Below are 213581 nucleotides of genomic sequence, written 5' to 3'. Positions count from 1 at the left end.
GAGATTACGATAATCCTACAATGAAGATGAAGTTCAAGGATCTACGAAAGGAAGATTTGAAGAAGGAGCTAAGTAAGTTGGAGTTGTGTTCTACTGGCAACAAGGCCGAACTACAAAAACGCTTGTTGGAAGAGTTCGAGCGCCGTGGAATGAACATCGACGAATATGAGTTTGATATTAGAGATGAAACTTCAGACGCGGTTCCGAGTTATACGGAGGTTGCAAAAGTTATTGCAGTAACGTTGGCGAAGGAATTTAGTAAGAGAATGGAAGAGGAATCTATTGCAATAAATGAAAGCTTCAAATGTCTGACGGAGGAATTCGACGAAAAATTGGAAGAATTAGAGGCAAAAATCAGCGAAAGACTCGATAATATTACGCAAGTTATTGGAAAGCGATTCGAGGTTATGGAAACCCATTTAAAGATAGGCAATTTCTGGCCCACGACGAAAAGATTGTGAATCTGGAAAAGAAAATGTCTGAACTGGAAATCAAAGGAGGACCAGTGCGAGTTATTGATAACACTCTGAAAATCAAGCCTCCTGAATTCGACGGATCTACAGTGAGTGTCAAAAATATTCGGTTTTCAATTTCACCAATAATAACACCTCAGTATTTTAGAACCCCATAACCAAATATTCAAAAAACCAAATACTTAAAAAAATGTTGGTCCTGTGGCTATTAAAAAATGTATGTAGCATGGATCCATGGCAACCCTATAAGCGTGAATAACAAAGAACACGTTGTTAACCCTGTTTTCTATGCGTCAAAAATATTCGGTTTTTGTAACTTTTGTTAAATATTTTGGCAAAAAACCAGTCAATATCGAACTTTTTCTGCAATATTAGTATAAATTTCAATAATTGCGAACAGAATCTTTGTTCGTGTTTGCAAAAATATTATATTTTATAACAAATTATTACAATTTAGGGCTAAGGAAAATCGCTATCCTAGAAAAGAGTAAAAATGTTTATACTTCATTATAAAAACGGCAGAAATAAAGGGAATTTTTGCTTATTTTTGAATATTTAGTCGAATACATTTGAAATAATGTGCAAAAGTCACGAAAATATAGAAATAATCGATTTCGTGAAACACATAAGCCAGCCAAACCAAGGCCTGGGAGGGAAGGTGGAGGAATATCCTGAAAAATTACGGCTAAACCGCCCTTAATTTTCTTGAAATTGGTCACCGAGCCCTAAATGACTTTCAGAAGATAAAAAATATGCACTTACTTTCCAAAAAAATCGTTAGGATAAAGCCTTTCATGGCCTTGTAACACATCATAAGTCATTGATAAATACATGTCTTCTATAAGCTCCTTCGTACTTTTTGTGTTGGAGTACACAGAAAGGCCGGAAACTTGGTGGTATACTGATTTTCCTGCTTAAACATTCAAAACTAACTCCATTTCACCAGGTTTCTGATGTACATCAAGTTTTGAAGGTACATCAAGGCGAAATTTGAACTAGATTTTTGGTTATGTAAATAAGCCGATGGTGTGTGATGTGTTACAAGGCCATGAAAGGCTTTATCCTTTCGATTTTTTGGAATGTAAGTGCATATTTTCTATGTTTTGAAAGTCATTTAGGACTCGGTGACCAATTTCGGGAAAATTAAGGGCGGTTTAGCCGTAATTTTTCAGGGGATTCCTCTACCTTCCCTCCCAGTCCTTGGTTTGGCTGGGTTATGTGTTTCACGAAATCAATTATTTCTATATTGTCGTGACTTTTGCGCATTATTTCAAATGTATTCGACTAAATATTCAAAAATAAGCAAAAATTCCCTTTATTCCTGCCGTTTTTATAAAGAAATATGAACATTTTTACTCTTTTCTAGGATAGCGTTTTTCCTTAGCCCTAAATTTTAATAATTTGCTATGAAATATGATATTTTTGCACACAGGAACAAAGATTCTGTTCGCAATTATTGAAATTTATACTAATATTGCAGAAAAAGTTCGATATTGACCGGTTTTTTTTGCCAAAATATTTAACAAAATTTACAAAAACCGAATATTTTTGACGCATAGAAAACAGGGTTAACAACGTGTTCGTTGTTATTCTCGCTTATAGGGTTGCCATGGATCCATGCTACATACATTTTTTAATAGCCACAGGACCAACATTTTTTTAAGTATTTGGTTTTTTGAATATTGGTTATGGGGTTCGAAAATACTGAGGTGTTATTATTGGCGAAATTGAAAACCGAATATTTTTGACACTCACTGTACATCGTTTGATGTCTTCAAATTACAATTTGAGACGGTTGCTTCGAGAAATTCGTGGAACGATAACGACAAGGCGGTTCGACTACTTATGGCATTGAAGGGCGGTGCTGCTGACGTATTACAGAATATTCCCGCCGCTTCTAGAAACAGTTATGGAGATATAATGGCTGCTCTTGAACTTAAGTACGGTGGCGGACATAAGCAAGAGACAATGGTGAAACCTCAGGCTTGCAATGTGCAGAGGCTGGAAGTTGAGGACAACAATCCTCAGACCGTTGTCGAACTAATGAAAGATGCACTAATGCAGGTAGTAGGTAAAGTGAAACGAAGGGCTGGTAAAACGAGAAGGACTTGCTACAACTGTCGGAAAGCTGGACACATTGCACGAGAATGCAGATTGCAACGACCAAGGACCAGATCCGCCTCACCGCCTTCAAAAAGCGACGACCAACCGGTGGCCAAGAATCTGGAAAGTGAGACATCAGGTGAATCAAATAAAATGAATTCCGTCAATCACGAGACGCCGCTGGCAGAGGACGAAAACGATGGCCCCACAATCTCTATAGCCATAGTCCAGCAGGAGAATCACAACTTAACGGTGAAAGGCTTCGTCAATGGTGTATTGCGTACATTGACATTGGACACCGGTGCAGCAAAGTCCATTATTAGACCGGATTTGGTAAAAGGGAAGGTATTGCCGTTAAATGGAGTCAAATTGCGGACGGCCACAGGCGAGACTACAACGGTGCATGGAAAGGCCTACCAAAGACTGAGCATGGGTAGAAAATCGGTAAATTTCGATTTTATAGTGGCCGATATTGTGGACGAAGTTATACTTGGCGTGGACTTCATGATTGCCTTCGACATCAACCTGGACATAAAGCACCGTGTGATGACTTGGTCCAATGTGGAAATACCGATAAATGTGGGCTACAACGAGAAAAGCAAACATCGCCCAAAGGCAGAATCCGGCGAGATTGCTGTCGATGTCCGTACGCTGAAGGTGGAAGCCGCCGACAAATGGCCCGTAGGAAAGTGGAAAAATCTCGCAACGAGGAGGAAAAAGCGAAGATGTACGTCGAGGAAAGGTCCATGGAAAAGCGGCCGTACAGCAAGGAAGGACAAGTCTGATGAAGACCAGGTGGCACTTAGGAAGGTGACCACAAAGAAAGAAGGTATAACGTCGCGATTCCTGGAGAGAAGGCAACGTCGTCCAGAAGAGCAAAAGACCAAAGCTGACGCAGTAGAGGGTACCTCTAAATCGGTTGCCAGCACTACGGAACGAGAATTGCGTCTAGTCAAGAGGAACAGGCTTAAGCGGGAGGCAGTGTTACCAATGCCCATACCACAGAGAGGGAACTGTGCCTATTCGGGACGAACAGGCTTAAGCGGGAGGCAATGTTACGAATGTAACTGATAGGTTTATGTTAGTTTAGTTTTATTTCCGTTAATTTAAAAATTTGAATTATAACGTAAAGTTTGTATTACGCAGTTACTTTATTTAAGCAACAACAACTACCATGTAGAACTCTTTTCATCATTCTAGTCGTTACATTACCTTTTGTTAATGTTCTTTTGTTTGTTTTGCCATAATAATGTAATTATCGTTTAGTTCCTACTTCTTGTATTTCGTGTAGTTGTTTGTTGTTGCAATTACGTCATTACTGTGCTTGTTTACTTGTATGTATGTGAGTATGGTTGTTCGCTTAGTGCGAATGTGCGTCTGTGTGTTCGCTGCACAGATTCGAGAGGTTGCCATATTTCTAGACCAAGGAGATTTTGGGTATAAATAGAGTTACGAATGGCAACATTGAGTGGAGTTGTGGAGTTGTGTTTTAAGCGTTGAACTGAACAGATCGGTTAAATAAGAGCTGCGTGCTAACTAGAGACTTGCTGTGTGCTTTGTAATTAAAGTCGGTTCTGGATAAGTGTAATAAAGTAAATAAAGCATTGTAGAAACGTAATCTAAAACGAACCCTGTTTTATTTGGTACAAATCGTATCGGGGAATAAAACAACGTCTACACGGAGATTAGTTAAATCTAATTCCGTAGCAATATTTTTATTTAATACAATAATATTTTAAGAAATTATTTTAAGAATTTTTAATTTTTACTTATAAAAAATGGAGTAGTTTTTCCTGTTTAAGGTTTAGCTTAATGCGTACATACATATATTGTATTTTTTTTTTATTTATGGGCCCCATCGCCTCAAATTACATGTGAAATAAATGAAAACATTCGCTGAAACAACGCCGTGGTGTAATAGCCTTTTAATAGCAAAAACTTTTGCAATAGCCTTTTAATAGCAAAAACTTTCGTTTAACAGCAAAATCTCATGAAATCAAAGTTATTCATGTTGTGTTGAAAATTAAATTGGTGTATCATGAAATAAAAACAATCAGTGATCTCACTTATCATAATTGTTTTGTGTTCAAAGAAAAGATAAAACGAAAGACTTTTGTGAAACAATAAACAAAATTGTACAGCGCTTCGGCGCATAACCTAAAACACGGAAATGTGTTATAAGGCATCTGGCATAAAAACTACTGGATTTAGAGGATTTTAATCCCGTTCGATTTAAATATTTAATAATCTAAAGAAAAGAATAGTCATTAGCTGAAAAGCCATATCATTTTTGTATAAACGGACTCATAACCTAGTTGCAAAAGTGAAACATACCATTGGCGATCGTTGAAGCCATGGGAAAAAAGTTATAAACTCATCAAAACGGTCGTGTGTGAAGTCCCACTGAAGTTTATGCTATACAAGTTAAAAAGTCATAAAAAATTAGTAAAAATACTGACGATATAATCAAAGTGAAATAATTAAATCATTTTAGCCATTGGCATATCGATTTTTTTTTGTTCTGGAATAAAAAGCGCATTGAAAGTAAAAGTATTACAACAAAAATAACTTCCAGAAGAATTAGCGGTTTCTGGTCCCGTTACGTTATCTGTGTATTAGAGGAAGCCAAGAAAGAGACGGAGATAGTGTTTATATGAACCTGTAAAATGGAGGAAGGTGTGAAACCACCACCTCCTCCATGGCCGCAGAGAGAGAGAGAGAGAGCGGTGAGAAGTAGCAGAGAAATAAAAGAAACAAGAAGAGACAGGAGTCGCAGCAATGTAAAGAATGAAGAAAAGATGAAGAAAAAGGAGGAAACGACAGCTGCCGGAATGTTAACACAAGAAGGAAACAGCGATAAAATAACAATAACAGAAGAAGTCTCAGATCAAAATGTTACCCAAATGGATACAACTGGCATTGAAGAAAACGTCACCCTAAGAGAAGACACAACCAAAAACAATAGCCTTACGGAACACGTAAGAAATTATAGAATCTCCTCAGGTAAGAATGTCCCTGATTTTAAAGACTGTGTTTATGAACAGGATCATAAGGGTCCATATATTGTTTACGTGGACAGGATCCAAGCAGATAGCAGCGATCGCACCACCATTAACGTGGTAAATTTGTCAAGACTGGTGGATAGATTAAAATGTAAGGGTATTCTGGATATAAAGAAAGTGGGTTTTGGCAGGGCCAAAGTGCTTTTTAGAAATGGTTCACTTGCTAATGTCTTTGCGAGCAATACCGAGTTAGTTAAGGAAGGATATCAACCAAAAATATTTTCACACCTGGTTTCCAAAATTGGTGTCATTTTCGGTGTACCTACGGATATATCCGAAGAAGAGCTAATGGAGGTTATGCAGTCAGATATTAGGTTCTACAAGGTAGTTAGGATAACACGGAAAGACGGTGATAAAATTGTACCAACGCAGAGAATAAAGGTCTTCTTCAAGGGCTCAGAAATACCTAGGGAGGTGACGTTCTACAACTATACTAAGAAAGAGGTCAGACACTTTATCTCTTTTGGACAGTGCTTTAGGTGCTTCCGATTTAATCACTTTGCAGAACACTGCAAACAAAAGACTCAGCTTTGCGAAACATGTTTTACACCACATAGCAGAGGGGAACAGTGTGTTACACCGGTGGTATGTTCCAACTGCAAAGGCAACCACAAGCCTTGGGGCAGAAGATGCCCAGCCAGGGAGGTTGAGTATCAGATCAAGCGTATGATGACGATTGAGAATCTGACGAGGAAAGAGGTTCGAAATAGGCACAGCAACTTTTTTGCTAATCGTTATTCAATCCTCGATGAAGAAATGAATAGGGAGTTCCCGGCCCTTTCGTCGGAAGGTACCAAGACATCGGAAACAGCCAAGAACACCAAGGGCAGTAATGTAGTGAATGACACTGAGGAGTCAATGAAGTGGATGTTCGTCAAGAACCCCTTTTCACGGGTTGTGAGAAGGAATATTAACAGAGAAAGGGAACAGGAGAATTCTAGGAAAAACATGGAGGAGTATTCGCGTGTCCTAAACGAGGCTGAAACATATAGAGCCCCAAATGGCAGTGCCTTAAGAAGTGCCAAAGACAAAATCAATGATTTTGAAAATCTCTTTAAACAATAGTGTTAAAGATCTACTAGAAGAGGAAGAGAAAGGAAATTTGAGTCAAGAGGAAACTAGAATGATGAAACATTTAAAAAGCAAACTGTCAGAAGAGGTTATAAACATGGAAGTGTCACTCATAAGGTCAAGTCACAGGGATTCAGAGGGCAGTGGGAGCATCATTAAAGCGATAATATAGTTTTTCATTAATCAATTTTTTTTTTATATTTTTATATTTTTTTTATATATTTTTTATTCTTTTTTGGTTTTTATTTTTCTTAAATATGCTTAAGATTTTACAATACAACGTGCAAAGCATTAACAAAAAACAAAATAAAGATCTGCTCGAGCTGCACCTAGAGGAAGGTACTTTTGATGTGGCATTGCTGACCGAAACGTGGGTCAGAGATGCCACTTCAACCAACATTACAAACTATAACTTCTACGGTAAGAGTAGAAGTGATGGTTATGGTGGGGTAGGAGTTTATTTGAGACGTAGTCTCAAATTCTCTTTAATGAAGTTTGACCAACGTGATGATATAGTAGGAATTACGACCCATAATCTGAAGAATAATCTTAACCTTGTAGTCGCATATGTCCCACCCAACACGAGCCGTGATGCTTTCAAAAGCATAATAGATAGAATGTATAACCAGATTTCTGCTTCCAAATTACCTACTTTGCTGGTGGGTGATTTTAATGCTAAATCAGTTAACTGGGAAAATACTCACACGGATGCGCAAGGGGAGTTTTTAAGTTGAATGGCGGATAAAAATCATTTCATTTGCTGTAATACGGGGGAACCCACGTTCATCCTGAACGATGGCACAAAATCAGCTTTGGATCTAACGTTCATTAACAGCGCTCAATTTAAAATCAAGTGGAGTGTTGGAGATGTCAAGTTCACCAACAGCAACCACATGCCAATCACTATCGTTTTGGAAGGCAACTGCGTTCCCTTAGCCAACACTAAGATATTATTGAAAAAGAAGATGTTCAAGCAAATCGAAAAACTCAAAATTGGGGATAGTCTTGATGAATTTTATGATGCTTTCGAAATTATCCGGGCTGAAAATACGGTGACAACCAGCAGCAACAACAAATACACACCAATGGCCTGGTGGAACGAAAATATACAAAGGCTATACAATAAAAGGACGGCACAAAGGAGGTTGTTTGAGGCAACTAATAAGTGGGAAGACTTAATCAAATTAGCGGCTATAGAGAAAAAGCTCTACAGGCAAATAGCCAGACTTAAGAACAAGCATTTTAAAAACTTCCAAAATCAATTGTCCGAGGGCATACCTAATAAAGAATCGTGGTCCAGAATGAGAAACCTCAAAAAATATCAGAGAGTCAAGCCAGTGAATAATTCGTGGAGTCAGGAACAGAACGAGGAATTCCTGAATCACATAGTTAGCTCGACGCTAGTAAACAGTGAGCCAACACCAATAAGCTTTGGCAATATCATTGAGGACAAACCTTTGATTGAGGTGGAAGATATGGAGAAATTTCTTGCAGCCAGGAAACAGGACTCGGCCCCCGGGTCTGATTTGATCTCTTATGGCATGATTGAGAAGCTAGAACAGCAGGAACGGACGAAGTTCTTAAAAATTTTGCAGCAGGTTTGGATGGACGGACATTTCCCGGAAAAATGGAGAAGTATAAGGATTGCGCCAGTGCCAAAACGAGGTAAGGATCTCTCGGTTGTGCAGAACTACAGACCAGTCGCCTTAATGTGTACGGGGCAGAAAATTATGAAAGGTGCGCTTAAAGTAATTGTACAGAAGTTAATCGAAGAGAATCAAACTGTGCCGAAAAGGTCGTATGCCTTTTGTCCGGGCAAATCCACGTCTACTTGTATCAATGATCTAGTGAACACAATCGAACTGAACTGGAATATTGGAAATACAGTGCTGGGAGCCTGTATCGACATCGAGAAGGCGTTCGATAATACGGATATAGGGAAGTTAGCTCTGATTTTGTTTGAACTCGGTCTCAATGCTCATATTATAAAGTGGCTCTACCAAGGGATGGAAAGGAGAACATTAATATTGGGGAACAAGAAGATAGACATCAGGAACGGCATTCCACAGGGTAGTGGGTTAAGCCCAATATTGTTTAACTTATACACCGCCAGTCTACATCAATTGAACTCCGAAAATTGCACGATATTCCAGTTCGCTGATGATTTTTTCATCTTGTGCTATGGGAAAGGCCTAGAAGACACCAAAACACTAATGAGACAAGTGTGAGCAATTAAAGCTGCATTTTAACATGAACAAAGTTCATGCCATGCATTTCAGTAAAGTGCCAGGCAGGTTAGATTTTACAATTGATGGGGAAGAAGTCAAACAAACGATCAAAATCAAGTTTATGGGGGTACATCTGACGTCGAGCCGATCAGCGAAGGTACATGTCGATGAAACGTCAGCTGCGATTAGAAGCGGTTCCGGGTTCGTTAGAATACTAAGTGGTTGTAAATTTGGCATCAAACCCCAAAGGGCTATTCATTTTTACAAAGTTTTTGTAAGATCTAAACTGGAATATGGGGCATCCTGTCTCTCCAACCTAACAAAGGGTTCGGAACGCAAGCTTCAAACATGTGTGAATGACAATCTACGCAAGGCACTAGGGCTTATTAAATCAACTCCCATTCCAGTAATATACAATCTTGCTGCAGAACTGCCACCCAAATTCAGGTTTGAGCTGGCGACTGCCAAGGAACTTGTAAAAAGTGTCGCGTATAATCTCCCTATTGTTAGCTTATTGGAAGAAAACGATAATTTAAATACTAGCGTTGCATTGGTATGGAGGAAGTTTCGGGGTATACTCCAGGAAGTAGCAACCACTAGCATTACGGGTTTTACGTCAAACAAAGTGTCAACGTTTGGCGATTTTTTCAATAAATCTGCTGCCAAAAAGGCAGAGTGTAATCAAGAGGTCATTTCTTTTTTGTACAATGAAAAAGTCAACGGTTTGCGAGAGAGAGGGTTTGAAATTTTCTTCACTGATGGGTCAGTGATTGGCGACGTCACAGGCGCCGCTTACTACCATTTGGGCTCCGATACCACCGAATCATTTTACGTCAACAAGAAATTCTGCTCAATGACTGCGGAACTGTTGGCCTGCTTGCAGGCTGTGCTTTTTGCAGAAGGTAGGAACATCAGAAAATTGGCCATACTTACAGACAGCTTGAGTGGGCTGCAAGCTTTGAACAGCAACAAACATAAACATTTTCTGATTGATCATCTTATGCGAAGGATAGAATCCTCGACAGAACAGGTTGAATTTCATTACATTCCAGGTCATTCGAACATAGTCAATAATGAAAAGGTGGACAGGGCTGCCAAAAGGGCTAGTATAGATGGGACAGAATTGGCAATTCAGTGGCCGATAGGGGATGCCATCAACGCAGTGGCAAAGTTGATTTGGGAAGAATGGGGGAGTCAATACAATGAAACAGCAAGTGATAGTGACTCACAGTTTTACAAAATTTTCCCAAATATATCCAGAACACCTTGGTTCAAGAAATCTAACCTCAGTGCTGAGAAACAGAAATTAATTAATAGACTACTGTGCGGTCACTGTTTTTGCAAAGATACCCTGGCAAAAATGAACGTAACTTATAATAATCTTTGTGATGTTTGTGAGGTGGAGGAGACAGCCTCTCACATTATTTTTAATTGCATCAAATATGATAATACGAGGAGATCCTTTCAACTACTTCACGATTTCTTCACTATTGAAGATCTCGTATTTTCCAAGGGCTTAGATAGTCTGATCATCGTGGCGGATTTCTTGCAGAAGGCCAATGTTGAGCTTTAACAGCACGCAATTCTTATTTTTGGAGACTACGACCATAATGACCACCTAAGGACAATCAATTAACGCTGTTTAATCATACTAAATGCTGACTCATTAGATGGATTTAATCCTGATTCACAAACGTGCTCTTCGCAGAAGAAGGTCACGTTGTCATCGTATGGCTATATGCCTTAACATACTTATCTTAATTTCACTTCAGAACTCAACGCACGTCGTAATTCGATTTAGAAGGAAAGCAGACACACGTAGTCAGTCTACACACTAACAGGGTGTTTTTGTAAAAATGCTTGCCTGTCACACGAACCGTTCGTACTAAAACGTATACGTTCAAAATTTGGTTCTTGTAAAATTTTACGAACCATTCGTTTTTATCTGAAAGCTTTCGTCTATTTCATAAAAGCTTTTATATTTCAGGGTTTCCATGATACTTATTTTGTGAATTTTGCATAGGCATCTGCACGTAAAATGTGTTACTTGATGGCAAGCCCGATAAACAGATGAAAAACAAAAAATAAGAAAAAAATTTAATCAAATTTGTACAAAAATAATTGTGATAATATGAATAAACGAATCTACATACACGCTTGTGCTTCTATGGAAATAAATAAAATTGCATTCCTTTCCCGTTTTCGTGTGTTTTGTGCCATTTATTACTCAAATTATTTAATTTTCATCCAAAACGATGGGTCTTTTCCATTCGTTTATTTTTGACGTATTCGTTCGTCTGATTTTGTTACGAAAACCAAAAAAATTACGAAAATAAAAAGCTTTAATTTGTTTGTCACACGAATACAAACGTCAACCGCTATGAAAACCAAATTGTGTCTTCGTTCATGAAATCGACGAACGAATGGGCAAAAACTTTTTACAAAAACACGCTGTTAGTCGTGGATCTTTACCATTTTCTTTTGCACAATTTTTATTTGGCTTTATGGTGGCAGCGGTGTGATCCAAGGGTTGAAGGAGGAGTTAAAAGCCAAAAAAAAAAAAAAGAAATAAATGAAATGAATGAAATGAAAAATGTTCATGAGAGAGCAATTTTGATTGACGATTTTCATATAAATTTTGTGTACGAGAACGTAAAATGTGTAAAAGTGGTAAAAATTGTAAAAACTTTTTAGTTCTGGAACAGAGCTACTCTTACCATTAAAAAATTAAAGGAACAAAGCTTTTACCTTGTATTTGTTCTACAATGACTACTGAGCGGTCAAAGCAAGCAAAGATTGATTGAGTTTCGGCATTTACAACACAACCTCGAAAGAGAAATAATTCAAAAATATATTTCGACAGCAAGAGAAAGCATCAGCTGGGCTTACAGTTGCTCTGTTCCTTTCCGTGCTAGAATCTTTAAGTTTTACCACTGTTTACTCGAAAAGCGTTCCTTTACTTCAGACACCATACGATACACATGGAGGCAGTTTACAACTTTTACTACTTTTGCCGGTTATACCATTTTCAAAAGTAAAAGAACAGGCCAAGTGTCACATTGTAATTGCATCATGGATATGGCAATTTAGATCCACTGGATATATTCTACTGCGATAACAACTTTTCCGTTCTGATACCGATTAATTCTATGTAAACGTGCTGTTATTCTTGATTCTTGGTCCATTCTTGGCATGCGAAACGCCTTTGTGAAAATCACACCTTCACTAATATCGGCTGTCAAACAAACAACGTTGTCGGTAACATAAACCTAACGCAGGCAAAAATCTCTTGTCAGCTTTATTCTCTGACATCGACATATTTTTCGAGTTTGGACTAACAATTTGCAAAATAATTTTGCTTCCTTTCTAACAATTTAATATTCCTTTTTCTTTATTAATCAATTAGTAAAAGGTGAGTAATACACGGGAAATTTGCAATGTCATACATGGAAGTGATGTGTAAATAATGAAAAAATAAGACGGAAGAGCGAAACGGAAAAAAGTGTGGTGTGGTCTGTGAAAACGCCTTCTATGGTTGCAAAGTGTGAATAATGATATTTCTCTTGTTTTCCTATTGGCAAACTACTAAGAAAATAATATAACATTTTAAATGCCACGTTCTTTGAGTAAATTATGCATAGATATCATTAAATTCTAAATTGTGGCAGAAATGTAATGAACAAGAAAATGCAACAAGTATGACAGATCGACTTTTATGACCACAGTTTGACATTTGTGATTCTCGCGTACACAACAGAGAGAACTCTTGCGAGCGTGAAAAATGACATTTTGTTGTGAGCAAAGTAGAGAAGAGCAAGCATTACTTTCATTCGCCCCTCAGAGTATTGAAGTTTGCCAAGAACAAAACGTAGTAGAAGGAAAAAATCGTTAACCAATAAGACGCAACAGAAAATAAATTAGAATTTTTAAACAAATTAAACAAGAACTAATGAAAATGTGATTGCAATTTAGCTAAACAATTTAATACAACACAATCTAATCGTAAAACATCACAAACAAAAGGTATAGAAATCAATAAATTTGTGGTGCGTGTACAGGAGTGATTGCTTGTGTTTTGCTATGATGTGTGTTGTACCATGAAGAAGAATAAAAAAACTCCCCTCAATACAGAAAATATTCACGGGAGATTTAGTAGTAGTAATGAAATGTTGTGGGCACTACTTCCGTGATGCATTGTTGGGTTTCTTCGTGGCTGTGTGTCACTCCATTCATAATTTGCAATACTCTGTAAATGTACAATTTTACACACTTTTTCCTCATCATCATCCGATTTTACATTCAAGCGTCACGCAACAATAACATTTTGTTCTTTTATTATTTTTGTTATCAACTAAAAATTAGTGCGGCGACTGCCACAACTACGACGTCGAAGACGTAAACGAAAAAAAAAAAAACAAAAATAATCACGGTCGAACATCATCACCATCAACATGTTTTGGGATAAAAACGATTCACCCTCACAAAATATTGAGGCTCTGCTGGAGAGGGAGGTAAGTAGTAATGTTGTTGTAATGTTGATGAATAATCTCCGCTAATTAAACGATTATCATTATTGTTATTTTACAGAATGCTACAGTGGAAGAATTCTTGGATGAAGATGATATTATACAGGAATGTAAAACACAAAAGAAAAGCATTGTTAACTAGTAAGTTTTTGTTTTTATCGCATTTAGCCATAATTGTATAAATAGAGAATCTATAGATCGGTTTATTATAAGTATGGGTTACACGTTATTTCCGTCTAATAGAGTTGATTTTAAAGGCAATTAGAGAAAATGTCCAACGACTGTAACACTTGTAACAATAATCAGCCTGTTAATAGTTTCCTCTTATCTCTCTATCGTATCGATAATACCAAGTGATAAAAATCGATGGGGAGCAAATACCAATCTCCACTTACTTTCAATAACTCGGCAATCTGTTTGGACAGTAGCCGCCTCGGAGAAATGGACGTGTATAGCTGTGTAGTTTAATAATTGCAGAGTATTTTATGCCCAAATATACACATGTGGCATGTGCTTGGTTTCTTAACCTAAACCGTGGAGGGCTTTTGATGCTACCTGCTTAACAGTGCGGTTTGTTTTAACAAATAGTTTCATAAAAATTCCAAATTATTTTTCGGCGTTATAACTTTTATGTAGTATCGAACATACCTATAGGAATAAGAAGGCGACTTCAAATCTAGGTTACAGTCACTTGAACGTTATCATGACTAATAGGCTTGTCTTTAGCAACATGCCTGTTGTAATATGCAAACAGGTACAGCAATGAAGGTTATGTTGTCATACAAGTAGTCTCCTCATAAAAATAGCGTTTACGCAGCACTGTCCCTATAGTTGTAGTCTCACAATAGTATCCCTGTAATCCATACATGCAATCCCGACTTCTATTTTAGCACAGTATTTATCAGTTTGATTTTCATGTACCATTAATCGACTAAACATTTTTAATTTTCTCTTCTTTCAGCTTTACTCGCCCTGATGTCATTAAACGTATGATCGAATTAATAACAACAGAACCTCCAGAAGATTTGCCATTGGCACAACGTTTTCGTCATGCCAATGTTGCATGTGAAATTTTATTGCTGTAAGTTGTGCTAATAACCTATCTTGACATTTCAAAATAACTTACGTTTTTTCTGTAGCGGCCTACCGTCCTTAGATGAGAAACTGATCTCCGATGAAGAGACATTAAAAGCGCTATATTCATATCTGGAAAATGAACCACCGTTAAATCCCTTGCTAGCATCGTTTTTTAGCAAGACATTTAGCATGCTCTTTACCAAAAAGTCTGATCAAGATTGGTTTTTGTATCAACAATTGTGCCTAAAACTTTTGGAGTTTTTAAAAACGCAAAATAATTTTTTGGATTTGATATGCAAGCATTTCAGCACACCTGTCATACCCGATCTAATAATGGAGATGATGCGTAATGTTGAGGGTGCTCAATTAAAACGGAGTTTGTATGAGGTGAGTTGGAAAAAAATCTAATATTCTTATTTTACCAAGTCAAAATTAATATAAATAACCATGTTTCATTATACTTATAGTGGCTAAATGAAGAAAGACTGGTTGAAAAACTTATCGACATTATCGGTGATCCCGAACAAAGTGAGAAGCATGCAAATGTTGCTGAATTCCTCTGTGATCTTATACACCAGGGACGTACCATGCGTCAAAGTGATCAAGAAAATGATAGTTTTGAACCGATTTTTGAAGGTTCCAATCCTATATTGAAAAATATCGAAAGTGCAACCACTTTATTTGCCTTGTTTAATGTGATCCTGCAACCAAATGCTCTTGAAAGTGCTATTGTATCTGGCATAACGGTTGTACTTAAAATTATTAGACCAGTAATGCTGATGTGAGTATAAAATAATAAACAACATTCGAGGGCACTTTGTTAAATCCATTTTTACAAAATTTGATTTTAGAGATGAACGTATGTCAGACCGTTTGCAATTTTTACAAGATCGTGAAAAGGAAATACATAATGAGTTATTATCAACTGTGATCCGTGTTATTGAACCTCAACTTAAACACTTCAATGAATTACTTAGGAACCCGCCAAAAGTAAGCCATTTACTTACAATAATATTATGTGTCTGATTCTTAAATTTTTACATTTGTTTCCTGTATTTTAGAAAGCTGATATTGTCATTTCCGCCGGTGTGTTATCACCACCCTTTGGTATGACACGCTTACAAATTTGCCGTCTATTTACAGTATTACTGCAGACTAATAACGAAGAGATTTGTAAAGCGTAAGTTGACTTTGAACATTTTTCTTAGTTGATTTTCTAATCAATTAAATTTTTCAGTATTTGTGAAACGGATTTCTTTGATATCTTGTTAACGTTATTCAAAGAATATCGCTGGAATAATTTTTTGCACAGTGAAGTGGAAAAATGTCTTCATACAATTTTTTATACTTCCTCAACGAACAATGCCAATAATAATACAACACAAACTACGAGTAATAATGATACTCAAAATGTGGATATCAAATTCATACACACCAGCCTAGATAATTTTCAGGATGCATCAAAGTCATCTAAACCCGAATTATCGGATGACTGTAAGGAACACATTAGAACACATGTAAGTGCGGTGTAATTTGTTGATAACATTTCTGTGCGCGTGGACCATAATTCCAGTTCCACTTACGCAGATCATGGTTTAGACGCTTTTTTATTTTTGATATTTATTTTGTTCACGTTTCTTCGTCCGGTTTAATCATTTTAACAACAACCACGAATATGACAAAGATTGTTGTTGTAGCAGTGTGTGACAATATCGAGTTTTTTTTGTCTTTTAAGCTAGCTAACTCGCTTTAAATTTCTAAGTATGTGGAGCTGTTCACGGGCTGAAGTTGTGTAGGAATGGGTAGAATGTTGAAAAAGGAATTATGTCGTGAACACCTGCACCGCAAGTGGGTAGATGTTTTGAACACTGTCGTAAATTGGAGGCGATGATACCGAATCATTAGGAATGTAGATTAGAAAATACATTTCTGGTTTACCGAGGTGGTAGACATTATTCTGCTTGATGGATGTTGTACATCCGTTAAGGTTTTGCAACGAAAATATATTACTATGCTGGCGTACAGGAAGAATATTCGACTTCTTGTGTAAATGATTCAATGTATTTCTTCATGGGAAACGCCATATTCCCCTATAATGACCTTTCCAATCCACAAAGTTTTGGATTTGTCATCGACTAGTGTGCGTGCAGTATAATCGTTGTACTGTGCTGCCAATCATCGGCATGTACGGAAAAGCTATTTCTTATGCTGGGTAGGAGTAAAACCTCAAGCACCTTGCTACCTGTGGAAAAAGTAAAATCGGGTTGTACGATTCGCCTTTTCAGAAATTCTCGATCGGCTTCAGTCGCGAGACCACTATCCCAATGTTTCACACTGGGATTATCAAACCAGCCCCAGCAGGAAACGTGAAGAAAGAAGAGAGTGGGGAATATTTAAGAGCAGATCGGAAAAGGACAAATTAATACATTAATAGAACTTAAGTAGATCTTAAAAGACACGGCCTATAGCCATATTAGTATATCATCAGGGTCTCGGGTTCTAGGGAAGAGGTACCAAATAGCCTGTTTCTTTTTTTTAAACTCTTACTCATTGTTGTTGACCTCGCGCTTATTATAGATTTTATACGGCAGTGACCAGTTATGAGCCCTATAGCAATTCTAATTTTTGTAGTAATACAGTTCTACGTCCTAAGATTACCAGCCAGATTGATTTCGATACTTTGACTCCAGCTTATCTTGTTTGTTTTTCCACCCGCTTATTTGAACCGACCAAGCTGTTCAATTTCAGTGTCAAATCACCGACACTGGGTTTGTTTGTTGTTGTTGTATCAACGCATATATGCTCATTCGTGTATTGTTTTAGTTATCAGGTTCTGATTCTTCTCTGTATCCAGACACAAGAATTCTGCAACCTGGACTGGTTGCGTCCATAAAGAATCAGGAGACAGTTGAGTGGGGTTAGGCTGGGCAGCTAAACAAATGCGGTGTGTCGTGTGGTCCCAATCCACATGCCGGACATGTGTTGGGTATCGTAGCATCAATTCGGGCCCAACACGAATTGAGGCGATTGCATCCATGTCCATGTCAGAATGAATGCTATCCAAGCCTGCCTGATAGGTTCGTTGGTCTAGAGGTTATCTTCTATACATTTGGTCCTCTCTCTCTAGATCATGAAGATCTCTCCTGACGTGACTGTGTGTGGCAGGGGTGCTCACTGCGATAACACCCAAGCAGGTACTGCATCGACAACATCCTGCTGCGCGGACTCACCTGTAAAATCTTTGTCTCCTCATGAAGATGGTCCACTGGTGTCATAAGGAGGCACCGTAGTGCAGTCCTCTGGGCGGCATTCTGGAAGGTACGAACATTCTTTCACTGCGTAGCGCTAATATTTTATACCAGGCTGGCGCCACATAGCTTACCACACACCGGCCTATTGCGTTGTAAGAGGTCAATAAGGTTTCTTTGTCAGCAGCCCAAGTGTTGCCGGCCAGCGACTTGACCTTGTTCCTACTTCTGATCTTATCGCATATAGTGGTGGCTTGCGCGGACGACTTAAACATGCTATCGAACGTTACACCCAATATTTTGTGTAGTTAGTGGTCGCAATCAATACACCATCGACCAATATATTCAGTGGGAGTCTCATTTCAGCCGTCTAAGTGGTGAACAGTCTGATAGTGGATTTAGCGGCGTATATTTCAATATTCCTCAGATGGAAGAACTGCACTAGGTCAGCTACATCGACGATATGACACGACGCCAAGTTCGTGCAATCATCCGTATACATACTGGAGGATGTGTAATTTCAGAGAGATAGAATTCAAACAGTTCCGGAGATATCACCCCTCCCTGCGTAACTCTACGGGGTTTGGACTACTTCTTGTCTCTGAATTCCATAAACGACTTGCGTCCGCAAATATAGTTTGTCACCCAACGTTTCAAATACGGCTGGAGAGTAGTCTTCTCTATATCTTCGAACAGCTTGACCTTCGATAGGTCAAGAGCCACCAAGACTGTTCCATCCTCTACTGATATGTGTGAATATGGCGTCTAATGCTGTTGTTGTACTGTGCATTTTCCGAAATCCATGTTGATGTTGGGCTTTCGTTTGGGTTGATTCGGTGAAGCACATCACGGGTTTTAGACGTGGCCTCCGCTGGGAAACATGGTCTAACTTCGAGTAGTTGGCGGCAGCAACAGTGATGACGCTCTTGGTATATCCGTTGGGATGTAATCAGGTGTCCTATGCGACGATAATAGGTAGGTGGTATCATCCAAGAACAATGACGAGTTGCCAAAAAACTGTATGGTCGTCTTCCGTATTGTCAGTTGCTTTGTGTTCGTGCATGAAACTTGGGGTTCTTAAATCGATTTCCCCACTACTGCAATTTCATAAAATTACTCTAGTATGGAACTCGATTTAAGAAACCCTAGTTTCATGCACGAATACAAATCAACTGACAATACGGAAGTCAGCCTATTTGTCAGACTAGGTGACACAAAATCTGCTCTGCCAGTTCTATATCTTGCTTGTTATTAATTAGAATGAAATGAAAGAACTAGTGATTGCATTAAAGTCCCCTAGCACCACAAGGGGACTGTAGTGGAGTCTGAATATGACGACCACGATGAATCACCTCGGACTGCGTAGGCGTAGAATGTTGCAACACCTAAAATCCCAGTATCTATTCCATATCAACAAATTGTGTGTGTGGTGGATGCCATACCAGAGATTTCGACCAATAAAACCAACAGCACGTATTGCAGACAATCACGACGAACACAAACACTCGTAGATCCCGTCGCCATCGCATTGAAAATAATTAAGGTTTCAAATGTTGGTCGTCTACTTAAAATATGTTTTCATCACTGTAGAATAAGGTTTAAATTCTTTTATCAAATGTCCACAGAGTTTAGACGAGAATTTTTCCACTTACGTGCTTCCCAATGTAATATTTGTATATTTCTTTTCTTTCGCAGCTTATTGTGAGTTGCCAAGTTGTTTCAAGGCTTATTGAGTGCTGGAAAATAAATAAAGAAATTGAGTAAGTTTTTCTATATATAACTTTACTATTCTATATATAACTATGTTCTCCTAATGTGATTGTCGTTTCTTGATTTTAGATCGGCAGAAAAGGGTCGTCGTTTAGGCTATATGGGACATTTAATTAAAATTTTCAAGCATATTACAACCTGTATATCAGAATCGGAACATATCGGTGCCTTAATCGAAAGTAATCTTAAAGATGATGCTGAACGTGAACTATGGCAGTCTATTATAAATAGTACAGATGGTGAACTAACGCAAGCCTTGAAAACTCAAAGTAAATTATTGGCCAACTGTGAAGCCTGTGATTATGATATATCCTTGGATTTCTTAACTGATAATGATTTTTCGGGTGCTTTGTAAGTTAATCTATAGAAAATTTAGAGTTTAGCCCTATTAATTACTTTTTGTATTTGTATCCATTCCATACAGCAATACTCAATGCGCTCTCACGGATCCCATGGACACAGTAAGTAGTCTAGAAATATTGTGTGTTGTAATCTAGTGTCGTTGGCGGTCTCTGTTTTGCCAAACTCAATCAATCAATTAATCCCCAAATATGCCGTTGTTATTGTTATTTTGGAGCCAGCTTCTAAATTTAAGACTTTACTAATGCTTTCCTATCTTCTTGTTTCGTTACCTTGGCAAAAATATCCTAACTTTGTTTGACTATTGTTACTCTTGACCTACTCAAATGGGTGTGATTCTTCTAATGTTGCTACTAGCTAGACACACACTTTTCCCCACTTTTCCATGTGTTTTGGTTACAAGTTTGTTTCTTTTTGTGTTAAAAAAACTTTTGAATTTCTAAGAGCATATGAAAACTTTCTCTATCTCTTTGACCATACACCAACAACAAAAAATCTGAAATTTGCGTTATCAAAAATTATGAAAAGCAGGACTTTCTTTTTACACTTGATTACAATACGCAAAATGATTCTGATGACGATGATGGCGACGGCAATGACAGTGATGACAATAATGAGAACGGCAACGAAGATGAAAGCAACCATCATCAACAAGTCAAAAATGCTCTAAATTTGTTTCAGTTCGGTCGCAGCAATGATGATGATGAGGATGACGACGATGAGAATAACGCAGCTGGTGATGTTCTATCCTTCGACGCCAATCCATTGTCAAAATTGAAGTCGTTCACGGTAACCAGTAATCCATGGGATACCAATGATGATTTTGATGTCTTTAAATCGGCCAGCAGTTCGATGACATGGGCTCCGGAGTCCACCAGTAGTACTGCTGATAATTTTGCTGACTTTGATGCTCACTTCAGTTCATTTTCCAATGATATGGGTGAAACATTAACAGGGACATTATCGTCATTGATAAATGACAACAATACAACAACAACTGCAACGGGGGATTCAAAGTCAACGGAAGACAACAACACAATGGTTAATTTAACAAATACAACAACGACAGCAACTACATCTGAGGAGTATGACAACAATGCCAATGTTGAAAAGTTATCATGGTCTGGAGATCTATCATCATTCCATACGAGGCAAACATTTATCGATGATTATGAAGATGATGAAGGTATGTGGACAAAACCTTTGGGTGCAGCCGCTTTAGATAATACTGAGAATGAACAGCAAGAAACTGCCGAAAAAGTTGAAGCTGATGAGACTAAGTCTGCTGCTATCACAAATGGACCCACCACCAAAAGCCCAGATGAAACTGAAAAAGAAGATAAAACAATGGAGAAAGAAGAACAAGAAGAGGAAACGCCAACAAAACAAGTGTAAGATATATCATTAAACAGTAACTTGCATTTTGAAAGTCAAAAATGGTTTGGGAAAACGTTTTCTTGTAAGATTGTATCGGAAAAGACAATCGTAGTTTTCAATTTAGTTTGATTGAGATTCTGCTGTATATACCATAACACTTTTGACTTTCAAATACTCATTATTTTTCTATTAATTGCATACAACTTTGTTCTTGTTTTATGCATAAGAGTATGAGTTTTTGTATTGATATTATTTTTAATTTGCAAACATTTTATTAATAAAAACAAACTATTATAAAAAGAAAAAAATTAAATTCAAAATTTATAATTGAATTTTATATCATAGGAATAATGTGGAAGAGGTTGTTGAACAACCTAGCCAACAAGATGATGGCAACAATCTTGAGGAAACAAATCAAAAAGATTCCGAAGTTGAAGAAAAAAACATTATCAACAATGAAGATGATTCAATAAACAAGCACAAATCAACAATAGAGGCAGACAACAATACATTTATTAAGGATAATAAAACAGCGGTAATTAGCGGCGATACGGATAATACGGATGTTGTTGCCACAATTACAACAACCAGTACTGCAATTGCAGACGATACTACAACGTAAACAGTGTGTCTTCTATAAAGATAGCATTTTAAAGAGATTTGTAAACATAAAAAAATATATGTAAATGATGATGATGATGAAAAGCAACATACACAAATGCAAATGAAACACACACACAATATAAATGTCACTATGTCGCACATTTTTAAAACATTTCGATACCATACATTCTTCTTTCCAAACGTTTAGTTACTTCTTAAAGATCCCTTTACTTTACTGTACTTTCTTCAAGACCAAAAAACTAAAGAAATTTCGAAATATGTATGAATAACTCAATCAATTTACATACATACCTAAGGCATTCATAATGTTGATGAGACTTTAAATCAAAGATATAATAGCTGAGGTTGAAGACATGTTTTTGTATACATGTTGTTGTCCTGTGTAGTTAGATTTATGTTTAAACAAAATATAGCTTTTCATATATGAGAAAAGTAAAAACAAACAAAGAAACATACGTTTAGTTGTGTCCATACAAAAGATATCCCTTTTCTTCCTACCATTTCCAAACTCCTCCCCATTTCACTGCAATTAGATGTGAAAGATGCAACAACAATAATTAAAGTAGCATTATACAATTAATTATAATCAATTAGGCTTGTAGTACATTAAACAAATTGTGTATTAATTGCCCGCCCAAAGCGTATTTAATTGATAATATTAAAGAAAAAGAAAAACAAAAAAACAACTAAAATGTTAGGAAAGCGACTTGTATCACATATTACTATTCTACAAATACTATTACATATATAGAAATACATATAATTATATATTTTTATTAATTTCGAAACACGTTAAGTCCTCGCTCGTATTGCCAATTGTGTTTATATAGAAGATATGTTATAGAATTTTTTATTTAGAATTGTTTTTTTTCATTCTTTGTATACTCCTTTTCAATGATGATATTGTTGATTTTACTTTTAGTTTGTCATAAAAAATAAGTACATACTACATAAAAACAAAGAAAAAAACACATACATACAATATTATATTTTTATAGTTATGTCTCATACGCTTAAAGCGAAGTATGTGCTGCTCACTTAAAATTACAAATCACTAAATTTAAATAATAAATTGTTTAATAAAAACAGAAACAGAAAAGCAACAAAATGCTGTAAAAACAGTAACGAAGTAAATACCAAAATTTAAAATTACTTTTTATTTTATTTATAGAAAATGTTTAGTTTTTTTTTATAAACACTTGGGTCTACTTTTTATGTGAATTTTTTTTAAATACTTGGGTCTACTTTTTGTGTGATTTTTTAAACACTTGGGGCCTATTTTTATGTGGATTTCTTAAAGTTGTATTTGTGAACTTTAAGTTGCATATATGACATCAATCTTGCTGAAATGAAATTTGACATATATGTATAATGTATGAAACGATTGTGTAACACAACGGACGGGCGTTGTTGAGGAAACTTCCAAGCCACACGTGAGTAAATTTTAATTTAATTTTCAATTCATTAATTACATATAAATTTTTCTTCAATGACTTTGAAGTCATAGCAATAGTTTTTGCAATCAAAAAGAGTGGCAGATTTGATGGGCTAATTCTTGGATTTGATACCGGGTTATCTCCATCGAAATTTTCTTCACTTTCCGCTTTGATAGAGAAATTATTTTGACCAAAAACCGTTCTAATTAGAATACGGGAATTTCCAATAGTCCTGGCTGTTAAGTCATCCAAATGTGTTGATTAGCAAGGTACCTCCCAAGCCTGCGTTTTAACTTGTTACGTACCGGGATACTGCAAAAAGGTTGTGCTGACGAATTATTAAACGTGGCTCTAATCCTTTGAACAAATCCATAATACAAACATGTTATATTTAGTATTGGCAAAGTACAATAACGTTGGAAATGTGAATCACTGTATCCCAAAACAAACTATGCTATTATTGTAATGTGACGTACAGTTACACAAAACGTTAGCCTTTCTAGGTAGGTTATAGGGTGCGGATATACAATTATTGTAGTCAGCTACTTCACTCGCTGACCAGGGGTCCATTGTGTTTACCATGAAAATAGTTGAGAGGATAGGGAAACGGGAAGTGTATGTGATGGAAAAGGAATGTGGAGAGAGTAGAGATCAAATGACAAGAAGGGATGGAGAAGAAATTAGTCAAACTGTTATAAGATCTAAAGGATCCCTCCCCATAATCATTAAGGGCTCTCGCAGTATTTTGATAAGACCGCACGTTCTATGGAAGTGAAGTAAGAAAGACATTTAATCCAATGGCCAGCAAACAGCCTATGCCTCTTGTTCATTAGACAAGGGGACTAACAGTGAAGGTACTCGATCGTTTCGGTTTATTCTTGGTCTTCTTGATCCCACAGCAATTCTGATCCCTGATTTGTTAAGTGAAAGTAAGGACGCTGTTCTACATCCTGAAATTATCGGTCAGTTTGAACACTATACTATGGGTGCCACCGTGGTGCAATGGTATGCACGCCCGCCTTGCACGCAGAAGGTCGGGGGTTTGATTCCTCGGCCAAGCAACATCAAACATTTTTCAACGGTGGCAAAATACCCCTCAGTAATGTTGGCGACATTTCCTGAGTATTTCAGCCTTGAAAAACTTCTCCACAAGTGGTGTCTTAAGACACGTCGTTCGGACTCGGCGATAAACAGTAGGTCCCATATCATTGAGCTAAATATGAATCGGGGTGCACTCATTGATATGAGAGAAGTCTCCCTTGTACCGTATGGGATGTTGTGGAACAATGTTTTTTTTTGACCACTATACCGTGCATCTAAGTTCGTCATGCCAGATCCTTTCAGTTTTTTCGCAGTATACCTTGTCGAGTTTGTCAAAGAAGAAGCAAAGCGGTAGTTTGACACAGTCCTCAACCAGTAGGTTGGAAGATTGAGAATCATCCCCGTCTTGCTAGCTCATCAGCAATCTTATTTCATCCAATATTGCAGTACCCTACTACAAGTTGTTGAGACAGATCTAAAATTTTGAACAGTTTTCGACTTCATGGCAAAAGATCCTTTTGCTCATTAAAAACCCTGGATATCTGCCTGAAAAACGCTGCAGTTATCGCTAAGTTCGAGCCATAGGTGATAATATATAGGCTTTTGATTATTAAGTATTCGATTAATGGTCCGAAATGACGTTTTACGATGTTCGGGTACTCGTCCTATGAGATAATTGAGAAAGACAAATAGTTGAAATTTGTGTGTGAGACAAAAAACCGAAAACACTTTGAGAAAAAATCTTTGCGCAAATTGGTATGACCGGATCGCAAGAGTCTACGCACCGACCAACTTCTGTCGGTACGACTTTCGGATGTTACATCCGATTTCGTTTCTGAACGGAATACCGGAGAGGAATGGGATCGATTTAGTGTTGAAATCGGATTAACAACATTGGTATTTTCGAAGGAAAATTGATTTACGATATTTTGCTCCGAATTAGGAACGAAATCCAACTTATTTTCAGTATTTGTGGATCAGAATGGTACCATTCCTTCCCTACTTTCGTAACGCATTCCAACATTGCTCCTGGTTCTAATGGCCAAAAACACACATTTGCAGATTATAACTTGCGCTAGTGTGAGTGGAAACGTAAACAATGCATCAACCTAACGAATGTGTTTATAGTGTATGCGTGTTTCGTATGCCCGCGGGCATAGGAAAGCCACCACTGTTCTAAGCCTTCGGCAAGACAACACAGCACAATAGTATGGACACCCCCTCGGAAAATTATATATCGTTGTATTCAGGATGCCAAGGGCTATCTACTGTAAAAATTTCAGACCGATCCGAGAGTTGCCCATAAACAACCTAAAGGTGTCAAAGTACGAAATTTATGAAACGTCAAGACCCATATCTCGGGGAAATTCCAGGAAAATTATATATCGTTGTATTCAGGATGCCAAGGGCTATCTACTGTAAACACTTCAGCCCGATCAGAGATGTGCCCCTAAACGACATTTAAGCCAAAACATCATTTAGAGTCGGCTCAGTAGTTCATTCTCTTGATTCAATTATTCAAAACATTGGGTATTTCAACTTCTTATATCGTATTATGTTAGGTTAGGTTTATCGATTCGTCGACGTTTTTATCATTCATCACATATTCATTATTCAAAGATCGACATTACGTCTCCTATGTTTATAATGAAAATTTATAAAAAATTCATAAAATGATTTATAGTTTCAGAAGTTGGTTTTGTGATTAGGGTCAATTAATCAATCTTAGAAGTACCCAAATTATTTCCCCAGAGTCAATTGTTGCCAGTAAGAAATAAACAGATGAGTATTATGATCACACTATAATTAATGCATCCTCCTCACTCGGAGACCAAAAAAAAACTCCATTGCGGTCATCCTGTCGGTAGAAAAGAAAAAAAAATAGAATGGAATAGTGGTATAAAAAAGAATGTTAGACAACTAGTAGTTAGGAAAGAGAAGATTGGACTTCAAAGAGGAAGTCGTTGGTTGATTGCAATTAGTTTTAAGCTTAGGCCCATAGGCATCTAAGACTTCTTGAGAAACGGAAAATGACTGCTGGGTCCATATTTGATGGGCATGAGACAGACGAGAATTCACAGTCGCCGAAGAGTCTGTGTTCAGTATTGATTAATATAGGACAATGACATAGAAGGTGCTCAATGGTGTATGTCTCGACCTCATCCTCAGATAACCTGCAGCAATCGGTATTGCTTTCATCCCACAAACAGGCTGACTTCCGAAACGTCAGTTGCTTTAAATTAAACTTGGGGTTCTTAGATCGAGTTCCCCATTACTGCAATTTCATGAAAGTACTCTACATCATTTTCACATGTAATTCGAATAATTTCAGTTGTAATACGAAATATTTTACTTGTAATTTGAGAATTCCAATTGAATTTCGAATTATTTCATTTGAAATTCGAATTATTTAATTTGTAATTTGAGAATTCCATTTGAAATTTGAATTTTTTCATTTGTAATTTTAATTTTTTTCATTTGTAATTCGAATTATTTAATTTTTCCACTTGTAATTTGAATATTTTTCATTTGAAATTTCAAATGAAAAACTTCGATTTACAAATAAAAAAATTCAAATTATAAATGGAAAAATTCGAATTACAAATGAAATAATTCGAATTACATATGAAAAAAAAAAATTCAAATTACAAATGAAATAATTCGAATTTCAAATGGAATTCTCAAATTACAAATGAAATAATTCGAAATTCAATTGGAATTCTCAAATTACAAGTGAAATGTTTCGAATTTTAAATGAAATAAACAAATTACAACTGAAATTCTTCGAATTACATATGAAAATGTTGTAGTATGGAACTCGATCTAAGAACCCCTAGTTTCATGCGTGACTACAAAGCAATTGACGTTTCGGAAGTCAGCCACAAGTTCTGCACCCCCCTTAAACAGACAACAGTAATTAATCAGTTTATATTACTTCCAAATATTAAGATTCTCTCAAAGGTCCGAACAGTTGCAACCTGAATCTCATTGTTGGATATATAACATCATCCTGTGACTAGAACCGATGCGTAGAGCTGTTCAGTTTCGACACGTATATCCAAAATGTCATCTGTTTTTAATTTGTTTTTTTTTTATATTTTTAATTATTCCAACTTACATAAAAAGAGACCTAAGTGTACATTAAAGTCATGTATGTAATTCGTATTTCAGTTTTAAATTTCAACACCAAAAATCTTAACGAAAATTAAAGGAATTTAAGCAAATGAATTAGCATTTTATTACTCTCACCAAGTGTTCGTCCAAAGGAAAAACAAAACAGAGGAAAAACAGAAACATAATCCAAAATAACTACAATTATTAATACTACTACCAAGATGTATAAATAATAAGAGTTTGTTAAGCTAAATAAAAGAAATTTAACAATATTTTTTTAATTCAATTAAATTAAAATTTTTGTGTAATCCCCGCCTTACTACTTAAATGTGTCTAAAATGAAACGAACTTCATAAGAAAAAAAATACTAAATATATATTGCAAAATTTCTAACAAAATCACACATGCATTCATAAATATTGTTTAGAAAGAATGAAAGAAAAATATTAAAAAACAATTATATAGTGGAATAAGAAGCAACTTTTTTTAAAGTACAAAATTACATTCACATTAAAAGAAGGAAAAAACACAAAAACAACAACATATAAAATAATGTTACTAGTAAGTTGTAAAAAAAAAACAAAACAATGAATAAGACTTTTTAAGGAAGACATCAAAGAAACATACACATACCCCCCTTACACAAATTAACCACACTGTTCTCTCTCACACTCCATCCTTTGCCATTTTAATTTTGCTTTAATAGTCTTTAAAAAAGACCAAAAGATATGCAATTCGAAGTATTACAAAAATGTGCTAAAAATGTTTGATTTATTTTAATTTAAATTATAACCAATAACAACAACAAATACACGCATAATAATTTATTCAAAGTCAACCAACAAAAAGAGGTTTCATTATAGTGTGGTCTGTAGCCCATTTGTCAAAGTTCTATGTTGGGTTATGCCAGAGTTAGAAAAAAGAATTCCCAAAAAAGTAAGCATAACCAAAATTTAGTTTTCTAAAGGTCTTAGGACTTCTATTTACGATTTAATGGGATCGATTTGGTTACTGCCATTGAAGGTTGTTCATTTCCAAGGACGGTAGTCATACAGTACATATTCTCTCTAATTCATAGATGAACACGGTAAGAGCATTTGTATGCTGAATCGTACGAAAAAAGTATAGGTGAGTGCTCATCTTGTTCATTTCTATTGATCTAGAAACTCTCATTTGTGCCTTTGGACTTCTTTCTCTTGATCATGAAAATCTTTTTTGGTCTACCTGGGCGAAAGGTGCCCAGATGATGACATTGCACGGACAACATTCTGTTGTGTTGATGCACCTCGTGTCGTAAGGGTTTTTTTTATCTAGTCCCCCAGTGCTGCCGCGAATGGACTTGAAGCCATTGTTCCTACTTCGCAGATAGATGTGGCATGCGCTGACTAATTGTATAAGCCATTAGTGTGACCCCTAGAACTTAGGGGAAGTTAGTGATCGGATGGTTCTTCTATCGACATCCTCAACTAGAATGGTATAGTTGGCCGTATCAAATGCTTTTGACATACATATCCATGCTACCATTACTGTTTTGTAACACGATCTGAACTGTCATATCCAGGCCGTCAAATATGGCAGAAGTCCCATACTCATTTTGCGATAGCGCCTTAACCTACTGCTGGTACTAATCTTACTGTACTTCAGATGCTTATGTTGGGCGACTAGTAAGAATTGATGTCTCGGAAATTTCTCTCTGCTATCCGAATATTAGAGGGATTGGCTAGTTCTTTAAAGCGTTGTTTACTGAATTTTTCGAAACATTGTCAATTTGCTTTCACATGGTTAAGGAACATACGGTGTTCAGTGACTATGATCTATTGATAGAGATCAGCATGGATATATCGTAACGCAGAAGCATAGGTTTGATAGGTTTGTTTGTTTAGTAAAATTCGTTGATGGTTTGAATTACTGTTTTATACCAACACTTACAGACAACTGGAAGAAGGCGAATGCTACGACGTTTTTGGTGTCATAGAACTTGTGTTGTACATAATTTCGAGTATGTCGTTGTGAAGGATACTGCAAGCTCACGCCTACTCTACTAAAAAAATAACATTAACTGCTTCCAGTTTAACGAATACTTTTTGCTGGGTAATGTCTTCTAAGCGTTACGAAATTATTTGCTCAAACAGTGAGTTTGTGAGTTATTTAAACTTAAAATTACATAATCGGTCATTAAGCTCGACTCCAACGAGAAATTAATAAAAAATGCATAGTTTATTAACTTTATTCTTCCATAACCGAGAATATTTAAGAAATCTACACCACTTATTTTCTCCCAAATTAGTACGTGAATTTTACGTCTACCTTAAAACACCATCAAGATGTGCCTCCCCCCTTTACGTTATTATGAATATTTGATTGCGCATAACACCGAAAATATAGCCTTAATTGGCCTAATATCCTCCTCTGTAATAAAGGGTGTTTTTTAAGCTAGATAGAACTTTAAATTGTAAAAAGTAACAAAAAAAATTAATTTTGATGAAACTTTTTTTTTTTATTTGTTTCAGTATACTCTGACAAATCATCATGAATAGACTCACGCTTGAACAACGCTACGAAATTATCCAAATTTACTTTGAAAATCAGTCGTCGATTCGCGCAACTTATAGACGACGCATTTTTGGCCTAACGCATTTGATGCGCATTTTTGGCTTAACGGGTTTGTTAATAAGCAAAATTGCCGCATATGGAGTGAGACCAATCCACAAGAGACCCTACAGACTCCATTACATCCAGAAAAATGCACCGTATGGTGCGGTTTTCACGCTGGTGGCATCATCGCCATTTATATCTGAATAGAAAAGTTTTTAGTTTAAACGTTTAGTTGGCAAGTACGTTGTCAATTTCTACTTCATTTTGAGGTTTTTCATTTTCTACCTCAGCAGATTGTCCAATTTCACTGTTATTATCATCCCATGTCTCTTCAATTCCGTAGATCGCACCTGCAGGATTTGAAACCATATTAATTTGCAGTAAGTCTGCTACCGCTTGCTTCATCGACGACAAAGATATTTCTTGTGATGGTCCACCTCCTGTAGCTGTAATGTTCTTATTTTAAGAATTTTTTTTCTTTTGTTTGGATTTAAAATGAGTCCATACTCTGTTCCATTCATCTGGTGTACGCACACAACTATTTAATTGCTCCACAACATCCTTCCACACCTCATCAAAAGTGGCTTTAGTTTCGCCAAAAAGTCTGACTCCACGAGCTAAGTTTCGGTGGGCTTCCATTTTTTCAAGCAGCATTTCAAATTGCTGTTTTGTAGTAATTTTTGCCAATATAACTACTGAAAAACCAAAAAACCACGTATATAATATTAAATAAATTCACTTAAAATAAATGAAAATGTGATCTACGTTTCATTTTTTCGTTTTTATTCGTTTGCAAAAATGCGCGGCGACAGCTAATTTGTTGTCGCCGGAAAATGAACTTTATGGCGACAGAATTTGACGTCGTCGGGCGACTTTTGCCATACGTAATGGAAAAATTGCAACTGGCAACGCGACACGACTCGCGTGGCAATACGGAATCGACCCATAAATATTATCCGACTATCACCAAAGTCAATAGGCTTCTTCTCAGTGGGGCCCCATCTACCCCCAAGATTTCGTCACTATCCGATCAAAATTCCAACTTGTAGCGTGATTACAAAAAATTGGGTATATTACTGAATTTTGCAATATCTCGGTTTGCTCACTTACGCCAACATACTTTGCATCAATATAAACGAGATCTTTTCTTCTTCCATTGACGGGTATTCCTTTTGGAATACTCCAACCAGAAGCGGAGATATTCGCATAAGGAAAAAACGTTGACTTTTCTCCACATAAGCTTTTCGCTTATTCCGATTCCTGAATATTATCGGACCATCACCAAACTAAATAGGCTTCTTCCTCTTTGGGACCCGCATCAACTCCCAAATGAAATGACGATCCGATCAAAATTGCGTGATTACAAACAAATCGGAAAATGGGATGCATTACCGACTGTTGCGATATCTCTGTTGTTTGAGCAGCTACGACAACCTAATTTACATCGTTGTAAAGGTGATATTTTCTACTTTTCTTGCCAGGTTTTGCTTTAGATATACCTCTTAAAGAAACAGAGATATTGGCTTTGAAATAAAACGTTGACGATCCGATGAAAAATTGCGACCTGTAGCGTGATTACAAAAAAAATCGGAAAATGGGATGCATTATCAACTATTGCCATATACACATAGCCCAGAAAGTCTGCGTTCACCTTACTACTTTTCAAAAACGATGCTAAAACTTTAATAATTAGGTAAATGAGATCAGTTTTTCTTTTATAAATATGTTATTGGCACTCTTTACTACCAGAATAAAAAGAAAAATTCAGAAAATATATTAAGTCTGTCTGGTTACTTTCCCAGCAAGAATTGTCCAGCAAGAACTTTCTCAGAGAGTAAAGGGGTTTTTATTCTCTTTTGCTAGAAAATTGTAAAAAGTAAACAGACACCTTCCCAGCAAAAACCAGCAAGCAATCAGCTGACTTCCCAAAACAGAACAATTTGTCGGCCAACAAAGGAAGCAAACACGTTGTATTTTATTAAAAATAAAAAAGAAAATGAAACAAAAAAGTATTTTTCCACTTTACAAATTTGTTCTCCATAAAACAATACAATTAGACTATGTTATTTCCACAATAAAATTGTTTTTAATGTTCACAAACATAAATCAACAAAAAACTAAAAACGGCTGATTGATTGCTTTCAGGAAGAAGAAGAGCTTGCAAGTGCTTGCTAGAAGAAATTTGTCCAGCAAGAATTTGCAAGCTCTCAGTGAAAGAACTGTCAAAACGTCTCTCTCGAATCGCTCTCTTTTGCTGGTTTTTTGTGTTAACAGACGACTTCCAGCAACAATTGGTACAAATTGTTACAAATTTTAGGGTAACCAGACACAGCTATTATTATTACGAAGATAACGATAAAAAAGTGTTACAACTGCTAAATTAGAGCCCCAAAAAGTCTGCGTTCATTTTGTATGTTGCAATAATACCGTTAGTTTTTGTTGCATTTTTTTGCAGTTTTCTCCCATTATTAATCAATATTGTCACAACTGGTCATTCTGTGAGGTCGTTTGCACACTTAACTTAAAAAAGTAAAGTTTTTCAAGAATGGAAAACAAGGGCAAAGAAATTGGCATCGATAAAAGGAAAATTCTAGGTAAATGATGGAAAAAGCTATCGAAATATTGGCGAAGCTTTAGGTAGAACATATTAGTCTATACATAGAGTGATAATTAACTATAAACAAATCGGAATTTTTAAGACAAAGTCCAGATCTGGACGGTCAAAGCTCAGTTTTGGACGGTCAAATATATTACACTGTGCAACATTTTTGAGCCAAACGCGTGCAAACAACTTCTGTCCAGAATTTTATGAAAGTAGAGGACCAATAGGAAAAAACCATATTTGGGTTTTGTTTTCTTAGATCGGGCACGGTTTTTATGGCCTCATCTAAACATTGTTAAAAATTGAATTTTTGAAACAAATCGGGGCTGTATCTCTGAAACCAGTACGAATCTTGTTTTGACATCTGCATCAAACTTGTAGATAAGAGCAAGAAGGAAATATTTGGAGGAATAGTGAACTCGAAAAACTGCATTTATTGCCTCAAATTTTATAATATTTCTAAAAATTCTATAATTTGTGTATATTTCGCAGCGTATCTCCCAAAATGTTAAATTCTTCTTAATGTTACCTTTTAGGAAAATGTTCCCTGGAATGTAATACACAACTCTTCAGAACATTATATTGTTGCAAAATGCCTCTATCGCACTGTGGGTGAAATCCAAATCTAGCGGGGAAAAATTAATAACTTTTAAATTAGTTAAGATAGACTATTGAAATTTTGATCATATGTTTTTTATGACCGTAGGCCCCATGTTATGGAATATGGTCTATATTGGCCCACATTTTGGAGTAGATCCCATATAGCGGTACCGCCCGATTTTCGGCGTTTTGAATAACTTTGCTAAATTTTCTGGCCGAATCAACTGTATTTTGACATTTCGGATTCCCTGAGGTCAAAAAACTTCTCCACTAAAATTGGTGACATAGATCCACATTTTGGTTTAGCCTCCATATATAGGTATTGTCCGATTTTACTTATTTTAAAGTTTTTAACAAATTTTTCTGACCGACTTAGCTGTATTTTGGCATTTAGGGTAACCAGTGGCCAAAAAAACTTCTCCCAAAAAAAGTGGAGGCATAGCTTCACGTTTTGGTATAGGTTCCATGTAATGATATCCAAACTAAACGACTTTTTTACTTCAAAATAAAATGGCGATAAAATGAAGAGTTGCAAATAGTAGCAGTCGGAATTTTCGGAGTAATTACCTCGGAGTATGTATTTTAAGAAAAACAATATTCGGAAGTGATCCCCGGTTATCCCCGGTTAGTTGTACTTTATATAAGATACTTAAAGTCGAAAAGTTTTGTCTTTATAATTAAAGATTATTCTTATGAATATTTACAACAGTAAATAATTAAGCAATCACTTTCTTTTTAAAGCAGCACATCCAAACTGTTGGAAAAAATTCAATTATGCACTTTTTACTTTTAATTTTTCCCACAATTTTTGACGATCAAAAAAAATACCAAAAAAGTCGATTTAGCAATCACGAATAAAAACTCCAAATGTATGTACCGCTATAACAGCCAACTACAATAAAATACAAATTTGTTTATTGTTTTCGGGAGCCGCAAGATGTTTAGAACAGGACGCCATTAATTATTTCCATATAACATAAGGCCAGTTTTCGGGCTTTTGCTCCGCTAGATTTGAATTTCGCCCACAGTGTATCGCCTTGTTTATAGCAAATTTTTCAACAACAATTCGGTAAATATTTCAATGATTCATTGAAATCCCCAACATGAGAATAAACAGCCTGTGTGAACATTGGTTGAAATAAGTTTTGTAAAAGGTATATTATGAAATAACCCTAAAACAACGTGAAATAACAATTTTAGAGTTTCAGAATGTTCTGAAGAATTGATGGTCACATTATTTGGAAAATTTTTAGAATGGTTACTTGTTTCAACTTCCAACAGTTTAGTTGTTACTGACCAGAATTTCAGAAATTATGTAAACTTTCTATAATTAAACGAGTTTGATGCGCTAGATGCAGCTTTTCCTAGTTCATATGTTTGACACATAAGTTCTACTACTTTAGGGCTGCAATATTGCTGAAAACTGCAAAGCAAAATTCTTATTAGTTTCGAAGATAAAGGTCCGATCACTGGAAAAAATGGTAATTTTAGGTCGGTTTAGATGAGGCCATAAAATCTAAACCCGATCTAAGAACACAAAACACAATTAAGGTTTTTGTAGTCTCAATATGTACTTTCAGAAAATGCCCATTAGAAGTTGTTTGCATTTCCAGTGTTGCACAGTGTTATCAGAACGGGAGGAGCGTAACATAACTAATATAGTTAAAACAAACAGTCCGATAATTACTTCGAAAATTGTTGAAAATGTGAAAGTGGCATCCAAAAAAAGTATTTGTGCGCAAACCGCCAGAAAAATAGTGCATAAAACTCGGTATAGTCGCACGGCGAAAGCTGTACATATCACTAGTGAACAGGCAGAAGCATATTGAATTTGCTAATGAATACATAAACAATCCTCCAGTATTCCGGAATCAAGTCATATTTTCGGACGAAAGCATGTTCTATATGTTTGCAATGAAAGGACTTCAAACTGTTTGAAGAAAACTCGAACAGCGCTTGAAAAACAAAATCTTGGTTTACACTGTAAAAAATGACGAGGGTGCTGTTTTGGTTTGGGGGTGTGTAGCAGCATCTGGAGTGGGCCAACTTGTATTTATTGAATCGACAATGGACAAGTATGGTTTCCTAAACATCACGAAGCGCAATTTGAACCAAAATGCAGAAGAACTTGGCTTGGCTACGAAATTTTGGTTGCAACAGCATAACGTTTCAAAGCATACTGCTGAGATTGTGAGGTTTTGACTCCTATATAATGCCCACATCTGGGTTTTGGTGTAAAAATTCCGGTTTGTCTATAGTTAATTATCACTTTATGTGTAGACTAATATGTTCTACCTACAGTTTCGCCAATATTTCGATAGCTTTTCCATAATTTACCTAGAATTTTCCTTTTATCGATGCCAATTTCTTTGCCCTTGTCTTCCATTCTTGAAATAACTTACTTTTTTAAATTAAGTGTGCAAGCGATCTCATTCCAGTTGTGACAATATTGATTAAAAATGGGAGAAAACTGCAAAAAATGCAACAAAAACTAACGGTATTATTGCAACATACAAAATGAACGCAGACTTTTTGGGGCTCTAATTTAGCAGTTGTAACACTTTTTTACCGTTATCTTCGTAATAATAATATATTTTCTGGAATTTTTCTTTTTATTCTGGTAGTAAAGAGTGCCAATAACATATTTATGAAAGAAAAACTTATCTCATTTACCTATTTATTAAAGTTTTAGCATCGTTTTTGAAAAGTAGTAAGGTGAACGCAGACTTTCTGGGCTATGTGTATCTGCTATTTGACCACCTACAACAGCCTACTTTACATAGTTGTAAAGGTGATATTTTCTACTTTCCTAGCTAGGTTTTGCTTTTGATATACCTCTTTAAGAAACAGAGATGAAATAAAATGTTGTTGACTTTTCTCCAAATAAGTGTTTGCCCATTCCGACCCCTAAATATTATCCGACCATCACCAAAATCAATAGGCTTCTTCAACTGTGAGACCCCCATTAACTCTCAAATTTTCGCGACGATCCGATAAAAATTGCCACCTGTAGCATGAATTCCAAAAAAATGGAAAAATGGGATGTATTACCGACTATTGCGATATCGATCAACCAAACCTGTGATATTCGCCAATATAACTAAAATCGCAAAAATGAAAATTGGGGTTTTATTTGCTACTATTGTGATATCTTCGTTGTTTGATCACCTACTTTACATCATTAGAAAGGTGATATTTTCTACTTTCATTGTCAGGTTTTGCTTTTGGTATACCCCATATAGAAGTTGAGATATTCGCTTTGGAAAAAAACTTTGTCTTTTTATCCACCTAAGTTTTTGGCCCTTTCCGACCCCTAAATATTGTCCGACCATCACCAAAATCATAACTTTTCGACCAATATAAAGTTAGTCGAAAAGTTATCTAGAGATTAACCACTCTGAAAACAGAAACATGTACCTTCTGCAAAGTATTTGTGTTTGTCGAAAAAATAAGGCACAAATGTATAAATAATTCGCACTTGCTTTTTCTTAATATTCTTCGTATAAATGCAGCATCCAGTTATATAATATAGTGTTGATGGACTGAACATATTCGTACATATTACTCATATTATTCTGGAATTAAAAAGGAACACAAAGGAAATATACAAATTTGCCTCTTCTTCTCTCTAACAAAAAACAGAGAGACAAAGAGAGGGAGAGAGAGAATATGAAAAGTCAAAAATAAAAAACACACAGAAACAAAAATTGTTTTTATACCCTCCACCATAGGATGGGGGTATATTAAGTTTGTCACTACGTTTGTAACTACTCGAAATAATCATTGTAGACCCCACAAAGTATATATATTCTTGATCAGCGTGCAATTCTACATCGATATAGCCATGTCCGTCCGTCTGTCCGTCTGTGGAAATCACTCTAGCGTCCGAACGGATTGACGTAGGTTGATGAAATTTTGGGAAAATATGTTATTTTTACGTAGGATTTTTGGTATTGAAAGCGGGCTATGTAGGTCCACGCTTTCATATAGCCCCCATACAAAATGACGCGTGACGCGTCGTCGTTTTAAGGAATTTTTAAGATATTTGGCCCATTTTACCACCGAATTGGTTGTAATTTGGTACTTTGTGTCTCCAGAGGCCAAAAAATATTCCTACCAAAGTTGGGTTATATAGGTCCACGTTTTGGTATAGCCCCCATACAAGGCCCCATATAAAGTACGCGCCATTTTAATATATTTTGAATGTATTAGACCCATTTGACCGCAGAATTGGTTGTAATTTGGTATTTTGTGTCTTCAGAGGCCAAAAAATATTCCTACCGAAGTTGGGTTATATAGGTCCACGTTTTGGTATAGCCCCCACATAAGGCCCATTATAAAGTACGCGTCATTTGAATATATTTTGAATGTATTAGACCCATTTGACCGAAGAATCGGTTGTAACTTTGTATTTTGTGTTTCCAGAGGCTAAGAAACATTTCTACCATAAAATGTTTATATAGGTCCACGTGTTGATATAGCCCCCCATAATACAATATCTCCCGATTTTCGATATTTTGAACGTTTTAGCCTCATTATCACACCCAGATGGCTGAAATTTGATATTTAGTCTTCTTTAGGCGTATAAAACTTTCCCCCAGAAATTTTTAGGTATAGGTCCACGTCGTCATATAGCCCCCATAGAACGGTACCTTCCGCATTTCGGTATTTTGAAGGTTGTGGCCACCATAATCCACCGAAATGGCTGAAATTTGTGGTGGAGGGTATAAAAAGTTCGGCACGACCGAACTTAACGCCTTTCTTACTTGTTTTTTCACATTATGTTTTAAACTGACTAAAAATAGGCAAAAAAAAGTTTATTATCAGTCGAAAAGTTATCTGGCGTTGGATAATACTGACTACTCAAACGCTCATCGCCTTGTAAAATTAGTCAGTTGGCATAAGGAAAAATTATCGATAAAATGCCACTTATGTTTAAAAAAAAGCTAGCTTAATGTGAGCTTTAAATCGGCCACAGTCCCTACAGGGTAACTTTAGAGTTCAAGCGGCATTACATACATTCACAAGTCAATTTTTTTAATATATTCAATTCAATGTTTTGTCAAGTTAGGCTTTATATTGTTCGATCAGACAAAAATAGTGTGGCTGACTTCCGAAACCTCTGTTGGTTTGTAAATGTAAAGCAGTCATAGAAAATTAATGCGAATCCACTGTATTCCAAACGTCACTGGTGCTCATTTGAAACTCAGAATAAACTCAAAGAAAGCATCAGATAGAAAACTGATGCATTAGGTAGATTTTGCAACGGCGTACATCATGGTCGAGTATTCCTAAAACTTCAAAACAATATACACAAATTGTGTATGTGTGTGTGGTGTTTGAATAATATGTCAAACAATTTTAAAAACAATCGAATTCAATGATTTTTTAAATTATTTTTGGGACATTTGTATGGAAATAATTCGTCAGGTTATCATTGCAACAAACATTTTATCATATCCACAACTTGATTATGCGGATTTTTTCGCGATTTTTATAAAATGCTCAAAATTGGTGTTGTAAACAAACCCACTTGTTGCTTAATTTTGAAGTTTTAGGAATTCAGGAAAAACAAGGGTTCTATAGATTTTTTTCATTTAAATCTACCTCTTTACTTATACCATGGCGTACATTTTAAAATACTTTTACAAAGCACAAACAATAGGTCTGTACGATAACTTCGCAAGTAGAAAGTAACACGTTCTCAGTAACTTCTCTCCACTTATTTTACTCTCTCGAAACTAAAAATTTGCAGAATGTTATCGAACAACAATTTGCAAAAACTTGCAAGAAGTCAGCTGATTTGACAAACAAGAAGTTTGGCTGATATGATTTAATTTATCAATCGAAGATTGTTTACGAAAATTTTTTGATTATCCGTTGATACAAAAATAATTATCTTTCCATATCATAAATTAACGGCTGGCCGTCCACATAGTGTTCCTCCTACTCCATGGGTGCGCCGCTTTTTGCTGGGATTTGATACCTTACAAATAAAAAAATCATCACAAACTACAAAATAAGTTATTTTACAAAATAAGTCGTTTTCCAAAATTTATTTAGTCATCTCTTCTATTTTTAAATCTTGTAATTATTTTAATAACCAAATTTTTGTTTGTTTTTGCCAAAAATTGCAAAGTCCGCCACAAAACATTCGAATTTAAATCAGCTGATCAAACTTGCAAATTCTTACAAGAAAAATTTAGCTTGCAAAAACTTGTAAGTTCTCAGTAACAAAAGTCTCCAAAACTCTCTCACAATTCTCTCCAAATTAGCTCTCTTTTACTTTACAAGTTTGTTATCGAACAGCATTTTGTAAAAGTTGTTACAAATTTGTACAAACTTTTGGGTTATCGTACAGACCTAATAACTGAAATAATGCAGTTTTATGACGTTTCTGAAGTCAGCCCGTTTCGTCATCTCACGACACAAATTTTAAACCTACACATTTTTAAATTAGAACATTGCCCTTTTTCCGACAATTTGGAGTCGATCGAGTCATGTCCGTTCGTCTATCTGAGTAGCTGGTTGTAACTCTCAATGGGAGTATCCGATATTCTAACAATTGAATGGGTTTTTATGTATTTTTCTGGTTTTCTTCGCAAAGTCCCGGTCCACACTAGCGTGAATTTCATTAAAAAATTCCATGAAATTAGGCGTTCTTAAATCGAATTCCCCACTACAGCAATTTTATGATTTTACTCTACTATGGAAGTCGATCTAGAGAAGCATAATTTTATGCAAAATTTTCAATGAAATCACCATGGCAGAACTACCAGGTAGTGGTATCACACCAGCTGATCGAATATGAAAAGTCAAATCCCTTTATAAAAAAATTATTTTTGTTGTAATTTCCCCAACAACATAAAGAAAGTTTTGACATAACATATTCAAATTGGGTGTGCGTTCAAAAATACAAAAACAAAATACATGTATTTCAAATTGAAATACATGTATTTTGTTTTTGTTTTTTTTTGAACGCACACGCAACACGCAGAGTTATAGGTTTCGTCCTTAATAATTGATTTCTTTAAGTCCCGATTTACATTAAACGATTTTCCTTGCGGCAATTTTTCTCGTTATCTTTTAAACTTGCTTCTTGCGTTTATACAAAGTCCCAATTTACATTAGGCGAGTTTACTTGCGGCAATTGTCAGTTTGATGGAGAGAGAGGTGAGGTATATGGTAACCCTTTGTCTCCCAACACCCACTCTCACCCACAAACTGACAATTGCCGCAAGTAAACTCGCCTAATGTAAATTGGGACAAACAATTCTGTTTCGGCAAGTTTTGTTTTCAAAACATTGGAAATAATGTCAAAAACGAAAAATATAAAAGGAATTGCTTGAAAATTGCCGGTACGAGCAATTTTTTTCCACTTCCATGCCCCCCATGGTACAAATACACAGGTAGCCGCATCGGCAATTGTTGGTAACATAAGATGTCAAAATTTGGCATCAATTCAATGCCATTGACACATTTGCTCTGTTCCAGAACCTGCAAGAAGCTACTATTTTTTACTACGATAACATTTTTTCCTTTATGTTATCGGAAAAAATAGTAAAAATTAGTAGATTCTTGCAGTTCTGGAACAAACCAATTATGTTACCATCAGCTGGGCTGATAATGCTACCTTCTTATTGTATTATGCATGTCCCTTACGTGTCTCTCCTACAAACTGAGACTTGCCGCAAGTAAACTCGCCTAATGTAAATTGGGACAAATTGAGAAATAATGGAAATTTCGATTTTTTATATAAAGCCTTTACCTAATTAACTGCGTGTTGCGTGTGCGTTCAAAAATACAAAAACAAAATACATGTATTTCAAATTGAAAACAAAAACAAATACATGTATTTTGTTTTTGTATTTTTGAACGCACACGCAACACGCAGTTAATTAGGTAAAGGCTTTAAATGTTAAAAATGTATTAAATTAAATTCGATTTCCTTAAGGGGTTATGGCCACTTATTAAGCACGAAAAATACGTTTTTTCATGCATTTTTTTACAAGAAATCTACCACTTTTTTAGAATATTTTGTTTTCATCTGATAGATCACACCTTGAGTTACCTTCGGATTTTTTTGGTGAAAAATATTGCATAGTGTTCTGGCAAATGACCGACTACGAAACACAGTTTTTACTAAAGCAGTTTGCGGTGCCCATTAAAGCTCGAAAACGAATAAACCTATAAGCATATGCTTTTGTGGGACTATTAAGAATCTAATAATCTTGTACTTAAGAGAAACGGAATTAAAAATATCTATTTTTAATAAAATTGTGAACTGTCAAAATCAAAATTTCGATTTTAATTAAAAAAATAATAGGTGTGTACGATAACCCAATAATTTGTACAAATTCGTACAAATTTTTACTGGATGCTGTTCGATAACAAAATTATCCAGCAAAAGAGAGCGAGTTTGGAGAGATTTTTGGAGAGTTTTGTGACTGAGAACTTGCAAATTTTTGCTGGGAAAATTTGTCCCGCAAAAATTTGCAAGTCTGATCAGCTGACTTTTAATCACATGTTCAATGTAAACAAATCGAAATGTTAACATTTTTGACCAAGAAAATTTCACAATTGCACATATTTTTAGATTCTAAAGCGTTGTGGATAGGATTAAAGCATTAAATAAGTAAAGTGCAATTTTAAAATTTATGTTTTTGTTCCGTTTGGTTTAAAATATCAAAAGAAACAAAAACAAATTTCATACATTTTCGGAAACAGCTGACTTTCTTGCAAGTTTTTGCAAAATGCTGTTCGATAACTTTCTGCAATTTTTCTTGCTTGAGAGAGTAAAATTCACTGAGAGAGGTTGCTGGAACTGACTGAGTAATTATTGCTGGGAAAGTTATTGTACACACCTAATATTTGTTTCGCCATAAATCCGTCAAAATTTTTTTAAGTCTCTGGCTTCATTACAAACAATTTACATTAGGCGAGTTTACTTGCTGCAATTGTCAGTTTGTAGGTGAGAGAGGGTGCTGAGAGGCAAAGGGTTACCATATGCCTCACCTCTCTCTCCTACAAAATGACAATTGCCGCAAGTAAACTCGCCCAATGTAAATTGGGACTAAGCTCTTTATATGTATAATAAGTCCATATTTATATTAGGCAATTTTCCTTGCGGCAATTGTCAGTTTGAAGGTGAGAGAGGTGAGGCATAAGGTAACCCTTTGCCTCTCAATACCCTCTCTCACCTACAAACTGACAATTGCCGCAGGGAAAATTGCCTAATGTAAATATTAGTCCATATTTTTATATGTATAGGTATAATTCGAGCTACAGTGGGCACCGCATTCCAAAATGTCATTTTGAGAAGACCGCGTTTCAAACTTCGATGTTATTCTATTCTACCTGTACTCTGAAATGAGCCAATAAAAATTGTTCAATTCTGTAAAATTTGTAATTGACCATAACCCCTCAATAAAACAATTGGTCTTTTCCAGAACTGCAAGAATCTACTAATTTTTACTATTTTTCCGATAACATAAAGGAAAAAATCTTATCGTAGTAGAAAATAGTAGCTTCTTGCAGGTTCTGGAACAGAGCAAATATTTTTATTATTTTTAAGTGTTTTAAAGTGACATGTTTCAAAAACAATTCCACTTGCTAAAGCAAAAGTGGTTTCATTCTGAAAAAATCGTTTTTCGTTTTCTGAAGGAATTCGTTTTTGTGACATGCCTGTGAGTATCCGATTAGGGCAAAACCTTGCATATCGTAGAATTTCTTTCAAACGTACATCAAGTTCCAATATCAAGTCAACTGGCGTTATTCTGAACGAAAATTCCTCGTGATTTTTTTTACTTTCTCCCTTAAGTTGAAATAGCGGAAAGACAAAACTCACGGGAAATTTTAGTTCAGGAAAACCCCCAATAGCAAGTTCACCTCACAAACGTCAAATATTTCTTTTGGCCCTGATTACAATAAGGTAATATTTCGAGCTACCTCACATAATGGCGCTAAAGCTATGGTGACCACCATGGTGCATTGGTCTTCACGCACTCAGAGAGATTGCCTAAGTTTGAGCACAATCGGAATTTGCCACTGGGGTCGAAGTTTCCGTAGTAATGTGTATGGGGCCAATGGCGAACTTTCACGAAATCGCTCTACAGACCACATTTATTGTCCAATCGATGAATAAATTTTACCTTTGATGTGACAAAAAAATCTATTCCAAAAAATTGTGAAAATCGTCTCGGATTTTAATATTATCTATATTTAGAGTCCATGGGAACTTTGAGGCCCTAGTGGTACGTGTGAACATATTCCAATTGTGCTCAAACTTTGGCAATCATAAAATATAACAACACTAAACACTTTAGGGGTGTACCGATATAAATTTTTTAAAACCACGCTAATACACATCTCCCTGTCAAAAACATATTATTAAGGGCCTGCGTACATAAGCTGCCTTGCCTGCTTACCTTGCTTAATTCTGATAAAAGAATAAAAAAGAAAAGGGCAACCCAGTTCGAAATTTGCTCGGCCTTCTTTATTCTTTTATTTTTATTATGTCAAAAATGAAGCAGGAAAGCAAGGCAATCAGGCAGAGCAGCTTATGTACGCAGGCCTTAAGCGCTGCTTTACGGCTTTCCTTGCCTCAGGTTGCCCAGGGGTCGGATTCTTGTTCTATGAAAATTTGAAATGAAAAAAAATTAATCTTAAAAAAAAAAAAATGATCTTCGCCTAAAAAGGCAAAAATTTTCAAATAAGAAACATATTTCTTTTTTAATTTTTTTCATGTGACAGATTTTTCTTTTATAAAAGTTTTCATTTTACATTTTCATTTAGTCCAAACTTACTGCTATGCCTAAATACGACCGTATTCCCAGGGCATGTGTGGTGAAAAAAGTAGTACACATGTATTCTTATGAGAACTACCGAAATACGTCGAGCGTATACATTTTGTAAGTTGAACATTTTCAACTTTGACAGAACGTACGATATATTATTGTATGTCTGTATGTGTGTGTTTTGTATTTTGAAAACAAAAGCCCAACAAAACATGAAATACAATTTATTGCAAAGGAAAAATGTTTGTTTTACGAATGACAACATTTAATAAAGTTTCAGTCGCGGTTTTTGTGTCTTAAATAGGATTTCGGATTCAACGTATTTGGGTAATACGGACGCTCGGAGAGCGTTGTTGTGGTAGGTAGGTGAATATTTTTTGTACGTCACGACTTAAATTAGGTATAGCTGTTACCGAGATATGGGTTGCCTCACTAGTCAAATCCATTGCCTTGGATATTACCTAACTGAAACTACAAAGGGTATATACATATATGTATATATACTATATTACAAAAATGTCCCAATAATAACAACGACAAACATATTTTATTACCCCCATTTTTCGCATGCACAACTTACCAGCCCGCCCACAATAACAATCGAAATAAATTACATCATTAAAAATAATAAAAAGAAAATAATGAAAAGTGTAAAACTTACATTTATTTTAGATATTCCTAAAAGAAATTTGCAATAGTTACTATACAAAGGACGAAACACAGAAAAACAATATAGAAATACATATGTAACAACTAAAACACGCCCCACTCAAAACATAAAGGGGTCGATTATGGATAACAACCCAACTCCAGTTGCGTTGCCGACAGCAAATTTAATAAAAGAAATTTCCATTTCCGCATTGAAATTCATACTTTTTACAATTAAATTAATAGCTGAAGGTTCAAAACACCGATATTAAATGGATTTGACAAACATTTCTGTCGTTTCATTTATTTTAATTGTATGATTTTCTCATCTGGCAACTCAACTACGGTTGAGTTGCTATCCATAATCGACCCCCAAGAAGAATGAAAAATACAATAGTGAAGAGAAAAATTAAAAATTAAGCAATATGTACTTGGTAGTGCAATGAAGGGAAATTGTTGCATTTTTTTAGATACCGTGAATGGCACACATATTAAAAAAATTTAATTAAGTTTCAGAAAAAAAGAAAAAATATTTAAAAAATCTTAAATAAAACAAGAGCATGTATACATTTGAAATGGTTTCTCATTATTCCCCTCAACGAATACACTCCAATGTGAAGAATGTAAAAAATATTAAAGGAAGAGAAAAAGAAATTTGAAATAAAGCAAATCGCTAAGATCATGTATAAGTATAAAATATATGTATAAAATCTTATGAAACTGGTAAAATCAAATGGAAGTTAAGATTATACGTCGAAGAATTGGTGAATATCATTTGTAGGAATTTAAAATTTTAGGGGTCGATTATGGATAGCAACCCAACTCCAGTTGCGTTGCCGACCACAAATTTAATAAGAGAAATTTCCACTTCCGCATTGGAATTCATAATTTTTTACAATTAAATTAATAGCAAAAGGTTCAAAACACTGGTATTGAATGAATTTGATAAAAATTTCTATAGTTTCACTTATTTTAATTGTATGATTTCTTCTGGCAACGCAACTACAGTTGAGTTGCTATCCATAATCGACCCCCTATTGTATCCTTTCAAGATATACAACCCGGTTCATCTGATTAGAACCAACCTGATTGAATTTACAAATTAGAAACTGCTTGGTTACCCTAAAACTTGTAACAATTTGCACGAATTGCTGGAAGTCTGTTAACACAAAAATTCAGCAAAAGAGAGCGAATCGAGAGACACATTTGACAGTTCTTTTACTGAGAGTGTGCAAGTTCTTGCTGGACAAATTTCTTCTAGCAATCAGTTGCAACTCTTCTTCTTCCTGAAAACAATCAGCTGTTTTTAATTATTCGGTGATTTATGTTTGTGAAAATTAAAAACAATAGGCCTGTTCGATAACTTCGTAAGTAAAAAGTATTTGTAAGTACTTGCAACTACTTCTCATTTCTCTTTTACTGAACAAGTTTGTTATCGAACAGCATTTTCTAAAGGTTTGTACAAATTTGTGAAAACTTTTGGGTTATCGAACGGACCTAATTTTATTGTGGAAATAGCAAGCCTAATTGTATTGTTTTTTTTTGGAGAAAAAAGTTGCAATGTGGAAAAATTCCTTTTTTGGGTCATTACTTATTTATTTTAAATAAAATACAACAGTTTTGCTTCCTTCGATTCCTTTATTTGCGGCCAAATTGTTCTGTCAGCTGATTGCTTGCTGGTTTTTGCTGGGAAGGTGTCTGTTTACTTTATACAATTTTATTGCAAAAGAGAATAAAAACTCCTTATGGGCCGATTCCGTACAGCGAGGCGAGTCGTGTCGCGTTGTCAAATGCAATTTTTCGATTCCGTATGGCAATATCGCCTGACGTCGTCAAATTTTGTCGCCGAAATGTTCATTTTCCGGCGACAACAAATTAGCTGTCGCCGTACATTTTTACTAACGAATAAAAATAAAATAAAAAAAATAAAAATAACTTGTTATCGACGATTATTTTCTATCGCTGTACGTAGTGCATTTTTTAAATTTTGTCACAGAGACGATAGATGACGCGACATGACTCGCCTCGCTGTACGGAATCGGCCCATTACTCTCTGAGAAAGTTCTTGCTGGACAGTTTTTGCTGGGAAATAGGGTGTCCAAAAAACCGGTTTTTCCAAACAAAACGGTTTTCGGTTAACCGAAATTTTCAGTTTTTTCAAAAACCGGTTTTCGGTTTTCAAAAATATTCAAAACCGGTTAACCGGTTTAAACCGGTTTTGTAAAATACGTATAAAATTGCTCATAATTGATAAATATTTGATAAAAAATCTGCGGCAAGGGGTAAATTAAGTATAACTAATTCGTTATTATATAATTATCTGATAATATCCTTGTTATTTAACATTCAACCTTAAAGTGGAGACAGCAAACATAAGTCAGAAATTGTGCTCTAAGAATAGTAAAAGCCCTTACAAATATACGATTGTGTACCAAAGGAATTAAATTTATATTTTATTAAGTCTGGATTCTCCTTTTTGCGTTGAGAACCTCAAATTATCGTGCCGGAATCAAAATGTACTTTGTTATCGTTACCTTTTACAACCTTAAATTCGACAAGTTCTTAGTTTAATGTAATAATTTAAAAACGTATGAATAACGTCATTCAAACAACCGAGTGATATTACGTATACGCAGTTTTTTCATAGATCGTTCAATTGAACTATATTGAAGTTGTGTCATTTTACATAAAATATTTTCAAGTTTAAAGGTCTCTGACATTTATAATTTAGCTGTACCTTTTGTAAATTAAGTTTAGTTTACTTTCAAGAATACAATTGTAATGAAATTTTAAAAATATTACTACTTTTTTAAAACCGGTTAACCGACACAAATAACCGGTTTTTTCGGTTAACCGAAAATGACGTTTTTGGCGAAAACCGGTTTCGGTTTTGTAACTCAAAACCGGTTAACCGGTTAACCGGTTTCGGTTTTGGACACCCTACTGGGAAAGTAACCCAGCGAAAAGTTTGCCTCCAAAGAGGCAGTTAAATGATATGTACAAGTGATTTGGAAGTGCATCAAATTATGCATTTTCACTCATGATTTTTACAAGGGAGTGACCCCGGAAAGAGGCACTCCATTGCACCGCATTTTAACTGACCCTTTGGCATTGCATTTTAACTGAACCTTTGGCACCGCATTTTAACTGACCCTTTGGCATTGCATTTTAACTGACCCTTTGGGGTAGAATAGGAGGCAGTCCAGAGCACGTGTTTTGAATAACAAAATAAAATGCATTTATTATTTGTGTAAAACAAAAATATTAATAACTTTATTAAATTAACACAAATTATGAGAATTCTCTATTGAATTAAATCGCAAACATGTGTGTTTCCTCCGCTTTTCATTTAATCCAAACTTAAGTGCTTTTGCTTCATCTGCTAAATGGCTTTGATATTGTCTTCCCATCACCAGTTAAGATTTCGACATGTACTCCAACAGCACTCCATTGGGAAATTTTCTTCTCGTGAGTTACCGGAAAAATGTTCACAAATTAAATATTATTTAGTTTGTATTTACAAATGTTTGAAAATGTTAACACGATTATCTCTTTTTGCCTGTAGAGATGAACAAACTGATTTATGTACATGTAGGGATCTCTAACAACTGCTAATAAAATGTAGTGAACGGAGTGTCTTTTTCACGACTCCGTTTGCACTGCATCCGGATGCTGTTAAATTGTGAGGAATTGGAGTGCCTTTTTCACGACTCCGTTGAACTGCCTCCGGATGTTGTTAAAATGTGAGAAATGGATGTGATTCTTTGGATTGCATCCAAATGCGGTTAAAATGTGAGGAATGGAGTGCCTTTTTCACGACTCCGTTTGAACTGCATAAAAACATGCCGTGAAAGAACTAGTCTACATTGCACTACTTCCAATTTATTTTGCTGGGTAACCAGACACACCTAATGTTAATTATCTTTTTGTTGTTGTTGTAACAGTATTTATTATTAGCTGTGTTCCTTTACTTACCTGTGGTTACCATTTTTTACCATTTTTAACCTGCAAAGCGTTCCTTAACCCCGAAAAGTGGCAAAACTGGAAGCAATTTTTAAGAGAGTGAGAGTGGAGAGAGAGCGAAAATGGCTTTCTCTTCTACCACAGGCTACCAGCAAAATTTCTGCAGGTAAAAAATGGCAGAACTGATTTTTCGACTTTTTTGACGATTATTTCACAATGAAAAAGAAAATGGACGAAAAACAGAAGAAAAAGTCGAACGCTGAAGAAACTAAATTAAAAACTGTGAAATAAAAGACGAAAATTGATTTTTTATGTTTCTTTTTGACCGTTCCTTTACTTTTCTGGTAAAAATGTTCACGAGAGAGCAAGTTTGAGCAATTTTGACACTTTTCTCTTTTACCACCCTTACCATTAAAAAGTAAAGGAACAAAGCTATTATGTTTGTATGTTCGTAGTTCTGTTCAATCTGGCTCTGGGTCTATCTCCAACTCCAGGAAAGTGGCTGCTTCGATGGGATGGGACAGATCCACTGGATTGAGATGAGTAGGTTTGGCGGGGCAGTTGAAAATGTGTTTTGTGTCGTGCGGGCCCATGTCGCATGCTGGACAGATGACTTGCACGGCGCGGTCGATTTCCGCCCAATAAGAATTTAGGCGACTGCAATATTCCGAGCGTAGTTGAGCCAAAACTACTCAGGTTTGTCGTGGCAGCTGACAGTTGTCAGCTGCGATAGATTGGAGGATGTACTCCGAGGACTTTATTCACACTATATTTTCTTATGGCCTTAGCAACTGCATCCGTGTGAATGCTATTCAAACCTGCTTGATATGCTTGTTGATCTAGGGGTCCTCTCCTGTATCGTTGGACCTCTCCCTCTAGAGCATGGATATCCTTCCTGATCTGCCTGAATGTGTCGGGCCTAGTCAGCATATGGTGACTGGGATGGCTCTCACGGTAACACCCAAGCAAGTACTGCGACGAAAGCATCTCATTGTGTTGCTTTACTGGAAGAATCTTTGCCTCTTCATGTAGATGGTCCACTGAAGACTTGAGGAGGCACCTTGTTGCTGTTCTCAGAGCGGCATTCTGCCAGGTTTGAAACTTTTTCCAAATCGTATCACATAATCCCGGGGACCAAACTGGAGCCGCATAACTTACCACCGACCGACCTATCGCGTTACATGTGGTCACAAAGGTTTCTTTGTCTGCACCCCAAGTGCTGCCGGCTAGGGGCTTGAGGACCTTGTTCCTCCTTTTCAGTTTGTCGCAGATAGCTATGTCGTGCGCACACGACTTTAAAGTAGTGTCGAATGTGACCCCCAACATTTTGGGACAGTTTGTGGTCGGAATTCTGCTACCGTCGACCACGACATTCAATTCTCTTCCAAACTGCGCTGTCCATGTGGTGAACAGAGTGGCTGTAGATTTTGTTGTCTGCATATTCCTCGCGTGGAAAAGGGTGGTAAGATCGGTTAGATAGGAGTTCAATCTCTCACAGATTTCATCAGGGAAGGTACCTGACGCCAGGATAGTGCAATCATCCGCATACGTTACGATCTCGATGCCGTCTGGAGGGGCCGAATAAAGGAGAGATAGAAGTTAAACAGTTCCGGAGATATCACCCCACCTTGGAGAACTCCCTGTTTCACTCTACGGGGTTTGGACTTCTTGTTCCTGAATTCCACGCACGACTGGCGTCCAAACATATAGTTGACTATCCAACGTTTCAAGTTTGACCGGAGGGTTGCCTGCTCAATGTCCTCAATCAGGGTGGAGTGCCTGACTGTATCAAAGGCTTTTGATAAGCCAAGCTCCACCATCACTGTTCTATCGCACGGCCATCATCACGGTAGAGTCCTTGACAGATATGTGTGGTAATGACGTGCAGCGCAGTTTTCGTGCTGTGCTGCTTGCGGAATCCATGCTGATGATCGGCAACTTGATAGCTATTTCTGATACTGGGTGACAAAAGCTAAATCGGCCTGTACGATTCACTTTTGCTGGCGTCCTTGCCGGTCTTCCGTAGTGGGACCACCCTGCCCATTTTCCAGACACCGGGAAAAATGAGGGTGGATAGCGACAAGTTGAGAACTTTGGTGAGATACTCCACTTCCGGTTCATCCAGCTGCTTCAGCATTACCATGAAGATTCAGGGCCCAACGCTTTGGATGATTTAGCATTCCTGATGGCATTGGCAACATCATCCATTGTAAACTGTGGTGGTTCCTCCTCGGCAGGAAGAGATCTGATGCGACGTAATACTCTTCTCTTCGCCCTATCACTCTCGAAGTGCTCGACAAACTGTCGATTGAAATAACTTGCCCACCTCTTTGGGTCGGTAACGTAACGTCGCCAAACGTGACTGAGGTCATATCTTCCACCTTTACAGAGTTCGATAGTGACATAACCGTTGTCCACAATTCAGTTATACAGGCTCCAATGTTGCAACTCTTCAGATCATTTAACCAGATTGAGATACAGTTATTCTGAGATACAGCTATTTCTCGGCGGGATGTATACGTTCAGCAACTCTATCTCGGCAGTTCCACATCTGACTGCTACCCCCTTACATTCTATGTACGGGTCATTAGAAACAAGCTCAAGCGAGATAGGTCTGTATTGGAAATACTGGTGCAATAGGAAAGCTAATCCCCCACCTCCACTTCTGGTGCGATCTTTCCTTAACACGCTGTAAGCTACAGTTGTTGTTGAGCTTAGTTTCGTGCACCGCCGCGACCTTGATGTTCTTCCGACTCATGAAACCTACTATTTCCTCGATCTTACCTCGGAGTCCATTGCAATTAAATTTAAAAAGGATGAATTTTCTGGGATTTGGGCAGCAACGGCTAGTGTTAAATGCTGCGTGTGCTGTAGCTGTCGAGGGGACTGCGGGGGAGTTTCGGAATCTGATGACGACTCACTGGGAATTGCAAATAAATTGGTCCTGGGTTTTCCTCCGTCACGGCACGGACCAAAAGAATTCGAGGCAGGCATTCCGGGATATGCTGCTCTCAACACAGAAAAACGAAACAAATACATGCACACTGAGGTGGCGGAACGCTGATGTTGTGTGGTTCCGGGTCAATCCGATACGAAAAAACCAGCTGCCGTGGGATTGGTTATATTTTTGAGAACATGTAGAGTATATAGTTATATATTTTCAATAACTTACAGGTTTCATATATGCGTTATAACGATACTTTTTACTCGCTTTATGAAAATGTATATTTTGGCCTTTTCACCAGAATAGAACCATGCTAAAAATTTACGTAAATCGATTGTTAGTTGCGGTAAACTTTTATAAAAAAAAACCAAACATTATTCAAAATGAAGACCGAAAGTGTCCACTGCCAACAAATATTGGGCTTAAAAAGTGTATTAGTGTATTCCCATTCAAAAGTCAATATTTTATTTGAGGAAAATGAATGCAAATATATGGGTTTCACGCGGTTTTGTTGCCTCTGGACATATAACATCTAACTAACAATTCCTCTCCTATCGTTATACATAACTGTATTTGTAAATACAATCAGGTTGGTTCTAATCAGATGAACCGGAGTGTATGTATGCAATTTGAAGTGAATCATCAATTTTAATCCTTTAAAGAATTTGATTTCAAAATAAATTTCCACTACTGCTAAGGAATTTGATTGTTTTATAAAATCAAATATTCTTGGCCTGTTTCTCTAAGACGATTCGAATATAAAATTCGTACGAATTATTACCAAACTCCTGCTGTTTTATGAAATGTTTGTTTCATTGAAATGAAAACAATTCAAATATTTTCAAAAAAACCAAATTTATACTCAAATCGTCTTAGTGAAACAGGCCATTAGTCTTCCTTTTTTCCTCTGCTTCTCTTTAAAAACAAATTATACATTAGAAAAATTTGAAAAAAAAAATCATAAGAAAAAAGTAATATAAAATGTGTCTTGTATTGCATAAGAAGTCATAGATGAAATTTTGTACATAAAATTATACATCAATACATTGATAAATACATATTAAAAGACATACATATTTAAAACTACATAGTACATAATCACACACACATGTCATTATGGAAAGCTTTAAAGTAAAACACACAAAAAATGAACTTAGTATTGAATTAAGGTATTCATAAATAAATACATAATTAAACTTATATGCATAATACATACATACATATTTCTTATATACGTAAGATAAGTATTAGCATTAACAAAAAGAAAATAAAACATTGATACATCATACATGACATTTATAATTTTTTCTTCTATTATTTGTTTTTATTTGAGGTATGAAATTGTTTCGAAGTATCCTACACTAACTACTATTCGAGTTTTCCCCGTAGGTATGTACTTTTTATACCCTTTCATACGGGCAAAATGTGACTCATCGAAATAATGGTTTTAGAACCCAAGTTGTTTGAACGAAATTCGTTTCAGACAATTTCGAGTCGGTTTAGCAATATCCGTCTGTCTGGGTGGCTGGAGCGCACGATAAGTCTCGAAAGGATTAGCCGATTTGGTCCAACATCTGGCTTTCGTAATATTTGTCCAAACTTAGTTTAAGTTCGAAGATAGACCATATCGTTAGCTTTAAAAACACCTTGGCACCATGTGTAGTGGTTGGAGCGCACGATAACTCTCGAACGGATCAGCCGATTCGGTCCATAATGTGACCTTCGTAACATTTTGTCCTTCTGGTACCTTCCGCTTTTAGCTTAAATGGGGCGCACGATAACTCTCAAAGAAGATTGTAAAGATTCTGTCAGACATAGATGAGGTTCTAATATGGACTCTATCGCTCCACTCCTTCTGGTACCTCCCACGCAAAATTTCGGACGTCCTTTCGAATCCTTTTAATTTTTGTTATAACAACTTGTATTTGCTGCTCCCATTGCGACTGGCTATTTTTTCAAGAGCAAATCCATACTTCCTGAGAAAATGGTCTGAAAGCTGTAAAAATCAGCTATGGCACCGTTTGTTGTAGATGCAGCGCGAAGTAACTCTCGAACGGACAAACCGATTGGATCCAAAAATTGGTAATCATAATATTTTGCCCAAAGTTAAATCAAGTTCAATGATGAGTTTTAGCAGTCCACTCCTTTACGTACTTCCCCCATAAAAGTTCAAAACTTTTCGCTAAAACGGTGCCTACGATAACTCCATTAATCGGTTTGGTCCTTACTTTGCCCATCGTAATATTTCTACGAAACATAGATCAGATTAGAATATGGACTGCCAAATTTTGGAAAAGTGCAGTTTAGGACCTCCTCTCGAATAGTTTTGATTTTTCTTGCAACAGGTTGCACTCTAATCCCATATTACAATGGTACAAGTTTTTTAGCGGCAAGTCCATACTTCTTTAGAAAAAGTCCTGAAAAATATAAAAAACCCCTACGGTCAGCATGTGTAGTGGCTGGTGCGCACGACAACTCCCGAACCGAATACTGCGTTTGTCCACACATTGCATATCATAATATTTCTTCGAATATTAGATGAATCTCGAAGATGGTGGTTATAGGTCCACTCCTTCCGGTACCTTGCCCACAAAAGATCGAAAATATTCGCTAAAATGGCGAGCGCAATATCTCATAAACGGAGGTACCGATTTGGTCCAAACTTTGGATCTCGAAATAGTTTGTCCAAACTTAGTTTATGTTCAAACGGGCACTGTATCGGTCCAGTACTTACGGTACCACCCACACAAATGATCAACATTTTTGTTTAAGTGCGGTTAAGGGTCTGTGCGAGTGTTCTTTGGAAATTTTAGATTATGATGTTTCCTAATATAATGGTCATATCGAGAGGAATGACTCCTAAAATAAGACCCACTTCCAAAATGGACTATGTCGCTCCATTCCTTTAGGTTCTTCCCCCGCAAAGCAAAACTTTTAATCCATATCTGAAAACGCCATAAATACATACGTTTTTTTGGGAAGAGTGTTTCAATTCACAGCCCGTGTTGGTATACCTCTTTGCCGACAGACACGTTTTTACTTGATTTTTTTGTTTGAATAAACTAAATTATTTTCAACTCAGTTCCAACAAAAACATTTTGTCAAACAGGAGAAATATTTTTGTCTTGGCAATGCTGGAAATCAAACTCAATAAGAACTGTAGCTTCTTACAGCGTTATGGTCGCACCGGACATGGAGGATTAGCATTCGTCTGTTAGATAGATATCTATGTCTGTTAGATAGATATCTGGGAGCTAGAATTTAGTTACACATACAAGGAATGTGTCGGGGATAGCAGTCTAGAGTGGAACTGCCAAGGTAGAAGTTCTTTACGTATACATCCTGCCGATGAATAATTGTATCCCAGATCATGGAACTAAAATTAGCCCTCAAATGAAAAGCAATAGGCGCCTGGTACTTACTTAGTTGGCCTTCTACAGAACATTTGCCCTATAAGCCGAACTAAGAATACATTTCTATTCCCCCCTATTTGTTGCTTTATTTCTCCAATTTGGAATACCACGCTTTTCGATTTCGTCTTCCACTTGTTTACCCCAACGAAGCCTTGGCCTTCCATTTCTGAGTGTGTACTGCCATGTGGCCTATATTTATATCACATTTTAGTGGGTGCATTATCACTCATTTTTCTGACATGGCCTAGCAAACGCAATCGTTGTATCTCGATACGTTTAACTATAGCAGATACAGCTCGTGAAAGCAGGAGCCATTGGCTCCTTCTGTCTTATTATTCTTCAGCCAGGTTATTGCTGTCTTTATCTCATCTTGGCCGGGCTGTATACATTCAATACCATCTTCTGGGATTGGATCTGTGGTATCTTCATCGTCTTCGCTAGTAGTAGTATTTTGTAAAAATACATACTATCAGTTACCAAATCACATTGCTGGTCTTTACAGGAGGATGTCCCTGTATTAACGGCATAAATTTGATGTTTCACCCTTTTCGGACTTCATTCTGGCTCTCGATTTTTTCACACTCCCTCGATTTTTCACACTCCCTCTTTTCCATTTCTATCCTTTTTTTGTGGAAAAGACGTTTTTTTATCTCCCATTTTCTCCCAATACCACTTTCGTGCGCTACGCCTTGCATACTTACATACTTAGCTGGCCCATTACAGAACATTTATTCCATTGGCCGATCAAAGAAAAGATCTCTATTTCTCTCTATTTGTTGCTTCGCACTCTGGAATACCCCGCCTTTTCATCTCTTCATCCACTTGTTTGCGCCATCTATTCATTGGCCTGCCAATTCTGCGTGCATCGCCAAGTGGCCCGTATTTATACGCCTTTTTAGCGGGTTCGTCTTCACTCATTCTTATGATATCGCCTAGCCAACGCAATCGCTGCATCTCGATACGTTTAACTATATTGATGTCGTTATATAGCAGATGCAGCCCGTGGTTCATGCGACGTCGATATTCACCGTCAACGCAGATTGGTCCGTAGATCTTTCGAAGAATTTTTCTCTCAAACACACCAAGCTCTGCCATGTCTGCTTGCGCAAGTACCCAGGCTTCGGAGCCATACATCAGGACGGGTAGTATCAGTGTTTTGTAGAGCGTTATTCTTGTTTGACGAGATGTGGCTTTGCTTTAAAACTTCTTACTTAAACCAAAGTAGCATCTGTTGGCCAATACAATTCTTCTTTTTATTTTACAACTGATGTCGTTTGTTGTGTTTACGGATGTGCCGAGGTAGACGAAGTCTTTTACTACCTCAAAATTATAGGAACTAACTTCCACAGTTGGTCTGAGATCAATGGATGCATTGCGCGTCGACACCATTAACTTTGTCTTCTCACCTTTAACCGCCAGACCCACTTTAGCAGATTCTCCTTCGACCTTCATAAAGTTTCAGTTACTTCTATTACTGATCGTCCCATGATGTCTATATCATCAGCATAAGCAAGTAACATGTGGCTATTGGTGTATATTTGACGTTTGCCTCTCGTATAACCTTTTCCAGCAGGATGTTGAAGAGATCACACGAAAGGCAGTCTCCTTGTCTGAAACCTCTTTTGGTACAAAACTCTTCGGAGATGTTCTTTCCTATTTTAGCTGAGGACCACGTGTCAGTTAAATTCATTTTACAAAGCCGGATGAGCCTTGCGGGGATACCAAATTCAGACATGGCTTGGAGTACCTTTGAACGCAGCGGGCTGTCAAAGGCTGCTTTAGAATCGACAAAAAGGTGGTAGGTGTCGATCTGCATATCTTGGGTCCTCTCCAGGATTTGCCGCAGGGTAAATATCTGGTCAATGGTGGACTTGCCAGGTCTAAAGCCGCATTGGTATGGTCCAATTATCTCGGCTTTAGTCGTTCGCACAATATCCCTGACACTATCTTATATGCAATAGGGAGCAGACTTATGCCCCTGTAATTGGAGCTTATAACCCTTCTCGTGGACTGGACATAGGATGCTCACGTTCCAATCGTGGGGTACGCGTTCTTCCTGCCAGATGGTGCTAACTAGCTGAATCATACACCTTATCAGCGTGTCGCCTCCGGTTTTGAACAGCTCGGCTGGTAAGCTATCGGCTCCTGCTGCCTTATTATTCTTCAGCCGATTTATTGATGTCTTTACCTCATCTTGGCTGGGCGGAATACATTCAATACCATCTTCTGGGGTTGAGTCTGTGGTATCTTCGTCGTCTTCGCTGGATAGGTTTGAAAAATGCTCTCTCCATATCCTGAGCACACTATCTGTATCAGTTACCAAATTGCCTTGCTGGTCTCTACAGGAGAATGTGCCTGTAGCAAAGCCATCAGTTTGATGCTTGATTCTTTGGTAGAATTTTCGGACTTCATTATGGTTCCTGTACATCTCGATTTTTTCACAATCCCGCTTTTCCATCTCTCTCTTTTTCTTGCGGAAAAGACGTTTCTCCTCTCTCCATTTCTCCAGATATCTCTCTCGTGCGCTACGCGTTGCTACGGATTGTAAAGTAGCCCTATATGCCGCATTTTTCTCTTCGGTAGCAGTACGACACTCCTGATCATACCATGGATTCATTGGTGGAGGTCTCTGGTATCCAAGTATGGATTTTGCGGCTGTTTGCATGGAGTGGCCAATACTTTACCATTACGCTGATATGTTATCGGGATGAGGAGTGCTTTGATTAAGCAGTTGGGCTAGTTGAGTGGAATATGCTGTGGCTATCTGTTGTGATTGCAGCTTACCGATGTCTTACTTTCGTGTTGGGTCTGTTCGTACTTTGTTTGCTACGTTTAACAGGGTGCGTACCTTTGCTGCAACAAGGTAGTGGTCCGAGTCTATGTTTGCTCTTAGGAACGAACGCACATCCAACACGCTCGATGAATGTCTTCCATCTTTTACAACGTGATCAATTTGATTTCTTGTTTTCTGATCTGGAGGTGCCCTTATGGATGTCGAGATGCTGCTGACTACCATGTTTTTTGCCGCTGCGAAGTCTATCAGCCTCATGCCATTGTCAGATGTTTCATTGCGGAGACTGAATTTTCCGACTGTTGGGCCAAAGATATTTTCCTTCCCAATTTTGGCACTAACCCGGCGCAAAAACCCAAGTTTTTAACGTTCTTATGGGTGAACGCGCGGCACATGTTAGCTACCTGTAACGGGTGTTAAAGGCATCTCCCCAGGTTACACCATGGGGAGGTCAGTGTCCACTTGAGATTAGAGAGGGACCAAGATAAATCCTGGACTTTGCCATGTTAAAGCCGGTCAGGACCGTTGCTTGGTATCTCTCATCCCCTACGTCACCCAAATTACATCTAGTTCGGTTCAAAATTGTAGCTAAAAGCCTCAAAATACCGAAAGTCGGGAGTTATGGGGGATATATCAAAATATGGAACTACGTTGAAAATTTTTAGTGGAGAAGTGTTATGACCATTAAGTTGCATTGCATACACCTTATCAGCGTGTCACCTCCGGCTTTGAACAGCTCGACCGGTTTATTGCTGTCTTTACCTCATTTTGGCCGGGCGGTATACATTCAATACCATCTTCTGGGATTGGGTCTGTGGTATCTTCGTCGTCTTCGCTACTATTGAATTCAAAGTCGTTCAATTTACTACTCCAAACTCCTTGATTGAAAACAAAAACATATCAAAAATTACAACAAAAAGTTTGGTAGTTGTTCGACTGACCAAGGCACATTTATATAAGGTAGATGTATGAATTGCAACAACTAACAAATTTACAAAAACAACATTGTTGTTGTTGAAAATTCAATGTCAAAGAAAATATTGAATAATAGGGTCGTTCTAAAAATCTTCTCAGGAAAAACATAAATATATTTTGAAAATTCTCTAAAATGGAACAAATTTGAATCAAAATGCAAATATAAAGTATTCAGAACTGTCGTAAGTCATTTTTATTACCCGTTTAGAAATTTCGAAGTTCAAAATTTATTAGTAGATCCTATTACATTTTGAAATCCTAATTTACAAAAACGTAAAAATACAGCTGATTGTCACTTCTACCTTATACAAATGTGCCTTGAAACAGACCATCCCCCCTATTCAGTAACTTTTTAACAACTTTACCCATTGTTTATTTTACAACAATTTCATTTGTTTTTACAAAAACAAAAGAAATGTTAACAACTTTTCAATGGATAAAAGTTATAGAATAGCACGGTGCTCTTGAAGCAAATTTAAATGGAAGGTGCTTACACCTGGGAAGTTTTTGCAGATTTTGAAACTACAATAAATAAATTTTAAATAAATCGCGATTCAAATTGACATTTTTAGGGGTTGTTTAGGTTTTTGCGATATAGCTTGAAAACCGCAAGTCCTATAAAAATGGGACTAAAGAAAATTTTGTAGCTATCAAAATTCTCTACACGATTGACCTTTATGGTATTCTCATCGATTTTACCGTTTTTGAGATATAGAAGTTCAAATTGGGACAATTAAAATTCAATTCAATTCTGTATCGCCCTCTTATAAAACAATGTCATGAAGGGTGCGCCTTAACTAACTTTTAATGAAAAACGCTTACACAGGGGACGTTTTTCTTAATTCTGAAACAGCAATGCTCATAGATGAGAAAAATCCAAAAACAAGAAAAAATCGCTGTAGGGATTTTGAAAGAAATCGCGGTCAAAATTCAAATTTTTAGGTGTTTTTTAGGTTTTTAACGATTTTGCTTGAAATCGATCTAAAGAAAATGTTGTAGCTGTGAAAATTCTCTACAGGATTGACCTTTATGATTTGTTCCCAGGCTGTACAATTTTTGAGATAAAGAAGGTTAGTTTACATTTTTAGTTTTTTTGTTAGGCTTTCGCGGTTTTGCTTGACTACGGTCTTATCGATATGGGACCTTAGCAAATCTTAAAGCTGTGAAAATTCTCTACAAGACTGGCTTAAGTTACTTATCCTAGGTTGTACCATTTTTTAGATATATAAGTTTTAGTTGGGAATTTGCAGTCATAACATTGTTTTATAAGGGGGCGATACAGAATTGAATTGAATTTTAATTGTCCCAATTTGAACTTCTAAATCTCAAAAACGGTAAAACCAACGAGAATACCATACAGATCAATCTTGTAGAGAATTTTGATAGCTACAAAATGTTTATTAGTCCCATTTTTATAGGACTTGCGGTTTTCAAGCAACATCGCAAAAACCTAAACAACCCCTAAAAATGTCAACTTGAATCGCGATTTATTTAAAAAGCGCTCCGGCGATTTTTGCGTTTTTTGATTTTTCTCATCTACGAACATTGTAGTTTGAAAATCTGCAAAAACTTCCCAGGTGTAAGCACCTTCCATTTAAATTTGTTTCAAGAGCACCGTGATAGGTCTACATATGTATTTTTCCTATTTGATAAACAAAATATTTTCACCTCCGTTCCAACAAAAATATTTTGAAAAATATGTTTGAATCACTGTGCGACAGTTTTATATTTGATTTTAAAGTTCAAAATGCTGTATACTAAGGTAAGTTATCAGAATATTTTCTCATAATCTCTGTACTTAAAAAAATTGTTGTTTCTTTTAAACGTCTTTGTTGAGCCATTCTAGTAGTAGTGTAGGATTTGAAATTATCTATCATATCGACCATGTATTTTACCTTTATGACATAAAATTAAAAATTAAAATCTTATTTCATATTTATCTTTGTTAACTATAATTTATTTCTTTAACGGACAGGTTGTAATTTTTAATGGCGCAATTAGTTTTAAATTATTAAACAAAAATTCAATGCATATGTTAACAAATATGTTCAAATACACATAAACCACAATTTCTAAAACAAATGTGAATTAAGAAAAGACAAAAAACTTGAAAAAATGAGAACATTACCTTATTGGGAACAACAACGATTGTAATAGACAACAACAACAGAAAATATATATATATAAATAATAAAATAAAATATGTAGTTGTGGCATAAAATATAGATATAAAAAAATATATTAAAAAATATTCAAAAGCAGAAAAGCATAAGAAATCGAATTAAGAAAAAAATAAGAAAAATATAAATAGTTCCGCCCCCGAATCCAATGACACTATACATATATACGAATAAAATTATATTTGTAACTTTCTCTATCTTAATAAAAAATAAAAATATATTTGAAAACAGAAAAATAAAGAAAAATAATTTCTAATTATTAAGAATTAAAACCCAAGTGTGCTTCAATGAAATATAAAAATTCAACCAAATAAAACTTAATCACAAGAATTTAAAAATTTATTGTCCATATATAAAAAAGGTATGTATTTATACATACTTGTATGTATAAATATATACAAATACATATATACATTTTGTATGTATGTAAATATGTATTTTTCACAAAGAAAACAACTACTTGAAATATTTTTTTTTGTGGTTAAAAGTTGTTTTATTATTTGTTAGTGTTAACAAGAATTAGTTATATATGAAAAAAAAAATAATAATAACAAATAAATATTGGTGTCTATTTATCTTTAAACTAAAAAAAAACAAATAATTTTTTACAGTTAACTAAAAGAAAGATACTTAAATAAACAATTAAGGAATGATGAGTGTATTTAAAAAAAAAGTGTTCAAAATTTACTTAACGCAAACAGAAACGGCTTCAAACGAAAGTCTAAAATGTTATTGGCAACAAACAACAATTCCATTTAAGAGAATCAAACATATTAGTAATGTACATAATCGAAGTATATTATGATATGTACACATGTATGTATGTGTATGTTTGAAATTAGCCTATCAAATATTTGCAACTGAAATCAATGTGTAATGTTTAGCTGTAAGAAGAAAAAGAAAATCGAAAAAATAGTATCAGAGTTAAGTATAGAAGAAAATGTGAAATGATACAGAAAAATAAATTAACTAATAAAAAATATAAGATACGTGGGCTTTGTTTTTATAGTTGAAGGAGCGCCAAAGACTTGCTCCGTCAACACAGGGAGCATAGGGACTTTGACATTTTCTCCGAGAATAATAACACTGTGCAACAAAATCGAACTTTTTTTTAAAATTACAAGAAACACCGCACAGATTATGAAAGAGGGCCGAAGAAAAAGACACGTGTATCGGCGTTTTGAAAGTTTATGTCGGGAAGTAATCTAAATAGGCGTGGCAAGTTCCGCCCATTTCTACAGGTTGCATTTTAACTATAAAAAGTCGTTGGCAATATTACTGACAACAATGCGGGTTATCATGCGAGTCACTAACATTTGTGAATAAAAACGGTAGAATACGGTCCTAAATCATATATAAAAAGCGAAAGCTTCTGGAGATGTTAAATCTTATAGCTACAAATTTCTTTTGTTCAGAGACTCATAATGAAATTTGATTTGGAACATTTCTTCTTTTCACACAACCCCCAAAAAGTGAGGTATTTTAGGAGATTTTGACTCAGTATGGAATAAATTTTAATTAAGAGTCTAAAAGTTCAAAAATAATTTCTATCTATAATATCTAATTTTGTAACGTCATTTTCTTAACAAAGTAGTTTACTCAAATATCTATTTTGTTCTGGGACTTACAATTAAATTTTGTGTGGAATATTTCTTCTTTTAACACCTTTCGTCTAGAACTAAATTTCATGTTACTTTAATGCATCAACTCGAAAAAAGAACAAAACAAATTTATTCAAAAAATATTTGGGTGTTTTGTTGGCAAACTTGATGTATATATTTTCTTGATATATATTGCAAATACATATTTCATTTATTCGGAGACTTATATTGAAATTTGATGGAGATTATTCTCCATCGTATTCTATCTATAATGACTTGACCAAAAATCATGAAATTTTAAAATGTTGTGAAAGCTATTTTAAAGGTTGTTAGTTGATTTTTTATTAATTATTGAGGCCCTAAATTGGCATTTTGATTTCTAATTTCCGCAGAGAGTAGCAGTTGTTTTCGCTATCGCGAAGATTTTCAGTATTCGAAGGTCATACTTTAATTTCTAAGAATATCGGCTGTAATACGGAGTTTGGGATTTTGTTTGGTTGGAGAGGTTCTCCATGCTGAAAGTGGTTAGAATAGATCCACGTTTTAATGCATATTGATATAAGGCCCTCTAATTTCAGTCCCATTATTAAACAAGTGACCAAAGGCTATAGTCGGGACGGGGCCGACCATGTGATACCCTACACCACTACCCCTGTGCATAAGCTTTTCACTGGTAAACATTTCTTTTAGGGAATATAATCCGACTACCACCAAAAATAATATGCCTCTTTGTCTGTGGGACCCCCATAAGCAACCAACATTTCGTGACCATCCAATCAAAATTACGACCTGTAGCTTGTTTGCAAAAAATGGAAGAATTGGATGCATTACCGACTATTTTGGTATCTCCCTTGTTTGACAACCTTCGCCAACCTGCTATACACCAATGTAAAGGTAATATTTTCTTCTTCCATTGACAGGCTTTGCCGTTGGGATACCCCTACTAGAAGCCAATATATTCACAAAGAATAAAACTTTGAATTAGTCTCCAAATAAGTTTTTCCCCATTCCGACCCCTAAATATTATCCGACTATCACCAAAATCAATAGGCTTCTTCCTCTGTGGAAAAATTGGGTTTATTACTGAATTTTGCAATATCTCGGTTTGCTCACTTACGTCAACATACTTTGCATCAATATAAACGAGATCTCTTCTTCTACCATTGACGGGTATTGCTTTTGGAATACTCCAACCAGAAGCGGAGATATTCGCATAAGAAAAAAACGTTGACTTTCCTCCACATAAGTTTTTCGCTTATTCCGTCTCCTGAATATTATCCGACCATCACCAAACTAAATAGGCTTCTTCCTCTGTGGGACCCGCATCCACTCCCACGATCCGATCAAAATTGCGACCTGTAGCGTGACTACAAGCAAGTCAGAAAATGGGATGCATTACCGACTATTGCGATATCTCTGTTGTTTGAGCAGCTACGACAACCTACTTTACATCGTTGTTTTGCTTTTGATATACCTCTTAAAAAAACAGAGATATTGGCTTTGAAATAAAACGTAGACCTTTTCTCTAAATAAGTTTTTGCCCATTCCGACCCCTGAATATTATCCGACCATCATTAAAATCAGTAGGCTTCTTCCTCTGTGGGACTCCCATTTACCCCCAAAATGTCGTGACGATCCGATCAAAATTGCGACCTGTAACGGGATTACAAAAGAAAATCGGAAAATGGGATGCATTATCGACTATTGCCATATCTTTGCTATGTGACCACCTACGACAACCTAATTTACATCGTTGTAAAGGTGATATTTTCTACTTTCCTTGCTAGGTTTAGGCTTTAGATATACCTCCAAAAGAAACAGAGATATTGGCTTTGAAATAAAACGTTGACCTTTCTCCAAATAAGTGTTTGCCCATTCCGACCCCTGAATATTATAAAACCATCCTCAAAATCAATAGACTTCTTTCTCTTTGGGACGCCCATTAACCCCCAAAATTTCGTGACGATCCGATCAAAATTGCGACCTGTAGCGTGATTACAAAAAAAACGGAAAATGGGATGCATTATCGACTATTGCCATATTTCTGCTATTTGACCACCTACGCCAACCTACTTTACATCGTTGTAAAGGCGATATTTTGTAGTTTCCTTGCTAGGTTTTGCTTTTGATATACCTCCTAAAGAAACAGAGATATTGCCTTTGAAATAAAATGTTGACTTTTCTCCGAATATGTTTTTTGCCCATTCCGACCCCTAAATATTATCCGACCATCACTAAAATCAATAGGCTTCTTCCTCTGTGAGACCCCCATTAACCCTCAAAATTTCGTGATGATTCGATCAAAATTGGGACCTGGCGTGATTTCCAAAAAAAATGGATAAATGGGATGTATTACCGACTATTGCGATATCTCCGTTATTTGGTTACCTACGCCGACCCTCCCCACATAGTGGTGTAGGGTATAAATAGATGAGTTGCGGTACTTTTGTGTTTTAACTTTTTGATTATTTTTATACTTTCCCTTATAAAAGTATACAATTAGACCGTTTACAGTTTAAATTCTAAGAAACCCCCGCGAGCCAAAGAAACCAAAGGTATTTTCGTCATCCATGGACTCCCACACAAATTAAATTTAAATAATTAGTATTCAACAAAATTAAATAATTAGTATTCAACAATATGTAATAACAAGCTGAACCCTGTGCGTTTCGCTTCCCCGAATAAGTTAAAATATATTTTGACACATTTATTTGTAGGCCAATTTTTGTCACACATTTCAACTTTCATTAAAATCGGGTATATAGCGTGTTTGGTGCATCAAGCTTTATCTATATCTATATTCTGAACCGATTTCAATATACTTAGGTAAATTTATTTCTAGACCCAATTCCGTCACACATTCCAAATTTCATTGAAATTGGACTTAGCCAGCGTGTTTAATGAAATCGGCCCAAAATATATATGGGAGCTATATCCAAATCTAAACCGATTTCAATATAATTTGGCAAATTTACTTCTAGACCAAATTCCTTCACACATCCAAAAATTTGGAAACATTATCTGTTACCCTTCTATAGATATTTGCATACAAAATTTAAATTTTTTTGGTGGTATGTACCTCCGATTCTGATGATAGGTCTCTGGATCAACGCAGAATTTCAGTAATTTTTAGAGCCTATTTTACTTCTAGGCCATGTAGTGATATACTCTGAAAATTTTAGGAAGATCGGTTCAGCGGTTTTGAGTTTATAAACTTCAACCAAGCAAACAAACGTACAAACATTTTTCTACTTTATACATAGACTATTATTATGTTAATTATATTGTTCTTGCATCGCTAATTAGTCGGGATCTGATGTTGGTGCGATATGCAATTTTAACATGCCGCCAAAGAACTGATGACTTGAGGCATGAATTTATTTCATCAGCTGTTTGTCTGAAATCCAAATGCAACAAAATATGTAGCCTATTTTCACCAGGGGTCATCCCGGTACATTCTCGGAAATTTTTAGGAAAAATGGGTTTAGTTGTTTCAGAGTTAGTACATATTTAAAAAACTGAGCGTGGTCGGTTCTTTAGGCCCCATATAGGTACTTAGGGTCGGAGATTCAACCACCGTTGCCTTCTAAATTAATTTTCTAACAGATACAATCGTAAATTTGCAAAAATAGCGTTTAAAAATAGGGCCTGTGGAAGGTACCCAGTCCCCGCCGAAAATCAGCCAAATATGTAACCTTTTTTCCCACTGATCGCCAATATACATTCCCTGAAATGTTCAAGAAAATCGTTTAACTAGTTTTGAATATTTGTATAACATATTTATAAAAATGGACCCCAAATTATTACCTCGGGTCGGAGACACAACCACCACTGCCTCGCAAATTAATTTTCTTACCGATACGTTCACCAGTTTTACTAAAAAGGGTTTCTTAAAAATAGGGCACAGGGGAGGTTCCCCGCTCCCTCCGAAAATCCAACAAAATATATAAACTATTTTCACCACGGCTGCTCCCTGTACATCCTTTGACATTTTCTGGAAAATCGGTTCAGAAGTTTTGGATATATAACATATGGCGTGCTAGAATGGCGTTTTTAAAAAAGTAGGACATAAGGGATGTACCCCGCCCCCTCCGAAATTCAAAAAAAATATATAGCCTATTGTTCTCCCTGTACATTCGTTTTTGAGTCCATTTGGAACATACAAACGCATACATAATTAATAATAAGCAATAAATATTTTATAATAATAAGTGATGAATAACAAATAATTAATAAGAACATCGCAATACAAATAAATAATAAAATATGTAATGCATAATTAATATTTAATAACAAATAGTAACCATAATTAAAAAGTACAAAATAATAAATAATCTATATATATAAAAGAGCTTAGTGATGAGTGAGTGAGTGAGTGAGTGAGTGAGTGAGTGACTGACATATCATCGCCCAGACGAAACCGCTGAAGCTAGAAAGCTGAAATTTTGACTGTGGGTTGCTGTCGGTGTGTAGGGGTGAGATAAGGCTGGGTTTTTGGAAATTCGACCTAGAAGGGTACGAAAAGTACGAAAAGGTACTAAATATGGTACCCTTTGTATTAGGCAAACGGGAAGAGCTAGAATTCTGAAATTTGGAATGGGGGTAACTGATGGAGAGTTAGAAAGATGTACCAAAGGGTTTTTGGAAATTCGACCTATAAGTGTACGAAAAGTTACTAAATTTGGTACCAATTGTATATTTTGAGCGGATATAGCTACAATGTTCATATTTGGTATGGAAATCAAGGTTGGAAAGTGGTGTTAATAAAAGGAAATGATTTTGGAAGTTCGTACTTATGTCTACGAGTAGTACTAAATGGTACTAAATTTGGTACAATTTGGATTTGGGTGAACGGATAGAGCTGAAAACCTGAAATTTGGAATTTAGATTACCGTTGAAGCGTACGATTGAGATATGGGTGTACTTTTGGAAATTCATACTTATGTGTACGAAAAGTACTAAATGGTACCAAATTTGGTACAATTTGGATTTAGATAGACATGGAAACCTGAAATTTGGAATTAAGATTACTGATGGAGTGAAGGATTGAGGTAGTTTTGGAAATTCTTACTTATGGGTACGAAAAGTAGTAAACGGTACTAAATTTGGTACAATTAAATTTAGTTCAACGGATCGAGTTGGAATCCTGAAATTTCGAATTAAGGTTACTGTTGGAGTGTAGGATTGAGGCAGTTTTGGAAATTCGTACTTATGGGTACGAAACGTACTAAATTTGGTACAATTTGGATGTGAGTGAACGCATAGAGATGGAAAACTGAAATTTGGAATAATTATAATCTATATATATAAAAGAGCTTAGTGAGTGAGTGAGTGAGTGAGTGACTGAGTGACTGACATATCATCGCCCAGACGAAACCGCTGAAGCTAGAAAGCTGAAATTTTGACTGTGGGTTGCTGTCGGTGTGTAGGGGTGAGATAAGGCTGGGTTTTTGGAAATTCCACCTAGAAGGGTACGAAAAGTACTAAAAGGTACTAAATATGGTACCCTTTGTATTAGGCAAACGGGAAGAGCTAGAATTCTGAAATTTGGAATGAGGGTAACTGATGGAGATTTAGAAAGATGTACCAAAGGGTTTTTGGAAATTCGACTTATAAGTGTACGAAAAGTTACTAAATTTGGTACCAATTGTATATTTTGAGCGGATATAGCTACAATCTTCATATTTGGTATGGCAATTAAGGTTGGGAAGTGGTGTTGATATAAGGAAATGATTGTGGAAGTTCGTACTTATGTGTACGAGTAGTACTAAATGGTACTAAATTTGGTACAATTTGGATTTGGGTGAACGGATAGAGCTGAAAACCTGAAATTTGAAATTTAGATTACCGTTGAAGTGTACGATTGAGTATGGGGGTAGTTTTGGAAATTCGTACTTATGTGTACGAAAAGTACTAAATTGTACCAAATTTGGTACAATTTGGATTTAGATAGACATGGAAACCTGAAATTTGGAATTAAGATTACTGGTGGAGTGAAGGATTGAGGTAGTTTTGAAATTCTTACTTATGGGTACGAAAAGTAGTAAACGGTACTAAATTTGGTACAAATGGGATTTGGTTGAACGGATAAAGCTGGAATCCTGAAATTTGGAATTTAATTACTTTTGGAGTGTAGGATTGAGTTAGTCTTGGAAATTCGTACTTATGGGTACGGAAAGTACTAAATGGTACTAAATTTGGTACAATTTAAATTTAGTTGAACGGATAGAGTTGGAATCCTGAAATTTCGAATTAAGATTACTGATAGAGTGTATGGTTGAGGTAGTTATGGAAATTCATACTTATGAGTACGGAAAGTACTAAATGTACTAAATTTGGTACAATTTATATTTGGGTGAACGGATAAAGTTGGAATCCTGAAATTTCGATTTAAGGTTACTGTTGGAGTGTAGGATTGAGGAAGTTTTGGAAATTCGTACTTATGGGTACGAAAAGTACTAAATTTGGTACAATTTGGATTTGGGGGAACGAATAGAGCTGGGATCCTGAAATTTGGAATTAAGATTACTGTTGGACTTAGTCTTGGAAATTTTTACTTATGGGTACGGAAAGTACTAAATGGTACTTAATTTGGTACAATTTAAATTTAGGTGGACGGAAAGAGCTGTAATCCTGAAATTTAGAATTAAGATTACTTATGGAGTGTAGGATTGAGGTAGTTTCGGAAATTCGTACTTATGGATACGGAAAGTACTAAATAGTACTAAATTTGGTACAATTTATATTTGGGTGAACGGGTACAGCTAGAATCCTGAAATTTCGAGTTAAGGTTACTGTTGGAGTGTAGGACTGAAGAAGTTTTGGAAATTCGTACTTATGGGTACGATAAATACTAAATTTGGTTCAATTTGGATTTTGAGGAACGGATAGAGCTGGAATCCTGAAATTTGGAATTAAGGATACTGTTGGAAACGGAAAGTACTAAATGGTACTAAGTTTGGTACATTTGGGATTTGGGTGAACAGATAGAGGTGGAATCCTGAAATTTATGATAAAGTTTACTTATGGAGTATAGGAATGAGGTAGTTTTTGTAGGATTGAGGTAGTTTTGAATTTGGGGAACGAATAGAGCTGGAATCCTGAAATTTCGAGTTAAGGTTACTGTTGGAGTGTGGGATTGAGGAAGTTTTGGAAATTCGTATTTATGGGTACGAAAAGTAATAAATGGTACTAAATTTGGTACAATTTAGATTTGGGAGGACGGATAGAGGTGGAATCCTGAAACTCGCAATTACTGTTGGAGATAGTTATTGAAATTAGTGCTTGAAAATTACAAAATTGCAATAAATTTAATATTGGGCTAAAGAATAGAAGTGAAATTCTGATATATTATTGATTTGTCAGGTTAATTGTTAGAGGTGGTCGTACAATAAGTGTACTAGAAGTATTAAATAATACTAAATATTGAAACACTGGCATTGGGTGAATCGATAATTGAAATTTGTTATGATGATAACTGTTGAGATTGGATCAGAATGTTTATTTAAATCCGCCTTTAAATGTATGAAAGGTTTCTACATGTAATACAATTGACATTGGGTGAACAAGTAGAGCTAAAACTGTAACATTTGAGCTAAGGTCCTGGATTTAAAAATTGTACTGAATAACACGAATTCGGTTTCTAAATAATGTACTGAAATAAAGAAGTCAAACGTACCTATTCAACAAAATTGTTTTTACCATTGTTGTCTATTCTAAACGTTATAGTAAGTTCATTTGAAAAGGTAGATCTATGCGGCTAATGTTTTATAAGAAGGTTTTTACATTCTGAGAAAAAAAGGCCTAAAATAAAATGTCTCAAAAATTAAGGGTAACATCTTCTGTAGTGCGATTCTCTAACACATTTTTTGAGTTACCGACAAAAATCGGTAAATTAGAACGCAAAATTATGAATGAAAAGTTAAAATAAAAGTTGACAACACTTGTACTATCGGTAGAACTTTACGACTGCTTTTTATTCATCGCTAACTTACCGAAAAATATCGGTAATAACCAAAATTATAAGCATTTTAATCTTACCGACAATTGTCGGTAACTCTAAAAATGTGTTAGAGAATCGAACTACTGAATAATGGTTTTCTACATTTGATATCACAAATTCCAAAAATCGGTTGGAAAATGTGGATAAAATTTTAAAATACCCATACCGTTCTAATAAAACATGGACTGAAATTTAAAATGTAGGCCGCTGTTGAAGTTTAGAGGTTTTTTTTAAATTCGAACAAAACGTGTACGAGCAGTACTTGAAAGAAATCAAAATTTTCTGTTTTCTCCATATTAAATATTGTTTATTTGTATATTATTCCTTTACCGCTTACGAAGTAGCGGGCATTTTGCTAGTAAATTATAAAGAATGTCGTGTTAACCAGTTAGACAGGATAACGTACATTGCTACCCAGCAAAATTTGAAGGAAGGGGTTCTATGCGATGACGTGATTTCATGACATCTTTTGCATTGGTTCAAACGAAGTCGTGAAAGATCCGATCTTTTCATCAGCATTTGAGCCCATGCAAAGGAAGTCGTGAAAGATCCGATATTTTCATCAGTATTTGAACTTACCCCATTGATCCAATAGAGATGAATTTTGTGTTTTTATTTATACAAATTTTCTAAATATTTAAGATTAACAAGGAAAAAAGTATCAGTCGGTTTTGCCGACAGAGATATACCCTCAGCCTGTGCAAATTGAAACACTTTTTTTTACAAAAAACTTATGTATTCAGGGGGTTTCAAAATTTTGGTCGTATGAACCGACAAAAATGTTGATTAGGATTAAAGTTCAAAAATTTTGCGGAAAAGGTATTTAAAGGAAAGGGCTGACATAGACCATGGGGGTGCCATTGGAGGTTTTTACACCCTTCGGGCTGTTTTCTCAAGAAATATGGGCTTGCCCCTGAAACCACTTTTACCATCGTAATTGAGGCAGCGAATGTAAGTCAAAGTGATTCAATAGCAGGTCTTAAAGTGAACTTATCCAAAATTTTGTGTGGGTGGTACGGGATGGAGTGGACAAATATAGTCCATATTCGAACCTGATCTATATCTGGTAGATATTATGAGAATGTGTAAAGTATGGACCAAATCGGTCACTCCCATCAAGAGTTATCGTGCGCACAATTTTTCCGAATATTTTTGAACTTTTGTGGGGTAGGTACCTGAAGGAGTGGACCGATATGACTTATCTACGAACTTAAAGTAAGTTTGGAAACAATATTACGAAGGCCAAATTTTGTCCGGAATCGGCATTTCCGTTCGAGAATTATCTTGCGCTTCCACCCATAAATTATTTCAGGAAGTATGGACTTGCCCTTGAGGAAACTTGTACCTTCGTATAGGGGGCAGTGAATACTAGATGTTACAACAAAAACCAAGGCGATTCGAGAGCAGGTCCTAATCTGAACTTTTCCGAAATTTTATGTGGGAGGTACTCGAAGGGGTTTACTGATTGAGTCCATAATGGAACCTCATCTAAGTCTGGTATAAATTTCATAATGTGCAAAGTATGGACCAAATCGGTTACTCCCTTCAAGAGTTATCGTACGCACAAATTTCCCGAACATTTTCGAACTTTTGTGGGGGAGGTACCGGAAGGAGTGGACCGATATAATCCATCTTTGAACTTGAACTAAGTTTGGACAAAATATTACGAAAGCCAAATTTTGGACCGAATCGGCAGATCCGTTCGAGAGTTGTCTTGCTGTCCAACCACTACACCCGGTGTCATAGGGTTTTTTGTAACTTTCAGGCTATTTTCTCAGGAAGTATGGACTTGCACCTACTGAAACTTACAGCGTCGTATAGAGGACAACGAATACAACTTGCGTAAAAAAAAGTCAAAGCGATTCGAGACCAGGTCCTAAACTGAACTTTTCCGAAATTTTGTGTGGGAGGTACCCGAAGGAGTGGACCGATTGAGTCCATATTAGAACCTCAACTAAGTTTGGTAGAAATTACCCAATGTGCAAAGTATGGACCAAATCGGTTATTCTCTACACATTTTTGTTCGTATCAAAGTGTAAATACCCTCTTTAACCTAAAGGCTGAGGGTATAATAAGTGGGGTTCATAAGAATTGTTCAATGAGACAGAGACACAGAGCAATAAGATTAGGACATAAAATGAGGTAATTTCAACAAGTAAAGGTATTAGTGTAGGATATTGGGTGGTCTTTCCTACAGAATCCTTTTACTTCTAAAGCCCATAATGTATATTAACTTTAAATCAAGGATTTTCCTTAACCCACTTAGCGCCAAGATTTTTTTGCGAGAAAACTTAATATTTTATATGAAAATGATATTTTTGAGACATTCTAAGTATTTTTTAATAAATAACTTTTTTTTCTAAAACGAATAGTATTCCTGCAATCGGATCTTCTTTTAAATGTGCCGAAAACTTTGAAGGGTAATATAGGTGTATTCTTACATGCCCCTTGGTTTTTTTATTGAGAAAATACTCTTACTACATTCCTAATAAATCCCTGACTTTAGATGAATGTAACATTTACGATTAAGTTTTTATCGCGTATTTAAATTTTTCCTCAAACGTCGAAAATTACAAAAAAATCGATTTTTGAATAGCTTGCGTTTTAGCCCATTTGCCTGAAAATGCATAGGCCAAATAAGTTTTATATGCATGGCATGATAGATAACAGACAATACTGCAATAAAATATAAAAAAGCTCACAAAAAATTGCGAAAATGAACGAGTTTTACGTCAAATTTTGCAACCATTTTTGGTGGCGTTTAAACGGTCAGTGGCTTTATGTGGGTTGATCAAAAATCCAAACTCATTAATTTTCATGTACGTATACAATTTTATTGATTATATATCTATGTATATGTGTATGTGTGTTTGTATTGTTATAATAAAGTTTCTATTGATTATGGCTTAAAACTAGTATCACATATGGTTCTTGTACATTAATTGGGCCCCTGTAGCTGAGGTAGTCAGTTCCTGTAAGTTGAGTTTAGGCAATTGGGTGTGTACATCGTCGTCGACCACATATACCACAGAGTAGATACCACCTAATCTGAGTGTGCTGTATCCATTTTACTTTCCGCCGTCGAACTTGCATCAGCATGACGATTTTCAACATGTTTCTGAAGATCGCGGCGACGGGCAAACGTTTTATGACACAGGGTACATTGATAAGCTTCGGCTCCGCTTGAATGTCCTCCAGCCTGAGCGGCGGATTGTAAATGTAGCCGTATGTGTTTATTTAAATTACTTGGATCGCCAAATGGCCTGAGGCAATATTTACATTTGAGAGGCTTGAATCCGGTGTGGGTGCGAATGTGAATTTTCAAACCATATTTACGGGAATACATTTTACCACAATAGATACATAGATGACCCTGTTTGGAGGCACCCATATTACTGACAATGGCTTCAATTTGAGCAGCTGCATTAAGGGGATTTGTACTGGGCTGTGGATGCAATAGGCTCATGTGAGGAAAGCCCGCCGATGAGAGCGAGGGAAGGAAGGACATGTGAGCTGCTGTTGAAGTGTGAAGATGTGGTGTTCCACCTAAGGCTGTGGCCAAGGAAACAGGTAAGGAGGTAGGGGGATGGTGAGGATGTGAATGTGTTGATGTTGTTGCCAAAGAAATTGGTTTGAAGGCAGAAAATCTTGAAGTCGCTGGTGCTGCTGCTGGTGGTGGGGATGATGTCTGTGGCTGGACTGGTGGTGAGTAGCTGGGAGATAAATTGACCATGGAACTAGTTGTAGTTGTTGTTTGGGGACCACTGCTGTTAGCTGTTGTGGTGGTGCTGCTGCTGGCTAATGTCGGTGATGTTCTCAAAGGACTTGTCTCACTTACCAATGGCAATGTAAACAGTTGTTGACTGTATTGTTTGGCGCGTAGGGCATAATGCAAACGTATCCACAAAACATCAATGTTGTGGCGTCCACAGCCCAAGGCCAAGTGTATTTTCAAAGGATTCGGTGTTTCAAAAGTCAAATGGCACCAATGACACATATAACGGTTGTTGCCTTGTATATTAAGCGGGGTAAGGAATGGTATGGCCATGAGTAGTGTCAATTCTTCACCAAACCAGGCTACGATTTCTTCATCACGTTGTATGTCTCGCACTACTCTTAGTTGCACCTGACCATTTTTGGCCAATTCGAAAACGCCATTATAGCTGTGTATATCCTCGGAGAGTTTAATTTTACGCATTATTGAGGCGTTTAGAATTAACACATCGCCTTTTGGCGACAGAGAACAATAGGCACGTGCCATTGGCTCATTGGCCACTTCAGTGGTGCTGGCTGCAATAAGTGCATGACTGTCTATTGACACCGATACAGTATCCTTGGGTATTAATTGAGTCACGTGTACTCCAGCTCGTATGATTTTGGATTTTTTCGGTGAACTTGAAGATGAAGATTGGCTGCCATTTTTCTCCGGCCTTGTTGTTGATGGGGGTGATGATGGGGCCGGTGGCGGTGATGAAGATCTGGGAGCTGTGTTGGCTGCTGTCTGTGGCAGTAAATGTTCAATACGGAATATCATACTGGAATTACGTTTATTTGGACTATGGGCTGTTGGACTTTGGTTTTGATTATTTCCTCGGGTATTATCCACTAAATGATGATTCTGTTGCTGGACTATACTATGAGAGGTTGGCAATACCGGAAGCATATTTTTCTAATTGTCTCTCTCGCTGATGATGTTGCTCGTTTGATGTCTAACTCGATTCTGAACTCCAATTGGAAATGTCCTTTTGCTTTTATATGCGTTGTTGTTCAACGCTTACAGACAAGCAAGTACCACGTGTTCGCAATCAGAATTTTTGGGTTTTGCAAAACCCTTATCCTTGCCATGCCTTGTATTAGAAAGTGCCAGCATTAGGGGTTTCATCCATTTGCGATTTGTGCTAAACGATTTGTTACGGCTTGCAGTGTCAAAACACAACAAAACAATCTAAGCTGACAACATGTGCCAACAAGTGTTAAAATTCCCAGCGTTTGCGCGCCTGTATAGCTCACCCAACAGCAGCAGCAGCAAGGATAACAAACATTGCATACCCCAACATCGAGGACGCACACAAGTTCTTGCCATTCAAACATTCCTTCCACTTGTAAGTCTAAATCAGGGTGGTTGTTGATGGTCTTTGTAGCAAGTGCAGCAGTGTCAGCATCCTTAACAGCAAGTGTACATTTTCCAAAAAACACTACTCGACTTTGTACACTCCTCTCCCCTCTCCTCCTCTGTATGTAAGTACATATTTGTTACACTCGACAAAGTTAAGCAAGGGAGTGCGTTTTCCAATTGTCCTTGTAAGCCTTTTTGGCTTTTGGGTGTGTGTGTGTGTTTGTGCGTGTGGGCATTAAAAGGTTTTTAATTGAATATAAACGATCGTGTTCTGAACAAATCTGTTTTCCTCCAACCCCTCTTTTTGATTTTAGAATGTGAAATGCCTGTTTGTTGTTGTTGTTGCTGCTGCTGAAAAACCATCCCCCTAACCACGAGGTATTGTCATAATAATTGACTAATGCCTTAATTAGTAGCTATATTTTGTGGTTTAGGGTTGGTCGTGGTTTTTTGCAATTGTAATGCCGCGTGGATAAAGGCCAACGAACCGGAGGGCCTTAAAAAATTCATTTAAAATTTCCGAGCCGTGGCAAAAAATATTCTTAAAAATCCACGAGCACTTAAGGTCACAGGAAAAATATTCTTAAAAATCCACGAGCACTTAAGGTCACAGGAAAAATATTCTTAAAAATCCACGAGCACTTAAGGTCACAGGAAAAATATTCTTAAAAACCCACGAGCCCTTAAAGTTCCCAAGAAAAATATTCTTAAAAATCCACGAGCCCTTAAGGTCACAGGAAAAATATTCTTAAAAATCCAAGAGCCCTTAAGGTCCCTGGAAAAATATTCCTTAAAAATCCACGAGCCCTTATGGAAGCCCTGGACGAGCCCTGGAAAATATTCCTTAAAAATCCACGAGCCCTAATGGTCCCTGGAAAAATATTCCTTAAAAATTCACGAGCCCTCATGGTCCCTGGAAAAATATTCCTTAAAAATTCACGAGCCCTCATGGTCCCTGGAAAATGTTTCTTTAAACATCCAGGAGCCCCTATGGTCCCTGGAAAAATATTCCCTAAAAATCCAAGAGCCATTATGGTCCCTGGAAAAATATTCCTTAAAAATCCACGAGCCTTTATGGTCTTTGGAAAAATATTCCTTAAAAATCCACGAGCCTTTATGGTCCCTGGAAAAATATTCCTTAAAAATCCACGAGCCTTTATGGTCCACTGGAAAAATATTCCTTAAAAATCCACGAGCCTTTATGGTCTCTGGAAAAATATTCCTTAAAAATCCACGAGCCTTTATGGTCCCTGGAAAAATATTCCTTAAAAATCCACGAGCCTTTATGGTCCCTGGAAAAATATTCCTTAAAAATCCACGAGCCTTTATGGTCCCTGGAAAATATTCCTTAAAATCCACGAGCCCTAATGGTTCCTGGAAAAATATTCCTTAAAAATTTACGAGCCCTCATGGTCCCTGGAAAATGTTTCTTTAAACATCCAGGAGCCCTTATGGTCCCTGGAAAAATATTCCCTAAAAATCCAAGAGCCATTATGGTCCCTGGAAAAATATTCCTTAAAAATCCACGAACCCTTATAGTCCCTGGAAAAATATTCCTTAAAAATCCAGGAGCCCTTATGGTCCCTGGAAAAATATTCCTTAAAAATCCAGGAGCCCTTATGGTCCCTGGAAAAATATTCCTTAAAACTCCAGGAGCCCTTATGGTCCCTATTCTTTAAAAATTCAGGAGCCCTTATGATCCCTGGAAAATATTCCATAAAAATCCACGAGCCTTTATGGTCCCTGGAAAAATATTCCTTAAAAATACCCGAGCCCTTATGATCCCTGGAAAATATTCCATAAAAATCCACGAGCCTTTATGGTCCCTGGAAAAATATTCCTTAAAAATCCACGAGCCCTTATGGCCCTGGAAATTTTTTCTTTAAAAATCCAGGAGCCCTTATAGTTCCTGGAAAAATATTCCTTAAAAATCCACGAACCCTTATGGTCCCTGGAAAAATATTCCTTAAACATCCACGAGCCCTTATGGTCCCTGGAAAAATATTCCTTAAAAATCCACGAGCCCTTATGGTCCCTGGAAAAATATTCCTTAAAAATCGACGAGCCCTTATGGCCCCTGGACAATTTTTCTTTAAAAATCCAGGAGCCCTTATGGTCCCTGGAAAGATATTCCTTAAAAATCCAAGAGCCCTTATGGTCCCTGGAAAATTTTTCTTTAAAAACCCAAGAGCCCTTATGGTCACTGGAAAATTTTTCTTTATAACTCCGAGCCTTTATGGTCCCTGGAAAAATATTCTTTAAAAATCCACGAGCCCTTATGGTCCACTGGAAATTTTTCTTTAAAAATCCAGGAGCCCTTATGGTCCCTGGAAAAATATTCCTTAAAAATCCACGAGCCTTTATGGTCCCTGGAAAAATATTCCTTAAAAATCCAAGAGCCCTTATGGTCCCTTGAAAAATGTTCTTTAAAAAACCAGGAGCCCTTATGGTCCTTGGAAAAATATTCTATAAAAATCCACGAGCCCTTATGGTCCCTGGAACATTTTTCTTTAAAAATCCAGGAGGCCTTATGGTCCCTGGAAAATTTTCTTTAAAACTTCAGGAGCCCTTATGGTCCCAGGAAAAATATTCTTAGAAATCCACGAGCACTTAAGGTCACAAGAAGAATATTCTTAAAAATCCAAGAGCCCTTAAAGTTCCAAGAAAAATATTCTTAAAAATCCACGAGCCCTTATGGTCCACTGGAAATTTTTCTTTAAAAATCCAGGAGCCCTTATGGTCCCTGGAAAAATATTCCTTAAAAATCCACGAGCTTTTATGATCCCTGGAAAAATATTCCTTAAAAATCCAAGTGCCCTTATGGTCCCTTGAAAAATGTTCTTTAAAAATCCAGGAGCCCTTATGGTCCTTGGAAAAATATTCTTAAAAATCAACGAGCCCTTATGGTCCCAGGAAAAATATTCCTTAAAAATTCACGAGCCCTCATGGTCCCTGGAAAATTTTTCTTTAAACATCCAGGAGCCCTTATAGTCTCTGGAAAAATATTCCCTAAAAATCCAAGAGCCATTATGGTCTCTGGAAAAATATTCCTTAAAAATCGACGAGCCCTTATGGTCACTGGAAAAATGTTCTTTATAACCCGTTTGGTCCCTGGAAAATATTCTTTAAAAATCCTGGATTTTTTTTTTAAAAATCCAAGAGCCCTTATGGTCCCTGGAAAAATGTTCTTTAAAACTCCAGGAGCCCTTATGGTCCCTAGAAAAATATTCCTTAAAAATCCACGAGCCCTTATGGCCCCTGGACAATTTTTCTTTAAAAATCCAGGAGCCCTTATGATCCTTGGAAAAATATTCCTTAAAAATCCACGAGCCCTTAAAAATCTACGAGATCCAAAGACACTGGAAAAATATTCTTTAAAAATCCACGAGCCCTTATGGTCCCTGATTGTACCATGAAGAATATATCCATGAGCCCTTATACTCCCTGTGAACATGTTTTTTAATCCGTGATATTAATAAAGGCCCTCTCAATAATCAATGCAACCCTGTTACACAAAACTACAACAAAATAGTTTTGAAGTATTTTCATAACACAATTAATATGTTTAACATCCCGCCATTCAACGATACAAACAATAATAGTCGCAATGAAAAAGAGGATCAACAGGACATCAACATTTAAGCACTGACATTCTTATCTGATTGTTTCGCTTAAAGTTTTGTGTGTGTGCAAATCACAAAAAACATGTGTTTCAGGTCACATGGCACGCGTCCTGCTACAAATCGTCATTCATACGGAGACCAAACAGAATGACGACGATGATGATGGTGGTGGTTGGCTCACTGCCCATCTCCAATGGATGGATGGATGCTTCAGTTGAATGTTATGGTGTTTGCTTGTTTTTAACCAGGATATATTTTTTGGGCTCTGGTGCCATGCAGTTGGTAATGTTTTTCGAAGCAACCTGGTTTTAAAATCACAGCTGGTTGAGTTTGTTTTTATTCCAGTTCACAATTTGCAGCCCGTTCAAGTACTTAATTAAATAAATGTTGGCTGAAGCGAACTTAATAGAAATGCAAAAATAACATCAGAATGGTGGATTGATAATTTAAAATGAAGACACAAATGTAAATTGTGGGAGTTTGTCCACATGTTTGCACAAGGAGAAAACACATTTTGGGGTTATTTAAATCAGGGGGATTGGTTGAAGAGTATTATAAAACTGGTACCCACAGCTTATGGAATTGGGAGAATTCTAATTTAGAGTGGCATTCCGTTGAAATTTATAATTAAAATTTATTAAGTTTTTGGCAACTTACAAAAAACAAGAGCGCAGTTGGACATGCCATTAACAGGAAAAACATAAGAAATATTCTTTAAAAATCCATGAGCCAAAACAGGCACTGAAAAAATATTTCCTAAAGATCCGCTTGCCCAATACAGACCCTGAAAAATATTTTTTAAATATTCACGAGCCCATACAGACCCTGAAAAATATTCTATAAAGATTCATGAGCCCATACAGACCCTGGAAAATATTCTTTAAAGATCTGCGAGTCCATACAGACCCTGAAAAATATTCATTGAAGATCCACGGGTCCATACAGACCCCGAAAAAATATTTTTTAAAAATCCACGAGCCTATGTAAGTCTTGAAAAATATTCTTCAAACATCTACGATCCCATATTCTTTAAAAATCCTCGAACCCATATAGATGCTGAAAAAAATATTCTTTGAAGATTCACGGGCTCATACAGACGCTGAAAAATATTCTTTAAAAATCTACAAGCCTATATAGACCCTGAAAACCTTGAAAAAATATTTTCTAAAGATCCCCGTGTCCATACAGACCCCGTAAAAATATTCTTTAAAAATCCACGAGCCCATATAGACTCTTATTCTTTAAACATCCAAGAGTCCATATATACAATGAAAACATATTCTTTAAAATGTGGAGCCTCTAGAGACGCTGAAAAATATTTTTTAAAATTTCACGTGCACACATGGATCCTGAAAAGATATTCTTTAAAAATCTTGGAGGCTCTAATGACCCTGCAAAATATTTTTTAAAATCCACGAGTCTAGACACACCCTGAAAAATATTCTTTAAAAATCCACGACCTTAGACACACCATGAAAAATATTCTTTAAAAATCCACGACCTTAGACACACCATGAAAAATATCCTTAAAAAATCCACGAGTCCATATAGAAGCTGAAAAAATATTCTTAAATAATTACGAGCCCATATAAAACCTGACAACATATTTTTTAGAAACCCACGAGCCCATATAAACCCTAAAAAAATATTCTTTGGAAATCCACGAGCCCATGTAGACCCTGAAAAAATAATCTTAAAAAGCCTCGAACCCATATAGACTCTCATAAGACATTCTTTAAAAATCCACGAGTCCATATAGTCCCTGAAAAAATATTCTTTATAAATCCACGAGCCCATGTAGACCCTGAAAAAATATTCTTTATAAATCCACGAGCCCATGTAGACCCTGAAAAAATATTCTTTAAAAATCCACGAGCCCATGTAGACCCTGAAAAAATATTCTTTAAAAATCGACGAGCCCATGTAGACCCTGAAAAAATATTCTTTAAAAATCCACGAGCCCATGTAGACCCTGAAAAAATATTCTTTAAAAATCCACGAGCCCATGTAGACCCTGAAAAAATATTCTTTAAAAATCCACGAGCCCATGTAGACCCTGAAAAAATATTCTTTAAAAATCCACGAGCCCATGTAGACCCTGAAAAAATATTCTTTAAAAATCCACGAGCCCATGTAGACCCTGAAAAAATATTCTTTAAAAATCCACGAGCCCATGTAGACCCTGAAAAAATATTCTTTAAAAATCCACGAGCCCATGTCGACTCTGAAAAAATATTCTTTTAAAATCCACGAGCCCATGTAGACCCTGAAAAAATATTCTTTAAAAATCCACGAGCCCATGTCGACCCTGAAAAAATATTCTTTTAAAATCCACGAGCCCATGTAGACCCTGAAAAAATATTCTTTAAAAACCACGAGCCCATGTAGACCCTGAAAAATATTCTTTAAAAATCACATATGAACCCTGAAAAAATATTCTTTAAAAATCCACGAGCCCATATAGACCCTGAAAAAATATTCTTTAAAAATCCACGAGCCCATGTAGACCCTGAAAAAATATTATTTTAAAATCCACGAGCCCATGTTGACCCTGAAAAATATTCTTTAAAAATCCACGAGCCCATGTAGACCCTGAAAAAATATTCTTTAAAAATCCACGAGCCCATGTAGACCCTGAAAAAATATTCTTTTAAAATCCTCGAGCCCATGTAGACCCTGAAAAAATATTCTTTAAAATTCCACGAGCCCATGCAGACCCTGAAAAAATATTCTTTAAAAATCCACGAGCCCATGTAGACCCTGAAAAAATATTCTTTAAAATTCCACGAGCCCATGTAGACCCTGAAAAAATATTCTTTAAAAATCCATGAGCCCATGTAGACCCTGAAAAAATATTCTTTAAAAATCCACGAGCCCCTATAGAACCTGAAAAAATATTCTTTAAAAATCCACGAGCCCATATAGAACCTGAAAAAATATTCTTTAAAAATCCACGAGCCCATATAGAAGCTGAAAGAATACTCTTAAATAATTAAATAGAGTCTGAAAAAAATTCTTAAATAATTACGAGCCCATATAGAGCATGAAATCGAATTCTTAAAACATCCACGAGGCCATATAGTCCCTGAAAAAATATTCTTTAAAAATTCATGAGTCCATATAGTCCCTGAAAAAATATTCTTTAAAAATTCATGAGTCCATATAGTCCCTGAAAAAAATATTCTTTAAAAATCCATGAGTCCATATAGTCCCTGAAAAAATATTCTTTAAAAATCCATGAGTCCATATAGTCCATGAAAAAATATTCTTTAAAAATCCATGAGTCCATATAGTCCCTGAAAAAATATTCTTTAAAAATCCATGAGTCCATATAGTCTCTGAAAAAATATTCTTTAAAAATCCTCGAGTCCATATAGTCTCTGAAAAAATATTCTTTAAAAATCCACGAGCCCATATAGAACCAGAATAAATATTCTTTTAAATCCACGAGCCCATATTGAACCAGAATAAATATTCTTTAAAAATCCACGAGCCCATATACAACCTGAAAAAATATTCTTTAAAAATCCACGAGCCCATATAGAACCTGAAAAAATATTCTTTAAAAATCCACGAGCCCATATAGAACCTGAAAAAATATTCTTTAAAAATCCACGAGCCCATATAGAAGCTGAAAGAATACTCTTAAATAATTAAATAGAGTCTGAAAAAAATTCTTAAATAATTACGAGCCCATATAGAGCATGAAATCGAATTCTTAAAACATCCACGAGGCCATATAGTCCCTGAAAAAATATTCTTTAAAAATTCATGAGTCCATATAGTCCCTGAAAAAAATATTCTTTAAAAATCCATGAGTCCATATAGTCCCTGAAAAAATATTCTTTAAAAATCCATGGGTCCATATAGTCCCTGAAAAAATATTCTTTAAAAATCCATGAGTCCATACAGTCCCTGAAAAAATATTCTTTAAAAATCCATGAGTCCATATAGTCCCTGAAAAAATATTCTTTAAAAATCCATGAGTCCATATAGTCCCTGAAAAAATATTCTTTAAAAATCCTCGAGTCCATATAGTCTCTGAAAAAATATTCTTTAAAAATCCACGAGCCGATGTAGAGCATAAAGAATATTCTTTAAAAATCCTCGAGTCCATATAGTCTCTGAAAAAATATTCTTTAAAAATCCACGAGCCTATATACAACCTGAAAAAAATATTCTTTAAAAATCCACGAGCCCATATAGAACCTGAAAAAATATTCTTTAAAAATCCACGAGCCCATATAGAACCTGAAAAAATATTCTTTAAAAATCCACGAGCCCATATAGAAGCTGAAAGAATACTCTTAAATAATTAAATAGAGTCTGAAAAAAATTCTTAAATAATTACGAGCCCATATAGAGCATGAAATCGAATTCTTAAAACATCCACGAAGCCATATAGTCCCTGAAAAAATATTCTTTAAAAATTCATGAGTCCATATAGTCCCTGAAAAAAATATTCTTTAAAAATCCATGAGTCCATATAGTCCCTGAAAAAATATTCTTTAAAAATCCATGAGTCCATATAGTCCCTGAAAAAATATTCTTTAAAAATCCATGAGTCCATATAGTCCCTGAAAAAATATTCTTTAAAAATCCATGAGTCCATACAGTCCCTGAAAAAATATTCTTTAAAAATCCATGAGTCCATATAGTCCCTGAAAAAATATTCTTTAAAAATCCATGAGTCCATATAGTCCCTGAAAAAATATTCTTTAAAAATCCTCGAGTCCATATAGTCTCTGAAAAAATATTCTTTAAAAATCCACGAGTCCATATAGTCCCTAAAAAAATATTCTTTAAAAATCCACGAGTCCATATAGTCCCTGAAAAAATATTCTTTAAAAATCCACGAGTCCATATAGTCCCTGAAAAAATATTCTTTAAAAATCCACGAGTCCATATAGTCCCTGAAAAAATATTCTTTAAAAATCCACGAGTCCATATAGTCCCTGAAAAAATATTCTTTAAAAATCCACGAGTCCATATAGTCCCTGAAAAAATATTCTTTAAAAATCCACGAGCCTATATAAACTCTGCAAAAATATTCTTTAAAAATCCACGAGTCCATATAGTCCCTGAAAAAATATTCTTTAAAAATCCACGAGTCCATATAGTCCCTGAAAAAATATTCTTTAAAAATCCACGAGTCCATATAGTCCCTGAAAAAATATTTTTTAAAAATCCACGAGTCCATATAGTCCCTGAAAAAATATTCTTTAAAAATCCACGAGTCCATATAGTCCCTGAAAAAATATTCTTTAAAAATCCACGAGTCCATATAGTCCCTAAAAAATATTCTTTAAAAATCCACGAGTCCATATAGTCCCTGAAAAAATATTCTTTAAAAATCCACGAGTCCATATAGTCCCTGAAAAAATATTCTTTAAAAATCCACGAGTCCATATAGTCCCTGAAAAAATATTCTTTAAAAATCCACGAGTCCATATAGTCCCTAAAAAAATATTCTTTAAAAATCCACGAGTCCATATAGTCCCTGAAAAAATATTCTTTAAAAATCCACGAGTCCATATAGTCCCTGAAAAAATATTCTTTAAAAATCCACGAGTCCATATAGTCCCTGAAAAAATATTCTTTAAAAATCCACGAGTCCATATAGTCCCTGAAAAAATATTCTTTAAAAATCCACGAGTCCATATAGTCCCTGAAAAAATATTCTTTAAAAATCCACGAGTCCATATAGTCCCTGAAAAAATATTCTTTAAAAATCCACGAGTCCATATAGTCCCTGAAAAAATATTCTTTAAAAATCCACGAGTCCATATAGTCCCTGAAAAAATATTCTTTAAAAATCCACGAGTCCATATAGTCCCTGAAAAAATATTCTTTAAAAATCCACGAGTTCATATAGTCCCTGAAAAAATATTCTTTAAAAATCCACGAGTCCATATAGTCCCTGAAAAAATATTCTTTAAAAATCCACGAGTCCATATAGTCCCTGAAAAAATATTCTTTAAAAATCCACGAGTCCATATAGTCCCTGAAAAAATATTCTTTAAAAATCCACGAGTCCATATAGTCCCTAAAAAAATATTCTTTAAAAATCCACGAGTCCATATAGTCCCTAAAAAAATATTCTTTAAAAATCCACGAGTCCATATAGTCCCTCAAAAAATATTCTTTAAAAATCCACGAGTCCATATAGTCCCTGAAAAAATATTCTTTAAAAATCCACGAGTCCATATAGTCCCTGAAAAAATATTCTTTAAAAATCCACGAGTCCATATAGTCCCTGAAAAAATATTCTTTAAAAATCCACGAGTCCATATAGTCCCTGAAAAAATATTCTTTAAAAATCCACGAGTCCATATAGTCCCTGAAAAAATATTCTTTAAAAATCCACGAGTCCATATCGACACCTCCAAATAATAGTATGCTAAGTCTAAAAAGTGAGTTTTGCAGGAGAAGCTCTCAAAGTGTGGAAATTTTTTTGAACTTCAGTACTATGCTAAGTCAATATTTGTTTATAACTTCTGTTCGGATTGACCGATCATTACCAAAATTTGACAGAATTTAAGTTAAAGGACGTTCAACACCTCCAAATAATGGTTTGCTAATTCTGAACAGTGAGTTTTGCAGGACAAGCTCTAAAAGTTTGGAAATTTCTTTGACCTTCAGTACTACGCTATGTACATATTTGTTTATAACTTCTGTTCGGATTGTCCGATTATTACCAAAATTTGACAGAATTTAAGTTAAAGGACGTTAAATATAAAAATGTAAAGAACTTGAAAACATGCTAAGTCGACTTAGCATACTATTGTTTGGAGGCGTCGATATAGTCCCTGAAAAAATATTCTTTAAAAATCCACGAGTCCATATAGTCCCTGAAAAAATATTCTTTAAAAATCCACGAGTCCATATAGTCCCTGAAAAAATATTCTTTAAAAATCCACGAGTCCATATAGTCCCTGAAAAAATATTCTTTAAAAATCCACGAGTCCATATAGTCCCTGAAAAAATATTCTTTAAAAATCCACGAGTCCATATAGTCCCTGAAAAAATAATCTTTAAACATCCACGAGCCCATATAGAACCTGAAAAAAATATTCTTTACAAATCCACGAGCCCATATAGAACCTGAAAAAATATTCTTTAAGAATCCACGAGCGCATATAGAACCTGAAAAAATATTCTTTACAAATCCACGAGCCCATATAGAACCTGAAAAAAATATTCTTTAAAAATCCACGAGTCCATATAGTCCCTGAAAAAATATTCTTTAAAAATCCACGAGCCAATATAGAACCTGAAGATATATTCTTTAAAAATCCACGAGCCCATATAAAACCTGAAAAAATATTCTTTAAAAATCCACGAGTCCATATAGTCCCTGAAAAAATATTCTTTAAAAATCCACGAGTCCATATAGTCCCTGAAAAAATATTCTTTAAAAATCCACGAGTCCATATAGTCCCTGAAAAAATATTCTTTAAAAATCCACGAGTCCATATAGTCCCTGAAAAAATATTCTTTAAAAATCCACGAGTCCATATAGTCCCTGAAAAAATATTCTTTAAAAATCCACGAGTCCATATAGTCCCTGAAAAAATATTCTTTAAAAATCCACGAGTCCATATAGTCCCTGAAAAAATATTCTTTAAAAATCCACGAGTTCATATAGTCCCTGAAAAAATATTCTTTAAAAATCCACGAGTCCATATAGTCCCTGAAAAAATATTCTTTAAAAATCCACGAGTCCATATAGTCCCTGAAAAAATATTCTTTAAAAATCCACGAGTCCATATAGTCCCTGAAAAAATATTCTTTAAAAATCCACGAGTCCATATAGTCCCTAAAAAAATATTCTTTAAAAATCCACGAGTCCATATAGTCCCTAAAAAAATATTCTTTAAAAATCCACGAGTCCATATAGTCCCTGAAAAAATATTCTTTAAAAATCCACGAGTCCGTATAGTCCCTGAAAAAATATTCTTTAAAAATCCACGAGTCCATATAATCCCTGAAAAAATATTCTTTAAAAATCCACGAGTCCATATAGTCCCTAAAAAATATTCTTTAAAAATCCACGAGTCCATATAGTCCCTAAAAAATATTCTTTAAAACTCCACGAGTCCATATAGTCCCTGAAAAAATATTCTTTAAAAATCCACGAGTCCATATAGTCCCTGAAAAAATATTCTTTAAAAATCCACGAGTCCATATAGTCCCTGAAAAAATATTCTTTAAAAATCCACGAGTCCATATAGTCCCTGAAAAAATATTCTTTAAAAATCCACGAGTCCATATAGTCCCTGAAAAAATATTCTTTAAAAATCCACGAGTCCATATAGTCCCTGAAAAAATATTCTTTAAAAATCCACGAGCCCATATAGTCCCTGAAAAAATATTCTTTAAAAATCCACGAGTCCATACAGTCCCTGAAAAAATATTCTTTAAAAATCCACGAGTCCATATAGTCCCTGAAAAAATATTCTTTAAAAATCCACGAGCCCATATAGAACCTGAAAAAATAATCTTTAAACATCCACGAGCCCATATAGAACCTGAAAAAAATATTCTTTACAAATCCACGAGCCCATATAGAACCTGAAAAAATATTCTTTAAGAATCCACGAGCGCATATAGAACCTGAAAAAATATTCTTTACAAATCCACGAGCCCATATAGAACCTGAAAAAAATATTCTTTAAAAATCCACGAGTCCATATAGTCCCTGAAAAAATATTCTTTAAAAATCCACGAGCCAATATAGAACCTGAAGATATATTCTTTAAAAATCCACGAGCCCATATAAAACCTGAAAAAATATTCTTTAAAAATCCACGAGCCCATATAGAACCTGAAAATATATTCTTTAAAAATCCACGAGCTCATATAAAACCTGAAGAAATATTCTTTAAAAATCCACGAGCCCATATAGAACCTGAAAAAATATTCTTTAAAAATCCACGAGCCCATATAGAACCTGAAAATATATTCTTTAAAAATCCACGAACCCATATAGAACCTGAAAAAATATTCTTTAAAAATCCACGAGCCCATATAGAACCTGAAAAAATATTCTTAAAAAATCCACGAGCCCGTATAGAATCTGAAAAAATATTCTTTAAAAATCCACGAGCCCATATAGAACCTGAAAAAATATTCTTTAAAAATCTACGAGCCCATATAGAACCTGAAAAAATATTCTTTAAAAATCCACGAGCCCATATAGAACCTGAAAAAATATTCTTTTAAAATCTACGAGCCCATATAGAACCTAAACAAAAATTCTTGTAAAATCCAATTCTTTAAAATGTGAAGTGTACGAGTGTTACTTCATGAGCTTGCCATTATACGTTCCTTAAAACTCTGCAGGTATCTGTCTTAAGTCTTTTGTTTGTTATTGTTATCATCAAAACGGAATACATTTATTAAATTATTTCAATAACGAAACGTTTCCTCCCCCAATCGAAAAATCAAAGATGCAACCACAGGTCTTTAGTTAAATTTTACCACAAAGGAAAATTGGCTTCATTATAACAACAATTTGCCTTTAACATGTGTTGCCACTCTCATGTCAAATCCATACACACATATCTACCTACCCACTACCCTGGTGACAATTGTCAATCGAACCAAGTGTCACCAGGCTAATTTATCATATCAGCACAAGAGCACAAGTGCATGCATTCCGAACATTGTTAATAGCTTAACTTAAGGATATCTCAATTTGATCCTAAATATTTTAGCCTAAAATCGCTTTTCACCTCTCTTACCCTCCCCCATGAAATTGGTAATTGTTACGATTAATTCATTCCTCCCCTTAGCCTACTATCCTCAAAACACGCACACACAACGCTAAAACAATCAAACCACATTGACATTGAATATGAAAGGCATATTGCATGGCTCTGCTTCTAATCGTCAAATAACAAGGCAAAGCATCGGAGTAGATGGGCAATATATAGAAATGCGGGCGGTATTTGAGTGCAATGGGTGCGTAGCAAATTTCATTGCAAAGCGAAATCAATGTCTCCTGGCAATGGACCAACTATTGTTGGTTTCTGGGCGGGTAACTTTGTGTTATTTAGCAAGTGCAAATGTTGGTGATTGCCTGGCTTTGGCTTTGGTTTTCGTTTCGTTGGTTGGTTGTTAGGTTACTTGCTTGGTCCTTTTGGATGGTGACAGTGGTGTGTTGTTGGTAATGGTGGTGGTTGATGATGGTGATGTTGCAGTTATTCGCTTGCCATCTAATGACGACTTTGATGACAATGCTGCCCGTCCGAGATGGTGGTTGTTGGTCTCCCCTCTCCATGTGCGGTTGTAAAACTTGTATGCATATTGAATTTATAGTTTATGCGATTATTCTTTTTGTGTGTGTGTGTTTTATTGAAACATTAGTTGCGGCGTCAGTTGTTTTCATTCACACTACATTAGAGTAGAAGCGATTCGCATCAGCATTCTAAAATCGTTGTTTGCATTTGTTGTTTAAATGTTGTTCGTGTGTTTTTCGATACATCATCAGCATCAGAGATTGCAAAATCAACAATGTAACCCTATCTTTATGCTTTGTCTTATATGGGCTGTTGAAAAGAAGATTCTGCCAGAAGATCCTAAACCAATACTTAGGGAAGGAAGGATGAATTATCATATATCGTTACAGTGTTTATCGCCGAGTCCGGCTAATACGATACAATGTTATTACGAAAGTTAAGATCGCTGCCCTTACTGAAGAAGCCTTAGCAGAATTTATTGTAAAAAAATAGCAAATGATAATGTCTCCTAGGCTTATAATAGGTAAGGACGAAATATCCCGATTAGTTTGGCCAAGCAGCCTTGGAATGCTTGCATTTTGGTTGGTTGTGCCAAATCTGGCTAGCCTTATACTGATTGTGTTGTTCTAGAAGTTCTGGACTTATCGATTTTAATATTCTCACTGCTCCAGTTCAAGCGCTCTTTCATTTTTGCAGTGACCCGGGACCCAAATTAAATATTTGATCACAAAGTCTTTCTTGCAACCTAAAACTGCCACGGATTAATAGAATAGGACCTGTTTGGCTGTGTAGCTGAAAAATATGCTTAAGAATATATAGACCCTGAAAAAGTATCCTCGAGCACATATGGACCCTGAAAAAATAATCTTTAAAAATCCACTATACCATATAGACCCTGAAAAATATTCTTCAAAAATTCACGAATCCATATAGACCCTGACGGATATTCTTCAAAAATTCACGAATCCATATAGACCCTGACGGATATTCTTCAAAAATCCACGAGCCCATGTAGACCCTAAAAATATTCTTTAAAAATCCACGAGCCTATATAGATCCTGAAAAAATAACCTTTAAAAATCCACTATCTCATATAGACCTTGCAAAATTATTTTTAAAATTGCACGACTCATATAGACCCTGAAGAAAATTCTGTAAAAATAAACAGAACCATATATACCCCGAAAAAATATTCTTTAAAAATCCACGAACCCATAAAGGCCCTAAAAAATAACCTTAAAAAATGCACCATCCCATATTGAACTTGCAAAATTATTTTTAAAAATGCGCGACTCATATAGACCCTGAAGAACGTTCTTAAAAAATAAACAGAACCATAAAGACCCTGTAAAATATTCTTAAAAAATCCAGGAGCCCATATAGGCCCTAAAAAAGTAGTCTTAAATTTCCACGAGCCTATATAGACCCTGAAACTATATTCTTAAAAAATCCACGATCCCATATAGAACCCGAAAATATTCTTTAAAAATCCACGAGCTCATATAGACCCTGAAAAATATTCTTAAAAAATCCAACTGATTCTGAAAAATATTCTTTAAAAATCCATGAGCCGATATAGACCCCGAAAAAATATTCTTAAAAAATCAACGTTCCTATATAGAGCCGAAAAAATATTCTTAAAAAATTCACGAGCCCATTATATCGAAAAAATATTCTTAAACAATTCACGAGCCCATTATCAACGATCCTATATAGATCCTGAAAAAATATTCTTAAAAAAATCCTCGAGCCAATATAGACCCCGAAAAAATATTCTTAAAAAATCCACGAGCCCATTAGATCCCGAAAAAATATTCTTAAAAATCGACGAGCCCATATAGACTCTGAAAAATATTTTTAGAAAATCCACGAACACATATAGACTCTGAAAAAATATTCCTAAAAATCCACGAGCCCATATAGATCCGAAAAATATTCTTAAAAACCACACGAGCCCATATAGACCCTGAAAAAATATTTTTAAAAAATCGACGAGCACATATAGACGCTGAAAAAATAATCTGTAAAAATTTACTATCCCCTATATACCATGAAAAAATATTCATAAAAATTGCACGGCTCATGTAGACCCTAAAAAACATTCGTTAAAAATACACAGGCCCATATAATCCCCGAAAAAATATTCTTCAAACACCCACGACTTCATATAGACCCTGAAAAATATTCTTAAAAAACCCACGAGCATATATGGACCCTGAAAAAATATGTTTTAAAAAATCCCAGAGTCCATATAGGCCCTGAAAAAATATTCTAACAAATCCACGAGCCCATATAGACGATGGGAAAATATTCTTAAAAATCCCCGAGCCTATATAGGCCCTGAAAAAAATATTCTTAAAAATCCCCGAGCCTATATAGGCCCTGAAAAAATATTCTTTACAAATCCACGAGCCCATATAGATCTTGAAAAATATTACTTAAAAATCCCATATCCCATATATACCCCGGAAAAATATTCTTAAAAAAATGCACGAGTCCTGAAAAAAATATTCTTAAAGAATCCACGAGCCCATATAGACTCTGAAAAAATAATCTTTAAAAATCAACGAGCCCATACAGAGTCTAAAAAATATTCTTTAAAAATCCATAACGACCCTGAAATATTCTTAAAGTATTCAAATGTCCGTATACAGACCCAGAAAAAATATTCTTAAAAAATCCACGAGCCTAAATTGACCCTTAATAAATATTCTTAAAGAATCCGTGAGCCCATATAGACCCTGAAAAATATTATTAAAAAATCGACGAGCACATATAAAGAAAAAATTTCTTAAACAATACGCGAGCCTATACACCCTGAAAAATATTCTTAAAATTCCACAAACCTATATAAAAATATTCCTAAAAAATCCACGAGCCCATAAAGACCCTGAAAAATATTCTTAAAAATTCCGCGAGCCACATATAGACCCTGAAAAAATATTCTTAACAAATACGCGAGCCTATATATACCCTGAAAAATATTCTTAAAAATTCCACGAGCCACATATAGAGCCTGAAGAAATATTCTTTAAAAATCTACGATCCCATATATACTCTGAAAAAATATTATTTACAAATCCACGAGCCCATAAAAACATTTTCTTTAAAAAATCCACAAGCCCATATATTTTAGTCCAGAATATTATATGTTGGCGGGTATAAAATGTTCGGCCCGGCCTAATTTATGGATTTTACTTGTTTGTATAACTATGACTCCTTGTCTACAACGCTGGTAATTACAGACTTCGTGAGGAATAGAAGAAGTTCAGCAGCTGCCGAAGCCTACTTTCATCTACTGTCTGGGTGCTAATCGGAAGCTTATCCAACCCAGACCAAAGGGCAGTTTACACGTCCATAATTCCTCTTGCCCTTAAGTGTGTTGCCATAGACATGATGATAAGGCCCCGTATTCTCCAAAACGTGATGGATTAGTTTCCATGAGCTTATCTGGAGGTTGCACAGTGTCCGATATTCCAAAAAACTGGCCAAAAATCGAAAAAAAAATTATCAATTTACACTAAAAAGGGTCAGATATTGTTTATAGGATCCCATTGCGTGTAGTTATGAAAAAATATATACATTTCTTGTTTAATAAGTGGGTATAAAAGCAGGTCGAAGTGACCCTATTTGGAATTTTATTTTTTTTTTAATATTTAAGTTGTTTATAAATCTATGATAATATGCAAAATAAACAACGGTTATTAAATATTTTCTTTTTGTAATTGTAATGAAAGGTGTGTGAAACGTATTTAAGATGTTCAGTGTCGCCAATGAATTGTGCGTTCTTTAATAATTGCTGTCCGTACTTGTTAATTTTTCAAGATCAATTTTCACAATAAATTTTTAAAATAGTTGTGAGTAAGATCGAGTTGTGCCGAGTAATTTATCATTTCATAAAACAGGAAGGGTTTTTTACCAATTTCCATCGAAACATCTTGCACATATTTGCACTTTTCGTTTTTGTGCGATATTTTGTCTTGCAGGTATATACAGATATTCTTTCATTCAGAATGTGAGAGGGTTAATTTTTTAAGACAAATATTCCTTGCATTCTTGTCAGTAAAGTTGCCAAAGACATTTTACACCTAAAGTGCAAAGATTCCAAGTGATCTTAACTCAAATATTTCCAAAACTGTAGAAATTGTGGAAGCTTGCACCCCTATTTTATTTTCTTGATTTTTTGGCAAAATTGATACCGATATTTCCTTGGTATGTAATGCAAATAGAGATTTCATTTCTTTGGTGACTTATAGAAATTTAGCTGAGAACATTTTTGACTTTGACGACATTCTTCTAAAATGATGCTTTGTATGACAATTTTGCCAAAACTTTGATGAAGTACGACATTAACCCTAAAATGTTTTTCTAATTTGCATATTTCTGGAGTTAATGTAAGATATAGAGTTTTGGTGTATTCTAGGACCTATAGTAAAAATTGATGGCGAAGAAATTTGTAGAATATGTTGATCCGATAAGATCACATTTTATAGGAGGAGGGACCAAAAATACCCCTTAAATGACCGCCTGAGGATTAAATAATATCAAAAATGTGATCAGCGACCCGAAAAACATAAGAACCAAAGGTTAGATCAAAATCCATTCACTTTTAAAGTTTTGGCCAGGTTTTTCGGAAAATCGGACACTGTGGGTTGGAATAAAATAAACCCACCTTTCTGTGGAACGTGACTGATTAGTTTCCATGCCCTTATTTGGAGGTTGGGATTGTGTCTACTGAGTTTATAGGGGGCGGTGTTTCCAAGGCTGACATGGGATCTCTCTCATGTAAAACCGTTTATAATCGAGCGTTTTCATTGGTGCGATCGTGATGACTACAAATAATTGTGGACTACGACTAAAAAAAGACTCCTTCTTTCGAAAGACGATAAGGAATATTCGATTATCCGATTTTCGTAAAGTCAGTAGTCGACTACGGTATTTGCAACTAATAATCGATGAACCTAAATCGATTTACTTATCCCTAATATCCGCCCCTTTTCTGATCTATCAAGCAAAAATATGACAAACCTCTTTACAAACCCATTATTTTATAATAAGAAATTCAATATGTAATTAATAAAAGTACGACAACTTATTTAACGACTTATTTTAATAGAAAAACAATTCATATTTCGCATGTCATAAAATAATGGGTTAGTATATTTTTGCCATAGGCAGGTCAAGTTCGAAGATGGGCTATATCGGCCCGTGTTTTGTTATAGCTCCCATATAACGGTACCTCCCGATTTTCGGTATTTTGAGGATTTTAAAAATGTTTAACAGAACTAGCTGTAATTTGACATTTGAGGTTCTCAACACTTCCCCAACAAAAACTGTCAACAAAGGTCCATGTCTAGATATAGCCTCCATGTAAGGGTACCTCCGGATTGTCGGTGTTTTGAGGATATTATCTACAATTTTAAACTGAACTAGGTGTAATTTGTCATTTAAAGTTCTTAATGGTCACAACAGTTCTGCACCAAAAATTGTCAACATAGGTCCATGTATAGCCTCCATATAACGGTACCTCTCGATTTTGCGGTATTTTGAGCGTTTAAGCTAAAATTTTTGACTGAACTACTCGTAACCACACATTTGAAGTTACCCGCAATCACGAAACTTCACAACAAAAAAACTGTTAAAATGAGTCAACGTTTAGGTATAGCCACATATAAGGATACCTACCGATTTTCGGTATTGTGAGGGTTTAGCCTAAATATTTTGACTGAATTTTACATTTGAGGTTCCCTGCAGTCACAAAACTTCTCAACCAAAAATGGCCGACATACGTACGTCCATTTTTCTTATGGCACCCTTACAACGGTATCTCAGGTAATTCAGAATTTTAGCTTTGACATTTGAGTTTCCCAGTGGTCACAGAAGTTCTCAAAAAATGTCAACGTTTTGGTATGGCCCTATAAATCGATAGCACCGATTACAGGTTTTGTAGTTTTTATATTTATTTTCAAGTAAGATTGGATTTTCTTTGGCACATATATGGTTCCCAAAATCTTCTCTATCAAATTTGTGAACATTGGCCCTGACCGAATTAGCTAAAATTAGGTATTTAAGGTTTCCATTTCTAGAAAATCTATATATCTATCTATATATATAAAATTGAAATTTGTTTGTCTGTTTGTTTGTTTGTTTGTTTGTGGCTTATAGACTCGAAAACCGCTGAACAGATCTTACTGAAATGTTTAGGGTACATTGCTACATGGCCTGGAATGAAAATAGGCTATATCATTTTTTGAAATTTCGCGTTGATCTGGAGATATAGCATCAAAACCGGAAGTACCTCCAAAAAATTTAGATTTTGTATGCAAATATCTTTAGAACTGTTACAGATACAATCTCCAAATTTTGTATGCGTGACGGAGTTTGATGTAAAAATAAATTTACCAAATTATATTCAAATCGGTTCAGATTTGGATATAGCTCCCACATACCTATATTTTCGGCCGATTTCCTAATTTTATGTACCAAACATGCTATTTATGTCCAATTTCGATGAAATTTGGAATGTATGACGGAACTTGGTCTGGAAATAAACGTGCCAATTTATATCAAAATCGGTTCAGATTTGGATATAGCTCCCATACACTTATATTTTCGGCCGACTTCCTTATTTTATGCACCAAACACGCTATATATGTCCAATTTCGCTGAAATTTGGAGGGTCTGACGGAATTTGTTCTAGAAATAAACGTGCTAAATTATATAGATATCGGTTCAGATTTGAATATAGCTCCCATATATATTTTCGCCGATTTCCTGTATTTTATGCACCAAGCACGCTATATACGTCCAATTTCGCTGAAATTTGGAATGTGTAACGGAATTTGGTCTAGGCATAAATGTGCCGAATTATATCGAAAACGGTTCAAATTTGGATATAGCTCCAATATATATTTTCGGCCGATTTTCCACATTTTATGCACCAAACACGCTGTATATGTTCAATTTCGCTGAAATTTGGAGGGTCTGACGGAATTTGTTCCAGAAATAAATGTGCTAACTTATATTATATCGGTTCAAATCTGAATCTGAGCTCCCATATATATTTTCGGCCGATTTTCTGTAGTTTATGCACCAAGAACATGATATATATCCAATTTCGTTGAAATTTGGAATGTGTTACAGAACTTGGTCTAGAAATAAATGTGCCAAATTATATCGAAATCGGTTCAGATTCGGATATAGCTCCTGTATATATTTTCGGCCGATTTCCTGTATTTTATGAACCAAACTCGCTATTTATGTCCAATTTCTGTGAAATTTGGAATGCGTAACGGGATTTGGTCTAGACATAAATGTGCCAAATCATATCGAAATCGGTTCAGATTTGGATATTGCTCCTATCTATATTTTAGTCCGATTTTCTGTATTTGATGCTCTAAACACGCTATATGTGTCCAATGTCGCTGAAATTTGGGATGTCTGACGTAATTTGTTCTAAATATTAATGTGCCAAATTCTATCGAGACCGGTTCAGATTTGGACACACTACATATGTCCAATTTCACTGAAATTTGGAAAGCGTGACGCAATTCGTTCTAGAAATAAATGGGACAAATTATACAGAAATCGGTTCAGATTAGAATATAGCTTCCATATATATTTTCGGCTGATTTTCCGTATTTTATGCACAAAATGTGAATGTAAGACGGGATTTGGTCTAAAAATAAAAATGACAAATTATATCGAGAGCGGTTCATATAGGAATATAGCTACCCATATATATTTTCGGTCGATTTAATGTTTTTGTTACGTATGTTCAATTTCAATGAAATTTTGAAGACTTAGCAGTCAGTAAAAGTCATCATTATTTACAGAAGTACTTATAGTTGGGAAGGAATTGACCAAGGCTGTTAAGTATCATATCTTTGAAGACTTCTTAAGATTTATGTTTTATTATGATATATCTAAATCATTAGGAATACTTAAAGGCGGAAAGGCTTTTGAAGGAGTGTTACCTCCTGAAACTTAAAAAAATACCATAGTAGCTCCATAACAACGCTGAATAGGTATATAACTCCTTCATATCTCCTATATTTAAAATATTAAAAATATAATTATGGCATTCCATTATATTTTATCGTAGTCGGGGCAGCAAAGCGCGCCGGGTTCAGCTAGTATATATATAAAATTCTCCTGCCACGGTGTTCGGCTTTGCACTCCTCCGAAACGGCTGGACCGAATTTGATGAAATTTTGTATATGGAATTTGTAGGTCTGAGAATAGGTTTTTAACTACTTTTTATAGTGGTCAGTGGAGTGACCAGAGTACCTCCCACACAAATTTTTTTACTAAAACGTGAAATCGAAGATATTTTTCAACCTATTGTTTAAAAATTGTTTGCAATGCTATGGTAATTATTGCCCTGACCCTGAATGGTCATCGCGGAAGTGAAATATCGCAGTCCACAATTTTTTTTTTCAAAAATGTATAATTGCAGATAATATCCTTAATGTTAGTACGCATGTCTTTAAAAGCGCTATAAACACTGGCTACAATAAGTTAGACATTGCGGTCAACTTCACAATTTTCACAGTAAAATTCCGATAATTTGAAATGGCACTTGACCAAAATTCCAAAACAATCGATTGGGAAATCAGCCAAAGTTCTTCAAAATATCGAAATAACAGCATTCAATGCAAATTCTCATAGTATAACGGGAAGAAGTGGTCTCGGGTGACCTCCCCCACAGCTGTTTTGACCATTGGTAAACATGACATTGGTAATTGTGGTCTACATCATTAGTTGTTGTGTTGGTAGTAGAAATCCGTTGTAGAAAAAAGTTGTAGTTGTAAATGTTTATACCGGGACCTCAAAAACGGGGCAGCAACGCGGACCGGGTCTGCTAGTTTCCATATAAAATTGTACAAATTAATTATTTCATAAATGTTCAGAATAATACATGGCGAAGGGTATAAAAAGTTGGGCCCGGTCGGTTTTTCGGATTCCATAGGTCTATATGTGTTGGGGGTATTGAAGTCCACCATGGCATACCACTTCTTTACCATGGAAAGGACTTGAGAACTAAGTCTTTATTAGATTGAGCCGCCAGGCTCCTTTCTATTACCGTTGGTACCTTAACTGCAGACCTTGGAAAGCCGATAGCCACGCGTTCGTTCCACTACGGGTAACACTGGATAACCTTCGGCGATCAAGTCGGACATATTTTTAAACTGAAATTGTATATGACCCAACTCGGGTCGAGATCCACAGAATGTGTTTTGTGGTTATTTTGTATATGTAATTGAGACCTCACGGCTACTTATCAGTAAGATATCAATTTCCAATTAATAATGACACGTGTAAAGAAGAACACAATGCCATCAACCCAATATCGCAATGTAACGTTGTTTGCAAATTTACTTATCACAAAATGACATTTTTATCGGCTTGCATTTTATTGTTGTGCGCACCGCACGGTGCGGCTGCATTCAAACGGGAAAATCCTATTCAAAAAAGCAAAGTAGATTAATTAATTTATCAATTAACGCTACATAAATTCCAACAAATGATACCGGAGCAGACAAAGGAAAATTAATGATTATTGTGAACAGCAGCAGCAGTACCCTTATCTTTGCTGTTCTTTTCATTCTTTTAACTTTGGCTGATGTCCCCCGGTGATAAGCCTTTTTCATTGGCATGTTGTTTTCTTTGTGCTGCCATGGTTAAATCAGTTAAAATAACAAAACCTGTCGATCTACAAGTTAATTTCGAAAATTCATCAAAGGGTCTATCTACCCATTCTCTCTCTCCGTTTACTTGAACCACCACCCCAATGAGAGTTAATGAATAAAACCATGCCATTGGTAATGGTTTTTTCTGTTTTCTTCTTCTATGTCGAAGAAGAATTCAATGAAGAATAACAACACAAATCTGCCACACCTGCATCGGATTCCAGGTTGTTATGTAATGAGCCAACCAACCCCCTTTTTTCCTCTCGCTCAATCTAAACCATAACCACTAAATTCACCACCATTCAAGGAAAAACATCACCATCATCATCATCGACCGGGCTGGGCCAGCTATAACAACAAGCAGTGCTACACAAACGCTTCGTTATGGTGTGTTAATGTACAAAAGATGTCAATTTTAATCTATCCTTGGAAGAGTTGTTGTTGCTGTAGCTGTGTGTATTTTTACAAGGGTGCCAAACTACATTGAGCTATTAACTTTTTGCCTCAATAGCAAGTGCCAGTGCGAGTGTGTGGCCCTGCTAATGTCAAACGAGTATTACTTGCTGCTGCCGCTACAATTTTTCCTTGACGAATGTTTTGTGACAATCAGGTACAGTGGGGTAATATTCAATTTAAAACAAAAAAGGAATTATACGGCTTTGCCGACAGTTAAGTACCCTCGGCCTATGATTGTACAAAAAAAAGGACAAAAGTTTTAGAAGAACCCAGTGTGAATTTGTAGAAATTTGTGATGTAAGTTTCATAGACAGCTGGCCCATTTATACCACTGACAGACAAAAAAAAGCCGCAGTCCTTCTTATATTGCAAGAATGCCACATGGGCCGGATTGGAACCTTCGGATCGTTATCGAGAGAATTGTGGAGAATAAAACTATAGCTCCGACAAAGGCCCTCCAGACTGCTGATCACTTTAGCTTTGTTCCAGAACTGAAAAGATTTCACAATTTTTACCGCTTTTACACATTTTACCCAAAAAACCGTTCCGTGCACAAAAAAAGATGTAAAATGTTAACTTCTCTTTAAACAAAAATGGCGCTGAATGACACTCTCTTTAAAAAAAGTACGGGAACACACAGTTTACTGCGAGGGGTGTAAGAAGGAATGACCTTTAATATGGGCACATTTCGGGGTCCATATCTCGCCAAATTTAGGTTTCTCGCCAAATTTAGAAGGTGTCGTTTACGCATTGGTAGATGTACTTGAAAAGTACAAGGCCGACATTACTGCAATACAGGAAATACGATGGAACGGGAAAGGCGTCACAACAACACCTAAAGGTGACGCGCTGTATTATAGCTGCCATGACACAGAGCATGAGTTTGTAGTTGGTCGGAGGTTAAAACATCTGGTCTCCAGCTGCACCCCAGTGAATGAAAGAATCGCTGCATTTCGATTAAAAGCTAAATTCTTCAACATCAGCTTTATTTGCGCTGATGCTCCCACTGAAGACAAGGACGAACAGACCAAAGATATATTTTACGAGCGCTTAGAAGAAACTTATGACCGTTGCCCAGCCCATGGCATTAAAATTATACTAGGAGAATATCTTTGGCCCAACAGTCGGGAAATTCAGTCTCCACAGTGAAACATCTGACAATTGTATGAGGCTTATAGACTTTGCAGCTGCAAGAAACATGGTAGTTAGAAGCACCAGATTTAATCATCTCGATATTCATAAGAGCATCTGGCAGTCGCCAGATCAAAGAACAAGAAATCAAATTGATCACGTTGCGATAGATGGAAAATATGCATCAAGCGTGTTGGAAGTACGATCGTTCCGAGGTGCAAACATAGGCTCGGACCACTACCTTGTTGCAGCAAAGGTACGTACCAGATTAAACGTAGCAAACAAAGTGCGAACAGACACAACACGGATGTTGGACATTGGTAAGCTGCAATCACAACAGATAGCCACAACATACATATTCCACTCAACTGGCCCAACTGCTTAATCAAAGCACTCCTCGTCCCTATAGTATATCAGGCAAAACATTGCCCACTCCATGCAAACAGTACTTGGATACCAGAGACCTCCACGAATGAATCCATGGTATGACCTGGAGTGTCTTGCTGCTACCGAAGAGAAAAATGCGGCATAAAGGGCTACTTTACAATCAGTAGCAACGCGTAGCGCACGAGAAAGGTATCGGGAGAAAAGGAGAGAGGATAAAAAGAGAGAGATGGAAAAGCGGGAGTGTGAACAAATCGAGATGTACAGGGGACAGAGTGAAACATCAAACTGATGGCTTTGGAACTGGCACATCCTCGTGTAGAGACCAGCAAGGTAATCTGGTAAGTGATACAGATAGTGTACTCAGGATATGGAAAGAACATTTTTCCAAACTGTTGGTATCCAATAGTAGCGAAGTCGACGAAGATACCACAGATCCAATCCCAGAAGATGGTATTGAATGTGTACCACCCGGCCAAGATGAGGTAAAGACAGCAATAAACCGGCTGAAGAATAATGAAGCAGCAGGAGCTGCCATCCGAGCTGTTTAAAACCGGAGGCGACACGCTGATAAGGAAGAATGCGTACCCAACGATTGGAACCTGAGCATCCTGTGTCAGGGATATTGTGTCAGTGGAGATTTTATACTTTTTTAGGAAGGTATCGGAAGGTATAGTCCGATGAAGGTCTACTAGGACCTGACACTTTATGTGTACGTTTAGAAGAAATTTTACAATGTGCAAACTTTCGGTCAAGTGGGATACTCTATTCATACATTATTGCGCTTATCACACACATACTTTATATGGGTTCGTCTCTGCTTTCAAGTCCAAGTTCAGAAATTACGTCAGCAGAATAGGATTTAGGTGACTTGGTATGGCTTGACAGTCGTTTTGCCTTACGCCATCAATCCTGGTCCAGTATGACTTGAGACGCCAGCTCCAACCTGATCTTACTCATTATCCCAGGTTATTATTGTATTTTTGTGTTTTCTATCTTCTTCTAAATATAGCTCTGAATCTATCTGCAGTTCCAGGAATGCAGGGCCGTTGAAAAAGAGTGTGTTGTGCGGCCCATGCCGCATGCTAGGCAGATAGATGTTAGGGATGGGTAATGGAAAGCAATAATCGATTTTTCGACTTTTTGATTTTCGTCTAAAACTAAAAATGCGATTTTTCGGTCTGGCGATTATTTCAGTTGCCTTAAAACTCGACTTTCGATTATAATCGATTGTTCGTAGATTTTTGAGTTTTCTTTAGAAACTGCAAAACCACCAAAACTGTTAAAACTGCCAAGTCAACAATCTATGGACAAACTCGAAAATCGATCACAAGATAATCGATTATGCGATTTTTCCTGCAGACAAAAGTCGACTACGATTTTCAGACTTGTGACTGCAAAAAGTCGATTAATCAAAAGTCGGCTTAACTATCCCTAGCAGATGTTTTACACGGGATCGATTGCACCGATTGTCCTATAAGAATTTACGCGACTGAAATATCCCGAGTGTAGTTGAACCAAACTACTCTGGTTTGTCGTGGCAGCTGACGCTCCTAAGCTGCGATAGAAGGGGGATGTACTCCGAGAACTTTATTCACCCTATAGTTGCTTATGGCCTTAGCAAATGCGTCCGTTTGAATGCTTGTTGATGTAGCGGTTCTCTCCTGTATTGCTGGACCTCGCTCTCTAGAACGTGAAGATACTTCTTTATGTGCCTGGGTGTGTCGGGATGGCTCTCGCGGTAACACCCAAGCAAGCAGTGCAACGAAAGTATCTCATTGTGTTGCTGTACTGGAAGAATCTTTGCCTCTTCGTGTAGATGGTTCACTGGAGACATAAGGAGCCACCCTGTTGCTGTTCTCAGGGCGGCATTCTGACAAGTTTTGAATAGCATTCCTGTCGCCGCATAGCTCACCACACACCAACCCATCGCGTTATATGTGGTCAACAAGGTTTTTCTATCTGCACCCAATGTGCTGCTGGCTAGGGACTTGAGGACCTTGTTCCTACTTTTCACTTTGTCGCAGATAGCTGCGGCATGCGAGAACGACGTCAATATGCTAACCCCTAGAATGTTGGGGCAATTTGTGGTCGGAATTCTGCTACCCTCGACCACGACATTTAACTCTCTTCCCAACTGCGCCGTCCATGTGGTGAACATTGTGGCCGTAGATTTAGTGGTGGATATCTGCATATTCTTTGCGTGAAAAAATGTGGTAAGATCGGTTAAATAGGAGTTCAGCCTTTTAGATATGTCATCAGGGAAGGTACATGACGTTAAGATCGTTCAATCACCACATAGGTTACGATCTCGATGCCGCCTGGAGGGTGCGGAGTGCAGGAGAGGCAGATTAAACAGTTCCGAAGATATCACCCCACCTTGGGAAACTCCCTGTTTCACTCTACGGGGTTTGGACTTCTTGTTCATGTGCGACTGGCGTCCACACATATAATTGATTATTCAACGTTTTAGAGTTGGCCGGAGGGTTGTCTGCTCAAAGTCCTGAAACGTCGTGGGGTGCCTGACATAATCAAAGGTTTTTGAAAAGTCAAGCGCCACCATCACTGTTTTATCACACGGCTTATCCTGGTTGAATCATCGACAAATATGTGTGGAGATGGCGAGCAGCGATGTTGCTGATGTTGTCCATGCTAATGTTCGGCAACTGGTTTTTGAAAAGTCTAGCGCCACCATCACTGTTCTATCACACGGCTTATCCTGGTTGAATCATCGACAAATATGTGTGGAGATGGCGAGCAGCGATTTTGCTAATGTTGTCCATGCTGATGATCGGCAACTGGATAGCTATTTCAAACGCTAGGGAGGACTAAGTCTTCAAGGGTCTTTGCTACGGACGACAAAAGCGAAATCGGCCTTCAGTAGCGGGACCACCCTGCAAATTTTCCGGACTTCGGGAACAATGAGGGTGGCTAGCGACTGGTTGAGAACTTTAGCGAGATACTCAACTGCCGGCTCATCCAGCTGTTTCAGCATTACCAAGGAGATTCCATGAGGGCCCAACGCTTTAGATGATTTAGTGTTCCTGATAACATTCGCACCATAATCTGTGGTGGTTCAGGAAGAAATCTGACGCGACGTAGTACTCTTCTCCCTGTCACTCCAGGGTGCTCGACGTATAAAATAATTTGCGCATCTCTTCGGGTCAGTCAACGTAACGTCGCCAAACGTGAATGAGGTCCTATCTTCCTTCTTTCAAGGGTTCGAGTGACTTTACCGTTGCCCACAATTCACTTATTCCTTCTCCAATGTTGCAATTCTTCAGATGATTTAATTTATGCACTCCGACCAACCTGTTAACTTCCGGTTTCAGCTCCCTGACTGGGGTCACTATAGTTAGTAGGGCGAATCTCATCACGCTCATTTGCTAATCCCGTCTCTTCTGCTGGGAAGTTTGGTCTCATTTCGTGTATTCAACCAGCACAAATATGACAGCCGGCTACAGCAGTGATGATGTCTCAGAAATTCCTCTCTGTTACCCCAACATCAGCGAGATTGGGCAATTATCAAAAGCGTTAGTTGACGAATTCTCTGAATCCTGCCAAAAGGCTTTCCCATGGTTGAGAAAAATACAGCGTTCAAAGATTATGGAATCGGGTGGTCTATTGATGGTAATGAGGATAGGGAGAGGGGTCGACCCAAGGTTCGAACCCGCCATTGTGTTCCAAATTCATGTCATTCGATAGATCAGGTGACACGATGAATATGTTAGGCGAACAATGGCTCTCATCTCTCCTGGTGTAGTGTCCTCGTTCACTATGCAAAATGTGAAGCAATCTTTCTGCTCAGCCAGAGCTATGGCTATCTAGTCATTTCCACGGATTGAATGTCATAGGATCATTATGGATTGAATGCTAGGACCAGCCGGCTATGGGCTTCCAAAAAGGGATCTCATATCAGGCGAGTAACGTGGCTCACAGGCGGTACGAGTAACGTTGGTCACAGGCGATACCTATCTCGGCGGTTCTACATTTGACAGCCACGCCATACTTAAGTGAGATATTACAGAGTAGTGCCACTTCCACTTCTAGTACGATCCAAGCGCAATACGTAGTATCCGAAGAGTGCTGGTGTTGTTCATCGTTCACCTATACATAAAATCGACAATCTCATTGATCTTTTCATGAGGACCAGTTAAAGTGCAGAAATGTCACATTGTCAGAAACTGGTGTAGCAATGCTTGATGTTAGTGATTGCGACTGGTACTGCTGTTTAAAAGACTGCGGGGGAATTTCAAGTTGGGGCAGCAATAATGCAACAGAAGAATCCGAAGCAAGTTTTTCAGAACATAATAATTATTCCACAAACATCCCAGACAGGACAAGTGAGACCTCTCAATGATATGATATAGGACCTATTGTTTATCACCGATAGTCTGTGAGAAATTATTCTTTAAAAATCCACGAGCCCTGAAGTCTATGGAAAAAATATTCTTTAAAAATCCACGAGCCCTGAAGTCTATGGAAAAAATATTCTTTAAAAATCCACGAGCCCTGAAGTCTATGGAAAAAATATTCTTTAAAAATCCACGAGCCCTGAAGTCTATGGAAAAAATATTCTTTAAAAATCCACGAGCCCTGAAGTCTATGGAAAAAATATTCTTTAAAAATCCACGAGCCCTGAAGTCTATGGAAAAAATATTCTTTAAAAATCCACGAGCCCTGAAGTCTATGGAAAAAATATTCTTTAAAAATCCACGAGCCCTGAAGTCTATGGAAAAAATATTCTTTAAAAATCCACGAGCCCTGAAGTCTATGGAAAAAATATTCTTTAAAAATCCACGAGCCCTGAAGTCTATGGAAAAAATATTCTTTAAAAATCCACGAGCCCTGAAGTCTATGGAAAAAATATTCTTTAAAAATCCACGAGCCCTGAAGTCTATGGAAAAAATATTCTTTCAAAATCCACGAGCCCTGAAGTCTATGGAAAAAATATTCTTTAAAAATCCACGAGCCCTGAAGTCTATGGAAAAAATATTCTTTAAAAATCCACGAGCCCTGAAGTCTATGGAAAAAATATTCTTTAAAAATCCACGAGCCCTGAAGTCTATGGAAAAAATATTCTTTAAAAATCCACGAGCCCTGAAGTCTATGGAAAAAATATTCTTTAAAAATCAACGAGCCCTGAAGTCTATGGAAAAAATATTCTTTAAAAATCCACGAGCCCTGAAGTCTATGGAAAAAATATTCTTTAAAAATCCACGAGCCCTGAAGTCTATGGAAAAAATATTCTTTAAAAATCCACGAGCTCTGATAGTCTGTGAAAAAATATTCTTTAAAAATCCACGAGCCCTGAAGTCTATGGAAAAAATATTCTTTAAAAATCCACGAGCTCTGATAGTCTGTGAAAAAATATTCTTTAAAAATCCACGAGCCCTGAAGTCTATGGAAAAAATATTCTTTAAAAATCCACGAGCCCTGAAGTCTATGGTAAAAATATTCTTTAAAAATCCACGAGCCCTGAAGTCTATGGAAAAAATATTCTTTAAAAATCCACGAGCCCTGAAGTCTATGGAAAAAATATTCTTTAAAAATCCACGAGCCCTGAAGTCTATGGAAAAAATATTCTTTAAAAATCCACGAGCCCTGAAGTCTATGGAAAAAATATTCTTTAAAAATCCACGAGCCCTGAAGTCTATGGAAAAAATATTCTTTAAAAATCCACGAGCCCTGAAGTCTATGGAAAAAATATTCTTTAAAAATCCACGAGCCCTGAAGTCTATGGAAAAAATATTCTTTAAAAATCCACGAGCCCTGAAGTCTATGGAAAAAATATTCTTTAAAAATCCACGAGCCCTGAAGTCTATGGAAAAAATATTCTTTAAAAATCCACGAGCCCTGAAGTCTATGGAAAAAATATTCTTTAAAAATCCACGAGCCCTGAAGTCTATGGAAAAAATATTCTTTAAAAATCCACGAGCCCTGAAGTCTATGGAAAAAATATTCTTTAAAAATCCACGAGCCCTGAAGTCTATGGAAAAAATATTCTTTAAAAATCCACGAGCCCTGAAGTCTATGGAAAAAATATTCTTTAAAAATCCACGAGCCCTGAAGTCTATGGAAAAAATATTCTTTAAAAATCCACGAGCCCTGAAGTCTATGGAAAAAATATTCTTTAAAAATCCACGAGCCCTGAAGTCTATGGAAAAAATATTCTTTAAAAATCCACGAGCCCTGAAGTCTATGGAAAAAATATTCTTTAAAAATCCACGAGCCCTGAAGTCTATGGAAAAAATATTCTTTAAAAATCCACGAGCCCTGAAGTCTATGGAAAAAATATTCTTTAAAAATCCACGAGCCCTGAAGTCTATGGAAAAAATATTCTTTAAAAATCCACGAGCCCTGAAGTCTATGGAAAAAATATTCTTTAAAAATCCACGAGCCCTGAAGTCTATGGAAAAAATATTCTTTAAAAATCCACGAGCCCTGAAGTCTATGGAAAAAATATTCTTTAAAAATCAACGAGCCCTGAAGTCTATGGAAAAAATATTCTTTAAAAATCCACGAGCCCTGAAGTCTATGGAAAAAATATTCTTTAAAAATCCACGAGCCCTGAAGTCTATGGAAAAAATATTCTTTAAAAATCAACGAGCCCTGAAGTCTATGGAAAAAATATTCTTTAAAAATCAACGAGCCCTGAAGTCTATAGAAAAAATATTCTTTAAAAATCCACGAGCCCTGAAGTCTATGGAAAAAATATTCTTTAAAAATCCACGAGCCCTGAAGTCTATGGAAAAAATATTCTTTAAAAATCCACGAGCCCTGAAGTCTATGGAAAAAATATTCTTTAAAAATCCACGAGCCCTGAAGTCTATGGAAAAAATATTCTTTAAAAATCCACGAGCCCTGAAGTCTATGGAAAAAATATTCTTTAAAAATCCACGAGCCCTGAAGTCTATGGAAAAAATATTCTTTAAAAATCCACGAGCCCTGAAGTCTATGGAAAAAATATTCTTTAAAAATCCACGAGCCCTGAAGTCTATGGAAAAAATATTCTTTAAAAATCCACGAGCCCTGAAGTCTATGGAAAAAATATTCTTTAAAAATCCACGAGCCCTGAAGTCTATGGAAAAAATATTCTTTAAAAATCCACGAGCCCTGAAGTCTATGGAAAAAATATTCTTTAAAAATCCACGAGCCCTGAAGTCTATGGAAAAAATATTCTTTAAAAATCCACGAGCCCTGAAGTCTATGGAAAAAATATTCTTTAAAAATCCAAGAGCCCTGAAGTCTATGGAAAAAATATTCTTTAAAAATCCACGAGCCCTGAAGTCTATGGAACAAATATTCTTTAAAAATCGACGAGCCCTGAAGTCTATGGAACAAATATTCTTTAAAAATCCACGAGCCATGAAGTCTATGGAACAATTATTCTTTAAAAATCCACGAGCCCTGAAGTCTATGGAACAAATATTCTTTAAAAATCCACGAGCCCTGAATATTCTTTAAAAATCCACGAGCCCTGAAGTCTATGGAACAAATATTCTTTAAAAATCCAAGAGCCCTGAAGTCTATGGAACAAATATTCTTTAAAAATCCACGAGGCCTGATAGTCTATGGAAAAATATTCTTTAAAAATCCATGAGCCCTGAAGTCTGTGGAAAAATATTCTATAAAAATCCACGAGCCCTGAAGTCTATGGAACAAATATTCTTTAAAAATCCACGAGCCCTGAAGTCTGTGGAAAAATATTCTTTAAAAATCCACGAGCCCTGAAGTCTATGGAACAAATATTCTTTAAAAATCCAAGAGCCCTGAAGTCTATGGAACAAATATTCTTTAAAAATCCACGAGTCCTGATAGTCTATGGAAAAATATTCTTTAAAAATCCATGAGCCCTGAAGTCTGTGGAAAAATATTCTATAAAAATCCACGAGCCCTGATAATCTGTAAAAAAATATTTTTTAAAAATCCACGAGCGCTGATAGTTTAAATATTGTTTAAGAATCCACCAGCCCTGAAGTCTGTGGAAAAATATTCTATAAAAATCCACGAGACCTGCTAATCTGTAAAAAAATATTTTTTAAAAATCCACGAGCCTTAATAGGCTGTGGAAAAATATTTTATAAAAATCCACGAGCCCTGATAGTTTATAGAAAAATATTCTTTAAAAATCCACGAGCCGTGGTAGTCTGTTGAAAAATATTCTTTAAAAACCCACGAGCCCTGATAGTCTGTGAAAAAAGTTGAAAAATCCAATTTACCCCACTGTGTCTACGAACATTGAATAAGCTAGCTGAATGTGTGCTTGTGTTGTTCTTTGTTTGGTTTTTGAATTTAACCATGAAGGATTCTCTTCTGATATTAGCCGAAATAACCTGACATAGTTCTTTGTTTTGTTTTTTTTTTTCGTCGTCTCCTTCTTGCTCTTTAGTCGGTCATTTTGGTAAGGGAAGCATTTTGATGATTTGGTATTAACAGCAAGTGCAACGCACCGACTGGCATAGAATCATGTAAATTCATCGAGCCTGCACTAATACCAACATTAGAAACTTGTCTTATGTACGCAGAATACGCAGTACAACTCGTACTTGTGATGCTACGCAGTTTTTTTTTTGACTTGCCAGCTAAAACAGCTGACGTTTTCTCAGGCGATTGGACAAAGCTTCTTGTACCGTATTCACTTGTGCGTAATAAAAAACAAGTTGTACGCTCGTAACAAGAACTCCAATAAGGGGTCGAATATGTGCGAGAACATGAATGAAGGAGTTTTGAATCTTGGTTTTGATGGTTGGTTGTTATATTATTCATGTTGGCCATTAGCTATTGCGTTAATGTGTGTACAAACATATACACATATATAAATACATTTTTATGTAATGTAGATCATTTCGATATAACCCTAACGGAAATTTTAAAATAATATTTGTTGCAGCACTGTGGTTCTTATTGGTTTTGGAAATAATCGAATTTAAACCAAAATGCAGGGGTGACGGCCCTTGGCCGAGGCGATATTTCCTCTGATCAATCCCGTACATATAACGGCCTTTTTTATCTTTTGCGGTGGAATGGCTGCTCCAGATTCTTCTGGTCTATTCTTATATACAGATTTATATCGGACAATCTTTTTGCTCCGCTTGTCACCGTCTCGTCCACCATAGGACGGTGTTGGTGAGATGCAACGATTGCCGTGAATGGGTACATGGCGATAGGGATTATGTTGCATTGTGTTGCGCCAACTCAATCTCCAGTAAGTCTTCGTCATTGTCATCGGATTATGAAGCTGGGGAGATATCGACCCCAACAGAAGTACCAACACAAGCACGTTCCAGTTTCTGACATTGTAACATTTCTGCAGCTTGACGGCGATTGTCTTCGGGATAAGATGCATGAGATTTTGGATTTTATGAGTCGGAGAAGGTCGTGGCTATTGAAGAAACAACGCCTGCCGTCTTCGGGGTTGTAATAAATGCAACGTTTTGTGTTTGGATTGTATGTGAAGTGGATGTGGTGGACTGGCAATTCTATTGAACCAGTCTGTCCGGCGAGAGCTTGAGCCTGACTCTAGTGATCCTTACGTGAAGTGTATGAGGGTACCACTAAAATATGGAACCGGCGACATAGAACTGCTGAATTTGTATCTATGGCCTGTGACCTGCATTGTTCGCCTGACATCAAGCCGGTTTATCTTGTGGGTTTTTTAAGAATGTTTTTTCAACGACTATCAGATCACGCTAATTTTTTAAGAATATTTTTTCAACGACTATCAGACCACGTGGATTTTTTAAGAATATTTTTTCAACGACTATCAGACCACGTGGTTTTTTTAATTTTTTTCATCGACTATCAAATCACGAGGATTTTTTAAGGATATTTTTTTAACGACTATCAGACCACGTGGATTTTGTACGAATATTTTTTCTACGACTATCAGACCACGTGGATTTTTTAAGAATATTTTTTCTACGACTATCAGACCAAGTGGATTTTTTAAGAATATTTTTTCAACGACTATCAGACCACGTGGATTTTTTAAGAATATTTTTTCAACGACTATCAGACCACGTGGATTTTTTAAGAATATTTTTTCAACGACTATCAGACTACGTGGATTTTTTAAGAATATTTTTTCTACGACTATCAGACCAAGTGGATTTTATAAGAATATTTTTTCAACGACTATCAGACCACGTAGTTTTTGTAAGAATATTTATTCAATGACTATCAGACCACGTGGATTTTTTCAACGACTATCAGACCACGTGGATTTTTTAAGAATATTTTTTCAACGACTTTCAGATCATCTTGTGGGTTTTTAAGAATATTTTTCAACGATTATCAGAACACGTGGATTTTTTAAGAATATTTTTTCAACGACTATCAGACTACGGAAATTTTAAACAAATATTTTTTCAACGACTATCAGACCATGTGGGCTTTTTAAGAATATTTTTTCAACGATTATCAGATTACGTGGATTTTTTAAGAATATTTGTTCAACCACTATCAGACCACGAGGATTTTTTAAGAATATTTTTCAACGACTATCAGACCACGTGGATTTTTTAAGAATATTTTTTCAGACCACGTGTATTTTTTAAGAATATTTTTTCAGACCACGTGTATTTTTTAAGAATATTTTTTCAACGACTATCAGACCACGTGGATTTTTTAAGAATAATTTTTCAACGACTAGCAGACCACGGAAATTTTAGAAGAATATTTTTTCAACGGCTGTCAGACCAAGTAGATTTTTAAGAATATTTTTTCAATGACTATCAGACCACGTGGATTTTTTAAGAATATTTTTTCAACGACTATCAAGCCACGTGGATTTCTTAAGAATATTTGTTCAACCACTATCAGACCACTTAGATTTTTTAATAATATTTTTTCAACGACTAATCAGACTACGGAAATTTTAAAAGAATATTTTTTACATGACTATCAGACCACGTGGATTAAAAATATTTTTTCCACTATTATCAGACCACGTGGGTTTTTTAAGAATATTTTTTCAACGAATATTAGACCACGTGGAGTTTTCAAGAATATTTTTTCAACGAATATTAGACCACGCGGATTTTTTAAGAACATTTTTTTCAACGACTATCAGGTCATCTTCTGGGTTTTTTAAGGATATTTTTTTCCACGATTATCAGACCACGTGTATTTTTTTCCACGATTATCAGACCACGTGGGTTTTTTAAGAATATTTTTTCAACGAATATTAGACCACGTGGAGTTTTCAACGAATATTAGACCACGCGGATTTTTTAAGAATATTTTTTCAACGACTATCAGACCACGTGGATTTTTTAAGAATATTTTTTCAACGACTATCAGACCACATGGATTTTTTAAGAATATTTTTACAACGACTATTAGACCACGTGGATTTTTTAAGAATATTTTTCAACGACTATTAGACCACGTGGATTTTTTAAGAAAATTTTTTTTCAACGAATATTAGACCACGTAGATTTTTTTAAGAATATTTTTTCAACGACTATTGGACCACGTGGATTTTTTAAGAATATTTTTTCAACGACTGTTGGACCACGTGGATTTTTTAAGAATATTTTTTCAACGACTATTAGACCACGTGGATATTTTAAGAATATTTTTTCAACGACTATTAGACCACGTGGTTTTTTAAGAATATTTTTTCAACGACTATTAGACCACGTGGATTTTTTAAGAATATTTTTTCAACGACTATTAGACCACGTGGATTTTTTAAGAATATTTTATTTTATTAGACCACGTGGATTTTTTAAGAATATTTTTTCAACGACTATTAGACCACGTGGATTTTTTAAGAATATTTTTTCAACGACTATTAGACCACGTGGATATTTTAAGAATATTTTTTCAACGACTATTAGACCACGTGGATTTTTTAAGAATATTTTTTCAACGACTATTAGACCACGTGGATTTTTTAAGATTATTTTTTCAACGACTATTAGACCACGTGGATTTTTTAAGAATATTTTTTCAACGACTATTGGACCACGTGGATTTTTTAAGAATATTTTTTCAACGACTATTAGACCACGTGGTTTTTTAAGAATATTTTTTTCAACGACTATTAGACCACGTGGATATTTTAAGAATATTTTTTCAACGACTATTAGACCACGTGGATTTTTTTAAGAATATTTTTTCAACGACTATTAGACCACGTGGATTTTTTTAAGAATATTTTTTCAACGACTATTAGACCACGTGGATTTTTTAAGAATATTTTTTCAACGACTATTAGACCACGTGGATATTTTAAGAATATTTTTTCAACGACTATTAGACCTCGTGGTTTTTTAAGAATATTTTTTCAACGACTATTAGACCACGTGGATTTTTTAAGAATATTTTTTCAACGACTATTAGACCACGTGGATTTTTTAAGAATATTTTTTCAACGACTATTAGACCACGTGGATATTTTAAGAATATTTTTTCAACGACTATCAGAACTCGTGGATTTTTGAAGAATATTTTTTCAACGACCACGTGGATTTTTTAAGAATATTTTTTCAACGACTATTAGACCACGTGGATATTTTAAGAATATTTTTTCAACGACTATCAGAACTCGTGGATTTTTGAAGAATATTTTTTCAACGACTATTAGACCACGTGGATTTTTTAAGAATATTTTATTTTATTAGACCACGTGGATTTTTTAAGAATATTTTTTCAACGACTATTAGACCACGTGGATTTTTTAAGATTATTTTTTCAACGACTATTAGACCACGTGGATTTTTTAAGAATATTTTTTCAACGACTATTGGACCACGTGGATTTTTTAAGAATATTTTTTCAACGACTATTAGACCACGTGGTTTTTTAAGAATATTTTTTCAACGACTATTAGACCACGTGGATATTTTAAGAATATTTTTTCAACGACTATTAGACCACGTGGTTTTTTAAGAATATTTTTTCAACGACTATTAGACCACGTGGATTTTTTAAGAATATTTTTTCAACGACTATTAGACCACGTGGATTTTTTAAGAATATTTTATTTTATTAGACCACGTGGATTTTTTAAGAATATTTTTTCAACGACTATTAGACCACGTGGATTTTTTAAGAATATTTTTTCAACGACTATTAGACCACGTGGATATTTTAAGAATATTTTTTCAACGACTATTAGACCACGTGGATTTTTTAAGAATATTTTTTCAACGACTATTAGACCACGTGGATTTTTTAAGATTATTTTTTCAACGACTATTAGACCACGTGGATTTTTTAAGAATATTTTTTCAACGACTATTGGACCACGTGGATTTTTTAAGAATATTTTTTCAACGACTATTAGACCACGTGGTTTTTTAAGAATATTTTTTTCAACGACTATTAGACCACGTGGATATTTTAAGAATATTTTTTCAACGACTATTAGACCACGTGGATTTTTTTAAGAATATTTTTTCAACGACTATTAGACCACGTGGATTTTTTTAAGAATATTTTTTCAACGACTATTAGACCACGTGGATTTTTTAAGAATATTTTTTCAACGACTATTAGACCACGTGGATATTTTAAGAATATTTTTTCAACGACTATTAGACCTCGTGGTTTTTTAAGAATATTTTTTCAACGACTATTAGACCACGTGGATTTTTTAAGAATATTTTTTCAACGACTATTAGACCACGTGGATTTTTTAAGAATATTTTTTCAACGACTATTAGACCACGTGGATATTTTAAGAATATTTTTTCAACGACTATCAGAACTCGTGGATTTTTGAAGAATATTTTTTCAACGACTATTAGACCACGTGGATTTTTTAAGAATATTTTTTCAACGACTATTAGACCACGTGGATATTTTAAGAATATTTTTTCAACGACTATCAGAACTCGTGGATTTTTGAAGAATATTTTTTCAACGACTATTAGACCACGTGGATTTTTTAAGAATATTTTATTTTATTAGACCACGTGGATTTTTTAAGAATATTTTTTCAACGACTATTAGACCACGTGGATTTTTTAAGATTATTTTTTCAACGACTATTAGACCACGTGGATTTTTTAAGAATATTTTTTCAACGACTATTGGACCACGTGGATTTTTTAAGAATATTTTTTCAACGACTATTAGACCACGTGGTTTTTTAAGAATATTTTTTCAACGACTATTAGACCACGTGGATATTTTAAGAATATTTTTTCAACGACTATTAGACCACGTGGATTTTTTTAAGAATATTTTTTCAACGACTATTAGACCACGTGGATTTTTTTAAGAATATTTTTTCAACGACTATTAGACCACGTGGATTTTTTAAGAATATTTTTTCAACGACTATTAGACCACGTGGATATTTTAAGAATATTTTTTCAACGACTATTAGACCACGTGGATTTTTTAAGAATATTTTTTCAACGACTATTAGACCACGTGGATTTTTTTAAGAATATTTTTTCAACGACTATTAGACCACGTGGATTTTTTAAGAATATTTTTTCAACGACTATTAGACCACGTGGATATTTTAAGAATATTTTTTCAACGACTATTAGACCACGTGGATTTTTTAAGAATATTTTTTCAACGACTATTAGACCACGTGGATTTTTTAAGAATATTTTTTCAACGACTATTAGACCACGTGGATATTTTAAGAATATTTTTTCAACGACTATCAGAACTCGTGGATTTTTGAAGAATATTTTTTCAACGACTATTAGACCACGTGGATTTTTTAAGAATATTTTTTCAACGACTATTAGACCACGTGGATTTTTTAAGAATATTTTTTCAACGACTATTAGACCACGTGGATATTTTAAGAATATTTTTTCAACGACTATCAGAACTCGTGGATTTTTGAAGAATATTTTTTCAACGACTATTAGACCACGTGGATTTTTTAAGAATATTTTTTCAACGACTATTAGACCACGTGGATTTTTTAAGAATATTTTTTCAACGACTATTAGACCACGTGGATATTTTAAGAATATTTTTTCAACGACTATTAGACCACGTGGATTTTTTAAGAATATTTTTTCAACGACTATTAGACCACGTGGATTTTTTAAGATTATTTTTTCAACGACTATTAGACCACGTGGATTTTTTAAGAATATTTTTTCAACGACTATTGGACCACGTGGATTTTTTAAGAATATTTTTTCAACGACTATTAGACCACGTGGTTTTTTAAGAATATTTTTTCAACGACTATTAGAACACGTGGATATTTTAAGAATATTTTTTCAACGACTATTAGACCACGTGGATTTTTTTAAGAATATTTTTTCAACGACTATTAGACCACGTGGATTTTTTTAAGAATATTTTTTCAACGACTATTAGACCACGTGGATTTTTTAAGAATATTTTTTCAACGACTATTAGACCACGTGGATATTTTAAGAATATTTTTTCAACGACTATTAGACCACGTGGTTTTTTAAGAATATTTTTTCAACGACTATTAGACCACGTGGATTTTTTAAGAATATTTTTTCAACGACTATTAGACCACGTGGATTTTTTAAGAATATTTTTTCAACGACTATTAGACCACGTGGATATGTTAAGAATATTTTTTCAACGACTATCAGAACTCGTGGATTTTTGAAGAATATTTTTTCAACGACTATCAGAACTCGTGGATTTTTGAAGAATATTTTTTCAACGACTATTAGACCACGTGGATTTTTTAAGAATATTTTTTCAACGACTATTAGACCACGTGGATATTTTAAGAATATTTTTTCAACGACTATCAGAACTCGTGGATTTTTGAAGAATATTTTTTCAACGACTATTAGACCACGTGGATTTTTTAAGAATATTTTTTCAACGACTATTAGACCACGTGGATTTTTTAAGAATATTTTTTCAACGACTATTAGACCACGTGGATATTTTAAGAATATTTTTTCAACGACTATTAGACCACGTGGATTTTTTAAGAATATTTTTTCAACGACTATTAGACCACGTGGATATTTTAAGAATATTTTTTCAACGACTATTAGACCACGTGTATTTTTTAAGAATATTTTTTCAACGACTATTAGACCACGTGGATTTTTTAAGAATATTTTTTCAACGACAATTAGACCACGTGGATATTTTAAGAATATTTTTTCAACGACTATTAGACCACGTGGATTTTTTAAGAATATTTTTTCAACGACTATTAGACCACGTGGATTTTTTAAGATTATTTTTTCAACGACTATTAGACCACGTGGATTTTTTAAGAATATTTTTCAACGACTATTGGACCACGTGGATTTTTTAAGAATATTTTTTCAACGACTATTAGACCACGTGGTTTTTTAAGAATATTTTTTCAACGACTATTAGACCACGTGGATTTTTTTAAGAATATTTTTTCAACGACTATTAGACCACGTGGATTTTTTTAAGAATATTTTTTCAACGACTATTAGACCACGTGGTTTTTTAAGAATATTTTTTCAACGACTATTAGACCACGTGGATTTTTTAAGAATATTTTTTCAACGACTATTAGACCACGTGGATTTTTTAAGAATATTTTTTCAACGACTATTAGACCACGTGGATATTTTAAGAATATTTTTTCAACGACTATCAGAACTCGTGGATTTTTGAAGAATATTTTTTCAACGACTATTAGACCACGTGGATTTTTTAAGAATATTTTTTCAACGACTATTAGACCACTTGGATTTTTTAAGAATATTTTTTCAACGACTATTAGACCACGTGGATATTTTAAGAATATTTTTTCAACGACTATCAGAACTCGTGGATTTTTGAAGAATATTTTTTCAACGACTATCAGACCACGTGGAGTTTTTGCGAATATTTTTTTCAACGACTATTAGACCACGTGGATTTTTTAAGAATATTTTTTCAACGACTATTGGACCACGTGTATTTTTTAAGAATATTTTTTTAACGACTATTGGACCACTTGGATTTTTTAAGAATATTTTTTCAACGACTATTGGACCACGTGGATTTTTTAAGAATATTTTTTCAACGACTATTAGACCACGTGGATATTTTAAGAATATTTTTTCAACGACTATTAGGCCACTTGGATTTTTTAAGAATATTTTTTCAACGACTATTGGACCACGTGGATTTTTTAAGAATATTTTTTCAACGACTATTAGACCACGTGGTTTTTTAAGAATATTTTTTCAACGACTATTAGACCACGTGGATTTTTTAAGAATATTTTTTCAACGACTATTGGACCACGTGGTTTTTTAAGAATATTTTTTCAACGACTATTAGACCACGTGGATTTTTTAAGAATATTTTTTCAACGACTATTAGACCACGTGGATTTTTTAAGAATATTTTTTCAACGACTATTAGACCACGTGGATTTTTTAAGAATATTTTTTCAACGACTATTAGACCACGTGGATATTTTAAGAATATTTTTTCAACGACTATTAGACCACGTGGATATTTTAAGAATATTTTTTCAACGACTATCAGAACTCGTGGATTTTTGAAGAATATTTTTTCAACGACTATTAGACCACGTGGATTTTTTAAGAATATTTTTTCAACGACTATCAGACCACGTGGAGTTTTTGCGAATATTTTTTTTAACGACTATCAGACCACGTGGAGTTTTTGCGAATATTTTTTTCAACGACTATCAAATCACGTGGATTTTTTAAAAATATTTTTCAACACTATCACACCACGTGGATTTTTTAAGAATATTTTTTCAACGACTATCAGACCACGTGGAGTTTTCAAGAATATTTTTTCAACGACTATCAAACCACGTGAATTTTTACGAATATTTTTTCAACGACTATCAGACCACGTGGAGTTTTTAAGAATATTTTTTTCAACGACATCACCCCACGTGGATTTTTAAGAATATTTTTCAACGACTATCAGAACTCGTGGATTTTTTAAGAATATTTTTTCAAAGACTATCAGACCAAGTGGATTTTTTAAGAATATTTTTTCAAAGACTATCAGACCACGTGGACTTTTTAAGAATATTTTTTCAACGACTATCAGACCACGTGGATTTTTTAAGGACATTTTTTCAACGACTATTAGACCGCGTGGGTTTTTTAAGAATATTTTTTTTTAACTATTTTTTCAACGACTATCAGACCATGTGGAGTTTTTAAGAATATTTTGTCATAGTATGGAGGGTATATTAAGTTTGTTTTCGGTTTGTAACGCATTGAAATAATCATTTGCGACCCTATAAAGAACATATATTCGTTGTCAGGATAAAATTCGGAGTCAATTCTGTTGTAATCAGTCTAGCGACCACCCGAGTATCTTTTTGCCATTGGTAGGTAAAGTTCGAAGATATCGGCTCATGTTTTGGTGTAGTTTTTATGTAACGGTACCTCCCGATTTTCGGTATTTTGAGGATTTTAGCTAAAATTTTTAACCAAACTAGCTGCAATTTGACAGTTAAGGTTCTTAGGGGTCACAACACTTCTTCAGCAAAAATTGTCAACATAGGCCCATGTTTAGTTATAGCCTCTGATTTGCGGTTTTTAAGTACATTAAGTATTTCATAAAAGTTTAGAATATATTTTATGGTGCAGGGTATAAAATGCTTTTTTAGTTGTTTGTATTTCGTCGGTTCTTTGTCACATTTTCGGACCGAAATCGGCATACAATAGTTTTAATCGGAATATTGTTTTGGTAGGGACATCCTGGCGGAGGTGCTTAATACTTTCATGAACTAAATGATATAATTATTCCATTTTTTTCTTCAATACAACTCATGGTAGCCGGCCGAACATAAAGCATCTTCTACTCGTTTTATTCTCCATATTCACGATAATGTCCTGAGTATTTCAAAAGACCCGCAATATGATATTTTATATATCATGCAATATAAGGATAATGTTTTTTGTGGGAGAAACTGTAATGCAGTGGTAAGCACGTCCGCTTTGCACTCAGAAGGTCTACCGTCCCTGACCAGAACATCAACATATTCGGAAGTCCACTCAAGGTAATATTGGCTTACATTACACATTTGAAAAACTGCCCTACAAAGTGGTGTCCTAAGTAAAACATGCCGTTCAGACTCTGCGATAAAAGATCGGTCCCATATCATTGAGCCAATATGAATCTCCCTTGTCCCTTTGGTAATATTGTGCGCACATATGTATGTTTGTGTATGTTTTTTGAGTACACCGTGTTAGATCTGTCAGTAAGTGCGGCACTTTTTTATCCACCAGACAAAAAGATCTAAACATTAACATTAGCTGGACATTTTCAAAACTTCTTCTATTCACTGTCTCTGATTTCGATAATTTGTAACATTGGCGCATATTCGATTCGTAACGTTTGAAACAAAATAAACAGATTTGATTTTGAACCAAATACGTGAGTTCAGAGGATAGGTCGAATTGAAACAAACACTGCGTATCAATTACCAATGCTTTATGTTGGCAATGGTCTAATCTGCTAGAAGCATTAACGGTGGTTTATAAAAAGTCAGTGTGTAAGTGATTAGCCATCTAGTTTTCTTGTAACTCTTTCCATCTCCACATGAAGTTGGTAAGTAAAAGAGTTTCTTGTTAAAGTGTTTAAAAATAAAGTGATAATTTTCTTTCTCTTAGATTCTTCTTATTGTTATTGGTATAGCATGGAGCAATGCTGTACCAGCTGGTTATCCAAAAATGAAACCACCGGCAAAGCAATTACCCAAACCTGGTGGAGGTGGCGGTGGTGGTCGTAAACCTCCTCCTTCCACATATTTGCCTCCAGGAGGAGGTGGAGGAGGAGGTAAACCACCTCCTTCCACATATTTACCTCCAGGAGGAGGTGGAGGAGGGGGTGGTGGTGGTAATACTTACTTACCTCCTGCTGGTGGCGGAGGTGGTGGTGCCGGCGGTGGGGGCCCCGGTGGCGGAGGCGGTGGTGGTGCAAGTGGTGGCGGTGGAGGAGGTCCTGTTATACCTATTATCAAGTTTGAATCTCAAGTTAATACCGATGGCTCGTATATGGTGAGTAGTTCTGAGGACGTTTTTGTGTACAAATGATATGTTATACTGGCCGAATGGGAGTTGGCTTCCCAACCATCGAGTTTGCATTGGGTCGACACACAAATTCCGCATTTAAAAGAAGTAACCTCTCTGAACAGTTGCGTTCCAAAAAAGAAGGTTTGGTTCATAATCGGATTTTTCCAACATCCTGCGTGGAGAATTTTAGTCAATCTCTAAGAGCCCTGCAACCAACCGCCATGGTCGACAATCACACTCACACAGTTCCGTGCAAAAAAAGTTTTTTTTTCATAATCAGATTTTTCCAACATCCTGCGTGAAAAATTTTAGGAAATGTGTAAGAGGTCAATCTCTAAGAGTCCTGCAAGATTTCTTTGAAAGAGACGAAAAGGGAGTTGTAAACACAGGTCTTGGAGTCATCGTCGAGGCGACAAACTATACCACCATATTTCTGGTATTCAAGCAACCCTAGTAATACCCTCCAACATAATATGGAGGGTATAATCAACATTGACATTCCGGTTGTAACAAACACATCGAATAACCGTGTAGATATAGCCAAATCCGTCCAAGTCTGTTGAAATCAAGATACAGCTAGCAATATTTAAGATAGAACTTTATAATTTGGTACATAAGTTTTTATGACTCCCAGGATCTATGGTATTGGACAATATCGGTTCATATTTTGATATCGCAACAATAGAACGGTACTTCCCTAATTGCGGTATTTTGAAAGATTTAGTGAAATTTTTTGACCAAAATGGCTGAAATTTGGTATTTGGGTCTACGTTTTGATATAGCCCCCATAGAACGATACCGCCCGATTTTCGGTATTTTGCAGGTGTTAGCCACTTTATGTTTCCGAAATGACAACATTTGTATTTGGTCTTCTTTGTGGGTACGAAACTTTCTCCTAAAAATTTTAAAGTTTTGTTCCATGTGTTGATGTAGCCTTCATAGAACAGTTTTTTTAATGTGAAGCATTGTGGCGTTTTTTTATTGGGATAGCGTTTGCAATTTTGTTTTTTCAAAATAGTCTGGCTTAATCCCATTGTTGTTGTTTTAATATTTTAAAACAACTATTTTATTAGTGGAAAAGATTTGGCATTGCTCGCCAAGGAGTTTTTAATGTTTTACCCACATTATCTTATTAAAGTTATTGAAAATTTGTTTTTGGTCTTATTTGGGGCTACGTTAAAAGTTTTCAGTAAAGATCCATGTGTTGCTGTAGCCCTCATAGAACGGTATCGCCGAATTTTCGGTATTTTGAAGGTATTAGCCACTTTATATTACCGAAATGAAATAAAAATTTGCATTTGGTCTTCTTTGAGGCTACGAAACTTTCCCCCAAAATGTGTCAGTGTAGGTCCTCCTGTTGATGTAACCCCTATAGAAAGGTACATTCCGATTTTTCGGTATTTTGAAGGTTTCAGTCACATTATCTCACAAAAATGACTGAAATTTGGTATTTGGGCTTCTTGGCTTTGGTATTTGGGGCTACAAAACGCTCCCCAAAGAGATTTGTCAGTGCAGGTCCACATGTTGCTATAGTCCCCCATAAAACGGTACTTAAAACTTTACGATATTTGGTGGTTTCAGCTACATTATCTTATCAAAATGGCTGATATTTAGAATTGAGTCTTCAATGGTGGTATAAAACTTTCCACCTGAAATATGTTGGTATAGGTCAACGTCTTCATATAGCCCCCATAGAAAGGTACCTCCCGATTTTCGGTATTTTCAAGGTTTAAGCTTCAATAATCCATCGAAATCGCTGAAATTCGGTACTTAGTCTTCGTTAAGGATATACAATTTTGTACCTGAAATTTGTCGGTATAGGTCAACGTCTTCATATAGGCTCCATAGAACGGTACCTCAGATTTTCGGTATTTTCAAGGTTATAGCCCCAATGTACCACGGAAATTGTTGAAAGTAGAACGGTACTTCCTGATTTTCGCTGGTTTGAACGTTGTTGTCTCAACGTCTAATCCCATCCAAATTTCTGAAATTCGGTATTTGGTCTTCGTTTGGGATATGAAACTTTCCACATGAAATTTGTCGGTATAGGTAAACGACTTCATATAGCCCACATATGACGGTACCTCCCGATTTTCGGTATTTTCAAGGTTATAGACTCAATACAACACCGAAATTGCTGACATTTGGAATTTAGACTTCGTTGGGGTATAAAGCTTTCCACTTTATATTACCGAAATTTATCGGTATAAGTCAACGTCTTCATATAGCCCCCCTACAACGGTACTTTCCATTTCTCGGCATTTTGTGGCCTCAATATCCCCCCGAAATGGCTGAAATTTGGTATTTTGTCTTTGTTGGCGGTATAAAACGTTCCACCAGAAATTTTTCGGTATAGGTCAACGTCTTAATATGGCCCCAATAGAACGGTACCTCCCGCTTTTCGGTATTTTAAATGTTGTGACCTCAATATTCCATCGAAATGGCTGGAATTTGGTATTTACTCTTCGTTGGGGGTATAAAATTTCGAAATTAGTCTTCGTTAAGGGTACTCATTTTTTCGGTATAGGTCAACGTCTTCATATAGGACCATAGAGCGGTACCTCCCGATTTTCGGAATTTTAGACGTTGTTGCATCGACATCACCCCAAAATGGCTGAAATGTGTAATTTAGTTTTCGTTGGGAGTATCTTTTCTTTCTTTCTACCTGAAATTTGTAGGCATAGATCAAAGTCAGCATATAGCCCCCATAAAACGATACCTCCCGATTTCCGATATTTTGAAGGTTATAGTCTCAATATCCCCCGAAATGGCGGACATATTGGTATTTAGTATTTATTGGAGATGTAAAACTTTCCACCTGAAATTTGTCGGTATAGGTCAAAGTCTGCATATAGCCCCCATAGCACTGTACCTTCGAATTCTCGGTATTTTGACGATTTTAGGCTGACACTTCGAATTTAGTCTTTGTTGAGGGTATAAAACTTTCCACTTGAAATTTGTCAGTATAGGTCCACGTCTTCGTGTAGTCTCCATAGAATTTTCCCTCCTGATTTTCGTAGTTATTATTACTTACTTACTTAGCTGGCCCAGTACAGAACATTTGTTCCATAGACCGAACTAAGAAAAGATCTCCAATTCTCTCTGTTTAGTGCTTCGCTTTCTGGAATACCGCGCCTTGTCATTTCTTCATCCACTTGTTTGCGCCATTTATTCTTTGGCCTGCCAATCCTGCGTGCACCGCCAAGTGGCTCGAATTTATACGCCTGTTTAGCGGCTTCATCACCGCTCATTCTTATTATATGGCCTAGCCAACGCAATCGTTGCATCTCCATACGTTTATCTATGCTGATATTGTTGTATAACAGATACAGCTTGTGGTTCCTACGATGTCCATATTCACCGTCAACGTAAATTGGTTAGTAGATCTTTCGAAGAATTTTTCTCTCAAAAACGCCAAGCACTGCCTTATCTGCTTGCGCAAGTACCCAGACTTCGGAACCATACATCAGGACGGGTAGTATGAGTGTTTTGTAAAGCGTTATTTTTATTTGACAAGTAGTGGCTTTGTTTTTGGAGTGCTTACATAAGCCAAAGTAGCATCTGTTGGCCAATACAATTCTTCTTTTTATTTCACAACTGATGTCGTTTGTTGTGTTTACGGCGGAGCCGAGGTATACGAAGTCTTTTACTACCTCAAAATTATTGGAACCAACTTCAACAGTTGGTCCGAGCACAATGGACGCATTGCGCGTCGACTCCATTAACTTGGTCTTCTCGCCGTTTACCGCCAGACCCACAATAGCAGATTCTCCTTCGACCTCCATAAAGGTAGCTGTTACTTCTTTAACTGAATGTCCAGTGATGCCTATATCATCAGCATAAGCAAGTAACATGTGGCTATTGGTGTAGATTTTGCCACTTCTTTTGACGTTTGCCTCTCGTATAACCTTTTAGCAGGATGTTGAAAAGATCACACGAAAGGCTGTCTCCTTGCCTGAAACCTCTTTTAGTACAAAACTCTTCGGAGAGGTTCTTTCCTATTTTAACTCAAGATTTTGTGTCAGTTAGAGTCATTTTACAAAGTCGAATGAGCTTTGCGGGGATACCAGACATGGCTTGGAGTACTTTTGAACGTAGATGGCTGTCGAAGGCTGCTTTATAATCGACAAAAAGGTGGTAGGTGTCGATCTGCATCTCTTGGGTCTTCTCCAGGATTTGCCGCAGGGCAAATATCTAGTCAATGGTGGACTTGCCAGGTCTAAAGCTTCATTGGTATCGTCCAATTATTTAGTTGACCATGGGCTTTAGTCGTTCGCACAATATCCCTGACACTATCTTGTAGGTGATAGGGAGAAGACTTATGCCCCTATAGTTGCAGCATAAAGTCTTATGTTCTTTGCTGTGGACGGGACACAGGATGCTCAGGTTCCAATCGTCGGGTACGCGTTCTTCCTGCCAGATGGAGCTAACAAGCTGATGCATACACCTTATCAGCGTGTCGCCTCCGGTTTTAAACAGCTCGGCTGGTAGGCCATCAGCTCCTGCTGCCTTATTATTCTTCAGCCGGGTTATTGCTGCCTTTACCTCATCTTGGCCGGGTGGTATACATTCAATACCATATTCTGGGATTGGATCTGTGGTATCTTTGTCGACTTCGCTACTATTGGATACCAACAGTTTGGGAAAATGCTCTTTCCATATCCTTAGCACACTATCTGTATCAGTTACCAGATTACCTTGCTGGTCTCTACAGGAGGAGTTGCCTGTACCAAAGCCATCAGTTTGAAGTTTCACTCTTTGGTAAAATTTTCGGACTTCATTCTGTCTCCTGTACATCTCAATTTGTTCACACTCCCGCTTTTCCATCTCTCTCTTTTTCCTGCGGAAAAGACGTTTCTTCTCTCTCCTTTTCTCCCGATACCTCTCTCGTGCGCTACGCGTTGCTACTGATTGTAAAGTAGCCCTATATGCCGCATTTTTCTCTTCGGTAGCAGCACGACACTCCTGGTCATACCATGGATTCCTTTGTGGAGGTCTCCGGTATCCAAGTACTGATTTTGCGGCTGTTTGCATTGATTGGGCAATGTTTTTCCATTGTGCTGATATGTTATCGGGACGAGGAGTGCTTTGATGAAGCTGTTGGGCCAGTTGAATGGAATATGCTGTGGCTATCTGCTGTGATTGCAGCTTACCGATGTTCAACATGCGTGTACCTTTGCTGCAACAAGGTAGTAGTCCGAGTCTATGTTTGCATCTCGGAGCGATCTTACATCCAACACGCTTGATGCATGTTTTCCATCTATCACAACGTGATCAATTTGATTTTTTGTTCTTTGATCTGGCGACAGCCAGGTGCCCTTATGAATATCGAGATGCTTAAATCTGGTACTGCTAACTACCATGTTTCTTGCAGCTGCAAAGTCTATCAGCCTCATACCATTGTCAGATGTTTCACTGTGGAGTCTGAATTTCCTGACTGTTGGGCCAAAGATATTCTCCTTTCCAATTTTGGCATTAAAATCGCCTAGAATAATTTTAATGTCATGGGCAGGGCAACGGTCATATGTTTCTTCTAAGTGCTCGTAAAATATATCTTTGGTCTGTTCGTCCTTGTCTTCAGTGGGAGCATGAGAGCAAATAAAGCTGATGTTGAAGAATTTTGCTTTTAATCCAATTGCAGCAAGTCTTTCATTCACTGGGGTGAAGCTGGAGACCAGATGTTTTAACCTCCGACCAACTACAAATCCACAACCAAACTCATGCTTTACGTCATGGCAGCTATAATACAGTGTGTCCCCTTAAAGGCCAGAACAGAATCAATCGTCGCTTGCTTTGCTTGCTTCCCCAAATGTCAAATTATAAAGGAATGCCAGAGCCTCTTTGCAAATCCGCCTGCGTTCTCCTTTAGGAGGCTCTGGCATTCCTTTATAATTTGACATTTGGGAATCAAGCGAAGATTGATTCTGGCCTTTAGGTGTTGTTGTGACGCCTTTCCAGTTCCATCGTATTTCCTGTATTGCAGTAATGTCGGCCTTGTACTTTTCAAGTACATCTGCCAATGTGTAAACTGCACCTTCTCTATAAAGAGTGCGAACATTCCAGGTGCAGATTCGCAGATCATGGTCCTTAAAACTTTTGCGGGGTTCGTCTACTTTAGAGGGGTTTGGTTTTCTTTTCTTTCGTTTTTTCATAGTAGGCTGTTTTTATACCCTCCACCATAGGATGGGGGTATATTAAGTTTGTCACTACGTTTGTAACTACTCGAAATAATCATTGTAGACCCCACGAACTATATATATTCTTGATCAGCGTGCAATCCTACATCGACTTTTGGTATTGAAAGCGGGCTATGTAGGTCCACGCTTTCGTATAGTCCCCATACAAAATGACGCGTGACGCGTCGTCGTTTTAAGGAATGTTTAAGATATTTGTCCCATTTTACCATCGAATTGGTTGTAACTTTGTATTTTGTGTCTCCAGAGGCCAAAAAACATTCCTACCAAAGTTGGTTTATGTAGGTCCACGTTTTGGTATAGCCCCCATATAACGCCCCATATAAAGTACGCGTCATTTTAATATATTTTGAATGTATTAGTGCCATTTGACAACAGAATCGGTTGCAACTTTGTATTTTGTGTTTCCAGAGGCTAAGAAACATTTCTACCATAAAATGTTTATATAGGTCCACGTTTTGATATAGCCCTCATAGGACGATATCTCCCGATTTTCGGTATTTTGAAGGTTTTGGTCTCATTATCACACCGAGATGGCTGAAATTTGGTATTTAGTCTTCTTTGGGGGTATAAAACTTTGCCCCAGAAATTTGTAGGTATAGGTCCGTGGGTTGTTGTTGCAACATTAATCCACCGAAATGGCTGAAATTTGTGGTGGAGGGTATAAAATGTTCGGCCCGACCGAACTTAACGCTTTTCCCACTTGTTTTTTTCTAAGGAAGGGTTACTAACCCAAGTTTTTAACGTTCTTATGGGTGAACGCGCGGCACATGTTAGCTCACTACCTTTAACGGGTGTTAAAAACAGTTCCCCAGGTGACACCACGGGGAGGTCAGTGTCCACTTGAGATGAAAGAGGGACCAAGATAAATCCTGGGCTTTGCCATGTTAAAGCCGGTCAGGACCGTTCCTTGGTATCGTCCATACCCTACGTCACCCAGTTATTATTAGTAGTTTTTATTATTCAATACAGTGGTAGTGGAGGGTATAAAACGTTTGACCTGGCCGTACTTAATCCCGTTCTTACTTGTTCCATTTTACTTCAATACAAACGTGGCAGTAGCTATAAAAAGTTAGGCCCGGTTGAACTTAACGCCGTTCATACTTGTTGGTATATCGAACTCTAAGGGTCCAGAAGACTTTGTTCCTCATTTTAGCTTAATTGTTGGTTAGCTTATTTTCCAACCTTATTTTCAATGTTTCAGGATTTAATACATTCTGATACCATCATCGAATGGTTCAATATTTATTGTTTTTTGTTTCTTTTTATTTTCCAGTACGAATATGAAACCGGCAACGGCATTAATGTTGATGAAATGGGTTATTTAAAAAATGCCGGAGACAGTGATAATGAAGCTCAAGTGGCTGAGGGTTCCTTTTCTTTTACAAGCCCTGAAGGTGATTCATATGTTGTAACCTATATTGCCGATGAAAATGGTTTCCAGCCTCAAGGTGATCATTTGCCAACACCACCACCAATACCACCAGAGATTCAGGAAGCTTTGGATAAAATTGCAGCCGGTGGTGGACATCCGGATGATGGCAGTGGTGGAGGAGGTGGCAATGGAGGAGGTGGTAATGGTGGTTATGTTTATTAGAAAAAAAACTGTCAAAAATGTGATTTGATGCTGTGACTCAGGAGGCTTCTAAGAATGCGATTATGAATTTGTCTCTCTCTTCTTTTATATATTCTAAAAATATTATATTTCTATTATAAATACATTATATAATAAAACAAAAATTTGTACAGAAACACATGAATTAAACATTTTTTATTATCGCAACGCAATTGCTAATTGTCAGTGGCTAATTTATTTAATTCAACGACGCATTTTGAAATCTATTGGGTTTTTATATATGTCTACATACATACGTCCACATGTATTTCATTTTAAAATATACCCGGTTTTTAAGAACCAATTAAAAAAAAACAACTCTGTAATAAGTGTTCCACTTTTAATAGAAGTATTTAAATCAATGAATTCTTCTTCTAGTATTCCACTTAAAACTTCAATTACTTCTTTTCATCATTAATCAAACTCTTAAGACTTAACGATGTTCAAATACCCGTACATAAAATATACATAAGTTGACGTGCTTGCCATAATCTTTGTGTGACGTTATAATCTGAGTCACGCAATCATATATCTCTAAGTTTGTATTTCATAACTTTTTTGTACTACAGGCATTGGGCCTTAAGCATTGTATTGCCCCCCTTAAGCTAATAAACAGCTAAGCAGCTTCATTGATGATTTCTGCATACCCTACACAAGTAAACGGGATTTCATACATTTCCTGAGTGTTTCAGCTATGTAAAACTTCTCTACAAGTTGTGTTTTACTATATTCGACATGTCGCACAGTGATTCAAAATCGTTTTTTCCTGCTCAAATTCTGTAACTTTTTAACGGATTTAGATATTTTATTTATTCGTTGTTCGACATCTAAAAAATTTTTAGTAAAAATGCTATCAAAATAGGACTAGCGGATCCTGTGGAATTTATAGTGAATGTCAAACTTTTGAATTTTTTAATTTTGCATTATAATGTATGTTTTTATACCCTCAGCATTTATGCTAACGAGGGTATGTACACTTTCATACGGGCAAAATGTGCCCCATCGAAATAATTGTTTTAGACCCCAAGTATGTTTGGACGAAATGTGTTTCAGACAATTTGGAGTCGATTTAGCAATGTCCGTCCGTCTGTCTGTTTGTCTGTCTGGTTGGAGCGCACGATAACCGGATTCGGTTCAAATTTTGGCTTTCGTAATATTTTACCCAAACTTAGTTTAAGTTCGAAGATGGGCTATATGGGTCCACTCCTTCTGGTACCTCCCCCACAAAAGTTCGAAAATGTTCGGAAAATTTGTGCGCACGATAACTCTTGAAGGGAGTAGCCGATTTGGTCCATACTTTGCCCATCGTGAAATGTGTACCAGACATAGTTCAATATGGTCCACTCCTGCGGGTACCTCCCACACAAATTTTCGGAAATGTTCAGTTTAGGGCCATCTCTCGAATCACATTGATTTTTGTTTTAGCAACTTGTATTCACTGCCCTCCATACGACAAGTCCACATTTCCTGAGAAAATAGCCTGAAATTAGCAAATAAACCCCTATGACACTGTGTGTGGTGGTTGGAGCGTAAGATAACTCTCGAACGGATCTGCCGATTCTGTCCAAAATTTTGCCTTAGTAATATTTTGTCCAAACATAGTTTAAGTTTGAAGATAAGCCATATCGGTCAACTCCTTCAGGTACCTCCCCCACAAAAGTTCAAAAATATTTGGAAAAATTGTTCGTACTGTAACTCTTGAAGGGAGTGGCCGAATTGGTCTTTACACATATAATATATCAAGCAGATATAGATCAGGTTTAAATATGGACTAGATTTGTCCACTCCATCCGGTACCTCCCACACAAAATTTCGGATAAGTTTACTTTAAGACCTGATATTGAATCACTTTGATTTTTGTTAAAGCAACTTGCATTCGCTGTCTCAATTACGATGGTAAAAGTTTTTTTGAGAGACAAGTCCATACTTCCATAACATAACAGGATAGTTGTTGTTGTTGTAACAGTGTTTTTGTTATGTTTATTTGTTCGTTCCTCTGTTCAATCTGGCTCTGGGTCTATCTCCAGTTCCAGAAAAGTGGCTGCTTCGATGGGATGTAGCCACAGATCCACTGGAGTTAGATGGGTAGGTTTGGCGGGGCAGTTAAAAAGGAGCATGGATATCCTTCCTGATCTCCCTGAATGGGCCGGGCCGGGCCTACCCACAAGATGGTGATTGGGAAGGCTCACACGATAACATCCAAGCAGGTACTGCAACGAAAGCATCTTATTGTGTTGCTTTACAGGAAGAATAGTTGACTTCATGTATTGACTGTCAAAATCCCAAAATTTGCTTGTGTGACTTAGACGTCCCGACTACTGCAAAAACAGTTGTAAAATTATGAATGAAAATCATCGATTTCTTTTTGTTTTCCATTCACATAATTTTTTTTTTGTTCTTGTTCTTTTGTTTACAGCACATTTCAATTATTAGGTCTGTACGATAACCCAAAAGTTTGTACAAATTTGCACAAACATTTACAAAATGCTGTTCGATAACAAACTTGTAAAGTAAAAGAGCGAATTTGGAGAAAATAGTGAGAGAAATTTGGAGAGCTTTGGAGAGTTTTGTTTACAAGTTTTTGCAAGGAACATTTTTCATATAAGAACTTGCAAGTTTGATCGGCTGATTTAAATTCGAATGTTTTATGGCCGACTTCTTGGCAAAAACATAAACAAACGTTTGGTTATTAAAATAAATAGAAATACAAAATGGAAAAATTATTAAATAAATTATGGAAAACGATAATGTAAATAAAATAACTTATTTTGTAGTTTGTGGTGACTACTTTTTTATTTTATTATTTATTTATTTAATCTTTTCCGCCAACTTCTTATTCAAATCAACTGACTTCATGCAAGTTTTTGTAAATTGCTGTTCGATAACAATCTGCAAATTTTTAGCTTCGAGAGAGTAAAATTGGTGGAGAGACGTTGCTGAGAATTTGCTGAGTCCTTGCAAGTACTTTTCACTTGCGAAGTTATCGTACAGACCTATTATCTCACTTATTTTTTACAAAAATTTCAAAAATTTGTTAACCCGACTATCTGTGAAAAAATGATGGACAGTTGTATGTTTTAGTAAATCAGAGTTGTATTTGAAGACAAACTGTCTGGTGTAAACGCCTAGTAAAGCTAAATTGATAACATCCAAAGCAACTGTGAAAATTACTTTCAGAACGACCATAAGTTTAACCCTTTGTGGCCCGATGTTGGCTGTGAACAATTTTGCATGTTTGTGTATGTGTATTTCTTACACCGTTTGAAATATTTATATATTTGAGATATTTATATTTATATATACTATAATTTGGATATGAAATATAAAATTTACAGTTCCAATCAGAAGTTATAATTTTTATACCCTCAGCATTTATGTTAACTAAAATAATGGTTTTCGACCCCAAGTATTTTTGGACGAATCAGTTTCAGGCAATCTGGAGTTGATTTAACCATGTCCGTCTGTCTGGCTGGCTGGAGCGCACGATAACTCTCGAACGGATGAACCGATTCGGTCCAAAGTTTGGTTTTCGTAATATTTTGTCAAAACATAGTTTAAGTTCGCAGATGGGTTGTATCGGTCAACTTCTTCCGTTACCTCCCCCACAAAGTTCGAAAATGTTCGGAAAATTTGTGCACACGATAACTCCTGAAGGAAGCAACCGATTTGGTGCATACTTTGCACATCGTGAAATTTCTACCAGTCTTAGATGGGGTTCCATATGGACTCAATCGGTCCACTCCTTCGGGTATCTCCCACACAAAATTTCGGAAAAGTTATATTTAGGACCTGTTCACGAATCGCCTTGATTTTTGTTGTAGCAAGTTGTATTCACTGCCCCCCATATAACGGTATAAGTTTCATCAAGGGCAAGTCCATACTTCTTGAAAAAAAAATAGCCTGAAAGTTACAAAAAAGCCCTATGACATCGTGTGTAGTGGTTGGGGCGCAAGATAACTCTCGAACGGATCTGCCAATTTGGTAAACAATTTTGTCTTCGTAACATTTTGTGCAAACTAAGTTTAAGTTCGAAGATAAACCATATTGGTCCACTCCTTCAGGTACCTCCCCCACAAAAGTTCAAAAATGTTCGGAAAAATAGTGCGCACGATAACTCTTGATGAGAGTGACCGATTTGGTCCATACTTTACACATCCTAAAATATCTACCAGATATAGATCAGGTTCGAATATGGACTATCTTTGTCCACTCCTTCGGGTACCTCATACACAAAATTTTGGATACATTCACTTTAAGACCTGTTCTCAAATCACTTTGATTTTTGTTGAAGCAACTTGCATTTGCTGCAGTAAAAGGTTTTTCAGGGGCAACTCCATACTTCTTGAGAAAACAGTCCGAAAGTTGTAAAAAACCCCTATGGCACCATATGGCTGGGGGGCTCGAACCGAATACTGCGTTCGTCCACACTTTGGATATTGTAATATTTTTTAGATGAAATTCGAAGGTGATGCTTATAGGTTCCCTCCCCCACAAAAGCGATTTTTCATAGACGTAACAACCGATTTGGTCCAAAATTTGGATCTCTAAATATTGTCGGAACTTAGTTTATGTTCACATTTGGGACATATCTGTCCAATCGTTGTGGTGCCACCCACACAAATGTTCAACATATTTGTGTGGTTCGAGGATCCTTTGGACATTTTTACCGAAGGTTTTCCTAGTGGCCCTGTTTACAGCGATATTATGTTATTCGTAGGCTCGATAAAAAAGCCCTATGGGAGTATACCAAATCATGGACCAATTCTCACAATTTTCGCGGGAAGGTTGAGTTTGCAATAAGAATTTCTGGTACCGGATTACAGCAAATTCGATGGAAAAATGTATTAGTAACAGTAAAATACTTCAATTCAGGAAGATTCGTTACATGGAAACCACGCGAAAACTTGGACCTAGGACTACAATATTTTTGTTACAGTGTTTTTAGACCTCTGTGGCATGGGGCCACATAAGTAATATGCTGTTTATATTAGACCTTTTTTGGGGTTAACCTTCATTATCATGATTTCTTTGACGTATATGTAATGGAATTGACATTTAAAATCCAGTGGCTTTGTTACTCCGGTTATATATAAAAGTACTATACCCAGAAAAATTTTATGGAAGTGGTTCCATGAGATGCCATGATTTCACTTGATCTTTTGCATTGGTTAAAATGAAGTCGTGAAAGATCCGATCTTTTCATCAGCATTTGAACCCATTCGAAGGAAGTCATGAAAGATCCGATCTTTTCATCAGCATTTGAACCAATTCAAAGGAAGTCGTGATAGATCCGATCTTTTCCTTAGCATTTGAACCCATTCCATCGATCCAATAGAGATGAATTTTGTGTTTTTATTTTTACACATGTATGTACATATTCTTTAAGTATCTAAATATGTACTTTAAAGCAATGTAAGATTTATTATGCTAGGAAGTCCCAATCATTGAGCTAAAAGTAGAGTCGGACTGCACTCTTTGGTATTAATCGTGTTCCTTTACGTGCCTGAGGTTACCAGTTACCCGCAAAGTGTTTCCTTACTTTTAAAAGCATACAATTTATATGAGAGCAGTTCACCACTTTCACCATTTTTGCAACAATTGCCATTTTTATACCCTCAGCCTTTAGGCTAAAGAGGGTATTTACACTTTGATACGACCAAAAATGTGCCTCATAGAAATAATGGTTTTAGACCCCAAGTATGTTTGTACGATATCCGTTTCAGACAATTTTGAGTAGATCTAGCAATGTCCGTCCGTCTGTCTGTCTGTCTGTCGGTCTGTCTGGCTGGCTGGTGCGCACGATAACTCTCGAACGGATCAATCGATTCGGTTCAAATTTTGGGTATCGAAATATTTTGTCCAGATTCGATTTAAGTTCGAAGATGGGCCATATAGGTCCACTCCTTTAGGTACCTCCCCCACAAATGTTCAAAAATTGTCGCAAAACTTGTGCGCACGATAACTCTTGTAGGGAATAACCGATTTGGTCCATACTTTGCACATCGTGTAATTTCTACCAAACTTAGATGTGGTTCCAATATGGACTCAATCGGTCCACTCCTTCGGGTACCTCCCACACAAAATTTCGGAAAAGTTCAGTTTAGGATCAGGCCTCGAATCGCTTTGATTTTTGTTTACGCAAGTTGTATTCGCTGTCATCTATATGACGCTGTAAGTTTCATTAGGGGCAAGTCCATACTTCCTGAGAAAATAGCCTGAAAGTTACAAAAAACCCTCTGACACCGTGTGTAATGGTTGGAGCGCAATATAACTCTCGAACGGATCTGCCGATTCGGTCCAAAATTTGGCTTTCGTAATATTTTGTCCAAACATAGTTCAAGTTCAAAGATGGATTATATCGGTCCACTCCTTCCGATACTTCCCCCACAAAAGTTCGAAAATGTTCGGAAAATTTGTACGTACGATAACTCTTGAAGGAAGTAACCGATTTGGTCCATACTTTGCACATTATGAAATTTCTACCAGACTTAGATGAGGTTCCAATATAGACTCAATCGGTAAACTCCTTCGAGTACCTCCCACACAAAATTTCGGAAAAGTTAAGTTTAGGACCTGCTCTCGAATCGCCTTGGTTTTTGTTGTAACATCTTGTATTCACTGTCCCCTATACGAAGGTACAAGTTTCCTCAGGGGCAAGTCCATACTTCCTGAAAAAATTGCCTGAAAGTTGAAAAACAAACCATAAGCCATATCTGTCCACTCCTTCAGGTACCTACCCCACAAAAGTTCAAAAATGTTCGGAAAAATTGGACCACGATAACTCTTGATGGGAGTGACCGATTTGGTCCATACTTTACACATTCTCATAATATCTACCAGATATAGATCATTTTCGAATATGGACTATATTTGTTCACTCCATCCCGTACTTCCCACACAAAATTTTGGATAAGTTCACTTTAAGACCTGCTATTGAATCACTTTGATTTTTGTTGAAGCAACTTACATTCGCTGCCTCAATTATGATGGTAAAAGTTGTTTCAGGGGCAAGTCCATACTTTTTGAGAAAACAGCCCGAATGGTGTAAAAACCCCCTATGGCACCCCCATGGTCTATGTCGGTCCATTCCTTTAAGTACCTCTTCCGTACATTTTTTGAACTTTAATCCTAATCAACATTTTTGTCGGTTCATACGACCACAATTTTGAAACCCCCTAAATACATACGTTTTTTGTGAAAAAAAGTGTTTCAATTTTATCAGGCTGAGGGTATATCTCTGTCGGCAAAGCCGACTGATACTTTTTTACTTGTTAAAAGTAAAGGAACATACCAATTATAAAAGTTTCCTTGCCTGCTCTAGAGAACCCTGCTCAACAAGTCGATTTGTAGATCCCTAGAAAACAACAAAAATTTCCAAAACCTTGTAAAATAAAATTCACGAAATAGTAATCTGCAGTTGGAGTTAATGTCGAAATCTGCACTGATGGAAGTAAAATCCTTTTGTAAGATGAATCAAAACCTGTTGCGGAGGAAGTAAACTCTGTTGCGTGCAGCGGCGGTGTTTAGACTGCAATAGCTTGGACGGCCGGAAGTCATGTTTCTCACTTAAATTTACAACCTGTCGCTTGCCAAACACATCGTTCCCGAAGTCTGGAAAATAGGCCATCTACTGAAGCCCGAAAAGGATGCCAGCAAAGGTGAATCTTACAAACCGATTTCGCTTTTGTCGCCCGTAGCAAGGACCCTTGTGGCTATAGTTCTTCCAGCATCAGAAATAACTTTCCAGTTGCCGATCAATAGCATAGGATCCGCAAGCAACACGACAACTGCGCTGAAGGCCATCTCCATATTAGCAGAGGACTCACTCAGAGCAAGCCGTGCTCATAATCTAGAAAGAGAAGTCTAACGTCACAAGAGAGAACCTCTAGATCAACAAGCCTTTCAGCCAGGTTTAAGTAGCATTCACACGAATGTCGCAGATGCAGTAAACAGTTATCGTGTAAATGCGGTCCTTGGAGAACATCCACCATCTATCGCAGTTGAGAAGCGCCAGCTGTCAGGACAAACCAGAGTAGTTTTGGGTCAATACGCTCGGGATGGTCCAGACGTCAAAATTCCTATAGGGCAAGTACTGATGGCACCGCATACAGCACAGGCCCCCACGATACACTGCTCCTTTTCAATTGCCCTAACAATCCGGTTAAGAATGTTAAGTTTGCAGCTTTGTAGTTACAAACCATATAAATAGCGAAATAGCCACATTCTTACGACTGATAGACCCAGAGTCATATTAAACAGAAAAATGAGAATACATACATATTAACTGCAATTATAGATGTAAACTTTATGATGATAAATAAATTATAGTTATTTCATTAATTCCTTTGAATTAATAAAATAAAAAAAATGAAAATCATTTTTCAATACAGCATTTTCCATTACATGCCAAAGGGTTGGTGAAAATGACATGCCAAAGATTAGTGAAAATGCTATTCTTGGGAATTGGTTAAGATGGCATGCCAAAGGATTGGTATAGATGCCATGCCAAAGAATTGTTGAAGATGCCATTCCATCATGTTAGTAAAGATGACATGCTTAGGATCTGAAAATGAATTGCATCTTTTGGGGGTCACGCTCTTGTAAAAAGAATGAGTGAAGATGCTGAAAAAATGACATTCCATTTCACTTGCACCCATTCTTGAATAGCATCTTTGGCATCGAACATTTTGCTGGGATAAGTATGTACATTCTGCAGGAATTGAGGGACAAACACTGTGAAAGGAGAATTTTTATGATTAAGTAATTTGCTGTTAACTAAGTAATTTGCAAAATATTACTGACTTATCATAAGTGGCGGCTTGAAAAAGTGCGGTGTAGGGCGTTTCATATTCTCAACAAAAATTCCAATATTTTTTTCTAGCCGTTTTGCATCACTTACAAATAAAAAACAACAATGTGAAACTAAACCTCAGAATTATTTCAAAAGAAGAACAACAGCTTCCACCACCGAATAAACAAATAAATTAAGAAGTTTTGAAATGATAATCAGCAGCAAACTCATCATCATCATTAGCCAATAATAAGACAATCATCGTTATAAATATTATTGGCTAGGCCAGTATCAAATTCTTGATGCTAAAATCAGTTGTTTTTTGCACACGCTACAGAACAGAAGAGTAGAATATTATCGCTGGAGAAAACACAGAATTTTATCAAACAAATGAAATCTTTAACAGTAAGTTGGCGGCTGAGGCTATTTGGATAGACAAGTTTTCTTGGAGATTAATAAGAACTAAAAATAAATTTCTAAATATTGAAAATTAAAAACAAAAATAATAATTCCAGTTAACATTTATTGTGGTGACCTTGGCCATCATATACAGCCTGCTGCAGGTTTCCAATGCTGCTGTGACCACTAATGGAAATGGAGAAAGTCAATTTCATTTTGGGTAAAAAAGAATTTCCAAAAATAATTAGAAATATTTGAATTTTATTTTTTTTTTTCAGTTTCAAAACTAAAAACGGTTATCAACGCGTAGAGGACATCAAATTCAATAAAACCTCAAATGCCGTGAACGATGGCCAGAAAGACAGCACAACTGAGGATCCGGTAGAAATTCGTGGTGGTTATAGTTATATTTCAGCCGATGGTTATGAATATACCGTTAAATACAAGGCTAACAAGAATGGCTTCCAACCCTATGTAACTGCCCACAAAATAAAGGAGACGCCTTAGAATTTCATATCAAGGTTTACTGTGTTGAAATTAATTTATTATTGTTTGTCTGTGTGAGTGTTTGTATAGTGCAATTATTAAATTAATTAAATAATATTAATAACAATAATGTGATAATCATAATAAACTGGAATGAAGTGAAGCCAAATAATGATCATATAATAGAGACCTTTTAAAATTGAGAACAAGTCGACGGTTAGCGGGATTTTCCAATTAAATAACAGTTATACTTTCATGTTTTTATGCCGGCTTTCAAGTTTTTATAAACATCGAAAGAAATGTTATGGTGGATCACGTCATATTTTTGTGATTGTTTAGAAATGAAATGAAATATGATATTTATTGTTCGCTCAAGTGCTGCGACGGATTTAATGTTAAAGGTTAACCAAAGAACTCAGTGGATGCAATTAGGAATGACTGGACGTGGAATATACCGTAAAGCGAAAGATTATAAGTAGCTAGAAACTGTGAAACATCTTAAATCAGGTACAGAAAACAAAATGCCCAATTACTCTAAAATAGAGTCAATAGGTGGTTAATACTTTCCGAAGTGGTCAGTACATTGAAGTCGCTATAACCAAACATAGAGAAAATGTTTCCCAACGCCAATAATTCCTAAACTCTCAGATTTCAATATGTTATTTTACAACAAAATCGATTAAAATAATGGGGATATTTCGGAAAAGATTAGACCCAAGAAGTAAATGTATCAGTCGGATTTTTAGTCAAGGAAAAGAAGTCAGTCGGATTTTTAGCCAAGGAAAAGAAGCAAACCCAATATTGTTTTTTTTTTTCATTAGAGGCCATGAAAAATATATTTATTTAACTCAGGGGTTTACATTGACATTTTGTAACATGGTTTTGTCGTAGGCTGGGGTAAGTTCAGTTACGCCCAGGGTCTCCACATGGAAACACTAAACCTTACGAAGTTAGTTAAGAATACTAGTATTCCTGAGGTCTAAATCGGGTTATTTATTGATTAAATACTAGTTTATCATCTACCTGTTTTTAAATGCCATAAAACGAGTAAAAATACCGAATATCGGAAGGTACCGTTATATGGGGGCTATACCAAAATATGGACCTAGGTTGGCAGTTTTTATTTTGTGACGACTAGGAACCTCATGTGTCAAATTACAGCTAGTTCGATTAAAATTTGTAGCTAAAATCCTCAAAATACCGAAAATCAGGAGGTATAGTTATATGGAGGCTATACAAAAACATTGACCTATGTTGATGATTTTAGCGGAGAACTTTCGTGGCCACTGAGAACCTTAAATGTTAAATTGCAGCTAGTTCGGTTAAAAATTGTACCGAAAATCGGAAGGTACCATTATATGGGGGCTATATCAAAATATGGTCCTTAAATGTCAAATTGCAGCTGGTTCCGTTAAAAATGTTTGCTAAAATCCTCAAAATATCGGAAATCAGGGGGTACCGTTATATGAGGGCTATACCAAAACATGGTCCTATGTTTCTTATTGTGGTTGAGAACTTTCGTGACCACTGAGAACCTTAAATGTCAAATTACAGCTGGTTCAGATAAATACAGTAGTTAAAATCCTCAAAATATCGAAAATCAGGAGGTACCGTTATATGAGGGCTATACCAAAACATGAACCAATGTCCAATTTTTTTGGAGTATAAGTTTTGTGGTCACTAGAAACCTCAAATGTCAAATTATGGCCACTTCGGTCTGAAAATGTAGCTAAAAGCGTCAAAATATCGGAAATCGGCGGCTACCGTTATATGGTGGCTATACCAAAACGTGGACCGATATAGCTCCTCATCGAACTTTACCAGCCTGCAAACAAGAGACGCATCTTCCCAAAATGTCAGCGTCTAATCTCCATTTTTGTGGGTGCTAGAGTGATTACCACAGACCGACGGACGGACATGCACAGATCGACTCAGAATTTTACCCTGATCAAGAATATATATATTTTTAGGGTCGCAAATGTTTATTTCAATGCGTTACGAACGGAAAAACAAACTAACAATCAGTCGGCTTTGTCGACAGAAATATACCGTCAGCCTACGTGAATTGAAAGTTTCATCTACAGACATATCGAATTTATTCAGGGTCTTTTCAGAATTTTTTGGTGCCCTTTTTGGACATTTGAACTTGTCGACAGAAATTTGGACTTAAGTTCAAAAGTGTTGCGGAGGAGGTACTTCAAAGAATGGACCGACATAGTCATTTATGGAAGTGGATCTTATTTTGAGAGTCATATCTTTTCGATAGATATTTCGCGCCCACTAGTCAATTCAGGGGGTCATCGTATAACTTATGGACCAGTATGCCAGGAAGCATGGACTTGTCCACGGAAAACGTAATAGGGCTGTAAAAAGGACCACAACGAACAGCATCGGTATACATTTCCAAAGGATATTCGAACAAACCCAAAACTGCAATTAGACACAAATGCTGAACTTTTGTGGGGGAGGTAGGGTATCTCGGTATCGGCCATTTTAGAAGTTAAACTAAATTTGTACGAAATATTAGGAGATGCAAAATTTGGACCAAATTGGTTGCCCCGTTCAAGAGATATTGTGCATACCATTTAAAAGCCTTTTTTAAATATGGGGGGAAAGTACCGGAAGTTGTTGCCCATCCACGAACTGAAACTAAGTTTGGCCAAATTTTTTTGGACCAAATCGGTTGATCAGTTCGAGAGTTATCGTGCTCTCCAGCGACTACATATGGTGACATAGGGGCTTTTACAACATTCGGGCTGTTTTCTCAAGAAGTATGGACTTGCCCCTTGTAATTGCGGCAGCAAGTTGCTTCAACAGAAATGAAGATATTCGAGAGCAGTAGGCCTAGTCTGTAAATTTTATCAATTGAAAAGTTGTTAAAATTTCTTTTGTTTTTGTATGAACAACAAAACAAAAAAATTTAATTGTTGTAAAATAAACAATGAGTAAAGTAGTTACAGTAACTGGTCTTAAAGTGAACTCCCGAAGGAGTGGACAAACATAGTTCATATTAAAACCTGATCCATATTTGGTAGATGTATTAGGATGTCACTCACTTGAAGATTAATCGTGCGCACAATTTTTTTCGAACAATTTTGATTCGAACCAGGTCTTAAACTGAACTTTTCCGAAATTTTGTGTGAGACTTACCGAAGGAGTAGACCTATGAGTCCATATTCGAACCTCATTTAAGTCTGGCTAAATTTTCACAATGTGCAAAGTATTGACCAAGTCGGTTACACCCTTCAAGAGTTATTGTGCGCAGAAATTTTCCGATCATTTTCGAATATTTGTGGATGAGGTACCGGAAGGAATGAACCAATATTACCCATCTTCGAACTTAAAATAAGTTTAGGCAAAATATTACGAAGGCCAAATTTTGGACCGATCGGCATATCCGTTCGCGAGTTATCGTGCGCTCCAGCCAGCAAGACATACAGACTGACGGACATGACTAAATCAGCTCCAAATTGTGTGAAACGAATTTCGTCCAAACATACTTGGGGTCTAAAACCATTATTTCGATGAGGCACATTTTGCTCGTATGAAAGTGTATATACCCTCGTTAGCATAAATGCTGAGGGTATTGATACATAACTGGATTAAATAATACGATGTGTAAAGTTTGGACCAATCAAAAACTCTGGAGAGTTACATTGCGGATTTGCCAGTTTACATGGTGCCGTTAAGGTTTCTTGGACAACCTTCTGAAAAATTGTTCAAAACGATCCAGAAGGAGGGAAGTAGTGAATCGATATAATACATATTCGAACCCGATCTATGCCTGGAAGTATGCAAAGCTATGACCAATTCGGTTGCTCCCTTCGAGGGTTATTGTGCGCACCATTTTAGTGAAAATTTTGAACTTTTGTGGTCGAGATACCGGAAGGATTGGATCGATGTGAACCATCTTCGAACTTAAACTAAGTTTGGAAAAAAACTACGAATATCAAATTTAGGTCCCGATCGGTTGCTTCGTTCGAGAGTTATTGTGCGCACCAGCCAGACAGACAGACGGACTAATACCCTAGACAGACGGCAGAGTTAATTTGCATTAACTGCCTTAATTCAAATTAATTCGTGCATTATCCATATTCTTAATGCACAAAATCGAGCTGCATTTAAAAGGCATTTAGGTATTTCAATATGGCAATGCCGTAGAAGAGAGCCCATATTCATATGGAGGAGAGAGCATATTCATGCTCTGAGACACAAGGAAAACAAAAAATACATTGCAAACAACAACAAAACAGCAATCAGCTGTTTCGTAAATGCAGAAACTGTCGTCTGTCAGGCCAAAATTAAATACAGTTATTAATGCAAATTAACGCTGCCGTCTGTCTAGGGTATAAGATATTAAAAAATCAGAACGATTCGAGAGCAAGTCTTAGACAGCATTTTTCGGAAATTTCGTATGGGAGGTACCCGAAGAAGTGGGTCGATATAGTTCAGATTAGAACGTGATCTTTGTCTGGTAGAATTATTACTATGTCGAAAGTATGGACCAAATTGGTTATTCCGAGAGTTATCGTGTGCACTAGTTTTATGTTGAATGTTTGAAATTTTTAGTGTATGTACCAGATGGAGAGGACCATCGCATAGTGGTCTAACTTTTATGGAAAAGAGTGCCACCTCCAAATTTTAAACGTAGGTTTATAACAAGCCAAAAAGTTATAAAACCATTTTTAGTGGATGTATGTCCATATTTGGGTATAGCTCCCACAGAAAGGTACCGCCCGATTTGTGGTATTTTGACGATTTTGGCCAAATTAACCAACCGATTTGGATGTTATTTTGCATTTTGAGTTCTGAGTGAATAAACTACCTCCTTGCAAAAAATATTCAATATAGGTCCACGTTTATGTATATCCGCCATATAAATGTACCCTCAGATTTTCGGTATTTTGACAATTTTAGCGAAATTTTCCAACTGATTTGGCTGTAATTTGGCATTTTGAGTTCTAAGTGAACCAAATACCTCCATGCAAAAATATATATAAGTCTACGTTTAGGTACAGCCCCTATATAAACGTACCTCCCGATTTTCGAAATTTTGACGATTTTACCCACATTTTCCAACCGATTTTGCATTTTGAGTTCTGAGTGAGCAAAATACCTCCTTGCCAAAAATGTTCAGTATAGGTCCAAGTTTAGGTATAACTCCCATATTAACGTACCTCCCGATTTTCGGAATTTTGACGATTTTAACGGCGTGGTGTAAGAGGAATAACTTAGAGGGTGGCAGATGGGGGCAGCTGGACTTTTTTTAATCGTAAACTAGAGACTTTCCCCTGAATTCTAAAAAAAATGTCGAGACTCACAAATGCTCACAACATTAGTAAAACTCAACATAAATTAATAATAATTACACTGCAACATTTTTAAGGTGATCTTGTGCAAACAATTCGAACTGAGGATTTTTTGAAAGTACAGACCCAAACGACAAGAAACCCTAGTTGCGTTTTGTTGTGCCAGATCCAGCTCGGGTTTTATGGCCCCACCTAAACATGGTTAAATATTGAGTTTTTAAAGAAATTCGGGGCTATATCTCTGAAACCAATACGAATCTTCTTCTGACCTCTGAAGCAAATTTGTAGATAAGGACAAGAATACAATATTTGGAGAAATAATGAACTCGAAAAACTACATTTATTGCCTTAAATTTCAAACTATATGCAAAAATACCACAATTTTTATACATTTTGCACCGTATCTCCAAAACCGTTAATTTTTTCTGAATATTTTCTTTTGGAAAATATTTTCTTTTGGATTGTAATACACAACTCTTCAGAACATGTCATTGTTGTAAAATGCCTCTATCCCGTTGTTTTCAGTACATTTTTCAACGACGATTTAATAAAAATGTCAAAAATTTAGTGAAATCTGAAATGCGAGAATAAACTGTTGGTGTGAACTGTGTTTGAAATACGTGTTATAAAAGATATGATGCGAAATACCGCTGACAAAATGTGATGTAAGCATAAAAAAAATTTTTATTAATTTTTTTAAAAACATTTTATTAATTTTTTTTAGAAAATTTTTATTATTTTTTTTAAAAAAAATTTTATTATTTTTTTTTAAATTTTTTTAATTTTTTTTTTTTGCAAAAAAAACTCATATAAACAATCATATACTTAAAAAAGCTGTAGTTAATGTGGGAAATGGTATGGAAAAAACACACATTTTTAACCATGTAATTTCAATAAATTTAAAAATGTGTTAAACGGACGGAACGGGGTGGGTATAAAAGTATACAAGAGCTGAAAGAAGATACTCTCGGGCATCATTATGGGAAAACGGAACTTTGTCCCAAGCTGTTTCCTAAAAGTTTCGGTCCACTAAATTTGGAATTTCATTAAAATGTAGTACCTTAGGAAAAATACAAAGCCCACTTCATGTAAACGCTACGGTAATTTATTGAAACGGTTCTTAAAAACAACAATCCTACCTACCTAACAAAAAAACAATGAACACAATATCTGAAATTGAATTGAAATAGCTATTTCTTTTCCAGAAATTTTCACAAATGACGTATTTTCCAAAATTACGAAAACATTGTCGTCTTTAGGAGCACGCTACGCCCACACCTACCTATATTTTGACTTAATTTTTCGGTTTCCTTACTATCGAGTCCCATATAGACATTAACAATCGGTGACAACAAAAAATTGGGGTTTTGGCCAAGAAAATCAATACCTGAACCACTGGGTAACGGAAGCTTCTTGGTATTCGATGTAAATTTCGAACAATTTTGAACATTAGTGGTAGAGGAACCCGAAGAAGTGGATTTTCGTATATGATCTATGTTTGGACAAAATATTGGACTAAAACGGTTAATTCGTTTGAGAGTCATCGTGCCTATCAGCTAGCCAGACAGATGGACGATGGACGGGGCTAAATCGACTCCAAATTGCCAGAAGCGGATTTCGTTTAAACATTTTTGAATAATGTACATTTTGTAAAGTTGCCGTTTCATATATCCTTGCACTCAGCCATTACCATTAACCCCACTGCCCTTGACATCAATGCCGTTAACAGCTATTACACAATAAATCTCATAAATCTCATTCACTTCGTACGATTATAGCAGGAAAATTCGTTTTATAGCAAAACGTAGCAAAACATAAAACTTCTATTAGACTTTGACCAACTCTGGATATTACAAACTACAACTGGAAGGAAGAGAGCGACATCGGCAACGTCATCAACAAAACAAACAACGTCATTAGAAGGGAAGCATATTAAAACTTGGTGTCAGTTGGAGTAGCACAGAAGAACGAGGTATTTCTTAAACCACTAACGTAACAACTTTTTACATTTTTTTTCTGTTTTTCAGAAGTGTTCCTTATTCATCTTTTGATAATTTGTTTAAACACAGCTAAAATTAGAATTTACTAATATTTATGGAGTAATTAAACATTTGTATGAAGGCATTAATATAAAATTTTGTTTACACCACGAGCTGACAATTCTTCTTTAAAACAAAAACACGTATTGTTGACATTTGAACGTAACACTTTCTAGAATTTAGAAATGATGACATATTATTCTGACTCAGATCACGTAAATAAATGGCATTAATTTGCATAAATTAGAAGAGAAATCTGGTTTCATTTTGTATTAATGGTTCATAATTTTGGAATAGCAGGAAAAAAAACCAACAAAATAGAATTTATATTTTCGGAAATAGATATTAACACCTGTTTATGGTAGATATGGCTTCCCAATTCAACAGTGGGATAATCTAACTGCTATGGGGTTTTTTCAAACGAAAGGGAAAACTGCTTACAATGTAATATTGGAGAGAAATCCCTTGCTATTTTAAAAAGAGATTTTGACCTAAGAAACTATTAGTTTATTTGAGTTTTTAAGAAAATCCAATTCCATAATGTGATTGAATGAAAATATTATATCGCATTAATCATTTCAATGCAGCATGTGATTAATTAGAATTTTAATATTTAACATCATTGTATTGATATTAATGTATTTTCTAAAATCTTTCATCAGCATAAATGGTATGCTGTTCTTTGAAGCAATTTTGTTTTATAATAGGATTATAACTGTATCATAAAAAATATTTTTTTTTGTGATTTTATTAAACACCATATGAGCTTCTATATGAATGAAGCTTAATGCCATCGAATTTTAATAAGTTGTGTTGTTTGTTTTGTTTTAAAAAATATATTTATACGTACATAATACAACATGAAGAAATAAAACAATATATGGACACTAGGGTATCTCAAAAAAGCAAATATTTTTTAATAATTATCTACTTTTTATTTTGATCCACAAACCTTAATAGCAATTTGTATGGATTCTGACGATATCGTTGTACAGGTGGCATAAAAACCGAATAAAATTTCGGTATCAAAATAACCGGTTCTAAAATTCATATATGCTGATCTGTATTCCAAAAAACAATGATATTAAAGTGTTCGGCAAAATGAATTTCATTTATGGTCAATATTTCTGATGAGTACGAAAATTCTTAACATTCAATAGATTAAATGATATGTATTAAAATAAACAAAAGGTGGCGCAAAAGTAATCCTCCTATCAGAAAATGCTATAAATTTTGCGATTGGCCCCTAATGTCAGTTCTATTTTGACATTTGTGTAGTAAACACATGCGAAATACACGTTAATAAACAATGTTACGCTACACTGCTCCAGAACGCGGAATATTGGTTACTATTTATTTGCCCAATAATCGGTCGGTGACTTTGGCACAACGTGAATTTCGTCGCAGATTTCCTGGACTTCTTTTTGTGGGGCTTTTTGAAGTCGCGGGTTTATGTCAACAAGCCCCAGACTCTATCAGCTCTTAACGACAATATCCGTCAAGAATGTGAGGACCTATCGCCGGAAGTTTTGGCCAAAGTGATGGAAAATGCCATAAAAAGGGCTCAAATGACAATAAACTGTGGCGGCAGCCACTTATCTGACATTATATTCTCGACTTGATGTAAAGTGATTAAAGCTCACAAATTTGCGGGGATATCGATAGATAGGGCTTTTTTATCACACTAGCCTGCGAAAACTATAATATAGCTATATTCAGTAATATATTCGGCTCGAGCCCTCCAGCCACTACATATCGTGCCATAGGGTTTTTTTACAACTTTCGGACTGTTTTCTCAAGAAGTATGGAATTGCCCCTGAAAAAAAAACCTTTTACTGCTGTAATTGAGGCAGCGAAAGCTGCTTCAACAAAAATTAAAGTGATTCGAGAGCAGGTCTTAAAGTGAATTTATCCAAAATTTTGTGTGGGAGGTACCCGAAGGAGTGGACAAATATAGACCATATTCGAACTTGATCTATATCTCGTAAATATTTTAGGATGTGTAAAGTATGGACCAAATCGGTCACTCCCATCAAGAGTTATCGTGTGCACAATTTTACCGAACATTTTTGAACTTTTGTGGGGGAGGTACCTGAAGGAGTGGACCGATATGGCTTATCTTCGAACTTAAACTAAGTTTGCACAAAATATTACAAAGACCAAATTGTGGACCGAATAGGCAGATCCGTTCGAGTTTATCTTGCGCTCCAACCATTACACACGGTGTCATAGGGGTTTTTTTGTACCTTTCAGGCTATTTTCTCAGGAAGTACGGACTTGCCCCTGATGAATACAAGTTGCTACTGCAGAAATCAAAGTATTAAAAGAGTAGCTCCTAAACTGAACTTTTCCGAAATTTTGTGTGGGAGCTACCCGAAGGAATGGACCGATTGAGTCCCTATTGGAACCTCATCTAAGTCTGGTAGAAATTTCACGATGTGCGAATTATGGACCAAATCGGTTACTTCCTTCAAGAGTTATCGTGCGCACAAATTTTCCGAACATTTCCGAACTTTTGTGGAGGAGGTACCGATAGGAGTGGGCCGATATAACCCATCTTCGAACTTAAACTAACTTTGAACAAAATATTGCGAAAGCCAAATCGACTCCAAATTGTCTGAAACACATTTCGTCCAAACATACTTGGGGTCTAAAACCATTATTTCTATGAGGCACATTTTGCTCGTATGAAAGTGTATATACCCTCGTTAGCATAAATGCTGAGGGTATAAAAATAATCCACAAGAAGAATCAAGGTTATTCTTTTTTTTTAATTACAGCCAAAACATATCGAAAGTTTACTTTTGCGCCACCTGTTAGATATAGGGCTGCCTGAGCAAGATTCGGGTAAAAGTGAAAAATGACCGCCAAAAACGAGATCATATCGATTTCTGGTCTTTAGGAACCGTACCTAAAATCTTCCGAGCGACATTTTTGCAGAACATTCCGAAGCTGTAAAAGGTCATCTTGTGGTAGTTTTATTGCGGTTCTTGAAATAAAGGACATTGAAGGAAGTGAGTTAGAAGGTCGAAATGCTCTACGAAAAAATCCTCATTTGATTTGACTGGAGACATGTCATCTTAAAAAAGCTTAAAGAACAGCGAACAAAGATATAACACTGGTTCCAAAGCAGTGCGTCTTCTACGTCGTCGTCGGAAAACGAGACGCCCCCGAAGTTTCCCCAACAACAACAAATGCAGCACCTAACACCACATGTTGTCGTTCAACGGCCCGGAAATGCATCTTTCCTGCAATTCAATTGCAACGGTCTCCGCAATAAGGTCAGCGAAATTGTAGATTTTATAAGTCGGAAAAACATCATAGTTGCGCGATCCAAGAAACAAAGCCCTCCGCCACGTGTAGCTTGCATTGTGATGGTTTCAACGTTTTGCAGAAAGATCGCACAAGAAGCGGAGGATGAGGACTTGCCTCCTGATACACCAGTCTGTCCAGTACAGACCTATCTCGCTTGAGCTTGGCTCTAGTGACCCATACATGGAATGTATGGGGTTAGCAGTAAAGTGTGGTACTGCCGAGGTAGAGCTGCTTAATGTGTAGATACCGCCCGATATTAGTTCGCTTTTAGAGGGCAATAACCGTCTGGTGCTAGGGGACTTCAATGCTCATCACGAGCTTTGGCATTCCGTCCTAGGTAATTACCAGAGGGGTACAGCGCTGGCTGAGCAAATTGATAGCTCCACGTTTTGCACGGTGAATGAAGACGCTCCTACGAGGATTAGAGGAGACTGCCACAGCTCGCCAGATATCATCATTGTGGTGACACACTGACAAATGACGTATACTGGCAATCCGTCATTTCCCTTAGCTCAGACCACCTCCCTATCATCATTTCCGTAAACAGACCACCCGATTTCATAACCTCTGAACGCCGTACTTTCCTGAACCATGGGAAAGCTGATTGGCAAGGGTTCATGGTGGCTCTTGACCTATCGAAGGCATTCGATACCGTCAACCATGCCAAGCTGTTCGATGATATAGAGAAGACCAATCTCCAGCCATGTTTGAAACGTTGGGTAATCAACTATATGTGCGGACGTCAGTCGTTTGTGGAATTCAGAAACAAGAAGTCCAAACCCCGTAGAGTGAAACAGGGAGTTCCCCAAGGAGGGGTGATATCTCCGGAACTGTTTAACCTCTACCTTTCTGAAATTCCACACCCTCCACACGGTATAGAGACCGTGATGTATGCGGATCGATGTCATATGTGATAAGTTAAATGTCTACACAGCCGACCTAGTGCAGTTCTCCATCTGAGGAATATGAAAATATACGCCGCTAAATCCACTGCCACACTGTTCACCACATGGACGGCTGAAATGAGGCTCTCACTGAACATATTGTCGATGGTGCACTGATTCCGACCACTAACTACCCAAAAATACTGGGTGTAACTTTCGATAGCATGTTTAGGTCGTCCGGGCATGCCACAGCTATTTGCGATAAGATCAGAAGTAGGAACAAGGTGTTCAAGTCGCTGGCCGGCAGCACTTGGGGAGCTGACAAAGAAACCTTGTTTACCACCTACAACACAATAGACCGGTCTGTGGTAAGCTATGCGGCGCCAGCGTGGTCTGCAAAGGTTAGCACTACGCAGTGGGAGAAGATTCAAACCTGCCAAAATGCTGCCCTGGGGACTGCAACAGAGTGGCTCCTCTAGTGGACCATCTTCATGAGGATACGAAGATTTTACCGGTGCGTCAACACAATAAAATGTTGTCGATGCAATACCTGTTTGGGTGTTATCGCAGTAAGCATCTCTGTCACGATTTAATGGACAGGCTTCCTCCACCTAGGCACGTCAGGAGAGATCTTCATGATCTTGAGAGAGAGAGGTCCAGAGGTATTAAAGAGAACCTCTAGACGAACGAGCTTATCAGGCAGGCTTGGATAGCATTCACACTGACATGGTTGCGCAGGCAGTATGAAGATACAGTGTGAATGCCGCACTTGGAGACCACCCCCCATCCATCGCAGTAGAAGAACGCCAGTTGCCAAGGCAAACACAAAAAAAAAAATAATTTGCGTGGAAGTTATGACCGCGTAAATGAATAAACATAAGCAAAAACTCGTTGAAGCTATCGTGGTTTTTTACATTGCTATTCAATTGCTGGTAAAACTATTCAAATGGTGGACATATGCCCAAAGTAAAAGTAGAAGAATGCAAAGTGAAGATTACACATCTCATGTATCACTTTTGAAAATTTCCACTACATCCACCTTTTATGGATGCTGACATTTTGAAGCCGGATTTATGGCGTTTTTTGTATTGTTGATTTAACTTGGACGCGCACTCGGGTGTTTCAAAAACTATTAATACTAGGATAAAAGTACTCGCGATTACGCATAATTTGATATGCATATTGACTATGTAGCCCACGCAGCATCATAGTAATCTACCGCCAAAAGCCAAAATTAAGTGCGATATTTTTTCTAAAAGCCTGCTTTTTGGGTACAGTATTTACAATATCCTTCTGAGTGTGCTGGTACCCAACGATATTTTAGTTTTTCGGTGGTACGGATAATATAAATCATAGATCGTGAAAATCCATCCACTAGAACGGCGGAAACGGCTACTGCAAAAATTGAAAAAATTGCGAAAAATGTTTTTGAAAATATCGCGGACTAATTCGTATTTTATGTGGATCGTTTCCATTTCAATGTACAAACTGGCACATCACCCACGTTATTGCAAAAACAGTGGTTTAAAAAAACTTTGTAGCACAGGGGCAGTATCCGATTTATCCCAAAAGTACTGTGTGATGGATTTGATTGAAATAGGATTAGATCCATGTATTTTTTCACGGTGGACAGTAAAATGGAATGCGCATAAAAAGTGTATTCAATTTGTGCATGGGGAAACCCCATGCGCATCAAGTGATTTTGAGGATTTCGCGAATTACACACAGTTTTCAATATTATTCCCCATTTAAAGAACCAAAATTTACAACTTTTTTACATATAGTACGTAGGAAGCCATTAATTAACATTGTTTCTCAATATAATGAGTAGCGGTTTTTTAAGATTTTTTTCTTATTATCAGAATGGAAACCGTCATAACTTTTGCGCGCAAAAACCGAAATTAGTATCTCGAAGGCATTTGAGAACGGGAATTTTTTCTCTATCCATGCACCAAAAATCTTTGAAGTAGCTTAAATTTTTTTTTTCGATGAAAAACTAAAAAATTTTGTCCTTTCCTCATATAGGGTATAGCAAAAATGCTGAGGGTATAATAATAGACCAGATAAAAGACAACAAAGATTACCTGCAGAAAAAAACCTAGATTTGTCTTCACTTTTGATGGGGAATTGTATAAAGAAGCGACCCTAAATATTGGAACATTTCGGAACCCATATCTCGGGATAAACAATTATAATGTTGTAATCATGATAACAATGACCAGGGACGTACGCAGGATTTCATTTCGAGGGGGCCCAACTTGGCCAAAAATCATGAAATTTTATAATGTTGTGTTACGTTACGTAGTCGATTTTATATGAATTTTTGTCACAAAGTGTGCTATAAATGCAATAGAGAAAGTTCACAATATTTCAGATACAATTTTGAAAAATGGTACATAGCACCAACATACAAAAAGTTCCGTCAGGTTTTCGGTATTTTGTAATTTTTAGCCATATATCTCCTCGGTTTGGTACATATATCCAAACATTTTTTAACAACATTCGATCTTAATAGTCATTTTATGTTTTAATGTTTCCGCAGAGAATTGTCTTTGTTTTCGCTATTGCATGATTTGGAGTACTTCGAAGATATTAGCCTATTTTTAAGAACATCGGCTATAATGTGGATTTTGGGATTTCTTTCGGTTTGCAGAACCTTAATGCAATTCCTATATAATTCCATTCACGAATTTATTGAATATAGTTACAAAGGGGGTTAATCTCGTGGAGGTTATGAAAAGTTCGGTACGAACATAACGATGTTTTTTTCTTTAAAATTCAGTGCAACCTAAACGACTTCTTTGAATTAGATACCTACAAAAGGATGGATAATTCGAATTCGCGAATGCAGATTCTTAAAGTCGAATATATCCAATCCAGCTACTGTGTCGATAACATAAGAAAATAATACTCTTTTGTGCCGTCAAAACACCAAAACGTTGATATTTTACCAGAATTGATAAAATTCACACTTCCACAATATTGAACTAGTAAGTTTTTTGATAAAAAATAAGTATAAAGCTTCGAGATCTCCATAAAGATCGAATATAGCATACACTATGCGACACGTAAATTATTAACCATATTCTGACACCGCAGCGTGATAAAAAACCAAAAATAAGAAGACACGTGTTTCATTCATTGAACATTCTAGGAATGATTCTTTAAGCTGAAATTTACAAAAAGTTAAATTTTAAAAAATAAAAAAAAATATTGGCTTATTTTAAAGTAGAAGTAGCATATAATAGGTGTTAAAATGTTCAAATCGATCGGAACAATATTGCCTGGAAGGGAAAAATGTATAGTATTTTGTAGGCAACATAAAAATTAAAAACGTGTTTTTCTTGAGTGACATGTTAAATTGTTAATAATATTTCAGACACTAGATAAAGATGTGCTCTTTTAGATGAAAAAAAAAAAATCTACCAAAAAAGTTTGGTAGTTTTCATGGAAAAAAATCATGAAAAATTGCCTTTTTTGAGATTTACAAGTGGGGGTCACTTCTTAACTAATTTTTTAAGTTTTCCCTTACACAGGTCTGGAAATAAAAAAATCAAAACTCAAGGAAATTTGATAGGTATGTTATTTACGGACCTGAACAGGAAATAATGATCTAAAATAATCGAACTTTGAGCTTGATGGACCGTTCCTAGAGTGTTCTGATGTTCCAGAAAGTGGTTTATTGAGATTTTAGGTACATTTGTGTAGTTGAATGTATCCTTAATTTTTGGGCGTTTCGGTATCTGTAAATTAGAATCGGAGAAAAAAGTATAAAAATCGAATATTTTCAAAAGTTTTTTTGTTATTTTCACCTTTAAGAACCGTTGATAGACAGTTCATATGTTCCTGAAGGTTTTTATGCCCTCAGCATTTATGCTAACGAGGGTATGAAAGTGTGTTCATATGGGCAAACAATTTGAAGTTGATTTAACCATGTCCGTCCGTCTATCTGGCTGGCTGGAGCGCACGATAACTCTCGAACGGATCAACCGACTTCAACCAAATTTTGGGTATCGCAATATTTTGATTGAACTAAGTTTAAGTTCGAAGATGGGACCATATCGGTCCACTCCTTCGGGTACCTACCGCACAAAATGTCGAAAATGTGTTTGTTATCGTTTGGCTATAGGCTTTTTATAAATAAAAATCGATGTTGTGATTTTTAATGATTTATTTTATTTCCAATATTTCGAATGGAATCTCCAATCATCATCAGGGAACTACAAATGTATAACATATAGCAGCAAAGAGTTTTACAATAAACACAGCGAACTTACTTTAACTAATGTTTGTCAGATTTGTATTTGTTAACTATGTGTCTGTAAATACCCAGCAAAAATTTGGATCCATTAGTCATTACGTAACCCATTACAAAGTAATGTAAACAAGCTTCTTTTCCCATTACAAGTAATCTGAAAAGTAATGGGACTTTGCTCCTCACTAAGTAATGAGGACGGTGGCACAGTGAGTGTGTGTCGAACTATAAATCCTAGGGTTGTGTGTTCAACGCTCACTATCGGCACGCGAGTTTTTTTAATTAAAAAAAAATACAGTTCGTGGTGCACATGTGTACTGCACATTTAAGTTCTTAAGCAACCCTTAATGTTCGTGTGCGTGGCATAGTGTGTAGTGTCTTTGGCTAGAAATCAGAGGGTTCGTGTGTTCAACTCGCACAGCAAGCGAAATAAAATAAAGTAAAATAAAAGTAAGAAGCGTGATGAAATTAAAAAAAAATCTCTACATCAACTGTTTTAAAAATAGAATTTTTTTCAACTTACTTTTCAACTTCTAGTGGCCACAGAACAACTAGTTATTCTAGTGGTCATAAAATAACTACATACTGAGTGCGACATGCCCTTGTAAAAATAATGGGGAAGAAAGGGGGTTTGCGAGTAGTTACGGCTGCCAAAAATCCCTTACAAAACTCATGATTTTGGGAGGACTTTTTGCTGGGTATGAGCACAGTTGTCAGTATCAGTTTTGTAGTTAAGTCTTATATTGGTAGGAGTGTTAATTATGTGTAGCATCTCAAGAGTGAATCGTTTCTGGTAGTTGTTCTCTTGAGTGAGAAATTTGACATCATTAAAATCAGGGGTATGTCCCGTCAATGTACAATGAGCAGCCAGTGTCGTCTTTTGCTCTATAGGTTTATTCTGTGCTTTATGGTCAGATTTATGTGCGGATATCCATGTTTTTAATTTCGTTTTAGTAGTGCCAACATATACCTTCTGGCATATGTTGGACTTGTCACCCTTGCAATTTATACGGTATACTAAGTTAGACTTTTCCTCATCATTTAATTTATTTTTCAATTTGCTAAACACATTGTTCAGTGTGTTGGTAGATTTAAATGCCAGCTCGTATTTCGTATGGTCATATATATTTGCATCTTTTAGCCTTTCTGAAAAGCCCCGTATGTACGTCAAAGGTTTATATATTTTCTCGCCGGTTTCTCGTGGTGTCTCTGTGTTTACATTGGTTGCGCGTCTTATAAGAGAGTCAATAATAAATGATCGAAAATCGTTTTTAATTTTATGTAGATTTTGCCTATGAAATTCTGTATCGCTAATGTCTAATACTCTTTTTATGAAATTGGTTGCTGTGTTGACTATAGTTCTTCTCGGGTGTTTTGAGGTGTAGTTAATCAGTCTCCCTGACGCCGTAGGTTTCTGCTACCAGTCAAGTTTAAGTTGGGTTTCATTTCTAATAACTACTGCATCCAGGTATGGGAATTTTTTTTTGTCTCTTTCCATCTCCATGGTAAATTGTATATGTGAGTTGAAAGAGTTAAGAATGTTCATATTTTCCATAATTTCATCATTTTTCATTATCGTAAAAATATCATCGACATACTTCGTCAATATCTTAGGTTTTGTGTGCATTTTCTTGAGTGATGAGTCCAGTAACAGTTCCATTATAATATCGGCTACAACGGGGGAGTCGGGAGAACCCATTGGCATGCCTTTATTTTGTTTGTATAACTTATCTTCATAAATGAAATATCTTGTATCCTTAATACACAGTGTCAAAATATTCATAAATAGTTCCTTAGGACTCGTCGTATGTGTTTTTATTGTATCCCACTTATCTTCTATGGTGTTTAATGATTTACAGGGATGCTGGGAAAAAGCGATACCACGTCAAATGAAATCAGGATTTCGTCAGGAAGTATTTGTAAGTTATCGATTCTGGTCTGGAAGTATTTCGCGTCTTTTACGTTGTAGATCGAGTTCGCTGTCAAATGCTTTAATATGTCTACCATATATCTACAGAGAGCATTAGCAGGGGAGTTGATTGTAGAACAAATTGGCCTTAGATGGTTACCATCCTTGTGTGCTTTAGGCAAGCCATAGAGTCTAGGTGCCGTGGACGTTTTATTCAAAAGTTTGTATTTTTCCGCATCATTGATAATGTTTAGTTTGTACAATTTTTCCACAATCAAATTGTTTTTATTTTGAAGAATGTTTGTTGGGCCCCTTTTTAACCGTCTATAAGCGCATATATCTCCTGCGATTGTCGCCATTTTTCAAAAATGTTCAAAAAGTTTGTACGCACTATAACTCTTGAAGGGAGTAGCCGATATTTGCACATCCTCAAACTTCTACCAGACTTAGATGAGGTTCCAATATGGACTCAATCGATCCACTCCTTCGGGTACCTCCCACACAAAATTTCGGAAAACTTCAGTTTAGGACCAGCTCTCGAATCGCTTTGATTTTTGTTGTAACATCATGTATTCACTGCCCTCCATACGACAGTACAACTTTCATCAGGGGCAAGCCCATACCTCCTGAGAAAATTGCCTGAAAGTTGTAAAAAAACCCCTAGGACACCGTGTGTAGTGGTTGGAGCACAAGATAACTCTCGAACGGATCTGCCGATTCCGTCCAACATGTGGCCTTCGTAATATTTTGTGCAAACATAGTTCAAGTTCGAAGATAAGCCATACGGGTCCACTCCTTCAGGTACGTCCCCCACAAAAGTTGAAAAATGTTCGGAAAAATTGTGCGCACGACAACTCTTGATGGGAGTGACCGATTTGGTCCATACTTTACACGTCCAAAAATATCTACGAGATATAGATCAGGTTCCAATATAGACTATATTTGTCCACACTTTTCGGGTACATTCCACACAAAATTTTGGATAAATTCACTTTAAGACCTGCTCTAGAATCACTTTGATTTTTGTTGAAGTAACATGCATTCTCTGCTTCAATTACGACGGTATATGCTTTTTCAGGGGCAAGTCCATACTTCTTGAGAAAACAGCCCGAAAGTTGTAAAAATCCCCTATGGTAGCATATGTAGTGGCTGGAATAACCGAACCGAATACTGCGTTCGTCCGCACTTCGAAAAAATTCGCTAAAATGGTACTCGCGATTTCTCATAGACGTAGCAACCCATTTGGTGCAAACAGGACCACAAGAAGTACCGTCAATAAAAAAATTCAAAACGATACTCTATACTTCTCTTAAACGGAATTTAAGCTAAAATTTTGAACTTTATTGAGGTGGTTCAGTGCAGTTGTCCCATATTGTTCATATTTGAAATCGATTTAAAAAAACATTACGATGTTGAAAGTTTCGACCAATGTCAGTCACATTTTCCGATTGCACACGAAAATTAGTATGTCGATGTAAACCGGACAACAAGGAGTACCTTATAATAGGTAATAGGCAAAAGGTAAAAGAGTACATTCGTGCAACAGGAAAAATGTTTTTTGAGAATTATTTTTCATAGAATTAAAAAAAAATCAAAGTGGCTAATCATTGCAGACCTCACAAACTATACATATTCTTAATCAGAATGCAATTCTACATCGATATAGCCATGGTGGATGAACTTTTGGTAAAATCTATTATATGTACGAAGGACTTTTGGTATTAAAATCGGGCTATGTAAGTCCACGTTTTCGTATAGCCTCCATACAAAGTGACGCGTGACGCGACGTCGTTTTAAGGAATTTTTAAGATATTTGTCCCATTTGACCACCAAATCGGTTGTAATTTGGTATTATGTGTTTTCAGAGGCTAAAAAATATTTCTACCAAAGTTTGTTTATATAGGTCCACGTTTCGGTATAGCCCCCATAGTACGCGTCACTTTACGACATTTTGAATGTATTAACCCCATTTGACAACAGAATCGGTTGTAACTTTGTATTTTGTGTTTCCAGAGGCTAAGAAACATTTCTACCATAAAATGTTTACATAGGTCCACGTTTTGATATAGCCCTTATAAGACGATACCTCCCGATTTTCGGTATTAGCCTCATTATCACACCGAAATGGCTGAAATTTGATATTTAGTCTTCGTTGGGGGTACAAAACTTTCCCCCAGAAATTTGTAGCTATAGATCCACGCCCTCATATAGCATCCATAGAACGGTTCCTCCAGATTTTTGGTATTTTGAAGGTTGCGGCCACATTAATAAACCGAAATGGCTGAAATGTGGTATTTGGTCTTCATTTGGGGTATTAAACGTTCCATATGAAATTTGTTGGTATAGGTCCACGCCATAGAACGATATCTCGCGATTTTCGGTATTTTGAAGGTTTTAGCATCATTATCACATCGAAATGGCCGAAATTTGGTATTTAGTCTTCATTGGTGGTATAAAACTTTCCCCCAAAAATGTGTAGGTATAGGCCCACGCCTTCATATAGCCCCCATAGAACTTACCTCCCGATTTTCGGTATTTTGAAAGTTGTGGCCTCAATATTCCTCAGAAATGTCTGATATTTGGTATTTAGTCTTCGTTGGGGGTATACAACATTCCACCGGATACTTGTCGGTACAGGTCCACGCTTTAGTATAGCCCCCATAGAACGGTAATTCCCTATTTTCGGTATTTTGAATGTTGTGACCTCAATATCCCACCAAAATTACTGGAATTTTAGTTTTTGTTAAGGATTTACAACTTTCCACCTGAAATTTGTGGGTATGAGTCCACGCCCTCATATAGCGCCCATAGGACGATATTTCCCAATTTTCGGTATTTTTGGTTTAAAAAGTTTGGCCTGGCCGAACTTAACGTTTTTCTTAGTTGTTCATAATAAAATGGAATGAATGTTATTTTAGGCATTAATATGCCAAATTTCATTCACTCTAACTACAGGAAATCGTTTTTGAGAAAAAATGTCAAAAAGTCATAACCCTAGTCTACACGGGTTTGTTAAACCTAATATGTTATCAAGCTTATCAATTATTTTAGGTGGTGCCGCTTAGGACATAAAATTCCTTATTCTCCGAATTTACCATTTTTAATAATCATAGTTATTAATCCCCATTAATCCCCAGATCAACCTTTGTTATTTCCTTATTAATACACTGAAGTAACTCCCTTCAGCATTTTTTTATTCCCGGATTAACAATTATCGAAATTCAGTAGATTCCGTCAAAAGCCATTTTATTTTTATTTTTGCACATAGAACCCAACGTTTTCTCACAGTGTATTTTATGATACTACCATCATCTAAACAAATATACTTAAGTGTGAACAAATTTTTATTGAAAACGGAAATAACGAAAGTTCATTAATTTTATATGATCTGTAAAACATTTCTGGCACGAAATATAACAATTAAAATAAATTTCATTTCAATAAACTCATTAAAATTCAGCAGACCTTTTTTTCCCAACGGACGAATCTCATAATGAGATTGCGGTTATCTCACAACGCACACAACATAATTCAAAGGTCTTTGAAATTAGTGTCAGAAAAAGTCATTCGTTAATAGTCAACTTTGCATAAAACACATAAAAACAATGTGGACAATGTATGTATTTCAAACAATAACTGGAGGCAACTACTGTTGGCCGAATGCTGCGATAGTTATTAAGAAATAGTGTTGCCATTTAAAAGGTTTTGTTGGGTGGATTTAGATCTCAAGTATGTTTGGACGAAACCTGTTTCAGACAATTTGGAGTCGATTGAGCAATGTTCGTCCGTTTGTCTGTCTGGTGCGCACAATAACTGTCGAACGAAACAACCGATCGGGTCGAAAATTTGTCATTCCAAATATTTTTTCCAAACTTAGTTTAAGTTCAAAGATGGGCCATATCGGTCCACTCCTTCTGTTACCTCCCCCACAAAAGCTCAAAAGTTTTCGCTAAAATGGTGCGCTCTCGAAGGAAGTTACCGAATTGGACATAATTTTCCATATGTTAATATTTACCCCAGGCATAGATCGGGTTCGAATATGGACTATAACGGTTCACTCCTTCGGGAACTTCCCACACAAAATTCAGAACAAGTGAAATTTAAGAACTCCTATCGTTTCATTTTGACATTTTTTCAGTAGGTTGTCCTTGCTGTCCCCTTTACAAGGCTACAATTCTTTCGGGGACAAGTCCATACTTCTTGAAATAATGGTCTAATGGTAAATCCGCAAGATAACTCTCGCACGGAGTTTCTATTTGGTCCAAACTTTGGACATCATATTATTTTATCTAATCATGTATCAGGTTGGAATAGTGACTATATCCGTCCCGTCCTTAGGGTACTTTGCACACAAAATATGGGAAAAGTGCAGCTAAACGGCTCATCTCCAAACTTTCCAAAAAGTTCTTCTTGCAGGCCCTGTTACGACGACGCCATTTTTCGGGGGCAAGTCCTTACTACCTGAGATAATGGCCGAAAATCTCCAAAAAAGCCTGTCGGTACCAACTTAACTGGGTAGTAAAGGGTGGTTTTTAAGCTAGATAGAAAGAACTTTAAATTGTAAAAAGTAACACAAAAAATTTAATTTTGATGAAACTTTTTTTTTATTTGTTTCAGTATACTCTGACAAATCATCATGAATAGACTCACGCTTGAACAACGCTACGAAATTATCCAAATTTACTTTGAAAATCAGTCGTCGATTCGCGCAACTTATAGACGACTTCGTCATTTGTATGGCGTTCAGCGATGAGGCGCTTTTTTGGCTTAACTGGTTTGTTAATAAGCAAAATTGCCGCATATGGAGTGAGACCAATCCACAAGAGACCCTACAGACTCCATTACATCCAGAAAAATGCACCGTATGGTGCGGTTTTCACGCTGGTGGCATCATCGGACCTTATTTCTTCAAAAATGAGGTCGGAGCTCGCGTTACGGTCAATGGAGATCGTTATCGCACCATGATCAATGATTTTTTGTTTGAAAATATGGATGACATTGATCCGGAGGACATGTGGTTTCAACAGGATGGCGCTACGTGCCATACGGCGAACGCAATCATCGACTTATTGATCGACTTATTCTCTTCTTTAGGTCCAAGGCTGAGAGTATATCTATGTCGGCGCAGTTGACTGATACTTTCTTACTTGTTACTTTGGTCATTTAAAATCGACCACATTTGCATTTATTGAAAAAAAAGAAACATAGAAGGCAATACTGGTTAATCATATCTGACACGCTTGCTGATAACTCTCCTCTCAACAAGTCTGGTTATAGAAAAGTGGTACTCTGCAGCAACGAAGAGTCGTCTAGTCTTATTCGTAGAAGAAGATACATGCATTAATTGCCGAATTTTATTGGCTCGGAGCGGACATATTAGTTACCGATTGTTTTGTTTGTGGTTTAAGACGAAACAAGATTGCAGTCAATAAATAATAAATCTATTCATTTTGAACAATGTGGATGAGCGTATATCTGCTTTTAAATTAAAAGCAGTTTTAAAGTGATTCAAATTAAAATAATTCGATTACAATTAAAAAATCCCCAAAAGTAAGAGATTCAAGAAAATAATGGCGAAAAGGTTGCATTATCGATTTCTGGTGAGTGTTATGAAAAAAATTTCGAACTCTGAAATGAGTTTCAAGTGATATTCTTTAGTTATTTTTTACAGTTTGTGCTTTTTATCCTCTTCCCCTGTTTGAGCTATGGCCACCCTGGGTATTTGTATAGTAAATCACAAGGTCGAAATAGTGATTATATACAAGGACCAGTGATTTATCGCAATGATGCCATAAGGGATTTTGAATATGTGCCCACTGTGCAGGGTTATCGTTTCAGGTAAGTCTATGTAATTAGAACTTTTTTCCAAATTTTTATTAAAGTTTAATTTTACAGCTATGAACTAAACGATGGTACCTCACGAGGCGAAGATGTTTTAGTGGTCGGTACCCCCAATAGTCCCCAATCCAAATTAGATGGTAAAAATACAGATTTAATAGCTGTCGGCGTAGGTGGTCGCAGACGTAGGCCCACTAAAAATCGTAAACTATCTCCAGGTTCTCTTAAAAGTTTATCAGGTTAAACAGAAAATTGTTTGATGGGGGGTTTTGTTTTAGTTAATTGATTTCCTTTATTTTATAAGTAGTTTTTTGTTATTTTTATGTTTTTTATAGTCATCAACATATGTACGTATGTATGCATATATACACTAACCAAATTTGAATATTTTTTGTATGATTGTTTTAATTGTTATTAATGGGACTTTCAAAACGTCTTGACGAAAGAAACATAAAAGAGCGTGTATCATTATCGACATAATGACTATTTATTGTTTTGTCATAGCCTCAATGCAGTCGATTTTGCCAGATTTGCTAAGGTGGGGTATTCCGACAAGGGAACAAGTGTAATTATTGTATACATCGTATATAAACATGACAACACCACGACTCACAGTGGTTCAGAAATCGATTTTCCTATCCAAAACCTCAATTTGTTGCCTTCACCGATTTTTAATTTCTATATGGGATTCGATAGTAATCATATTGAAACTAAGTAAATCCAAAAATTAAGTCAAAATATTGGAAAGTGTGGATAATACGTCATTTTGGCACATTCCTGTAGAAAGAAATTGCTATTTCTCGAAAACTATAACAGATATTGGGTTCATTGTTATACCCTACACCACTATGTGGGGAGGGTATTATAAGTTGGTTTTGGCCAAAAGGCTTGTAACGCATCGAAATAATGGTCGTAGACCCATACTTATATATACAAAAATGAATGTCGATCTGGCTATGTGTGTCCGTCAGTCCGTCTGTCGGATCGGATCGTCACCATATTTTGGGTGTTGATAAGGGTCCCAGAAGGGAAGAAGCCTATTGATTGGTCGGATAATATTTAGGGGTTGGAATGGGCAAAAACTTATATGGAGAAAAAGTCAACATTTTTTTCCAGAGCGAATATCTCAGCTTCTATAAGGGGTATACCAAAAGCTAAACCTGGCAATGAAAGTAGAAAATATCACGTTTCTAACGATGTAAAGTAGGTTGTCGTACGTGATCAAACACGAAGATATCGCAATAGTCATTATAATGATGAATATCAGAGCTTTGGTTTGCGGACTTTCCAAAAGCAAAGCCTGGCTATGACAAGTAAAAAAGTAACAGTCGGCTTTGCCGACAGAGATATACCCTCAGCATATTTGAATTGGAACTTTCATCTACGGACAGATCGAATGTATTTAGGGTCTTTTCTGAAATTTGTGGGTCTTTTTGGACAGTTGCCGATATAAACGTGGATTAGGATTAAAGGGAATGAACCGACATAGAACATTACGGAAGTGGATCTTATTTTAAGAGCCATATCTTTTTGATAGATATCGCGCCCACTAGTAATTTCAGTAGGTTATCATACACCTGTTGGACCAGTATGCCAGGAAGCATGGACTTGTCCACGGAAAACATAATATGGCTGTACATCATCGGTATAAATTTCCAAAGGATCTCCGAACAGACCCTAAACTACACTTGGACACAAATGTTGAATTTTGTGGGGGAGGTATCCTAAGGAGAGGACCGATATGGGCCATTTTAAAAGTTAAACTAAGTTTGGACAAAATATTATGAAGGCCAAATTTCGGATCGAATCGGCATATCCGTTCGAGAGTTATCTTGCGCTCCAACCACTACACACGGTGTCATAGGGGTTTTTTGAACCTTTCAGGCTATTTTCTCAGGAAGTAGGGTTTTGCCCCTGATGAAACTTTTACCGCCGTATGGGGGGCCGTGAATACAAGTTGCTAAAACAAAAATCAAAGCGATTCGAGAGATGGCCCTAAACTGAACTTTTCTGAAATTTTGTGTGGGAGGTACCCGAAGGAGTGGACCGATTGAGTCCATATTGAAACCTTATCTAAGTCTGGTACAAGTTTCACGATGTGCAAAGTATGGACCAAAGCGGTTACTCCCTTTAAAAGTTATCGTGCGCACAAATGTTCGAAACATTTTCGAACTTTTGTGTGGGGGTACCGGAAGGAGTGTACCGATATAGCCCATCTTCGAACTTAAACTAAGTTTGAGCAAAATATTACGAAAGCCAACATTTGAACCGAATCGGTTCATCCCTTCGAGAGTTATCGTGCTCTGCAGCCAGCCAGACAGACGGACGGACATTGCTCAATCGACTCCAAATTGTCTGAAACACATTTCGTCCAAACATACTTGGGGTCTAAAACCATTATTTCGATGAGGCACATTTTGCCCGTATGAAAGTGTATATACCCTTCATAGCCTAAAGGCTGAGGGTATAAAAATAGAAAATTTCGTCCTTTCAATGATACAAAAGAGGTTGGAGTAGGTGGCCAAATAACGGAGATATCGCAATAGTCGGTAATATGCCACATTTTTAAACCCTCCATCATTATATGGAGGGTATAATTAAATTTGTCATTCCGTTTGTAACACATCGAAATAGACCCAATAAAGTATATGTATATATTCTTGATCAGAGTAAAATTCTAAGTCGATATAACCATGTCCGTCTGTCCGTCCGTCTGTTGAAATCATGATATGACTCGCAATTTTTAAGATAGAGCCTTGTAATTTGGTATAGAAGTTTCTATTACTCCTAGGATGTTTGGTTTGCAAATGGGCTATATCGGTCCACGTTTTGATATAGCCCCCATAGAACGCTACCACCCGATTTTCGATATTTTTAAAGTTTTAGCCTCATTATTACTCCGAAATGGCTGAAATTTGGAACTGAGTCTTTGTTGGGTGTATAAAACTTTCCTTCAGAAATTTGTCGATATAGGTCCAGGCCTTCATATAGCCGCTATAGAACGGTACATCCGGATTTTTGGTATTTTGAAGGTTGTGGCCACAATAATCCACCGAAATGGCTGAAATTTGGTATTTAGTATTCGTTGGGAGTATAAAACTTTCCTCCACAAATTTGTCGGTACAGACCCATGCCTTAATATAGCCCCCATAGAGCGGTACCTCCCAATTTTCGGTATTTTGAAGGTTTTAGCATCATTATCACACCGAAATGGCTAAAATTTGGTATTTAGTCTTCTTTGGGGGTATGAAACTTTCCATATGAAATTTGTCGGTATATTTCCACGCCTTAATATAGCCCCCATAGAACGGTACCTTTCGATTTTGGGTATTTTGAAGGTTATGACCTCAATATTTGGTATTTAGCTGAAATTTGGTACTTAGTCTTCGTTGGTGATATAAAACTTTCCCCCATAAATTTGTCGGTACCAGGTCCACACGACTGCTTATAGCCCACATAGAACGGTACCTCCGATTTTTGGTATTTTGAAGATTGTGGCCACAATAGCCCACCGAAATGGCTGAAATTTGTCGGTATAGGCCCACGCTTATATACAGGCACTATAGAACGGTTCTTCTCAATTTTCGTATTTCTGAATATTGTGACGGCAATATCCCACCGAAAGACTAAAATATGTTATTTAGTCTTCCATGGGGTTATAAAATATTCCAGAGGAGAATTATCAGTATAGGTATACGTCTTCCTATGTCCCTATAGAAGCGTACCTCTTAATTTTCGGTATTTTGAAGGTTTTTGGCCACATTATCTTACCGAAATATAGGAAACTTGGTATTTAGTCTTCTTTGAGTCTAAAAACTTTCGGCCAGAAATGTGTAGGTATAGATCGATGTTTTGATACAGCTCCCATAGAACGGTACCTCCCGACTTTCGATATTTTGAAGGTTGTTTTACCGAAATTGCTGAAGTTTGGTATTTAGTCTTCTTCGTAAACGAAAGGTAACTAATTGTTCCATTTTACTTCCATACATTCGAGGTGGAGGGTATAGCAAGTTCGGCCCGTTCGATCTTAACGACGTTCTTACTTGTTTAATTTTTTTTTAAATCACGCTACAGGTTGCAATTTTGATCGGATCGTCATTGGGGGTCCCATAGAGGAAGAAACCTTGTGATTCTGATGATGGTCGGATAATATTCAGGGGACGGAATGAGCAGAAAACTTATGTGGTGAACATACAACGTTTTATTCATATTCGAATATCTCACGCTACAGGTCGCAATTTTGATAGGCTCGTCACGAAATTTGGGGGGTAATAGAGGTCCCATAGGGGGAGAAGCCTATTGATTTTGGTGATGGTCAGATAATATTCAAGAGTCGGAATGGGTAAACAACTTATTTCGACAAAAATTCAAAGTTTTATTCTTATGCGAATATCTCCGCTTTTTGTAGGTGTATTCCAAAAGGAAAGCCCGTCAATGGATAAGGAAAATATCACCTTTATTATTATGCAAAATAGGTTGGTGCACATCCCACTTTCCCATTTTTTATTTGAATTATATTGACGTGTATATCAGCTTTGGTTGGAGACGTTTCAACAATGAAGATATTCTAAGCATTAAAATGTTCCCAATTGCGTTACCAAAATTGGTGAGATGATTGTGATGTTTAAAAAGACGCTGGGATATACCAATTTCCAATTTATGGAATTCTATTTCCGTATCGGATAGTTCTGCTTCTTTTGAACATGTTCCAAAAAGAAAACTTGATAATAAATCTAAACCATCTGAGCTTTAAATTAATACAAAATGCTGCATTGATAGTAAAATATTAGAGTTATTGCAAAATTAGATAAAATATTAAAATATTTTGAATTTATTATTTTAATGACAAATACCTATGCTTCTATTTGATCTATTAATTGCATGTAAAATGCTAATCAAGAAGACCAGCAAAGCCTTCAATCAGTACCAGCAGCCAAATATAAAACAAGTAAGAAAAGTCTATAGTCGGACGGAGCCGACCATGGGATACCCTATACCACTATCCCTGGGCAATCGCTCTCCACGGAACTTCTTTTCAATGATTGTGATAATTTAATTATCAAATATCAGAGATGTAATGTATAATACTTATGACCAAAACTAAAAAGTTATCTAGCATGACAAAGACATTTTTGTAGCAGGAAAGGAAAATTTAGTTCACACAAACTAAAATGTAATGAAACCCACTTATGTAGTACTACTACTTCCGTTGTTTAACCGCTACGTTATTGAAATTTTTATCAATTTCACACAAAAGTTTCAGTCCATTTAACTCGAATATTTAATATTCGGAGAAATATTACGATATACAAAGCCAACGCAGTCATGCGCACCAGCCACTACAAATGCTTGCCGTAAGGGTTTTTTTTACAGTTTTCGGTTAATTTTTTCAAGAAGTATGAACTTGCCACTGAAAAAACGTGTACCATTGTGGTAGGCGCCTTGTGTGCAACCTGTTATAAGAAAAACCAAAACGATTCGAGGAGAGATCCTAACCTGCACTTTTGCGATATAGCTCTAACTTCAGCTATGTATCGTAGAAATATTACAATGGACCAACTTGCACTGCCATTGAGAGTATTCGTGCTCAGCATTTTAGCGAAAAGTTTTGAACTGTTGCGCGGGGAGCTACCCAAAGGAGTGGACCGATAAGGCCCATCGTAGAACTTGATTTAACTTTGGGCAATATATTATCCAATGTCGGATCGAATCGGTTTGTCCGTTCGAGAGTTACCACGCCCTTCATCCACAACACATGGTGCCGCAGCGGGTTTTACAGCTTTTAGACCATTTTTTCGGGTAGTATGGACTTGCCCTGAAAAAAGTTGCACCGTCGTAATGGTGGCAGCGAAAACAAGTTGTTACAAGAAAAATCAAAAGAATTCGAGAGTAGACCTCCTCTCTGCACTTTTCCTAAATGTTTTGTGGGAGGTACCCGAAGGAGTGGACCGATATAGTCCATATCCGAACTTTGTATATGTCTGGTAGAAATTTTACGATGTGCAAAGTATGGACCAAATCGGTTAGTTTTTTTGAGAGTTATCGTGAGCATAATTTTTTCGAAAAAAAAATTCTGCTGTTGTGGGGGAAGTACCCGAGGAAGTGGGCTGATATGGCTCATCTTCGAACTTAAACTAAGTTTGGGCAAAATATTACGAAATGCACAATTTGGTTCGAATTGTTCTACCCGTTCGAGAGGTATCGTGTGTAACAGTCAGCTAGACAGACAGACAGACGGACATGACTAAATCGACTCCAAATTGTCTCAAACGGATTTCGTCCAAACATACTTGGTGTCTAAAACCATTATTTCGATGAGGCACATTTTGCCCGTCTGAAAGTGTATATACATACCCTCGTTAGCATAAATGCTGATGGTATAAAATGTGCCTCATCGAAATATGTGAATATTCATTACAGAGTTTTGACCAGGAAAAAAACGAATCTGAACCACTGTGAGACGGTAATTTTTCAAAACCGAATTTACCCAGAAACAAGCACGATCCCAATTCGGAAAGCAGCTGCCAACCTAGTCAATGAACATGTGTTCGTCTTCTTTATCATATTTCAGAATGTCTGTTCCGGAGAACACAAACATTAGTGATATGCAATAGGAGTCCGGATTTGGTACATCGAAGCTCTGATCTGGACTTGTAATATTGCACAACTACAGCGCGTCATAATATGTCAATGTTATCCACAGCGTGTGGACGTAGAGGATGGAAGATACCAAGGAACGGTCCTGACCGGCTTTAACATTGCAAAGCCCAGGATTCATCTTGGTCCCTCTTTCATCTCAAGGGGACACTGACCTCCCCGTGGTGTCACCTGGGGACTGCCTTTAACACCCGTTAAAGGTAGCGAGGTAAAATGTGCCGCGCGATCACCCATAAGAACGTTAAAAACTTGGGTTTGGGCGTGGGGTTAGTAACCCTCCCTTAGAAAAAACAGCCTACTATGAAAAAACGAAATAAAAGAATAACAAACCCCTCTAATATTGTTTTTGGCCCAACAGTCGGTAAATTCAGTCTCCACAGTGAAACATCTGACAATGGTATGAGGCTGATAGACTTTGCAGCTGCAAGAAACATGGTAGTTAGCAGTGCCAGATTTAAGCATCTCGATATTCATAAGGACACCTGGCTGTTGCCAGATTAAAGAACAAGAAATCAAATTGATCACGTTGTGATAGATGAAAGACCGTGTTGGATGTACGATCGTTCCGAGGCGCAAACATTGATTCGGACCACTACCTTGTTGCAGCAAAGGTACGTACCAGATTAAACGTAGCAAACAAAGTGCGAACAGATACAACACGGAAGTTGGACATCGGTAAGCTGCAATCACAACAGATATCCACAGCATACTCCACTCAACGGGCACAACTGCTTAATCAAAGCACTTCTCGCCCGATAACATATCAGGACAATGGCAAAACATTGCCCACTCCATGCCAACAGCCGCAAAATCAGTACTGCGAAGAGAAAAATGCGGCATATAGTGATACTTTACAATCAGTAGCAATGCGTAGCGCACGAGGGAGGTATCGGGAGAAAAGAAGAGAAAAGAAACGTCTTTTCCGCAGGAAAAAGAGAAAGATGGAAAAGCGGGAGTGTGAACCAATCGATATGTGCAGGAGACAGAATGAAGTCCGAAAATTCTACCAAAGAGTGAAACATCAAACTGGTGGCTTTGGAACTGGCACATCCTCCTGTAGAGACCAGCAATGTAATCTGGTAACTGATACAGATAGTGTGCTGAGGATATGGAAACAGTATTTTTCCAAACTGTAGGTATCCAATAGTAGCGAAGTCGACGGAGATACCACAGATCCAATCACAGAAGATGGTATTACCACCCGACCAAAATGAGGTAAAGACAGCAATAAACCGGCTGAAGAATAATAAGGCAGCAGGAGCTAATTGCATAACAGCCGAGCTGTTTAAAACGACAGGCTGATAAGGTGTATGCATCAGCAAGTAGCTCCATCTGGCAGGAAGAACGCGTACCCGACGATTGGAACCTGAGCATCCTCTGTCCCGTCCATAAGAGAGGAGATAAGACTTTATCCTCCAACTATAGGGACATAAGTCTTCTCCCTATCGCCTACAAGATAATGTCGGTGAACCCCCTAAATTCGGGCCACATGGCGGTGGACGCAGGATTGGCAGGCCAAAGAATAGAAGGCACAAACAAGTGGATGAAGAGATGACAAGGCGCGGTATTCCAGAAAGCGAAGCACTAAACAGAGATAATTGGAGATCTTTTCTTAGTTCGGCCTATTGAACAAATGTTCTGTAATGGGCCAGCTAAGTAAGTAAGTATCCACAGCGTGTCAGCAGTTTTGGCAATGTCGTAAAAAGCCTACTCAATAGCAATCACACACCGTGTATCTTACACAATATGTTGTTTCGCTATCAGCTGACATGCACATAATTCCTCCCACTCAATTCCTCTGGACTTCGACACAAATTTGTGAATCTGTACAGGGCTAAGGTGGTACCGCTACTAAAGCCAGGCAACGATGCCAGCAAAGGTGAATCGTACAAACCTTTTTTGCTTTTGTCACCCGTAGCAAAGACCCTTGTGGCTATAGTCTACCCCAGCGTCAGAAATATCTATTCAGTTGTCGATCATCAGCATAAGTTCATATTAGTCGAAGACTCAGACATAACAAGTCGGGTGATAGAACAGTGAAGGTGGTGCTTAACTTATCAAAAGCCTTTGGTACTGTCAAGAACTGCACACAGTTTGAGGACATCGAGCAGATAACCCTCCACCCAAGTTTGAAACGTTGGATAATCAATTATATGTGCGGACGCCAGTCGTACGTGGAATTCAGGAACAAGAAGTCCAAGCCCCGTGGAGTGATACAGGGAATTCCCCAATTCTTGGTGGAATCTCCGCAACAGTTTAATCTATACCTCTCCTGTATAACGACGTTGACGAAGTTGAAATTGTAACATATGCGGATGCTTTTACGATTTTGGCGTCATATACCTTCCCCGATGCCGTTTGTACAAGACTGAACTCCTACCTTTTTCCACGCGAGGAATATCCGTCACTAACTCTACGGCCACTCGCCACTTGGACGGCAGAAGTGAGAACAGAGTTGAATGTCATGGTCGATGGTAGCAGAATTCCGACCACAGAAAATTCTAGGGGTCACATTCGCCAGCAGGTTAATGTCGTCCGCGCATGCCACAACTATCGGCGATAAATAAACTATCGGCGATAAATGCAACACGATGAAAAATATTCAAACTTTTCAGATGGCGCACTGAGAACTGCGACAGATTGCCTCCTTATGTCTTTAGTGGACTATGCAAATGAGGAGACAAAGATTTTTTTTCGGAATAGAAACACAATGGCATGCTTTCGTTGCAGTACTTGCTCGGGTGTTACCGCGAGAACCATTCTAATCACCATATGGTGGATAGGACCCCCACCCAGGCATGTCAGGAGAGATCTTCATCATCTAGAAAAAGATGACTAATGTTGCGCAAGAGAGCCCCTATATCAACAAGTCTATTAAGTAGTTTTAAATAGCATTCACAAGAATGAAGCCGCTGGTGCCATAAACAACTATCGTGTGAATGCGGTCATCGGAGAACATGACCCATCTATCGCAGCTGAGAATCGTCAGCTGCCAAGACAAACCAGAGTAGTTTTGGCTGAACTACGTTCGGAATGGTGCAACCGTTCATATTCTTATAGGGCAAGTATCAATAACGCCGTGCAAAGAGGTTTCTCTTACTCTTTGGTAAAAATGGCAAAATTTTTCGCTTAATAAATAAAAGTTGTTTTAATTAAATATTTGTAAAAAATAAATAAATAAAAAACAAGTAAAAAAGTATCAGTCGGCTTTGCCGTAGGAGATATACCCTCAGCCTGTATATATTGAAATAATTTTTTTCCAAAAACGTACGTATTTGGGGGTTTTATAAATTTTGGGAATTTGAACCGACCAAAATCTTCATTAGGATTAGGGATCAAAAGTTTTGCGGAGGAGATACTAAAAGGAATGGGTTTACACACTTCGGGATGTTTACTCAAGAAGTATGGACATGCCCCTGAAAAAACGTTTACCATCGTAATTGAGGCAGCGAATGCAAGTTGATTCAACAAAAATCAAAGTGATTCGATAGCAGGTCTTAAAGTGAACTTATCCGAAATTTTGTGTGGGAGGTACCGGATGGATTGGACAAATATAGTCCATAATTGAACCTGATGTATTTATCAATTCGGCCTCTCCCTTTAAGAGTTCCCGTATGAACAAATTTTACGAACATTTTTGAACTTTTGTGGGGGAGGTACCTGAAGGAGTGGACCGATATGGCCCATCTTCGAACTTAGACTATGTTTGGACAAAATATTACTAAGGCCAAATTTTGGACCGAATCGGCAGATCCGTTCTAGTGTTATCTTGCGCTCCAACCACCTCACACGGTGTCATATGGGTTTTTTACAACTGTCGGGCTATTTTCTCTGGAAGTATGGACTTGCCCCTAATGAAACTTGTACCGTCGTATGGAGGGCAGTGAATACAAGTTGCTAAAACAAAAATGACAGTGATTCGAGAGGTGGCCCTAAGCTGCACTTTTCCGAATGTCATAGGGAGTAAGTACTTATTTTTTGGCACTTAAAAGTAAATAAAAAAGTACTTACGACTTGAAGTAACCAGGGAGTAACTACTTATTTATCTACTTTTTAATGGCCAAAAAATAAGTACTTACTCCCTATCACATGCCCGTGTTAAAATAATGAGAAAGTACCTAAAATCGGGTGGTACCGCTATATGGGGGCCGTAGGAAAAAATGGACCTATGTCCAACATTTTTAGTGAGGAAGTTTCTGTACCAATGGGGGGTACCATTACCAAGTTACAGCCAATTCGGCTTAAAAATTAAGATAAAATTCTCATAATACTTGAAATCGGGTGGTACCGCCATAAGGTGACTATACCAAAACCTGGACCTATGTTCACAATTTTTGGTGGGTAAATGTCTGTATCATTGGAAATCACAAATGCAAAATGACAGCTAATTCGGGCAAACATGAAGATAAAATCCTCAAAATACCTAAAATCGGGTGGTACCGCTATATGGGGGCTGTAGGAAAAAATGGGCCTATATTCATGTATTATCATCCAAATCTGAAAACTGTGCAAAGTTTCAGTTTGATTGGTCAACTGCAACTGCGTTAAAAATGAGTTACTAGATTTTAACTAAATCGGGTGGTACCGTTATATGGCTATAGGAAAAAATGGACCCATATTGGATTTGGTTTCATATTCATGTATTGTCATCCAAATCTGAAAAGTGTGCAAAGTTTTAGTCCGAATGGTCAACTGCAACTGTGTTAAAAATGAGTTACCAGATTTGAACTAAACGGACTCAAGCAAGGTAAATAAAACACTGTAAAAATGTCAACTTACTTACTTACTTAGATGGCTTTTATACTAAACAGAACGTCTTGTTCCATAAGCCGAACTAAGAATAGATTTCCAAACGCACCGATCTTTTGCCTTACTTCTCCAATTTTGGACGCCATGTTTTGTGATATCTTCTTTAACTTGGTCTTTCCATCGGAGTTTTGGCCTTCCCTTGCGGCGTATACCGTCGAGTGGCTCGTATTCAAATGCCTTTTTGGCGGGGGCATCTTTATCCATCCTGCTGACATGGCCAAGCCAACGCAATCGTTGTAGTTCGAAACGTTTTGCTATATAAATGTCAGTCGGCTGGTATAGCTCGTGGTTCATACGATTTCGGTATTCACCTTCAACGCATATTGGTCCATAAATCTTTCGAAGAATTTTTCTCTCAAACACACCAAGTTCTGCCTCATCTGCTTTCGCAAGTACCCATGCTTCAGATCCATACATAAGAACGGGTAGTATCAGTGTCCGGTAAAGTGTAAGTTTTGTTTGACGAGAGGTGGTTTTGCTTTTAAACTATTTATTTAGACCAAAGTAGCATCTGTTGGCCAATATTATTCTTCTCTTTATTTCAAGGCTTATATTGTTGGTTTTATTTATGGCGGTGCCGAGGTAGATAAAGTCATTTACTATCTCAAATTTATAATTATCAACATCCTCAGTTGGTCCGAGTCTACTGGACGACTTGCGTGTTGATAGCATAAACTTCGTCTTATCGCCGTTGACAGCCAGACCCACATTGGCAGACTCTTAAAATCTCTATAAAAATTTAAACAAAATATCTAAGTTTACAAAATTTCATAGCATGTTGTTAAAAAATTTATCAGAAAAGTTTACTTTATACAAACTTAGTAAAATGAACGTTATTGAACGTTATTTAAGATTTTGTTCAACAACTGCTGATGGTTTGATCCTAAAATTATGCTGTGATTTATATCATATTATATGTATTATTTAATGATTTGTACGAGATTAATACACTTTTGGATTTCTTCGAAACCATACTTTTTGTAGTTTTGTTTTATATTTGAATAAAAAATTAATGCTAATTTAGATTTGTAAGGCAACATGCCACCTTTTCTCCCTAAAAAACAAAACGCGCTTGTGTCTTGTGTCTTTCGTTAGAAATAGTCTCGTAAACCTTGTGTCTTGAGTCTTTCGTTAGAAATAGTCTCGTAAACCTTGTGTCTTCAGTCTTTCGTTAGCAATGGCCCCCTGAACGCACAATGTACCTATTGGCTTATTTATTATGAAGCCGCAAACTAATATCTTCCTTTAAATGCTTTAAATGGTAAAATCGACATCTAATTAAACTTTCAAATTAGAAGTAAAAGATTTTATTGAATGAAAATAAAGAACCATTCATGGGCGTATTTACATCACATACATATATTCAACCAAACGGACATATAAAACCAAAATATTGTGATTTTTTTAATCCTAAAAGTATGTCAAGATTTGTAACTGTTTATCGTGATTATTAAATTCATATGAATCAGAGACGTATTGCAGTAATTGGTATTGGAAACCATGCCATTGCACAGTGGGAAAAATACCGATCTAGCGTGTAGAAAAACAAAAAATGGACTTGAAGGAAACTTTGAAACGTTAGTACAGTATTGAACTAGAGTGTTGACTGTACTCAACGCCATATATAATAATTAGAAATAGTTAATCAGAACGGAATAACGGTACATTTATAATTTATATTTTTTACAATGTTAACGATTACCTTTTTTAGCTGTAAAATTGCGATAGATTTGTGAATTCGTTAAATATATTATTAAGGAGTCTTTTGTATTTTTGATATACCGTAATGGTATAAATTAAATAGTTTTGTAACCCATAAGTTATTTTAATTTATATTAAAGTGGGCCGACAAAACCATGTCGGAATATTTTATACCACCAACGAAGACCAAATGCCAAATTTCAGTCATTCCAGTTGTTTAATGCGGCTGAAATCATTAAAATTACATAAAGCGGGGGGGTACCGCCCTATGAGAGTTATACCAACAAATATTTAAAACAATTAAAAAAGTATCAGTCGGCTTTGCCGACAGAGATATATCCTCAGCCTGTGTGTATTAAAACAGGTTTTTGCCCAAAAAAAACTTATGTATTAAGGTTTTCAAAATTTTGGGCGTATGAACCGACAAAAATATGGATAGGATTAAAGCTGAAAAATTTGCGGAGATATCGATAGATAGGGCTTTTTTACCATACTATCCTACGAAAAAATAATATCGATGTAAATAGAACCGCTAGGAAAACCTTCGGTAAAAATGTCCAAAGGATGCTCGAACAGACCGTTAACCAAACAAAAATGTTGAACATTTGTGTGAGTGGTACCCCAAGGATTGGACAGATGGGGCCCAAATTTTAACATGAACTAAGTTTCGACAATATTTATAGATCCAAAGTTTGGACCAAGTAGGTTGCTAGGTGTGTGAGATATCGCGCGAACCATTTTAGCGAATATTTTCGAACTTTTGACCTATAAGCACCACATGCGATTTTCATCTAATATTCGAAGAAATATTACGATACCCAAAGTGTGGTCGAACGAAACGTGGACCGATATAGCCCATTTGCAATACCAAACATCCTAGGAGTAATAGAAACTTCTATACCAAATTACAAAGCTTTATCTTAAAAACTGCGAGCTGTATCTTGATTTCAACAGACGGGCGGACGGACGGACAGACGGACATGGTTATATACTTAGAATTTTACCCTGATCAAGAATACATATACTTTATAGTGTCTCTGATGAATATTTCGATGTTTTACAAACGGAATGACAAATTTAATTATACCCTCCATATTATGGTGGAGGGTATAAAAATCTTATAGCTGTGGAAATTCTTTACAAGATTGCCTTTCGCAATTTTTTCCTAGGTTGTACCATTTTTTAGATACATAAGTTTAAGTTCGGAAATTGCAGTCGTGACATTGTTTTATAAGGAGACTAGCAAAGTACCCGCTACTTCGTATGCGGAAAGGATATAACAACGAATAAACAATATATAATATGAAAATGGCGAATTTTGATCAATTTTTATTTTAGTACTGTTCGTCTCTTTTTAATTCGATTTTCAAAAGGATGAGCCCTATCTCACCCTTACACATAAACAGCGAGACAAACGTTGAATAGCAATACTCAGCCTAACTCCAAAACATACAGATTCCAGCACAATCCCTACACCCAACAAATTGAGTACAATTTAGTACTTTTCGTATACTCATGGCACGTTTTTCGACAACATATATCAATCCTACACTGACTTGAATACAAAATAAAAACAGTAATCGTAATTCCAAATCTCAAGATTCCAGGTGTATCCGTTCATCCAATTCCAAATTGTACCATTTCGTACTCTTCGTACCCATAAGTAAGGTTTTCGAAAACTACCTCAATCCTTCACTTTAACAGTAACCTTAATTCCACATTTCAGGATTCCAGCTCTATCGGTTCATACAAATCCAAATTGTACCAAATTTAGTACCATTTAGAACTTTTCGTACCCATAAGTACAAATTTTCAAAACTACCTTAGTACTATGTTCAAACAATAAGCTTAATTCCGAATTTCAGGATTCCAGATATATCCGATCACTCAAATCCAAATTCTGTACCATTTAGTACTATTCGTATCCAAAGTGCGAATTTCTAAACCTACATCTATCAACACTCCAACGTCAATTTTAATTCCGAATTTCACGATTCCAAATGTATCCTATCACTGAAATCCAAATTGTACCAAATTTAGTACTTTTCCTACCCATAACAAAAAATTTCCAAAACTTTATCAATCCTACACTCCAACTCCAGTACTCCTTATTCCAAATCTCAGGATTCCACCTATATCCGTTCACCCAAATCCAAACTGTACCAAATTTGGTACCATTTAGTACTATTCGTACCCATGAGTACGAATTTCCACAGCTACCTCAATCCAATTTGGTACCATTTAGTACTTTTGTACCCATAACTAAAAATTTCAAAAACTTTATCAATCCTACACTCCAACAGTATTCCTTATTCCAAATCTCGGGGTTCCAGCTATATCCATTCACCCAAATCCAAATTGTTCCAGATTTGGTACCATTTAGTACTTTTCGTATCCATAAGTACAAATTGTCTAAACTACCTCAGTGCTATGTTCAAACACTAAGCTTAATTCCGAATTTCAGGATTCCAGATACATCCGATAACTCAAATCCAAATTTGGTACCATTTAGTACTATTCGTATCCATATTACGAATTTCTAAACCTACCTCTATCAACACTCCAACAGTAATCGTAATTCCGAATCTCACGATTTCAAATGTATCCCATCACTAAAATAAAAATTGTACCAAATTTAGTACGATTTAGTACTTTTCCTACCCATAACTAAAAATTTCCTAAACTTTTTCAATCCTACACTCCAACAGTACTCCTTATTCCAAATCTCGGGGTTCCAGCTATATCCGTTCACCCAAATCCTAATTGTACCAAATTTTGGTACTATTTAATACTATTCGTTCCCTTGATTACGAATTTCCACAACTACCTCAATCCTACACGCCAACAGTAATCTTAATTCCAAATTTCAGGATTACAGCTGCATCCGATCACCATAATCCTAATTGTACCAAATTTAGTACCATTTAGTACTTTTTGTTCCCATAGGTCCGAAGTTCCAAACCTACCTCTATCCAACACTCCAACAGTAATCTTAATTTCGAATTTCAGGATTACAGTTGCATCGGATCACCGTAATCCAAATTGTACCAAATTTAGTACCATTTAGTACTTTTTGTTCCATAGACCCTAAGTTCCAAACCTACATCTATCCAACACTCCAATAGTAATCTTAATATCGAATTTAAGGTTTCCAAATGTATCCGATCACTCAAATCCAAATTGTACCAAATTTGGTACCATTTAGTACTTTTCGTAGCCATAAGTACGAATTTTCAAAAGTATCCCAATTCCACACTCCAATAGTAATTTTAATTCCAAATTTCACTATTCCAGGTCTATCCGATCACTTAAATTCATATTGTACCAAATTTGGTACCATTTAGTACTTTTCGTACCCAAAAGTACGAATTTCCAAAATACCTCTATCCTACATTCCGACAGCAATCCTAATTTTAAATTTCAGAATTCCAGCTCCAACCGTTCCCCCAAACCCAAGTTGTACCTTATTTGGTACTATTTAGTACCATTCTTACCCATATCTCAAACCTACACTCCAACAGTAACAGTAATTCCAAATTTCAGAATTACAACTTTGTCGGTTCGCCTAAATTCAAATTGTACCAAATTTAGTACCATTTAGTACTATTCGTACACATGAGTACACATTTTCAAAACCACCTCCTTATATCAACTAATCTTCTAAAGCTTGATTTTCATTCCAAATTTCAAGATTTTAGCTCTATCCTTTCACGTAATACCATATAGTACTAAATTTAGTAACTTTTAGTACTTTTCTAACACTTATAGTTCGAATTTCCAAAAACCCTTTGGTACACCTTTCTAACTCTCCATCAGTGAACCTCATTCCAAATTTCAGAATTCTAGTTCGTCGCGTTTGCCTAATACAAAGGGTACCATATTTAGTACCTTTTAGTACTTTTAGTACAGTTCTAGTTCGAATTTCCAAAAATCCAGCCTTATCTGACACCTTCGGGCCAAGAGTGACCCTCACCCAAAATTTCAAGATTCTAGCTTTAGCCGTTTAGTCTGGGCGTTGATTATCAGTCAGTCAGTCAGTGAGTCAGTGAGTCATCATTACTGAACTCTTTTATAAGTATAGATGATACAGTCAGTGAATTGTCCCAATTTGAACTTCTATATCTCAAAAATGGTAAAACATACGAAAATATCTTGTAGAGAATTTTCACTGCTACAAAATTTGTATTAGTACCATTTACATTAGAGTTGTACCAAAGGAACCATATGGAACTATCTAGTTCACGACGCACTATGTCGCGAGTTCATATTAACTGTGGCAAAAATAGAATAGAGTTATCGTAGGTTCATCAATTTTGGTACACGTACATATTATTGACTTACAATCTCCAGGACAAAAAAACTGGGATGGTCGGTCCAAGTTTTGATATAGCCCCCAAAGAACTGTATCTCCTGATTTTCGGTATTTTGAAAGTTTTAGTCACAATGACCAACCTAAATGACTGAAATTTGGTGGTTAGTCTTCGGCAGAGGTATGAAACATTCCAACAGAGAATTGTGGGTGTAGGTCCACGTTTTGATATAGCCCCCATAGAACCGTACCTCCCCATTTTCTGTATTTTGTAGCTTTTAGCTTCATTATTACACCGAAATTGCTGAAATTTGGTATTTAGACTTCGTTGGGAGTATAAGATTTTCACCTCGAAATTTGTTGGTATAGGACCACACCTTCATATAGCCCCCATAGGACGGTACCTCCTGATTTTCGGTATTTTGAAGGTTTTAGCCTCATTATCACACCGAAATGGCTAAAAATTGTAACTTTCCACCAGAAATCTATCGGTATAGGTCATCGTCTTCAGATAGCCCCCTTAGAATCGTACCTCCCCATTTTCTGTATTTTGAAGGTTGAGACCTCAATATGCACCCGAAATTACTGAAATTTGGTGTAGAGTCTTCATATTTTTTGTGAGCTTATTGAGCTTTAAATATAAGAATTTTCCATTAAAATCGTTTTTTGGCCGAACCTTTGCATCTGGAACCTTTATACGTTTGAAGTACTCACTTTTCTCAACTCAAAAAGCAAATAATATCGATATACATTTTTTTAAAATTTTTCCACTCCACTAATTTTAAAATTTGGTTCACAAAATCGATGTACTACGGACCACAGACTTGGGTAGCTGTAAACACCACATTATCACTATTGACTTTCAAACAAAATTAAATCCATGTTTGTTACATCCAAAGCATTTATTACTTTAAATATGAAAATATTGGAGCATAATAAAAGTTAATAATTTTAGTAAAATAAGGACAAAAATTCATATTTCCAACAATTATCGGATTTAAATCTTCACATGGATAAAACTACTTGACAAATCAATACCATAATTCAAATTCCTTATAATTGGAATGTTTGCTATGAATTCTCATCAATAAATTTGTATTCCGAAGTACTTGAGTTTGGCCATTTTTGGCCACGGTCGTGACACTGTACGTATGAAAAAACTGCGTATACGTAATATCATTTTATGATGTTACACATACGTTTTGAACATTGAACGCGATTTATTTAAAAAGCCCTCCGTCGATTTTTTTTTGTTTTTTTATTTTTCTCACCTATGAACATTGTAGTTTCAGAATCCGCAAAAACTTTCCAGGTGTAAGCTTACTTACTTACTTAGCTGGCCCATTACAGAACATTTGTTCCATAGACCGAACTAAGAAAAGATATCCAATTCTCTCTGTTTAGTGCTTCGCTTTTTGGAATATCGCGCCTTGTCATCTCTTCATCCACTTGTTTGCGCCATCTATTCTTTGGCCTGCCAATTCTGCGTGCACCGCCATGTGGCTTGAATTTATACAGCTTTTTAGCGGGTTCATCATCGGTCATTCTTATTATATGGCCTAGCCAACGCAATCGCTGCATCTCGATATGTTTAACTATATTGATGACGTTGTATAGCAGATGCTGCTCGTGGTTCATACGACGTCTATATTCACCGTCAACGCAGATCGGTCCGTAGATCTTTCGACGAATTTTTCTCTCAAACACGTCATGCACTGCCTTATCTGCTTTCGCAAGTACCCAGCCTTCGGAACCATACATGAGCACGGGTAGTATCAGTGTTTTGTAAAGCGTTATTTTTGATTGACGAGTTGTGGCTTTGTTTTTGAAGTGCTTACTTAAGCCAAAGTAGCATCTGTTGGCCAATACAATTCTTCTTTTTATTCCACAACTGATGTCGTTTGTTGTGTTTACGGCGGTGCTGAGGTATACGAAGTCTTTTACTACCTCAAGATTATAGGAACCAACTTGAACAGTTGGTCCGATCTGAATGGACGCATTGCGCGTCGACACCATTAACTTGATCTTCTCGCCGTTTACCGCCAGACCCACTTTAACAGATTCTCCTTCGACCTTCATAAAGGTATCGGTTACTTATTTTACTGATCGTCCCATGATGTCTATATCATCAGCATAAGCAAGTAACATGTGGCTATTGGTGTAGATTGGGCCACTTCTTTTGACGTTTGCCTCACTTATAACCTTTTCTAGCAGGATGTTGAAAAGATCGCACGAAAGGCTGTCTCCTTGCCTGAAACCTCTTTTGGTACAAAACTCTGCGGAGAGGTTCTTTCCTATTTTAACTGAAGATCTTGTGTCAGTTAGAGTCATTTTACAACGCCGGATGAGATTTTCGGGTATACCAAATTCAGACATGGCTTGGAATACCTTTGAACGTGTCGAAGGCTGCTTTATAATCGACAAAAAGGAGGTAGGTGTCGATCTGCATCCCTTGGGTCTTCTCTAGGATTTGCCGCAGGGTAACTATCTGGTCAATGGTGGATTTGCCAAGTCTAAAGCCGCTTTGGTATGGTCCAATTATTTCTTTGACCATGGGCTTTAGTCGTTCGTACAATATCCCTGGCAATATCTTGCAGGCGATAGGGAGAAGACTTATGCCCTATAGTTGGAGCATAAAGTCTTATCTCCTTTCTTATGGACGGGACATAGGATGCTCAGGTTCCAATCGTCGGGTGCGCGTTCTTCCTGCCAGATGGAGCCAACTACGAGTAGCTGATGCATACACCTTATCAGCGTGTCGCCTCCGGTTTTAAATAGCTCGGCTTGTAGGCCATCAGCTCCTGCTGCCTTATTATTCTTCAGCCGGTTTATTGCTGTCTTTACCTCATCTTGGCCGGGTGCTATACATTCAATGCCATCTTCTGGGATTGGATCTGTGGTATCTTCGTCGACTTCGCTACCGTTGGATACCAACAATTTGGAAAAATGCTATTTCCATATCCTTAGCACACTATCTGTATTAGTTACCAGATTACATTCTCTACAGGAGGATGTGCCAGTTCCAAAGTCATCAGTTTGATGTTTCACTCTTTGGTAAAATTTTCGCACTTCATTCTGTCTCCTGCACATCTCAATTTGTTCACACTACCGCTGCTACTGATTGTAAAGTAGCCCTATATGCCGCATTTTTCTCTTCGGTAGCAGCACGACGCTCCCGGTCATACCATGGATTCCTTGGTGGAGGTCTCTGGTATCCATGTATGGATTTTGCGGCTGTTTGCATGGAGTGGGCAATGTTTTGCCATTGTCTTGATATGTTATCGGGACAAGGAGTGCTTGATTAAGCGGTTGGGCCAGTTGAGTGGAATATGCTGTGGCTATCTGTTGTGATTGCAGCTTACCGATGCCCAACTTCCGTGTTGTGTCTGTTCGCACTTTGTGTGCTACGTTTAATCTGGTACGTACCTTTGCTGCAACAAGGTAGTGGTCCGAGTCTATGTTTGCACCTCGGAACGATCGTACATCCAACACGCTTGATACATGTCTTCCATCTATCACAACATGATCAATTTGATTTCGTGTTCTTTGATCTGGCGACAGCCAGATGCCCCTATGAATATCGAGATGCTTAAATCTGGTACTGCTAACTACCATGTTTCTTGCAGCTGCAAAGTCTTTCAGCCTCATACCATTGTCAGATGTTTCACTGTGGTGACTGAATTTCCGACTGTTGGGCCAAAGATATTTTCCTTTCCAATTTTGCCATTAAATTAATTTTAATGTCATGGGCAGAGCAACGGTCATAAGTTTCTTTTAAGCGATCGTAAAATATATCTTTGGTCTGTTCGTCCTTGTCTTCAGTGGGAGCATGACCGCAAATAAGGCTGATGTTGACGAATTTTGCGTTTAATCGAATTGTAGCGAGTCTTTCATTCACTGGGATGAAGCTGGAGACCAGATGTTTTAACCTCCGACCAACTACAAATCCGCAACCAAACTTATGCTTTGTGTCATGGCAGCTATAATACAGTGCGTCACCTTTAGGTGTTGTTGTGACGCCTTTCCCGTTCCATCGTATTTCCTGTATGGCAGTAATGTCGGCCTTGTACTTTTCAAGTTCATCTGTCAATGCGTAAACTGCACCTTCTCTATAAAGAGTGCGAACATTCCAGGTGCAGATTCGCAGATCATGGTCCTTAAAACGTTTGCGGGGGTCGTCAACTTTTGAGGGATTTGTTTTTCTTTTCTTTCGTTTTTTCATAGTAGGCTGTTTTTTCTAGGGGAGGGTTACTAACCCGACGCCCAAACCCAAGTTTTTAACGTTCTTATGGGTGAACGCGCGGCACATGTTAGCTCACTACCTTTAACGGGTGTTAAAGGCAGTTCCCCAGGTGATACCACGGGAAGGTCAGTGTCCACTTGAGATGAAAGAGGGACCAAGATAAATCCTGGGCTTTGCCATGTTAAAGCCGGTCAGGACCGTTCCTTGGTATCTTCCATCGCAATCACATAAATTAAATTTCCTGGATAAATAGTTTGTAGAGGAAGTGGAGTTGGGTATTACATGGTCGGCCCAGTCCGACTATTGTTTTTACGTGTTAAAGTCAAAAGAGGCCCAAGAAAAGGTAATTGGAAAGAATTTGTTTTTACAACACTTTGAACTGAATTTAAGATTAGAGATTAAAATATAGAATAATATTTTCTATTACATTCAATTTAAAATTGGTACTACAACCAAATGTTTTTTCACAACTGAACTGATTATACCCCCATGATTGATGTCAAGTTTCAATATTTTATTAGATATAATTGTATCATTAATACTTTTCGGCAACATTGTCCTACTTGAAAAACATATAAACATGCATTGTTTTTTTATGACCATTGTAACTTTCAAACACAATTAACATAATCTCAGCTCATCAATAAACATTTTTTAAACGATAATTTTTGTACTGCGAATTTCATTTGCTTGTTGAAAAAAAATTGCATTGCAGACTTACCCAACACTAAATAGCCATTGATTGATCGACTCATCCTTAAAATAATGATTTTGTGTGGTGTTGAAGTGGGCAAATATTGTTTTTTGGGTTTTGTGTAATCATTGCAAATACTCTTAAATGATCTTTGAATCTAGCGAATGACTGTCTGGTTTAAAGCATGAGCATTTGCACCACGGATATTGTCGGTCAGTGGGCTGTTGATAATTGTTAGTTTTGCAGTTATTCACGCATCAGCGTCAGAGTTAATAATTATTGCCAAAGTTCATATTTTTCATTAGTAGAAATTGTGTTTTGATGCCAACAGTTTGGATTTTCGTGACGATTTTAGATTGAAGCTTTAAAAAGTTATTGATTGAAGCTTTCGTGACGATTTTAGATTGAAGCTTTAAAAAGTTATTGAAAATTAATGGGCACACAAATCCGACCTAGCTTCTCAAACCTAGACAATGTGGCACTTTTGGATTGATTACTTTGATGAGTCATAGTCTATGTCAACTTGAAAATAAATTAATTTTTATGCCAATGAGTTGCGGTTTGCAATAAGAGCTTTGTTAATCCTAACATTGTAATTCATTGGAGAGGGATATTATAAAATTTGTTAAGAGGTTTCCGAATGAAACAAAGATTATTGGTTTCGTTTCTTTTCGAAAAAAGAAACTAACCAAAATTAACTCAATACTCAAAATATCGGTTAAAATACACCGTCCGACAATTTTCAAAAACCTGCGTTACACAAGAACCGGACTATATACGTCTGAAACTATAGGCACAATGGAGTAAAGTGGCACTTATTACTTTTAGTTTTCTTATTCTTTGACCTACTAAATGACATTCAAATTTCAAAGGACAACATATTTCAGCACGATGCTCGTCTGGGTTTCATATTAAAGAGGAGAATATTGGATTAATAATTTTCATTTATTGCATTCAAGGATAACAAGGACATCAAAAATGTCCTTAAAAAATAAGTACTTTGAAAACGTCCTGCAATTTTTTTCAAAATATCCTTTATTTAGTCCAAAACTTCCCGAATGTTCAATATCCTAACTTTGTAAGTTATTTTTTAATATATACCACGGTGCTCTTGAATCAAATTTAAATGGAAGGTGCTTACACCTGGGAAGTTTTTGCGGATTCTGAAACTTCAATGTTCATAGATGAGAAAAATCAAAAAACAAAAAAAAAATCGCCGGAGCGCTTTTTAAATAAATCGCGATTTAAGTTGACATTTTTAGGGGTTGTTTAGGTTTTCACGATTTTGCTTATAAACCGCAAGTTCTATCAAAATGAGACCGAAAAAATGTTGTAGCTATGAAAATTCTCTACAAGATTGACTTTTACGGTATTTTTGTAGGTTTTACCATTTTTGAGATATTGAAGTTCAAATTGGGACAATGTACTGACTGTATCGCCCCCTTATAAAACAATGTCATGAAGGGTGCGTCTTAACTAACTTTTAATGAACACCGCTTACACAGGGGAAGTTTTTGTGAATTCTGAAACAGCAATGTTCATAGATGAGAAAAATCCAAAAACAAGAAAAAATCGATATATGGATTTTTATACTTTCAGCCTTTAGGCTAAAGAGGGTATTTACACTTTGATACGACCAAAAATGTGCCTCATCGAAATAATGGTTTTAGACCCCAAGTATGTTTGTACGATATCCGTTTCAGACAATTTTGAGTAGATCTAGCAATGTCCGTCCGTCTGTCTGTCTGTCAGTCTGTCTGGCTGGTGCGCACGATAACTCTCGAACGGATCAATCGATTCAGTTCAAATTTTGGGTATCGAAATATGTTGTCCAGATTCGATTTAAGTTCGAAGATGGGTCATATAGGTCCACTCCTTCAGGTACCTCCCCCACAAATATTCAAAAATTGTCGCAAAACTTGTGCGCACGATAACTCTTGTAGGGAATAACCGATTTGGTCCATACTTTGCGCATCGTGTAATTTCTACCAAACTTAGATGAGGTTCCAATATGGACTCAATCGGTCCACTCCTTCGGGTACCTCCCACACAAAATTTCGGAAAAGTTCAGATTAGGACCTGGTCTCGAATCGCCTTGATTTTTGTTTACGCAAGTTGTATTCGCTGTCTTCTATACGACGCTGTAAGTTTCATTAGGGGCAAGTCCATACTTCCTGAGAAAATAGGCTGAAAGTTACAAATAACCCTATGACACCGTGTGTAGTGGTTGGAGCGCAAGATAACTCTCGAACGGATCTTCCGATTCGGTCCAAAATTTGGCTTTCGTAATATTTTGTCCAAACTTAGTTCAAGTTCAAAGATGGATTATATCGGTCCACTCCTTCCGGTACCTCCCCCACAAAAGTTCGAAAATGTTCGGAAAATTTGTGCGTACGATAACTCTTGAAGGGAGCAACCGATTTGGTCCATACTTTGCACATTATGAAATTTTTGCCGGACTTAGATGAGGTTCCAATATGGACTTAATCGGTAAACTCCTTCGAGTACCTCCCACACAAAATTTCGGAAAAGTTCAGTTTAGGACCCGCTCTTGAATCGCCTTGGTTTTTGTTGTAGCATCTTGTATTCACTATCTCCTGTACGAAGGTACAAGTTTCCTCAGGGGCAAGTCCATACTTCCTGAAAAAATAGCCTGAAAGTTGAAAAATAAACCCTATGACACCATGTTTATGGGTGGAAGCGCAAGATAATTCTCGAACGGATATGCCGATTCCGGCCAAAATTTGGCCTTCGTAATATTGTATCCAAACTTAGTTTAAGTTTGTAGATAAGCCATATCGGTCCACTCCTTCAGGTACCTACCCCATAAAATTTCAAAAATATTCGGAAAAATTGTGCGCACGATAACTCTTGATGGGAGTGACCGATTTGGTCCATACTTTACACATTCTTATAATATCTACCAGATATAGATCAGGTTCGAATATGGACTATATTTGTCCACTCCATCCCGTACCTCCCACACAAAATTTTGACTAAGTTCACTTTAAGACCTGCTATTGAACCACTTTGGTTTTTGTTGAAGCAACTTACATTCGCTGCCTCAATTACGATGGTAAAAGTTGTTTCAGGGGCAAGTCCATACTTCTTGAGAAAACAGCCCGAAGGGTGTAAAAACCCCTATGGCACCCCCATGGTCCATGTCGGTCCATTCCTTTAAGTACCTTTTCCGCAAAGTTTTTGAACTTTAATCCTAATCAACATTTTTGTCGGTTCATACGACCAAAATTTTGAAACCCCCTAAATACATAAGTTTTTTTGTGAAAAAAGTGTTTCAATTTGCACAGGCTGAGGGTATATCTCTGTCGGCAAAGCCGACTGATACTTTTTTACTTCACATTTTTAGGTGTTTTTTATGTTTTCACGATTTTGCTTGGAAACCGCAAGTCCAATCGAAATGGAGATAAAGAAAATGTTGTAGCTGTAAAAATTCTCTAGAGGATTGACGTTTATGATTTGTTCTCCGGCTGTACCATTTTTGAGATAAAGGAGCTCAGTTTGCACTTTTAAGGTTTTTTTGTAAGGGCATGTTATCGGCATGGGACCTGAGAGAATCTTATAGCTGTGAAAATTCTCTACAAGACTGACTTATATAATTTTTCCTAGGTTGTACAATTTTTTTTAGATATATAAGTTTAAGTTGGGGAATTACAGTCATGACATTGTTTTATAAGGAAATGATACAGAATTGAATCGAATTTGAATTGTCCTAATTGCAACTTCTATATCTCAAAAGTTGTAAAACATATGAAAATATCATTAAGAACAATCTTGTAGAGAATTTTGATGGCTACAACATTTTCTTTATTCCCATTTTGATAGGACTTGCGGTTTCCAAGCAAAATTGCAAAAACCTAAACAACCCCTAAAAATGTCAACTTGAATCGCGATTTATTTAAAAAGCGCTCCGGCGATTTTTTTTGTTTTTTGATTTTTCTCATCTATGAACATTGTAGTTTTAGAATCCGCAAAAACTTTCCAGGTGTAAGCACCTTCCATTTAAATTTGATTCAAGAGCACCGTGTAGCACGACAATCGCCTAAAATATGCATCGATGTCAAATGAATAATATCCAAACAGTATTCCTGTCGAATTACCCAGCAAAAATACTCATTACAAATTGGCCTACTTTCTCATTATTTTAACACGGGCATGTCATAGGGAGTAAGTACTTATTTTTTGACACTTAAAAGTAAATAAATAAGTACTTAAATAAGTAGTTACGACTTGAAGTAACCAGGGAGTAACTACTTATTTATCTACTTTTTAGTGGCCAAAAAGTAAGTACTTACTCCCTATGACATGCCCGTGTTAAAATAATGAGAAAGTAGGCCAATTTGTAATGAGTATTTTTGCTGGGTATTAATAGTACCAAATTTGAAGTATTATTAAAGTGGTTAATTTTGACTGTGTGTCCATTATTAGATTTCGTTATATATCTTCCTACATAACATTGACATTATGTGGACCTTACAGATCTAACTTAGAAATATAAAGCATTTAGAATATACTGTATAATATAATTTAAATTCAAAACATTTCGTTTAAAGTTAGTGTCCAGGAGTAGTGGTGTAGGATATCACATGATCATCCCCTTCCTACTATTGCTCTCACTTGTTTTGACTTGTTTGTTTTTTCTACATAAGTCCTAATATCTTTAATGGGGAAACATGCTGGACTTCAAAGAAGATATTAGAACAATTTCTATGAAAAGACCTATTGGTCTGCCTATGTGTTGGCTGGTATTCACGATAAATCTGGTATATTTTGATAACATTTTCCAATCCAATCCTTCGGGTACAATTCAAAAAATTTTCAAAATGTGTGGGCTTATGTTAAGTACTACAAACGTTTGGATTGGATCTAGTTTAAGAACTGGTCTTGAAATGCTTACCCCATGTGGAACTTATGATCCGGATTACACTTACATAAATTTAAAAGTTTTCTAATTTGCATTAAACAATCCAAAGAAGATTTTGTTGTCATGCCCTAAATTCTTGAACAAAGGTTTTCTACTTCAGAACCTCTTATACAAGCATTAAAATTTTGATGAAATATGTATGCAGAGAAATGCTATCGGCATTGCCTTCATTCGCCGTCCACCATCTATTTGTGAAATCAATATATAGCTTTAAGGTAGGTTATTCTAATTTAACATAGAATTTTTATCCAACCGAATTTTAAAATGATAATCTAAGCGTATATATTCTTACATATATTTCGGCAAAACCGACAAAAACTTTCTAACTTGTTTCTGTTGCTACTTTTGGATGTAAAATACATCAGAATCAATATGGAACATGCAATACAAAATACCTCAGGGAAAACAACATATAAGCATACATATGTGGTCCAAGAATAGGATAAAGTTAAAATTTGTGCATGTTTTATTCATTTTCAGTGGTATATGAAATTCCACTCGGAGTCGACTTCGGAGACAGAGTCGTGAAGAAAAAACTGGCCTGGTTCAATGTACTGTTAAACTCTTTATTTTGAAACGATTTCACGGCCTAAACCCAGGAATTGGGTGTAAGAAGTTGTATTGACGATTCAACCCACAATACTCACAAATGGGTATTTACCCATTGGGTATTTATCCACCGTCCATCTCTACTCATTGATATGAGAGAAGTCTCCCTTGTTCCGTATGCGATGTTTGTTGAACAATTATATATACACACAAATGACTGGAATGACTGTAACATTACACATGTCTCATTGGGTTTAAACTTTATTTAAAAGAAGCGATATTCTTCAGTTAGCGTGCGGAGGAGTTAAAAATCTTTCATAAACGCAAGGAAACTAATTGTTCCATTTTACTTCAATACAACTCGGCCGAACTTAAAGCCGTTCATATTTGTTTTTGTTTGCAGTCAAGACTGGCTGGGGGTATTTAGATATCAGCAAGACTGCCGATTCTTGTTATACCCTACACCACTATATGGGTGGGTATTGTAAGTCGGTTTTGGCCAAAAATTGGTAACGCATCGAAATAGATCCATACTTATATATACCAAAATGAATGTCTCGACGAGCTGAGTCGATCTGGCTACGTATGTCCGTCCGTCCGTCTGTCCATCTATACCTTGTAATCACGCTACAGGTTGCAATTTTGATCGGATCGTCACAAAATTTTGGTTGTTGATGGGGGTTCCGGAGGGGAAGAAGCCTATTGATTTTGATGATGGACGGAAAATATTTAGGCGTTGGAATGGGCAAAAAACTTATTTCGAGAAAAAGTCAAAGTTTTTTCCAAAGCAAATGTCTTAGCTTCTATAAGGGGTATACCAAGGCATATTCATATTAGGTAAATGCATGAATTACAACAACTAACAAATTTACAAAAACAACATTGTTGTTATTGAAAATTAATTGTCAAAGATAAATATTGAATAATAGGGTCGTTCCAAAAAATTTGTTCAGGAAAAACATAAATACATTTTGAAAATCCTCTAAAATAGAACAAATTTGAATCAAAATGTAAATATAAAGCACTCAAAACTGTCGTAGGTCATTGTTATTACACGTTTCCGGTGAAAAGAAGAATTTTATGGTAGCAAATTTCGAAGTTTCAAATTTCATGAGTAGACCCTATTACATTTTGAAAACTAAATTTACAAAAAAAAAGTAAGAATACAGCTGATTTGTGCATTTGTATGTAACATACAAAAGGAAACGAAATAGACCCACAGTTCCTTTTGGGGATATACATATAATCACTTTCTGAGTCGATTTATGGGTGTCCGTCCGTCTGTCTGTCTGTCCGTCTGTCCATGTATTTTTGTTCGCAACATACAGGTCGCATTTTTTGTCCGATTCAGCTGAAAATTGGGAACTACAACTTTTTTAGCCATAGGAAGAACGCTATTGCTTTTGGTGAAAATCGGTTCAGATTTAGATATAGCTCCCATATATATTTTCGCCCGATTTCACGTATTTGCTGCACCAAACACGCTATATACGTCCAATTTTGATGAAACTTTGAATGTGTGACTGCATTTTGTCTACAAATAAGTGTGCAAAATTATATTGAAATCGGTCCGGATTTGGATATAGCTCCCATATAGAACATTGGTGGCGTTTATTTAATCGGGATAGCTGTTACAATTTTGATTTTTCAAAATAGTCTGGCTTAATCCCTTTTGTTGTTTTAATATTCAAAACAACAAGTTTATTAGTGGAGAAGGTTTGGCATTGTTCGCCAAGGGGTAAGGCAAGGAAGACTAGTTTCGATCCACGCCACTGGATCTCATCAGTTCCCTTTGTTTCTTGTTTGTGGATATTCTCCACCGAAGTTATTTTTCAATAACTTCTTCAACAAGAAACTTTTTATACCCAAACATCAATCGTCAGCTCGAAGTATAAACGTAAACAAAGAAAAACCTTCAATGAGAAGTTTTTCTTTGGTAACCTAACACAACTCCGACGAAAGTGTTTACGAAGGTTTGCTTTGTTTCGTAAACACTTTCGTCGGAGTTGTGTTAGGTTACCAAAGAAAAATTTGCTTTGACATTCAAATCAGAACATTGATTGCACTCGGAAACGTGTTTAAACGGAAATAACACTGAATTACCAAAACTTGTGAAATCTTTTCAAAATTTATAGGTCAGATTTTATAAGAAGACCATTTAAGAGAAATTTTTCTGGAAAAATTTTAAATTTCTGAATTATGAGATAAAACTAAAACTTTAAACTTTTATTGAATTGAATTAATTGAGCTATCATGACCTAAGGAGTTTAAACTTTTGCAACTTTAAATTGAACCAGTGAGCAAAGGCTATAGTTGGGACGAGGCCAACTATGTGATACCCTACACCAGTACTCCTGTGCATAAGCTTTTCACTCGTAAACATTTCTTTTAGGGAGATACTAAAGTTTTGACCTATGTGGATTCTATACCAAATGACTTAAGGCGAACTGAAACAAACTAATTGATATTTAATTTTATATTTGACTACTGTCAATATCTACTTGGTACTGATTGAAAGCTTTACTGGTCTTCTTGATTAGCATTTTACATGTCTTTAATAAACCAGATAGAAGCAGAAGTAGTGTCATTAAAGTAAAAACTTCAACAAGTTAATATTGTGATAGCTTCGATCCTTTTGCAATAACTCTGATATCACTGTGAACCGAAAATTTGGGGCGGAGATAATTCCTTTTGGGAATAAACGCCCTTGGTAATTATATTAAGAATCCCGAAGGACAGATCCGCCGTTTGTCGAACTTCCGAGTTATGGCGTCATGAAGTTTCTGCTGAAGACCCTGTAAGAAAATTAGCGTTATATCTTTGTTAACTGTTGTTTTAGCTTATTTACATGATGACATGTCTTCAGTCAAATCAAAAGAGGATTATTTTCGTAGATCATTTCGATCTTCTAACTCGTAGATCATTTCGACCTTCTAACTCGCTTCCTTCAGTGTCCTTTTCGTCCATTATTTTAAGAACCGCTATAAAAGTACCACAATATGACTTTTTTCAACTTCGACATGTTCTCCAAAAATGTCGCTCAGAAAATTGTAGGTACGAATCTCATTGACAACTAAAGGATTTTGTCTCGTGATTTTGGTGATGGTCAAAATTTCGTGATGATACGATCAAAATTCCGATTAAAAAAATGGAAACCAGTAAGAAAAGGAACAAAGTCGGGCGGGGCCGACTATGTGATACCCTACACCACTGTGAATATGTAAAATATAAATCGGAGCTATTTCCAGATCTTAACCGATTTTGATATAATTTGGCACATTTATTTCCAGACCGAATTCAGTTACACATTCCAAATATCATTGAAATCGGACTTATATATCGTGTTTGGAGCAGAAAATACACGAAATCGGCCGAAAATATATATGGATGCTATATCCAAATCTGAACCGATTTCGATATAATTTGGCACATTTATTTCTAGACTGAATTCAGTCACACATTCCAAATTTCATCGAAATCGGAAATATATAGCGTGTTTGGTACAGAAAATACGTGAAATCGGCCCAAAATATATATGTGAGCTATATCCAAATCTGAACCGATTTCTATATAATTTGTCACATTTATTTCTAGACTGAATTCGGTCACACATTCCAAATTTCATCGAAATCGGAAAAATATAGCGTGTTTGGTACATAAAATACGTGAAATCGGCCGAAAATATATATGGGAGCAATTTTGATTTTTCAAAATAGTCTGGCTTAATCCCTTTTGTTGTTTTAATATTCAAAACAACAAGTTTATTAGTGGAGAAGGTTTGGCATTGTTCGCCAAGGGGTAAGGCAAGGAAGACTAGTTTCGATCCACGCGCCTGGATCTCATCAGTTCCCTTTGTTTCTTGTTTGTGGATATTCTCCACCGAAGTTATTTTTCAATAACTTCTTCAACAAGAAACTTTTTATACCCAAACATCAATCGTCAGCTCGAAGTATAAACGTAAACAAAGAAAAACCTTCAATGAGAAGTTTTTCTTTGGTAACCTAACACAACTCCGACGAAAGTGTTTACGAAACAAAGCAAACCTTCGTAAACACTTTCGTCGGAGTTGTGTTAGGTTACCAAAGAAAAACTTCTCATTGAAGGTTTTTCTTTGTTTACGTTTATACTTCGAGCTGACGATTGATGTTTGGGTATAAAAAGTTTCTTGTTGAAGAAGTTATTGAAAAATAACTTCGGTGGAGAATATCCACAAACAAGAAACAAAGGGAACTGATGAGATCCAGTGGCGTGGATCGAAACTAGTCTTCCTTGCCTTACCCCTTGGCGAACAATGCCAAACCTTCTCCACTAATAAACTTGTTGTTTTGAATATTAAAACAACAAAAGGGATTAAGCCAGACTATTTTGAAAAATCAAAATTGCTCCCATATATATTTTCGGCCGATTTCACGTATTTTATGTACCAAACACGCTATATTTTTCCGATTTCGATGAAATTTGGAATGTGTGACCGAATTCAGTCTAGAAATAAATGTGACAAATTATATAGAAATCGGTTCAGATTTGGATATAGCTCACATATATATTTTGGGCCGATTTCACGTATTTTCTGTACCAAACACGCTATATATTTCCGATTTCGATGAAATTTGGAATGTGTGACTGAATTCAGTCTAGAAATAAATGTGCCAAATTATATCGAAATCGGTTCAGATTTGGATATAGCATCCATATATATTTTCGGCCGATTTCGTGTATTTTCTGCTCCAAACACGATATATAAGTCCGATTTCAATGATATTTGGAATGTGTAACTGAATTCGGTCTGGAAATAAATGTGCCAAATTATATCAAAATCGGTTAAGATCTGGAAATAGCTCCGATTTATATTTTACATATTCACAGTGGTGTAGGGTATCACATAGTCGGCCCCGCCCGACTTTGTTCCTTTTCTTACTGGTTTCCATTTTTTTAATCGGAATTTTGATCGTATCATCACGAAATTTTGACCATCACCAAAATCACGAGACAAAATCCTTTAGTTGTCAATGAGATTCGTACCTACAATTTTCTGAGCGACATTTTTGGAGAACATGTCGAAGTTGAAAAAAGTCATATTGTGGTACTTTTATAGCGGTTCTTAAAATAATGGACGAAAAGGACACTGAAGGAAGCGAGTTAGAAGGTCGAAATGATCTACGAGTTAGAAGATCGAAATGATCTACGAAAATAATCCTCTTTTGATTTGACTGAAGACATGTCATCATGTAAATAAGCTAAAACAACAGTTAACAAAGATATAACGCTAATTTTCTTACAGGGTCTTCAGCAGAAACTTCATGACGCCATAACTCGGAAGTTCGACAAACGGCGGATCTGTCCTTCGGGATTCTTAATATAATTACCAAGGGCGTTTATTCCCAAAAGGAATTATCTCCGCCCCAAATTTTCGGTTCACAGTGATATCAGAGTTATTGCAAAAGGATCGAAGCTATCACAATATTAACTTGTTGAAGTTTTTACTTTAATGACACTACTTCTGCTTCTATCTGGTTTATTAAAGACATGTAAAATGCTAATCAAGAAGACCAGTAAAGCTTTCAATCAGTACCAAGTAGATATTGACAGTAGTCAAATATAAAATTAAATATCAATTAGTTTGTTTCAGTTCGCCTTAAGTCATTTGGTATAGAATCCACATAGGTCAAAACTTTAGTATCTCCCTAAAAGAAATGTTTACGAGTGAAAAGCTTATGCACAGGAGTACTGGTGTAGGGTATCACATAGTTGGCCTCGTCCCAACTATAGCCTTTGCTCACTGGTTCAATTTAAAGTTGCAAAAGTTTAAACTCCTTAGGTCATGATAGCTCAATTAATTCAATTCAATAAAAGTTTAAAGTTTTAGTTTTATCTCATAATTCAGAAATTTAAAATTTTTCCAGAAAAATTTCTCTTAAATGGTCTTCTTATAAAATCTGACCTATAAATTTTGAAAAGATTTCACAAGTTTTGGTAATTCAGTGTTATTTCCGTTTAAACACGTTTCCGAGTGCAATCAATGTTCTGATTTGAATGTCAAAGCAAATTCCAGTTTTTTTATGGCTATAAATGAAACTGTTTATTTGTTTGCATCACAACAGTCCTTCACAGTTAAGGGGTCACACCGTACTGCATATAGGCTGTACAGCAACTTTTGTTGTTGCTGCATTTGTTCTTTAGAAAAAAACTAAAAGTTACATCATAAAATACCACAACCGGTATTCTTGTTGTTTGTTGGCAAAGATGCGTTGTGCATGCGTACAAGAAGTACGTATGTATGTGCCTTTGTTGTATGTTATGAATGTTAAATTGTCAGTTGGTGTTTTATGACTTTTTAACTCCCCTCATGCCCCACGAAATTACTGACCACTGTAGGTTGGTTTTTTTTCTGGCATGGATTTTGACCAATTTTTTTTCCTCTCCTGTTGCTAGAGAAGATTCATTTTTCTGGTTTATTGATGGCATTTTTTTTTTGCGCACAACGAGTCTTACTTTGTTCAAGGTCGACGCGTGCGCACCTCACTCTTGCATGTGTCTTCTTGTTTTTGTTGTCTTTTACTTCATCTTCTTCTTTGTAGCCATAAAAAGTCATCCAATGCTGTTTAGTCTCTGCGACTTCTTTTTTTCTTCTTCTTCTGTATGATAATCTCGTTTGAGCATTTTGCTTGTATGCTTTAGCCAAACTTTTAAACGCTGCCTAGTACCTACCTACATACAGACAGACATACGATTGAATATGAAGATGCTGCGCTTGTTCCATAGTTGTTTGCATGACTCTAAAAGCCAGTTTGCCACCACACAATACCCACACTTACTTGATTGTCTTATTTATTGGCTGTTTGGGGTGGCTCTCTGGCTGATGGTTGACTGGTTACGGCTTGCCTGATTAGTTGCAAATGAAAAATACCGGCTAAAACAAAATTAATTTTAGCTTCTCAACGTGTTCCGTGAAATTATCACGTCGATGTTAACAATAAATCCAAATTCAAGCATGGTGTTTTTGTTGTTTTTGTTTGTGTGTCTTCTTCTACTGTTTTGTTGTACTGTTGCTTCTGCTGCTTGAAGATTTTTTTTTTTTGCCAAGATTTGTTGGTATTACTGTTTGTAGTGTATCTGGCATATTGGTTAATCAACTTTTTTATTTAATGGAACCAGTTTTCACACTTTTGATTTCATTGGCAGTTTTTCTTTGAATTTTGTGTGTGTTTTTTTTTCGTTTTCTAAGATTGGGTGGAGAACTTTGATTAAATGTCAATGTCCTGCTTTTAAAAATCTTTAGACTAGAATTTATGGTATTTGGAGGTGGTCTTAATTGACACTTAATGTCAATTTCCATTTGAAAATACTACATATTGCACTATATTGTGTAATACGAATATTCCTTTGAACCGATTAAATTGGCTGTTGGGTACCTATAACTCATTCCAAAGTAAAAAGGCTACGAGTTTGGTGGGGCAGAAAAAGATCGTTATTATTACTGAAGGTCCATCAACGAATTCCAAAGAATATTTCAATTGATGCCATGTAAGTTGACTCACTCCTAAGTAATGAAGTGCAAAAAATTGACAACTTGTGAGTGAGTCACTTGCGAATATCATGTCACATATAAGTTGTGTTCCAGAACCTGCAAAATAGTACTATTTAGTCCTATTTTTTCCAATTTTATGCTAAAAATGCGTTCCTGTACTCCAAAAAGTAGCAAAAGTTGAACTTCTCTTTAAACAAAAATGGCGCTCTCTTCTGCTATTTTCTACTACACAAATTTGGGTGAGCAGAAAGTATCAAATCTAGCAATTTGTAAATTTGACATTTAATTGCCAGGGTTAAATAGGTTGAAAAAAGATTCAGTTCACAATCTATTAACAGAAAGGAAGGGAACATAAATAAAAATATTAAACAGCTTTTTGTGACACAGATACATATGAATCAGATGGATTCAAAAAGTTGCTGTAGCAACGAAAATATGTTTGTATGTTCGTTTTATGCAGTTATCTAGTTCTGCTTCTTCTGAATCCAATTTCAAACATCCTGCAACTTGGACTAACTACGTCCGTATAGAATCAGGAAACAGGTGAGTGGGTTGGCTGGTAGCTAAACAGATGGAGGTCATGTGGTGGGTATCGTGCCATTAATTCGGGCCCAATACGAATTGAAGGAGGATCAATAGAAATCCGTTGTTAAAAAGAAGATATGTCCGTTTAAAGTTGAAAATGTAAGAAACCCAGATTTTCACTACTTTTACCGTTATAAAAAAATAAAACGTAGTGGCACAAACGAACTAATGGCATTGTCCTTGTCCATGGATCCCAACACGATATAATTTTGCATCAGAACGGTTAAATATTTTTCTGGTCAACTTTTGTAGCACAGTGCCATTTATCGACATTTTTCGAAAAGTTTGCACCTTTTCAAGGCCGAAACTGCCTGAAGGAGCATTCCAAAGCTTTTGCGATGTATTAGAGAATTCTTAATTACTGTCTTGGCTACAATTTTTATCCTTGTGTTCGATCGAAAATCTCAATGGTTTGGCTATTATATGCCAAAATGTCTAAAAAACGTGGATAAAAAATTTAAAGTTAAAATCGGGAGGCTTGATTTTCACCGTAGTCCTATGTTCTAGCGGACTTTTTTGCTCAGTTCAATCCCAGAAATCAGAAACGCGGAGAGCCCATTAAGGTTTTTTTCCTTCCATACAAATCGCCCCGGCCTAACCCTCAGCCTTTATGCTAACGATACGACCAAAAATGTGCTTCATCAAAATAATGGTTTTAGACCCCAAATATGTGTGGGCGAAATCTGTCCGTCCTTCTGTCTGGCTGGCTGGCTCGAGCGTACTATAACTTTCGAACGGATCAGCCGTTTCGGTCCTTCGTAATATTTTGTCTAAACTTATTTTAAGTTTGAAGATGGGTTATATCGGTCCACTTCTTCACGCACCTCACCCTCAAAAGTTCAAAATTTTTCGTTGAAATAGTACACACGATAACCGATAACGGCGTGAATCGATTTGATCCATACTTTACACATCGTAAAACTGGGTACACATAGTCAGTTTTAAATGGCAGCTTTCCGCGTGCTTGCTAGTGTGGCCGTTCATTTTTGTCATTCATCATGCAACCGCAAAATATTTTGTGGATGCTGGGCGGTTGGACAGTTATCGATAATTGCGAAAAATCGACATTTAAAACTGACAATGTGTACTGCACTTAATATTTCTACGAGTCATAGATCCAGTTCGAACTGCAATTTTCCGAAATTTTGTGTGAGAGGTACCAAACACACAAAATTTCGGAAAATTGCAGTTTAAGACCTGCTTTCGAATTCCTTTGATTTTTGTTGTAACAACTTGTATTAGCTGCTTCCTTTATGACGGTACAATTTTTTTCAGGGGCAAGTCTATACTTCCTGTGAAAATGGCCAGAAAACTGTAAAAAACCCTACGGGTGTAGCGGCTGGAATGACAATAACTTTCGAACGAATCAGCCTATTCAGTAAAAAATTTTGTCCTCGTAATATTTTGTTCAGAATAAGTTTAAGTTCGAAAATGGGTAATATCGGACCACACCCATCGGTACCTCCTTTTATGTCACTAAAATGGTACGCTCACTATCTGTTGAACGGAGCAACCGATTTGGTCCAAACTTTGCATTACGTAATATTGTGTCCAAACTTAGTTTAAGTTCTAAAATGGACCATATCGTTCCACTCCGTAGGGTACCTACCTCACAAAAAATCAACATTTTTGTTTCAGTGCATTTTATGATCTGCACGAGGATTTTGTGGACAATTTTTGTTTACAGCGATATTATGTTCTTCGTGGGCAAGTCCACGCTTCCTGACATAATGGTCCAAAAGCCCAATATTTATACGGTGACAAACTGAAATGACTGGTGGACGCCTTATCTATCGAACAGAATGACTTGTCCATTCTGGAAGTTATTATTTTGGGTCCACTTCCAAAATGGACTATGTAAGTCTATTCCTTTAAGTACCTCTTCTGCAGAACTGTTGACGTTTATAGAAATCCGTATTTTTGTCGACAAGTTCGTCCGTCCATAAAGGACCACAAAATTCTTAAAATTTTGGTTGTGTAGCCGGAATTCAATCTGTCCATAGATGAACGTTTCAACTCAAATAGGCTGAGGGTATAATTCTGTGGGCAAAGTGAATTGATACTTTTTTACTTATTTCAAAAGATTCCCAACTAAAATTCCTTAAATTTTCATTGACTTCGTTCTTTATACCTTACAACACAATGTGGAAAGTGTATAATATGTTTGTTTTCCCGAAAATCCATTTAATGCCGAGAAATATTCATCGTAAACGCCCCTTGTTGCATGCCATTTTCATATCTGGACGAGATACATCGATTTAGGGATATGTGTCCGTCCATTAAATATTGTCATCAAACTCCATGCCGCAATTACGGACCGAACGTCACAAAATAGAGGTCTGGTTCCGATCAGAATAGACGCTGTAAATTGTGTAATAGTTATTGTTCCGCTACAGGCTTTTAAATAACAAGTAAAAAACGGCGTTAAGTTCGGCTAAGCAGAACTTGTTATACCCTCCATCACGAGTTGTATTGAAGTAAAATGGAACAATTAATTTCCTTTTATTTATGAAGAAGATTACTTACTTACTTAGTTGGCCCATTACAGAACATTTGTTCCATAGACCGAACTAAGAAAAGATCTCCATTCCTCTCTGTTTTTCGCTTGACTTTTTGGAATACCGCGCCTTTTCATTTCTTCATCCACTTGTATGCTCCATCGAAGCTTAGGCCTGCCGATTCTGCGTGCACCGCCATGTGGCATGTATTCATACGCCTTTTTAGCGGGTTCATCATCGCTCATTCTCATGATATGGCCTAGCCAACGCAATCGTTGCATCTCGATACGTTTAACTATATTCATGTCTTTGTATAGCTTATATAGCTCGTGGTTCATACGACGTCGATATTCACCGTCAACGCAAATCGGCCCGTAGATCTTTCGAAGAATTTTCCTCTCAAACACACCAAGCACTGCCTTATCTGCTTGCGCAAGTACCCATGCTTCGGAGCCATACATTAGCACGGGTAGTATCAGCGTTTTGTATAGTGTTATTTTTGTTTGACGATATGTGGCTTTGTTTTTAAATTGCTTACTTAGACCATAGTAGCATCTGTTGGCCAATACAATTCTTCTTCTTATTTCACAACTGATGTTGTTTGTTGTGTTTATGGCAGTGCCGAGGTAGACGAAGCCTTTAACTACCTCAAAATTGTAGGTACCAACTTCCACAGTTGGTCCGAGCTCTATGGACGCTTTGCGCGTCGACACCATCAATTTGGTCTTTTCGCCGTTTACCGCCAGACCCACTTTCGCAGATTCTGCTTCGACCTTCCTAAAGGTATCAGTTACTTCCTTTACTGATCGTCCCATGATGTCTATGTCATCAGCATAGGCAAGTAACATGTGGCTATTGGTGTAAACTGTGCCATTTCTTTTGACGTTTGCATCTCGTATTACCTTTTCCAGCAAAATGTTGTATAGGTCACACGAAAGGCTGTCTCCTTGTCTGAAACCTCTTTTGGTACAAAATTCTTCGGAGAGGTTCTTTCCAATTTTAACTGAAGATCTTGTGTCAGTTAGAGTCATCTTACAAAGCCGGATGAGCTTTGCGGGGATACCAAATTCAGACATTGCGTGGAATACCTTTGATCGGAGGGGACTGTCGAATGCTGCTTTATAATCGACAAAAAGGTGAAATATGTCGATCTGCATCTCTTGGGTCTTCTCTAGGATTTGCCGCAGGGTAAATATCTGGTCAATGGTGGACTTGCCAGGTCTAAAGCCACATTGGTATGGTCCAATTATTTCGTTGGCCATTGGCTTTAGTCGTTCGCACAATATCCCTGACACTATCTTATAGGCAATAGGGAGAAGACTCATGCCCCTATAGTTTGAGCATACAGTCTTATCTCCTTTCTTGTGGACGGGACATAGGATGCTCAGGTTCCAATCGTCTGGTACGCGTTCTTCAGCGCGTCGCCTCCGGTTTTAAACAGCTCGGCTGGTAAGCCATCGGCTCCTGCTGCTTTATTATTCTTCAGCCGGTTTATTGCTATTTTTACCTCATCTTGGCCGGGCGGTATACATTCTATCTGTATCTGTTACCAGATTACCTTGCTGGTTTCTACAGGAGGATGTGCCTGTACCAAAGCCATCAGTTTGATGTTTCACTCTTTGGTAGAATTTTCGGACTTCATTCTGGCTCCTGTACATCTCGATTTTTTCACACTCCCGCTTTTCCATTTCTCTCTTTTTCTTGCGGAAAAGACGTTTCTCTTCTCTCCTTTTCTCCCGATATCTCTCTCGCTCGCTACGCGTTGCTACTGATTTTAAAGTAGCTCTATATGCCGCATTTTTCTCTTCGGTAGCAGCTCGACACTCCTGGTCATACCATCAATTCCTTTGTGAAGGTCTCTGGAATCCAAGTATGGATTTTGCGGCTGTTTGCATGGAGTGGGCAATATGTTGCCATTGTGTTGTTACGTTATCGGGACAAGGAGTGCTCGCGTTAAGCAATTGGGCTAGTTGAGTGGAATATGCTGTGGCTATCTGTTGTGTTTGCAGCCTATCGATGTCCAACTTCCGCGTTGAGTCTGTTCGTGCTTTATTTGCAACGTTTAGACGGGTACGTACCTTTGCTGCAACAAGGTAGTGGTCCGAATCAATGTTTGCGCCTCGGAACGATCGTACATCCAACACGCTGGATGAATGTCTTCCATCTATTACAACATGATCAATTTGATTACTTGTTCTTTGATCTGGAGACAGCCAGTTGCCCTTATGAATATCGAGATGATTAAATCTGGTACTGCTAACTACCATGTTTTTTGCAGCTGCAAAGTCTATCAGCCTCATACTATTGTCAGATGTTTCACTGTGGACACTGAATTTCCCGACTGTTGGGCCAAAGATGTTCTCCTTTCCAATTTTGGCATTAAAATCGCCTAGAATGATTTTAATGTCATGGGCAGGGCAACGGTCATATGTTTCTTCTAAGCGCTCGTAAAATATATCTTTGGTCTGTTCGTCCTTTTCTTCAGTGGGAGCATGACCGCAAATAAAGCTGATGTTGCAGAATTTAGCTTTTATTCGAATTGCAGCAAGTCTTTCATTCACTGGGGTGAAGCTGGATACAAGATGTTTTAGTCTCCGACTAACTTCGGATCCGCAACAAAACTCATGCTTTACGTCATGGCAGCTATAATACAGTGCGTCATCTTTAGGTGTTGTTGTGACGCCTTTCCCAATCCATCGTATTTCCTGTATGGCAGTAATATCGGCCTTGTACTTTTCAAGTACGTCTGCCAATGCGAAGACTGCACCTTCTCTATAAAGAGTGCGAACATTCCAGGTGCAGATTCGCAGATCATGGTCCTTAAACGTTTGCGTGGTTCGTCAACTTTAGAGGGGTTTGTTTTTCTTTTCTTTCGTTTTTTCATAGTAGGATGTTTTTTCTAGGGGAGGGTTACTATCCCGACGCCCAAACCCAAGTTTTAAACGTTCTTATGGGTGAACGCGCGGCACATGTTAGCTCACTACCTTTAACGGGTGTTAAAGGCAGTTCCCCAGGTGACACCACGGGGAGGTCAGTGTCCACTTGAGATGAAAGAGGGACCAAGATAAATCCTGGGCTTTGCCATGTTAAAGCCGGTCAAGACCGTTGCTTGGTATAATTCATCCCCTACGTCACCCGACGCCGTGGACCTATACCGACAAATTTTATATGGAATGTTTAATACCCCTCACGAAGACCAAATACACTCTGCAACTCTGAAAATGCAAACTAGAGGTGGGCACGTGTCGTGCCGTGAGTAGTGCGTTTCGTGCCTTCTCGAAAAACACCGTGTTTGTGCGTGTCGTGCCGGTATGCATTTTTGGCCGTGCGTGATCGTGTTTTTTTGTTCGACACGGTTTTGCACGTCACGACTAAACACGATCTGCACTATGTGACACGATCGTGCTAAATTTTTGGTCTGCCTTTAGAAGTCGTGCAAGATACCCTTACTAAACACGAACATCGAACAAGAATATAAAACCGACCAAAATCTTCCTAAAATTATTTGCTTCGTTTTTGTAGTCTGGTACTTATTGATGATGTTTGTTTGCCATTTGTTTTCTTCATGAGAGAAGCAAATACAAAAACTACTCTGAGCATAGACTAATGAAGACATAGACGCCGGAATGCTCTCACCGAGTATGTTCGAATTGAGTGTGGTAACTAAGAAATTCAATATAAAATGACAAAAATACAACTTAACAAATTTTTGATCTGTTCCAGTACTGCAAGAATCTACTAATTTTTACTATTTTTTTCGATAACATAAAGGAAAAAATGTTATCGTAGTAAAAAGTAGTAGCTTCTTGCAGGTTCTGGAACAGAGCAATTTTGTTCTGACAAAAGTCTACATTAGGGTTATGACTTTTTTACAACCTCATATCCCTGTATCATAGCGTGATGAGTTTTGCCATAAGATTACATAAAATCTTAATTATAAGGTGATTCGGTGAAAAAACATCACGCACAAAATGATTTTAAAATTTGAATTTATCAAAATTATGGACAATTTTTTAAAGTCACTGAAAACAGATATATAATTGAAAATAAACTTTAGAGCCACATGAGATAATTAAAATGACATAAAATTTATTTCTCACTACTTTTCTTCAATTCTGAGAATCGTAAAAATGTCGTAAACGCTTTTATTCAAAAATATAATTTTTTAACAAAAAACAAAAAATTTAAAATTTTTTCAAAGTTACTTTTTTCGCGGTTTTTTAATATTTGAATGAAATAAACGTTATTATAGTTATTAGTAGGCTTATATTTATTCATTCGTGCAGCAAAAAATAATTTGTTGATTTTTTTTTTCATTTCATATATTTTTGCAAAAAATTATTTTTTTTTTTAAATCGATTTGTGCGTGAACTTTTTTTATATTTCAATGGAATAAATGATAGCATCGTGATTAATAGGCAAAAGTTCATTCATCCCTGCTACAGGAAATCATTTTTGAGGAAAACTGTCAAAAAGTCATAACCCTAGTCTACATAGGGTTAGTTTTTGATGGGAACTATATCCTCAGACAAAAATATTCAAGAAAATAAGGTAATTTTTCCCAAAAATCGTCTTCGAACTTTTATGAGCTTTCGGGTTTGAGTGACTTGACCGCGGAAAAATTGAGTAATTCGTCGTCTGTATATTCATTAGTCTATGCTTTGGTCTAAAAAACTTTTGTAAGCCTGCTCAATTGATACCATTGACTCTCAATTCATGAAAGATTTTAAAGCTAAAACTAAACAATCATTGCTTAAACACTTTGTACCAACAATGACATATCTTATAGAAGCGGTTTCCTTTCCGCCGTTTAAGAAGATGATTTTTTATTAGCTAATGTATAAAGATAAGATATTCTGCAACCCTAAAATACATATTTCATGTTGTTTAGGCGGTATTTCGTATCATACTTTTTATAAAATATATTTCAAACAATGTTCATACAGGCTGTTGATTTTCATATTTGGGATTTCAATGCATTGTTGATACATATATTTATCACATTGTCTTTGAAACAGCGTGATAGAGGTATTTTACAAGAATGAAATGCTCTGAAGACTTGTGAATTACATTCCAGCGACTAATTTTTTAAAGCTAAGTCAACGAATAACTTATCAGTTTTGGAGATATGGTGCGAAATATGCACACATTCCAAATTTCATTGAAATCGGACACGTGTTCGGTTCATCAAATGCTCGAAATCGGACGAAAATATATATAGGAGCTACATCCAAATCTGAACCGATTTCGATATATTTTGGAACATTTAGTTATAGGTAAAATTCCGTCACACAATCCAAATTTCATTGAAATCGGACATATACAGCGTTATTGGTGCATCAAATACTTTCGGACGAAAATATATATGGGATCGGTTGAGCGGTTTTTGAGCCCATAAATTTCAAGCAAACAAACATAGAAACAATTTTCTACTTTATATATATAGATATTAGGGCGACCGATTCATTTGAAAGGTCTAACCCCTAATTGTTTTTTTCCACTTGATCCACAAAACTTAAATATGAAATTTAATGGCGATCGGTTAACGTCAATCGGGCCATCTGGTCGATCTTTGGTTCTATAGTTATTTGTATGGGGCCAAAGGTGCATTTTCAAGAAACTTTACCAGTTCATTGTTGTGACTAAAGTACGAATCCTATAAAAATTATTGAAAATTGAATGGGCCACAATGAACTGGTAAAATTTTTCATCGATTGGTCCATTAAGGCGGTCATTATAGAATTTTCGTGAAAATACACCTTTGGCCCCATACAAATTACTGTGAAAACAAAGATCGCTCACGTGGCATCGAAACATCTTTATTTATACCGATAAAAATAGGTCAATAATATACAGCAATTAGACTTTGTACGTCCGTCGGTCCGTATGTTCATTATAAATTGTAATAAAACTTCAAGACACAATTCACAATTACCAGGGTATGATGTCATTAACAATATTTTATTTTATTATGCTAATAATATAATTCAATAAAATAAATTGTATTCAATTCTGAATAGGCAACAATTTAATACATTGTCATGTACAAAATACCTGCTTAAGAGTAGCGCCAGCAATATGCACTGAATAAATACCAACAATTATTAGATAACTTGTCCCGTTATTTTAAGTACAAAATATGAATTAAATGTAAAATATGGATCCAAATACCGATTATAGTATGCCTTCAAATTCCATTAAATCGAATTTCAGTATAAATAAGTGAAATTAGAACAGAGAAAGTATCCACAAAGTTTTTGACTATCCACGGACAAACACGTTCAGACACCATGAAATTCATCATTGTTTTTGTTGCTCTCTTCGCCCTCGCCATGGCCACTGGTCATGATGAAGTTCAAATTGTCAAGCAAGTCAGTGATGTTGGACCTGAAAATTTCGAATATGTTGCTGAGACCTCCGATGGTACATACGAAGCTGCCGCTGGTCATTTGGAAAATGCCGGTACCGATCATGAATCTATTGTCGTTAAGGGTACTTACTCCTGGGTCGATGAGAAGACTGGCGAAAAATACACCGTTGAATATATTGCTGATGAAAATGGTTTCCAACCCAAAGGTGCCCATTTGCCCGTTGCCTAAATAAGTTCTATTTTAATGTTTCTTGAATAAATAATGAACATGAAATTGTTGAAAAGTTATACATAATTGAGTGTCTAACAATACTGTACAATAAAACTGAATTTTATACCCTCAGCATTTATTCTAACGAGGGTAAACACACTTTCATTAGATCCCAAGTATGTTTGGACGAAATGTGTTTCAGACAATTTGGAGTCGATTTAGCCATGTCCGTCCGTATATCTGGTGCGAACTCTCGAACGGATGAACCAATTTGGTCCAAAATTTGGCGTTAGTAATATTTTGTCCAAACTTAGTTCAAGTTCGAAGATGAGGCATATCGGTCCACTCCTTCAGATACCTCCACCACTTTTCGTATCGTAACATCTCTACGGGACGATTATGGACTAAATACGTCAATTCCTTCTAGTACTTCCCATACAAAATTTGTGAAGAGGCAACGCATGTATTCGCCGCCTCCATTACGGCAGTACACGTTTTTTAGGGGAAAGTTCATACTTCATACAATAAAATACCCCCATGGCACCATGTGTAGTGGCTGGAGCGCACGATAACTCTCGAACGGACTTCGAAACCTTTTGTTTTTTGTTGTAACAACTTTTATTCGCTTTCCCCATTACCATTATTTTCAGGTGCAAGTCCTTACTTCTTGAGATAATAGCCCAAAAACTCCAAAAAAGCCAGCCGGGACCAACTAAATTGGGTAGTACGTAAGATTACCCTCGAAGGGAGAGAGCGAATTGGTCCAAACGTTGTACATCGTATTATATAGACGTCAGAAGTATTGTGTGTTACTTGTTTTCTTTAGGGGCGCTTGATATCTCTGAACCGAAGTGAGACTATAACCCCCGAAGAAAGTGCCCGATTTGGTCTAAACTTTGCGTGTCATTATATTTCTTCCAATCGTAGATAAGCTTTAAATATAGATTATATCGCACCAAGAATTTTTTACTTTTCTGTGAAAGCTATCTTTGGGTACTTTTTACAGAAATTTTACAATTTTTTGGCACTTTAGGGACAGATCGTCATGAAATGTGTTCCAGCATGTTGTACTCGCGGCAAATTTTACGGCGGTACAATTTCTTCCAAGGGCCAGTCCATACACCATAAGATACTGTCCCATAAGCTTTAAATAATCCTGTCGGCACCTTCTAAACCTACACCAAGTTCCAAGAAGATTTATATTGATTCAAAAGTCCGAGGAGAGTTTGCAAATTCACAAATCGGGTACCTCACACAAAACTTCAAAATTGTTCGCAATCTGACCAAGGGCGAAAATCTTAAATCCCAGCCCAAGGCTGGCTACTTGCTGGCTACTACTCGTCTTTGTGGACAGAGATATACCCTCAGCCTGTGTGAATTAAAACTTTCATCTATGGGCAGATCGGTTAACAACCAAAACCCTTTTCCCCAAAAAATATATATTAAGGGGTTTTCGGAATTGTGACCTTTTTGGACGTATGAACTTGCCGTCAATAACATATATTTTGATCAAAACTCAAAAGTGTTGAGGTGGATGTACCTGAAGGAATGCATCGGCAAAGTCTATTTTAGAAGTGGATCTTATATTGGGAGTCATTTCTTTTCGATAGATAGCACGCCCTCCAGTCATTGCAGTTGGAGGGTTTGGACCACTATGCCCACGAAAAAACATAATATCGCTGTAAACAGGACCACAAAGAGTAGCATCGGTGGAACTTTTGAACATGTGGCACTTTTTGGGGGAGGTAACCTAAGGAGAAGACCGATATGAATCATTTTTGAAGCTAAACTACATTTGGATAAAATGTTTCATTTTACTGATTATACACTTTAATGCGACCAAAAATGTGTCCCATCAAAAACGGGTTCAGACCCCAAGTATGTTTGGACGAAATTTGTTTCCGACAATTTGGAGTCGATTTAGCCATTTCCGTCCGTCTGGCTAAAAAGAATCAATCGATTCGAACCCAATTTTGGGTATCGTAATATTTTGTCCAACCTTAGATTAATTTCGAAGATGGCCATATCGGTCCACTCTTCCGGGTACCTCCCCCACAAAAGTTCAAAATTTTTCTGTAAAATGGTGTGAACGATATCTCGAAGAGAGCAATTAATTTGGTCCAAACTTTGAACATCGTATTATTCTTTTCAGATATATGGCGGGCTCTAATATCGGTCCACTCCTTCGATTACCTCCCACACAAAAATCGGATAAAGTGAATTATAATTTTTCGGTAGGTTGTCCTTGCGGCCCCCTTTACGACGGTAAACCCTCAGTGGCTGAGGGTATATCTCCGTCAGCACAGCTGATTATACCAAGGGCTGAGGTTATATCTCTGCCAGCAACGTTGATTGATACTTTTTTACTTGTTTCTCATACCTGTACCGGTACTTCCCTCCCAACAGTTACAAGTTTTTGCTGAAGTGTCTGTTCAAGGATTGTATTGAAATTTTCATCGAAGGCATTCCATTTTTTCGCAATTACCCAAAAGCTTTAAAAAATTCTAAAAAACTAAAATGGTTGGTTGGCACGATAACTATCGAAAGACCTTCAAAAGTCGTTGTGATCGTGGTTTCAATGTTATATGTAATTATATTTGCTAGGAGAAGCCAACACTGCCTGTAAATTCTTAATAACTGTCTGCTAAGATGTTATTCCTCCTATTTCTCTTGAAATTACCGGAATATTCATGTTTACTTACTTAGCTGGCCCATCACAGAACATTTGTTCCAGAAGACGAACTAAGAAAAGATTTCCATTCCTATCTGTTTGTTGCTTTGCTTTTTGTAATACCGCCCCTTTGCATCCCGTCTTCCACTTGTTTGCTTCATCGAAGCCTTGGCCTATCAGTTCTGCGTGCACCGCCATGTGGCCCATATTTATACGCATTTTTAGCGGGTTCATCCTCGCGCATTCTTATAATATGGTCTAGCCAACACAATCGTTGCATCTCGATACGTCTAACTATAAAGATGTCGTTGTATAGCAGATAAGCTCATGGTTCATACGACGCACAATGGTTCAGGAATCGATTGTCCTGGGCAAAAATTAACAGGTATTGTGTTCATTGTTTTTTGTTAGTTAGATATGATTGTGGTCTTTAAAAATCGTCTTAATAAATTACCGAAGCCTGCTTTATAATCGACCAACGGGTCGTAGGTGTCGATCTGCATCTTCTTCAGGATTTGCCGCAGAGTAAATATCTGGTCAATAGCGGACTTACCAGGTCCTTATTCCACGAAACAACTAATCAACTTTTTATTTTGCACTTAGCCATATTTTTGACCATTCGCAAATGTTTGCGTTCCACAGAACCCTTATTTTTGATAAATGATAAGTTGCTAAAGATAAGTTGAGTTTGCTAAGTTTTCAAAAAAATATCGCTCTCTTTTTGATTTCTGTTCCACAAACGTCCTCTTCTGCTAAGTGAAAAGTTGTAACTACAAATTATATTTTGCTAAGATTTTGCAAAAAATTGTGTTCTTTCGTTCCAGAGAAAAGTTTGCATTTTGTTTTTGCAGACCAAATTTTGATAAGTTTGCCTAAAATTTTCGATGTAAACGTCTTCTTTGCCAATGTACATTGTTAAAACAAGTAAAGTTTTTAAAACGTTACGACTGGAGATTTTTTCGGAAATATTGAAAACATGGTAATGACAAGAATAAATAAGAATGGAATTAATTTTTCCGAACTTCCACCTCTGAACCACCTACTCTGAGCTTCCCCCCTTCGAACATCAACCCTGCGAATAACACACTTCTGCACTTCCACCCTGCGAACCACCCCATATCGAACTTCCAACCTCCGAACCAACCGTTTCCGGACTTCCAGCTTTTTATTTTGTTTGTATTTTATTTTTTATTTTATTTTACTTTTATTTTATTTTGTTTTATTTTATTTTTAATTTTATTTTATTTTTATGTTATTTTATTTTAATTTCTTTTTTTATTTTATTTTTATTTTATGCTATTTTTATTTTATATTTACTTTATTTTTATTTTTATTTTTATTTTTATTTTATTTTATTTTATTTTATTTTATTTTATTTTATTTTATTTTATTTTATTTTATTTTATTTATTTTATTTTATTTTATTTTATTTTATATTATTTTATTTTATTTTATTATTATTTTATTTTATTTTTATGTTATTTTATTTTATTTTCATTTCATTTTTTTTATTTTATTTTATGTTAGTTTTATTTTATTTTACTTTATTTTATTTTATTTTAGTTATTTTAACTTTATTTTGTTTTATTTTATTTTATTTTATTTTATTTTATTTTATTTTATTTTATTTTATTTTATTTTATTTTATTTTATTTTATTTTATTTTATTTTATTTTATTTTATTTTATTTTATTTTATTTTATTTTATTTTATTTTATTTTATTTTATTTTATTTTATTTTATTTTATTTTATTTTATTTTATTTTATTTTATTTTATTTTATTTTATTTTATTTTATTTTATTTTATTTTATTTTATTTTATTTTATTTTATTTTATTTTATTTTATTTTATTTTATTTATTTTATTTTATTTTATTTTATTTTATTTTATTTTATTTTATTTTATTTTATTATATTTTATTTTATTTTATTATATTTTACTTTATTTTATTTTATTTTATTTTTTATTTTATTTTATTTTATTTTATTTTATTTTATTTTATTTTATTTTATTTTATTTTATTTTATTTTATTTTATTTTATTTTATTTTATTTTATTTTATTTTATTTTATTTTATTTTATTTTATTTTATTTTATTTTATTTTATTTTATTTTATTTTATTTTATTTTATTTTATTTTATTTTATTTTATTTTATTTTATTTTATTTTATTTTATTTTATTTTATTTTATTTTATTTTATTTTATTTTATTTTATTTTATTTTATTTTATTTTATTTTATTTTATTTTATTTTATTTTATTTATATTATTTTTACTTTGTTTTTATTTTGTCGATGTTTCTCGGTTTTACACTAAGACTAAACCCTCTGTCAGAGTTTTTTTATTTTATTTTTATTTGTATTTTACTTTGATTTATTTTATTTTTAATTGTATTTTTATGTTATTTTATTTTATTTTTTTATTTTTATTTTTTACTTTTTATTTTTTACTTTTTATTGTTATTTTATTTTTATGTTATTTTATTTTATTTTCATTTCATTGTTTTATTTTATTTTATGTTAGTTTTATTTTACTTTATTTTATTTTATTTTATTTTATTTTATTTTATTTTTATGTTATTTTATTTTATTTTCATTTCTTTTTTTTATTTTATTTTATGTTAGTTTTATTTTATTTTATTTTTATGTTATTTTATTTTATTTTCATTTTTTTTTATTTTATTTTATGTTAGTTTTATTTTATTTTACTTTATTTTATTTTATTTTTATGTTATTTTATTTTTATGTTATTTTATTTTTGTTATTTTAACTTTATTTTTATTTATTTTGTTTTATTTTATTTTATTTGATTTGATTTGATTTGATTTGATTTGATTTGATTTGATTTGATTTGATTTGATTTGATTTTATTTTATTTTATTGTATTTTATTTTATTTTATTTTATTTTATTTTATTTTATTTTATTTTATTTTATTTTATTTTATTTTATTTTATTTTATTTTATTTTATTTTATTTTACTTTATTTTATTTTATTTTATTTTATTTTATTTTATTTTATTTTATTTTATTTTATTTTATTTTATTTTATTTTATTTATTTTGTTTTATTTTATTTTATTTTATTTTATTTTATTGTATTTTATTTTATTTTATTTTATTTTATTTTATTTTATTTGATTTTATTTTATTTTATTTTATTTTATTTTATTTATGTTATTTTTACTTTATTTTTATTTAATCGATGTTTCTCGGATTTACACTAAGACTAAACCCTCTGTCCGAGTTTTTTATTTTATTTTTATTTGTATTTTACTTTGATTTATTTTATTTTTAATTGTATTTTTATGTTATTTTATTTTATTTTCTTATTTTTATTTTTATTTTTTACTTTTTATTTTTTACTTTTTATTGTTATTTTATTTTATTTTATTTTATTTTATTTTTATGTTATGTTATTTTATTTTATTTTCATTTAATTTTTTTTTATTTTATTTTATGTTAGTTTTATTTTATTTTATTTTAATTTATTTTATTTTATTTTTATGTTATTTTATTTTATTTTTGTTATTTTAACTTTATT

At 36.1% G+C, this 213581-nt stretch overlaps 6 protein-coding genes across 12 annotated transcripts; 5 read left to right on the top strand and 1 right to left on the bottom strand.

The window, feature by feature from the left end:
• The first annotated feature begins 12173 nt into the window (after positions 1 to 12173).
• fmt (phosphatase 6 regulatory subunit 1-like protein fmt) lies at positions 12174 to 23061 on the top strand. 6 transcript variants are annotated; one of them, XM_073985509.1, is made up of 14 exons: positions 12174 to 12349; positions 13300 to 13448; positions 13525 to 13604; positions 14425 to 14544; positions 14603 to 14927; positions 15008 to 15321; positions 15392 to 15530; positions 15602 to 15720; positions 15778 to 16057; positions 19484 to 19548; positions 19628 to 19909; positions 19983 to 20019; positions 20600 to 21309; positions 21641 to 23061. In XM_073985509.1, exons 2-14 carry the CDS (start codon positions 13389 to 13391, stop codon positions 21915 to 21917), a joined length of 2808 nt encoding a protein of 935 aa, XP_073841610.1. In that variant the 5' UTR covers positions 12174 to 12349; positions 13300 to 13388; the 3' UTR covers positions 21918 to 23061. The 6 variants fall into 6 exon arrangements, with proteins under 6 accessions (XP_073841610.1, XP_073841608.1, XP_073841606.1 ...); XM_073985507.1 differs by having other exon boundaries at positions 12175 to 12349; positions 20450 to 21309; XM_073985505.1 differs by having other exon boundaries at positions 12209 to 12349; positions 20447 to 21309.
• Positions 23062 to 27095: 4034 nt separating this feature from the next.
• On the top strand, positions 27096 to 138749 carry Cpr65Ay (Cuticular protein 65Ay). Of its 2 annotated transcripts, none has more exons than XM_073985504.1 (3): positions 27096 to 28071; positions 138352 to 138455; positions 138514 to 138749. In XM_073985504.1, the coding sequence occupies exons 1-3, from the start codon at positions 28063 to 28065 to the stop codon at positions 138740 to 138742; spliced, it is 342 nt and encodes a 113-aa protein (XP_073841605.1). In that variant the 5' UTR covers positions 27096 to 28062; the 3' UTR covers positions 138743 to 138749. The 2 variants fall into 2 exon arrangements, with proteins under 2 accessions (XP_073841605.1, XP_073841603.1); XM_073985502.1 differs by lacking the exon at positions 27096 to 28071 and adding an exon at positions 138160 to 138241.
• On the bottom strand, positions 73664 to 75283 carry Prdm13 (PR/SET domain 13). Its single transcript, XM_073981828.1, has one exon. The coding sequence runs from the start codon at positions 75281 to 75283 to the stop codon at positions 73664 to 73666; it is 1620 nt and encodes a 539-aa protein (XP_073837929.1).
• Positions 120764 to 129027, top strand: Cpr65Az (Cuticular protein 65Az). Its single transcript, XM_073981821.1, has 3 exons — positions 120764 to 120772; positions 120835 to 121221; positions 128707 to 129027. Exons 1-3 carry the CDS (start codon positions 120764 to 120766, stop codon positions 129025 to 129027), a joined length of 717 nt encoding a protein of 238 aa, XP_073837922.1.
• Positions 138750 to 162002: 23253 nt separating the features above from the next.
• LOC141401972 (uncharacterized) lies at positions 162003 to 162514 on the top strand. Its single transcript, XM_073982565.1, has 3 exons — positions 162003 to 162032; positions 162104 to 162270; positions 162328 to 162514. The coding sequence occupies exons 1-3, from the start codon at positions 162003 to 162005 to the stop codon at positions 162512 to 162514; spliced, it is 384 nt and encodes a 127-aa protein (XP_073838666.1).
• A 44561-nt stretch (positions 162515 to 207075) lies between these two features.
• On the top strand, positions 207076 to 207384 carry LOC141402823 (larval cuticle protein 65Ab1-like). Its single transcript, XM_073984812.1, has one exon. It carries the CDS (start codon positions 207076 to 207078, stop codon positions 207382 to 207384), a length of 309 nt encoding a protein of 102 aa, XP_073840913.1.
• The last annotated feature ends 6197 nt before the right edge of the window (positions 207385 to 213581 follow it).

The sequence above is a fragment of the Musca autumnalis genome, unplaced genomic scaffold (assembly GCF_047663935.1).
Source record: "Musca autumnalis isolate F117 unplaced genomic scaffold, ASM4766393v1 scaffold_4, whole genome shotgun sequence".
Lineage (NCBI taxonomy): Eukaryota > Metazoa > Arthropoda > Insecta > Diptera > Muscidae > Musca > Musca autumnalis.
Note: the sequence above shows the minus strand (reverse complement) of the source record. Positions and strands in the feature narration are given on the sequence as shown.

Excerpts from the sequence above, each read along its gene's own strand:
- Cpr65Az (XM_073981821.1), top strand. Across the intron at positions 121,222-128,706 it reads ATACCGATGGCTCGTATATG|TACGAATATGAAACCGGCAA; the intron begins GTGAGTAGTTCT and ends TTTATTTTCCAG.
- LOC141401972 (XM_073982565.1), top strand. The coding sequence starts at position 162,003 with ATGGCGAAAAGGTTGCATTATCGATTTCTG. Across the intron at positions 162,033-162,103 it reads GGTTGCATTATCGATTTCTG|TTTGTGCTTTTTATCCTCTT; the intron begins GTGAGTGTTATG and ends TATTTTTTACAG. Across the intron at positions 162,271-162,327 it reads GTGCAGGGTTATCGTTTCAG|CTATGAACTAAACGATGGTA; the intron begins GTAAGTCTATGT and ends TTAATTTTACAG.
- LOC141402823 (XM_073984812.1), top strand. The coding sequence starts at position 207,076 with ATGAAATTCATCATTGTTTTTGTTGCTCTCTTCGCCCTCGCCATGGCC.
- fmt (XM_073985505.1), top strand. The coding sequence starts at position 13,389 with ATGTTTTGGGATAAAAACGATTCACCCTCACAAAATATTGAGGCTCTG. Across the intron at positions 15,322-15,391 it reads ATTAGACCAGTAATGCTGAT|AGATGAACGTATGTCAGACC; the intron begins GTGAGTATAAAA and ends ATTTGATTTTAG. Across the intron at positions 15,531-15,601 it reads TACTTAGGAACCCGCCAAAA|AAAGCTGATATTGTCATTTC; the intron begins GTAAGCCATTTA and ends CCTGTATTTTAG.
- Prdm13 (XM_073981828.1), bottom strand. The coding sequence starts at position 75,283 with ATGCTTCCGGTATTGCCAACCTCTCATAGTATAGTCCAGCAACAGAAT.
- Cpr65Ay (XM_073985502.1), top strand. Across the intron at positions 138,456-138,513 it reads GAAAGTCAATTTCATTTTGG|TTTCAAAACTAAAAACGGTT; the intron begins GTAAAAAAGAAT and ends TTTTTTTTTCAG.